Source organism: Balaenoptera acutorostrata, chromosome 2 (assembly GCF_949987535.1).
Source record: "Balaenoptera acutorostrata chromosome 2, mBalAcu1.1, whole genome shotgun sequence".
Lineage (NCBI taxonomy): Eukaryota > Metazoa > Chordata > Mammalia > Artiodactyla > Balaenopteridae > Balaenoptera > Balaenoptera acutorostrata.
Genome location: NC_080065.1, coordinates 124,193,722 through 124,482,079, shown reverse-complemented (window position 1 = coordinate 124,482,079; position 288,358 = coordinate 124,193,722). Strand labels below are relative to the sequence as shown.

The following is a 288,358-nucleotide window of genomic DNA, read 5'->3' as shown; positions in this document are numbered from 1 at the left end:
AACAGCAAGTACGGAATCCTTAAGGTGGGAGCATGTCTAGTGTGTTTGGGAAACAATAATGTGGCGGGAGCTGAGAGAATGGGGAGGGAAGTAGGTAAAACTTGGAGAGATAAGGGAAGGGAGATCATGGAGCACCTTGTAGGCTGTGGAAAAGAATGAAATTAGACAGACACTGTTTGGAGGATGTTGAGCAGAAGCATTTGATCTGACTTACTTTTAAAGGATCCCTCTGGCTGTGTGTTGAGAATTAGTCTGTAGGCCGAGGGCATGGGTAGAAGCAGGAAAACCAGATAGGAGGCTATTGCAGTAATCCAGACTAGGGGCGATGGTGGCCTGGGAAGGCTGTGTAATCATAATCAAAGGCTTGTTTGAGATCGTCATCAAGACATAGATCTTCAGCGTCCTCCCACGCACGACAGCGTCCTTGTTCTCTATAAACTAGGCTAAAAGACATTCTTTAGGATTTTGCCAGCCTTTGTGTTGAGAGAGGATGGGTGTGTACTGTATCTGCAGGAATTATGGGGTGGCCTCTTCATCTCTCTCTGCTCATAACTCTTTCTCAGGCCTCAAATAGCAGGTCTGTGATCCTTTTAGAGAAGAAAATGGACCTGGGTTCTCTTTCCTCTTTCCAGTCTTTCTCTCCAGGGTAAAAAACAAAAATTCCAACAGCTTTTCCGTTATAGATATTTAAAGGATTAAGAATCCTAGGGGTTATTGGCCAACTCAGTCCTGCTCTGATGTTGACAGCTTTTATTTTTTCTCTTCTTAACACTTGGATGGATCCTTAGGTATCCGGCTTCAGGCTCTTTAGTTGCAGCATAAAAGGCCAAAATGACCTTTTATGAGAGCTTATCTTACCTAGGGGGAGTGAGTACACAGGAGGCTAGCAGGGCCCTAACAAATTTTATTTCCCTTGCAGGTTCTTTGGTCACCCTGCAGTGTCATCTCTAGGTTGATGACCCATTCTGCTTTCATGGGTCACTGGGTGGGATTAACAGTTTCTTGGACATCACCAAATTGAGCCTGTGGTCAGTCCAGGAACCAGTCCCCGCGTGGAGACCAAACTTGATCTGTTGGCAGAAGAGTCATAAGTGTTTTGGGTGATTGGTCTTTTGAGTAGAAATACAGATAAGGTGGTCTGGGCTGGTATGTCGGGCTTCCTGCAATAGTGTTAAGTTGTGATTTCACCAGGGGATTAAAGAAGACATAGCTCGGCCTCAAGTTCCAGTTGCGATGGGGAATTAGGGTGATGTAGTACTAGCTTTGAGGAAGATAGGACTCTTCTTGCCAGGAACTTACTTAGTCCACTTCTATTCTAGAGTTACTGATTGGCGGTTTTGAGGAGCCATGGGCTTCAAGGACCCAAAGTGGATCTGCCAAGGATTCCTCACAGCCATGTTTGAATTATTAAACAAGATTTGTGAAAAGCAAAACCATGTGTGTGGAAACAGTGTGTGAGTTATTTATGAGGAACAGCCAATGTCTGCCCCATCCACCCTGGGGTGGTGTATTTGCCTTCCCTCATGTGACTCCTCAGTTATTTACCATCGTTTCTCCCTTTCTTTATTCTCCTGGTTCTCTCATTGTCTTGTCAGTTTTCTGGTTCCCTTTTTCCCTCCTGAGTGTTGGCACAGTTCCCTACTGCCTCCTTCCTTATGTGCTCCCTGCTTCTACCTTGAGCTCCTTTCCACCTGTCCCACCCAATCCTGAGGGAAGCCTGGGAAAAGTTCTGGCCCCAGACCCAGGCTCTGGTCATGCCTTCTCCTGTGTGATACTGGGCAGGGTCCAGATTTTGGAGCTTGGGTGTGCAGTAGGCAGAGTGACTCTTTTCTTCCTCATCTCCAGTGAAATAACAAATGAGAAAACATCTTGAAAAGGCTGAAGTGCTTATGTAAATGTCAGCATTTATAATACCCTGGATTATCTTTGTAGTAATGAAGATAAACTGAATCTAGAATAGAACCTCTGTGACTCTGGGCTGTGTTGCTTTGCTCTGCTGGGACTCATACCAGCCTTGATAAGTAGCCATCTCAGGCATGGAATTATAGGACTCTGAGCCAGAGTTTTATATCTAGAAAACTTGGAGGAAGGAAGATCAAAGGAGAGGTAGTGAATTCTTAGATTTTAAAATCAGAGTATGTGAGGAAGGAAGACTCAGTAAGTATTATTTATTTATTATTTATTTTTTTGGCTGCGTAGGGTCTTAGTTGCAGCATGCGGGATCTTTTGTTGCGGTGCGTGGGCTTCTCTCTAGTTGTGGTGCGTGGGCTCAGTAGTTGCGGTGCACGCGGGCTTAGTTGCCCTGTGGCGTGTGGGATCTTAGTTCCCCAACCAGGAATCAAACCTGTGTCCCCTGCATTGGAAGGCAGATTCTTAACCACTGGACCACCAGGGAAGTCCCATATTATTTGTGCTTATGTCAGCAAAGCACCCAGCTCTGAGTCTTCCTAGTTAGCCGCGCTATGGCCCAGTAAATCATTCCTCTTCATAAGGACATATTAGAGCAGACAAATGCCAACCCTGGCTTGGGGACCTTATGACAGAGCAGACTCCATGCTTACTTCAGGCCATGGATTGGCCATCTCTTTAGGTTTGTGGTACAAGCGACCCACTCATTTTGTTGACACACATATACCAGATTGCCTTTTTTACTCACAGTGGAGTTTATTTCAGTAACATCTTTTTCTGATCAAATTTATTCATTGGTTTAATGATGATTTATTGAACACTTAACTATATGCTTACACTGTTGTAATCACTGGACCTATACCAGTGGACAGAAAGACAAAAACCCCTGCTCTTGTGGTTGAGTTTAAGAATGATCTTCTAAGTGGTAAAAACAGGCTAGACCTCTCCAAAAACATAGGCAGAGTCAAATATAGCCCTTCAAACTGGATTTCTCCGTTAGAGCCATCTTCCAGTTTGGAAGGATACAGTCAGGTAGGAAAGGGCTCAGTGGCATCTGGAGGAAAAAAGTGGGTAGTAGTCACATTGTTGTTGGGCTCTAGTTTCCTGAGTTCTCCTGATGATTTGTAGAGTGGGATCAGCATGTAGACAAGAGACAGCTTTTATAGCAACAGAGATATTTTCAAGGGAGACTGTAGCTACTGCATGGGGAAAACAGGATCCAGTGACCTTTCTGAGGAAGTTGAGTTTTCTTGTTCCAGGATACCAATGAAGCTTGGGGAATGAGATTCCCTGTAGAATAAAAGAGACAGAGTCTGGACTTGGGGCTTTGGACCTTAAGTATAGCCTAGACCAGTGTTGTCCAAAGGAACTTTATGGGATGGTAGAAATGTTCTGCACTGTCCAATAATAGCCACTAGTGAGTAGCACAGACCTAGGCTAAAGCTTTTGAGAGAGAGACTTTTGTGCAGATTTATCACAAGTGTCCTCAGATTCAGTCAACCTTAGACTAGATTCAGTCAACCTTAGACTATAAAGTGAGGAAGAGGGAAGAGAAGCGTACTATTGTTATTCTTCTCCTAGCACTTTTCCAGCCCTTTCCCTACAACAGAGTTCCTATTACAGTCCCTGATTTCTAATTAAAAATCAGCTTTTTAAAAAGTGTCTGCTGCTTCCACTGCCCACGTTGAGGCTGGACACCAACAGGAAGCATAGTGCCATTTACTAGTGCTGATGACGCCAGATCTTTGTGTTAACAGCTTGTACATTACGAGTAAGCTTGTGACTCATTACGGTATTAGAATTTTCCAGGACATGTTTGGCATAAGCAATTGCTAGGTACCATTTCTGCCAGTTCCCATGCACGTGCTCATAAATCACGTTAGGTGAATTAGGAATTCTCAAATTTAAGATTATTTAAAAATTTAGTTTGTTTTTACAAACCCTTTCCTAGTTAGAAAGGCCACCGACACTTTTTACTTGATTTTTTGGTTTGTTCTTCAGTAGTCACCAAAAGAAAGGCTCTTCTTTCCTTGATGTCTGTACTGTACTAAGCAGTGCCTCTGTTGCAGATGGATAATGCACAGGACCTGCTTTCCTTCGGTGGCCTTCAAGTGGTGATCAATGGGCTGAACAGCACAGAACCCCTGCTGAAGGAGTATGCTGCGTTTGTGCTGGGGGCTGCCTTTTCCAGGTGAGCAGCATGGATGGACATCCCATTGGCCAGGATCCTTTGGACCCTTCAGGTGAACTCTAGCTTTACTCTTGGCCTGACTGGCCTGGAAGAAGGTTACATTTGAACTCATGCACATCTCTATCCACAGTTTAGTGTAATCCCATTGAAACTAGAGTAAGAATTTGATTCTGCCCTTATTCCAAGTAGATAAGAATTTTCACCCATGTTGTCACCATCTGTGACTCTTGGTTCCCCCTCATCCTATATGTATGGACTTCTAAAATTTATTTATTTATTTATTTATGTTTGGCTGTGTTGGGTCTTCGTTGCAGTGCACGGGCTTCTCATTGTGGTGGCTTCTCTGGTTGTGGAGCACAGGCTCTAGGTGCGTGGGCTTCAGTAGTTGCGGCATGCATGCTCTGTAGTTGTGGCTCACGGGCTCTAGAGCGCAGGCTCAGTAGCTGCGGCGCACAGGCTTAGTTGCTCTGTGGCATGTGGGATCTTCCCGAACCAGGGATCGAACCCGTGTCCCCTGCATTGGCAGGTGGGTTCTCAGCCCCTGCGCCATCAGGGAAGCCCTGTATGGACATTTAATAACATATTTTAGGTCACATTCTCTGTTTTATTCAAAGCTAGTTAGAAGTTAGACCAACCATAGGTAGTTGAGAGGAAGGGGAATGAACTCCAAGAGCTGATCCTTTTGGCAGTAAAGCTACTCTGGTGATGAATAAATGATGAACCTGACCAAGGAGGGCCTTTTGTGGGGAAATGTGTCTTCCCCTAGTTGCCTGGAACCAATCAACATGCAGTCAGATTATCACACTCTCTGGATTGGGAGTTGTTTAAATTTCAGTTAGCCTGGCTTATGCTAGAAGACCGATCAGGCAAGAGAAATGAGCATCTCTAAAGAGTGGATGCAGAAAGAGATATGAGTACCTCATCATTATACTCATCCTAAAAACGTCAAGATGTCTTCAAGCTGTAGTTGGTCCATTGGAGCTATAGTTCCTTCTGTTTTTGAAAATCTGTTCCTAGGACCATTTGTTCCTCTACAGCAGGAACCAGTATTCTGATTCTTGCTTTAAGGGCACGTGTGGTTCCTATTAAGTGTTGCCTCACTTGCATGCAGGGATTGTGGTGATGTAGGAAAAAGGCTATTCTGAACATTTTTACCATTAGAATCTTTTTTTAAAATTAATTTTTATTGGAATATAGTTACTTTACAATGTATTAGTTTCTACTGTACAGCAAAATGAATCAGCTATACATATATATATCCCCTCTTTTTTGGATTTTCTTCCTATTTAGGTCACCACAGAGCATTGAGTAGAGTTCCCTGTGCTATACAGTAGGTTCTCATTAGTTATCTATTTTATACATAGTATCAGTAGTGTATATATGTCAATCTCAATCTCCCAATTCCTCTCACCACCCCCTTCCCCTTTGTTATCCATATATTTGTTCTCTATGACTGTGTCTCTGTTTCTGCTTTGCAAATAAGATCATCTGTACCATTTTTCTAGATTCCACATATATACGTTAATATACAATATTTGTTTTTCTCTTTCTGACTTACTTCACTCTGTATGACAGTCTCTAGGTCCATCCACATCTGCAGATGACCCAATTTTGTTCCTTTTTATGGCTGAGTAATATTCCATTGTATATATGTACCACATCTACTTTATCCATTCCTCTGTTGATGGACAGGAATCTTTGTTTTGAAAAGATTTCCTTTGCCTTTCATCTCTGCTTATCTTTATTTAATCAGAGTATCGGTCTGATGCCCTCTCATTCTCAAAGACTTAAGCATCTTTTCTTAGTAAATTGAGGGGCAAAGCTAGGAAGGCTGGAAGAATTGTTCTGTGGGAAGAGGTTGAGGGCACTGCAAGCCTTTGTTTCCCTTATTGCTTACCTGCCTCATCTTCAACCCCTGGCTGTCCTGTGGACTCCAGGGTATATCTCCCTTGCTCTGATTTACCAGAGCCAGGCAGGGATATCACTGCCTGTGCGCCTACTGGAAAGGTGAAGAATCTGTGAATTTGTCATTGGTAGCTGTGATTTCAGCCCTGGAAAAGTTAAGGTCCTTATCCTCATAAGGCTTTAGAGGCTTGAGAACTTACTGAGGCTCACTTTTTGTTTCTCACGCCATAAAATAATTGATTCAAACGTTATTAACCTCTTTCCCCCAGACCCTTTTGGGTAAGCTTTTCTGTAATCCCAAGTACTTTCTTTCTACTTTGAATGTGAACAAATTATTCTATGTATACTTTGCCATTGCTTCCGGAAACACATTTCATGGGGGAACATCTTGATGTCACATCTTAGTTAAGGGGGGTTAAGTGACTTGAGAAGCATGCTTTGGGCCTGCTTAGCAAGCCATAACTCATCTGGGGTCTGTGCCAATATGTAGTGTTATTAAGACTTTTTCGTGATTGTATTAGTGTAAGACCGTGTTAACATTTATGTGGCATCACTAAAATTTAAATAGAGATAAATATAAAATATTGCAATTTAGTGTTTTGGTGGCAAGAAAACTGCTGTATTCAAAAATGTTCTAGTCAGGATTTTGATGGCTCACTGGAGGGCAGTTACAGTGACAGCATGTTATAGTGCCAGAGCTTTTGGAAGCCAACAGCAGGCTCCTGAACATCATGAAAATGTCAGTGTTTTATGCAAAGAGGAACTTGATGCAAGGTAAAAGTATTTCTATGCAGAGAGGCAGGTTTCAGTGGTCTAGTCTGCTATTCATTATTTATTCTTGATGTCCTAAGTATTTGTTCCGCAGCTCCCTACCTGCCCTCAGCATGCAGGTGTGCATACACATAGCATGCGTGTATGCATATGTGCACATACAAAGTGATTGTGTGAGTTTGTTCTTTGTCAAGAAGGCATTCAAGGGGTAGTGAGCACATTGGAATCATGGAGTCTCATGGTTTGGGGATCTTGTTTAGAAATCATTCCTTCCAGTTTTCTGCTGATGAGGAAGAATATTGCTCAGTCAGTCCAGATGTTTGTTTGGGAGGACTAGGTAGACCACTGTACCTAGAGTCAGAAAATCTAGGTTCAAGTCCAGTCTCTGTCATTTCCTGGTTGTTTGCCTATGGGCAAGGGATTTCACCTTTCTAAGCCTCACCTTTTTCATTTGTTAGCTAGAAGCAATAATAGGTTTCCTCTGCATTTCATAAGACTGAATGAATATGAAAGAACATAATATACAGTAAGTCCTGTGAAAATGCTTATAAAGTACCTGTCAGTGATGTGGGGTATATCATCATGTTCATCGTGTGTCCTTTTTACTCTGAGTTTTCACTGTAAGGCACTTCTTTTTCTTTTGTTTTTACAGTGCAGACCTTTGTCTTCCTCATTTTCTCTTCTATTAGGAGCTTGCATTCTACCACATATATCTCTTGGTGTTAACTTTGCTGCTTCATGAGGGTATTTATTTGCCTACCTGGGTTAATTGCTTCATCAGGCCTCCACATACATTCTGTGGACGGAGAGATCTCTTCCGTGGTGTTAAATGTGAAGCAATTAATCCAAGATCAAGAAGAAAGAGTTGACATAAATGTAATTGACGTGGCCACTCAGTGTTACATGGCCACTGAAATAGTTTGTTCCCTTTTTTAAATATTATTCACACTCATTATGGGTCACACACACATTCATTTTCTGCTGCCCATGTTTTTGTTGCCCATGTGCAAGGCAGGTCAGGCTCTTGCATAAGAAGATATGTAAAGATAGGGAGGAGTCTGATGCCTTTGGCATCTTCATCTTTCCTTTCTCCTTCCCTGTCCCTCCCTCCTTCCCTGTCCCTCCCTCCTTCCCTCTCCCTCCCTCCTTCCCTCTCCCTCCCTCCTTCCCTCTCCCTCCCTCCTTCCTTGTCCCTCCCTCCTTCTCTCTCCCTCCCTCCTTCCCTGTCCCTCCCTCCTTCCCTCTTCCTCCCTCCTTCCCTCTCCCTCCCTCCTTCCCTGTCCCTCCCTCCTTCTCTCTCCCTCCCTCCTTCCCTGTCCCTCCCTCCTTCCCTGTCCCTCCCTCCTTCCCTGTCCCTCCCTCCTTCTCTCTTCCTCCCTCCTTCCCTGTCCCTCCCTCCTTCCCTCTCCCTCCCTCCTTCCCTCTCCCTCTCTCCTTCCCTCTCCCTCCCTCCTTCCCTCTCCCTCCCTCCTTCCCTCTCCCTCCCTCCTTCTCTCTCCCTCCCTCCTTCCCTCTCCCTCCCTCCTTCCTTGTCCCTCCCTCCTTCTCTCTCCCTCCCTCCTTCCCTGTCCCTCCCTCCTTCTCTCTCCCTCCCTCCTTCCCTGTCCCTCCCTCCTTCCCTGTCCCTCCCTCCTTCCCTGTCCCTCCCTCCTTCTCTCTTCCTCCCTCCTTCCCTGTCCCTCCCTCCTTCCCTCTCCCTCCCTCCTTCCCTCTCCCTCTCTCCTTCCCTCTCCCTCCCTCCTTCCCTCTCCCTCCCTCCTTCCCTCTCCCTCCCTCCTTCTCTCTCCCTCCCTCCTTCCCTCTCCCTCCCTCCTTCCTTGTCCCTCCCTCCTTCTCTCTCCCTCCCTCCTTCCCTGTCCCTCCCTCCTTCCCTGTCCCTCCCTCCTTCCCTGTCCCTCCCTCCTTCCCTCTCCCCCCCTCCTTCCCTGTCCCTCCCTCCTTCTCTCTCCCTCCCTCCTTCCCTGTCCCTCCCTCCTTCTCTCTCCCTCCCTCCTTCCCTGTCCCTCCCTCCTTCCCTGTCCCTCCCTCCTTCCCTGTCCCTCCCTCCTTCTCTCTCCCTCCCTCCTTCCCTGTCCCTCCCTCCTTCCCTGTCCCTCCCTCCTTCCCTCTCCCTCCCTCCTTCCCTCTCCCTCCCTCCTTCCCTGTCCCTCCCTCCTTCCCTGTCCCTCCCTCCTTCCCTGTCCCTCCCTCCTTCCCTGTTCCTCCCTCCTTCCCTGTCCCTCCCTCCTTCCCTGTCCCTCCCTCCTTCCCTCTCCCTCCCTCCTTCTCTCTCCCTCCCTCCTTCCCTGTCCCTCCCTCCTTCCCTGTCCCTCCCTCCTTCCCTCTCCCTCCCTCCTTCCCTCTCCCTCTCTCCTTCCCTCTCCCTCCCTCCTTCCCTCTCCCTCCCTCCTTCTCTCTCCCTCCCTCCTTCCCTCTCCCTCTCTCCTTCCCTGTCCCTCCCTCCTTCCCTGTCCCTCCCTCCTTCCCTCTCTCCTTCCCTCTCCCTCCCTCCTTCCCTCTCCCTCCCTCCTTCCCTGTCCCTCCCTCCTTCTCTCTCCCTCCCTCCTTCCCTCTCCCTCTCTCCTTCCCTCTCCCTCCCTCCTTCCCTCTCCCTCTCTCCTTCCCTCTCCCTCCCTCCTTCCCTCTCCCTCCCTCCTTCCCTGTCCCTCCCTCCTTCCCTCTCCCTCCCTCCTTCCCTCCTTCCCTCTCTCCTTTCTTCAAGTCAGATATTTTCAGTGATCTTTCTGTGACCTGATTTCATCTCATGATGGCACCTGTGTGTGTCTGTCTACAGTCTGGCCTATGAGAAGTCTCTGGAATCCCGGGCAAGTTATTTGTGTTTCTGTGTTTGGGAAGACTCAGAAAGGCCTTGTGAATTTCAGAAGTCATGCAGCCTTCTGTAAACTGGTTTTGGTTTCACTTCTCAGCTAACTGGCTGCTTCCTTTTGTTTTCCTCTATCTCCCTATCTGTAGCCTTTACCTTTTAACTGTCAGGAGTTAAATTATCAAGAAACTGGTATACTTATCCCAGGGATCACTGGCTTTTGCTGTTCTCATGACCCTCCCTCAGTCACTTTTGGTGTTCTCTATCCATCTTTAGTAACTCACATTCTTACATGCATATGTATGAATTATTATGCAATTCCATAGGCTTGTAAATTCTCACTGTATGCAGTCCTTTCGTTTGAACTGTCTGTAGTTTGCAGTGTGTCATGAACCTATGCCTAGTACAGAAAGGGAGGTACATGTGCTATCAGTCATAGTGTGATTGTGGCCTCTTATGATGGATCCCTGGAACAGGATTACGTTCTACCCTGTCTTCGACATCTTCATTGGAACCTCCTTAGGAAATATTGAGTTACATACATCTCTTTATAAAATGAATGTTTACCCCACTGCTGACCTTCACCCTGTCACCCCATGCTTCGTTGGTTCTCTAGTTTTCTCCGTTGTACTCTTCCCACTGATATTTTACTAATTAATTTTAACCATTTGGCCAGTGTCAAATCATTGTGTCCTGTTTCCATCGGTTGGCCTCCAATTTCCAGATTTCTTTCCTGCCATCCCAGTGAATTTCAGTGCTCATCTGTATCTTCTCTGTCTTTCCTGATGGCTTTTGTGAGTTTGCTGGGGAGCATTCTTAATTCCATTGACCTTTACCTTTACTACTGTCATCCACTAGATATCTCGAAACTTGTTTCCTTTTTTTCCCCAACATTTCATGTTCTCTGCCCACCTCCATCATGTCTTCACATTTTCATCTCTCCTCTTAAATGTGGTTTTTATCCTTGTCGTGATCTCCAACCTCTGCACACCCTCCTGTTCTCCCCTTCGCCGTCAGTGTTCCTCACTCTCTTGCCACTCTCTAGGCTCCTTCCTCTTAGCCCACAGATGTTCTCATTTACTTATCCACTGACCCCTGCCAGCCTTCCTTTCCAAACTTCTTGGAAGAGTAGACAAAAAGGGATCCAATAAGTGCACATGAGATACCATCCCTGAAATTTTTCAATAGTATTTTTGCATTACTGATATCTCCATAACGTTTAACAATGTCGACCACTGCTTTCCTTTGGAAACTTTACTTCTTGGCTGCCATGTGATTGTAGTCCCTTGGTCTTGGATGTCTGTAATTAGTTATTCCCTCTCCTTTTCTTTTTATGACAACATCATCTTCTATCTCCTAATCATCATCTTCTGTCTCCTAATTCACCAAGATTATTATGGCCTTGTCCTTATTGTCTCCTCATTTTCTTCACCAGTGGTCCTACCTATTCCCATGGTTTCAAATTCTACCTCATTGTGGATGACTCCAATGTCTAAGTCCAGTCTTTCTCCTCAGGTTCTTTCCTCCATTTCTACCAGACTGTGTCATTGCACCTCAAACTCAAGAGGAAGAAAGTGGGATTCATTTTGCCTGTCTCATAAACTAGGTTTTTCTTCCACTTTCTCTTTTTATCTATTCTTGGCCATATGATTGTCTTCGTTACCAAAACTTGAAACTTTGGAGTGATATTTGAGTCTTCTTTCTCTCTATTTAGTTGTTTACTTGGTCACCGAGTCCTATGGATTTTTATTTTCATGATTGTTGTCTACTAAACAAAGATTTCCCTTTTATAAATCCATTTTAAGGAACCTTGATATTGTGAGGGCAGCAACATATTTAGGGAGGGGACTCCCTCTCCCAATGCTAGGAAATGAGCCCTGAATAGTCTAAACCAAGCATGGTAATCCCATTTTCTGTGGATGTAGATTGATTTAGAGATAAACATGTGACTCAGTTCTGACCAATGAGACACGAAGAGATGTTTGCTGGGAAAGCTTCTGGGAAAGATTTTGTTCTCTTATAAAAAGAAAGATAGTAAAGAGACCTTGTCCACTTCTTTCTGCCATGATTACAGTTGTTGGAGCTACAGCTGGCTTAGACCAGTGAGATGAGATGCACAAGGCAACATGTTGAGGAGGATAAAAGAGGGGAAGGACAGGAGACTAGCTCCTTTATGAATAGTTTAGCTACTATACCGGTTTTGGAACCATCTACTTCCATACTTTTGTTGTGAGAGATAGTCTTTTTTAAAAAAACAGAAAACAAAACAATGTTAGTCATTATTCTATTACTTGTTTCTGAACATATTCATATTAATAAATTTCAAAAATTTCTCTCACATCTTTAAAATTCCTTTTAAATACCCTTGCTTCTAAGGAGGATGGGAGGGAGACGCAAGAGGGAGGAGATATGGGGCTATATGTATATGTATAGCTGATTCACTTTGTTATAAAGCAGAAACTAACACACCATTGTAAAGCAATTATACTCCAATAAAGATGTTAAAAAAAACCACACACACCTAAATACCCTTGCTTCTTCATAGCACTTATCTCAATTTGCAATTAAATATTTGTTTGATTACCTGTTACCTGTTGATAACCCCTGTTAGACAGTACAAGGAGGGTAGGATTCATTTTCTATCTTAATCTTGCTGTCTCCCCAGTATATAGCACAGGACCTAGCATTGAGTGCTAGGAAATGATAACGAAACAACGAAAGAATAAAGTGATACCTAGGAAATGAAATGTTTTTCGGATAGCATATGAGGGCTGAGTAGAGAATGCTGTCTTTATTAATGATGTAATAGTGGATGGTTCAGATACCTTATCTTGACCCTTTAAAAATCTAAGGCCATGGAAGCAGCACTCCCCACTCCTACCCCCCACCCCGCCCCACAGCTGAAGGCCCAGAAAATATAAGGTTAGAGGTTGGGATGAGGTCAGATGTTTTAAATGCCAGAATTTGAATAAAAGATCATGTGCGACTCCTAGGACTAGTTCTGACCTCTTGACTCCATGACCTAATTTTTCACACTCCTCCAGTGACAGGGAGGTGCTCAAACCATTTTGTATCTCATAAATTAATTAGCATATTAACCAGGTTGGCCTGGGCAGTTGGATAGCCTTATAGCTTTTAAAGCTGCATTCAAAGTCTGGTTTCTTTTTTCAAATGGCAATTAATGACAAATGGAAAATGAGATCTAAGCCTGACCAGCTACCCTGAGTATTGAAGAAACCAAGGCTTCATTCTGAGGAGGGAAGCACCACTTTACTTAATGAACTTGTCCCTTCTGCATTTCTTTTGAATCTATCTCTGTAATGTTCCCCTGCCTCCTCCAGATCCTCTGTGTGGCTGCTTTCAGATTTTTTCATTATTTACTACCTCCTCTTTAATTTCTTCCCTGCATAACTCCAGCCCACAAAGTTCTTTCCTTTCAACTTTATTAGCATTTGTTGTCTGGACTCCTAAACTATCTCTTTTATATATCTAATTCTCTATGTATGCCAGTTCTTTCCTCTGTTTTCCCAATAAAATAGTTGCTTGAGAGTGGAAGCTAGTACCCGGGTCTGTGGTACCCAGAACACATTATAGAGGGTAAGTTTCATGTAGCTGCTTAGAGCATTTCATGGTACAAACTAAATGGTCCAGCACAAAAGCTGAAATCACCAAAAATCAGTGGGAGGAATGAAGCCAGGAAGAGCAGGGAAGCTCTTAATTTTTTGTTTTGTTCTATTTGTCCTCCAGTGAGTGTGTATTACATTTGTAATTAAAATTTAAACAATAGGTAACAAAGCAAAACAGAATTGGAAGACTTCTGTATCTAGCAAATGGTGGTTTACATTTCCCAAAAAGCATTTTTGGTTCAGAATACCTGAAGATGCTGGATCTGTAACATATAAACATTTCCTTAAATGCTCAGTTCAGCTGATAAGAAACTGTAGGGCCACTGCTTTGCATAACTAAAGGGGAAATAAATAACATATTCTTTTTTTTTTAAATAAATAAATTTATTTATTTATTTTTGGCTGCATTGGGTCTTCATTCCTGCGTGCGGGCTTTCTCTAGTTGCGGTGAGCTGAGGATACTCTTTGTTGCAGTGCGCGGGCTTCTTATTGCGGTGGCTTCTCTTGTTGCGGAGCACAGGCTCTAGGCACGCGGGCTTCAGTAGTTGTGGTGCATGGGCTTAGTTGCTCTGTGGCATGTGGGATCTTCCCAGACCAGGGCACTAACCTGTGTCCCCTGCATTGGCAGGTGGATTCTTAATCACTGCCCCACCAGGGAAGTCTCAACGTATTCTTTATGTGGTAGTCCTGCAAGAAATTGAGAGAAGTTTCAAAGACAAATATAATGGAAAGCACAAATTCTTAGAGATACAGAATGCTGAAAGTTATATCTGTTCTCAGGACACTTGTCGTTCCCTAGTGGCCAAAATCTCTTGATACCAACAGGCGTTAAGCTGGGGGACAGAAGACGAAAATTTCAGCCCATGAAAGGGAGAATTAGAAAAATGAAAATCTTCTACTCGAAAGGAGGTATTAAGGCATTTTGGCTTTGAACGGAAGGTAGAAAAATTTCCAAGAAAATTCTTCACCCTTGAGTGCATTTGGGCTGGAAATCATACTCTTTTTGTGGCCTAAAAATCTCTAAGCTGAGAATTTAGTCTGAAATAGTCTCGGTAAATAATAAACTGGAAAAAATGTTTGCAACTTATATTACAGATATAACATTAATATTCCGATATATATAAAGAGCACCTAAAATTAGAGAGTAAGCACATTAATAACCCTATAGAAAAAAATGGGATAGACACACACAGTTTGCGGAATAAAAGAAATGTAGATGGCTTAACCATATGAAAAAATGCTCAACCTCACTCATAAGAAGAGAAAGACCAATTAAAACTACACTGAGATACTGTTTTTCACCTATCAGGATAGTAGAAGTCCAAAAGTCGATAGCATATTCTGTTTATGAAGCTGTGGGGAAATAGGCTCTTATACACTGGTGGGAGAACTTTAAAATGGTACAACCCTTACAGAAGGAAATTTGGCAATATCTAACAAAATTGCACACATATATTTACCATTTGAAATATTATTCCTACTTCTAGAATTCTACCTCTATAATACACTGGTAAAGATATGAAAAAACATATGTAAGCTCAAGGTTATTCATTATAGCACTATTTGTAATAGCAAAGATGGGAATCAGCCCAAACGTCCATCAGCAGGGAATTGATTGAATAAATTACATAATTTATTCCATGGAGTGCTATAGAGTTATAGAAAAGATTTAAGAATGTTTTTGTATAATACAGAATATTTCTCTTGTGATATTTTCCAGGCTATTTTGTTAAATGAAAAAAAAAGAAGGTAGAGAAAATTATGAAAAACTGCTATTAAGCATGTGCATGTGCTTATATTTTTAAAAAATGAAGGATAAATGCTATAGGGAGATAGACTTTGTGATCATGCAGATATTTTATGTAATTTAAAAACTCAAAATAATTACAAAAAATATTTTTCATAAAAATTGAGAACAAGATGAAACAATTGAATCTAGCTGTCTGTAGAATTGGTGGGATAATCACACAGGGAGGAACTCTTTTATGTGATTTTACAATGCAGTAATTTGACTATACATCCCAATTTGGATGTATTTTAAAGACAAAAAAATCTGTAAAACTTTTCAGAAATCTTATTGTTGATGGAAATGTTGGTGTTGTTATTCTCAGACTATTATGTGTATTGTGGGATAAAGCAGATGAATAATTATGCTGGTTTCTCTGAGAACCAGGATTTTCAACGTGACAGAAGGGAGATACTGATGTAAAATTGAATATTGGGTAAAATCCCTCTTAGTCCTGATTTTGGATTGAAAGTATTAGTATGATTTCATGATGAATTTTTTCTTAAAAAACTGTATTTTTTTTAGCTCTGTCCACTGAAAGGATCTAGAGAAAAAGATGAACCTGATAACAGTGATCAACTGTGACTCCTAGATTGTATTTTCTAAATAACATTTCCCTCTAAAATAGCATTTTCCTCTAAAAGGAACTGTGATTTCTTAAAGAAATAGCTCATTTCAAATCTGGAGTAAAACATTTGTAAAATGACCCTGGATATCTTGTCATAATCAAAAGCAAGGACATTCTCAAAGACTACTTGGGTCTTGTGTAAAGGACTCAGGGTTCAATGTGAAAAGGTTCCCATTGACCATAGATGGGGCTCTTGGAGTTTCAAGAAGGATAATAACTGCAGTGAATTGAAGCAAATCAAGTATGTTTAAATCCCCAAGTTTAAGTCCCCATCATGATACTTAAAAGAACAAATTAAACTTCACTGGTCATTTTTGAAGAGTGCTGGGTAGCAACCAATTTATAATCAAAAATAGCAAATAAATAGAAACAATAAAGCATTTTCTGTTTATCTTGCCTTTCCAATATGAACTGAATCTCCGTGTACTCAACTAGTTGAGGGCAAGTTTATCTTTATAGAGAAACTCTAGCTAAAAAAGGAAGAGTGATGCAGTTAGAATATTACCTTTCTGTAACCTTTAATGAATTAATGGACCTTGGCAATGATCAGTGATCATCAATGGCTGCAAAAGAAAGGCAATCAAACATTATCTGCATTGTTGTGGATGATGTGGTGTACATCCAGTTATCCCTTAAGGACCAAAGCATTTATTCCCCCAGGTCTGGGAGTGTTGGCTACTCAAGGCTCATGATTCAGTTCCTCCAAGAATTAATCCAGAAGGGAGCTGCCTTGCTCAAGGTTATGTCCCCTTCCTGGGGGTAGCCTGCTTCCAGATGACACAGAGTAGGGGTTCAAAGTGCTTCCACCCTTACCTCAAAGGAAACAACTCTGAAAGACCATCCTAGCTCCAGAGCTCCCTGTGGGATCAGTTGAGCCTTCTGTTGCAATTGCCATCACAGCTCAGCTTCTCCCATGGCCTAATCCTGCCTCCCTCATCCCTCAGAGGTATTGTACCCAAGAATAGTCCCTAGTAAACCTCTTGCCCACAAATCTTATGAGTTGGTTTATTAGGGAACCTGACTCTGACATGCCTCCTGATAGAAGTAGACACCACTGCCCATGAAGTTGTCTTGATAGGAAATCAAATCTGAATCTGATTGAGATCCAACTTCGAATTTAAAGGAAATTCTGGGGACAGCAGATATGTTAAATGATATAATGGATATGTAATCAGCAAAGTTCAGAATGTTGGAAACTGTAGAACTACTGGATTTTTCAACAATAAATTATAAGAAAGAAAAAGATGGAGGGAATGAAACCAGTAAATTAAAAGATACCTAAGATAAATATCAACCAGTTACACTGTATTTAGAGCCTGACCAAATCAACAATGTTAAAAAAATTTGTGAGATAATTGGGGCCATTTAAATAATTACTTGGTATTTGATAATATTAAGGAGTTTCTGTTAGACATTTTTAATGTGAAATGGTATTGTGGTTGTGTTTTTTAAAAAGAGAGTCATTTTAGAGAAACATAATCATTTATGGGTAAGATGATAGTATGTCTGAGTTTTGCTTTATGCTTATCTGGAGGAAGTGGGGAAGTGGGTGGGTGGGGATATAGACGAAACAAGACTGGTCATGACTTCATAATTTTTAAAGCTGAGTGACAGATCCATGAAGGATTATTATACCATTCTCTGTACTTTAGTCTATAGATGAAAATTTCTGTAAGAAAAAGTTGTTTTTTTTTTTTTAAGGTAGTTCCAAATTGGCAGAATTTCCAGGTTACTGGTAGAAACAAATATAAACCCTTTTTGGAGGCACCTACCCATCAGCAGACAAGCAGATTAAAGTTTTACTGAGCTCTGCCTGCCAGAGCAAAAGCCAGCTCTACCCACCACCAGTCCCTCCCTCCCATCAGGAAGCTTGCACAAGCCTCTTAGATAGCCTCATCCACCAGAGGGCAGACAGCAGAAGCAAGAACTACAATCATGCAGCCTGTGGAACGAAAACCACATTCACAGAAAGATAGACAAAATGAAAAGGCAGAGGACTATGTAACAGATGAAGGAACAAGAAAAAACCCCAGAAAAACAAGTAAATGAAGTGGAGATAGGCAACCTTCCAGAAAAAGTATTCAGAATAATGATAGTGAAGATGATCCAGGACCTCAGAAAAAGAATGGAGGCAAAGATTGAGAAGATGCAAGAAATGTTTAACGAAGACCTAGAAGAATTAAAGAACAAACACTAGAAGAATTAAAGAACAAACAGAGATGAACAATACAATAACTGAAATGAAAAATACACCAGAAGGAATCAATAGCAGAATAACTAGGGCAGAAGAACGGATAAGTGACCTGGAAGACAGAAGGGTAGAATTCACTACCGCAGAACAGAATAAAGAAAAAAGAATAAAAAGAAAAGAAGACAGACTAAGAGACCTCTGGGACAACATTAAATGCACCAACATTCGCATTATAGGGGTCCCAGAAGGAGAAGAGAGAGAGAAAGGACCTGAGAAAATATTAGAAGAGATTATAGTCGAAAACTTCCCTAACATGGGAAAGGAAATAGCCACCCAAGTCCAGGAAGCACAGAGAGTCCCAGGCAGGATAAATCCAAGGAGAAACACACCGAGACACGTAGTAATCAAATGGACAAAAATTAAAGACAAAGAAAAGTCATTAAAAGCAACAAGGGAAAAACAACAGATAACATACAAGGGAACTCCCATAAGGTTAACAGCTGATTTCTCAGCAGAAACTCTACAAGCCAGAAGGGAGTGGCGGGATATACTTAAAGTGATGAAGGAGAAAAACCTACAACCAAGATTACTCTACCCAGCAAGGATCTCATTCAGATTTGATGGTGAAATTAAAACCTTTACAGACAAGCAAAAGCTGAGAGAGTTCAGCACCACCAAACCAGCTTTACAACAAATGCTAAAGGAACTTCTCTAGGCAAGAAACACAAGAGAAGGAAAACACCTACAAAAACAAACCCAAAATATTTAAGAAAATGGGAATAGGAACATACATATCGATAATTACCTTAAATGTAAATGGGTTAAATGCTCCCACCAAAAGACACAGACAGGCTGAATGCATACAAAAACAAGACCCATATATATGCTGTCTACAAGAGACCCACTTCAGACCTAGGGACACACACAGACTGAAAGTAGGGGATGGAAAAAGATATTCCATGCAAATGGAAATCAAAAGAAAGCTGGAGTAGCAATACTCATATCAGATAAAATAGACTTTAAAATAAAGAATGTTACAAGAGACAAAGAAGGACACTACATAATGATCAAGGGATCAATCCAAGAAGAAGATATAACAATAATAAATATATATGCACCCAACATAGGAGCACCTCAATACGTAAGGCAACTGCTAACAGCTGTAAAAGAGGAAATCAGCAGTAACACAGTAATAGTGGGGGACTTTAACACCTCACTTACACCAATGGACATGTCATCCAGATAGAAAATTAATAAGGAAACAAGCTTTAAATGACACAATAGACAAGATAGATTTAATTGATATTTATAGGACATTCCATCCAAAAACAGCAGATTACACTTTCTTCTCAAGTGCATATGGAACATTCTCCAGGGAGAGATCACATCTGGGGTCACAAATCAAGCCTTGGTAAATTTAAGAAAACTGAAATCATATCAAGCATCTTTTTGGACCACAATGCTAGGAGATTAGAAATAAATTACAGGGAAAAAACATAAAAAACACAAACACATGGAGGCCAAGCAATACGTTACTAAATAACCAAGAGATCACTGAAGAAATCAAAGAGGAAATCAAAAAATACCTAGAGACAAATTACAACAAAAACACGATGATCCAAAACCTATTCGATGCAGCAAAAGCAGTTCTATGAGGGAAGTTTATAGCAATACAGTCCTACCTCAAGAAACAAGAAAAATCTCAAATAAACAATCTAACCTTACACCTAAAGGAACTAGAGGAAGAAGGACAAATAAAACCCAAATTTAGTAGAAGGAAAGAAATCATAAAGATCAGAGCAGAAATAAATGAAATAGAAACAGAAAACAATAGCAAAGATCGATAAAACTAAAAGCTGGTTCTTTTTTTTTTGTAAAGCTGGTTCTTTGAGAAGATAAACAAAATTGATAAACCACTAGCCAGACTCATCAAGAAAAAGAGGGAGAGGACTCAAATCAATAAAATTAGAAATGAAAAAGGAGAAGTTACAACAGACACCGCAGAAATACAAAGCATCTTAAGAGACTACTACAAGCAACTCTGTGCCAATAAAATGGACAAATTCTTAGAAAGGTATATCCTTCCAAGACTGAACCAGGAAGAAATAGAAAATATGAACAGACCAATCACAAGCACTGAAATTGAAACTGTGATTAAAAATCTTCCAACAAACAAAAGTCCAGCACCAGATGGCTTCACAGGTGAATTCTATCAGACATTTAGAGAAGAGCTAACACCCATCCTTCTCAAACTCTTCCAAAAAATTGCAGAGGAAGGAACACTCCCAAACTCATTTTATGTGGCCACCATCACCCTGATACCAAAACCAGACAAAGATACTACAAAAAAAGAAAATTACAGACCAATATCACTGATGAATATAGATGCAAAAATCCTCAACAAAATACTAGCAAACAGACTCCAACAACACATTAAAAGGATCATACACCATGATCAAGTGGGATTTATCCCAGGGATGCAAGGATTCTTCAATATATGCAAATCAATCAACATGATACACCATGTTAACAAATTGAAGAATAAAAACCATATGATCATCTCAGTAGATGCAGAAAAAGCTTTTGACAAAATTCAACACCCATTTATGATTAAAAACTCTCCAGAAAGTGGGCACAGAAGGAACCTACCTCAACATAATAAAGGCCATATATGACAAACCCACAGCAAACATCATTCTCAATGGTGAAAAACTGAAAGCATTTCCTCTAAGATCAGGAACAGGACAAAGATGTCCCCACTCGCCACTATTATTCAACATAGTTTTGCAAGTCCTAGCCATTGGCAATCAAAGAAGAAAAATAAAAGGAATCCAGATTGGAAAAGAAGAAGTAAAACTGTCACTGTTTGCAGATGACATGATACTATACATACAGAATCCTAAAGATGCCCGCAGAAAACTACTAGAGCTAATCAGTGAGTTTGGTAAAGTTGCAGGATATATGATTTTCTACTCTACATAGAAAATCTTAAAGATTCCACCAAAAAACTACCAGAACTAATCAATGAATTTGGTAAGGTTGCAGTATACAAAATTAATGCACAGAAATCTCTGGCATTCCTATACACTAACAACGAAAGATCAGAAAGAGAAATTAAGAAAACAATCCCATTCACCATTGCAACAAAAAGAATAAAATACCTAGAAATGAACCTACCTAAGGAGGTTAAAGACCTGTACTCAGAAAACTATAAGACACTGATGAAGGAAATCAAAGATGACACAAACAGATGGAGAGATATACCATGTTCTTGGATTGGAAGAATCAGTATTGTGAAAATGACTATACTATCCAAAGCAATCTACAGATTCAAAGCAATCCCTATCAAATTACTGATGGCATTTTTTACAGAACTAGAACAAAAAGTCTTAAAATTTGTATGGAGACACAAAAGACCCCGAATAGCCAAAGCAATCTTGAGGGAAAAATACGGAGCTGGAGGAATCAGACTCCCTGACTTCAGACTATACTACAAAGCTACAGTAATCAAGACAATATGGTACTGGCACAAAAAACAGAAATATAGATCAACGGAACAGGATAGAAAGCCAGAGATAAGCCCACGCATCTATGGTCAACTAATCTATGACAAAGGAGGCAAGGTTATACAATGGAGAAAAGACAGTCTCTTCAATAAGTGGTGCTAGGAAAGCTGGACAGCTACATGTAAAAGAATGAAATTAGAACACTCCCTAACACCATACACAAAAATAAACTCTAAATGGATTAAAGACCTAAATGTAAGACACTATAAAACTCTTAGAGGAAAACGTAGGAAGAACACTCTTTGACATAAATCACAGCAAGAGCTTTTTTGACCCACCTCCTAGCGTAATGGAAATTAAAGAAAAATAAACAAATGAGACCTAATGAAACTTAAAAGCTTTTGCACAGCAAAGGGAACTATAAACAAGGCGAAAAGACAACCCTCAGAATGGGAGAAATATTTGCAAACGAATCAACAGACAAAGGATTAATCTCCAAAATATATAAACAGCTCATACAGCTCAATATTAAAAAAAACAAACAACCCAATTAAACAATGGGCAGAAGACCTAAATAGACATTTCTCCAAAGAAGACATACAGATGGCCAAGAAGCACATGAAAAGCTGCTCAACCTCACTAATAATTAGAGAAATGCAAATCAAAACTACAATGAGGTATCACCTCACACCGGTTAGAATGGGCATCATCAGAATATCTACAAACAACAAATGCTGGAGAGGATGTGGAGAAAAGCGAACCCTCTTGCACTGTTGGTGGGAATGTAAATTGATACAGCCACTGTGGAGAACAATATGGAGGTTCCTTAAAAAACTAAAAATAGGATTAATATATGACCCAGCAATCCCACTACTGGGTGTATACCCAGAGAAAACCATAATTCAAAAAGACACATACATCCCAGTGTTTATTGCAGTACTATTTACAATAGCCAGGTCATGGAAGCAACCTAAATGCCCATTGACACATGAACGGATAAAGAAGATGTGGTACATGTATACAATGGAATATTACTCAGCCATAAAAAGGAATGAAATTGGGTCATTTGTAGAGATGTGGATGGACCTAGAGACTGTCATACAGAGAGAAGTAAGTCAGAAAGAGAAAAACAAATATTGGATATTAACGCATATATGTGGAACCAGAAAAATGGTACAGACGAACCAGTTTACAAGGCAGAAATAGAGACACAGATGTAGAGAACAACTGTATGGACACCAAAGGGGGAAAGTGGTGGGGGGTGATGGTGGTGGGATGAATTGGGAGATTGGGATTGACATATATACACTAATATGTATAAAATAGATAACTAATAAGAACTTGCTGTATAAAAAATAAATTAAAAAATAGGGAGGTTATCTTGGATTATTCAGGTGGGCTCAATGTAAGCTCAAGAGTGTTTGAAAGTGGAAGAGGGAGGGAGACAAAAGGAAAAAAACGATAATTGCAGTTAGGAATTCAGTAGATAAGGTAAATAACTAGTCAGACACAGCTGAAGAGTAATTAAGTGAACTGGAGTATAGACTTGAAGAAATTACCCAAAGTGCAGCATGAAGAGACAGAAATGAAAAAATTAAAAATTAAAAAGTGGTAAAGAGACATGGGGAATAGAATGAAAAGGCCTAATGTTAGTTCCAGAAGGATAAACAGAATGTGGGAGAAGCTATATCTTAAGAGGTTTGGCTAATACTTTTCCGAAATTGATGAAAGGCATGTATTCTGATTCAGGAATATCTGACTGCATCCCAAGCAGAATGATTAAGAAAATATACATTTCTAACAACATAGCAAAACTATAGAAAACTGGAGTTATGAAAACAGCTAGAGAAATGACAGATGAGCTACAAAGTAGTAGGAGTGGTGCTTGGCAAAAAGAGGGAAAACAGTTGTGCCCTGAGTACTCTTAGCCTAGTTGCTTGGCCTGAGAACTATGCTCTGATGCCATTTTCATCAATTCTAGACAGTAATTGCCATCACAGTTCCATTGTCTGTGACATTTCTTTCTTGGTCCCATTAGACATCTGGATTTAAGGAAGAATCCGCCATGCTCCCTAAAGTTGAAGGTATTTCAAGTCTGCCAGATTTCTCATTAAGTGCCTGTTCATGGCCCGAGGTTACTGGAAAGAAAGTAATTTATCTCTTTGAGGAAAAAGAAGAGTGGAACTACAGAGTCTGATGAGGAGGCAGTCAGCTTGGGCTTTTCTAAATATCGCATTCCTACTTTCTTCTTAACTCCTACCAACCTCAGTTTCTCTCTTTCTCTGTTTTTATCTTTTTAAGTGTTACTGGTTTTATAGAGCATATACTTGATTGTCATGAAACATTTAAAAGGTATAGGAGAGACTGATTTCGGCTCGACAGTAGGAGCTTTGCTGACCCACTCCCACCAGTGAGACTGGTGAAAATTATTTTTAAAAATAATAAAAAATAAAACCTCTGGAAATGGTCCTAAAGGTAAACAGCAAATAAAGAAACCTCTACTCACTGAAATCTACAAAATTTTGGTAAGAAAGGCAAGAGTCTTTGTCATTTGAACCAAGACAGCTTTTTCCCTCCCCACTTCCAGCTCAGTGAGGTAGAGACTCTACTCCAAACTGCTGCAGCCAGGAATGCGGGACTTCCTCTACCCCCAACTCCCAGTTGGAGGGCTTCTTTCCTGGGAAGAGCAGAAAGGTATCATTTCTCATCCTCCCCTGAGCTACCTGTAGCTAAAGCTAAGTTGTGATTGAGCACATTCCAGAGTGGGTGTTCCCTTTTTCTGTCCAATCTCCACTTGTGCAATGAAGGCGCTGCCTTTGGTGTGGAGCACTGAGAATCCTGGGACCCCATTCATCTTTTCCCTGGCTCATGAGGTGGTCGTTCTATGCTGGGAGAGGCAAGTTGACAGAACCTCCACTGCTGGCTTCTGTACTCCAATGCACTGAGCACTCAACTCCTGGATTAGGAGTGTCACTCAGAAGCTTGTCATTGTTCTGACTTCCAGCTCTAGAGCCCTGGCTCAAATTTTGCCTGGGGGGAAGTGAGGCCATAAAACAGATCTCTCCTCATCTCCTCCCAATGGAACTGACTTCATTTGCAACAGAGTGTGCAGAAGTTCAAACCTAAGGATACTGCAGCACTATTTACAATAGCCAAGACATGGAAACAACCTAAATGTCCATCGACAGATGAATGGATAAAGAAGATGTGGCACATATATGCAATGGAATAATACTCAGCCATAAAAAGGAACGAAATTGAGTTATTTGTAATGAGGTGGATGGACCTTGAGTCTGTCATACAGAGTGAAGTAAGTCAGAAAGAGAAAAACAAATACCCTATGCTAACACATATATATGGAACCTAAAAAAATGGTACTGATGAACCTAGTATCAGGGCAGGAATAAAGACACAGACATAGAGAATGGACTTGAGGACACGGGGGGAAGGGGAAGCTGGGACGCAGTGAGAGAGTAGCATTGACATATATACACTACCAAATGTAAAATGGATGGCTAGTGGGAAGGTGCTGCATAGCACAGGGAGATCAGCTCGATGCTTTGTGACAACCTAGAGGGATGGGATAGGGAGGGGATATGGGGATATATGTGTACGTATAGCTGATTCACTTCATTGTACAGCAAGAACTAACGCAACATTGTAAAGCAAAGTATTTATTGTAAATACTCCAATAAAGATATAAAAAAAAAAAGAAAAAAAGAACAGTGGAGGTTGTGTTAAAAGGCAGCTGGGAGGAGATTGATGGATTTTACAAAGAGGCACCAGCTAGATTGTACACCAGCTACTTTGCAGGAAGGAACCAGGGAGTAAGATAGTTGGGAGGAACCCTCCAGGGTGAGAACAAACATCAAACAGGGACCTCAGAAACTATTCCTTCAAAGGAGTCATGCATTGATAGGATTAGTTTGTTGAACAATTTGTGCCCCAGACATTGTTGAAACAATAGAGCTCTTTATATTTTAGGGATTAACCTTTTGTGTTACAAATATTTTTTCCAAGTTTGTCATTTCTCTTTCAACCTTACTTATGGTACTTGTACAAAAATTTTATTGAAGTATAAATTGTATTGATTTACAATGTTGTGTTAACTTATGCTGTACAGCGTAATGACTCAGTTATACTCATATATACATTCTTTTTTACATTCTTCTCCTTTATGTTTTATCCCAGGAGATTGGCTATAGTTCCCTGTGCTATACAGCCGGACCTTGTTGTTTATCCATTCTAAATGTGATAGTTTGCATCTACTAACCCCAAATTCCCAGTCCATCCCTCCCCACCATTGTACTTGTCTATATGGAAGTTAAAAATGTTTATTTTGACAAAATTGTTAATCTATATAGTTTCTGTTTCTTATGACACATATAAAGCTGTTTATACACCAGGAGTATATAAATATTTTTTCTTCATATTATTTTAAAAATATGAGATATTTCAAACATAAAGAGTTTAGAAAATCTTATACTCACTACCCAGATTTAATAAACTAAAGTTTGCTATATTTGGTTAAGATTTCTTAAAGGCATAAAATATTAGATATAGTTGAAGACCCTTTCGTAATCCTTTCTATTTCCCTTTCTTCTTCCCAAGGTAACCACTGTTCTCAATTTTGTGTGTATCATATCTGTTTTTTATAGTTTATCATATATATCTGTTTTCATATCTGTGTGTGTCTGTATGGATGTATGTTTGTATTTAAGTTTTTGCCAATCTGATGGATGTGAAATTGTATCCCATCCTTCTTTTTATTTCATTCTTCCCTGACTTCTATAGAGATTGAGTACATTTTCCCCCCCATAATTGGAATCATACTGTATATACTGTTCAGAAATTTCCTTCCTCCCTCCCTCCCTTCCTTTTTTTTTTTAAATGGTGAATTATATTGATTGGGGGTTTTTTTGTTTTGTTTGTTTTTTAAATTTGTTTATTTGTTTATTTTATTTTTGGCTGTGTTGGGTCTTTGTTGCTGTGCATTGGCTTTCTCTAGTTGCGGCAAGTGGGGGCTGCTCTTCATTGTGGTGCACGGGCTTCTCACTGTGGTGGCTTCTCTTGTTGCGGAGCACGGGCTCTAGGCGCATGGGCTCAGTAGTTGTGGCACGCAAGCTCAGTAGTTGTGGCTCATGGGCTCTAGAGCGCAGGCTCAGTAGTTGTGGCACACGAGCTTAGTTGCTCTGCAGCATGTGGGATCTTCCCGGACCAGGGCTTGAACCCATGTCCCCTGCATTGGCAGACGGATTCTTAACCACTGCGCCACCAGGGAGGTCCGCTTCCTTTTTTTGATGAGTAAATTTTTTGTTTGTGCCATCAGGGCTGCACTTTTTTGAATTACTTCTTCACATCTTTTGCCTGATCTTCCATTGAGTCTTCTGTTTATTGCTTAGTGTTTTTAAAATATATACAATCTGTATACTTACATATAGTGTGTATATTTTCATGTCTATTATATATAATCTGTATACTAATATTTTGTCAGTTATATGCATAGCAAATGTCTTCTAGTATATGACTTGTTTAGCATTGTTTTTTGGTTTTTTTTAAGTTTTCTTTTTTTTTTAAATTAATTAATTTATTTATTTATTTATTTTTGGCTGTGTTGGGTCTTCGTTTCTGTGCGAGGGCTTTCTCTAGTTGTGGCGAGCGGGGGCCACTCTTCATCACGGTGCGCGGGCCTCTCACTGTCGCGACCTCTCTTGTTGCAGAGCACAGGCTCCAGATGCACAGGCTCAGTAGTTGTGGCTCACGGACCTAGTTGCTCCGCAGCATGTGGGATCTTCCCAGACCAGGGCTCGAAGCCGTGTCCCCTGCATTAGCAGGCAGATTCTCAACCACTGTGCCACCAGGGAAGCCCTTTAGCATTGTTTATGTTGCCTTTTGTTATAGACATTCTAATGTATTTTTAGAAAGTCAAAATTACCACTTTTTGTTTATAGTTTCTTTCTTTATATTTTAAGGAACTCTTTATTGCCTTGAATGTATAAAGATATTCTCTTATGTTACCTCCTAAGAGTATAAAGTTTGTTTTTTATAAATTTATCTTTATTTATTTATTTTTTTTTTAATAGCTACTTTATTTATTTATTTATTTATTTATTTTGGCTGTGTTGGGTCTTCGGTTCGTGCGAGGGCTTTCTCTGGTTACGGCAAGTGGGGGCCACTCTTCATCGCGGTGCGGGGACCGCTCTTCATCGCGATGCGCGGGCCTTTCACTGTCGCGGCCCCTCCCGTTGCGGGGCACAGGCTCCAGACGCGCAGGCTCAGTAGTTGTGGCTCACGGGCCCTGCTGCTCCGTGGCATGTGGGATCTTCCCAGACCAGGGCTCGAACCCGTGTCCCCTGCATTAGCAGGCAGATTCTCAACCACTGCGCCACCAGGGAAGCCCTTTAGCATTGTTTATGTTGCCTTTTGTTATAGACATTCTAATGTATTTTTAGAAAGTCAAAATTACCACTTTTTGTTTATAGTTTCTTTCTTTATATTTTAAGGAACTCTTTATTGCCTTGAATGTATAAAGATATTCTCTTATGTTACCTCCTAAGAGTATAAAGTTTGTTTTTTATAAATTTATCTTTATTTTTGGCTGCTTTGGGTCTTCATTGCTGTGCACGGGCTTTCTCTAGTTGCAGCGAGCAGGGGCTACTTTTCGTTGCAGTGCGCGGGCTTCTCACTGCGGTGGCTTCTCTTTGTTGTGGAGCACAGGCCCTAGGTGCGTGGGTTCCAGTGGTTGTGGCACTCAGGCTCAGTAGTTGTGGCTCATGGGCTCTAGAGTGAAGGCTCAGTAGTTGTGGTGCACGGGCTTAGTTGCTCCGCGGCATGTGGGATCTTCCCGGACCAGGACTCAAACCCGTGTCCCCTGCATTGGCAGGCGGATTCTTAACCACTGCGCCACCAGGGAGGTCCTGAGTGTAAACTTTTGACCCTTAGATTTTTATTCTAAAACTTATTTGCTCTGTGCTGTGATACATAGATTTATTTTAGTTCTTACCATGTGGTCAACTAGTTGTCCTGGCACCATGTAATGAGTAATCTGTCTTTCCCCCAGCGAATTATAATGGTTCCTCTACTGTATACCAAGTTCCCCTGTTTGTATGGGTTTGTATTCTGATCCGTTGGTCTCTTTTCCTATCCTTGTACCAATCTCATATTATTTCCATTACTGTAGTTTTATATGTTTCTATATCAGGTGAAACAAATCCTTTTTTCTTATTCTTCTTTAAAATTGCCTTGAATATTTTTGCCCCTTTACTCTTCCATATGGATTTTGGGCACACTCTGTCAGGGTCAACAAAAACTCTGGATATTTCCATTAGAGTTAAAGTAAATTTACAGATTATTTCGTGAGAATCAGCATATTTACACAGTTGTGTTCCCATCTATGAACATGGCTTATCTTTCCACTTAGATGTTTTTAAAGCTTTTAATAATAATCTTTTAATAATTTTTCTACTTAGGCATTAAATATCTTTTGTTATCCCAAAGGATATAACCTTACAGGATTTGTTATTGTAAATAGGATTGTTTTCCAGTTTTCATTTTCTAATTTGTTGTTGCTAATGTATGATTAAAAAAATTTTTTTTTATGATTAATTTATTTTTATTATTTATTTTTTTATTTTTGGCTGTGTTGAGTCTTCGTTGCTGTGTACAGGCTTTCTCTAGTTGCAGCGAGCGGGGGCTACTCTTCACTGTGGTGCGCGGGCTTCTCATTGTGCTGGCTTCTCTTGTTGCAGAGCACAGGCTCTAGGTGCGTGGGCTTCAGTTGTTGTGGCACGTGGGCTCAGTAGTTGTGGCTCACGGGCTCTAGAGCACAGGCTCAGTAGTTGTGGCGCACGGGCTTAGTTGCTTCACGGCATGTGGGATCTTCCCGGACCAGGGCTTGAACCCGTGTCCCCTGAATTGGCAGGCAGATTCTTAACCACTGCACCACCAGGGAAGCCCAGTTTGCTGTTTTTTTAAATCATGAATTTGTATTAGATTTTATTGATAATTTCTTATATCTATAGAAGTGATTATATGATTTTGTTTCTGTTAATTTGCTGAAGTGATGAATTGCATTAGGAGGTTTTTCTACTGTTCTACTTGGCTGTGATGTGTTATCTTTAATATTTTGTTTGATTTAGTTTGCTAATCCTTAATTAAGAATTTTTAAATCTGTGATTATAAATGATGTTGGTCATGTGATTTTTTTTTGGTTATACTAGTCTTTTTTTTTAATGAGAAAGCATTTAGTTTATTCTTATAGAACCCTTAATGCTTAATAATAATCTTAACGTGACCTTAACATTTTAAGGACTTCATTTATGTTTTTGTGGATTACAAAATACAAACTTCACTATTACTATTTTATTTTATTTTATTGGCCGCGCTGCGCGGCGTGCCCAACTAGGGATCGGACCGTGCCCCTTGCAGTGGAGGCCCAGAGTCTTAACCACTGGACCGCCAGGGAAGTCCCTAATTATTTTTATTGAGATAGATATAAGGACTCCACAAAGAGCTCTAAAAAAATGCTTTTTTTCCCCTAAGTATCTCATTCTCATGGGAGAATACCATCAAAACTGATCAGATTTATATGAACTCAGATATGTTGTGCAAATATAAATCCAGAGAAAGCTATGAAATTGAAAAGAGTTATCAGAACTTACTATAAAATTTAACTAGACATAAGTAACAGGCCAGCTAAGCTCAGATTTAATGTTTGTCATACTGTTCTTACATGGTTTTATATAAAGGTTATAGTGATGTCATAAAAGGGTTTGGAATGCTTTCCTTCCCTTTCTAATGTCTGGAACATTTCGTACAAGATGGGGCTGTCAGTTCCATAAAGGCTTGATGAAACTTACCTGTAGAACCACCTAGGCTTGGCACTTTTTTGTGTGGGTAGTTTTTTTAAAATTTCATATTCAATTTCATTAGTATTTAAGTCTCTTTAGATTTTCTCTCTCTTCTTGAGTCAACTTTGGTCACCCTTTATATTACATTTAATTTTTGACATAAAGTTGTTTAAAGTATTACCTTAGGATTTTTTATTTTCATCTGTACTGCATCTATAGTTAGGTTTCCCTTTTCATTCCTAATATTATTTACCTGTGCTTATCTCCTTTTTAGTTAGGCCAATCTTTCTAGAAGTATATCTTCTGATAGTCTTTTGGCTTTGTTAATCCTTTTTTTTTTTGGCCTCCATTTTTTATTTAATTTATTTCTGCAATTAACTATTATTTTTGTTTATATACTTTCTTTGGGTTCATTCTTTTGTTCTTTTTGTAACTTTTCAATTTGAAAATAATACAAGGCTTTAGTTTTCCCTGTAATACCATTTTAGTTAAATAGTTTATAATTTATATTATGGTTGTTTCGTTTGTTGGTTGGTTGGTTTTGAATCCATGAATTATTTAGTAATGTGGTTTTGGTTTCCCAAATGCAGTTGACCCTTGAACAACACAGGTTTGAGCTGCGCGGGTCCACTCATACACAGATTTTTTTCAGTAGTAAATAACATAGTACTGCAAGATCCGGGGTTGGCTGAGTCTGCAGATGTTGACCACAGATGTGGGGGAACCATGTATATGGAGGAACCACATTTGCAGAGGGCCGACTGTAAGTTATACGTGGATTTTCCACTGCACAGAGGGTCAGCATCCCTAACCCTGGCGTTGTTCGAGGGCCAGCTGTACAGTGTTTCCTCCTCTGTATTTATGTATATATGTGTGTATGTATGTGGTTTGCCTTGTGAGCAAAGAGTATGGTCTGTATGATAATGATTCTTCAGTATTTGCTGAGACTTCCTTTTTGCTTGCCAAGTAGTTAGTTTTTGTGAATGTCCTGTCAGTGCTTTTGAAGAATGAGTTTTATTTGTTAGATACATGGACATATATAATATTTTTTTGCTTTATATACTTGCGTATGTGAATTTAACTTTGTATATAAGGTGTTTGTGTTTCCTGTTTTCTTACTAATATGTGGCCAGCCTTTCTTTCTTTTCTGAGAAATTAGTAGTGAAATCTTTCTATGATTACATATTTTTCTTTCTTCCTATAATTGCTCAGTATATCTACCAGCTTTCTTTCTGCTAGTATTTTCTTGGTATAGCTTTTTCCATCCCTTTTCTTTCAATATTTCTCCCATAGTATTTTGGATATATCTTTTCTTCATTTAGCTTATAGCTAGATTTTGTTTTATTAATCCAATTAAGTATATTTGCTTTTTAGTGGGTGAATTTAATACAGTCCCTTTTATTATGATTGATTGACATAGTTGGATTAATTTCTGCTATTTGTTTTGGTGATTACCTTTAAGTTTTTAACATGCTTGATTGGGCTGCTGAAGTGTAGTTTTTTTTTTACCTCCTCTCAGTACAAGAACTGTAAGGATGCTTTAACTCCAATTTCTCCATTCTCCGTGATTTTGCTGGCTGATATTTTATTTCCACCTTGTTTTTAACCAACTTTATAAAGTAGTCATTATTACCATAATCAGTGCTAACATTTTACAGTTCATACTTGTTCATATTTACCTATATGTTTATTGATTTCTTTGCCTACTTTTTCCTTCTGGAGTTCAATTTTCTCTAGTTATTCTTTCATCAAATGTTGGGCTGGTAATCTTTCTTAGATTTTCCTGAAACTGTCATCGTTTTGCCCTCCTTGAATAATACTGTATCTAGTTATCCTTCTGGTATCTGTTGTTATTCATGGAAAATCTATTGCCAATCTAATAGTTTTTCCTTCTGTAGGCAATCAGTTTTCCCAGTTGTTTTAAGGTTTTTCAGTTGTATTTAATTATCAGCAAGTTTTACCATTATATGTCCAAGAAATTTATTTTCATTTATCCTGTTTGGCTCTCAATGTGCTACTTCAATCTTTAGATTTCAGTTGTGGAAGTTTCCTGATTCATTGCCATTACCTGGTTCATTGGCTCTCCCCCATATTCACTATTCTCGTCTCCCTGAACTTTTATCAGGATAATATTGGACCATGTGTTTCTAACATCTCTTAACTGTTATTGCATATTTTTCATCTCTTTATCTCTTCTGCTTCTTTCTGGATGACTTCTTCCACTTTATTTTCAAATTAACTGATTTTTTCTTCAGTAGTGTCTGATGTGTTTATTATGGTCCATAAAGTTGCAATTTAAATGGCTATGTTTTTCATTTCTAGGGGTGTCCTTCTAATTATTGCTTCAGTGACATCCAAAAGTTTTGATTTGTATTATTTTAAGTATTGTTCATTCAAAATATTTTAAAATTTTAATTATGACTTGATTCATGATTTATATTTAAGTGTATTCCTTAATTTCGAAATGTAATGGGAAGTTTCTACTTATGTTTTTGTTAGTAACATCTAGCTTGTGGTCAGATAAATACTTTTATTATTTCAGTCATTTTAAAATAGTTGAGACCTTCCATTAGTATATGATCAGTTTTTATAAATGTTCGCATGTGCCTGAAAAGGATGTGTATTCTACACTTTGATCATGAGATAGCCTGTCTGCCTTTCCCTTTCCTCCTCCCTTCTACCCATCTCTTTCCTCTGGATATAGAATTCTATGATGACATTTGTTTTATCCCAGTAAATTAAATATATCATTCCATTCTGCCTTCTAGTGTTGCTGTTGAGAAGCTTGCTATCAATTGATCACTCTTTTGAAAACAATCTCTACCCCACCCTCCCACTGTCTACTTTTAAGATTTTCTATTATTTTTTGTACTTTTTCATGATGATGTGTTTACGTGTGGATTTTTTTTTTAATTTCCTCTTGGAGTTTGTTGTATTTATTCAATCTGGATTTGTGTCTTTTATCTGTTCTAGAATATTTTTAGCCATTATAGCTTCAAATATTATCTCTGCCTCTTTCTGTTTCCTATCTTTTCAAGGTTCCAAATAAACATATGTTAGACCATCTTAATCAATAGTCTTTTATGTTGCTTTCCCTGTTTTCTGTATTCCTCATCTGTATGCCACATTTCTGCTGAAATCCTGATAATTTTGTATGAGCTATCTTCTGGTTTACTTATTTTCCCTTCTACCATGTCTAACCTACTATTGAATCTGTCCATTAAGTACTCAATTATGGATTTATAGTTCTAATGTTTAAAAGTTTTATTTGCATCTTTGTCAAGTCTGATTTATACCTTTTTAAAGTTTCCTATTCACTGCAGATATTTTAAAGGATGTCTTTTATTTATTTAAACATGGTATAGATATTTTATAATATATATTTTTACAATTCCAGGTCTTTTTCTTCTAGTTTGCATCATTGGTGCCTTGTTTCCTTATATGCTTGGTTATTTTTACTGTACTACTCATTGATTGTTAAAAATGTTTTGGGGCCAGAGAAGATTTGGATTTTCTTCTGCCAGGGTGCCTGGAATAATCAATGATCTGGAATCATCTCAAATCAAGTTCACAACTTGAGGTTTTCTAGTCTGCCCAAGAGATGTGAACCTAGATTGTAAACCATATGAAGGCAGATCGTGGCTTCAGTTTTTTGGGGTCAGTTTTTTCTTTTTTCTTTTTCCTTCCTCTCCACCCCCCGACCCTGCCCTGCCTTTGTACTGCTTATTCCCAGGGCAGTCTTTTTGATTCACCTTTAAGCTAGAACTTCAAAAGACTAAACTCTCAGGAAAATGTGGGGAGGGTTTCTACTTTGGGTGGCTCTAGACCTTGACTATGTTCTCCTTTCCCCACAAGGCTGCCAAAACCAAAACCCAAGTTTGACTGAATCAGTGAATGCTGCAGGCCTGAGTGGCTTCAATAGTCTGGTTACTTTTCTGGATTTCATCTGTTCCTTAGCTTTTGGTTTTGTAGTTCCTAAACATTTTGTTGCTTTTTTGATGGCTTTTAGGGAGATATTTTTTTATATTCAGTTTTTTTGTTTTCAAAGAGTGGTTTGATCTGAATAATCTAATTCACCATTATTGGAGATGAGAGTTGGCCATTGATTTTTTTTTTAAAGAATTTGTGGACTTTTTTTTTTTAATATTTATTTATTTGGCTGTGTTGGGTCTCAGTTGCGGCATGTGGGCTCTTTCATTGAGGTGTGCAGTCTTCTCTAGTTGCGGTGCGCGGGCTCCAGAGCGCGTGGGCTCAGTAGTTGTGGTGTGCAGGCTCTCTAGTTGCGGCATGCAGGCTCTTTAGTCGTGGTGCATGGGTCCAGCTGCCCTGCAGCATGTGGGATCCCAGTTCCCCGACCAGGGATCGAACCCATGTCCTCTGCTTAGGAGGGCAGACTCTTAACCACTGGACCACCAGGGACATCCTGGCCACTGATTTTTTAAAAAAATATTGCAGGGTACCTTACTAAACCATTTTATTGTTTATAAAAGCTTTTAAGTTTATTCTTTAGTTTTTACAGTCAAAATACCTGCAAAGAAAGATACACATTTTCTTTTTTAGTGGTGATAGTAGGTACTTTATTTGTTTTTGACAGGAATCCTTTTGGTATTTCAGGATTATACATGATGCTGGCATTTGATGTGTATGTGTTTATGTGTGTTTTATCTATTTTTATATGTATTTGTTTATGTTACATATGTTTATGTTAAGTATGTTACAGTAGTGTTAAGTATGTATACATAAATTTCATTTCCACCAAAGGCTTCTATGAGGAATTTATGGTGAATTGTATGACTTTTGCCGTCTACCAAGATGATTATATGATAATCCTTCTACTGTGACCACTTGTTTGGTGAATTTTATTTATATATTACCCAATAGTGAATCATCTTTACATATGTGTAATTATTTTCTTGGTCATTGTATTAGTTATCTATTCCTATGTGACAAGTTACCATAAACTTAGCTGCTTATAGCAATGCACTTTTTTTATATCAGTTTCTGTGGTTCAGGAGTCTAGGCATAACTTAGTGTGTCCTCTGTATCACTGCAATAGCTGAGGTCTAATCTGAGGCTTGACTGGGGAAGGATATCTTTCTAAACTCATGTGGTTGTTGGCAGAATTCAGTTTTTTTGCAGGTTGTCAGATTAGGGGCCTCAGTTTCTTGCTGGCTGGAGCCTGCCCTCAGTTTCTTGCCAATGGCCATCTCCATAAATAGCTCACAACACAGCAGCTTGCTTCTTCAAAGCCAGCAAGAGAGAGAGAGTTCTCAGCAAAACAGACATTACAGTGTCAGGTAGTGTTAGTGACCTACACATATTCACATACATCCTGTCACCTTTCCTGTATTGTGTTAGTTAGAAGTAAGTCATATCTCTTACTTAAGGAGATGTTTCTGGTTTTGGTCTAGACATTAAAAATTATCTGCAAGTAACAGGAAATGGTATATATAAGATAGACATTTATTTCTCTTTCACCTAAAGATGATCGTCAGGTCAGCAGAGCTGGTGTGGCAGCCCCCCTCCAGGTAGACACAGGGGTCTTGAGTTCCTTCTAGTCACACTTTGATGCCATCCCTAAGGAGTAACCCTTTCTTCATCATTTTAAATGATCCGATCTGCATTCCAGGGTGCAGAGCAGAAGAAGGGACATAGAAGAGGAAGCCAATGACACTTAAGTCTTTTAAGGAAGATCTTAAAAGCTGGCAAATGATGCTTCTGTTTATACCCTGTTGGCCAAAATGTAGACTTTTTACTTATACTTCATTTGCCCAGCAAAAATTTGGCTGCGGTGGAAGAATGGGAGAACAGATCATGAGGAACAACTAGCAATTTCTACCACAACTAGCTGTAAGCTAAACAAATAAACAAACAAAAAACTAAAAAACTCTTTGCTCTGGGATAGTTAAGCATAAAATTATCTTTTTTTCTTTTTTTGGAGATTTGAGAAATTACCAAAGACTCAGTTTCTTTTCTGTAGAATGGGGAGGACTTGAAGAGCACAGTATGCCAGAGAGAACTGAACTAACCTGGACCAGGTACAATGTGGATATGAGGAAGGCTGGTTGTGGAAAAGGAGCCTGCTAGGGGCAGGGGCTTTACATATTTTGTTTCATTTAGTCCTTGCAACAACTCTTGCTGTGGGTAATAGTATTCTGGCTTTACAGAAGAGGGTACTTGCCCAAGGGCTCTCAGATGACTTATGGGAGGGCAACCCTTTAAAACCAGGTCTTTGATGTCAAAGCCCATGTTCTTTCTTTAGTTTGAAGAGTTAAGACTCCCACAGAAAGGGCTATGCCTCTAAGGGTCTTGAGTGAGACCCTAGTCTTTTTATTCATCAGTCATGCAAGCTCTTGACTTTGATATTTTGAGGTTGCAGGGAATGAGATGGGGAAGTAACAGGTGGGGCTTATGGAAAGGTCTCTATTAAGGCTAGCAGCTATAGCCAACACAGGATGTGACTTGATAAGTGTTCTGTACCTTCCTTTTTTTCCATGATCTGCTTATACATTAGTATGAGGGTCCAATGGACACTGACTAGATTGAGCCTCATTAGGAATTTCATGGCCACAGGCTTTTTGCCCATTGCAAATGAACCCTGAAAACAGCTCTGACCAGCCTTTCCAGAAGTGGGGCTGCTCAGACTGGGCAAGCATGTTTCGAATTTTGCTGCTCTGGTTCATTTTTCAGAACGGTGGAGCCCCTTCTGCGTGGTTTCTCTATGGGATTTAAGTCACAAGGTCAGAGATGAGGAACCTTCTCTTGTCATACTTCCTTTCTTCTCTGCCTCCATTCAAGCATTTCTGAGTTATGTATTGAATTCTGATCAGTTAGAAGTTTTCTCTCCCACCCTTTCATCTGTGGGTAACGGTAGTCCATTACTTAAAGAGGAGAATCCATAAAGAGAAGGGAGAGGGCAATAATTGAAAGATGGCAGGAAATTTCGACCCTGTCCCCGCTGATGACAGCCATGCCTTGCAGCTTGCGCTGCCTGAGTAGAAGACTTGGGAAGGGAGGAGTCTCAGGGCTTTTTCAGGAAGTTGGCTGCATCCCATTATCTCAGAATGTGTGCGAAGTGTTTAATGAACAGCACCGGGTAAAAGGCTGTCATGTGGCTGTGGAACAGAAGGATTTTCTCATATTGGACAATCCGTAATCCCTTTATTTCAGGGAAATCTCTAAGACTGACTTCCCAGGCTCCCTCCCAAGCCATACTGCACTTCATTTGCGTACACAGCCTTGAGGTTTAAAGCTAATTTATTTCTACCTCATTTTCTCTCAGCTTTTATACTGCGTTTAATCAGTTGCTTTAGTCTCACAGCCACTTCAGTGAGGCTTGCCGGGAAAGGATTATAGCTGGGCCCTCATGTCCCGGCCTCATCTAGAGCATCTGGTCAACATGCCAGAATACAGAATGTCTCAGAGGCTTCCTTCTCTCTTTGACTGGCAAGTGCAGGGTAGTTTAAGCTGTCATGGAGCCTTCCTTTTGCAAAACATCCAGAATATGAGAAGGGTAAAGGGGGAGCTGAAGGCTCTTCTTAAAAACCAGCTAGAAAGTGCATGAAAAATAAAATGCAGTCTACCTGCCCAATTCCCAGGAGTACTCCCCATGTTATGTTCTGTGGTTGGGCCATTTAGATTCTCACAGCAAGGACTTGAGGGTAAAGGCTGTCCCAGTAGGGTTTCTGGTTGGGTGGGAGTTCTGGGGGCATCCTGAGGGATTTTCCTTCATGATGGTCACTCTGGTACCTTCGCTCTGAGCAGGTGTCTTTTCACAATCCTCATTGTCTTGGTGGAAAACTCTTTTGGATAAGTATGTCCACATTGGGGTGGGCATTAAGATTCAAAGAGAAGCAAAGGCTAAGCAGAAAGTGGGCCCAGGGACTTCCCTGGTGGCGCAGTGGTTAAGAATCCGCCTGCCAATGCAGGAAACACGGGTTCGAGCCCTGGTCCGGGAAGATCCCACATGCCACGGAGCAACTAAGCCCGTGTGCCACAACTACTGAGCCTGTGCTCTAGAGCCCGCAAGCCACAACTGCTGAGCCCGCGGGCCACAACTACTGAACCCCACGTGCCTAGAGCCCGTGCTCCGCAGCGAGAAGCCATCGCAATGAGAAGCCCGCACACCGCAACGAAGAGTAGCTCCCGCTCGCCACAACTAGAGAAAGCCCACGCGCAGCAACGAAGACCCAATGCAGCCAAAAATAAATAAAATAAATAAATTTTTTAAAAAAAGAAAGTGGGCCCAGGAGTAAGCTTGCTGAGTTGTTTTCAGGCAGGAAGAGAGGACAGGAATCAGCAAGCCCTGGTACATACCTTTGCCATTTAACATGAAATCCCTGTTGCACAGATGTTCTTGCCAAAGAGCTGTGGAGAATGGCTGAATGGAGGAGCCTCAAATCCCCCTCAGTGTCTCTGTTGAAATGATTTGTTCAAGACCACAGAGCCAGCTGGCAGCCAAAATAAGAAGATGAGTCAGAAGCTCTGATTTTTCAGGCTAAGATACGGCCTTCAGGTAGCATTTCCTGCACAGAAACTCCTGGGATCCGGAACAACGTCTTCCTGCAATATTCAGATAAAGCCCCTCTCTCCAGCCCTGTAACTCATAATGAACTGTGCCTTAGATGAGCTGCAGTTTCCCGTTTCACAAAGCCCTACTGGGGGCTTATCAAGCTAGATGGTACCTTATGGGGCAGTGGGTGTCTTACACAAAGTGTCTAGCCTGACCTCCTTCTCCCTGCTTTCCTTTCCCCTCCCTCCTTTGTTGCTACAGCTTTGTCTTCAGATGTTCATAGTGACCACTTGGGTCCCTACATCTTTCTAGCTATAGCTAATTTTGGTCCTGTGTTCTTGAAGTCTGCACCCAAAGCCTTACGAAAACTGCATAGCTGAGAGATGTGTAAGACTCTTGTTTTCTCCATGAAATGTGGTTAGACTTCTCTGTAGAGTTTTGGCAAATGTCCAGATTAGTGTCTATGAGGTGACTTACTTAAATTTAAATTTTATGTCTTCAACTCTGATTTGGTAATCTATTCACATGGTTCAAAATTCAAAGGGCACTAAAGGCAATGGTGAAAATACTTCCTACACCCCATTCCTGTGCCATCCAGCTTCCCTTCCTCAGAGCAACCAGTGTTGCCAGTTTCTTCTAGAGACATTTATGTATATTCAAGCAAATACACCCATATAGTGTTTTTTCCCATTTTTACACAAAAGGTAGTTTACTATGTGTACATGATTATACAATTTACTTGTTTCCACTTAACAATATATCTTAGATATCATTCTTTATCAGTACATAAACAGCTTCTTAGGAGGTGGCTTTTGTTTTAAATAAATGTAGAATGACTCAGGTGGAAACCTTTGGGAAAGTGTGTGTGTTGACCCATGTTTAAAAATGACAGTGCTCCAATTAATTAGATTTATTACTAGGCGCAGTTTATGGTTTAAATTAAGGATGTATTTGATTGTTGTATCTAAGGAGTGATTACTGGTGCTTTTTAGAGCCAGTATGACTCACAAAGCATCTTTGATGATAAGTTTAGAATGACTGTGTCATTAGTTATGATTGGGAGTTTGTGCAATTCAGAATTTTAGTTTAAAACCTGTTAAGGGAGTAAAGCAGCCACATGCTGGGTCTCCTTGGCTGCAGTGCCTTCCCTATGCTGTGTTGGGACCATTTTGTAACAGTCAGATGTAGGGGGCTGCACTAGGTATATACCATGGCCACTAGGCACTTGGGACTCTGGAGATGCCCAGATACTTTCTGTGCAACTGTGAAAAGTAAAAATAAAAAGCTTAGCTATTTGCATTTTCCCTGCTGACAAGTTGGGAATATTTGCAGACCCAGGTGGCTGACTGGTTGGACTCTGACCCTTTTGTGGTCATGTTCTTGGTAAAGAGATGATCCCAGAAAGATCAGGGAATCTTTCTGGGGTGAGTAGGACGGCTCCATCTTGAGTGTTTGCCAGGGCAGCAACCTTAATGCTTCTGGGGGAGCCAGGCTATTTACAGAACACAAAAGCCACATTTTTTGCCCTTTAGAGGAGTGCACGGGCTTAGAATCTGCAGGTCCAGCTTAAGACATCCAGAGGTCCTGAACAATGAAAAGAATATGGTGCCCATTGCCCCCACCCCCCAATCTCCTTCTCCCCACAGATAGGTAACTCAAAAAGAATTCCAAATTTTAAATTAAGTCTACCACCCCCAGGAAGGATGACTAGTTAGATTTTTTACAAAAATGTATCAAATATCAAATTGACTTCATTTTTTCCCTCACATTTTTTGGGTACCCATGCTTTGCTGATGCCCAAGGACAAATTGAGTCTCTCTGTTGCATGATCTAACATTGAGAGTTTCTAGTTCTCCTGAGGAGCTGCCTTCTTCCCAGGATTTGGATGGCAAGAATTATTTTACAATGTCAAGAATTTTGAAGCTTTTAATAAATGTTCTTTTGTTTAATATTATCTTTACCAAGACTGAATATTAGAGTAGCTCTGAAATTTTCCTCCAAGAAATGCTGTTTCTTCTTGAGTGCTCCATGATGAAATCAGTCTTAATTTTAGTTCAACTAGTGTGTAAAAACACGCAGTGAGTGATTATTAGTCCCTGAAGGAGGCAAGACAGATGGAGCCCAGAATGGAATTGGCTTTATGATTAATTGAATCCTCAAAGAGTTGAATAGAGTTAGAGCTGATTCGGCCCAATCAGCGCCTTGAGACGGCTGGTGCTGTCCTGAGCCTGAGAGAGGAAAGGGTCACAATAACCCAGATTTATCCTCTATTAAAATGGATTGGATGTATGCACCAGACGGTTCCCATTTTTAAACCATTGATGCAGGATAATTGGGATAGAAACAAACAAGATTAGGACTAGATTACAGGTATTTGTGCAAGTTGCCTCCTAAATCAGTCAGAGTCCATGATTTGTTCTGAGGGTGTGTTACCATTAGAGTGAATCATTGAAACTCAGCGACACATCTGGAGCTGACCAGCCAGAAGGGAAAGAGGGAGGAGGGGAGCAGAAAGCTGCTTGGGGTGGGAACTAGGTACAACTGTAGAGTGCTTTTCTGTCTTTTGGGGCAGAAGTCTTCCAGAGAGAATTTTAATTTAATTTGCTCTTTTTTCTTGCAGCAGAGATGCATGATGTATAGGTTTGAAATGACTGCCTCCTTTCCACAGCGAATAAATGGATGTGTTCTTTTTTTGATGTTTGGACCAAACAGTCACCTAGGGCAGCTTCTGCCTGTGGAGACTCTGTCATACAGGGAGCGAGAGGGAGAAGGCCTGGTGCTATGGGGGACTGCAGTCACATTAATCACCGAGTCCATTAGGATAATTGGGTATCCTGGCACCTTGCCAGGGGACCTGTTAGTACAGTACATCATCTGTGGAACTAGAGAGCTTGGGTTTGCTTTCATGGATGGGCTACACTTCCTGGACCAGGGGCTAAGGGAGGAAGCCCAAGTTCCCTCATCACCCTCTGCCACCACTAACTCTAGCTATGGGCATGGGGTGGGATGTGGGGCAGGGGATCCTGATCCTGAGGGTGACTCTGATCCAGTCCTGTACTCACGTGGGTCATAGTCTCAGGTCTATAGCCAGCTAACTGACATTTGAGTAATCACTTTACTTATAAAAACAAGAGGAATAGATATCTGAGGTTCTTTCCAGCCAGAGAAGTGTGCCATCATCCCTTCCTTGAGTTGTCTTCCGGGCGCTGGTGCTCATGTCAGGTTCCTGGCGTTGTGCTGGGTTTAGGCCCAGAGAAGCCTTATCTGATAGGCTAGCCTTACCCTTACGTTCGAACTGAGTTTTTGTTGTTGGGTTTTTTTTGTTTTTTGTTTTTTTCATTTTTCCATTTTGAGCTCTTGTGAGTCAGGCTGCAGGCAACTCATTTACATGGGAGACAGCCAGAAGGAAAGTGGCTTGAAGTCTACTTTCATTTTGCCATGGGAGGTGTTTTCCTGCTGAATTGCTAACCAGGCAGGTCAGAGGGAATCACAAGGGATCTCACTCATCCCTAGATGGAAAGGAGTACAGCAAAGCACCTCAGAAGGGGGTGAAAAAAAATCTTCCTTGATGACATTTCTCGGGCATTCTCTAAATTGAACAAGCCTAGAGAGCACTATCCCCAAGGGAGCAAGGTGAGGTTTCTTGGTGCCACATCAGAGAAGGTGACACCAAAGTCCATACCACACGCTCAGGCCGCTGTAGAGCTAAGAACTGAGCCCTGCTTCTCTTCTCCCCATTTTCCCACTGCCATGCCCTGGTGTTACCTTGGCCCTGCTAGCTGCTCTGGATGTACTTTCCACTGCTACCATTGTGTCAGGCACAAAGGAGTTTAATTTGCCTATTTTGTTGGAGTCCCCTTTGTGAAGAGTGCTGTCTAATCCCCTGAGCTGAGAAGTATCTAATCCCCTGTGTCCGATACAGCCTTTGTTCCTGTCAGAGACGTCTCCCTTTCCAGCTCAGCCTCAGCTGGACCTTTTGCCTCTTACTAGCCTGGACCCCAAGAGCCAGCAGTGCTCAGCAGACTTTCCTCCTTGCTTTTGTGTGGGTATGTGGGGATAGGAAGGGAATGGCAATGCTTAGGGGACCTTGCCTGGTTTCCTGGACCTGAAAGGACTCAAGCATGTATGGGAAAGGGAGGAATTAGCAGGACAATGCCAGTCTTGCCTGGGACTGAGTAATCCTTGGCATCCAGGGTGTCAGTACTCATTCCTCTTCTTGTGCTTGAGCCTGGATATTACCTCTCATCCACTTTTCCTGGAGTCCTGGAGATGCAGCTGCTCTATTCAGTGACAAGAGGATAGGCTAGACACTTAACCCTACTTGTTATAAAAGGTGGAAGAGGAACTTAGCAGTGCCTTCTTTAGTCTTTAATTCTCCAGACTTTGGTTGGAACCTGTCCTCTGGGGCAAGGGGCAGTTCTAGCCACCTTTGCTAATCCCCCAAGAAGCCCACTGTGACAAGCTCTTACTTTAGTCTCTAGGATAACACACACTACTTGCGGTTATCATGACCACCTATCTGTCCAATGCCCAGTGCTGTGGGCAGAGTATGTGTCAGAGAGATGGCTGAAAGAGCTATTCCCAGCAGAGGAAGCCTTTGTCTGGCAGTGGTTAGGATCTGCTCTAGGAGGAGAGATGCTTCCTAGGCTTGTGTCTCACAGAGACTGTCTCTTTCTGCTTGGACATCAGTGTCACACACATTCACAGTTTGTGCCAGGCCTCACTGTCCCTCTTCTCTTGGGAGCAGTGTTCTCTATTATGACTGGGTAGGTGGACAAGCTCTATTGTGGAGGGCTGGAACGTGGGAGACCCATTAGTGTGGGATAGGTGGTGGTAGGACAGACATCTACTTGAACACATATCTCCTGTATGTCTCATGCAGTATGAGGGCCCTGTCCTTGCCCTGCTCCCCTCTCTGTGTGGCACCCCAGCCTCTGGACTGCTGTACAAATGTGATTCTTGATGACAAGCTGGAAGGGGAGGACTAAGCCAGGTAGCAGTCATGGCTAAGGGCTTCCCACCAAGAGAGATGTTTTTTGGAATAGTGCCAGATGCCACCTCCCACCATGGATGAGTTGTTAAGAGGTGACTTTATTTGCTAAATGTCCCAGAAGAAGCATGCTGGGGAAGTCCTACAGGAAGCAGAGATGCCATCCAGGGATGCAGAGGGACCCACAAGCCAGGAACACCAAGGTCCCACTGACTTGCACAGGGACCTTAGCCAAAGCCCTTGGCCTCTGTGCTCTTACCTGGAAGAGTTTTCCAGTTTATTCTCACCTTTTCCTAATGAAGGGAAGGGCAGATGCTGCCCGCCCTGCGCACCTCACTGATGGTTGGGAGGATTAACCGCGAGGTAATGAGCACAGCAGAACTGTGAACTGGGCGAAAGTACTTGGCAGCCATGCTTACTGCCCAGGGCAAACAGGCTAAGAGAGGCCAACTTATCTGACAGATGTTTACTGAATTTCAATTCTTGTTGCTTTCCAAAGAGATAGATAGATTTGGCATGTTTACTGCCCTCAATGTTTAGAGTCTAGATCAAGGCATGAAGAATGTTTAGAAATAACCAGTGTACCTAGAGTATTCCAGACACTGAGCTAAGAGGCTTTCATACATTTGTTCATTGAATATATCCAAGTAAGTATTATTATGAATAAATACAACTATCATGTACATTTTTACACATGAGGAAATGAGACCTAGGGAGGGCAAATATTTCCCTAGGATCACATAGCTAGACTGTGTTAGAGCTAAGACATGAACCCAGGTAGTGTAACCCAAAAGCCAAGTTTTTCACCACTGTGCGATGCCGGAGTGATGACAAATACTGAAGGAGAGACAGAGACAGAGACACTGAGAAAGACAGATACATTAAGGGACAGAGAGAGACAGAGAAAAAGACGGGGGGAAGGGAAAGAGTGGAGGGGAGATGGACGAGAAGATGAGGGGGATGAGAAAGAGGTTGAAAGAGGGCCAGCTAGATATCTGGGTTTCTATTGTTTTCTCTGCCTGTGAGTGATAATCAGCCTTATTCTTTGCCTTTATTTCCTTGTGCCATAGGTCAGATCCAACCCTAGGAGGAAAATCAAGATGTGTATCAGGAGTGGGCAGTAGATAAGAAACTTGATTTTGGTAACTCACCATTCCCATGAAATGACCCTTGTCAAACACTCCTGTCATAGGGGACTCTGCTCCCTAGGGAAGGTAGTTTGGGGTTTCCTCCCTCCTTTTGGATACATTGGATTATGTTGCCTCTGCAGTTGAATTCTTCATTGGAGTCCTTCATTCACTTGCCCCCTCCTCACCAAGGGCTCCTTTTGGAATCTTTGAGAGTGTGAGTGCCCATCTCAGCTTGTGGTCCTGAGCTCAGAATGCTTCTCAGAAGAAATCATCTTCTTATTGCTGGAGACAGGCACCCAGGGTGAACTTCTAATGCAAATATGAGGCTGTCATGGCAGTGTTGGACCCACAACACTGGGAAGAGAATTTGCCTGTTGTCACCAAGCACAGGAGAGGTACCCTGTCATTGGGGAGAGGGTCAAGCACAGTATTTTTAGCAAGTAAGCCTTTATTGTTTATTCAGCCACTTTAAAAATAGATACCACCCTTTCCTTCTAATTGGCACCATTTGTCATCCTCTGTCCTTGCTTTACACACACTGAACTGTTCATGAATATTTACCCTCCCAGGGGCAACTCCATATGTGTGAGTGTCTATGTGTGTGTGTGCGCATGTGCACACGCATGAGTGCATGCGCCTCACAAACTCATTCTGCCCCTTTCCTCTCCTATCATGAAAATGACATAGTGGAAGGCAGGGGCTCTTGTTTTTGAATCCCTTTCTTTGATGCTGATGAGTTCCCACACCTGTGTTTCACATTCCTGCTTGTCTGCGAAGTTATCTCTCCCCTGCCCTGGTTGTCCAGACCTTTTCCACAACTCGGGCAACCTTGAGCTCCCATACCATACCTCTACCCTCTTTGCCTGGCTGGTGAAATGCTCCCCCTCGGCAGTGAAGTCCAGGATCCCCAAGATGCTTTGATGAGGTACCCTGGCTTGGACCTTAGGCTCTTCAGATTTGTTGATGTTGTTCTTGGCAAAGACTAGATGAAGGGTCTAGGGAACCAGCTTTCACCTCCTTTTTTTCCTTAGTAAAACCTCTGATTGTCAGTCACAGTGACATACAAGCCCTAGCAGTTCTGAACAGCAGAGGAGCCTGGAGCCTGCCTCTGGGATTTTGTGCTGAGCTGAGGACTCTGGAGAGAACCTCCCCCTGTGGCTGGGCCTCTCTGCCTGGGATGGCCCCATTCCTGAGCCATTGTTCTGTCTTTTGGCTCTCCAGAGTGGCTGAAAAGAAAGGATGACTGCCTGAGCAGTTAAATGAGGGAGTTTATTATTGGTGATGTACACTTCTCAGGTATGTTGCATCTAGCACCCCTCAATGCTCTTTCCCTGTGCTCCAATGGAAGTCTGCATGCTCTCCATCTTAATATCTTCTCTAGACCAGAAATTATTTCAGATGTCATCTTTTCACCCCTGTCTCCTAGCAAGGAAGCCATTTCTCATAGCCCATTTCATACTTAACCTCTTCTGGTCTTAAAATTCATTCATTCATTAAAAATATTTGTATTGAATATTTACCATGTGCTAGGCTGCTGTACTGGGGGTGTACAGTGGTGAACAAGACAGATAGGTCTCGCTTCTTAAATAGCTTACCTTTTAGTCAGAAATTAATTTTTAAAAAATCAGTTAATACAACATGGGTTTGAACTGCTCAGGTCCACTTATGTGCGGATTTTTTTCAATAAATATGCACTGCAGTACCACGTGATCCAAGGTTGGTTGAATCCAAGGCTGGTTGAGCCTGCGGATGTAGAACCATGGATAAGTAGGGCTGACTGTAAAGTTACGTGTGGATTTTCGACTACACAGAGGGCAGCGCCCCTAACCCCCTAGTTGTTCAAGGGTCAACTGTACATCATCACAACTAAAAACTTCTGTGCCTCAAAGGATACCATCAAGAAAGTGAAAAGACAACCCACAGAATGGGAGAAAAATTTTGCAAATCATATATCTGATAAGGGACTTATATCTAGAATACGTAAAGAACTCTTACAATTCAGTAATAAAAAGGATAAATAATCCAATTGAAAAATAGGCAAAGGATCTGAATAGACAGCTGTCCACAGAAGATATACAATGGCCAATAAGCACATGAAAAGCTGTTCAACATCATTAGCCACCAGGGAAATGCAAATCAAAACCTTAATGAGATAACACTTTACACTCACTAGAATGGTTATCAAAAAAACAGATGATCATAAGTCGTGTTGAGAATGTGGAGAAATTGGTACCCTTACATACTGGTAGTGGGGATGTAAAATGATCCAGCCACTTTGAAAATGGTCTATCAGTTTTTCAAATAGTTAAACATGAAGTTACCATATGACCTAGCAATCCACTCCTAGGGATGTATACCCAAGACAACTGAAAATATGCGTCCACACAAAAACTGATACATAAATGTTCACAACAGCATTATTTATAGTAGCCAAAAACTGGAAACAGTTCAAATGTTCATTGACTGTTAATGGATCAATACAATGTGGTTTATCCATACAGTGGAATATTATTTGAGAATAAAAGGAAATGAAGTGCTGCTACATGAAACACATGGATGAAACTTTGAAACATGCTAAATAAAAGAAGCCAGTCACAGAGGACCATGTACTGTATGAGTCCCTTTATATGAAATGTCCAGACTAGGCAAATTATAGAGCCAGAAACGAATTTAGAGGTTGCCTGATCCTGGGAGGGTGGGGGTTTGGGAAAAATGAGAAGTGACTGCTAATAGATATGGGTTTTGGGGGGAGGGTGGCTGATGAAAATGTTTTAAAATTGATTGTAGTGATGGTTGCACAACTCTGTGAATATATTAAAAGCTATTGGATTGTATACTTTCAATGGGTAAATTGTATGGTATATGAATTATATCTCAATTAAGCTATTTTAAAAAGTCAGTGATGGGACTTCCCTGGCGGTCCAGTGGTTAAGACTCCTCGCTTCCACTACAGGGGGCATGGGTTCAATCCATGGTTGAGGAACTAAAATCTCGCATGCTGCGAGGCACGGCCAAAAAGAAGAAAAATAAAAAGTCAGTGATAAGTGTTATGAAGAAAATAAAATAGGATTATGTTTTTTTAGAAGGATTAGTTAGGGAGGCCTTTCTCAGGAGATGTCCTTCTGGCCTCAACTCAAATGTCGAGATGGAGTCAGCCATACACACATTAGGCTGAGAGTTTTGTAGGCAGAGAAATAGCCAGTGCAAGGACCCTGAGGCAGGAGGAACAAGCTTGGCCAGTTGGTGAAGCAGCTGGAAGGCCATTGTTGCCTGAGTGGAGTGGGAGACTAAGAATTGAGGTTGGGGAAGTTAACAGTGCATTAGAGACCAAGGTAAGATATATTTGGGTTTTATTCTAAGGGTAATAGGAAGCCGCTGGTAGCTTTTAATCAGGGGAGTAACAAGATCTGATTTACATTTTTTGAGTGATCCTTCTGATTGCCTTGTGGGAAGGAATTCTTCATGTTTTCAGAATGTAGAGCCTCCTGTCTTGTAATCTTACACCTCTCATGGTAGGAGGTTCTTCTTGGTGTCTTGTTCAAGTCATCCCTTCTTATCAGGATTCTGGGTGGTAGATCTCATGGCCATGATAGCCCTTCATAACCTGGAAGATTATTGCTCTCCAGATTAGAAAATGGAATAAGAAAGTTTCTGTTTCTCCATGGATGTGGCTACTTTCATCATGTGTTTGTCACTTTCCATATTCAGGACCATGGTGTCTCCTTGGTTTTCCAGTGCTGGGGCTGGCTCTGGCCCTAGTTCCTTGGCCCCAAGATGAGTAGGGCGATCCTTCTGCCTCTACCAGCTAGCAGCATACCTACTTTCTTCCCCTGCGGTTGAGGACAGGCTGGATGGTAAGCAACATAGGGTGCTGTGTTGAAGTCCCACGACCCAGTGGGCAGGGTTGGAATGAACTTTTTACAGTTCCAGGTTATCTCTTGAGAGGCCAGTGATGTGGTGAGTTAGAACATAAGACAGGAGCAATATGGCCTGGATTTGAATCTGGACTCTGCTATTTGTTAGCTGAAAAACGTTGGGCAAGTTATGTAATCTCTCAAGCAGTTTCCTTATCTGTAAAATGGGGATAACCAACCTACCTAAGGTTGGTTATTACAGAGAATTAAATGGGGTAATACTTGTAAAGCATTTAGAAGAATGCCTGGCAGGTAGTGATCAGAGTGTTAACTGCTATTATATTTTCTTTGTTCACCCAAACATTAACTCAGAGAGTCAGCTCAGGACACTTCTCTGGGGAAGGCAGTGGATGGCACATAGTCACTAGCGCTTTGCTTGCTCTGCAAATATTTTTTTTAAATTTCATATGTATTGTTTTGTGTGACCCAAAGAAATGCATGCTCATTATAAGCTTTCCAAACATTAAAGTAATGTATGATATAGAAAGTTGAAATGACATCAAAAGGACATAATAGAAAAGAGTAAGGGAGATAATGAAGAGTTATTATGAAGAGTAAGGGAGATAATGTAAAAAGAGTGCCTAGCACATGCTAGGCAGCCAGTAAGCCTTCAGTAATGGTAGCTTTATTATTGTTGTTACTGTTATCCTGACTGGAGGCAGAGGTATGGGCATTGTATTTTCTGCAAGCTTTTTTTTAGCTGGAGAGCTGGGATATATGGGCCATAAAGGTGATTGTCCTCTCTTGTATAGTGTTCTGGACATTACGGGCTTAGGGCTTTTGCTGGCCTGTGGCCCTGACACCGGACCGAGTTCTTCCAACGATGTGTCACTTGCAGGAAACAGAATGCTGTGAAATGTCTCTCTCCTTTCCTTCTTGTTGATTGTTAGCTTTTTTTTTTATTGCTGTATAACAAATTACTTCCAAACGTAGTGAGTTAAAGCAAGCAACAGTATTCATTTATTATTTCTCACAGTTTCTGTGGGTCACAAATTTTGAAGTGTAGTCAAGATGTTGGCTGGGACTGGGGCTGCACGATCTACTTCCAGCTCTTATGCCTGACAAGTTGATGCTGGCTGTTGGTTAGAGGCCTCAGTTCCTCTCCATGTGAGCCTCTTCATAGGGCTGTTCATATATCCCCATGGCTCCTTTCAGAGCGAACAACATAAGAGAGCAAAGCAGAAGTGTCAGTGCCTTTTATGATGTAGCCTCAGAAGTCATCACCACCACCTCCTCTGTATTCTTTTGGTCACACAGATCAGCCGTGATTCAGTGGGAGAGGAAACTATACAAAGGTATAAATACCAGACGGCAAGGATTGTTGGTGGCCATTTCGGAGACTGGCTACCACACCTAGAGCACCAAGAATGCTTTCCTAAAAAGGCACTGGGGGATCCGAAGCATCCAGGTCCCGGTAAACAAATACAGTAAGACATGTCACTAATAATATTATTAACATCAATATCATCATCATCATCATCATTATTATACTCTTTGACCCTAAGTTAGACCGAGAGAGGCAGTGACTTACCCAGCAACACAGAGGGACTCTGGGCCTAGGAGGGAGGTCTCCATCCCTCCTCCAGCATTCATACTTTCTAGCTTGAATGTTCTTCCATGTGATGCCTGAACCACGAATAGAAGTTTGGGCAACTCCCAATTATCTAGTGTGAATAATTCACTCTGAGATAATCTGTGTGCCTGGCTAGCTTCTCAAATCAGCTGAGTGGATTATTCTCCTCTTGCAGTTATTCAACAGTACAAGTAATTGAGAGCTGGCATTAGAATGTGAAGGCCATGAGGTCATCTCCTATTGTTCTCAGTTAGCTCAGCCCTGCCAGTGGTGATGTTTCAGAGGAGCATGGAGGCTGTAGAGCGAGCCCAAGGGGAGAGGACAAAGGTGGTGACAGGATTCAGGGTGAAGGATGAGAGCCCTGGATTGACACGTTGGGGGAGGCAAAGCTGCTAACGGCAGAGCGGGAGAGCCAGGGAGGAATGGTTTACAAGGCACCTTTTCTCTCACCTGGGCCAGAGGGAGAGGCCCTATTGGAGTCAAGGGTCATGCTTCCCTGAGGAACTCTTTGGATTTAAATTTAACTCTGGAGTGTTTTTTGTTTGTTTTTGTTTTTGGCCGCGCCATGTGGCTTGCAGGATCTTAGTTCCCCGACCAGGGATCGGACCCAGGCCCCCTGCAGTAAAAGCGTGGAGTCCTAACCTCTGAACCACCAGGGAATTCCCAACTCTGAAATGTTAGATCTTCCTGGAGTCTTTTAAAATATGATTGACCACCCTCTTTCCTTCTATTTGCTGCTCTGTTTGGCATCAGGGGACTATATTCGGAGACTCGAGGAGCCTCTCCTTTCTGTAAAGTAGGGTCTCAACATTGAAAATAGCATGTACAGTAATGATCTATTCATATAAAAAGTAAATGAGTGAAGATTGATTTATAAATTTATAGTGCATATAAATACATAATATAAAAATCAGCTTTTATCTCTGAGGGTATGAGGAATGAGGTTATGAGATAGAGGAACTTTTCTGTTTTATACCTTTTATACTGTATGAATTTTTTTACCATGAGCTTATATCATTTTCTAATTAAAAGATACAGTGAACTTAAAACATGTAAGAGAAGTTGCTGGAATCGGCCCTTTGAATCGTTATGGTATGTAACCTTTAACTGTCTTGAGTTTTGGGGTGGACTCAACCATTTGTTCAGATCCCTTCAGCCAGGTGGCCAGCGAGACATTATTCGTGAATACCACGGCCCAGGCTCTCTTAGAATCTTGTTCTCCTTATTGGAGCAAAACAAGAACAGATCTATCCCCAGTCACCAGTGCCTTAGCCCCGTGATTACTGTCCTCCCTCCTGCTCTTATTATTACCCCTCTCTCTTTTCCTTCCCTGAGGACCCAGGAACCATTTCCCCTGCATCTGCTAGACCCAGGGTTACCCTGAAGTTACCCACCTAGACCCCTCTTTGCTTCTGGGGGAGAGGATTAAACTCTTGATCCAGATACTATTTTGATGTATGTGGTTTGTCCAAGATCAGTAATTTTGAAGGGTGTGAGAAAGGTTAGTTGGTGTTTGAACTGTTTCTCTGAGTTAAAAAAAACAAACAACTTTCATTTAGATTGTGGCTCAAGGAAAGTTGTTTGAGCTCAGTTTGGGGTTCATAGTTACTGAGGTTCACTCCAGGTCTTCATTGGTGATTGGTTCCAGTGTGTGCTTAGGAGGGGCAGGGACAAAGTGGAGGCAGGAAATTTTTTGTCTCTGGGTCTCTTAACAGCAGCAATAAACTGTGGTGTGTGTGGAGCAGGAGCAGAGCCAGCTCAAAGAGCTCTGGGCCAGAGGGCCCATCTGTGGGCAAGCTGCTTTTCAGCCCGGCTGGAGGTTTTTACATCTGAGCCCAGCATAGCTGCATTGGGCCAGACCTTCAAACGTGGCTCCGAAGTACCACACATAGCCAGAGCATTTAGCTGCTCCATGTGGGAGCCAAGCTTCATTTTCCTGCATTTCTGGAGAAGGCCTCAGTGGCAGAAAGAACTTCGTAGCCCCGTGTTGGCCAGCATCACTGCTTAGGCAGGCCTCCGGTCAGTGATGAAGTTGTTGGGATGACTCAAGAATCTGCAGAACTTGGGATCTGATGGCCTAAAGATGCCTCTGCTGGATCTGGCTCCCAAAGGTCCCTGTGATCTCGTGTCCCCAGCTGGCCTTAGAACAAAGGGGCCTCCTGAATATGTAGGGATTTTGAAGCGAGCCTCATCCCTATTCTTGGCTCCTTATCAAAGATGCTGAGCTGAGGTTTCCAGGTTGCGGGCGGCAGGGGGGTGGGCGTTATTCTACGTGGTTGGTGCTATGGGAAGGAGATTCAAGTTAGTGGGTAAAGAAAACATCCAAGGAGTTGGCTGCCTGGAGGCTTTATGCTTTAGTACTGTGTGAGTTTCCTAAGTATGAAGCTGCTTGGTGTCCACACGGTCTTGTGCCTGGGCCATGGGGACACATCTGCAAGGACGGGCTGCTGTTAAAGGGACAAGCAGCAGGCCCTTTGGAGCATTCAAAGTTGGTAGGGTCAAACTGGATCTCTGCAAGGAGGGCCCCAGCCAGACTGTTACATACCTGGGCTGACTCCCAATCTAGCCCCAAACAGCCAATTATTATCTAGTATTATGGCTTGAGCTGGTATGAAACAGTGTGGTGAGCTGTGAAGGCTCTTGATTTATGTTGTTTTTGGTCTCTCGAAAGATTCTTCTATCTTCCTCTTTTGGAAAACATCTTCTTTCCTTTGGGAATCTCTTTATCAGAACCATGTGGTCAGGTAAGGCTGTTAATCTTTGTGACCCACCTCTTCCCTTCCCAATTAGGGCTGGTCATATGACCTGGACTAGCTATTCATAGTGCCTCCTCTGTCTGCACAGTGACTGTTCCGGGGATTGGCATGTGACACAGGGAGGACCAATCAAAGTCCTGCCCTGGAATTCCATACCATTTGAGAGGAAGAATTCTTTATGCTGGGGTTGATGTGTTTAGGGGCTACCAGTGGCCATCAGACTTATCCTTCCCTGGAGAATGCATCTTCATCTAGAGAGGAAAGCAGAGCCTAGAGCTGCAGCCTGAGAGAGGGCCTGGCATGTTGCTTGAGCCTCTGGACTCAGTTGTCCTTTTATTTTTTCATCATTTTTCATGATGGGGCCCAACAAACTTAGTTTTTTCCTTAGATGAGTCTGAATTCAGTTTTGGTCCCTCAAAAAAAAAAAGAGTCCTGACTAATAGAAAACAGCTTCCAACTGATCTAACTCTTTGCTTCCAAATAGCTAACCTCATGTCCAGGGAAGATGCTTCATGGCTGGGACCCTGTGTGGAACACTGTGCTTCACACACACTGGGTGCTCACTTCATGTTTCTTATGTGGGTAACGGCACCCTCACCATCTACTGCCAACCTATGGGAGGAGGGTAGAGACCTGAGCCTGGGTCTCCCAGCCTGCCTCTTGGTGTCAGTTAATCTTGTCATCCGTGCATGCATTTTTCATCTCCTTCCTCTGCTTCTGCAGAGATAAATACAATCTGTCAGTCTCGCTTTGCAGGGGACTTGCCAAACATGTCAGTGATGGGGAGTTTATCAGTCTACCTTAAGCTCCCATCTTCCATATGTAGACAGGGAACCATACTCCTGTGGCACAATGCTGTTTGCGGCTGTGTGTCTGACTATTTCCCTCTGAAATCAGGCTGGCCCCTGGTGCCCAGCTCGAGCTGGTGCTGAATTTATTGTCCCTAAAACATCAGGGCAGTGTTAGAGGTTCCTTGCCCACTGCTTCTTTCCCAGGCTGCTTGTGCCAGCTGCAGGGCCCTTGTGAGGCTGTTAGGTGTCTCTCTGTGGCAGATTCGTTGTTCCATATTTTTAATTACTTACTTTTACAGATCTTAGAATAAATCAAATTATCCATCTGTTATGCTACATTATGCCACTGCAGTTCATGCAATTCTTTCTCATTGTATGTTATTTGTTAACTTGACCTTGCCCTCTTACAGTGTTCGTGCTCCTCTGTGTGGCTCTATGCCACCTTCTCAATGGATCCCTAGCATGTCAGTCTATTAGGGCCCCTGGCAGAGCTGACTGTGGGTAGCTCTTAGGTGGAGCAGAGGTTGGTGGAGCTTGGAGTATTGCAGAAGGAGGAGAGTGGCCAAGGAGCCACCTCTGATGCCATGCTGACCTGACATCGGTTTGGAAAGTTGGATTGTTATTAGGGTTCCAGAAATGAAAGCAGAAGTTGTAGCCTAGGTTTCTGGTCTTTAGCCAGAGGGCTGTTTTCAAGGTCAGCCAGGTGAGGTTGTGCTGAAAGGAGATGACAGTGGCCACCTGCAGACATGTCTGTGACTGCCCCGCCATGGCTGGCAAGCGGTGCCTAACATTAGGCTTGAGTCAGGGCTGATCTCAGACACAGCACAAATGGAAGTTACCTATTGGAGATTGATTTCAGGAACCATGTGGAGGATCCTGGCCCCCAAATCTTTTTTTTTTTTTTTTTCTCCTGCTGCCTAAAGTTCTGTTAATACTGTTGGGAATTAATTTCTTGGTTTTTAAATACATCTCTTACCTCTCTTTGTGAGCAAATACAGATACTCCCAGAAGGGGTACCCCAGGGGTCATCGAACACCTCTACTGTATCCTTTTTCTCAAGCAGTTGGGAATGCGTGGCGATGGGGACACACAGGGAGTTGGTTAAGGAGTCGAACTAGAGGAGAAAGGGAAAAGAAGGCAAAATTTAGAACATTAACTGGGCTCTTCCCTGTGTGAGCTCTTGGAGTGGGTAAGCTGCTCAGAAAGGGAGGGAGGTCATGTGTCCAACCCATCCACACACCTGGTTATGGGGCTGGACCATCTAGGCCTCAGTGTCCCAGCAGTGAAGTGACACCAAGCCAGCCTCATCCTTTTAGGCAGCTCCTACTAATTGAGTACTGGGCACTGGGCTAGACCTTCTAGAGGGTGAGGTTACAGGTGAACAGGCAGCAAGGCATAGTCCATGTCCTTGAGGGTGGTGACGGTTTAGTAAGGGAAACAGACTTTGATCAAGTCTGTTGAGTGTTATGAAGGAGAAAGGGGTCCCAGAAATGCATAGCCGGGGCCCTGTGTGGGTCAGGTGGTCAGTGAAGTTTTCTCTGAGGAGATGGTTGGAGAGAGACCTGGAGGAATAGGAACTAGCCTGATGAAGTTGGGGCCAGGGATGGGGAGTGGTGGGGGGAGGACACTCCAGGCAAGAGGCAGTAGTGAGCATTGAACGTTTGAGTTGAGAAATTTGTTGCAGGAGGAGGTCCATTTTTTGGTCCTAACATGGGGTCATTTTTAGCAGATTCCTGAATGGAAGCACTGAGGCTACTTTACTGATTCCTCAGTGCCTGGGGGACAACCTGTATGTAGCTAGATAGGCTTCTGTGTGGAGGCACTTTGGTCAGAGGCTCTGTGTTCTACTGCCTCATCCTCCAAGGTACCACAGCCCAGGGCTGGGTCTGCTACACTGGGTTGAGGACTCCTTCCCCCGCCCACCCACCCGCCTCTGGCCCAAGCCCACATAAATGGCCTTCTGACTTGGATATGGGCCCAGGTTGGAGCTCATTATGGCCTCCTGGCTGGGCCCTCCATTTTTCCTTCCAGGTAAGACCTGGCAGGCATCAAAGACTGCTAGGAACACCCCACAGGCCTTCTCCCTTAATGATCTTGCTCCCGCCCTCAGTCTGCATGGCCTCCTTAGCCAAGCTTTTCTCACCAGAGCCTCTGGTGACTTTTCACAAGCTTTTCCTCATTCCAACAAGCAGGATTCAGTGACTAATTGCTGGTATTTTTTTCCTCAAGACTATTTATATAGACTGTCATGTTGGGGGTGGGAGAGAGCAGGCTTAGGCTTGGGGGGACTGATGTTTCCTGCTACTGCCATCATTAGACGGAGGCCCATGTGGCATTGATAGCCACACTTTGTCTTTATTCTTGTATTTTTTGTCGTTTCGACATTTGGTTCTTTGAACATCTAACATCCCTCTTATGCTTCTCATCTCCTACAGAAGATTGTTGTATTTTGTCCCCACTGAAGCTGCGTTTTTCTTTTGTCAGATTTCTCACTTTCTTCTTTATTGTATTTTGATCAGTGTGGCCATGTAGGTCTGGGTTTTATTGGGAGCTTTTCATCTTCTTGGCAGTGGCCCTCGGGGCCTGGGTCTTCTTGCAAAAGCTGGGCTCTGCCTTAGGCCCCTGAAGCAGGCCTTTCCTGGCCAGGGCTAGAGAGAGCCCAGCCTGTCATCTGTCCATGGACACTCTAGCCCAGTAGTTCTCAAATTTAAGCATGCGTCAGAGCACCTGGAAGGCTTCTTAAAATACAGGTTGCCAGGATCCTTCCCTCAAGTTTCTGATTCACTAAGTCTGGGTTGGGGCCTAAGAATTTTTACTTCACACTAGTTCCCAGGTGATGCTGGTACTGCTGGTCCAGAGACCACACTTTGAAAACCACTGTATTAGTATAATTCCTTCTTTACCTTGAGCCCGTGTCCAGGGTCCTAGGGACGGGAGAGTAGTGCGGGACCAGGTTCCTTCTTCTTCATACTGGGTCCAGCTCTCCAAAACTAAATGATGGCAGATGTTGGCAGTGGCATCATAATATTTAAACACTTTTACAGTGCTTTCACTTGCCCTGTATCATTTGATACTCCAAGCAGTTCCCTTGGTTAAGTAGGACAGCTTCTTGACAGATAATAGAAGTAAAGTTCAAATAAGTTAAGGACTCTTTCATAGCCATTCAGCTGGTAGTTTGTGGTATAGCCCCAGTAGAATCCAGGTCTCTTAGCTCCTATTGAGCTTTCAGGCCTCTGCCACTTACTAGCTATGTGACCTTGGGAAAAAACTACTTAACTCTCCATGACTCAGTTTATTGGTTTGTAAAATGGGGATAATAATAGTATTTGCCCCATAGAGTTGTTGTAAGGATTATGTGACTTAACATTTGGAAAGCACTTAAGAACTATTAAATGGTGGAACCCCAGAATCCATTCTCCTAATGACTGTGAGGGGCTGCCCTTAGTTTTGCATTTCTATTGTCACAGGAGACCCAGGAGAATGTACCACTACTCAACAGACAGCATTATCTTGGACCATCAGGACAGGGCTCACTCACTTTGGAAAGGTCCTTCTCTCTATGGTCTTCACTGAGGGAACTGCGGATGGCCTGTGCATCTAGGAGTTCAAGGTAGAGCTGTAGCTGCTGGGCTGGGTCAGTGTGTGAAGTCTAAGACCAGGAGGGCAAGGCAGCCAGGTCATCAGGTCACTCCTCAGGAGCTGCTGCAGTTCAGGCCCTTGGGAACTCAGCCCTGGAGTGGCCCTTCAGGGGTTAGTTTGCAAGGAGGAGAAGCTCAGTCTGCCCTTTCAGTATTTTTCTGTCTTCCTGTCTCTCCTCCCCCTTCTGACAGGGGCGTGTATAGAACTAGCTGGGGTTTTAAGTAGAGGGCTGGTCCTGATAATGCTAATAGTATGCAACCTATTGAACATTATGTGCCAGGCACAGTTACATTGGATACCTTATTTAATCCTCCCAATGAAATAATTCTCATTTTACAGATGAAGAAGTTTGGGCAAAGATAGTTTAATTACGGTTATGCAGAAAGGAGGTCCAAGATTCAAACTCAGGTCTGTCTGGCTCCAGAGCCCGTGGTCTTTACCTTTGTGAAGCTGCCTCCTTGTATTCTACCATGATGTTTCCCTCTGGGGTGTCATTTTTCCCCTCCCATGGGTGCCTAACCTTGGCCTGTTCCCAGTATCCTTTGCTCCTTAGCTTAGTGTCCAGGGTCCAGGACTGTGCAAGTTTTTTATTCACCTTTGTATCTTCATAGAACTTAACACAAAATCTTATACAGAGGGTGACCATATGTTCTGTTTGTGCCTCTTGTCCCAGTGCAGTAATTAATAGTGCTTTTTTTCACTCTTAAAAGTGTCCCAGTTTGGACAGTAAATTATGTGGTCACCCTACTTACACATGACCGGTTCTCCCAACCCAGGGACAGTGGCATTTTAATAGGGGACCCTGAAAGACAGAATTATCTTTAAGACTCAAAGAAACAAACCCCAGGTGGTAAAATTTTAAGCACTTTTATAGCCCAATGGGCACGAGGATTTAGACAGAGTTTCTGCTCAGCACCCCACAAACCTACCACAAAGGACTATTTCTAAGACCAGACTTGAGGTCTATGAGGGTCACAAAGCCAATCAGATCTATCAAGACAAGAGTCCCACTGTGGCTTCATAGAAGTGTCTGACAAGCCAGGCCAGAAAAGGGGAGGAAGTGCAAAAAGCTTACACTTTCCCACTTCTCCCAGACAAAACAGCCCCAGCCTAGCATTTGGCTGTCCACAAACCCCTTAGCCTTCCTGCAGGAAAGAGCTAACTGGGGTTGGTCTGTTCCACTGTGCTGAACTCAAGCCCTGGTGGGAGCCTGGGCTCTGTGTCCCAGTGCTTTTTTGTCTCGGGTTCTGCTCATCTCTGGCTCTACCTCTATACCCTGGACATGGGGCCATGCCCAACCACAGCCTTGGTATGTGCAAGTCACATTCCAGACTGTGCCTTTGCCCCATTTGCAGGCAGCTGAAAACTGCTGTGCATATGTCAGTTCACACTTGAACTGGTTTAATGTTTTTTTCTTTTAAGTTGCAATCTAAAATTCAGCCAGACAGGCTTTAATGAGCACTAAATCGTCAAGCCTTTTGTTTCCCTTGCTATTCAAGCCATAGAGATTTTGTGTTTGATTCAGCAACAATTGCTGATTCTTAAACAAACCATTTACATTTTGACATTAACTATTTTATGAGTGTAACTTTTTCGTTGGCATTAGAATGATCGCAACAGAAGGCCTTTTAATGACTTATTAGTAAAAGAGTTAAAAGGGTCTGTGGAAGGTGATTCTTAACATTTTCTTTGAAGAAAAAAAAAGTAGATTTTTGTCTGAATTCACTTGGGTAATACATGCAGACTTTTAGCCTTTCTCCTCCTAGCTGAGTGACTTTTGATCTTGTTGAGGTCATTCTTCCTGGACACCCTCCTGGTCAAGCCCTCCATTTTTCAGATTTCACCTAATATTGAAGCCACCCTCTTGCACAGTTACTTGTCTAATAGAGTGCCTCTCTGCATGTTTCTGTCAGCTGTTAATTTTGTCTAATAGGGACAGGAACTGTTTTCATTCTTTGCTCTGGCCTTAAGATGTTTAGCTGAAGACCCTGTGCACTCTGGGCCCAGTCAGCATTTGTCGACCAGCTGACTGGACAAAGAGCCTCAGACAAATAGCATGCTCACAAACGAAACCATCCATCATTCTGTCTCCAGAAGCTGTGAGTAATTGGGGGTTTTCTCCAGTGTTTGAAGATCTCCACAGAATGGGAAGTCTTCGCTTTCCTTTTAGGCCCCCATTCCAGTGTCTGATGAGTCAGGTGTAAAGGCTTTGGGCAAGACCAGGCCTCCCAGGTTTGTTTCTGCATCGGGGAAGCTCTGTGTCCTTCTTAACCTGGAGGAGACCTGGTGAGCCCTGAGCCTGGCTGGGGAGTCAGTAGACCCACTCTGTTCGATTTTCTCCTCTGTTACAATGTGACCAGAAGTGGCTAGGAGCAGGAAACCCATGCTCAGTCAAGCCATGAGATCAGCCACATGAAATGGCGCTGGCCAAGGAGGCCATGTTGATCCACCCCCATGGAAAACCAGGAGCCTGGGTGCTGTTCTTGTCTCTCAGAACTAGAACTAATTGTTCGCAAAGGTCTTTCCAAATACAAATGATGCAAAGTATTTGGATGGTTCACCATATTGTTCACCATATTTAAACTGTCAGAAACCTTAAATATCTAAGCAGAACAAAGGATATTTTGGGGACTTGTTATGTATGTTGCACAGCAGAGAGACTTGTAGTCTATACTACTTCCAAATCCTGGAAATGAAGCATTTCAATGTTGTCATTTTCTGCTATAGACCATCCCACGGTCGTTGCCTTTTCTTTTGCTATTGAGAGATGGCTCATTCGTAAACATTTCTACAGTTGTGTGGCAAAAGCAAAATAGGCCTTGCTTGATTCCATTGGCTCTGATTGAGGAGATGAGGAGGTTGGAAGGAAAACTGAGTGATTTCCCAGCACACGTCTCAGAACTCCTGAGAGCAAGATTTGAGTGGGTAAGGAAGTTCCTTCCTGAGCCACTAAAGGCCTATTGAGAAGGTGTATTGCCTGCAGCTTGGAACAAGGATTGGCCAGGTGATTTCCCTGGGGCCCTCATACCCTGCTGGACCAGCCTGCTCTGCTCTCCCTCAGCCTTTGGCACCTAGGGGGATAGTTTTACCTCCAGCTAGTATAGAGGATCCAAACTAACACCCTCTCTGTGTTCTCTAATAAACTTGATAAATCTCACTGTGAAAAATCTCCCATATGTTTTAGCCTGAATTTTCTTCTGCTTAACCTTGTTGACCCCACCTTGCTTCCCTCAAACTGTCTGAGACAATTACTGGGAGATGTTTGTTGAATAATTATAGGCCACAGATAATTTCTCTTTAGCTCTCTGTCTTCCGTGTTCCCCACTCTGTGGCCTCCCTTTAGCCAGTTCTAATTAGCTTCTTTGATCCTTCCTCCCAGTCTCTCCCTCTAGCTTGTTAATTACATTTCTCCCCCATGAATTCTTCCTGTACTGGCTTTGCCTATCTAGCCAGAGGAGCTGAGAATGAGAATGTAGGGCCACTCAGTGGGAGGTGGTACATTCTTCTTTGTCCCCTACCACAGGTAACCCCTCCCACTTCTGAGAAGCCTGAAAACCCAGGCACTCTGCCTTTCTTAGCAGAAAGGTAAAAATAGTAATTTTCATTAAAGAGTATAATATGTTATGATAAAAACAACTATTATTTGAATGCTTGGTGTTTGTCAGGAAGTGTGCTAATCTCTATATATTATCACACTTGATCCCCACAACAATCTCATAAGATAAATATTATTAATCCCCATTTTATAGATGAAGAAACTGAGGTCCAAAGAGGTTGAGTAACATATTGCAGTCATACAGCTTGAAAATGCTGGAACTAGGACTTGAACTCATGTCTCTCTGACTCCAGAGCAGCTCTTATTCAGTAGTTTGCTTACTGAGTTTGGGCTTTGCGGTAAAACAAAAGTCCGGATCACTGGCTCTTAGCCCACCATAAAACAGACACACCCTGAGATAAGATGTCAGCTATTTACCTTCAGTGTAGAATAGGCTTTTTTTTTTTTTAACATCTTTATTGGAGTATAATTGCTTTACAATGTTGTGTTAGTTTCTGCTGTATAACAAAGTGAATCAGCTATACATAAACATATATCCCCATATATCCTCCCTCTTGTGTCTCCCTCCCACCCTCCCTATCCCACCCCTCTAGGTGGTCACAAAGCACTGAGCTGATCTCCCCGTGTGATGCAGCTGCTTCCCACTAGCTATCTATTTTACATTTGGTAGTGTATATATGTCCATGCCACTCTCTCACTTTGTCCCAGCTTACCCTTCCCCCTCCCCGTGTCCTCAAGTCCATTCTCTACGTCTGTGTCTTTATTCCTGTCCTGCCCCTAGGTTCTTCAGAACCATTTTTTTTTTTTAAGATTCCATATATATGTGTTAGCATACGGTATTTGTTTTTCTCTTTCTGACTTACTTCACTCTGTATGACAGTCAGAAGAGGCTTTTTTTTTTTTTTTTTTTTTTAAGGCTACATTTTATAGCTACTTTATTTATTTATTTATTTATTTTTGGCTGTGTTGGGTCTTCGGTTCGTGTGAGGGCTTTCTCCGGTTACGGCAAGTGGGGGCCACTCTTCATTGCGGTGCGGGGACCGCTCTTCATCGCGGTGCGCGGGCCTTTCACCATCGCGGCCCCTCCCGTTGCGGGGCACAGGCTCCAGACGCGCAGGCTCAGTAGTTGTGGCTCACGGGCCCAGCCGCTCCGTGGCATGTGGGATCCTCCCAGACCAGGGCTCGAACCCGTGTCCCCTGCATTAGCAGGCAGATTCTCAACCACTGCGCCACCAGGGAAGCCCCAGAAGAGGCTTTTTGAATTGAGATTATAAAACTTGGTGCAGAAGCAAGTTGGTGTGGCGCTAAAGGTCTTGCGGGAAACCTTCTGCAGAAAACAAGACTCTCATCAATTCTTGAATTGCTTTAATTCTTAACTCACTTTTCTAACAGTTTTAGCTCTCAGAAGATTAAGGAAAAGGGCTTCACTGAAATTGTATTCTGAGCATCACGAAGGATTTGTTTGGTGAAGTGAAGGTGTTGGAAACTTTAGCAGAAAGTGGCTGTGTTTGGAGAAGCCAAGGGAAATGCAGAACTCTGAGTTTTGGGGAAAGCAGATTTTAGAAGGTCCAGGAAAAAGTAGATATGTTGTTTGGGCTAGAACTTTGAAGGGAAGGATGACTCATAGTCTGAACAATGAAATGTGCTTAATATAGTCACAAGTGATTACTGCAAGGAACAGAGAGGAGACACCAAAACAGGCCAACAAGGCTGCATGGGGAGCTCTTGGAGTTGAGCTTTTGTCTGAGAGATGATAAAGGGACCTATAACTGAGGACAAAGGTGTAGATCTCTGAGAACACTGTCAGGAATACTAGGTGGGTGGAACCTGGGATGCTTAGAGCAAAGGACCTGCCTGAGCAGTTACTGTTCAGAGTGAGAGGAATGGCAGGGAAGGCGTTGGGCCAGCTGCTTCAGTCAGGTGATTCAGTGTAGCAGATGACAGGGCATCACCATCCTCTCTTCTATTTTGCCTCTAACTTCTCTTTTAAGAAGAATGGCCTTCCCTCCAGAAAGAGTAAAACAAACATGGCTAAGAAGAACTTCAGCCCAAAAGTGTGAGGAAGGAGAAGAGCCACTTGCTTCTTAAAATTAGTTAGGGTCTGAAACATCAAATGAAAACTTAATGATATCATCATGAGACCTGTGCATGTGTGAATGTTTAAGCATCATTGAGAGAGGAGTAAGGAGACAGGATGGTAACTGTTTTGCTTTTCAAAATAACAAGGCAAGTTTTTGAGACTTCATTTATGGGCATTCTAAAGAGAGGTGATCTCTTGGAGCTAATGTGTGTTCCATGAAAATAGACTGATTTAAAGCTTAATATCCCTTCCTTCCTCCTGCCCTTCCTTCCAGAATAGTACATCCATCTTACGCATACCACTGATGACTTTTTTGAAGTGAACATACCCATGTAACTACCACCCGAGTCAAGAAATAGGGTTTTATCAGCACCCCAGAAGACTCTCGTGCTCCCTCCTAATTCTAATTTCTTTTTTCAGGAAGATTTGCCAACCTAGAAGATTAGACCAATGTTATAGACAAAGAGAGAATCTGCATTTCAGAAGAATTTGTCAGAATCTCATGATAATCTAATAGGTCAGATAGAGAAATTGATGATCAAGTAGCTACAAATCCGCATGTCTTTAACAATCAGACCTAATAAAGGTTTGTTTATAAGTGGTTAAGTGTCAGCAGAGCCTTCACTGTAGCGATGTGCCAAAGAGCTCATGTCAGACCTGCCTGTCCAACCTGCATTCAGGTTCCCATGTGAGGGCATGGGGGCAGATGACACAGATTCGGAAGGGATAACCAACATGTTAGACAGAATGAAGATCCAGAAGAATAGTGACAGGCTAGGATGAAGGGCCCAGGTAGCAAAGCAACATTTAAAATTTTATTATTCAATTTTTAATTTTATAAATAACCCATATTTGTTTTTTTGTTTTTTTTAAAGTCTTACCACACAGGAACAAAAGTATGGTGTCAGTCCACCGAATCATCTGTAACTTGTTTTTTACCTTCTCTACTTGTATTCAGGGCCATGTTGGAGAACACTTGACTCATCAGAGGGTGATATGAACAGCCTGCAGGGATTTGACCTAGGCAGGCCCAGTGTTGAGTCAGTTTTGTGACACTACTGCCAAAAACCTAGATGTGCCTCAGGTATTAGGGACAGATGACCTTGGGGCAGAGTGGCTGGGACCACTGAACTCTGGAGGGGTTGGCCCAGGGGGAGCCCTGTGGGTAGATGTGAATACCACCTCTGCAGGGATTCGTCAGTACATGGGGCAGTGTCCCATAGAGCATTGTCAAGAAGGCAAAGGATTTCAGGAGTCACACGAAGAATGACTGCTGGATCCCATGAGGCTAGATTTGTGAGAGGGGATCTTTCTCTGGGCATTTGGCTTCTGAGGTTCAGAGGGGCTGACCTGTCAGGGCAGGTTCAGGTGACTCTCTCTACTTTGAGAGGGCAGATTGGGACCAGTGGATATAAGCTTCATGAAAGCAGACTTTAGCTCGGGAACAGAAGACATTTTTCTAGCAATTGGAAGAGTTTAAAGCTAACGTAAGGGTGAACCTCCCTACTGCTGTAATCTTCAACCTGGCAGCCAGTTATCAGAGATGCTTTACTGGATAAAAGGTTGGGCATTGGATCTAGTTATCCCAAATGCTGGTCCTCAGATCAGTGCCAGGCCTCCTGGTAAGGCTTATGTGAAGCATTTGTGAAAAATCAGGTGTTTAAGCCCTATCTTCTGAGACTGTGATTCAGTATGTGTAGGGTAAGGGTTAGACTCTGTTAGAATTTTCAGAAAGTGCCCAAAGTGCTCCTTGGAGAAATGGCTTATTCCACAGCAGGTGTAGGAAAAGTACTATATCTTGTACAAGAACATCTTGTGCCAGAAAGTATGGAGGTGCTCAAAGAATGATGGAAATGTGTCAAAAAGACACAGAAACCAACATGAAAAGGCTCTATTTCTTTTTTTCAGATTTATTCAGGTATATTTTACATAATCGTAGAACTGGATTATAACCCATAGATTAAATAAGAATCCATACTGATATAAATGAATGAATAAGTGAGGAAGAAGGAAAACTTCTTTTAGGTAGAGTGCCAACAAATACAGATAGAAGCAATGATGGAGTTTGAATATCATCCTTTGACAAACATCATGGTATTAATTATTTTAAATAAGAATTACTGGGGACTTCCCTGGTGGCGCAGTGGTTGAGAATCCGCCTGCCAATGCAGGGGACACGGGTTCAAGCCCTGGTCCGGCAAGATCCCACATGCTGCGGAGCTACTGAGCCCGCGCTCCACAACTACTGAAGCATGGGCCTAGAGCCCGTGCTCCGCAACAAGAGAAGCCACTGCAATGAGAAGCCCGCGCACCGCAACGAAGAGTAGCCCCCGCTTGCCACAACTAGAGAAAGCCTGCGCGCAGCAACGAAGACCCGACGCAGCCAAAAATAAATGAATAAATTAATTAATTAAAAAACCCAAACAAACTCTGTGGAGCTAAAACATAATTAAAAAAAAAAAAAAAAAAAGAATTACTGATGAATGCCGGAACTAATGGGTGAAAGTTTGATGAGGAACAGGCTGTCTTCATATCTTAAAGAGTCTCCTCACAAAATATTTATCAATTCCAAAGGGACAAATAGTATCTTTATAGTGGAGAAATCTGGCAGACACCACCATGATCAAGTAATCAAAGTGAACACAGCCACTTGTGAGCCTGAATGACATCATGTGCCTCCTGATATGATGCACCGAGAAAGACAAGACATTACTTTTGTGGCATTCTTGCCAACCGACACTACCTCAATCTAATCAGGAAAAAACATCAAGTTCAGGCTGAGGGACATTCTACAACTGGCCTGTACTCTTCAAAACTGTCAATGTAAAAAAAAAACAAAAAACAAAAAAAACTGTCAATGTAGTGAAAGACAAAGGCTAAGGAAGGGTGTGTCAAGGTTAAAGGAAATTCAAAGACATGCTTCTCAATTCATCATGTAAGTCCTGGATTGGACCTTGGACCAAAATTATTTTTCTAAAAAGGATATTATTGGGACAGTCGGCAAAATCTGAATATCTGTAGATCATGTGTCAATGTTAATTTCCTGATTTTGATAACTGTACTGTGGTTATGTTCTTAGGAAATACACACTTGATACATTTACAGGTAAAGTTACATCAAATCTGCAACTTACTCGCAAATGTTTCAGAAAAAATGTATAAACATAGAGAAAATGAGAAAGCAAATGTAGTAAAATGTTAACAGGTGACTCTTTTTTTTTTTTTTTTTAATAGGGAGCATTTTCTTTTTTCAAATTTTATTTATTTATTTTATTTATGGCTGTGTTGGGTCTTCGTTTCTGTGCGAGGGCTTTCTCTAGTTGTGGCAAGTGGGGGCCACTCTTCATCGCGATGCGCGGGCCTCTCACTATCGCGGCCTCTCTTGCTGCGGAGCACAGGCTTCAGACGCGCAGGCTCAGTAATTGTGGCTCACGGGCCCAGTTGCTCCGCGGCATGTGGGATCTTCCCAGACCAGGACTCGAACCCGTGTGCCCTGCATTGGCAGGCAGATTCTCAACCACTGCGCCACCAGGGAAGCCCGACAGGTGACTCTTGATAGAAGTCTTTTTTTATTTTGCAACTTTTCTGTAGGTTATTTTTCTGTATAATTTTCTGTAGTAGTTTTTAAGTGCCCAGTCTGAAATGATTTAAGGGAGGGGGAAAATGCCCAAGGTGATTGTGATGCAGAGCTATGTTTGAGAGCTACCAGATGTCAAGAAGATTCTTCAGTGCCCCTTTCTCTGAGGCCCCTTTGTCTCTCCAGAGGTAGGAAGATTATCATTCTGTGTGTTTGTGTCTGGAAAGAGGTTCTAGAGATACTGTTGTGAGCTTTATCATTGTGGTGAACTGTGGGTGTCCCACATTTGCTTACATGACTGGCATCTGGTTGGGGACTGTATTTGAATGGGTCCAATGATTCTCCTTCTTTTCTCCGGTGTCCAGATAGAACTTCTGAGGGGCCTAATGTGGTTCCCACCATAGTCAGGTGGTATGAAGCTCGTAACAGGCTGGATGTTTTGTTTCTCCTGGGGGCTTCACTTCCATGTGGAAGAGTTGTACGTGGCATTTATTTTTTTGGTGAACCTATTCTGTTTTTATTTAAGTTGGTAACTGTCCACATCTTGATTAACAGATGCTTAACCCTATTAATCCCTAGATGGCAGGCTACTATAGATCCCTAACGAACCTATTTCAGGAGTACACATCCTGCAAGTCCTTGTGTTTCACAGGTGATCAAGGCCACACGCTAGGGCGCAAACAAGGTGAGGCCATCGGAGAAGGAATCTTTCTCTCTGGGCAAGAAGATGAGCATGCACAGTGTCATCAGTCAGGATCACAAATGATTAAGCCTGCGGTGTGCCCCCTTTCCCTACTGCACAGCATCTTCGCAGAGAGCATTTCAGAACAATGGCAGCTTTTTCTTCTGTTATTAAGACAGAAGAAATAATAATTGTGCTACTTAGAAATATTGCAAGGATTCATGAGAGGGCACATACCCCATGTGTCCCATGTCCCCAGTGTGCTGTGGACAAGCCTGATATCTAGGTTTGGACTGAAACTCCGGATGACACAGGCTCTGCGCCAAGGGTTTCACCTTAGTACTTCCTCAGCCCCCATCGAACCAGTTAACCTAATCCTTATTTCCCGTCCTGAAGCTCTGCCTTTTTGTTTTTCTCCTTTTCCACTGATTCAAACTCCCTTTTTAGCCCTTGTTGTTCTGATTCACCTGTGCGCAGGATTTCTGTGCATTTCCTGTTTCTGTGCACACATCCTGGTGCCAGCAGTGCCTGCTTCATGGCCCTGTGCATCGCAGAGGACCCCACACTGAAAAGGGCCTGTGTTTGATTTAATGCTCTGCCCTCACCATCTTGAAATTCCTAATAGTTTTAGAACAACTAAATGTTCACGTTTTCATGAACATTATGTAGTGAGTCCTGAGTGACAGGGAAGGAGGAGGGCAGCTTCTGAATCTGAAGTGGGCAGCATTCTCATGAGCCCCCTGGCCACCCTGAGATCAGCTCCACCACCTCCTCAATGACCCCTAGACACTTGCTCAGCTTGGTTAGCTGAAATATGACCTCTGACCCTTGGCATATTGCCCACATCAGTCACCCTGACCCAGAGCGTTTGGTTTCTGCGAATGCAATCACTTCCATTTCTGCGTGCACCCTGCCCGCCCCCCGCCTCCAAGATTAACAGAGTAGCAGCTGCTGCCATCCCTCTGCACACAGACAGCTGACTCGCCTGCTGATTGTGAACGTCCCAGTAATCCAAGTGCTAATGGTATTTATTCAGTCCAGCCAGCTTAGCCCTGAACAAGGTTTATTCTCATTTATCTCATTGGAGACGAGCTACGTCCTTAATATCCTTCTGTTGACTTTGAGCACACCAGCACCACTGATGTTGCTGAGAGGCGTGCCAGGCCCCTGCCCTTCCAACTCACTCAGATCGCCAGCTGTCAGGACACCCATCTTCCAGCCAGCAAGACACCCCCACCCCCACCCCGACCCCCACCCTCAGGCGTGGGCCACAGCTCCGGTCCTGAGTCTGTAGGCTAGGAGGGGGATAAGGCCAGCATACATGTGCCTGGGGCATCTGGGCTGAATAAAAGCAGTGTTCTCAAGGATATGGTCTGGCCTCTTTGTGTAGCAAACCCACTATAATTATAATCTTCCGGTCACAATGTATTGTGTAGCATTTTGGCACTCGTTAGCTATTCTATCTTTAACTCAAGGTAGTTTTAGCTCTGCCTCACAGGTGAAGAAACTGAAGTGAAGGGACTTGCCCAAGGTCATCAGCCATTGTTTACAGGATTCTCACCAAGAGTTCTCCAGGCTTTTGCCCTGGCACATTCTGTAGACCTCACTCTGAGCTATTTTGGGCATTTCTTCCCCCAAAACATAGCAGTGAGCATTGAGAGCCCAAGGCTGAGCTGCCTGGAGAGAGAGGGTTTCTGAGAGCATGTTGGTGTCTGCCCCTCTAGGGCAGATTGCTCAAGAAAAGCCCTTCTCTGCTGTCCCTGCCTGGATGGACTGAGTGCCATCTGGAAATGCTAGCCTGGTTTTTCCTACCCTCCTGCTGTGTTTCCTCAGCCTCTTTGACTGGGTGGCACTGAAAGGCTTTTTTCGGAAGGGTATTGTATGGAACCCCTGATGTGTCTGTGGAGCCACTGAAGCCCTGAAGCCTGGGGTAGAGCTCAGAGTTACGTGGGTTCCCTCATTTAAGCTAGTCAGGGTGTGGGCCCAGGGCTGCTAAGGCCGCACTTGGCCACACTCAGCCACAGGCCCACATTTGGCCCATGGTCCTGCTCTACTTACCCAAGTTTTCAGGACTCTGCTGCAGGTGAAAAAGTAGATTCATTGCCTTATGAAAGTGATTTTTGCAAGTGGCAAAAGGCACCAGGCTTTCCCTTTTTCTCTCTGGTTTACTTCTCCTGTGTTTGAGTTCTATTCTTTCCTACTCTAAATGGCTTCCCTCCATGGGGATGGTTTGGGTTGGGACCTGCCCCCTCAGGACCACAAGGAGTGGAAGAGGCAGCCATCAGTGGAAGGGAAGAAAGGGGTGTCAGTGCCTGGTGAGGAAGAAAGGATGCTGGGCAGATACCGACACACACGGTGTAACAGAGTCGGCCTGACCTGGGAATGGTGGGCTATGCCTGGCTCAGAGTGTCCCTCCAGCTCATCTCCCACCCCGGGGTCACTGTCCTGAGGCAGGCCCTTCTCCTGGGCCCTCTCTTGTGTCTGTATGCCCTAGAAGTGCTTGTTTCCAACTCCCCGTTTTGCCTTGCGTGTGTTGAGGAAGGAGAAGCAGGAGCAGGTTCCACTTGCTGGGCAGGATATGGGTCCTGTGTCTCCCCATCCTCAGTCGCAGCCTGACCTGCCCTTGTGTCAGGAGTCAGCTGCACTCCTCAGCCCCGTTTTCTATGATTCTTCAGGGCAGCCTTCCACTGAATGGTCTTCTTGCCTCTCTGTACATGCTCATGCTGTTCCCTGAGCACATGCCTGTCGTCTGGTGCACAGGCTGTCTTCCTCACTTGTACTCCAGTCTTCTGCAGTCTCTCTTCTTCCAGGCAGCCCTCCTGGAAGGGAGACCAGACCAGACTTTCTTATTCTTTCTCTGAACCCCCACAGACCTTAGGTTCAGAGCCACCTGGTACGGCCTAAAGTTACATAGCCATTCATTTATTCACTCTGAAACCTGTAAGTAGGATATGGTGGTGTGGTGTCTCTCCTATGTGTGGAGCCTGGCTTGTTGAGTGTTGTTGAGTGTTGAGTGGCAGAGAACAGGCTGAGTGTCCCCAAGGATCTGTTCTGCACATGGGGCTTCTCTGAGCAACTGCCTGGCCAGTGCCTTGCCTCTAGATCTTTCCTAGGACAGTGCTTTCTGGCCCTTTCTAACTCACATCGGGGCTCTGATGGACAAAAATGCTGGGGAAGCCATATCTCTTCTTGGCTTTTGGCATCTTTTGTTTACTCCCATTGGCTTATTCTTTCTCTGGAGGATCCTAGGAACTTGCCTACACAGTATGTGCCCTCCCCTTTTGCCCCTGGTAGTTTGTTTTATTGTTTGTGCTGTGGTTCCCTTTGGGGTTTGAGTCTTCTCTCCCCTTCTACCAGGTGAAACCTGGGTGGGCAGAGTCCCAGTATTCTTCATGTCTCTCCCCTCTCCCAGTACTGCCCCAGTTGGTGACAGGGCTGCTACTCTGGGAGCTGCTTAGGCTGGGTCTCCTTGGAGGCCCCTCTGCTCCTGAGCTCTGAGTTTGTCTTTTGGGGTTAGCCAGGTGATTGTTTCTGGGTCTTGTTCTCAGCAGATCTGTAGACAAGGATGAAGCTTCACATGACGTCTTTGGAGGGCCTTGTCTGTGCCACTCTGCAGGCCCACTGGGGATGGGGCTCCTAGGTGCTATTCCCTGAGGCTGATGAGATGTTGGGCCTCACAGCCCCCCTTCCTTGGGAGGCTGCGTTTGACGTTTGTGTGAATTTCTCAGCGTGGTCGACTTCTTTTCCTAGACCCTGCCTGTTGTGGGTGAGCGTTCCTCAGACACATGACGGCAGAGACAGCCCTAATTAACTCACGCTTTGATGAAGCAGCTGACTTTCTCAAGTTGGGGGAGCAGGGGGCAGGGAAGAGGCTCAGCTCCGTACTCTGTGCATTGGCGCCCACCTGCCTGTCTGGAGAGGAGCTGTCAGCCTTCTTCCCCAGGGACCCCAGTGCATCTCCAGGCTGCTCCTCAGACACAAGTGAAGTTGCAGTGGGAAAGGCCGGCACCCACCCTGCGCATCCTTTTGCAGAGAAGATGCAGAGGGATGCAGGCGCCTCCCATTTTACAGCAGGAAAACTGGCTCCATGTGCTAAGTCTGCTTCGAACCTTGAAGCTGGTGCCTGGTAGGAGTAGTGGGTGGACCATCAAGGACTCACTTGGGCCCCATTGCTGTACCATCTGGCCCGCTTGTATGGGGTGCCTGCTGTGTGCCAGGCCGTCTCCTGTGAGCAGCAAGCAGTGTGCTCTCTCTCTTGTTACCTGCCTCCCCTTTTCTCTGGGTTTTGGACCAGGAATCGACTCTCTGATTTGTCTGTACTCTGCCTTACTCTCCAAGATGTTCTGAGGGCCCCCTGCTAAGATTGGGGGTTAGGAGAAACAGGTGCTTTTTGGGTCTCCAGGGTACTTTGTGGTGGCCATGCTAAGATAAGGCAGCCAGAGCCCAGAAGAGACTGGGTGCCCTCTGTGTGCTTGCTGTCTGGGTGAGGGTGACAGCCACTGTCTCACCTCTGGTCCAGCCTCTCCCCTTGCTGCTGGTCTCAGGCTTTTTACATGCCTGCCACCTTTCTTTTCTGAGGCCTCATAGGCTGCTGATGAGGGAGTCTTGACCTTCCTCGAAGGCCTAACTACACAGATCCCTGCACTTGGCACTTGCTCCTTAATTCATCATCAGTTTGATCTTAGAAAGTAAGGGGTTCCCAGCCATGTCCCTGTCTGGCACCCTGCCCTAGAGGAGGTCTCACCCTCCAGGACCCCCATCCTTTCATCCATGAGAGCTTTGCCTGAAATATTTGTTTGAAGCTCATCACTCTTTCTCTAGCCCAGAATGGGGACTGGAGTTCCAGAGGCAGCTCTGGGTTCTTTGTGTTTCAGTGTTGCCCATTTGTTGGCTGATGCAGTCATGGTTGTACACATATGTTGCTTCATTCACTCCTTACTGTCCAGGGCCCTACGCCATGGCAGACCCTGTGCTGAGTGCTGAGATACAGGGACAATCATAGTAGCCGCTGTCACATAGTGGAGAGTCCAGCAGGGAGGCAGCTGGGTTGGTCCTATTTGGGGATCTACTCAGGGATGCAAAGGCTCCCTGGATATTGTTCTTTCTGCCTGCCTCCCTCCCATAAGTGTTTACTCCATACTGTCTGTGTGCTCCACCCAGGAGGGGAGAGAGAGGAAGGGGTCCCTGGCCCTGGAGCTCCACACCCTGAAGGGAACAGATCGTTAGTGATTCCCCGGAGTGTGATGCACCTGGGATCATGGAAGGGGGAAGCACGTAAGGCTGGCTTGAGGAGCGTGGAGGAAGGCTTTCCATAGGAGGGACACTGAAGTAGCACCTTTAGCATCAGAGGGATCTTAAAATGGTAGAGGTGATTTCCATTCCCAGATCACCCCAGCCCATTGGCTGATAGGGAGTGGACACTGGCCTGGGGCCCTTGGCCCTGTTGTCTGTGCCATAGGCCATTGTACCCAGGTGGACCTACACCAGTTTGTTTCTGTTTCCCCAGATAAGTTCTAGGTTGTCCGGAGTGGGAACACCCCCTGTGCACCTTGTTCCTCCCCAGGGATGGCTGCTGTGGTGGTAGCCCTCTTACCTGGGCTGGGCCCAGGGGCGTACCCCCAAGTTGGTGAGTAGGTGCAAAGTCCTGCTTTCCTGTGCTTCCCCCTCCAGCAACCCAAAGGTCCAGGTGGAAGCCATTGAGGGAGGAGCCTTGCAGAAGTTGCTGGTCGTTCTGGCCACGGAGCAGTCTCTCACTGCAAAGAAGAAGGTTTGTTTCTGCTGCCTTTTTCCCGCCCAGACCCCAGCACACCTGTGGAGCCTAAAAGGCGAGGGTCCCTTTCCAGGTTGTTCACATCACCCTTGGGGGCCTGAGTGGCCATCCACTGGGTGGCGTAGGGGGAGAGGTCCCCTTCGCCTAAAGCAGCACAGCAGCATGTGAGGCGTCTGGAGGCCTGCTCCCATGGTGCAGTCTCAGGTTCAACACCCTGGCTTCCTGCCCTGGGCCTCCGTTTGTCCCCTGGGTGGTATTGAAGGTGTCTGATGTCTCTCCTGGCTCTCACAGCCCTGGGTGCTGGGGTGAGCTGTACCCAAGGGTGGTGGGTGGGGCCAGGAAGAATGGGAGCTGGGCTGGGGTAGCTGTGGCACCTCTGGGTGCCTGCCCCAAGGCCTAGTTTCTGTGGCTCCTCACCCATCTGGATCTGTGCCTCCCCAGGTTCTATTTGCCCTGTGCTCCTTATTGCGACACTTCCCCTATGCCCAGCAGCAGTTCCTGAAGCTGGGGGGGCTGCAGGTGCTGAGGAGTCTGGTCCAGGAGAAGGGCATGGAGGTGCTGGCCGTGCGCGTGGTCACTCTGCTCTACGACCTGGTCACTGAGAAGGTGAGTGCCCAGGCCTGTCCTGCCTCCCGTGCACTTTGCTTTGTGTTTGTTTCTGGCCATTTGACCCTCCCCCCTCCCCCCTCCCCCCTCCCCATATCTTCCATCCATTCCCTCCATCCTCATAGCTGAGTATCCTGAGCAAACATGCCAGCCCTGAGCTGGGCAGACAGGGATGCTGTGGAGCCCAGGATTTCTGAGATGTCAGGGCGGATGTCCTGTGGGAAGTGACTGCTGGGCTAAAACCTGAGGGCTGGTGAGGAGTGGGAGGGGGCGCTGGCAGTGGTCAGGGCCAAGTGTGCAAGCACAGGGGTCAGCATGATGAAGGGTCAGTGTGACCAGAAGCCAGAAACAGCCAGGATCAGCCCTTCATGGAATAAAAGGTCATTTGGCTGAAACATAGGGTGCGGGTGACCAGGAGCAGGTGGGATGGAGCAGCTGTGTCTGGGAGCCATCACAGCAGCCAGGAGACTGAGGAGCCAGGGGCTGGAATGATGCTGAATCTTAAGATTCTAGAAACCTGGAGGTGCCTTCTCTGGGAGCTTTGGCTCTGGGCAGGGACTCAGACTGGCTGCCACTGAGGGACCCAGGGACCCACGGGCTTGCCATCTGGGAGGAGACTTGGTGCCCAGACCACTTTGGTGTTTGTGAGCCTGAGAAGTGTCTTAATTAAGGAGAGGGTAAAACCAGCCAGGGCTGATTCTTAATTCAGCTGCTGCAGAGAGCATTGGCAGGGTTTTCTCAGCTGCCTCTCTGGGGCCACACTCTCCCTACAGCCAACTGCGGATTAGTGGAGCAGGGCTGGGCAGCCGCTGGAAACCACTTCTGAATGCTGGAGGCAGAGGGGCCCAGCCCTTCCTCCCTGCCCCTCCCCTGTGCACCCCTACCCCCAGGCCTCAGGCCAAGGATCAGGGTTGTCTGTTGCTGCTTTTCTCTCCACCTGTTGGCTTTTGTGTGTGTGCACTCACTCACTCTGTCTGTCTCTCTTGTCCTGTCTTGTCTCTCAGTCTCTCCCTCTCTCCCTCCCTCTCTCCCCCTTTCTCTTCCTCCACCCCTCTAAGCTGCAGAAACCCAGTTTCTCAGAACAGCAGGCAGCCATGTGGTCCTCACGTCCAATTAATAAGGCCGGGGCACAGCTGACATCCTGGGAGTGGGCCAGCAAGCCAGGGGAAGGACATGTACATAGGCTTGGCATTTCCCAGGAGGAACCTATCACTTTCCCCTCGTGACTTGGGTGTCTCTTTGCTGCCCTCAGCCCTGGCGTAGCGGGCCCTGTGACTTTGCCTCATCCCCGGAGAGCTACCACTGGCAGTCTCACCAAGGCTGCCCTGGTGAGAGGCAGGCCCCTGAGTCAGCTGGCCCCGGAGCCGGCCTTTGAGGCTTTGGGGTGCTGTGAAGATCAGGGAGGGAGTGGCGTCTCTCTGCAAACAGTATGGAGACAGCCATCCTCCTGCAGGAGGAGGACCGTGGAGGAGTTTCAGCCAGAGAGTGTTAGAACAGATGACAGCCATACTTTACACTTGAGGCAGTCAGGGCTTCTTGTTCTTATGGTTTCTCAGAGAGAATAAAGAACTAGTCAAACTAGCCAAACCCATCTGGGGATGGGTCCAGAGCTGCCTGAAGGTAGAGGTGTGACAGGTTGCCAACCGGGGGGTGCCATGCACCTTGAGGGCATCATTGGTGTCGGGAGGTGGCAGCTGGAGGCAGAATTCCCATGAGAGTGTGGGACCACCTCTCAGATTGTTAGGGTCCTTGGCTCACCGGCTTACCCCTTCTGTGGTCTGCCAGACCCCAGGCATTTCTTCTTCTGTCCCCTGGCTCTTGGTGGGCCCTCCACTAAGAAACTGTGCCCTGACGTCTGGGCTCCTGCAGAGCTGGGATGCCCTCCTGTGGTCATGAGCCCACGTCCTCTCGTGCCTTCTTGGAGCCAAAGGGCCGCAGAGGTGACCTGCCCGCTGGTTCCTCCCACAAGTGTTGACTGGTCGTCTGCCCTGCCAGTGCTGTGCCAGCCCCATGGTCCCTGCCCTCCTGGTGCTTTCAGGCAGACATTTATCAGAGAACCTCCTAGAGCATGTAGGCCCTGGAGGCTTATGATCAGGGCCCTAACCTCTTCTGAGGAGTCAAAGGAGGTGCTGAGTGGGAAATGAGGGGTGAGTCAAGTTGACTGTGGAGTCAGTGTTGGGTGAGAGGGTGCCTGGAAGTGGGAGCTGCACATACATAGGTCCTGGGGGAGAGTTAGTGTGACAGGTGCCAGAGTGAGGGCATGTGTGGGGAGGCGCCCACGTGCAGGCAGGGGCAGATCCTGAAGAGCCTCCAAGTCCCAGGGAAGGGAGTCAGTCTTTATCATCAGAAATGCCAAGTTGTGAAGGGTTTGGGGCTGTGCCACATTGTCTGCTGTCAGAGGACTGGAGGATGCAGGCTGGGAGCGGGAGGCAGGGGACTGCAAAAGTGCAGTGAGGAGCAGGGCCCATGGGGCAGAGAGCTGGGAGGACTGGGATGTGTTTGGAGGTGGAGCTGGCAGGACTTGGGAGTAGGTTAGGAAAGGACTACTACATCCCTCTCAGCTTTTTCTGTCCCAGGATGCTGACCCCCCTCCTCCCCTGCTTCCTCTGCCAGCTCCAACAATCGCCAAAGCCATCAGGTGGTCCACTGTGGCCCCTGATCTTTTTCTGGGCTTCCCTCTTGCCTTCCCTGTCATCTGCATGCCTCATCCTCCCCTGGAGTTAGGGCAGTGATTTCTTCTTTCTCCTTGCAAGCACATTTAGTACAACCAGTATGGGACATCTCTACCCACTGCCGACCCTCCATCTCTGCATAGCCTTCCTCTGACATTTGAAGTAAGTTGGTAGACTACTGGTGGCTTGCTGTGGTGGTATAGTGGTTAGTACTCTGCATTGTGAAATAAGTTGGTAACTTGTCAGGTTTCAGGTGTTTCCTTTCCTGCCTCTGGCAGCCTGGCAGGATCGGTTCCCACCATATTCTGATGGGGCTGGGTTTCTGCACTTACCAGACACAGGCCATGCATGTGACTTCCTGCCCAAACTTTCCTCAACTCCCCAGGCCCTCAGCATAATGGCCAGGGACGCCCAGGGCTCTGAGCATTCTGGGCCCCAGCCTGGCCCTCGTGCCCCATTGACCATAACAGCCTGCTGGTCTTCAAACATGAGGTGGGCCCAGGCCTATTGTCGCAACCCTCCTGTGTGTGTGGACCCTCCACCCTTGTCCCCTTGGGCAACTCCCACAAGCCCCTCAAGACTCAGGGAAATGCCAGCCTCCTCTGTCGCCCATGCCCTAACTCCTCTGAGGGAGTGGATCTGTAGTTGTGATGGCGATGTGATGCTGCTGCTGGTACAGCTAACGTTTGTTGATGGCGAAGCTCACGTTGTGGGTGTGCTCTGTGTGCTGGGCACTGGCTGCATGGTCACTGTCCCACTGAGTCCTCCCAACAGTCCTGAAGGGGTTACGTCCTCTCCTCCACATGAGAGATGATGGCATTGGGTCTTAGGGAGGCAAATGCTAGCCCAAGGTCATTCCGTCATTCAGCTGTCAGTGGTGGAGCAGGAATTTGAATCCAGACTGTCTGCCTTCACACCACCCTGCTGGATGAAATGTATCATGATATTTAGGACTTATTCAGTTAATGTTTAATCTCCTGCTAGATCCTGAGCTCCTTGAGGGCAGGGACCATGTCTCCATCTTGGTTTCTCCAGCACCTGGCACATTACACAGTTGTTTTTGATGAGTGGATGGATGGAGAGATGGGTGGACATATGGATGGGCTGGAGAGCATGTGTGAAGCTATGAGTCCAGTTGGCCTTCTCCCATGAAGGGCCTTTGAGGCCCAAGGGGAAGGAGGAAGAGGGTGCAGACTCATGGGTCAGCCATGTGCCTTCGAGTCTGAAAGGCAGGGCTAACTGCTCTCTGTGTGTTCTCTCCCCTTCCCACACCCCGGCCCCTGGCCATGCGGATGGCAGATGTTTGCTGAGGAGGAGGCCGAGCTGATGCGGGAGACGTCCCCAGAGAAGCTGCAGCAGTACCGCCAGGTGCACCTCCTGCCAGGCCTTCAGGAACAGGGCTGGTGCGAGATCACTGCCCACCTCCTGGCACTGCCAGAGCACGATGCCCGCGAAAAGGTCCTACAGACGCTGGGTGCCCTCCTGGCCACCTGTCGGGACCGCTACCGTCAGGACCCGCAGCTCAACAGGACGCTGGTCACCCTCCAGGCTGAGTACCAGGCACTGGCTGCCCTGGAGGTCCAGGATGGCGAGGATGAGGGCTACTTCTGGGAACTCCTGGGCTCTATCAACAGCTTGCTGAAGGAGCTAAGATGAGGCTGCCCCTGACACTGGGACTGGACTGGGACGCTGCTCGTGAGGCTGAGGGGCACCAGCTGGGGTGGGCTTTTCAGGGGATACCAGCTAGGAGGGAGGACTTCCCCACTGGGGCCTGGGCATCATCTGGGCAGTGCTGGCCTGGCCATTAAATGGTAGCATGAAGCCCATTGTCTGTCTGTTTACTATGTGTCTGTGCAGACTGGGCACAGTGCTTTGGTGGTCTTTGGGTGATAGGGCCCTGAGGTCCCCTGGTGACGTGCTGGGTGGTCAGTCCAGGGCATCCAGTAACAGGCCCCGTGGGGAGGGTCTGGGCCCAGGAGTTGGAAAACCCCAGTTGGGACCCAGCTGTTTACCAGCCAGTGGCTCTGTGACTTTGGGAAGTCATTTAACTTCCCTGAGGCTGTTTCCTCATCTGTAAAAGGGGAATGCTATTAAATGAGAGAAAACATACATAAAGCATTACACCAGTGCCTGGCACTCGTGCTTGTCCCCTCCTCACCCAGCTATGCAGGGAGATCTGGGTAATCATCTCACTGCCCCCTTCATCCTGTGCCTACATATTAGTTTCGAGGCCACTGGCACTGGCAGAAGCCTGAGGGCATCTCCACACGCAGGGATGCTGTGTCAGCCCAGGCAGCTGATGGGCGAGGCTGGAGCTTTCGGCACTGGGGTCTGGGTGGTGGGACTGCGGTGGCTTCGTGCACTCGGGAGGCCTTTGGGTGTAGGCCTAACTCTGGGAGCGGAGTAATCTCGATAAAGCTGGTAGTGGGAGCCCAGGCCTGCCGGGCCCACCTGACGGGGCAGAGGTGCTTCTCTGTGCCCTTGCCCCTCTCCTGTGTCTGTGGTGATCTGCGCTGAGCTGGAGGAGGCGGCCTTGGAGGCAGGGGCAGCCGAGCCTGACAAGTCGCGGCTCCCACCCCAGAGAAGCTGGGAGCCTGCCTCAGGTTGCCACGGCAACCCCTGCTCTGGGCTTTCCTGATTTGGATTCTGGTGCGTTTGTTTTTCTGCCTTTCCCAATGCACCAGAGGCTCACTCCTGCTGCTCAGGCAGCCCCTCCCAGCCTCCATGTAGAAATCTCCCCATCCTGGCCTTGCGTGTAGAAATCTCAGCTTCACTGAGCTCAGGGGAAACTGAGGCCCAGAGAAACCTGGGGCAAGTTGGTGGCTTCCTTCCCCGCAGTCCCTTTGCTCGGCCTCAGACCCTCCCCTGCCCACCTCATGCCACAACACACAGGAAGCCTGGGAGTGCTGCTGGCTGCAGAGAGCTCTCCCAGGAGGGCGGGAGGAAAGCAGGAGTCTGTTGAGCCAGGGTAGGATGCCTCAGGGCTCGGCAGTTGTGGGGATCAGACCCAAAGTCTATCAAGTGTTGGATACCTACTGACTCACTGCCTTTAAAACCTCTCAGTAGCCTTCGAAGTACATTTTACATATGAGGAAATCATGGCCAGAGAGGCTAAATGATCTGCCTGAGGTCACACAGGTTGTGAGTGACAGAGCTGGAGTTTGCTGGGCTGACCATGCTGTGGAAAGCTTGAATGTTTGGCTCAGAAAAGGATCATTTTAATTTGACAGGCAGTGGTGGGAGGGCCAGGAGAGATGGCAGAGCAGGGCAGAGTGCAGAAAGGAGGTGCTGGGACCTGGCTAAGGCCAAGGTCAAGAGTCACTTTAAAGAGGGTGTCAGGAGACTCTCAGGTGGGTTTGAGAAAGGGGGAAGGTGAGACATAGGGGAATGGGGCTGCCCTGGCACATGGAGAGAGGGGAGCTTGGACTTGGGAACAAGTCTGGTCTGAGTCTCGGTCCTGGCAGAGGTGAGCACTGAGGCTGTAGGAGCAGGTGCACTATTTGGACGAGGGCTGACAGAAATGTGGGGAGCTGTGGAAGGAGGGCTTGTGAGGCCCCTGTGGTAGTATCAGGCTAGGACTGAGGATCCCCAGAGCCACTGAAGCTTCTATAACCACCAGGGTCTGATCTGGGATATGGGAAGGGGTTCCCACAGAAGGAGTGACACTAGTAGAGGCCTAATTGAGGACCCCAGTATCTCTTCTGCCCTCAGGTATGCTGCATAAAATAGCATACCTGTAAAGTGGAAAGGAGATTTTGGGCCACGAACTCTTGGGGAGAGGGGACCCTGGGGCCGAGAAAAGAGCATATGGGAGGTGAGAGAGGGGAGCCAGACCAGTGCCAGGCTGCCACAGCCGGGTGATGGGACTGTTTCTCCCTTCTTCTCCACTTCACATACACACAGACAAGGCATCAGGGAGGGTGCAGCTTGGTCTGCAGTCTGTCTTCTCAGTGGCCTCATCTGGGTTCATCATGGGCCTCTGACTTCTTGGTCCTGGGCCCTGAAGCAGACCCTGCAGGGGACACAGGCAGCAGTGTGACCCAGGGCTCAGGGTCAGGCTGCATGGGTGTGGATTCTGGTTCTGCCACCCAGTTCATCAGTGATTGTTGTCTGCAGGTCTAGGAGGAGCCCTTTTCTGCCTTTCCTTTGGGTGCCATCCTGGGGACTGTGCCCAGGGAGTATGACCTGGGCTTGAAATTAGGCAGAAAGTGGTAATGGTGGTGGGGGGCATAGTGACCAGACTTGGGGTGATTCAGCTTCTTCCTGCCAGGGCCTGGAGGCCGTTTATTTGTTCTCCAGCCCCTGTCATGTGGTGGGGCCCCAAGGCTCTTGGCCTTCTGGCAAGGACTGGACTGAGAGCTGTGACTGGCTGACACCCTGTAGTCCCTGGATGATTGCTGGTTCCCTGCTCCTCAGCTGGGCTGAACCAGGCCCTCTGTGTGGGAGGCTGACAGGGGTGGGGAGTAGGGTGGGGGCCCTAAGTCCTCTCCCCATCCCTCAGCAGGCTTGGTCTTTATTAATCCACTTGTTCATTCATTCTTTCATTCAAATTGTATTTGTTGAGCACTTACTCTGTGTTGGGCCCCCCTGGCCTGAGATTAGTAAATCACAGGCCCTGCCACCAGGGAGCTCACAGTCTGGTGGGGAAGCAGTTGAGCATGACATGTACTGTGGTGGGGGAAGCCTTGGTCAGTTGGAGCTGAGGAGACCCCTTACCTAGTTGAGGAGGTCAAGGAAGGCCTCCCAGAGCCGGTGGTAGCCAAGCTGTAGCCTGAAGGACATTTGAAGAACAAGCCAAGTGGAGTGGCGAAAGGGTTTCCAGCCTGAAGATAGAAGAAGGCCTGAGGTTGAGAGAGAGTGGTCCATTTGAGGAACCCAGAAGTTCACCATAGGTGGAGGAAGTGCCAGGGGTGAAGGGCCAGGTGGCCAAGGTGGAGCTACAGGAGTCAAGGGGACCACATTCTCCAGCACCCTACCAGCCTTGCCAGGGAGCATGCCCTCATCCCGATACAGCAGGGAGCAAGGGGTGGGTTTTAAGCATTCTCCTGGCTGCTGCTCATCCATTCATTTATTCAGTCCTTCATTCGCAAACAAATCTGATTTAGTACTACTAGGACCCAGGTGCTGTTCTAGGGCATGAAGTGGTAAGTGGAACAGTGGAGGTGTGTGTGGGGTAGACCCTGACAAATAAGTATGTAATATGATGTCCGGCAGTGAGTGCTAAAAGCTGTGAAGAAAAATAAAGCCTGAAATGGGGTTAAAGAGTGTCAGGGAAGGCCTCTCTGAGGAGGTGCTGTGTGAACAGAAGGAAGCGGGGCAGTGAGCCCTGTGGGGATCTGGGGAAGTGCTTTGTAGACCAAGGGAATAGCAGAGGCAGGAACATGGCTGGGTGTTGGAAGAAAAGCAAGAGTCGGTGGAAGGGAGAATAGTAAGCAACATGGGGAGGGCAGATCCTGGCTGCTCTGGTAAGGACTTGAGCTGCTTCTTTGCGATGGGAGCCATTGGAAAGTTGTGAAAAGAGGAGAGTCCCAACGTGACTGACATTTTAACAGGATCACTCATGTTGCTGTGGTGAGAATAGATGACATGGGCAAGGACGAAGCAGGGGGCCCGTGTGGGGTCAGATGTAGAATCTAGGTGAGAGCTGATATGTGGTGTGAACCAGGGTGATGATGGAGAAGGTGGTGTGAAGTGGTCAGACTCCAGATGTGTTTTAAAGGTCAAGCTGAGAGGACTTGCTGACTGACTACATGTGGTGTGTGAGGAAAAAAGAGTCAAGGATGAAGCCCTACCCGGGGACTTGAGCAAACTGGTGTGTGGAGATGCTGTTTACACAAAGTGGGAGGATAGAAGAGTAGGGGAAAAAAGATTGGGGCCTTGTGGTGGATGTTGTTTTGACATGTTTGTATTGAGATGTCGATTGGACATTCCAGTGGGGTTGCTGAATAGGCAGCTGGAGAGAGTCTGGAGCTGAGTGAAGAGGCCACCTGTGAGGAGAGAAACTCGGAAGCAGTGCGTGATGGAGCCAGCTCATAGCAGTGTGTGAGGCGTGTGGATATCAGAAACATTGTGAGCTGGTTGTGGAATACAGCCATTATTAAAAGTCAAATTGGGGACTTCCCTGGCAGTCCAGTGGTTGAGACTTTGCCTTCCAGTGCAGGGGGTGTGGGTTCGATCCCTGGTTGGGGAGCTAAAATCCCACATGCCTCGCGGCCAATAAACCAAAACATAAAGCAGAGGCAACACTGTAACAAATTCAATAAAGACTTTAAAAATGGTCCACATCAAAAAAATCTTTAAAAAAAAATCAAATTGTATATACTTAAAATTAAATATTAAAAGAACAAAGGTAATTTTTAAAAACTAGTAAAAGAGCAAATTAAACCCAAAGAAAGCAGAAGAAAATAATAAAGATAAAAGCAGAAACCAATAAAATTGAAGACAGAAAAACTAAAGAAAATCAGTGAAATGAAAAGATGGTCCTTTGAAAAAGAATCCAATCAAAAAATGGGCAGAGGACCTAAATAGACATTTCTCCAAAGAAGACATACAGATGGCCAAGAGGCACATGAAAAGATGTTCAGCATTGCTAATTATTAGAGAAATATAAATCAAAACTACAATGAGATATCACCTCACACCTGTCTGAATGTCTATCATCAAAAAACCCACAAACAGGGACTTCCCTGGTGATCCAGTGGTTAAGACTCCACACTCCCAATGCAGGGGGCCCAGGTTCGATCCCTGGTAAGGGAACTAGATCCCACATGCCGCAACTAAGAGCCCGCATGCTGCAATGAAGATCCCGCATGCCACAACTAAGACCCAGCACAGCCAAATAAATAAATATATATTTTTAAAAAATCCACAAACTGGATTTTGCTGGAGAGGGTGTGGTGAAAGGGAACCCTCCTACACTGTTGGTGGGAATGTAAATTGATACAACCACTGTGGAGAATAGTATGGAGGTTCCTTAAGAAACTAAAAATAGAACTACCATATGATCCAGCAATCCCACTCCTGGGTGTATATCTGGAGAAAAACATGGTCCAGAAGGATACATGCACTCCAGTGTTCATTGCAGCACTGTTTACAGTAGCCAAGACATGGAAGCAACCTAAATGTCCATTGACAGAGGAATGGATAAAGAAGATGTGGTACATATATACAATGGAATATTACTCAGCCATTAAAACAAAGAATGAAATAATGCCATTTGCAGCAACATGGATGGGCCGATGGACCTAGAGATTGTCATACTGAGTGACGTAAGTCAGACAAAGAGGAATATTGTATGATATCGCTTATATGCAGAATCTTAAAAAAAATGCAAATGGACTTATTTACAAAACCCAAACAGACTAACAGACTTAGAGAATGAACTTATGGTTACGGGGGGGAAGGGTTGGGTGGGGAGGGATAGTTGGGGAGTTTGGGATTGACTTGTACACACTGCTATATTTAAAATGGATAACCAACAAGGACCTACTGTATAGCACAGGCTACTCTGCTCAATATTATTTAACAACTTAAATGGGAAAAGAATTTGAAAAAGAATAGATACATGTATATGTATAACTGAATCACTTTGCTGTACACCTGACACTAACAACATTGTTAATCAACTATACTCCAATATAAAATAAAAAGTAAAAGAGAAGAAAAAAGAAAAGCACTTATTAGCCTAGCCGCTGAGGGGGCTTTCTGGGGGCTTATTGGTAAGAACATGAGGAGAAGCAACTATCAGTCCAGGTAAAAGCTACCCTTTGCTAATACCTCTTGCCTTGGTAAAGGCGACACCTTTATTAGGCGGTGGTTGGAACAGCAGCCAGAGATCAGCCTGCCCGTGGGCACCTGCACCACTGTTCCCTAGCAACGTGCTCTAGCTGTGATGGACTTTTATGCTGGCAGATGGAAGTCAGATCTTGGTTGGCAAAGCCTTCTCTCTGGAGAAACTAAAACTCATAGAAAAGGTACACCTTAACTAAGGTGTACTTGGACTTTATTCCTTTTATCTCACCTTGCCTGGTACAATAGGGTAATTAATCTATCATTTGTTTTGAGTATGTTTAATTTCTTTATTGGTTTATTAAGAGACATCCTGTATTCTCTTGGCTAGTGAAATTATTATAATTCCCACAGTGAATCTATGTTAAATAAATTGCAAAGACAAAAAAAAAAAAGAATTACAGATCAGCATCCCTCATAAATGATGAGGTTGGGTGGCTTGGGGAGGGGAGATCTTGGAGGCTGTGGTAAGTACTTCAGATTTTTCCGCAGTCCCTAGTAAAATCCTCAATGCGAGCTCCTCGACAGAATATTAGCAAATTGAATGTAGCAGTGTATAAAAAGATACATCATCACCAAGTGGCGTTTATCCTGGGAATGCAAGACTAGTTCGACTCAAATCACCACATAAATAGACTAAAGAAGAAAAAGCCACATGATCATCCCAATAGATGCAGAAAGAACATTTGACAAAATTCAATATCCATTCCTAATAAAAACTCTCAGCAAATCAGGAACAGAAGGGAACTTCCTTAACCTGATGAAGGGAAACCACATAAAAACCTACAGCAAACCTCAAACTTAATAGTCAAAGACTGACTTCTTTTTTTCTAAGATTGGGAACAAAGCAAGAATGCCGGCTCTCACCTCTCCTTTTCAATATTGTACAGGAAATCCTGGGCAGTGCGGTAAGGCAAGAAAATGAAATAAAAGGCATACTGAATGAAAAAGAAGAAATAAAACTGTCTCTATTCATAGGTGACACAATTGTCAATGTAAAAAAATCCCATGGAATGTACAAAAAAATCTCCTAGAAATAGCAGTACATTTAACATGCTCATGAGGCCAACATACAAAAATCAACTGTATTTCTATATACAACTGGGAATTAAATTTAAAAAACAAACATTTACAATAGCAATGAAACAAATGAAATATGTATAAACCTAGCAAAGTAATATGCAGGGTTTTTATGCTGAAAACTACAAAACACTGATGAAAGAAAGTTAAAAAATCTAAATAGAGAGACACACTGTGTTCATGGGTTGGAAGACTCAATATTGTTAAGTCTGCCCCCTAAATTGACCTATAGATTCATTGCAGTCCCAAGTAGGAATTTCTTAGATATCAAGAGTCTGATTTGAATATATGGAAATGCAAAGGAATTGGAATCGCTAAAACAACCTTGAAGAAGAGGAATACAGGACTTCCCTGTTGGCAGAGTGGATAAGAATATGCCTGCCAATGCAGGGGACATGGGTTCGAGCCCTGGTCTGGGAAGATCCCACATGCCACGAAGCAGCTAAGCCCATGTGCCACAACTACTGAGCCTGCGCTCTAGAGCCTGCAAGCCACAACTACTGAGCCCACGTGCCACAACTACTGAAGCCCGCATGCCTAGAGCCTGTGCTCCACAACAAGAGAAGCCACTGCAAGGAGAAGCCCACACACTGCAACAGAGAATAGCCCCCACTCACCACGACTAGAGAAAGCCTGTGCACAGCAGTGAAGACCCAATGCAGCCAAAAATAAAATTTTAAATTCAATCTTTTAAAAAAAAAAAAAGAGGAATACGTTTGGAGGACTCACTCATACTAGCTGGTTTTAAGACTTAACTACAAAGCTATAGTAATCAAGACAGTGTGGCATTGGTCAAAGAATAGACACATAAATCAATGAATCACAACAGAGTTCAGAAATAGACCCACACAAATATAGTTAATTGAGTTGACAGAAGTGCAGAGACACTTCAGTGGAGAAATATTCGTCTTCAATAAATGGTGTAGCAACAACTGGACAGCCATGTTTTAGAAAATGAACCTTGACCTATACCTGTCATCTTATACAAAATTTAACTCAAAACCAAACGTAGACCTAAATGAAAAATTATAAAACTTTTAGAAGAAAACAGGAAATAAATCTTTGTGACCTTGTGTTAGGCAGAGTTCTTAGCTACAACACCAGAAGCACAATTCATAAAGTTAAAAATTGATAAATTGAACAACATCAAAATTAGAAACTAGATCTGTGGAATTAAGAAAAAAAGACAAGCCAAAAACAGGGAGAAAATACTTGCAAATTATATATCTGACAAAGGTCTTGTATCTAGAATATATAAAGAATCCTCAAAACAAGAAAATAGTCAACCCAGTTTTAAAAAATAAAGATCTGAGAAGACATTTCACCAAAGTAGATACACAAATGACAGATAAGCAAATGAAAAGATGCTCAGTGTCATTAGTTATTAGGGAAATGCACATTAAAACCACAATGAGACATGAATAGACACCTATTAAAGTGGCTTAAAAAAAAAAAAAACCTGAACAAACACAACCTGACAATACCACATGCTGGTGAGGATGCAGAGCAACTGGAATGCTCATATGTTATGGTGGGAACGCAGATGATGTGTTTCTAAAGAAGAAAAAGCCACATGATCATCCCAGTAGATGCAGAAAGAATATTTGACAAAATTCAATATCCATTCCTAATAAAAACTCTCAGCAAATTAGGAACAGAAGGGAACTTCCTTAACCTGATGAAGGGAAACCACATAAAAACCTACAGCAAATCTCAAACTCAATAGTCAAAGACTGACTGCTTTTTTTTTCTAAGATTGGGAACAAAGCAAGAATGCCGGCCACTATGGAAAACAGTTTGGTAGTTTCTTACAAAGTTCAACATGTTCTTATCATACAGCATCCCAGTCTCACTCCTAGGTATTTACCCAAGATAAATAAAAATCTTTTGTTATACAAAAACTTGTACATGAATATTTATATCAACTTTATTTGTAACAAAACAAAACGAGAAACAATTAAAATGTTCCTCATCTGGGGCTGGATGGACCAATGTGGTTATCCACGCACTGCTTCTGCTCCACAGTGGGAAGGAGTGGACTGCTGATGCCACAGCAAACGCATGTGTCTCAGATGCATGCTGCTGATTGAAAGAAGCCAGACTCAGAAGGCTGCAAACCTTTTGCTTTAGTTATGTGACATTCTGGAAAATGCAGAACTATAGGGAAAGCATTTTGTCAGGACTTAGGGGACATTTCCATGACCTTGGGGTAGCACAGGGGAATCTTGGGGAGGGCGTTGGAACTGTTCTGTATCTTGGTTGTGGTGGTGGTTACACAACTCTACGCATGTGTCAAAACTCAGAATTGTGAACCAAAAAGAGTGAATCTTAATCCGTGTAAATTTATAGCTAAAAAATTTTAAGGTCATAAATACTCAGAACATACCCTTTCCTAACATTTGACTGTTATCTCTGCTCCTGAGATTACTTCCATCTATTGCATCTAGTGGTGGAAACGCTTCTCTTCCTGCGCTTCTGTGCTTCTCTTCCCAGTTCCACTATCAGGACACCGTGTGGGTGGCTGGAAATCTGATGTGGTGGGAGTATTTACACCATAGAAGTTGGGAAATGCTACAGACCAAGGCTTAATTTATTGTTTTGTTGATTGTCTAGACTTGAGAAAGTGATGACGAAAACGTTAATGCCAATTAAACTTAAAGTGTGTCATCTGTACATAGCACAAAAAATTGAGGAAATTGTCTTACAGTATTTGACAACTATTATCTGATTCAGCAAAGAGGTCACTCACTGACAAGTAAAATTCTCACACGTATATTTTTGTTGTTTTACTTCCTTACTCCTTAAGGTAAACAAAAATATCAACCAATATTCATGTCAGAACTGGACTCTGTTGGTTGCACCCATAGGTTGGCTATGGATGCAAGAGTTCAGCAAAAATCAAAGAAAGCCTCAGTGGAATTTAGAGTAAAGAATATTGCATATTTTGTTATTTATGAATTGTGTGCTGTAATTCCTTTATAGGAGTAAAATGTATAACAAAATGTATGGTTATATATGCAGTCTCTCCCAACCCCACCCTGAAAAGCTGGTTGTTGCACATTATCCAGCAAACCACTGCTTAGGAATCACCGGAAACAAGGAAGAGAAGAGGATCAAGGTCAGAGGGCTGGACCAGCTCAACATTAGAGATCAAGAGAAGGAGCTGGTAAAGGATATCAGGAGCAGGGTAAGTGAAGGGTGTGGAGGTGGAGATCTAGCGAAAGTGTGACAGGGAAGGAGGGAGTGGCTGCAGGCTGCACGTGCGGCTGAGAGGAGGCTGGACCGTGTGGGGATAATGGTGGCGGGCAGTGGAGATGGGGTCTGAACACTCACCTGAGGAGCTCTGTGTAAGGGGAGGGGAGACATGGACTCAGAAAAGCTTTTTGTCTTTTTTTTTTTAAAACTCTGGGAGCTATCAGAACATGTTTTGTGTGCTGATGAGAACGATCCAGGGGGAAGGAAAACTTGGCGAGGCAGGAAATGGAGGGGAGAATTGAGGGGTAAAATCCTTGAGTGGGCCGGGATCCAGTGACTAGTCAGGGGGTGGCTTTACCCAGGAGCCTGGAGAATTCCTGCATCCTGACAGGCAGAGTCCTGAGGACCCGTGCAGGGATGGGGCACGTGTGGTGGGAGCGTGAGGGCGTTCCCAGCTGCCGGCCTCCTCAAGTCAGCCTCCTGGGAGGAAGACTGGTGGCGCCAGCCCCTTTGCTGCCGTCTAGGGCTCCAGAGGGATGGTCAGAACCTGGGCTTTAGAGGGACTGGATCTTGTGGCTGGGAGGAGGGGCTGGGCGGCTTGTGAGCTGTGTAACTTGGGTGAGGGCTCCGTGCCTGAGTCAGTTCCCACACCTGTGAAGTTTGAGGGGCAATAATAGCAGCAACACCTCCCAGGCTGTAAACAAGCAATGTGGGGATGTGGGTAAAGGCCTGACGGGGCCCTGGGCGTCCCCAGCATGTGGCCGCTCCTCCTTTCTTCTTTCAGTGGAGTGACGACCCTGGCCTGGGTGGAGAGCGGAAGCTGTGAGGATTAAGGCTGCAGAGGGGAGGTGGGGCCTTTGAAGTGTCCGCCTAGGCGCTGTGGGAGGCGCTGCAGGGCAGGGGGGAGGAAAGGCCAGAGACAACAAGAGGCCAAACCCGTCATTTAGGACTCTTTTAGAACGTGGAAGCCACTGAAAGGTTTGAGCTAAGAGAATGACATGCTCTGACTTGTCCCTTTCTGCCGTGGGAGCGGGACCATCAGGGAAGCCTGGTGGAGGGTAGGCTACTGCAATGGTCCCCGTACAGACGTGGGAGCCACCTCCTGGCATGTGCCCTCCAACCGTGGACCAGGGGTGGTCTGTGTCACCAACAGAATACTGAAGGGATGACGTATTGCTTTTGAGATCAGGTTTTTATAAAACACTGTAGCTTCCATCTGGTTGCGGTTCTCTCAGATCGTTCACTCTGGGGGGAGGCAGCTGCCATGGGAAGGCCCACCTGGCATGAACCGAAGCCTTCTGCTCACCTGCCCCGTGAAAGAGCCTGGAAGTGGACCCTCCAGCTCACAAGCCTCCAGAGACTGCAGCCTCATAAGAGACCCTGAGTCAGAACCTCCCACTAAGCTGCCCCTGGATTCCTGACCTTCAGCAACTGTGAGGTGATATTTGTTGTCTTAGCTGCTAAGTTTTAGAGCAGTTTGTTACACACTAATAGAAATTAATGCAGTGATGAGGGCTTAGACCAGGTGATGGCAAGCGGAACTGGTGAGAAATAGTTGGACCCAGCATATATTTCCAAGGGAAGAATCTGGACGGTCCAGTTTGAGATACTTACGAAGACATCCAAGTGGAGAGTTTAGGAAGCACGCAGTTATAAAAGTCTAGTTCTGGGAGAAGTTGGCATTTGGATGGTATTTAAAGTCAGGAGTCTGGCTAAGATCAGGAGTGAGCAGAACCAGAGAAGAGAAGAGGCCCAGGGGCTGAGCTCCTCACTGGGCAGTACCATCCAGGGAACGAGGGACAGCGGGAGGGCCCAGAGCACTGCAGATGCTGCAGGCAAATCCAGATGTTTAATGTAAAACTCGACTCTACTGGAAGGCAAAGAAAAGGACTTTGGCTCCTTAGACTTGGTTTCATTTTGGACTTTATTGGGAAAAGTTAGTGTAAAAAACATTCAAATTCATAAAATTTAAATAAGAAAGTAAAATTATACCTTGTAGCTATAGTAATCGCTATAGTAATCACAAATAAGGTAAGTCTAAATTACTGCCTAAGCAAACACTATTTATTTTGTCAGGCTTCTCTCATAAGCCCAAGGCAGGAAACACTGCAATTATTAGAAGTGAGCCCAATGATGAATTTGCATTTGAAGCTGAAGAAAGGGAAAAAAGCATGTTCTGATTACAGCATCACAACATTCTAGCCTGAAAAAAGCAACTTTATTTATTAATGTCCTGCAGCAGAGTACATTAGTTATTGTAACCATGCATTAAAATTCTCATGTCATAAAGAGAGTAATCAGTTTTCTTCATGATACATTTATGTTTGACTCAGTTTCGTGTGGTTTGTCCCTCTGAAGACCTTTCTGGGAATGTTCCTTTTTCCAGGGCCTCCTAAGATGCCCAGGTTGCTTACTCTGGGTCATCTGGTCATTTAATACCAGTCAAACTGCCGGAACCAGTGGAAGCCCTCTCCCTGAACCAGGGTGGAGTCAGACCCCCTTCTCTCAAACCCTACAGCTGCCTGCCACCACTAGGAGGACAGGCATCTCAACTTGGTCAACAGTGTTACTAAGAAGTTAATGTGGGATTCTCTTTGGTTATGGAATTTTTACGCTTATAAAAAAATATAGCTAGATATATGCTCCTGAATTCTAAAAGTACTTTTGACTGACTTAAACACAAGTATGTCTTTGCAAAATTCACCAGCTTGGCCAGGTCTGAAATCTATTTTCCTATGGAATCTAACATCAGTGTTCTATTTAGCAAATACACGAGTGAAGAACAGTGACAGATCTTTAGGAGCCCTGAGGGCTGGGGGCAGCCTTAGATGCTGTCCATGGCTTTGAACTCGCTGAGGGCCTGCACAGGGTTCACATGCTTCTTCTGAGATGCCCTCTTAATCTTGGTCTGTGTCTCATCCTGTTTCTCTCTCTTCACCAAGGGCTTTTTCTCAGGGGCCTTCATCTTCCACGACACAGCAGGGAGGTTAAGGGAAGCCATCCCCTGAGACTTCTGGTATTTGGTGGAGGCCACATAGGACGCCTTCACTGTCTGCACCACAGCGTTCATCAAGTTCTTGGCAGCTTGGATCAGGGACATGGCGCTGTCCACCTAAGAGGCACAGACAGGGAGATGAGCACGGGCCTGACCTCCAACCCCACATGTACCCAGGGGCCTGGGTCTAGGTACCGGAGGGCCTGAACCCTCCGGTCCAGCTGGAGGCTGTCAGTCCCTGGCAGCGGAGTCCCCTCTCCTCCTGGACCAGGACAGGGTGGTGCAGCAGCCCTGCTCCTGACTGGCTTTCCCAATGACTGGGTGCTCTTATCCAAATACCCTGAAAATGCCTGTGTTTCAGGTCTTTTGAAGAAGGGAGGAGTGATAAAAACCTAAGGTACCATTACCTTACCTGGCCCCACCCCTCAACAAGTTTTCATTCACTCACTCAAGTTGGGGGAGGATCTGCCGAAATCTTTTGCGTGATGGCAGAGCTATAACCATAAGCACCGAGAACAGCCACGGACGGCCATGGTGCAGGGGGAGGTGGCAATAAGTTAGCCTCCTAGACAGAGACCGCCCCCCCCCCCCCCAGTGCTTTCAGTAATGACCCAGGGAGTCTCCTCTCTCATTTAGAGAATATAGATAATTGCTCCCCAGAGACAGGGGCATTTATGTTGTAGCAGGTAAGCAAATGGTATGAGTATGTCCAACATACCAAGTCTTCTTTGAAAGGATATTCTGTGGGGTTTAGCAGAAGCCACAGGGCTTCAGTGGAGCGAGATGTCCTCTTTCCCCTGCCCAAGGTGACAAGGGAAGAGATACTACTTGGGAACTCTGAGCAGGGAGGGGGTTTGAGAAAGCCTATATGTCATCTCTGCAATTTCTGAACAGGCTCAGTTCTCTCTGGGGGAAGAAAAGCGATGAAGATAAAAATACTTTTACCTGTGGAGTGGTCAGCAAAGGGGAAGAGGCAAGCACTGTAAGAGCTCCTAGCTGTCACCAAGCATGCTAAGCAGAGCTGCAGTTCTGCAGGAAGTAGCCAATGTGCAGCCCTTGGCCTCTGAGGACCAAGAGGAAACTTCCAGTTTTCCCACAGCACACTTCCTAGCACGTTCCCACTGACCAGCTCTCTTCACAGATGGAACTTACCCCGGAGACGACCAGCTCCCCACCGAGGTTCTGCACCTCAGCCTTGACTTTGCTGCAGATGTTGAGCTGGTGGCAGTAGAGGGCGATGCGCTGCAGGTAGGCCAGCAGGTCCTGCTTGCAGGCTGAGTCTGGGCACTGACAGGAGAGCAGAATTAGCACCAAGCACTCTGAGCCCGGCCCAAACACACCCGCCCCCACAGATATTTCTGAAAGGCTCAGTGTGCCACCAGCTTCTTTACTCCTTGCTGGAGCAAAGGGCAAGAGAGAGGAGTTACCCAATTACCTGGGGCCATCATAGCCCTAGGCTACTCTCTGCTGCAGCCCCTGCCCCTAAAGGTGAAAAAAAAGCTTCAGCAAGCGAGAGTCTGGTTCTGGAGAAAAGTGAGAGTGCTGTGAGCTAGGTGATAACCATCCAAATAGCTCTTGTGCTCAGAGGGACTTTATCTGCTCAGTTATGATGCATTCTGTAAACACCTGATGAAAGGAGAGTCGTTTTAGGCAGACGGAGAACGGGTGAGTCAACCAAAGCAAGAAGAGCACGTGGGAGCCGTGGGGTCACGACCAGTCACAGGGAAACGCCTGTCTTGCTGCCAAAGCTCAGGGCCAGCTTCGGAGACTTCACCCAAAGAAGGAACAAAGCACCTCTCTCAAGTGTTTGTTTATGCAAAAACCTCCCTCCTGTGAGGCTGGGGTGCAGACCATGCTGGAGATTTAGAATTTTATTCTAAGAAGCTACTGAAGCATGGCAAAGCCATACCTCATTTGCATTTTAAGATGATCATATAAGACGACTGTGTTGGCAACTGTGTGGAGGCTGGAGTGCAGAGGAGAGAGCAGGAAATCAGTGAGGAGAGGCCACAGTCGTGCAGGCGTGGGCCATGCGTGTCAGGACTCAGCTGGGGGCTGCTAAGAGGGAAGGACCAGATAGATGGTGTTGAGATTCATGTGGCCAGTAGAAGCACGAGGGCCGAGTATCGGTTATTCCATGAAAGAGGGGAGTTGAGGATGACTTCCCAATCTTTGGCTTGAGCAATGAGAAACCACTGTCACTTGTCCCGCAACCCCAATGCAGGCTGAGCGTGTGGATACTTAAGGGAAAGGAGTGGGAAGGGTTTGTAACTACAGCTGATAATATCTTGGAGCATCAAGGGGAATATATTGTAAACTTTCCAGGAGGTAGGAACCACATTTTTTTGGACATATCAATACAGAGAATGAAGGGATGAAGGCTGGGTGATTGAGGACATAGATGTCTGTCCCCAGTTGGGCACGTCAGCCTTCCAAAGCACTAGCCAAAAAGGCTCCTGATTCTCACATGAAATACTGCAATACTTCCACAAGAAGAGGCTTTTATACACCTAGTTTCAGTGTATTATTAGGGCTTGCAGAATTAGCTCCTGCCCAGAGCTGACATCCTGAAGAGATCTGGGAGATAATAAACAACAGTAAAGGCTGGTTTTAGCTGTCAACCAAGGGAAGATTTCAGGACATACACACCTACTCCAGAGATGTGCTGTAATGCAAACTGGGCCTGCCTTATAAAACTTGTCAAAGAAGAAACAGGAATACAGAAATCCTTAAAACTCTATGCTGATATTAGTCAAGCGGGTTGACGAGTTAAGAATTTTTGAGATGGGAAAAGTGCTGTGTCTCATGAAAAACACTGTTATCACCGCTGGGCTGCCAGAGTCCCAGGATGAACTTCGAGGCCCATGTGGCAAGTCTGTCACTTACATGGTCTGCGATGGTACGGCCAAGCTTATCCATCCGGGATCCCGCCTCAGCAATTTTCTTGGCGGCACTGATCACATCTGATGTGTTTTTGAGCGGTCCTTTACCTCTGAAAAAAGGGAACAAGAATGATCGTAGCTGAAGCCCTCGTAGGTGGAGATGAACAGAAAAGTGTGTACAGAGCAGCATGTCCTGCCTGTGTGAGGTGACCTGCAGGGAGGGGGGCAGCCCTCCGTGTAGCAGGTTGGGGCCGGGCACTGCTCACCGGGTAAAGTCCGTCATCTCCATCATGATCATGCACATCTGCTTGGCCAGCACGATGATGTCATTACCACTGTCGTCCCACTTGGACACTTCGGCATCCAGCTTGCTCTTTTCTTCCTGGAAGCTGGCCACCTGTTCCGCAATCTTTGCTTTTTGCTCCTGGGGAAGCTGAGCCATGATCGCCTAAAATCAGAAGCCCAGGAAGCTCTTACATAAAGAGAATATGAAATTCTCACAGTGCATTAGCCAAGAATATTTCCACCAAGCAGTCTATGACACAGGTAGGCTAATGCTTTAATAGGTTTCATTTTGCCTGAAGAGCCATTTTGCACCGAAGTTTACAGCAGCCTGAATTCCCGACCCACTTTCAAGAACAAGTTTTAGTGTGGAGAAAAACAGGGTACGAGGGGTTGAAGGCCAGTACAGAAGCTTCATGATCACGCCTGCACAGGGACAGAATCTGCTTAACTTACTTCATTTCGGAGGATGAAACTTTTAAAGAATTAAGTCAGGCAGAGAAAGACAAATATCATATGCTATCACTCATATGTGGAATCTATTGATAATTTAAAAGAAAAGATACAAATGAACTTATTTACAAAACAGAAACAGACTTACAGATATTGAAAACAAACTTCTGGTTACCAAAGGGGAAACGTGTGGGGGGCAGGGGGATAAATCAGGAGCTTGGGATGAACATACACACACTACCACATATATATCTCTTATGAGAGATAACCAACAAGGAACTACTGTATAGCACAGGGAACTCAATATTCTGTGATAACCTATATGAGAAAAGAATCTAAAAAAGAATGTATAACTGAATCACTTTGCTGATACCTGAAACTAATAGAACATTGTAAATCAACTATACTCCCCGCTTGCCACAACTGGAGAAAGCCCTCGCACGGAAACGGAGACCCAACACAGCCAAAATCAATCAATCAATCAATCAATCAAACATACGCATCTGATTCAAGATCCTCATTAAAAAAAAAATAAATAAATAAAATAAAATTAAAATATTAAAAAAAATAAACTTCATTTGAACCTTAAAAAAAAAAAAAGTTTCATCCTCTGCCTCCTGCCATGGGGAGAGGAGATGAGGGAGGGGCTAATACACGGAGTCCGTGGCAGGCCCGGTGGCTGTAATACATCTCCAACTTTTCAAGGTGACCCAGAAGTAGTTTTAGAATGTGTATTTTAAAGAAGGCAGGCAGGCAGGCAGAAGAGAACCTGCTGCAGAGTATACTTTTTAGGTACTTGAGACGGCATTTTAAACCTTATCACCGCAGCACCTGGAGGCCTGTTGCCCACCTCAAGTCACAGACTCAGGGCCTTGGGCTCCTCTCCACTCAGCTTCCCAAAATGCTTAGGACCGAGTGGGGCTTAAAGTAGGGATGTACCCGCTGTTCAAAATTTCTTCTAAGGGGTGAAAAAAGACTCCTTAGTAATATTTCTTGGCATCCTCCCAAAAACATAAATGCAGTTGATTGAAGATTTAATGACTTAAATGAATGCAATGGCTCTGATTTTCTTGAATGTACCACTGTTATTTTTTTTAACCCATGAATAATTAAATAGTTCATGCCTATGGTATCATTGAGATAGGCAAAGACAGCAATCTTTTTTGAATTTCACTGTCCTATTAACAAACATTGCATTGACTAGATCCTAGGGCTTTCCTGACTCAGGGCTCTTCACAAACCAAAGCTTCAGGGCACAGCTGAGAAGACGTTTTGGATGAACCTACAATTGACTAGCAGGTGCCACAACTTAGGTCCTACTGCCAGAGAAAACAAGAGGAAAAATGGTGTTCTTAATAATGAGAGTGTTTTCCTGGAAAAGAAAAAGCCAAGAACACAGAGGGACAGGGAGGGTCTGCAGGACAAGTTAAACTTGGTCCTTACCCGGGCACTCTGGCCAGCTATCAGCTGATCGTCTTCTGTCTGGACGCTTGTCCTGCTTCTGACATCGAAGTCTTCCGTCTCGAAGTCCGAGTCATCCAGCTCCTCAGGGGTCTGCCACCGAGACAGAAATCACAAGTCAAACACAACCCTAGGCCTCCAGCTGCCCCAGGCCTCTGGGCCCACAGCCTGATGTATAGACATCCAGAATTTTCTGCAGTATTTCAAACAGTCGTGAGGAATAAAGTCAAAATCGCTCAATATTTGTCTGAGACCCTGCTTTAGCTCATGCACGTGCCGGGCAGCCCGTTCAACAAACAGCAAGCAAAGGCACCACACCAGCACTTCCCACAGGACACAGGTCCTTTATGGGTATAAGGGTTTCAGTTTCTACCAATGAGTCGACACTCTTTGCTTGACAAAGGTTTTCACTTCTTAACGTACTTCTCCAACACCTGCATCTTAAGACAAAGGTGAGAGTTGTCCTGGGTGGAAAAGGTACTGTATTAAAAATAGCAGTTTCATACAACATTAAGCAGATTCTTATAACTTTCCTATTTTATGACAAAAAGAAAATTAAATGAATTAACTAATACTGGGACTTCTCTTAGGGTACCAAAGGCTGATTTGAGAGGTAAAAATAGGCAATGTATTTTTATGTACTTACTTTTATTAAAGAGAGAATATGGCAGATAAGGTCTGAATAAATACCAAAGGGACCGATTACTGGTCCTACCTCTTTGCTTTAATTATAAAATAAAATTCTTATTTTGTACACTCTCCAGCCTCTCATGATTAGCTGCTGACTTGAAACATAATGTCATCTTCTGGAAGTTATCAGCAACAGGGCAGCAGGCAGAACAGCTGGGGTTGGCTCTTAGCCCAGCCGGCTGGCCTGTGACAGGAGGGCAGTGAGGCGAGTCCCTCATCTGCACCAGGACCTAATCCAAGCCCAGCCGAAGGGCTTCCTGTGAGGAAGCATGCAAAACTGCCCAGAGTATGTTGGGTTTGTACAGGTGCAAAGGCCAGGCCTGCCCCTCCATGAGGAGGTGAAGACAGCCAGGGTCACTCGAGGAACCAGTGAGTCACACGGCAATGCAAGATCCTGGAGTCTTGCTGCCATTCGCCATTTTAATCCTGAGGTCACAGACACTTGAGCCTCAGTCTGTGGAGGAGCTTTGTCAAAGGGGTGCCCTCCTAACAGGATCTCCACTTCCCCACCTTCCTCGATAGCCCATCACAGACCCAAGAACTGTTCTTGCCAAGAAAACCAAATATCTCCTATTTGTTCATTCATTCACTGAATATGTGTGTGCCAAGCACTGTTCTAGGCCCTGAAGGTACAAAATGACAGACAAAAATCCCTGCTCTCACATATATTCTGATGGGAAAAATGACAAAAGTGAATCACATGACCTATTAGAAAGTGATCAGTGCTATAAGTGCTATAAGTAAGCAGTAGAGGAGGACTGTAATTTTATATCGGTGGTCAGGAAAGGTCTCATGAGAAGGTGATATTGGAGCACAGCCCTGAAGGCAATGAAGGTGGGAGCACAGGAGGTACCTGGGGGAGGAGTGTTCTGGCAGGACGGAGTCACCAACAGAAAGGCCTGGGGAACTGGATGAATAGCAAGGCCACAGTAGGGGCTCAGCTCACTGTCCTTACGGCACAGTGTCAGCTGAAGCCCTGGGAGCAAAGGCGGGGGAGCAGTAGGAGATGAGGTCAGAGAGGTGACAGGTTTGGCTCCTCGAAGGCCTTATGGGCCAGCGTAAGGACTGAGTGACATGGCAGCCTTTGGAGAGTACTAAGCAGTAGATAACGTGATCTAATTGAAGCTTAAAAGGATCACCCTGGGTGCTCTGTGGATGAGACTGCAGGCAGGGATGCAAATAGGGAGACTGGCTGAGAAGCAAGCAATTGCATGAATCCAGGTGAGAGATGCTGGTGGCCTGGACCAGGGTAGGAACAGTGTTCAGAGTTTCTATTTATTGTGAAGGTAGATCCAACAGGATTTGCTGATAAATCAGATTCAGGATTTGAGGCAAAAAGTGGAATCAAAGGTGAATCCAAGGTTCGGGCCTGAGCAAGTGGAAGACAGATTTGCCATCAACTGATATGAGAAAGGGTGGAGAGAGATGAGGAGCTCACTTTGGGGAATAATAAGCTTGAGGTGCCTATTAGACAAGTGAGAGGCAGTAGGCAAGGTGGCTAGATGAGTGTGGACCACAGGAGAGTCAACCTCTTGCTGGTTTTCTCACGTCTTTATGCACCAGGGGAATGAGTACAGTCAGAAAAGAGAGAGGTGAAAAACTGTGCTACAAGGTGTACCAGTGGTAAAGGGCTGAGAAGATGAGGGATGAGGATGAACCAGCAAAGGAGACTGAGGAGGAGGGGGGCCAGGAGATTTTCTTATAACAGGAGAAATAATAGCATGTTTGTATGCTGGGGGGAAGGTGCTGGAGGAAGAGAGAATGGGACCCAGTGCAGGGGACGGGCTCAGCCAGGAGAAGATGTTCTAACTGCTTCAGGATCCTCAGTGCAACAGACACTGAGGCCAGACACGCAGGATGGGGCACAGATGGGGAGGCAAGCAGGAAGGTATGAAATGCTGCCAGACTCTATGGCTGTGTGGGCGAGGCTGCATGGCATCAAGGGCCCCCTGACGGTCCTGGGTTTGGTGACCCCAGTCAGGATGGCTGCACTTTTCTACACCATGCTCAGCAGGAGAAGGAATTTCACTAGGATTGTATTTTGCAAGGCAAATAAGAGGACATAAAAGGGGGCAAAGGAGATTATACTGATGGACCAGACTCAAAGCTAGAAAAGGAGTGAGGCAAGGACCTGAAGGGCTGAGTGAGGGTTGCAAGTGGGGAGGGCCAACGGGCTGAAGATCCTGATGGACTCAAAGGACTGTTGGGAGTCACAGCACCAGAGACAGTGAGCGGACGGAAGGGGGAAACTTGACACTGGGATGATGTAGATACTGGTAATGACAAGGACTGGGTAAGACTAGGCAAGTGAGGTTGAGGTTGGGGGAGGATAAGACATCAAGAAACTGAGAGGCCCGGGGGTTGGAAGGATGATTCCTGAATTAAAATCAAGACAATACGGGAGGAGTTAAACCACTGCTGCCGCAGACCTACTTTGCCCTTGCTCTGGGCCCTCCCAGCTGACCACACCCCGGGTTCTATCTCACCGAGCCTGCCAGGGCCTCTGTCATACTTACGCTCCAACACAGCAGTAAGTGCACAAGAAACAGCTATTACATGCCAGGCCCTGAGCTGAACACGTTACCTCCATTTCATCCCATTAAAACCTTCAACACCATCATTTGAGTCTCAGAAAGATGAGGAAACTTGCTTAGAGTCACAGACGTGAAGAGGAATCCAAGCTGCCTGCCTGTTCCCAGGGTGCGGTTTCCCACAACCCGATCTGCTTCCCCAGAACAGGCCCTGGAATGTGCAGGCATCCTGGAGTGTGCGCAGTACCAGCTCACGTAAAACCCAAAGGCATTAACCTCAAACACCCAGCAACTCCTCATTATCATTAACGTTTCTTCTATTCTCTAAGTGTCTGTCAGTATGCAAAGAACTTTGGAAAAATAGGGCTGTGTTTTACCACCACCGGTACACCTGACCCAGGGATCCCTTCACACCACTGAGATCTGGCTGCTGGGTTTAACCTTGCATTCAACTGGGCCAGGCCCTGCTGAGCATGGCTTGCTCTCTAGTAAAGCAGCAGGCGTGAAGAAAGCAAAAAGGTTCCCCCAGCTCTCCCCCCCACACCCCAGCATGTCCAGGTGACCTGGGCCTGCAGGGACAGCCATCAGCCAACCAGGCCACCCTTGAATAGTTCTCTTTCCTCCTCACCCCAGAGAGAAACGCAGTCTTGCCCAAGCATTTCTACACTGCATACAGAATGGGTCCAGCCTAACGCACCTGCCTCAGAAATGGCCTCTGTTTCCAGCTGAGGGGGTAAAAAGTGAGACAGAACCCCTGCCTACCTTGGGAGGTTTGACTAGCAACCCATGAAGGTGTAACTGAAACTCCCCTGACCCGACTAGATCGTCAGCATAGCAAAGCAGCTGTCTACTCAGCAGGCAGACCCTGCATTCCAACTGCTGGCAGGGATGGCCCGAGCCTGGGGGAGGTCCAGGTGAGCCTGGGGGAGCTTGGCACAGGCTCTGCTCCCAGCTTCCAGAGCTGTTCATGCTCAGAACAGCATGTGAGGGATCAACTGCTATGGAAAGGGCAGCTGTGAGTCCCAGCGCAGCACACTGGGGATGATCACAGAGGAGTCAGTAGTTTCTCAAAACCCCTCTGTGCATGCTAATCCACAGGGGGCCCTAGACATTGTCTCAGATGGTGAGAACTGCTGCTGCCTCAGAGAGGATGGGTCACATGGGGCCCAGAGCAGGTGGCACTTCCATTCAGCTACGGTGAGAGGGCTCAACGCTTGGCCCCAAGCCCGGGAGCTGCCACAGCCCCTCATTCTCACCCTCAAAACCCTGGGGTTCTAGCATCCTGCCTGCTTGCCACCTTTGAGGCGAGGGGTGCTCCATGTAAAGAAGAGCTTCAACCTGCATTCAGGAAATACTCCCTTCTCTGAAATTAACTGATGAGCCTTTATTTTCTGTAGTTTCCCTCTAACTCAAACGGAAGCCTCATATTTGTGGCAATTGTTTAACTTAAAGTAAATCGTCAAGGCCAACTCATACTAGCTCCCCTTCTCAGCCCAAGTTTGGGCTCTAACTTGCAACTAAGTCATTTTAGACAACGTAATTAAATATATCTCATTCTAACAGCTTTTAGATTCATGGTTTTAATATACTGCCACTCATCTGCTGAGTTCCAAAATGATGCATTGCTCAAGTTTAGCCAATGATAAGAAAGAAGCTGTTAAAACATCTGAAATGCACTTACTTACCCTTATCATCAACACCGCTTTCCTGATGTCCCGGATGCCATCGTACACCAGGCGTGAGGCATCGATAAACTCGTTCTCATCCATGGGCTGGGCGGGGTCCGAGCTGAGGGCTTCCACGGCCGCTTCCACTTGCTCGGTAAAACGTGGCATGACTGCGGAGAAGAGAGCATGGCAGATCCTGCTGGCCCTGCAAACATCATTGCTCTACCAGCCCTCCCTAAATCCCTCAGTTAGACACAAAGAGGCAGGGTGCATGATGAAGAGCCTCTGCTTCTACCTATGTGAGAAGTATTTATGGTTGAAATAAATCAAATGCTGTATTTTACAGACTCAAATCATCTTCTTTGTCTCTGGGCAGATTCTGCAACGTAGGATTTACATGGTTGAGAACTGGGATTAACTTGAGGCCTTGCTAGAATGGGACCCTCCTTAATTTACTGTGTTCACTGACAGGAGATACAACTCAGATGTTCATCTTAAAATAACTCCCATTATTAATCGTGGGACACACATGAAGGAAATGTGTTTGTGAGGCCTTAATGTGGCTGACCAACTTCTCACAAATCTGACATACCTTCCAGAATTCTTGTCCTAAGACCAAACTGAGTCCCAGCGTCCTACTTCCTAACCACAGGGCCTGCACTAACTGGATGGCCTGGCCACCAGGCCATCTGTGTGTGGGGAGCACAGGGAAGGGAGGCAGCCCCCGCACCTGTGTTGGAGAGGAGCTTGGTGGCTTCCAGCACCTTCTCTGTGTAGACCCCTGGCTCATAGTTGTCCATCTCTGAGGTGACCACGTGAATGACCCGAGCAGCTCGGCCTCGAATTGCACCAGCTGTGCGGTCCAGCCCATCCACATCTTTCTCTTGGAGAGCAATGACGCATTTGTTCACGTCTTCCAAAATGTGATTCTCTGAGGAACAAACAAAAAAAGCTGAATGAGGGAGGAGGCCTTCCACTAGAAGGGGACAACTGTAAGTTGGCATCTATCATTCATCGACAGCTCACTGTGTGCCAGCTATGGTGCCAAAAGCTTTACACGTATCATTTCACTCAAGAGACCGGATTAACTGTCCCACAGAAACTCAACCTGCAATCACCTCCAAAAATAACAATCTTTATTCCAGGTTTAAAAGAGAGAGACAGGGCTTCCCTGGTGGCGCAGTGGTTGAGAATCTGCCTGCTAATGCAGGGGACACGGGTTCGAGCCCTGGTCTGGGAAGATCCCACATGCCACGGAGCAGCTGGGCCCGTGAGCCACAATTGCTGAGCCTGCGCGTCTGGAGCCTGTGCCCCGCGACGGGAGGGGCCGCGATAGAGAAAGGCCCGCGCACCGCGATGAAGAGCGGTCCCCGCACCGCGATGAAGAGTGGCCCCCGCTTGCCGCAACTGGAGAAAGCCCTCGCACGAACCGAAGACCCAACACAGCCAAAAATAAATAAATAAATAAATAAATAAATAAGAAAATCCTTTAAAAAAAAAAAAAAAAAAGAGAGAGAGACAGAGATGCCCATCTTTAAGGCACAGTTGTTTTAAGCCAGGCAGAAAATTCAAGATCACAGAATCCTTAATAACTTCTCCTTCCCTTAAATAATTTCACTGGTTTTACATCTCAAACAAAGGCTAAATTAGAAGAAAAGGGTCACTATAAGGTCTTATTCTCCCAGTTCCTTGCCCCTCCCTCCAGTAGATGCCGATGGTATTCAGACAAGCTACCAAGATGCCAGGACAGCTCTGGAACAGGAGAAGGTCCTGGAAGGCAGGTTAAAGCCCCGTCTGGAGGGCACTGAGGGACCGCCCCTGAAGCCAAACATTCAGTAAACCACTCATGGGATGCAGGTGGGCCTGTTGTGATATTTGAGGAAACCCTTGACTCCTGTTAAGCTGTCTAGTCATAGAGCTGGATTTGGAGGACCCACCAAAACTATTTTTTTTCCTCAAAGCAAAAAGCTTGGCAGTGGGTATTGGAAAAAACAGAGTGAGGAGTCCACTTCAACCTCATCTATAATAGCCAAGTGTCCAAGAGCAGAGTGGGTAATAAATCATGGGCACTGTGCAGCCATTAAAATGGATGAGGTTGATATGTAGGGATCGACCCAGAATGGGAAAGGGAATGTTCTCACCACCAGGAACTGCAGAGTCCACCAGCAGACAGCCCAAGTGACAGGGACGCCCACAGTCCATGGGGTGGGGGGGTGAGCAACACAAAGCCTCCAGGTCACTGCCTGGCCATTTCCTTCCAGCTTGGAAAGGAGCTTTCAAGACACGTAAGAACTCCTAGAAGCAGCGTCTGTTAAAGACATGCTCACTTCCTTAAACCAAGAAAGTACCTGGCACAATAGGTGAAAGACTAATGGTTCTGGTTTTTCTGGAAGAGACAGGACAATTAGGGCAAACAGTTTAAAAAGAACCCACCACTTATCCCATTAAATCAACATGCTGACCCATCTACATCAACTTCTTGAAAGAAATAAAACACAACTGAAGCCTCCATGTACCCTCTGTGATTCCATCAGCAACTCCTGCTCTGGGAAGGCAGAGCATGGCTTTCACACCTCATTCTAACACATGATTTTACACTCTTCATATAATTTGAATCCACAGGAAATATATTATTGTATAAAACAGTAACACTGTTTACTATAATAATCTGTTTAAGAAACACATCTGGGGCTTCCCTGGTGGCACCGTGGTTAAGAATCCGCCTGCCAATGCAGGGGACACGGGTTCGATCCCTGGTCCGGGAAGATCCCACATGCTGCAGAGCAACTAAGCCCGTGCACCACAACTACTGAGCCTGCGCTCTAGAGCCCATGAGCCACAACTACTGATCCCACGGGCCACAACTACTGAAGCCCGCACGCCTAGAGTCCGTGCTCTGCAACAAGAGAAGCCACTGCAGTGAGAAGCCCGTGCACCGCAACAAAGAGTAGCCCCCGCTTGCCGCAACTAGAGAAAGCCCACATGCAGCAACGAAGATCCAACTCAGCAAGCAAGCAAGCAAGCAAGCAAGCAAGCAAGCAAGCAAGCAAGCAAGAAACACACCTGGTCATTTCTTTGCCATCCCTGGTTACCTTATGCTTTGACCTGTCATTATGTAGACTGGTTCCTGATTTAATTCCCTTCCAAAAGTCATTACCCTTCCCTCACAGCCTCTGCTAACATACTCAGTCAAGTTATATATGACAATGTCTAGTGGTCACGATGCTATTTCCTCTTATCTCAAGGGGAGCCAGAGGCAAGTGATACTTAGTGGATTCAGCAAAGAATAGAGCCACCACAATGCCCTGCCTTTGGGCTTCAAGATCCCCTGTAGGCTCTGGGAACAAGGCCCTTCATTTTGTAGTTCCCTAGAGACTGCAGGCAGGGACTTGCACCCACAAAACTAAACATACTCTTACCTATGACCCAGCAATTGCACCCCTTGGTATTTATGCAGTGGAGCTAAAAACTTAAGTCCTCATAAAAACCTGCACACAGATGTTTATAGCAGCTTTATTCATAATTGCCAAAACTGGGAAGCAACCGAGGCATGCTTCAGTAGGTGAACTGAAAAACTGTGGTACATCCAGACAGTGGAATATTATTCAGCACTTAAAAAAAAAGTGCTATTAAGCTACGAAGAGACATGCAGGAACCTCGGGGGTTGCCAGGGGTTGGAGCAGGGAGGAATGAATAGGTGGAGCACAGAGGATTTTTAAGGCAGTGAAAACACTCAATGATGGATACATTTGTCCAAACCTATGAAGTATATACCACCAAGAGTGAACAGGAATGTATATTATGGACTTTGGGTGATAATGAGGTGTCAACATAGGTTCATCAATTGTAACAAATGTGCTACTGTCGTGGGAGATGTTGATAATGGGAGAGGCTGTGCGTGTGTGGCGGCCGGAAGTAGATGGAAAGTCTCTGTACCCTCCTCTTAATTTGGCTGTGAACCTAAAACTGCTCTAAAAGTCTTTTTAAAAAATAAAAATTCATCAATTAAAATAAATATCTTTCCAGGGAAAGCCAAAATATAGTAAAAATTTCTACTGCAGAAGGGAAAAGTGAATTACCACAAGATAGCTAAGAAGACCATAATTTAGCATGTGCTAATTCAAAAATTAGGAGACTTGCTAGAATTCACACCATTGCACTACTGAAAGAGATAACGTATTAAACTTTTTACATAAACCAATTTTAGGAGGAATATGTGAACCAATTATAAGAATAAATGGATTTAGAGCCCATGTTTAGATCAGAAACATCATTTATATACAAACTCTCTACATATTAAACTAAGCAGACTGGTACTGAGCCTGCCTACCATACTAGGCCTTAGGTTAAAAACTGCTGCTTTTACTGAATCTAACATTTGGGGAAGGGGAAGGAAAGGAATAAAAAGGAAAGAAAAGATGTTACTAATGAAACTATGAACCAATGTTTTCTCGTATCACTGATTTTTAAGACTCATCCTGGTATCAGGATTGTTAATACCAGGGGAGGGAAAGCACATCTTAGAATCAATGAAGTATAGCATTCTTTGTCATTCATTAAACAAAGTAGCCCAAACTTCCACCAAGGATTTGTTAACCTTCATCTAGGCGAGTGTGTTTTTAAAAATCAATTTAGATTTTCTTGAATTTATACAGGTTTTCTTCCAGCTGAACCCAAACCAGGGAAGAGCCTGCCATTCTTTAGCCACCAAGGAAGGCTTCTATTTCAGGAAGCTGACTAAGGTAACATTTTCCACCTTCATTGGGAAAGCCCCAGCCAGCTGAGGCCACTATATACCCAGGACACAACAACCTGCTCTCTACACTTGAGCCCTGAGGGAGAAGTGAGTTCCCACTGGACATGTGCAAATATGGGAGGGTTGGAGGTACCCACACTAACTTAAACCGTAAGTTACCTTAATTGAATTTCCAAGTAAACTCAGCATGGCTCCATGTTGAGCAGACACACCAATCTGCACCCCATTAAACACTGATCGTTTAATACAGTCTTTATCTGAAGATGCTTCTAAAAGGAAAAAAAACCTACACACACACATACAACAGTCTATCTCCAAGGGGTCACATTATGGACGTTAACGTATCTGATTTCCATTTGAAAATCTTTCTAGAACTGCCTCCACAGATCTTCCTCATCCATATTAATGGCTGTACCGTACCCTACTGAATAGATGGAGGGGCCATCATTCACTTATCCAGTCTTCTCTTAGGCATTCTGGCTGAAGTGAACATACTTGTACAGGTATTTTGGCAAGCATCTATGTACACATCCCTGGGGAAAATTTCTAGCAATGGGAATACTAAGTCAAAAGGCATATACGTATAAAGTAGATGTATGATGCCTAACTGCCCACCGGAACCAAGCCAACTGGCATTCTCCAGAAAGCCTGCATGAACTTATACTTCAGTCCACAATGTCTAACAGGGCCCGTTCTGCCCTCCCCTTGCTCTGGATATCTTTATCAGTGTAGCCTTATGCATACACAGGAGATGATAATATTAATACGTTATATAGAGAACCTACTCTAATATTATGGAAAGATTCTGAGTGCTTGACATTCAACTCACTCTACAGTAACCATTTTTAAAAAATCACTATTAATTAATGTGGAAACCAGGCACAGAAGTATTGAGTGACTTGCTCAAGCTAGGGGGCATGGGAGTCAGAAATCAAACTAACTTCACCACTTCCTTACCTTACTTTCAGTTTTGGATTTTTGCGATTAAACACAAAAACAAAAATTAGGTACAAAAACCCTTTTATTTAGACCAATCAGACCAAATAATTTGGGCACACTGACACTGAAGAAGAAAGAGTACAAATTACTACTCTTATGTGTTGCCCCAAAGTATCTAATGCATTATGTTATTTGTTTCCAAGAGCACTTGGTAAAGAAAAGTAATAAACCCAACTAGAACCACTCTAACCAACCACTTGCAACTTTAAAAAAAAGGTGTGTGTGTGTGGGGAGGATCAGAACTTCCACATGAAAGCAGAGTAAACGAATGAGAAAGTAAATTTCATTTCCATGGAAAATGTTTATCAAATACAATTCAAATGAAATTCAAACAGTCTTTATCGCTTTGATAAATTTCAAACCACTGTCCTTAAGGGATCGGTCCATATAAATATATTCACAGTTTGCTGAACGCTCTGTAGCATCCTAAACCACCTCCAATATTTACAAGGCAACCTTCTAAATAGAACAGCTTGGGGAACAGGGGTCCCGCTCCCTCTCCCCCGGAGGTGGCTCGCATGTCCCTCTCTATTTTCAAGTGCCACTGGCATATGTGATACACAGTGACTCAAGTTCCCCCTGCCCTGCAGCCTCATGAAACACTGGCATCAGGGTCTTAGTGGCTTTACCAGGTTATACACAAGGTGACCATTAATTTTTGAGCCACAAATTTAGGATATAACTTGTAATAAGCACGAGGGAACTTCTGGAACCAATGGGACAGAATATCCAGGAACAATGGAGATAAAGCAGCAGAGGGTCCTTTCAGTCCTATTCCCTAAGTAACTTCCCCTTGGATGGATTCTCATGAGTGGGCAGGGCTACAGCAAACACACAGGCCCCAGGGATTCCAAGGGGGATTGATGGTGAAAAATCATTACTAGAAATATTCCTCAAAACCTATCACACTGCCATAGGGCCACAATATCCCAGGACACTGTAAAACACCACCACTCCAAGAAGTCAAGCAGCATTCTTACTTTTCATTAGGTAAAATTTTATGAAGTCCACCAACGTTAAGCCAGACCCTGTGCTGGGCACTTGTCTAGCAGCCCCCTACTCAGAAACATGCCCACCTTGCTGACAGACTACTGAGCCTCTGGGTAATAGGAGTGGGCAGATCTCAGTTTTGGTATAAAGACTGCACACAGTGGTTGCAGACGACGCCTGCTCTCCAATCCGCGGGGCACCTCTAGAGAGGCTGTGAGTTGTACAAGGGCCAAGGACTGGGGACCAGTGGGGGCCTGCCCGGTTGAAAATGGGATTCCTCTCAACGAGAGCCGGTGTTATCAAGTGAGATGGAGAGACGTCTCTAGTCTGCCACATAAAAAGTGCTAAAGCTGCCATGGGTGAGGTAAGTGCATAAGGGTATAAAGGAGTCTGAATGCTAAAAATTAACCGGTCAATCCAGTAGAACTCTGCACAGGCATCTGCTTGTCTCTTCCCTTCATCCCATGCCCCGAAAAAGCACACCATAAAAATCAAAGGAATTGTGAATAACAGTCTTGTCCTGTTAATTATTTAATTACTTGACACTGCTAAGCAAGCCTGTGACAAAACATTAGAGAAACACACTAAGGTGGATCTTTAAAATTCAGATGCTCTGAAAGCACCACCACTTTCTGACTGAGAGGACTGTTCTGTGTTTTTATTTGCTAAATAGAAACTGTCTAAATTCCTTTCCATCAAGTCAACCCTTCTACTTTCCCACATTTGCATAAAAGTTGAACATACTCACCAGATGAAAGTGTATCTGTTAAAGAATCGGATTTCTCTTTACCGTTCTTCTGTTTTATGTCATATACCCTAAAGATACTGCCTGGATCCCACTAAATGCTACTGCAAAATCCCTTTTGTTCTCTGATTTGAAGAATGTTGCATGAGGGACATTTGATTCTATTACATTTTATTTTGCTATAAGAAGGACCGAAAACCCCTTGAGACCAAGCCTTACTTGGTAAGTAAGTTTAAGAATGTAGTATCTATCTCTGGAGGGGGGCTTTGCATTTAGATTTCAGAATTTGTTGTTTGCTTAAAAGTGTGCTGTGAAGGTGGAATGTTTTTCTCTAAACCTATGAAAAAGAATAATTCAGTACTTCACTGGGAAAAACAACAGAAGGCCAAGATTTCCCAAAAAAGCAATTCCTGCATTTTTGGCACCTGCAAAGATGTGCTTACAAATGGGTTTTCTGTTTTAAACTACCAGCACCTGCAATTTGGCAGTCCTGCAGCAGCATGGTTTACCCCCTTGTTTTGCAGTTTATGGATTGCCTGCTCCCCACTATCTCAAGTAGAGCCAAAGCTCCAATCCCAAGGAGAGCGAGCAGACACAGGGGAACATTGGTATGCAGAACACACTGTCACCTTATATAAGTCACTGCTGGAGGACTGTGCTGTGCATGTCCTTAAGCCCCGCTTCTGTTTCAAGCCCCATGGCCACTCACATCTCTCACATTCCAAACTGTGGTTCCCTGGGGTGACAGGTAGTTTCAGCCCTACAAGTACCAGCCGTTGACTCTGCCCACAGCCACTGGCCTCAGGAAGCCTGGCACCTCCAGAGAGCAAGCAGTGCAGTCGAGGGCAGCAGAGGCCTGTTAAATGGAGAATGCATTTATACTTGCTCAACTCTAAGAAGATGGATTGAAATTTATCTGTGTGTGATAAACAGGGAATTGCAGTTGACAGACATTTTCTATATGAATGCAATTTACTATGTCATTACCAGTTTATGTTTATATAATGAAATCAACTGTTTTTGTGAGGTGAATTACCCAGATTTATTTTTTGCAAGTTCATAATTAAATGGTACTTAAATATTTCCTCTCTGTTTTCTATCTGTGCATCATGCAGACAGCGTCTTTTGAAAAGTAGGCAGTTAAACTACGATCTTTTCTGAGGGAGAGAGAAAGAGAAGCTTTCCAAGGGGAACAATTTTTACAAAAGAAACTAAAGCTAATGATGTTGGGAATCCCTCCTCCTAAGTCTCACAGGCTCATAACAAATAACCACAGCCAGGACACAGGTCAATGTTTTTTCTAAACACACCAGCAGCAAGAGGGGTGGATGGCTATGGTGTTGTACAGGTCACAGCTGCAAGATCTTACTCTATATAAACAGAAAAACCTCTGCCAGGCAGATTACTAATTCACACTTCTAAGATCGAGACCAGCCCCATAACAAGGGAAATAACTCCAACCCCACGTCCCACTGTTCAGGAGTCAGTGGTAGCTTTTTTTGTTGTTGTTGTTGTTTTTAATTAAAATGAAAACCAGCACTATATTATTGCTAGAATAATTTACCTGTCCATACTTGGGGGCGTTTTGATTGCCCATTATTGTAACTCAGGTGAAAGTAATTATGCACATCCTCACATACTTCTCTGGGGAATCAGCTCATTACCTGAGACAGCCAAGAAGTCATCAATGGAAGTAATGTCATCGACAGCATCTGTGAGAACTCGGACTTGTTTTTCCCACTGTTCTTTAAAAAGATCCATGTTCTCTTGGGCCAGTTTACTCTGTGGTTTTGCTGCTAAAGCCAATGCAGCATTGATAACCTGCAAAGACATTAAAGTTCATTGTTTACTCTTTCAGAGTCATGAAAACAAAACAAGTGAGACAATTTGGTCAGCAGAGTGGCTATGGCTTTGTCTCCTGTGCATTTCATGAGGACGCATGATACCACGTGCTCCACTGTAACAGTTACAAAAATGAAGTAGAGAAGTATTAAACAACAGGCTTTATATGTGAATGGAGAAGTAATACATCTGAAATACAGTAATACACTGGAACTATGGATGATAACAAACAAAAGTATCTCTAATCTCTCCACCTTGTGATAACAACTCTTCACAGTTTTTGACATTATATTCCAGGCTTTTTTTCTCCTCACATACACATGCTATGTGTGCCAAATCAAAAAATACATAATTAGAATTATATGCTACATAAAACTGACTATTCCTGTTTCTTCTTTTAAATACTTCTCCATATCATTAAATGTATGTTAAAAAACATTAACTGTTCATTATTCCATCTTACAGATGCACATCACTATTCTAATTATACGATACCTAGGTTTGTTCCAGTCACCCACCATTCTTAGTCTTGTGATGAACATTTGGCATTTTAGGTTCTTGGTACATTCTCAAAGTACATATGTGAAAAATATTTTTTTCTGAGATATACTGTATTTGACATATAATAACTTCACAGAAAGTGTAACATTTATTAAGTTTAGAAAGTAATTTCTTCTAGAATAATAAAAAGTAACTTCTTTAGAAAAGAAAAAAAACAGCTTTACTGAAATATAATTTTATATACCAAACAAGTCACCCATTTAAATTGTAAGATTCAAAAATTTTTGGTATATTCAGTTTTGTAACCATCACCACAATCATTTTAGAACATGTCCATCATTCCAAAAAGAAACCCCACACCCACTAGCAGTCACTCCCTATTTCCCTGAACCCTGTCTCCTGGCAACCACTAACTTAACTTCTGTCTTTATGGATTTACCTATTCTGGACTTTTCCTTAAAATGGAATCATATTAATATGTGCATTTTTGGAACTAGCTCCTTTCACTTAACATGTTTCCAAGGTTCATACATGCTATAGAATGTATCAGTACTTCATCCTTTTTATTGACAAATAATATGTCATTATACGAATTTACCACATTTTCTTCATTCATCAGCTGACAAACATCTGAATTCTTTCTACTTTTTGGTCATTATGAATAATGCTACTATGAACATTCAGATATGTGTTTTGTTTGTTATCATTATTCTTGAATATATAACTAGGAATGGAATTGCTGGATCATATGGTTAACTTTCTGAGGAACTGCCTTACTGTCTTCCAAAGCAGTTGAACCATTTTTCATTCCTACCAGCATGTATGAGGGTTCCCATTTCCCCACATCTTCAACACCTGCTTTTCTTTTTTCCTTTTTTAAAAAAATTTTAGCCATCCTAGTGGATGTGAAGTGATATCTCATTGAGGTTTTGATTTCCATTTCCCTGATGGCTCATGATGTTGCTTATCTTTTAATGTACTTGTTGACCACTAGTGTATATTCTTTGGAGAAATGCCTTTCAGATCCTTTGATGTATTCAGTGAATGAGTGAATAATGAAAGTAAGTATGAAAAGGAGCTGAGAGAATAATTAGTAAGATTTCTATGTACAAGGTGCTTATGGGTTATTGGAAATAAATGTGTTCATAATAATGCAACTCTGAAGGTAAGCAAAGACAAGAGGAAACTGGTGGTGATGGAGTGGACATCTGGAAGATGCAGAACAACAGCTATCACAGAGTCATCTGGGCATGCTACCTGAGGGCTGGAGTTTGGGATGATGTTTTCTCGGTGCTATAGAAACCACATGCCTTCAGGTCATATGTATAATTCCTAATATACTGGAGAGGTATTCAAGAGTGAGGTTATCAACTTAGCCCCCCCAACCCCCCAAAGACTGTAATCAACAAACTAAAGAAGAATCAGACCCATTAGACTGGTGCAACTATTCCTCTTCCCTCCTAGATAACTGGAAGGGATAGATGATATCAAGACTATCAATTATAGATTCATAGACTTTGGGGACTAGGCTATCCCAGTTATTATTAATAGCCCACTACTTTCAAAAGTGAATGGGTTTGGACAATAAATTATTTGGAAGAAGAGGTATCCTATCTTTCCCATGTGTTATACTGTGGTCTCTCCTATTTTCATCATTTCCAGGCTTGTTCTTTGACTCTTTTCCCTCTTCCCTTCGTTTCCCACTGGGTGATTCAACATTGTGGACTACTCTTCATTAATTAACTCATTAATTCACTAATGTATCAGTGAATCAGTGTGGAGCTAGACTTTGTAAGAAAATCTGGGTGACGAAAATGTTTCTTAACAGAGCCAAGTAAACACAGGTCAGGGAATTAATTATGTCTTAAATATTAAGATAATTTTCCCTTACAAAGAGAAAATTGCTCTCTTTGTTCTGTAATACCTTATATATAATGCAGGAAAAGCACCTCGTCTAAGGTGAATTTTCTCATTCTGATTACAAAACTGTTTACAAAGGACATGATAAATTACATACTAATTTCTGATGAATTAGGAATAGAAAGATACTTAACATACTACTTTAAATAATCATCCAACATGATACTGAGTGGTGAAACTCTAGAATCATTTACCTTAAAAATTAAGATGTTATTGATCAGAATACCTACTGTCACCATTAGTTAAATAATAATGGTCTTTCTAGCTAATGAAATAAAGTGGGAAATGGAAATAATAAGAAAAAGCTGTTAGAAAGGAGACAAAATTACTTTTCAATGTAGATCATCTTTATCTAGGAAACTGAAGTGAGTTAACTGAAAAAACTCTTAGAATTAATAAGAGTTCATTAAGGTAGCTAGAGACAATATAAATATACAAAAATGAGTAACGTTTCTATATACCAGAAAACAGGACATAAAATGAGGGGAGTATTAGCTCTTCATGAAAGCAATTAATAGAAAATATGTGGGATTAAATCTGTAAAGAAACCCAGAGGACTGAAGTAACAAAAATGACTAAATTTTTCTGAGGTACATTAAAGAAATGTGAATACACAGAAACACAGTCCATGTTTAGGAGTAGGAAGACTGACTTATTTATTCACAAATTAATCTGGAACAGTAAATAGCTGAGAACAGCAAAAAGATATTAGGGATAGAGAGCAAGAGTAATGAAGAGGGACTTCCCTGGTGGTCCAGTGGTTAAGACTCCGTACTCCCAACGCAGGCAGCCTAGGTTCGATCCCTGGTCAGAGAACTAGATCTCACATGCCGCAACTCAGAGCCCGCATGCTGCAACTAAAGGTCTCACATGCCGCAACCAAAAGAGATACTGCACGCGGCAATGAAGATCCAGCGTGCCGCAACAAAAACCCAGCGCAGCCAAATAAATAAGTAAATATTTTTTTTAAAAAGAGTAATGAAAAGAGTTAAAATGTAATACAAAGCTAAAGTAACTGAAAAGAATAGTCTAAAAACAGACCCTATCATAGAGCAGAATTCAGTGTATGATAAAAGTGACATCACAAATCAGTGAGGAATGGCATATTTCTACATTTGATATGGGCTATTTGGAGAAAATAAAGTTATAGCTTCACTTCATACTTATATTTATGTGCTAAATAAGATCACTTCCAGATAGATAATGAGTTAAATTAAAAATGATAAGCCTAAAAGAACGCGTTTATTTATGCATTTACTGAACAAACATTCCTCATGTCTTAGAAAATTCTCTATTTACATCTGTATTTAAGTATACATGACAGATGAAGTATATATAGTCTTAGGTAAATCAGTAAGGAGAACACTAAAAGACCAGTAGAAAATGGGGTAAGACATCAACAGCCTACCTAAGGTGACCTACAAATGGCTAGGAAACAACTAGAGGGAAAAGTTTACTCTCACTTATAAATTAATGAGTCACTATTCTTGCTCATTAAATTTGCAAAGAGCCCCAAACCACGCACTACCACCATATATACCATGGCAACTTTTTATTTTTTTAAATTTATTTATTTATGGCTGTGTTGGGTCTTCATTTCTGTGCGAGGGCTTTCTCTAGTTGTGGCAAGCGGGGGCCACTCTTCATCGCAGTGCGCGGGCCTCTCACTGTCGTGGTCTCTCTTGTTGCGGAGCACAGGCTCCAGATGCGCAGGCTCAGTAGTTGTGGCTCACGGGCCTAGTTGCTCCGCGGCACGTGGGATCTTCCCAGACCAGGGCTCGAACCCGTGCCCCCTGCATTGGCAGGCAGATTCTCAACCACTGCGCCACCAGGGAAGCCCCATGGCAACTTTTTAAATGCTACCGTTGGCTAAGACCTCCAGTACAACATTGAACGGGACATTCTTGTCTGGTTTCTGATCCTAAGAGGAAGTATTCAGCCTTTCATCATTAAGTACGATGTTATCAGGCTGAGGAAATTTTCTTCTATTCCTAGTTTACAAAGTGTTTTTATCAGGTCTGGATGTTAGATTCTGTCAAATACTTTTTCTGTTTCATTTCCACCATTCTGGCTACTTCTTCTGTGTCTCTTTTGCTGTCTTGTCTTCTTCCACTAATGCTGAAGTTCTTCAAGGCTTGATCCTATGCTGCCTTCTCTCCTCATTCTACACTTCTCCCACCTGTGAGCAATTTCATCATATGATTTTACATACCACCCGTCTGCCAACTACTCCCACATCTCCAACCCAGACCATTCGTTTTAGCCCCTAAGTCATTTCCTAGCTACATACCCAACAGCTCTACTCAGATGTCTCAGACATTTCAAAATAAACATGTCTAAAATAAAACTCATGATTTCCTGCTCCCAACTATGTTGAATGGATCTCCTTTAAAATCTTGATCAACTTCAAGTGGACTCATAGTGTTGGGGATAGCAAGAGAACTAGATTTCCTTAGTCCGATCAGTCTCTTCCTCAAGTCTGAACTCTAAAAGAGTAATTGTTCCATACCTTCTCCTCAAACCTGTAACACTTCTGCCAGCATCATCACTCTCAGCTTATAGTTCTGCTTCCTATTTAAATAAGAAGATGAATGCAATCAAAAGAGAATGTCTATAGAATCTTATCACCGCAGCTATCCATTTACCTGCATCCATGCCACATGCTCTATCTTACCTCTTTTTACTAATGAATGTTCCTATCTATGCTCCTACCAACCTTGCCACTTGTCCACTGAATCTCATTTCTTCTCCTCTACTTCAGGACAATGTCCTAGCAATTCTCTCTGCTCTATTCTTTATTACCAGTTTTTCCCCTCTACTGGATTATTTCCATCAGCTAAACATAGAAAAATGCTCCCGACTAAAGATCAAAAGCAAGAAACATTCTCAACCCCATATCTACCTCATGCTATCACGCCATGTCTCCATAATCCTTACATTTAATTAGAAAGAGCTGTCAACTTGCTGTACTCAATTTGTCTCTTCTCTCTTGAACCCACTCCAGTCAAGCTTATCTCTCCTAAATTTCTACCTAAACTTCTTTGTCCAAGATCCCTTGTGATCTCTATATGTTGCTCAATCCAAGGAGCAGTTCTCAGGTCACATTCTACAACCATTTTACATGAATAATCACTCTTCCTAGAAACACTTATCCCACTTGTCTTCCAAGATAGAGCCAGCTTCTGGTGCTCTTCTGGTCAATAACACTTCCTCAATCTCCTTTGCTGGATACTGCTCATCTCCTCAAACTCTAAATGTTAGGGAACCCCAGTTTTATTTCCCAGACCTTTTTACTCTGGGTTTACACATTCCATTGGTGAGCTTATTAAGTCTCATGACTTTAAGCACCATGTATGAATCTCACATTTATACATTTCGTCCAGACCTCTTTCCTGAACTTGACTTTGCTTCTTGCATGTCTAACAGGCACCACAAAATTAACATAAATGACAGCTGCATCCTTCTAGCTACTTAGGATCAAAACCTGGAATTTTTCCTGACTCTTCTCTTTCCCCTCCACTTCACAACTAATCCTTCAGTAAATTCTACCTTCAAAATATATCCAGACTCTATAACCAGTGCTCACCACTTCCACTGTACTCTTGCCTCTGTTTTGGTCTCCTATGCTGCCGTAATATATAACCACAAAACTAGCTGTGCTTAAAACAACACATATGTGTTATCTTACAGTTCTGGAGGTCAGAAGTCTAAAATGGGTCTTGGAGAGCTAAAATCAAAGTGTCAGCAGAACTGTTCATTCCAGAGGCTCTAGGGGAGAATCCAGTCCTTGTCCTTTCCGGCCTCTAGAGGCTGCCCACATGCCTTGGCATGTGGGCACATCACTCCAACTCCGGCTTCCACGATCACATCTCCTTCTCTGACGCCAACACCACTGCTTCCCTCATGTAAGGACCCTTGTGATTATATTGGGGACCCACCCGGATAATCTAGGATAATGTAACCATTTAAAGATCCTTAGTTTATTTACCTCTACCAAGTCCCTTCTGCTATATAAGGTAACATATTCACAGGTTTCAGGAATTAGAAAATTGGGGGTGGGGGCAGCACATTATTCTGCTAACCACAGCTTCCTAAGGGGTCCCTCTGCTTCTATCCTTCCTCAGAGAAGTCAGAGAGACCCTGTTAAAACCAAAGTTAGATCATGTCAATCCTCTACTCAAAACCCATCAATGGCTTCCCATGTGACTCAGAGTAAAAAGCCAAATGCTTTACCATGCCCCTAAAAGGCTCTATACCATTCACACTCCTGTTAAGATACTTGACCCTCCTTCTTCAAAGCCTCTATATTTGCTGTTCCCTCTTCCTGGAGTGCTCTCCCCTCAGACACCCTCTCTGGCTTGTTCTGTCATCTCCTTTCTGGTCTTTGCTTCTACATCACTTTCTCAGTGAGGTCTTTCTTGACCATCCCAACCACGCTATTTAACACACACACCAACATTACATGTTACATTAGAAGAGAAGGTTTTGAATCAATGATTTAAAAGCTTCTAACTTCAGAAACTAGAAAAAGAAGGGCAAATTAAACCCAAAGCAAGGAGGAGGAAAAAAATAATAGAGTAGCAATTAATAAAATACAAATTACCAAAGCTCACTCAAGAATAAACAGCTAAATGTTTAAATAAATGATCTGAATATCATTATACCTAATAAAGAAACTAAATTAATTGTTGAAAATCTTCACACAAAGAAAACTCCAGGGACTTCCATGTGGCGCAGTGGTTAAGAATCCGCCTGCCAATGCAGGGGACACAGGTTCAAGCCCTGGTCCGGGAAGATCCCACATGCCGTGGAGCAACTAGGCCTGTGCACCACAACTACTGAGCCTGTGCTCTAGAGCCCGTGAGCCACAACTACTGAAGCCCACACACCTAGAGCCCGTGCTCCGCAACAAGAGAAGCCACCGCAATGAGAAGCCTGCGCACTGCAACTAGAGAAAGCCCACACGCAGCAACGAAGACCCAATGCAGGCAAAAATAAATAAATAAATTTATTAAAAAAAAGAAAAAAAGAAAAGTCCAGGCCAGATGGCTTCATTGATAAATTCCCCCCAAACATTTAAAGAAGAATACCAGTTATATAGACTTCTCAAGAAAATGGAAGAGAGGGAAACACTTTCCAACTTTTATGATATGGAAATCAGACTTTACAAGAAAACAAAACAACAGACCAATATCAATATGCAAGGCTTACAAGGAAACCGGAGTGTCTCTGGAGGCCTGTTACCTGCAGACCTCCATGGGAGCGGGTAAGGGAGGAAAGAGGTACAGAAAATGCTGAGAGAAACTTTTAGTCAGAAGCATCTCCTTTTAGCTCTTCTGTGCAATTGCTGTGTAAGAAGATTAGAGAATATCAGAAGTGGAAAAGTGAGGTGATTCAAAGGTAGACGGTCCTATGATTGTGAAATAATACATGAATGAGAACTTGAGGCCACAGGCTTCCCTGGCCCGTATGCCTTGGATGCTCATTTAAGAGCTATATATTTTCTCATGACCTATATGGACCAGGCCTGTCTGGGTTTATGCTTATTTGATGCTTGTCAAGCCTGTTAGCCACAAAAATGATCAGCATTCCCATAGAACAATGGGAGAAACAGCAATATGGAAGATAAATCTAAGGAGGCAGAAGAACCAAGAATTTTATAAGTTCTTTCTCAATTTAGTTAGTGAGAAATACCAAAAAAAAAAAGACAAAGAAATGTAGATAAGCAGCAGCTTCAAATACTTAATTCACCCTTGCTTAAATTTCCAAGAAAGGCCATGCATTATACCAGGCCATATGAATTATCAACTGTCAGAAACCTGCTGTTGGCAGGGTTTTTCTATTTTCTTTTGACCAGCATCAGATGAGTTGAAAAACTAAAGTCTTTTAAGCAGCTACCATGGACTAAGACTTGAGCACATCCATGAGCAAGATGATGTGGGGGACATGGGGGTAGGGAATCAGGTTCTTTCCCAAAACAGTTAGATTTTTTCCCTGATAAAAGCATGTGAGGCTGGGCTCTCTCCTCAGATGGAGAGAGGTCCCCCCTTTCTGATGAACAGTGCGATACTGCAGACACAAAACAGAAGGCAATGCAGGGAAAGAGCTGACCTACTTTCTTTCCTACTCATGATAACAGTAAATCACCAAAAAATGTGGATGCTTTTTTCTCCCCCAAGCAATAAAATAAATCCACTCTCAGGTTACTTTGCCTGAACTCAACTTTAACACTGCAAATATCGGAGTTAAAGTCACTTAACTGCTAAAAAGTCAGTACTTTAGAACAGAATTTCCCATTTCCAAAAATTAATTTGCTATTGGGTGAACTGAAAGATGGAGAAGACAACTCCTCTACAGGTTCCATCTGTCACCTCTCCTCTCCAGAGGGAGCAATAAGGTCTAGGAACCAGCTCCAGGCTGCAGGTGGAGCCACAGAAAAGCAGCCCCCAGCAGAGGGGCCAGGGCTGCCTGAAGGCAGCAGTGTGAGGGTGAGACCTGACAAACAAACCGGAAGAACCCAATACATGCTCCATACTGCGGACGGATGCTGACAGTAGCCTCAAATGAAGAAACATACACTTTAATATAATAACTTTTTGTCTACATGCTACAGCATGTTAAACACCATCTTAAACTGGTGAATTAACTAACGAGCCTAGTCAAGTTGATTAACGTGCCTAGGGTTTGTTTATCAAACAAGCCAGTGACCCTGGAAGGAAACACCTCAGGACTAGGACCCCCGGTGCCTGACATCACTGCCCACATCAGGCTGAAGAATAAGGAGAGGGCTCCACCCCTCCTGAGAGGGACAGCCATCAGCTACCTTAAAGGAGAGGTCCTTTGCGCATGAAACACATGGCCAGGGTAGGTGAGATGCAGCTCCCAGAAGTCTGGTTTACACTCCTCAAAGAATTTCAAAACTTTAAATTAGTTACCAATCCTTTAAAATTGAGAGTTGCCAAAAAAATCTGAATTGCTGACTTCTCTTTAAAAATAATGAAAGAATCTAGCAATAATGGGTTGGAGTGGACTCACAGTTACCTCATTTAGAAATGGCACATGCTACATAGTTTGTCATTACCATGCCTGCAAATGTCTACTGTATTTGCCATCACTGAACCTGCCCAGCCTTGTTTGTGAGCAAGGGTAGGAAGGGGCCTAGGAGAGAATCTGCGTGAATAATCACACCTAGAGAAACACCTTTTTATCTAGGACATATACCCAATTCCAAGCATGGTCTGGACACTGTCTTGAGGTCTGTTCTAGCAGGAGAAATGAAACTACAAAGGAGAGGGAAAAAAGGTGCTTTCTGAGGGCAACCTAAAACCTGGGCAACATGTCCCAGCCAAACATGACTTATGCACACCATCACTCTCATTAGGATCTACCAGACTCTCCATGTGATTTTTTTTTCCTAGGCTTTAAGATCATTTATATAAATACTCTTAGTAGGTGTGATCAGCGTATGTTAACCATCTGTTTCAGCCAATATGTGAAAGCATTGTCGCTTTTCAAGCATTTCAAAATCAAATGGAGAACCAAAGGCATTAAAAATAAAGCACTGGCACACCATCCTCGGGCTGACCGTGGTGGACGTTTTGAGGGCAGCCGATCCGCAGCCTGTGCGCCCCGCACCACCTCCTGTGGAAGCTTGAGCCGGCTGTGTGGCTTTCTTCCTTTGTCTCATAACCATGTCCACCAATGAGAATGCTAATTCACCAGCTGCCCGCCTTAACAGATTCAAGAACAAGGGGAAAGACAGTACAGAAATGAGGCGGCGCCGAACAGAAGTTAATGTGGAGCTCAGGAAAGCTAAGAAGGATGACCAGACGCTGAAAAGGGGAAATGTCAGCTCTTTTCCAGATGCTGCTGCTTCTCCACTGCAGGAAAACCGCAACAACCAGGGCACTGTAAATCGGTCTGTTGATGATACTGTCAAAGGCATAAATAGCAACAACTTGGAAAGCCAGCTCCAAGCTACTCAAGCTGCTAGGAAACTGCTTTCTAGGGAAAAATAGCCCCCCATAGACAGCATAATACAGGCTGGTTTGATTCCAAAATTTGTGTCCTTCTTGAGCAGAATGGATTGTACTCCCATTCAGTCTGAATCTGCTGGGGCCCTCACTAACATTGCTTCCGGGACATCAGAACAGACCAAGGCTGTGGTAGATGGGGGTGCTATCCCAGCATTCATTTCTCTGTTGGCATCTCCCCACGCTCACATCAGTGAACAAGCTGTATGGGCTCTAGGAAACATTGCAGGTGATAGCTCGGTTTTCCGAGACTTGGTTATCAAGTATGGTGCAGTTGACCCGCTGTTGGCACTTTTGGCGGTTCCTGATGTGTCATCTTTAGCATGTGGCTACTTACATAATCTTACCTGGACACTTTCAAATCTTTGTCGCAACAAGAATCGTGCACCCCGCTTAGACTCTGTTGAGCAAATTCTTCCTACTTTAGTTCATCTCCTGCATCACGATGATCCAGAAGTTTTAGCTGATACCTGCTGGGCTATTTCCTACCTTACCAATGGTCCAAATGAACGGATTGAAATGGTTGTGAAAACTGGGGTTGTACCCCAACTTGTGAAGCTTTTAGGAGCTACTGAATTGCCAATCGTGATTCCTGCGCAAAGAGCCATAGGGCATATTGTCACTGGGACAGATGAACAGACTCAGGTTGTAATAGATGCAGGAGCACTTGCCATCTTTCCCAGCCTGCTAACGAACTCCAAAACTAATATTCAGAAGGAAGCTACGTGGACAATGTCAAACATCAGGGCTGGCCGCCAGGACCAGATACAACAAGCTGTAAATCATGGATTAGTCCCATTCCTTGTTGGCGTTCTCTCTAAGGCAGACTTTAAGACACAAAAGGAAGCTATATGGGCTGTGACCAACTATACACGTGGCGGAACAGTTGAGCAGATGGTATACCTTGTTCATTGTGGCATAACAGAACCGTTGATGAACCTCCTAACTGCGAAAGACACCAAAATTACTCTAGTTATTCTGGATGCCATTTCAAATATCTTTCACGCTGCTGAGAAACTAGGTGAAACTGAGAAACTTAGTATAATGATTGAAGAATGTGGAGGTTTGGACAAAATTGAAGCTCTACAAAGCTATGAAAATGAGCCTGTGTGCAAAGCTTCATTAAACTTGATTGAGACGTATTTCTCTGTGGAGGAAGAGGAAGATCAAAATGTTGTGCCAGAAACTACCTCTGAAGGGTTTACATTCCAAGTTCAGGATGGCACTGCTGGGACTTTCAACTTTTAGATTGTACACCTGAGGCATAAAGTTGTTTGTTGTGTACTACGTTTGGTAGAAGTTTGTCTTACTGTTTCTCTACTAAGAACTCTTTTTACACGTGGTTTGTTATTGTAGCACTTTTTACAAAGAAACTATTCTTTTTTTTTAAAATTTTTTAAAAATTTATTATGTATTTATTTATTTATGGCTGTGTTGGTCTTCGTTTCTGTGCGAGGGCTTTCTCTTGTTGCGGCAAGTGGGGGCCACTCCTCATCGCGGTGCGCGGGCCTCTCATTATCGCGGCCTCTCTTGTTGCGGAGCACAGGCTCAGCAATTGTGGTTCACGGGCCCAGTTGCTCCGCGGCATGTGGGATCTTCCCAGACCAGGGCTTGAACCCGTGTCCCCTGCATTGGCAGGCAGATTCTCAACCACTGCGCCACCAGGGAAGCCCAAGAAACTATTCTTGAACAGTTCCAAACTGTACATACTGTATGAAGCTTCTCCTCTCAATGGGTTTCTTATTTCTATGTGCAATTTCGTATCTTGCAGTATCCTGTAAATAAAGATTAAATTCCACCCTTTTCTTTAAAAAATAAAAAAATAAAAAAGTGCTGATAGGGTAAAATGGCAAGCTTGAGAAAAGAATGCCAAATCTTTAAAATCTACTCTAAATTTATTTCATACAACTTGGTCATCCATGAACTTTCTGTAGGTGATTAAATTCATCGTGCTTATTATCTGTACAGCTACTGACCAGTAGCAGACTTCATGACTGGATTAACGCTGGGGAAATGCTGATTAGATAATGTGGATCCACACTGGCTCATCACACTCATACTCAGATGAAGCAGCTCTCACGGGCAAACTAACCCACATGGTTGAGAATGAGAATAAATGCCCTAGCTAACCTGTGTACCAGTTAGGATCCCAGGTTAATAACCAGGCTTTACTTATTTTGGTCACCTACCTTGAGTGTCAGGAATTATACGTATGAAAGAACCAAAGTATTAGTCACGGTATATTTTAAAGTTGGTTGCAGACATAACATAGAAATTTCATTCCTGCGACCTCTATTCTATTACTCCAGTTCCCTTGCTTTATTCCCCTTTATTTGTGGTCAATGCCATCTGACAGGACATTTAGAAAGAGTTTAATGTAAATCTTCAGAGTATGCCCATGACCACTCTCTACCTGGGAAACTCGAGAGGCAACCTCTTCCACCAGAACAGCACTGACACTGCTTAGAAATCCTTGTGAGGGGCAAGGAGTGTCAGGCACACAAACAGGATCAGTTCCCCTCACAGGAGGCAGGCAACTCATCTAACATTTAACAAAGCAACCATTTTTCTGTGTGCTTCAGAGTCTTTCTAGAGCCCCAGATGCTTAACCTAGCCTGATCACCAGTCTTCCAATATACCATTATAAATGGAGAAAAGTTCTTAAGCTTTTACTTCAGTAGCTGGCTGAGTTACATTATTAATATCTGTATCATAAGGCTACTTCAGGACATAGCTGAGTAAGGCTTCTAGCTCTTGAATCTCGTTCCCTCTAACAAGATCCAAATACTGGGCATCACAATGGAGTGTGGGTGGGTAGCAGTTATTCTTTCACGCTTGTGGGTAACCATCCTGATTCCAGGACTACCACATGTTGCAGATGGCCCTCCCTTAGGGAGGGTGTAGAATGGCCACTGCCTACCCTCCATTTGCCAGCAGTGGAGGACACTATACATTTTTTTTTTTGGCTTCATTGGGTCTTCACTGCTGCGTGTGGGCTTTTCTCTAGTTGCGGTGAGCGGGCGCTACTCTTCGTTGCGGTGCACGGGCTTCTCATTGTGGTGGCTTCTCTTGTTGTGGAGCACAGGCTCTAGGCGCACGGACTTCAGTAGTTGTGGCACGCAGGCTCAGTTGTGGCTCGCGGGCTCTAGAGTACAGGCTTAGTAGCTCCGCGGCATGTGGGATCTTCCTGGACCAGGGATCGAACCCGTGTCCCCTGAATTTGCAGGCAGATTCTTAACCACTGTGCCACCAGGGAAGTCCCGACACTATACATTTTTAATGAAGGGCAAGGAGACAGTAACACATGATGCCTTAAGGAAATACCACTTAAAGTCAAACATAAATTTCTCAAGCTGTATGGACTGTGGATCAGCATTCTGTCCTCAAGATTTCTATCTAAAATCCTAAAAACGAAACTAACAAAATAAACCTCATCCCCACTCTAATAACCCAAATCCAATTTGGTGAAACCTTAAACATTGCTGGTTGTACTTTACCTGAGGACAGAGGGCTTCTAGCTGGCTTGCAGACATTCGAACAAGCTTTACACCTTCTTCATTGTTTGAGATGGAACAGGCCAAGTTGGCAACCTAGAAGAAAAGATAAAAAAGACCTTTGAAGAGTTTTCTCTTTTAACTGCAAAGAAAAACAAATGTACACCTTCCCCATCCCTGACCTTTACAGAACAAATGACAAAAGCACCAAAGGTGTTTTACTTCTCACAGATTGATTACCTGCTTAGGAGGACAAATTTTTTAGCTCTGTGCTAAGGAAATTAAACTCATAACACAGGTCACACTGTAAGCTGGTGGCAGAACCCTGAAAGATCCTAGGGCTTGTAACTCACTGGCTTTACATGGGCTCTAATCTGCCTGAACAGTAACTTTAGAAAGAGGGTCTCCTGGTGTGAGACGTGAGAAAAACTAAGGAACCAAGGGCACCAAAGAATCATTGGTACCCTCAAATAAAAATGTACTTTGCAGCTGTTCTTGAAGGAAGGAAATCGAAATTCTAAGCTGCTGTTCTCATTTGACAGGTGAATGGACGCTTACTTTAAGCCAAGATGAGTTTTATTTGAACGCAAGGCTATTTTTCAAATTAAAAAAACAGCATTAACACATCAAGATGGACCCAAGGCCATCCTCATCAGAAATGGAAGAAGAAACAGAGATGATATCCCATAGTTAAGAGCAAAACTGTCTTTTAACTGGTTTCTCAAAAGCACTGACAGCTGGACTGTTTCCTGAATGACGCTATTTCATTTGAACTAAAATCTTTACCTTGCCATCCAGCTGCCTCAATGACACTACTCATGTAGCCAGAAACAATCCTTCCAAGTTGTATCATACTTCTGCTGAAGCTCTGGCTGTGCTGAGAATGTTGTTCTGTAGCGGCTGCTAGGGCTGTGATCACTTACCAATGTTTCTAAAGAAACAGGCTTGCCAATTCCGTTAGCAATACCGAGGACCAACTGAATACACAGTGCTGAGACATATCTTACCCCAGGTGCAAACTGAGTTATGAATGACAGAGGCATAGGCAGTTGAATATCAGAGGCACTTTCTGAGAATTTAAAATGCCAGAGTAAACAAGGGCAATGGCAATAACCTTTGATTTTCACTCCTCCACCCAAGTTAAGCACATAAAGGCACAAGAAAAATTATATACCATTACTGTTGTTCGCAGTGTTACAGTTAGGGATTATCAGCTTTCTGTAAGACTGCGAACTATCACAATCCTGCAATGCCTAATCACAAGGAGAAACAAAAGAACTAACATGCAACTTAAACATAAAAATGTACGGAAAAAGAAAATTAAGTCAGATCTTTAATGGGTAGGGGCCTTCAAAATCACACAAAAGAAGTAAGATTTATACTCCCTGAACGTTACAATTCCACTTTCCAGTGTCAACTGGACCTGAGCAAAGAGGCACTTCTACTCATGATGACAGTCTATAGAGATGATTGTTGATTTCTATTTGTTTCCTTTAAAAGTGCTACAAAATATGACCTAAGCTAAATTCTGTAGAACATAAAACTTTTACAAACATTATCCCTCAAATGTACATTTTATGGTGCTCTACTGAAGGAGTAAGCTTAAATTAGATGTGTTTATGAAGCCACAGCTTCTATTGCTTCACCGTCTTTTAACAAGGCATTTTGAAACCAAATATAAAATTTGAGGTTGATGACTGAATTAGCAATTTGGGACTAACAAAGATCCCTAGTCCCACCCCATGCCCACCATTTTCGGAGGCCAGTCAAATGTTAGATTCAGGAAGGTCTGTCACTGTTTCTGCCTTCCACTCTCTAGCCACTACTAGTACAATTTTATATTCTCCCAATTTTATGAATCTGTAAAACTCAGAAAAAAATAATTAAATTAAGAAGCAAAGGATTACAATAAGTATTATCTACTACAGATCAGACACACGAGATGGTGTGTGGCGAAAGGCTGAAATGGCTGACTTCTGTACACCATCTTTCCTGTTTCCTGATACAAATCCTAACAAGACTTAGGAAGACTTCTTCTTTATTTTAAAAACATTACTTTAATGTTCTATAAGAGTACACTGCCTGTTTCAGGAGGCCACCCCGCCTGCCCTGGGAGGAGGAAGCGGGCGCCTGTCACTGACAGTCTTCTCCAGATGAATGAGCTTCAATTCACCCTCCAGGGAAAGCGCCACTCACTTCTAACAATGACAAATGTGCAAATGCAACATCTCGACCACAGCTCTCTGAGAAGCTAACCTCATATACTAGTGCCAGGCTTGACTGCCGTGAAAGCTGGGAATGAGGGAAGGGGATTCCTAAATACCTCTTTGTGGGGCTCTAGAAATCTGGGATAGCAGCTAAGTAGACTGAAGAAGTTTCTAAAGTTTGAATCAAAAATACTCAGAGCAGCTAACTTCCAGAGAACCTAGCAGAGCTGAGACTTTGAAGAGTGATGAGCAACATCTCTAATTTGCTCTGGGAATAAATTTTTATATCTTTGCTACCACAGTAATTTGTGTATTAACAATTTAAACATCTTAGATTCCCGCTAATCTAAGAGGTGGGCTAAGATTGACACTATGACTACCAGCTTTGGAATCATGAGCCCTCTTTTGCACTACTTCTGCCTATCCCATTTAAGTTTGGACCCTGTAGAAGAACACAACATTTCAGAAAACTTTCAACTCCCTGATTTAAAAAAACCAAAAAACAGCCCTGGGCTTTAGCTGGTTTTAGGAGTAGCCCAGTAATAATCTGTGCTGTGCAGGGAAAAATTGTCACAGCCAGGCTGTGTCAAATCAACAAATATGACATCTGTACATGACAGGAAAGACAACTTTTCAGACATTTAGGAAAGCTCTAGAATTTCTTTACTTAAATAAAATGTATGAAACAAGGTTATAAGGGGGAAAAATATACCATTATGACAAATTTTCCTCTGTTATACATGTGTTGATGACTTTAAATAAATTTAAAATTTGTTTAAGTCAAACACTTTAAGTTGTTTCCCACTGCCCCTTACCCTGGAACCTTTGCAGGAAGACAAGAAGAGATTTGTTTTTGTTCTTGGTAATAAATTAATGACCTACTCTCATAGTAGCCTATACCTGTTGTGGAGGTGAAACAAGTGACAAGAATTGTGGAACAGGGAGCTTTTAAGTCTAAGTAGTGACACCACGACCTGAGTAGCATGCTGTAAAGTTGAAGCTCAAAATCTACATCACTTGCCATGTGATCTTGGGTCAAGCTACCACCTGAGTTTTCTTCTTTACAATGGTTAAGCTCTCTGTACTCTCAAAAAATCCAAATAATAAATCAACTTTTCCAAACTTGTCATATATGAAGAGAGAAGTCCCAAATGCACATCATATAAATTTCAGAACCACTCAAGAAATTTCTAACAATTACTTCCAAACCCACAGAAGAAATGATGATGGAACAGAGGTCAAGCTTCCAACTTTCCAATTTCCAGGGACGGGTGTTGGCTATCTTATTAGGAGGAACAAGATAGCTAACCAAAAAGTGAAGCACACATGGGTGATAGAAAACTTCCAAACTGGACTGTGATGATGACTGCATAGTTCTGTAAACTTAGTAAAAACCATTGAATTGTACACTTAAAATGGGTGAGTTTTATGGTATATAAATTATACCTCAATCATGCCGTTAAAAAAAAAATGTAGGGTGAGCAGGTGAGTAATTAAGGGAAATTAGCAGAGGCTAGAAATGAGAAAGCAGAAATTCAGAGAGGTAAGCAAGCACTGAAAACTGTTTATGAAGGGGAGTATGTGTGCCATTCTGTGGTCAGAACTTGGGTTTTTAATGGGTCTCATAAGGTAGATGCCTTAGATGAGAGAATCTGCACAGAGCTGGGACAGCCAAAACGCAACATCCTAAGTGAAAGAGTGAATTAAGAGAAAAGTCAACATGAAGAGCAAAACAGTAGGATACTTGCCAGTGTAAGCCCTAATCACTCCCTCAAGGAGGAGGAAAAAAAAAGGTCTCTCCTGTAAATTCTAACCAAAGGCTGGCCCTCCTCAGGGGTTTAGGTATAGAAATTATATTATTTATCTGGCCCCCGAAACTTTTAGGTTTAGGAGGTCATGTATTAGTAGTCTCCGTAAGCAACTGGCAGAAGTAAATATAAATGGAAATTTTCTCTGATGGAAGGTAATCTAAACCCAGGCCTCAAAGAATTCCCAAATACGAAATACCAGGAATGTGAACCCACAATAAAAAATACAGGAAGTACATAAGGAAATAAGGCATCTTGAGCAAAAGGAAGCAAAAGAACTGTGTAATCAGATCCATGACTTGCAGATACTTAAATGATCAAAAGTGGAGTATTAAGAAATATGTTTTTTTACATTAACAGAGATAACAGAAAGTATACAAAGTATAGAAAAGGAAAAACACACTCAAAAATAACTAGGCAGATTTGAGAAGAATCAAAATAGAACTTTAAGAGAAAAGTAATAATGTCTACCATTTCTAGAAATTTAAAATAATATCGACTAGACACTGCTGAAAAGAGAATTACTAACCTGGAAAGTCAAACTGAAGAAATTATTCAGGAAAACCAAGACATTTTCATGACATGGAAACCATAAAAGGAATTCAGAGACATGAAAGATAAATTGAGGTCTATTATTCAACTATGAGGATTTCAGAAGGGAAGATAGGGAGAATGCAAAAGAGGCAATACTGAAAGAGGTAACAGGTGAAAATTTTCAGCATGGATGAAACAACTTTCAGATCTGGGAAGATAAATTCTAAGCAGAGTAAATAAAAGTAAATCTACACCCTGAAACACTGAAGTGAAGCTTTAGAACAAAGGTGATTTTAAAAACAGCCACAAAGTAAATACAAATTATCTACAAAGAAAGCTCAGTGAGACTGACTGCTGATTTCTCAGCAGCAACAATGGAAGCCAGAGATAGGGTAACAATATTTTCAAATCTCTGAAGGGAGGAGTGGGGGGGGGAATCATCCTAGGACTATACATCCAATAAAATTATTTTTTCAAGAATTAAGCCAAAATAAAGACACTAAGACAAAACAAAGCCAAAACCAATCTCAGAGCATTTACTCCAGACAGATCTTTCCTGCCTCAACTAAAGGTGTTTAATAAAGATGCTTCAGGAAAAAAGGAAGCAATCCCAGAAGGAAGGTTTAATATGCAAGAAGAAATGGAAGCAATGAAAATATGGTATCAGGTAAATTTTATGTAAAAGTTGAAATAAGTGAATAAAGCAATACCAACAGTGTCTAACTCATGGGGCTAAAAATTAAGAGAACCAAAATACTGTACAACAATAATATCTAAGTTAGAGAATAACTAAAGTCAAGGCATTCTAAGATTCTCATATTGTTTCAGAAGGAGGAAAAGATACTACTTAACCTCAACCTCTGAATTAAACATGCATGCTTAAAATATCCAGAGTTGCTACAAATAAAATGGAGTGTATGATTTCCAAATGAGAAGGGGGGGTGGGGAATAGAAGGAAGTGGGAGGACTCAATCAATCCAAAAGAGGGAAGGAGAGTTAGAAATAGAGGAGGAGGGATGGAAGCAGTGGGTTAAGAAGGGGAAAGAGAGAACAAAAATGCAATGGTAAGAATGAATCCACATGTTATAATGATAATAAATGTGTGTGTACAAAACTCCCTAATTAACAGGAAAAAAAAAACCCTGCTAACCTGAATAACAATAACTAAACATATGCTCTTTACAGGATACATTTAAAACACAAAGAAACAGGAAGGTTGAACATTATTTTAAAAAAGAAGCTACACTGGGATGATCGGGAGGAAGCACTGGACTCACAGACTCACAGCCCTCAGTTCTCCTAATATTGTTACTGGGAGGCTGAAGGCCACATGCTGGGTTAGCTCCTCATCACAGCTCTTTGGAACTCAACTCAGCGTCAACTGAATGTTATGACCTTGCCATTTTAGAGGGAATTTACAAGAAAAAAAAAATCATGTGGACTCTGTCACTACATTTATTACTAAAATGTTGAGGACCCTATGTATTAAATCATTCACTGCCCCTTTTGTAAAAGTCCCAAGTAAGGAATTTTTTTAACATTTTACGATAGGCTTATTTCCCATGAAAAAATGGGCATACTTCTTCCATTCTAAAGACAAGAATACACAACTGATTGTGTGTCTTCCTTTCCTCCATGCTACCAGGAAGTGCAGTGCCACAACCAAACTCAAGCATGGCAATTATAGCTCGTAATTGTGTATTATTTCTCTCCTACATCCTGATTTTCGACATCTACCTTATTTTATCTTACATGTTTTTGTTCAAAATAAGCCATGCCAAATCTAATTTTAGGAAGAGGCAGGATATAAGTATCTCTAGTAACAGGATTAGAAATTGTGAATTTACTAAAACATCATAAACTATTTTAAACAGCTTGGCTATTTGATATTTTTAAAAAGGCTTTCATGTGTAGATAACCACCCAGGTGATATTGTCATCACTTCCATTTACATATTATACTGATCACTTTAAAAGTTCCCTATTTCTGTCTAGTCTCCTGAATAATCTGTCAATAAAGCTAGGAAGGGTGCCTGTCTAAACACTAGTCCATCAGCTCTACTGGTGAGGCAATAGGAGGGCCTACACTCTTTTCTGAAGCAGGGCCAGAGTTGGGCAGAGTGCTTCTTTAATTGTTCCTGCCAACACTCCAAGAGAAAAGAATCTCAATGCTCCTTGAGAACAAGATACATCCATTGCCTTCACCTGACCATCCCAAAATTTGACTAGGTGGTTAAGTTCAGCCAAAAAAGCTTGGTGTTAAGGTGTTAAAATAGTACAGGGAAGACACTTTGGTCTGACACAACCCCATGCATGGGAAATTACACACCCTTGAAAATGTGAGAAAACCAAGCTCAATATGCTCAGGAAATTCTTCTTGATTCCAAGGTCAGCATTCTTCCCTAAGAATACCCAACTGCTTTCATGCAAACACCCTACAGCCCTGGAAAGCTGAAGCTTCATTTGATGTGCCATTGGCAAGCACTTGAGCCTACAGTAGCGTGCAGAGGCCCTGAGAAAACATCCAAGATGTCACAGGCAGATCCTGTAAGGTCAGTGTTTAATTCAAATGCCCCTTACAGACGTCTCTTCAAGGTCACTTTACTGCGCATTATAAGCACAACACAGAATAAAAGTTATAATGCAGATCATTCAATTTGCAGTTAAAATACGCATTTCAAGCCAATAAAGCCACACCCTATGAAGTCCTGGATAATGGGAAATACTTGGTCCTGGGGTGCTTGGGGTGGGGGGGGGCGGGGGGGAAGGCATAGCAAGTAATGATAATCCAGCTCAAAATCATACCAGTTACATTTACTTTTTGGTTCTTAATTCACAAGGCAATGAACAAAATACTATCTTATTGTACAGTGTCTCGGGCTGAGGGGAAAGGGATACTAAATGATAGACAGTTTTTACAGGCAAGATTTCATGAATTGTATTTTTCCTATTTCACTTTCAATTCATGAAATTGAAAAAGGAACCAGAAGACAGCAAAATTAAAAAGGGAAAACTGATTGCTCTTTAGCTATTAAGCTGCTCACAGCAAAGGAGGTAGGCAAAGAATGAAGCAATTAAAAAGGACACATGGGTGTTGCATTATTGACAAAAAGGTTAATATTTCTGACAGAAAATAAATTTTTCACCTCAATACACTAAACTGACAAGCAACATAAAGAAATCATTAACTTGATATGGGAGAAAGAGTCAAGGATAAAAGGTGTTATTGTTACCTTGAAGCATGGCCATGCCCTTTCATAAACATGAAAGAAAAGCCCTCAGTGCTATATTCCAGAACAGAAGAAAATGGTGAACAGACGGGCCACCAGCTCATCAATACTGACCCTCAGCTCCTGCTCCCCTACTCACTGGCCTTGAGACGCACAACCTCTATGTACCCTTCACATAAGAAAAGGGGGTTCAATACCATGTGGGGAGGTAATAGATCCCACTGACAACTGTAGTGTGAGGCAGTCAGAGGTCCTAGTCAGACCCTGAGAAAATAAGAGCAGCCACACAGCAAACACTCTGTTATTTGCTTTCCCAAGTAAAATCACAGTCATTTAATAAGGATCCAACAGGCAGCAGGCACCACACAGCCTTCCAAACACTATGCCAACACAGAGGGGCTGGAGAAATTCACTTCTGCTCATAAAACCTCACGAGTCAGTATGTGGTTTTTATTCTTCAAGCTAATCTTGTATTTCCATAATGTGGTATACAGAGAAGGTACCATAAGATTCCCATTTCTCTGCGGATGCTACCCCTAATACTACTCAGAAACTATTAATACATTTGAAGCAACTTTATATGACAACCCAAATTAGAGCATAACCTTTTTACACTATTTTATTTGGCCGGGGTGGGCAGGGACAGAGATCAAGACAAAAATTAAGGAATTTGTAACTGGCTGAACGGCTAACTATATACAAAGAACTGTACAATCAACACAATGATTTCTAGTGGTAAGCTGAAAGAAAGGTTCTATCCTATGGGTTGTCTTAGACAGTATTTTATAAACATATTAGATAAAAGGAGAAAAGACATGCTTATTTTTTAAGAAAGAAAGAAATGATACAAGTTTGGAAGGGGCTGTCAATAATAAGAAGAGCAATGCCAGCAATAGTCCTGACAGGACAGAACACTAGACTGACTCTAAGAAGTTTATACTGGATGAGTGTCAAAACAGAGAGAGCCAAACAACCAACTGCACCCACACAGACCAGGATGGAGAAGATGGAATTGAGCAGCAGCACCTCTGGAAGCAAAATCCTGGAGCTGACTGACTGTGAGGTCACTGCCCAAAAGCCAATGGAAGCTTTGGCTGCTCTATCTCCATCCGCCCGCTCTTGCAGCAGGTGTTCAATAAGGACTGGCACTTAAGTGGCGAGCATTCAGAGAAGAGGCAAAATGAAGCGAGCCTCTCAAAGGCCTGAGGAAATCAGCTAGACTAGTGATGTCCAACAGGAATACAATGTGAGCCACATTAAGAGGTGAGATTAGAAAAAATAATATTTAATCTCAAGATAATATATTTCAACATGTAACCAATGAGAAAGATAATGAAATCTTTTACATTCTTTTTCCATGCCACATCTTTGAAATCAGGTGTCTATTTTCACCTATAGCTCCTCTCAATTCATTTGTGTGCAGCAGTAAAAAGATGGACAGGGAGTGTTCCAGAGAAGGAGACTGTGGCCCCCCGTTCCTAACAACCAGAGAATCCACCAGTGGAAGGTGCTGCCTCTGGAAGGAGGGAGTTTCCCACTACAGAATGAGTCTAAGAAAGGTAAGTGTCAATACACGGATATTAAACAGAAGCAGGTTTATACACCAGAGGGAGAATCAATGATTCTATGAGAAGAACCATTCACTTCGGAGAGAAGAGATGGACTCAATCAGAAAACTGGGCTCCTAACGGGTGAACCTCCAGGGAAAAGTAAAACCAAACAATGCAAGGAACACCAGATAAAACAAGTGGTAAATCACTGGGTAAATGGCCACAAACAGGATCTACATAAAGCTGTAGGAAACAAACCTGCCCTGTCTTACCTCTTCCATGTGGTGTTCATGGCTGGGTAGCAAGCTACCCGAAAACCATGCCCTCCACATTCCTGCAAGATGGGGAGGTGTTGTATAATAAAAAAATGTCTGATCTTTGCACTGTATTCCTGGGAGGAAACTTCTAAATCCTTGAGAGATTTCAGGAGTGACAGGAGTGTCTTTCTTATTCATCATTTATGCTAACGAGGTAACTCCAGGTGAACCCCTATATATGTTAGACTAATGAGATGACTGAGGATGGGGAGGCCACCATGCCAACCATGTGATTAGAGGATGGGGGCTTTCAGGAAAAACCAAGGTCCACGGAAGGAAGGGATTCTATCAGTCATACCTACGTAATGAAATCTCAGTAAAAACTCTGGATGCTGAAACTCAGTGGAGCTTCCTGGCTGAACCATCAATGTGCCAGGAGAGTGACAAACCCTGATCCACGGGGAGAGGACAGGAAACTCTGTCTTTGAGACCTTCCCACACTTTACCCTATGTGTCTCTTCATTTGGATGGACCTGATTTGTATCCTTTACAATAAAATGCAGTCATAAGGATAGCACTCTCCTGAATTCTATAAGTTGTCCTGTCAAATTACTGAACCTGAAGTGGGCCATGGAAACCCTCCAAATTTGTAGCTAGTTGATCAGAAGAGCAGGTGGACTGGGGACCCTCAAACTTGCAGCTGGCATTTGAAATGAGGGCAGTCTTGTGAAGAAGGGATGAGAGGTCATGGGAACCCTTGAATTTGTAGACAGTTGGGTCAGAAGTACAGGTGGGCTGGGGACTCCCCTAACTTGCAGTTGGCATCTATAGTGAGGGCAATCTTACTGGAAATTATGCCCTTTACCTGTGGAGTCTGTGCTAATTCCAGGTGGTTAGTGATAGAATTGTATTTCAATATTTTAGGAGGACAAACATATCTGGCAGAATTCTCAGTGGCTGCAGAATCTGAGCCCTTCCTTTCCTGCCAGAGGCCTATCACCACCAGCCCTTCCCATCTTTCACATAGCACCCTTACTCCCCCTAAACCCCAGGAAAAATGGCAAATGGCCCCTAAAACCGAAGTTGGCCTGCAGAAATTTACTCCACTTAAGAGGCGGAACTAATAAAAAGAAAGGAAGATGTCAGGAGATTAACAAAATAATCACAATAAAGTATTTTACCTTTGCTTAAAACAAGTCTCTCACTAATTCAGTGTTTCATTATAATACAAAAGTACTAGTGTGGGGAGGAGAAGGCTTGTCATTGAAGAATGAAGTTCTGCCTTGAATCAGGAATTTGAGGCTTCTATAACAAACAGTTTAAAAATTCATTTCCTTTCCATGCACACATGCAATTATATACCCTAGGATCTCTATTACCATAAATGTAATTTAAATGTTTGCAGAATGATACTACAAGGCCTTTGGTTATGCCTCAAGCAATGAAAAGCCATGTGTCATTTAATACACATATATTATGTGTGTGGGATGATGGGGGTGGAGAGGGGAGAGAGGTGAGAAAGGAGTCAGAAGTGAGTTGTGACAGGGACTATCAAAATCTAAACATTAAGGGGCCCTTGGTTAGTTCAGAATGAAATAAAAAGTATAAGCATGGACAAAGTTCCTGGAGCAAGGTCTCCAAACCCACCAGGTCCATCTAGTGCTTCTTACTGGGCATAGGCTGTCCACTACGCCAGTAGGCTTGAGTGGCACAGCCCTCATTGTGGGAGGAATGCAAGTTACTTAACCTCTCTAAGCCTGTTTCCTTACCTGAGAATGTGGAAAGTACATTGTATTTGCATATACATGGTACACAGCAGGTGCTCAACAAGTGTCAGTTCTGTTGGATGGAGAGGCTGAGGACTGTATGGCAGGTCCTTATAAAGAGCCCTCCAGCTGTAGAACAGAAAAGGGCTGCCCTGTGAGGTTCAGCCTGACATACTCTTTCAGATGCCCTTTCCCATGCCATTACTGCTACCTGTTACCCAAGGCCATGGGCTGTCAGTGTTCTTGCTTCCTGCCTCACAGGCACGCTTTCTAAGATGTAGGTTACTTACAGGAGGTTGGCTTCCTGAAGACAATCTTTGTGAAGACAATCTTTGTACATTTGGAGGTTACACCTCATGCAGTCATATGACTACTGTGAAAAGATTATGCTTAATGGAGACACAAAATGCAAGTCTTCTAACCAAATGCCAGAATCAGTGACTTGAATAGCAGACTGACCTACGTATTCTGCACATAATTAATTCAGATGACAGTAACGATTAATGTTCAAAGAAAACTAGATTTAAAATTAGTAACACATTTAATGTGATAACTGATGTTTTCCTTAGAATATTTTTATGGTACTAACCTGGCCTAATGTCACTATAAATCCAAATGTACAAGAAACACATTATACATAAAAGGCCCATTTTCTGTTCTTACATAATGACCAACTTACCAAATGGTCTACGGAATATCTCTTCCAAATATTAGATGTTTTACATTAGGGTTACAAAATTAAATAAGTTGGGTATATGCTTACAGTGTGTCAAATTTTTGAAATAAAGTAATAATGAAATCAATTAAACAGTAACATAATTTCAGTAATCAAAAGGTAGGAGGCAAGCCTAACTTATCTGGAAATTAAATAGCAACTCACTCTTTCTTCTTGTCGCCAAAAAAACCAACCACTAACATACAGATGTCTACTGTTCAAACATATCTAATTAGCAGCACATTAGGGCTCAGTTTCTTCAATTTTTTTTTTTTGGCTGTGCCATGTGACCTGGCTTGTGGGACCTTAGTTCCCCAACCAGGGATTGAACCTGCGCCCTCGGCAGTGAAAGCGCAGTCTTAACCACTGGACCACCTGGGAATTCCCAATTTCTACAATTTTAAAACAAGATGATGGAGCTAAGTCTGTGTCTCAGGCAAAGGGTTAAGCACTTGACATACATCATCTCTTTGAGATCTCAAAATAATCCCTAGATAGGCATGATTAGTATCTTCATTTTACAGTAAGAAATGGGAATTCAGAGGGGTTCAGTAATTTGCCAGGATGCAAGCCCAGGCAGTATGACTCCTAAGCTCCAGCTTCTAGCCACTACTTTCTACAGTGTCTTCTGAGTTTAAGCATGTCATGATCTATCTTTATTTGCATTAACACTAAGTGGAGATGTTAAGTTTCCAGGATAAAGACTACCTATATTTAATTATGTATATAATTAATGTAAACTGACCAAAATGGTAGTTTTGGATAGACGTTAATAATGAAAGACTTTCATCTTACACATATTGTACATTACATGAGCCCCTAAATTTTTCTGCTGATTAAATACTGTGGTTAAAAATCACCACAGTCCACCAAGTTACACATAATTAATAAAACTGCTAATACACTTACCTCAATTAATTTGTTGGCATGTTCACGGAAAACTTGGGCATATTCTTTAACTTCTTTCTCATTTCCATTCTTTGCAGCTTCAATCAATACTAAAAGTGGAACGTTGGTTTCCAGAAATGAATCTGAAACATGGTCCATGACAGCTTTGCGGAGCTAATAATTAAATTGTAAAAATTTGATTTTATTTCTACCAAGAAGCTAGATTGCTTTTTTCCTCTGGCACTTTTAAATCTAATGGAAGCTCATGACAGTTTGGCTGCACTTATATGAGGACCCCTCATGTAAGCCATGCAGTTATATAATCTGCAACACAGGAAACACAATTGTGGAGATAACAGCTTATACTACAGTTATAGCATTTCAGCAACAGAATCTCAGTTTTCAAAATAAAATCCTTTTTTTCTTGGGAATTACAAAACTAAAGCTTGTATCTTAAAGGAATAATAAAAAACTGAACAGAAAACAGCTCTAGATTCAATTGGCACATAGCCTTGAAATATATATATAATCAGCCTGATTGGCTAAATAAAACTGAGAAGGGAGAAAAAAAGCACTTTCTGGTTTATCTGAACAGGGTGAGTACACTATGAACCTTAAAATTGAAAGGTTATCTTTATAACCATTTGTGATACTACTTTACCAAAAGGAAGATGTATAGATACAGTCCATCTTTAATTCTGCTTTATATCAGACATGAACAATAAAATGTTTCTCCACTAAGTCAGGAGATTGTTTGTATTACTATTACAACTTCTTTTTAAGTCTTAATACACTGTTTTACAAATTCAATCCAACTTTTTCTTAAAGACTAAATCTCAATTTAATTCTAAAATGTTAATGGGATTATTTAACATTAAATGAAGAAAAGACCCTCTGTACTTACTAACTCAGAAAACTGACGGCCCCAAATACCTCTATATCCACCATATTTGTACTAGAAACACATTTCCATCAAGGATCAAAATCAGAATGGGGCAAGTCAAATAAATAACTTCAATTTCTGTCTCTATTGTTTGTAAGTTAACATCACAAGATCCTTCAGGGTATTTTCACAGATCCCCAAGTCATTTTAAATCGATTTTCTTACCTAAACATCCTTTTCACACTAGAGCTAATTTATTCAGTCCATTCCAGTGGGACTGTATTATTCCAGGTCCCCAAGAGATTTTATTAGCCATTTAGAAGCTTATTAGCAAAAAACAAAGTCAGTTTTCTATGAAAATTCATCCATTAACTCAAGAAAGAATATGTGTGCCCAGTATTTGTTGGGATTTTAACCAAAACAACAAAATTGAGAACTTGGGAAAGCAATCAACACTTCTTCCAGCTTACCTGCCTACGCAAGTCCCTGGTCTTCTTGGTCATTTTATCTATTGCAGAATTGAGTGCATCACTTCTTTCTTTACGTCCAGCCTGGAAAACAAGGAAAGAGATGCACATTGCAGTAATTTACAAGGAAATGTAATGATAGTCAATAACTAAGCTCAGATCAACATGGAGAAATCAATTTTTTTAGCCCCAAGTTGGGACATACAGGTGGTTGGGGAGAGCACCATGTGGCTTTGTTCATAAAAACCTAATTTTACAACTCTTAGGGGCTCCATATTATTTCATGATGGAAATTGAGGGAGTTCTGCCAAAATAAGAGAAGCCAAGAGGTGAGACTTTTGCTTAAAGTTCTGCTTGAAAAATTAAATTTATACTTTAATTCAAGGTTCAGCATACAACTGTTGGTGGGAATGTAAACTGATACAGCCACTATGGAGAACAGTATGGAGGTTCCTTAAAAAACTACAAATAGAACTACCATATGACCCAGCAACCCCACTACTGGGTATATACCCTGAGAAAACCATAATTCGAAAAGAGTCATGTACCACAATGTTCATTGCAGCTCTATTTACAATAGCCAGGACATGGAAGCAACCTAAGTGTCCATCGACAGATGAACGGATAAAGAAGATGTGGCACATATATACAATGGAATATTACTCAGCCATAAAAAGAAACGAAATTGAGTTATTTGTAGTGAGGTGGATGGACCTAGAGTCTGTCCTACAGAGTGAAGTAAGTCAGAAAGAGAAAAACAAATACCATATGCTAACACATATACATGGAATCTAAAGGAAAAAAAAATGGTTATGAAGAACCTATGGGCAGTACAGGAATAAAGAAGCAGATGTAGAGAATGGACTTGAGGACACGGCGTGGGGGGAAGGGTAAGCTGGGACGAAGTGAGAGAGTGGCATGGACTAATATATATACTACCAAATGTAAAATAGATAGCTAGTGGGAAGCAGCTGCATAGCACAGGAAGACCAGCTTGGTGGCTTTGTGACCACCTAGAGGGGTGGGATAGGGAGGGTGGGAGGGAGACGCAAGAGGGAGGAGATACAGGGATATATGTGTATGTATAGCTGACTCACTTTGTTATAAAGCAGAAACTAACACATCATTGTAAAGCAATTATACTCCAATAAAGATGTTAAAAAAAAAAAAAAAAGGTTCAGCATACAACAATTTCATTAATGAACCAGCTCTCCAAGAACTGCAAGCAAGAACAGGTTATACCTGATTTTGAAGAACTCTGACTACGAAGAATGTCAAAATGTGAAAGGTGGCACCTGGCACTAAAACAATGTGAAACAAGTTTTAGAACTAAGATGTACCATGATGGATAGGAGTTAATAACGTATTTTTATATAGCTCAAATAAGAATGCTTTGTCAGATTACTTCAGTTAACAGTATATATTATAATATATACTGTTAACAGTATATATATACAGTATATATTATATTATACAGGCCAAATAAGTATGCTTTGTAAGATTACTTAAAATTCTAGGCTAAGCTTAACGCAATTGTATTGCACAGAAAAGAACCTATCAGCCACTCTGAGAGAGGTATGTAAATCAGCATTTGTTCAGAGGTCAGGGGGCTGAGTGGACATTTGCATTGGGGAACATTCTAAGCAGAATCAAAATGGATGGTATTTGAAAGAAAAAGGGACAAAGGTAGTTATCCCAGGTAGAGGTAGCTAGCCATGTGCTTAGAAATACCTAGTAAGACATCAGCTAGGTTAAACTACGAAATATATTAAAAGTTTTTCCTTACAAGATGCCCAGTCAACAAATGTGGCTCTTTCTGTAAAACATACAGTAATTACAGAAGAGATACAAATGGGCAAAGGAATTTACCCACTGTTCCTCTACCCATGGTCGCCCTCAAGACATTCTGGTATGGATATGCCATCAGTACACAAGTCAGCATAGTAGATAAATAGCCGGGGATGGGGAGATGTGGTTACACGCTTTCTGAGTGCCTTTTAATGTACATTTGTTACTCAATCTCTCTCTTATCCCCCATCTGTTAAATGGAGACAATGACACTTGTCCCTCTGCCTCCATCTCTGGGCTATTAGAAGAAAAGAGAAGGAATATTGATGGATACAGGTTATTTAGCAGAAGACAGAAAGGAGACAAAAAAGGACTTAAAATTAAAAGTTGAAATATAACTGACACATTGATATGGTCCCTATCAAATCTGGTCAGGGTCACATCCCTTACCTTTTCCTCCAACTGTACTGTCAATAAAGTTAAGTAATCCACTAATATTAATGGGTTTAAGGGGGAAAAAAAAAGAATCTCAACAAAAACTGAGAAAATATGAGCATTTCTACCTGTAGGAATAAACTGTGATTTATTCATGGCCATCAGTCAGAAGAGAACTTGACAAGTATAATTAGTTACTGACAATCTCAAAGATCAAAATACCAGGATCTAAGGCAAAGGTGGCTAAAACTGAATTTAAAAAAAAAATCAAACTGACCTCATAATTAATGCTTAAATCAGGAAGGTCTCAGTACATTTCTTAGATACTCAAGCACTCACTTTGAAGTAAACCTAGTAAAATTTGTCATTGTACCTAGCTACATTTTTGGGGGTGTTTCTAATAGATCATTTACTCCAGAAAACATCTGTTATCTGAAATCCAAAGGTTGGGCTCAATAACCTCATGAGAGCCTAATTCCCTGCAACGTCCTCAATTTGGGTAGAAGGATTTATAATACTTAGAAAGTTATATAAAAGCAAATCCTTAAACTTGACTTTTGAGGGAATTACATTCACACAGCAAAATTCACACAACATGAATCTGTTAATTCTTTGTCAAACTACCTTAAAAATCAATTTGTCTTTCTTGTTACTGTAGGAAATAGAGGCTTATGCCTCATTAATCAGTAGGGAGCAGTTCAGAAGCAGTTACTTACTGAAGTTTTCAGGTTATACTAGACAGACCACCTTCTAAATCAAAGCATCCCTTAAAAAAAAAGAAAAAAAAAAACCAGTCCAAATAGCAAGTTTATGGTTCCAATAATTTAAAATATAATAGGGGTGAGTACACACACTTACAAACGTAATAATGAGCTTGATGAAAGTAGAAGGCTTGCTGATCTATAAAACAAGATCTTACTTCTCTTCGATATTAAGGCTGTTATGATTTTGTATTTCTAGTTTTGGCTAGGCCAAAGTAAATTTGCCCAATGAATCTTTAAAATAAGTGACTCTCGGTTCCCACCTAATTGAGAGACTCTATTCCACTACGCAGAGAGACCACCCAGACTCACTCAATGTTGATATGTATGCCCCTGCTACACAGCGACAAAAGGGCTTTCTAAGAAAAAGATATGGCATGTTTGGGGTTTCAACATAAAGCTTCTCCTCAACTAGTAAATATCAGCTGAATTGAGGAGAGGCAAAGGTTATTAGCTGGGACTGCCTCTAAGCAACACAGTTTTGGCTGAGACAATGAAAGGGCTTTTAAAACCAATCTTTAAGAGAAGCATGAAGAAGCCATTCCACCTTCCTCCTGCGTGGACAGACTTCTATCTATTTAGACAATCTTTACTGAGCACTCTGCATCCACTGGAGTAGGCAGGATTAGCCATAATCCTTCTCTCAGAGGGTTTCTAATCTGAGATAAAATAATTCAGAGCAACCCCTAATTCAGCAAGACCCTGTATTGTGCCAGGCTTGACAGGAGTTCGGAATGACGTAACAGTGGGTCAGAGCAGTAAGTAAAAGTCATACAGGAAATTACATTTAAGTTTGTAATAGATTTTTTTTTTTAAGTATTAAGAACTAGAATTTCCTGGAGGATTTTACCCATTTTGGTGGTGACCTCTGGAAGAACAAACTTTTTTTTTCCTTCCAACGAACTATCTCCTGCCTCAGAAAGAGTAAGCATTCTCCTAAAACAAATCCACAGCTCTCAACCACCGATACCTTTGCCACAGATGATACTAGGTCTCAGTTCTGTGGTTGGTACATACGTCCACCAATTCCTTGCCCATACCCTACCACCTCTCCATTCTCTAACTCCATTCCAACTCTTCCCAGCTGGGAAGGGATGAAATATGTCTCTCACATTGCTGGTGGCATCTCAAGGCACATTTTAGTCCCTAGACATGATGTGACAAAGGTTCCTACAAAAGACTACTCAACCTGAAAAAGTAATAGCACAAGATAAACACAATGCTTCCAGGGAAAAACACAAAGTGAAAACTTCCACAATACTTCCAGGGGAAAAAGTGCTCTAATTTGAAGGTTCTACATGGTCTCTTCAGGACTCTTCTGCCAGAGGCTTCCTTCTCTTCTAATTTTGCACACTCTCCCTGCTAGAGCCCAGCCATTGCCATTACTTCACTGACCATGGTCACTCTGCTATCTTCCATGCTATGATCCATCCACACACATTTAAATTCTTCAGACATGCCAAGCTCTCTCTCACCTACCTGGAATACTCTACCTGCCCTTCTTCTAACTCCTACCCACCCTTTAGATGAGATATCACACTTCCTTGTAGAAGTTTCCTGTGGCCACCCTCAACCCTAAGTTCCAGTTAGGTGTCCCTCTGGGGTGCTTCCACAGCACCTCATGCTTCCCCTCACAGCCATTCTCAAATCACACCCTGGGATACCTGTTGACATGAACAAAATGAGAAACCAGTGACTAATTAGAGACGTGTTTAAAAGTCATAGGACTCAGTGTGTCATCTACGTGGCAAGTTATCAGTCTCCTGCTTTCTTATTAGTGAAAATATAAGGCTTTTCAAATAATCTCAAATACTGTCTATCAAATACTTTATTTGTAATCTAGAGTAAGGCTGGAGAGAGTAGCAGAGGAGGGTAAAATCCAATTTAAGGACTATTTATTTATTTATTTTTAAAAATCTGTTGATTTTTAAAAATAAATTTATTTTTTTTAATTTATTTTTTGGCTGCATTGGGTCTTCATTGTTGCACGTGGGCTTTCTCTAGTTGCGACGAGAGGGGCTACTCTTCGTTGCGGTGCGCGGGCTTCTCATTGCGGTGGCTTCGTTTGTTGCGGAGCACGGGCTCTAGGCAGCGGGCTCCAGTAGTTGTGGCACACAGGCTTCAGCAGTTGCGGCACATGGGCTCAGTAGTTGTGACTTGTGGGCTCTAGACCACAGGATCAGTAGTTGTGGCGCACGGGCTTAGCTGCTCCGCGGCACATGGGATCTTCCCGGACCAGGGCTCGAACCTGTGTCCCCTGCACTGGCAGGCGGATTCTTCATCACTGCGCCACCAGGGAAGTCCCCAAAGGATTCCCCCCACCCGCCCCCCGCCAAGAAGAATTTTTAAATGCTCAGTTAACTGGTAAAATCCGGCTAAGATTTGTGATAAACAAGGAAATGTTTTTGGGTTTTGCACTGATTTAAAAAAAATAATAATAACTTTCTGAAGGCTCTGATCCTCTTTTCCCTGCTAAAGATAACGGGTTAACAGGGAATCTCTGTTTACTAAAGATACTACAAATTTCATGTTCACCAAATGGTACTGGATCTTTAGCATAATATGGCAAGTGTGTGTTTTAATACTAAGAAAGATTCTCATCAGTTTTGCCATTCATTAAAATTAAGTATATATAGCAAAGACCATAAAACCTTTAAAAAACAAATGACTAATTGGAAGAAATTTTTGTAAAATACTTCACAAACAAAATTAATTTCTTTAATAAGCAAAAAAGCCTTACAAATCCTTAGGAAAGATTTGTAATTGGAAATGACCAATTTTAGGAGTGGGAAGTGGGAATGAGCAAATGAAATACACAGTCTACAGAAAAGAACAAAAATAACAGTATACCTACATCCAAAATGATGCTAAATCTCACTCACAACACATCAAAGAGAACATTTTTCACCCATCAGATTCACAGATATTTTTAAAGTTTGCTAGCTTCTAATATGGTGTTAAGGTGGGGGGAGGAGGTTAGTGCATACTTACTGACTATTGGGGGAAGTATAAAATGGTTTAAAATTCTTTGGAAGGCAATGTGGCAATGTCTATCAATTTTAAATATAACAACTCCTATAACCCAGCAATTTACTGTTAGGAACTTACCTTTTATATAAACTTGCCTAAGGATGCAAAGATATTAAAAGAATATTCATTTTACACTGTCTGCAAAAGCCAAAAGCCTCAAAAGAAACTACATCTCCATAAATTACAGCATAGCCATGCAAGGGTAAAGCTGTGAAGCCATTAGGTACATATGCATACTCACAAACACACACAGGAAAAAAACTATGAAGCCACTGAACAGACAGACCCCCACCCCCCTACCCACCCACATGCAAAAAACAGTGGAACAGAATCAGCTCCCATGGGAGCTCAAGCCTTGGCAAGCCCCTTTCCAGGAACACGGGATCAATACCTCAACAGTAGCTCCAATACTGATAGGCTGCTATAAGCCATTCCTAATAAGAAGTGATCTTGTTCTCTTTGGGCTGAATTTTTGTTATTGATTTTCTCTGCATTGATGATATCACATGTTCAAATATTTTGCTTGCCTTAAGCACATGTTGCCATCCCTCTATCCCAGAGCACACTAAGAGGGTTCTAAAGTAATGACATTTCCAAGCTTCAGCAACCAAGATTGCTAGCATCTAGCCAATATACATGCAAATTCATCCTTTTAAATCTAGCCAATTGGGTCAAAGAGACCACTAAAATTAAGAGATTCTTCAAGTAAATATAATTGGGTATCTTAACTCTTAATCCTATCCTATGCAAATGGCTTTCTATAGCCTGTGGCCATATATGTAGGCAGGAGGAAACATAGAAACTCTCTCTCTAAATAGAGAGTTACTCAAATGTAGAAAGGGAGAAACAGGAAGAACAAATCAAAACTTGGCTGTAGGGACTTCCCTGGTGGCACAGTGGTTAAGAATCTGCCTGCCAATGATGGGGACATGGGTTCAAGCTCTGGTCCGGGAAGATCCCACATGCCACAGAGCAACTAAGCCCGTGAGCCACAACTACTGAGCCTGCGTGCTACAACTACTGAGCCTGCACACTACAACTACTGAGCCTGCACACCACAACTACTGAAGCCCACGCACCTAGAGCCTGTGCTCTGCAACAAGAGAAGCCGCTGCAAGGAGAAGCCCATGCACCACAACGAAGAGTAGCCCCTGCTCGCCACAATTAGAGAAAGCCTGTGCGCAGCAACAAAGACCCAACACAGCCAAAAATAAATTTTAAAAACTTAAATCTTTAAAAACAAAACGAAAAAAAGCAAACTCGGCTCTACTTCAGAATAAAAAACGAAGCCTGCCATGAACAGAGGATGGGGGAAACATGAACACGATGAAGTCACTGGCAAGCAAGAATAAGAAAAGGGCTTGGCAATATAAATTTCAGTCTACGCATTTATCAAGACCTCAGGATAGTTCTGTTTGGTTTGGGTTGGTTTGATATCTACAATAGGTGAAATAAAAGATCTTTGTGGTCTAAATGTACCTCTGCCCAAACTTCTATGGAAAATCTTCCCTTACCTAAGGTGCATCACCCCAAGATTTACTGCTGAATTTTCTAGCTCTGGGCACAGAACACAATGCTAGCACAACAGAATTAGGCTGTCACATGATCCTAGTTCTGCCACCCCACCAATACCAACAATTGCCAAAAAGCACATGCCTCCAAAACCAAACTTTGTAAGTAACAGCATCAAAAGGGACACAGCTCATCATCATTGGTGTAACCATCACTCCTTCCTACTGCTTTCTCGGTCATGTTTAATAAAGATAACAAAAGAACTTAAAAATCACAATTAATGGAGGGCAAGGACGAGGTCAAAAATAGGGATTCTGTAGGCTTAACGTGGACAGTCTACTTCTCAAAGGGTTTTTGAAAGGAAAGATCCCAGCAATAGAGATACTTATTTACACTCAACAGTGGTCCCCTGTGATTTCTCCAAAACTCTAACAGCCTAGAATTTTAAATGTTCTCAGATCCTCTGGCTCTACCTGGGATAATCAACTACTCTTTAGCCCATCTCTAACATGACAGATTGGTAAGTCCATCAATCCTTACATATTCTATCTGCCTCTGTCAGATAAGTTCTGGTTCTTGGGAAGATAACAAATGGTTTAGTGCCAAACCCCAGTAGTTTTTAAAGAGCAAATCAAAAATTTAAAAGAATAGTCAGACTTCCCTGGTGGCGCAGTGGTTAAGAATCCGCCTGCCAATGCAAGGGACACGGGTTCAAGCTCTGGTCCGGGAAGATCCGACATGCCGCAGAGCAACTAAGCCCGTGTGCCACAACTACTGAGTCCACACGCCACAACTACTGAAGCCCACGCGCCTGTGCTCCGCAACAACAGAAGCCACCACAAGGAGAAGCCCGCGCACTGCAACGAAGAGTAGCTCCCGCTCGCCACAACTAGAGAAAGCCCGAACACAGCAATGAAGACACAACACAGCAAATAAATAAATAAATAAATAAATAGTTTAAAAGAACAATCTTTGTCTCCAAATACACACGTTTGAAAGCAGTGAACAACTCTAGGATTTATCAGAATCTTCTCCCATCCTCTTTCTTTCCCGCCTCCAAAAACAGGCTAGTAAAACCCACTCACTCTAATACAGGTATTGATACAATACAGGCCCAAGTATGTGGCTGCCAACTAAGAACCCTAAAAGGTTCTTAGGAGGGGATATACTCAGACCCACAAATCTTGGGTCTCCACCCTAAAAATGTCTATCACTTTTTGATGATCGTAAGGAGATCTCCAAGGAACGATGACCAAGACTGGAAGCAAAAAGGTTTATTTTAACATACTTCTCCAGAGCACCTCTGTGCTTCCCCACCACACCTCTGGGTGCTGGGGTATTAAAATTTTTGGAGTCGGGCATGATTAGTTAAGAAACATTTGACTCTTTAGCATAAAGCAAAATCCAGCTCCCTCTCTACCACAAATTAGAAGATTTCATGTATATACCCGTACATCTGCTTCTCCAAGTGGGGAAATATTTGCCCCTAATTAGCAATATATATTCAAAGCAAACTATCAAGTAGAGTAATGCAGGTAACTACAACACCTAAGCCCTGCCACATGACTCATTTAATTTGCTTAAAACCATTTACAGAGAGGACAGGCGGGCTAGATTTTACTTGTCCTTTGCCTTGTCACGAACAACTAAAACAGTGAACACTGAAACAGATGATATGGAGAGTACCTTCCAGAGTTTGTACTGCCACTTTAAGTCAAAGGCATATGTACGCAGAATAAAGCTGTTGTGAAATGAAACCAAGCAAAAGTTTAATTCAGAAAGAACATGGGTTTCTTTTTAGTCCTTTTAGCTAAAGAAAGATAAAGATCAAAAAATGATAAAAAAATTCCATCAATAGGAACTATGGTACTTCAACCAATTTTAAGACAAACACCACATCTTCTCTGATTCCACAGTCTAAACCTTTTGAACCCAAAGAAAGGGCAAATGGGCAAGATGGCTGGTGACCTAGACGGACTGTGCTCTCTGGGTACTGTGATACGGCAGGCATTACTGCCCACTTCTCCAGATGCATCAAAAAATAATTACTCTTGATTGCACTGGTGCTTTTCTGCGCAATTTTCCTTGCCCACAAATCTGTTACAGCAGTATTGGGATAATGTAATTTAAGGGTTTTCCATTTGTTGGTATATAAGAAGTAGGCTAAGCAGACTACAGAGCAGAAAGGAACCAAGAGTTTAAGGGGAAGGAAATGCTCTTCCCTCTAAATTTTCACATACAACTCATTCCTAATCATGGTTGCTCTAATCCAATTGGTTCTAATGCTCTTCTCCACATGGAACTAAAGTTGTTACTTCAGGGGAGAATTTAATCCAGCTCCTCCTGCCTTGCAAAGGTTTTTTTTAATCAGAGAGTGGCTGACTTCAATAAGAGCATTTACAGTATCCCAAGGGCTTCTTTTCCTTTAAAAAAAAAAAAAAAAAATTAACACCCTTGTCAGACTCCCCTCGTTGGAAGTTTTGGGAACACGTTCCTACAGAACGGTCACTCTGAAACCTATGGTCACAGACCCTGTAAGAATTTGATTAAACCTTATCCACAGAAAAATGCACAAGCAACAAAATTCTATAAGCCAACTATGGACCCAGGTTAAGAACTTCTAGCCTATAAGAGAGAAAGACTATGGAAAGGATCAAGGTCAGTTGGGGGAGTGGCATCCTTTTAGTCTAAAACAGGACCTCTCCTTCCCTTCCTTAACGAGCAAGCAGGAATACAGTAGGAGTACTAGCTCCTGAGAAAAAGGGATTCCACTCATGGCTAACTTTGGCTTGGGCACGCTATCTTAGAACTGCACTGCCCACAGAGTCTTTCCTTCAGTCTTCTCCTTTCAGAGGTATCAGACATGCCCCATGGTTGTTAAGATTCTACCAGACCTAAGTGTATTCCTGCTGTCTTCTCTCTCCCTTTACACATCCCAGGCATTTTCCTCAATAAAATTCTTATACTTCTAATCCTACCTTGGGGTCTGCTTCTAGCAGGAGCCAAACTACACACCTGCAGCTGCTGCTGTCTCCACAGAGCCCTGAGGAAGGCACCCTGGAGTCTTCCAGTCCTCACTCTAGCACCACACTCCAACACAGAAACTATACCCCTTGAGACAATAACTTCTTACACATGCCCAGTGTGATAAAGCCCCTGGAAGCCAACAGACTGATGATGTTCTGGTTTCACAGACACAATGGGTAGTTTTCAGATTTCTGCCTTCAGGTCTGAGACAAGACCTACTAAGGATAAGTGCCAATGATATGGGAGAAATGGCCTGGAAAGCCAAATCAATAACGTCAGATGTATAAAAGGCCTTACCTTTGTCAGGCCTGAAAATATGACCCTGACTCACAGTAGAAATATCTTTTACATTTATACAGTAGTAAACATGGAGCTGTACAGTCATAACCAAATTCTGAAAAGTGATACTATTCGACAGGGAGAAGATGGTGTTAGGTCAAGTAAGAACAGCCAAAGCAAAAATCCTATTACAGGGTATGAGTGACCTTTTGTATTCCCTAGAGAGATTTCAACAACAGTTAGTATGAGACTCAAAGTCAGTTCTTAAGTGTGCCAGTAGGCACTATTGAGTGTGCAAATGCTCTATTGTTTGAGGGTCACAATGCCCCAATGCCAGATCAGTAGAGGCTTTTAGCCGAAGAAGTAGGTGAAATTCTGAGGTAAATACAAGGGACCATGTCAGAATCCAGCCATGCTATACCACTTGTCCTAAATCATTTCTGTTCCACTGTTAACACTTAGGGCATGCAATATTAAATGACTGTATCAACCTACCCTTTTCTCCTACTAAGACATCCAAAGATCAAATCAGCATTATTTTTCAATTAGCACTGTGATAAAACACTATTATATAAAATAAGACAGAGGAGAATCTTTTTAATTAGCTTTCTCCTGAAATTCTCAAAGAGCAAAATAACCAAATGCTTTGTTTTCCAACCTTTTTTTTGCCCTTTATTCTTGGTTTATGATGTTAAACTCTTACTGACAAAGAAGCAAAGCCCACTTAGCTAGTTTACCAACACATTTGAAGCAAATCATAGTCATACTTCTATTTTAACCAATCATGACAGCAAGGTGATTGAGTAGCTTTCCAAACTACCAGAGCAGCAGGCACTGGCAGAGGCTGCTGTTAAATCAGCACTTCATAAATCGTGCAGGCTCCTGCCCATTTAGATGATCTCTCTGTGCAGAATCGGCAGTCTAACATTGGCTCTCCCAAGCATTAAAAAATCATCACTCTGCTAACCCAACTCACTGTTCAGACGGGTCTTCTTGAATGCAGCCTTTATTACAACCTCACTGCTGCTTCCTACACTGAAGGAATACCATGTTTTTAAGTCAGGAGTTCTTCTTTCTCGCTTCATTATAATCAGGGGTCTTACAACGACCCCGATACTGTTACAAAGCACACTGCTTTATAACAGTAAAGCTTCTGGAAAACCCAAACAAAAGACACGTCACCCGGTGACGTCAGCCTATATACAGTTCTGTGTGGTCGCAGCACATAAGCAAATCCATTCTTGTGCCGTTTCTCGGAAAAGCTTTTCAGTAAATGCACTCATGCTGCTCCAGGAGCTCTCCTCTGCAACAAGCCGCCCATCTGCCATCAACAAGTTAAGACCGAGAGAACTAATGGCTGCAAAAAGGAGAGGCTGAAGCTTTGATTAACCAGCTGAGCAGTTAGAGGAGGACGAAATTAATAACTTATATTCAAAACTGATTTAGGGGATCAGAGTGGTTACAGAAAATGAAACCAATGCTTTCGAGAGGAATATCCTAAGGAAAAAACAACTCACCCTGGTGGATTCAATTTTACTCGGAAAGCCTGGGACACAGAAAACAGGAAACTGGTCAAAGGCTCCCGCATGTTAGAGCCTTTTACAGACTCACTGCGTTGAGTCTGACAACCGAGACTGAATGCAGCCTCCAATGTGCTCAGAAGAATGGGTAAGTCCATGTATTTATGTGCCTTGTACAGTCAGCAAGGAATCAACGCTTTTAAAATAATAAGCCACTGAATTCACATTTTTATGAGGGAGATCACTGTCACATTTTTGGATTTTGAGGTTTAGGTAAAAACATATATTGCTGATGACAGGATGTGTTTTATCTTCTTTCTTAATGGTTTAAGTTTTGTTCTAGTCATACTAACAAGGTTAGTGTTTCTGCAGCAAATGAAAAATAAGCTATATGTAGTGAAATCTTTTGCCATAATGTTATGTTGTTGTTGTTGTTGTTGTTTTAACAGCCCATACGCTCTGCTGAAAAATATCCTATCTTCTTGTCTTCCTTAAATTATATTCTGCAGGCTTACATTTCAAGTGGCCATTAGGGGCCCCTATGCTGGCAGCAATATATGCAATGAGTATGGTTTTAAAAATGCTGCCTGCCCTGGGTATGGCATGTCCACCCAAATGCCGCTGTGAGAAGCTGCTCTTCTACTGCGACTCTCAGGGCTTCCACTCAGTGCCAAACACCACAGACAAGGGCTCTCTGGGCCTGTCCCTGAGGCACAATCACATCACAGAGCTCGAAAGGGATCAATTTGCCAGCTTCAGTCAACTTACCTGGCTCCACTTAGACCATAATCAAATATCAACAGTAAAAGAAGATGCTTTTCAAGGACTATATAAACTTAAGGAATTAATCTTAAGTTCCAACAAAATATCTTATTTACCAAACACAACTTTTACCCAACTGATTAACCTGCAAAATTTGGACCTGTCTTTTAATCAGCTGTCATCTCTGCACCCAGAGCTCTTCTATGGCCTCCGGAAGCTACAGACCTTGCATTTACGGTCCAACTCCCTGCGGACTATCCCAGTACGCCTGTTCTGGGACTGTCGTAGTCTGGAGTTTCTGGATTTGAGCACAAACCGTTTGCGAAGTTTGGCTCGCAATGGATTTGCAGGATTAATCAAACTGAGAGAGCTTCACCTAGAGCACAACCAGCTGACGAAGATTAATTTTGCTCATTTCCTACGGCTAAGCAGTCTGCACACGCTCTTCTTACAATGGAACAAAATTAGCAACTTGACATGTGGGATGGAGTGGACCTGGGGCACTTTAGAAAAGCTAGACCTGACTGGAAATGAAATAAAAGCCATCGACCTGACAGTGTTTGAAACGATGCCTAATCTTAAAATACTCCTCATGGATAACAACAAGTTAAACAGCCTTGATTCCAAGATCTTAAACTCCCTGAGATCCCTCACAACCGTTGGCCTCTCTGGCAATCTGTGGGAATGCAGCCCTCGAATATGTGCTTTGGCCTCCTGGCTGGGCAGTTTCCAAGGTCGGTGGGAGCATTCCATCCTATGCCACAGCCCCGACCACACCCAAGGAGAGGATATACTAGATGCAGTCCACGGATTTCAGCTCTGCTGGAATTTATCAACCACTGTCACCGCCATGGCTACAACTTATAAAGATCCAACCACTGAATATACAAAAAGAATAAGCTCATCAAGTTACCATGTGGGAGACAAAGAAATCCCAACTACTGCGGGCATAGCAGTTACTACTGAGGAACACTTTCCCGAACCAGACAATGCCATCTTCACTCAGCGGGTAATTACAGGAACAATGGCTTTATTGTTTTCTTTCTTTTTTATTATTTTTATAGTGTTCATCTCCAGGAAGTGCTGCCCTCCCACTTTAAGAAGAATTAGGCAGTGCTCAATGATTCAGAACCACAGGCAGCTCCGATCCCAAACACGACTCCATATGTCAAACATGTCAGACCAAGGACCATATAACGAATATGAACCCACCCATGAAGGACCCTTCATCATCATTAATGGTTATGGACAGTGCAAGTGTCAGCAGCTGCCATACAAAGAATGTGAAGTATAATATCTACCCATCATCAAAAATCACATCAGATAAGTAACCTATTTTACATAGTAGGGGCTAAATACATATCTAATTTTTACCAATGGTGACATTAAGGCTAATTTTTCCAAACCAAGTGGAGACTTAGGTTTCTGACGTGTTGAAGTATTTTTAATTTTTTTTTTAATGAAACCATATTTTAAGTGTTAAATGAAGCGATGCTCACATTAATGTGCACTCTTGTTGGAAAGTCTAAAAATGCTTACTTCAAAATAAGACATCTCATGTATGTAATTATACACTATCGTGGGTAAACATTTACACTAAGGTCTCTATATGCTATTTTTTTCTACTGAAAACAGTTTGGAAAGAAGCTACTGAGCAGAAAGAGATATGGATCAATACTTGTTTGCTCATTGCTCTCTACCCCAAGTACCACAACTGGCTTGCTGCTTAAAAGGAGACTTAGCAAAGTTCTCTTGTATGATAATTTGGTATTTACTCAAACCTACTATTTACTGCCAGCGTGGGGAGTAGAATTTCACATATGCTGAAGACTGGTCAATATTAAACATTCTTCTTCTAGAGTTTCTGCCTGGGTTAATAGATATTATCAAAGTCCATATCATGAAATCAGAACCCTTTATGTAATTCTAATAAGCTGAGGGACTCTTTAATATATTTAAACAATGAATCCAAGTGATTGTGAAAAGGTCTCATTACAATGAAATCAATACTAAATAATTACACTGACTTCGTTTCATATCTCTAGTTTGACTTATAATGGACACGTTGATTTTTGTGGCATTTAGATACTTACTTTAAACTAGTGTTAAATTATCACTTTACTAATTAGTTTACTAAATCCTATATATACACTTATATGTGAAAAAAGATTTAGAAATTATTTTGGAGAGAAAAGAGATAAACTGAGTCAATTTAGCAATCCTATGACCAGCTGCTCACTCTAGTTTGAAAGCACATACACAAATACACTCTCTCTCCCAGTCTCTTTCTCCCCCTGTCCTCCACCCCCCACCTCCATCTCTCCCTCAACTGCCATGATCAAAGATGCCTTGACAAAGGGGTTTAAACCTCTTTCTTCTGCCTCTTCCTGATCTTCAAGCCTCAAAGAGCCAAATTAAAAATAACTGGTTAGCAACAGGCATAATACTGATTCTTGTTAGCATATATTTTAAAGGAACCTTGAAGAAAATCGCTTTATAAATATTATATGCTAAATTTTGACCTTCTAATGGATACCGATTCTTACTGTAAGAGCAGGTCCTTCTAAGTGAAGGGAACAACACATATCCGAGGCAAACCTTCTCATGGCAGAACACGATATATGCCTATGCAGCCACACAGTGGTAACTCGAAGGAGGTGAGGGGATGAAAGAGAAAGGCAGCATTTTGAAATATGACTCTTGCTGAAACAGGTTAGCAAAGTTAAAAGGCAGCCAAGCAAATGGGCAACTATACCTGATCTGCATCAAACAGGGCAAGGCCCGGGGACCTGCAGCTAGAAAGGGGAGGGGGGGAGGTTCTCTGGTATTAATATAAATGTTCAGTAATTAAAAAATGATAACGATGACACACTTTTCGTGTAGAAAAGAGCCACAAGTACTTTGTTTCTTCCATTATGATTTCTATGGAGAAACTATGACATATTTAGGATTTAGATGCAAGTTACCAATTGACACAGAATTTTTCCATAAATGAGGTTCCATGTATGTAGTAGCAAAAACCATGAAATTAGACTACTGACTTGATTTTAGAAGAATGCGCATTTTTACAACTGACATTTGCTGATGAGAAAAAAGGCATAAATCCTTAGAGAAAACCACTACCATAAAAAAAGTTATCTTTTACTTAAAATGATATCCTTCATTCAAGGCATATTTCTTCCCAGGATTGAATTGAAACATGTTAAGATTACAGTTTAATCCGTGAGATTTAATACTAAGAGAGGGATGTCTACCTACATTTCAAAGAAAATGTGTCTCAGTAAAAAGCAGACAAGATCACAAATTATGGTAAGAATGTGCTCTCTACAATTTTTAAGGTGGGTAGATTAGTTTGGCAAAGTCTCAGCCCATCTCAGCTGATCCTGAGCAGTGAGCATTTCACCTCTTGTTAAACCACACACTAGGCCTGCCTGGGCAAGGACAGAAGCTGATTTTACGGCATAGAGCACGTCTCACAGCTTCCTTACAGAAGGGCTAGATCAGTAGGCCCATTACAAATGAGAGCTCCACAAGCTAAAATTTACCAACCCATTTATCAGGGTAACCATGGCCATTTGTCAGAGAACAACTTTATCACAATACAACTGTGTCCTAGACACACAAGATTCCACTAGCCCTGGAGGATAGCAGACAAGTAGTTTCCATCATTTCAACCACAACCCAAAATTAATTGAAACTGTGAGCAGAAGGGTGAGAAATAGCGGCTGGGAGTCCCCACATTAATCCTAAAGATTACAGTTAGTGAAATGGACCATCAATTGGCAAAATCCTTAATGTACGTAGGAAAGAAAATTGGAAAAGCAAGCCATTTAGTAATTCAGGGGAACAGCATAGCCAAGGCCACCAAGGCATACTTTTCAGTTGAAAATTAACAGATTTTTTTTGGCCCTTCTTTTTTTGGGCAATGCTCTCTGAGAAAAGTGAATAACAGTGCCAAACAGCATTTTCCTTTTCCATTTAAAGCACAAACTTCCCTTTTCAATTGCCTATAGAAGGCAGAATTTCTTTTAATTTTGGTCTATTTGTGTTTTGGTATCAGCACAGGTTTGAAGATGAGGTTGTTAGTCACATGTGCTCTCTTTACCGACCGGCTCGGGTAGAAGAGCATCACAGCTACACTGCAGACCCTGGTAATATCATGTTAGGCCTTTTGTTTTTTGCTGTCGTTTTATCCTCTTCAACGCCCCCTCTCCCTTTCTTCACTTTCAAGATTAGAGGAAAATAACCACTTAAAAAACAGAAAAATAATTAAATCTCTCTGGAAAAAGCAAGCTAACAAAGGCTATGATACTGTACCCACCTAGTAACCAAGAGCTAGTTTGGAATCATTTATATTCATTTCTGTAGCTTGCCAGGGATTTCAATCACCTTTCTGAAATGAGAGTGAGCTGATAAATTTGCAAATCCATACACAACTCAGAGAATACCCACTGCCAACATCAAATAGCAAAGATACTAATTTTTTAAGCCAAAAATCTGCACTAACACATGTAATTTCTTAATGTGCCTAAGTTAATTTCTGTACCAATTCATTGAATGGAATTGATTGAACTTTCCCACTCCACTAATTATTAAAATCCATCTGCTTATTCTAATGCTAGTCACCAAGAGCTAGACTCTTTCCAATAAAAATGAACCCTATGTAGCACTAGGTCTTAGTCCTAAAATTCAAAACAGGCATATTTTCTTAAGGCATACTTCCTACGCAACTATGAGGGGGGAGCTATAAATGTCCCGTTCTCTCCAAAGTGTGGATATCAGTATGAAATTTTGAAATATTATTTTTAGAAGATGACTTACATGATCATTTTCCTAATAAAGCAATACAGTGACAGACTGGTCTCAAAAATCTGTTTTGGGACATGCTTTTCATATCTTATTGGTTAAACTGCTTCAACCAGAAAAAGACAGAAGATAAAAGTGATAAGGCCATCCACAGATAATTAAATATTTCTGTTCCTAACCTAGGGCAAACTCGTAGTACTTAAATAATTTAAGGCGAAAAACGAATAGTAAATGACTGTTTAAGCTTTCATACTGCTATTGCAGACGTTTGGAAATGTCTGCTACTCCTTCAATTAATCTATTCTTCCTTGGTAATTTTTAAAAAGCCTGATCTATGGAATGTTTGATGAACATTCCTATCAACACTGAAACTGGAAACTGAAAGTACAGTCCAAACCTATTGTGTTCAATCACCCTAAGCCATCTGGGTGGGTGGGGTGGGGGTGGGAGGTGGTCAAGTGGGTTGGGAGGGTGGGAAGAAAATACGATTATACTGGGGCGGGGGGGTAACCAAGTGCAGTGTACAGGGAAGTTTTGTTATTAAAATTGTGTATACTGTAAACAGCCAATGTCTTTCTTTTTTTTCCAAAGCTTTTCCTTGGTAACCTATCAATTTTGACATGTGAAACTTGAAAACTCATTTATGACAGATATAGAAACCTTAAATGAACAGTTGTTTTGTACCATGTTCTCTATAATGCCAAATGTGCCAGTTGGAAAAAGGGCAGCTAATCATCACCTGTCTTCGTTCGGAGACAGGCAAAACTAGGCTAGGAAGTAAGGCGGGGAGAGGAGGGCTGCCTAAAAAGCCACCATGCCAGTAAACAGCAGTCATGCAGTAAGAAGCTGCTCTGTCACAAGCCTTAGCAAGTGGGCAAACAGCTGTCTGTGGGGCTCACAGGGCCTAAGGCTGGCCGCCATCCCCCACCCTCCCCTGTGTTCCGCCACAGCCTGGGGAACTTCAAAAAGGTACTCAATTGCCTATACCCAGCAAACAGTAACTTGGCCTCTACCTCAGGGATCTATTGGGGTAGATCCTAGCAGTACCTTGCACACCACTCCTGGGACGGAGGTCCACAGGTGCTGACCATGCTGGGGTCTCTAGGATCCCTACATGACCCACTCTATCCCAGACACCAGCTCAGTAAGTATGGATAGGGGAAAGGGAGGGAAGATTTTTAACTAGTCTCCCTTGTTTGGCATAAACATCCTCAGGACAGGATGCTTTGCCTCGGCAGCACTGGGGGCAGAAACTGCCCTGGCCTTGAGAATTGACTGCCACAGGTCGCTGTACTTGCCAGGATGACCTTACTACTTTTCCAGGCCAGGAGCAGTACAACAGGACCAGACAGGTAGGAATAAACACCTAGGGATGAGAGGATCAGAGAGGCTAAGGGAATTCTTACACCAGGAACCTCAGCAGAATTAGGGCAGAGGCAGGAAGCACAATACAGAATTTTACTGTCAAACTAACTCATCCAGTATGCACTAGAGGGCACAGGTGACAGTAGTTTCAAGTTGCACAAAGGAATGAGTTCCTATCCTTTACAGAGTTAAAAGCAGAGCTTATTAACATAATTCTCGTACATTTTAATCTTGAAAATCCCGTGTAAAGCTACATCTGATTTCTTTATCAGTTATTTTAATTAGTTTTGCCTGTATGCCACAGCATTCTCAGGTTCCCACTCAGATTTATAATAGAATTCTTCAAGGTCTGTGTGAAGAGATTCTTTTTTTCTTTCTTTAAATATATCTAACCAGCTGGGTACTCGAGTCTCCCTTAGAGAGACAAAATGTACTACAAATTGTCTTTCACAAAGAAAGAAGGGAAAAAGAGGTGAAAATCACAGCCATTCCCACATCTCCCCTTAGCATGAGTTCCTCCTCACTAGCCAATGTTTTGGGAACACTTCTAAGGGACAGATGCTGAGCCTCCCTGAAACTCTATCTGAAGGAGACGTTAAAGAGCAAGACATCTCCAAAGGCAAGTACAATGAAACAGGCTTTCCTGCAAAGCCCACCAAGTGAATATACCCTCCCTTTAAACACGGAGGCCAAGAGCAAAGCTAGCCCATCCTCCATCTTAGGACCTCCAACATGAAGGAGCACCTGTGAACAACAATCCTGAAGGCAAGGGCCAACGGCTCTACCACCACCCAAAGAGAGAAGGCTCTTCCCTCATTTGGGAACCAGATTTTAAAACTGCAGCCCCAGAGACAATTCCCAAAGCCTTTTCACAACTTCCATGAAGAGACTTCACCAAGAACCACAGCGAAGAGATGTAAAACTGTCATAACTTTACTGAATATCCATTCACAATTGTGCTCAGTGCACAAAAACTCCATCTTTAGGCCCTGGTATTTCTACCAAGTGCACATGCGTGCGCGCACACACACACACACACACACACACAATCTCCAGGTTGCTTTTTCTGGAAAATCGTAAGATAAAAACTCTACAGCCATTTATCTGCTTCATTATCATGAGAACCAAAAAAGTTCCTCCTGTGATAAACAAAAACATTTCCTATGGCCTCACTGCCAAATACATAGAGGGTAAGTGCTCAGCACCTAAAGATCTCTGAAAACAATGTATTTATGATTTACATATAGCCTAAAAGTCAAGGAAACTTAGCAAAATACATTCAGATGTACGGAATGATTGAAATAAGGATGTAAAAAGATCAAAAGCAGGGATTCTTAATTCTAAGGGTCCAGGATATGTTTCATAGGATGCAAGAGTCTCTTGAAATTATATTGCAAATACTGTGTTGAGTCTAGCAATTTCACCAGATCCTAAACCATTTTGGTTAACTCACAAAAAAGCCCTAACAGAGCAATGAAACAATTCTAGCATACACTAGTATACACTAATTGGGCCTTGATCTTCCTGGCCAAGGCAAAGAAGAAAATCAACAGCTTTCGTCTGATAAAGGAAGCACATTGGTTTATTTGGGGGAAATGACACAAATGCAAAAGTCTGTGAATTATCTTTAAAATAGAGCCAGCTTAAGGAACAATAAGGAAACATGTCAGACAATATCCCCAAGGAGCTTTTAGAGAACAGGCAGACATGTTTTTCATGTCAACCCTTGAAAAAACAATGGGAAAGGAGGCTACACAAGCATGATGCATGCCTTGTGGTATGATCTAACCTTTGTTGTGACCCAAGGCAAGAGCCTATAAAGTCAGCAAGAATGAATATGCACCTACTTGGAAGAACAGTTCATGTTTCCTCCTTATCACATCCCTGGGACCCAAACTAGAGTGTTCCATCACATAAGGGACACCCAGTAAAATCCTAATCCATTACATTATAAGTCTTCTAGGCTAGGAGTACAATTTAAAATTTAAAACTCTTCCACTACATTACGAATGAAGATAAGCACATTTCATGCATCATCTCTAGTTATGCTGATGATAATCATAAATGTTCTCCTTGGGTAAGAATCTATAAGATGATAACTAATTTCCAAAGAAAGAACACATTTAAAAAGATAAAGCGTTCAATGGTCTGAATAGCTGTCAGAAATTTAACAGTCCCTTTAAAATTTAAAGCCCATTCTGTATGCCGTTAGCAAAACTTCCTAGGTTTCAACAGGAGCAAATAGAGACCTGTGTTCAGAGACCTGCCCCACACTTGGGCCTGTCACCCTGGACAAGTCCATCAGCCTCACTGTGCCTTGGGTCTCTCACCGTTAAGTTGGAATGAATAGCAGTAACAACCAAAAGGGAATTTAATACATGTAAAGTCCTGAGAAAGTCCTGAACACAGTAAATATTTAACAAATGTTTGCTATTTTTAATAACAATATGTGGAGAACTAGATGAGAGAGATCCATCAAGTAGAGAATATAATCACATTAAAGACATGTTAGACCCCTGAGTTGCTCCCTGAAACTCTCTACTTTCTAGTATTACTTCTCTCACTAAGTTAATGTATAGTATCTAAAATGAAGATTGACAATTAGTGAGAGCTTTTAATAAGCCAATAGCCTGGATACACTTTTTGTATCTAATATTGATATAGAACTGACCATATTATCTCATAGTCAAGTAATCTGCTTTATATAAATGTACTATTATATTAGTCATGACATTACTTTGGTTTGGCTTTATGAATCAAGGCTAAATTTCAAAAGATTTAGAATCCATAATTCCAAAATTCCTTCTGGGTAAGACAGTCACTTAAAAATCAAGTAATGTCTTTCCTTGTTCAATAAAATTATATAGGACAACACATACTATCCATTATCACAAACAGATTCTGTTTTTCAAAATAAATATAAAATAATCTCATTGATATCTCGGCCTCTGACAATTTTATTTTAGGACAAAATACATAACTGAGAATTAAGGATCACTATTATGTTCGGATTTTTTTGCTTAGGAAAAAATGTACTTCAAGCCTACCACATCTAATTTAGGAAGCAGCCCATCCAACTGTGGCAGATTTGGTTCCTAGGCAGATTTGTCAGAATTATTGAGGGGTCTGAGCAAGGGAAGTCTGAGAATTCTAAAAGACAAAGATAACCCGTCAATCCAGGAGGATATGTTTCATGATTGTTGTACAGGGATCCTCCATATTACCAAAATCTCTATTAAATATAAAGCTTGTGCAGAATTAACCTGTCTGAATGAAGACACACATTTGGTCATATCAGAACCTACAGATCTTATGGCCCAGATTTTTCAACTCAAGAACTTCTTTCTTGACATTGTCTTCCCCAAGATCATGATCCAGTTTATCCAACAAGGCAAATTACTTTATCTGCTCCTTCACCCGCAACTTTTCTGCACTTTCCCCATCTCTTGACCCTAGGCTTGTTCTCCTTCCTCTTTTACCACTTCATAAACAAGCTTTTCACATTTCTCCTTCTCTTCATGGTTTCCAAAACTCCAAGGATAAACAGCCTCATTGGGGGGAAACTGTTCAGTTGTAGTATATCCAGTGCTAAGCAGCCCCTTTTTAAGAAATAGCCGTAATTTCAAAAATACTCCTCAACTCCACAAAACCAAGTGTCTGTCAGCTGCAAACTAATCCATACAACTTGGGAAATACTGTTAGAAACACAATTACGCATCTGAGTTGTCTTCTCAGTATACCCTTCCCTTTGTATAGATTCAAGTAACAAATAATGTTTATTCACTTTGCTTTTACTTTCAAAAGACAAGAAATACCAGTCATTTAAGGATAGTGTCCTTTTTGCTCTTAATAATTACACTAACTCCAGCTCTCTGACTAAATAAAATCCCTAACACTCTTCACATCTTTAATATTAATAGCTATTTTGCTGGTTTCATGTGGGGGTGGGGAAAATGCCTTGCAGCATAAAGGACACAGGTACACAGGCCATGGTTGTAAAAGTTTCAGAAGTATAGAATTCTCGAGATAATAGGTAGTAATCCTTATTTCCCTCATCTGTGCTCTAAAATTTCATACCAGTTTTGTCAGGATTCCAATGAACTGGCCACAAAAACACTGACCTTTCACTTGAAAGTACGTTCTGCCATAGTTTTTGCCCCAAATAGAGAAAAAGACGAGAGCATCAGGCACCCCATGCTACGACTGTCGCCCATGGCACACACTAAGAACTGGGTTCAGAAGTGACCCTGACAATGCTACCTTCTCTCTGATCAACCTCCCTAACTCTCCCTTGAAATTCACAAGGGAAAATAATGGCAGTGAGAAAGAAGAGAAAAGAATCTACTACCCTCAGCACACTCCTGTAGGGGTCTTGGGACAGTGCCAGGTCACTGCATCTCCCTCATCTCCTGACAATCCCTTCAGGCCAGTGGGTGCAAAACTGCTCTCTGACACTTGCCATCAACTTCCAACAACTAGAGCCCATTTTATTATTGTGGTAAAACTGCCAGGCTAAGATTTATCTACTACTCTACATGAAAACCTAATAGCAGGTGGTCAAGAATTTTCTTCTTTTTGATGCAGCATTCCTAAAGTGTCAAAAGACATTATAGTGCATAAGCGATATCATCATCTAGACACCCAATTTGTGCTCTCTTAGAATTACACGTGAGATGAATTACAGACAGAATGTGAAGAAACGGTCAAACTGTAAAAGAGTTTATCTGAAGTCTGCTTGACCTTCCCACAAGATACATCACCATAAATTATTACAAAAATTATTAAACAAATATAATTCTGTTAAAAGCACAAATCTTCTTGCTCTCCAAAATAATAATCAGTATTTTGAAGATCGTGCCTTCTAAATATTTTATGTCAATTTTCAAACACACACACACAGTCCTCAGTTTAAACTGAAGAGGGGACAGGACGGGATGGGAGGTGGGGCATTCAGGGATTAGATAAAACCTATGAAAGGCTATACTCTTTATTCTGATTTATTAATTAGCATTTAAACTAAGTGAATTCCAAGACCTAATATCAACTGGGATTCAGAACACTATGGATGGCATAGATTGGGAAGGGGAGGAGTAAGAAAGATTAAGATTCAGCTTTTCACATGTTAAAGCTGAAATTTAAGTAGAGATGACAAATCCAGGGTAAAGATCTAGGCTGGAAATATAAATTTTGAAGTCATCATCAGTGAATAGAGGTATTTAAAGTCATAAAACTGAATGATTTCACCAAGGGATTGAGAGATGAAGAAGAGAATCATAAAACCACACTTTTCTCCTACACCAACCTGAGGAATCTATAAACAATATCTATCAAATGGCAGTCAACAAAAACAGGATGGGTACACAGCAATCCCACTACTAGGCATATACCCTGAGAAAACCATAATTCAAAAAGAGTCATGTACCACAATGTTCATTGCAGCTCTGTTTACAATAGCCAGGACATGGAAGCAACCTAAGTGTCCATCGACAGATGAATGGATAAAGAAGATGTGGCACACATATACAATGGAATATTACTCAGTCATAAAAAGAAATGAAATTGAGTTATTTGTAGTGAGGTGGATGGACTCAGAGTCTGTCATACAGAGTGAAGTAAGTCAGAAAGAGAAAAATACCGTATGCTAACACATATATATGGAACCTAAAAAAAAATGGTTGTGAAGCACCTAAGGGCAGGACAGGAATAAAGATGCAGATGTAGAGAATGGACTTGAGGACACGGGGAGGGGGAAGGGTAAGCTGGGACGAAGTGAGAGAGTAGCATTGACATATACACACTACCAAATGTAAAATAGATAGCTAGTGGGAAGCAGCTGCATGGCACAGGAAGATCAGCTCGGTGCTTTGTGTCCACCTAGAGAGGTGGGATAGGGAGGGTGGGAGGGAGACTCAAGAGGGAGGAGAAATGGGGATATACGTATATGTATAGCTGATTCACCCTGTTATACAGCAGAAACTAACACACCGTTGTAAAGCAATTATACTCCAATAAAGATGTTTAAAAAAAAAAGGAAATGGTAACTATATAGAGGTGATGGATATTAAAAAAAAAAAGGATGGATATCAAGGGCAGCACCCCCTCAACATCAAAGCCACTTGAGCAAATCACATTCTATCGGAAAACTAATGGGAATAAGGTCAACTTAATTCATGAAAATGATCTGAAACATTACATATCAAAGGAATCGTTACTAGTTAAGGATCTGCATATGCACTGCTTTAGGAATTGAGAATGATTACTACCACAATAAGTCCCCCATTCACCATACCTCTAAGTATGTTCTCCATGCCGACTAGGTGATGGAGATGGCCCTGCCCTCAATGAGGTCAGTGTAATAAACTAAAGATCCAATAAGAGAACATGGGGCAATCAAAAAAGCAGGTCTGTTGTTTTTTCTTTCTTTTTTTTTTTTTGGCCGCACCATGCAGCATGCAGGATCTTAGTTCCCTGACCAGGGATCAAACCCATGCCCCCTGTATAGGGAGCACGGAGTCTTAACCACTGGACTGCCAGGGAAGTCCCAGAAAAGCAGGTTTTAATGTGGGGGGAAATGTACGGCTCATGTACTTGAACTACAAGGTAGCCAAACATTTAATAAAATGATAACCATATAATGTTCTCTATCTTGATAAAGGATTGGGGTACAAAGTGTGTGCATTCATCAAAACCTATCACAGGGCTTCCCTGGTGGCGCAGTGGTTGAGAGTCTGCCTGCCAATGCAGGGGACACGGGTTCGAGCCCTGGTCTGGGAAGATCCCACATGCCACAGAGCGGCTAAGCCCGTGCGCCACAACTACTGAGCCTGCGCGTCTGGAGCCTGTGCTCCGCAACAGGAGAGGCCTCGGCAGTGAGAGGCCTGCGCGCCGCGATGAGAAGTGGCCCCCGCTTGCCACAGCTGAAGAAAGCCCTCGCACAGAAAGGAAGACCCAACGCAGCCAAAAATAAATAAATAAATAAATAAAAACCCAAAGTTTAAAAAAAAAAAAAAACCTACCACATAATACACTTAAAATTTGTACATTTCACTATATAAAATTCACGATAATAAAACTGAACTCTAGTTAAATGACATGCATACTGCAATGTTTAGAGGTGAAATACACAAGTACCTGCAACTGACTTTGAAATGCATCAAAACAATAATAAGATGGATACAGGAATGGATAAATATGTGATAAAGCAAATATATCAAAAAGTCAATCACAGAATCTAGGAAATAGGTGTGTGTATATATGGTGTTCACTGAACAGTCTTTCAGCTTCTGTGTATGTATGAAAATTCTCATAATAAAATGTTGGGAGGAAAGGAAAAAAATATAATTACAATTATAATTTACGGTACTGGCAATCTAACATAGTATTCCTCTCAACTAGACCTACAGCATTGCATGGTGGTTAAGAGCTTGAACTCTGGAGCCAGCCTAGGTTCAAAGTGTAGTACCTCCACTTACTACCCATGAGATCTTAAACAAGTCATTTAATCTCTGTGTCTTAACAGTATCAAACTTGTGCTCTGAAGATTAAATGGGAATGTGTGTGAAGTACTTAGAACAATTCCTGGCACACAGCGCTAAAGTGTGACCTGTATTACTACTACTACTACTACTACTACTACTACTACTACTACTACTACTACTACTACTACTACTTCTTCTTCACAATATTTTAAAATATGTAATTCAACAAGTACTTCAATTTCCACTATACAAGGTGCTAAGGTGATATAGGCCCTTGCCCTCAGGAGTTTATAGTTTAGTCAGAGGTAAAACTTAAAATATTCAATAAATAACTAATAAAAGAAGATAAGCCCAAAAGAGGTGAATTGGATGGTACCACCTAGATTGCTGATATTTAGAAAACAGGGAGGGCACTGAAGAATGCAGTGGAGAAAACAGCCTAAAGCTAGGTACAAAAGCGCCATCAGGATTTCAATATGGCTGGGTGCAGGAGTGGTCAGAGCCACTAATCTGACAGATATACCAGTAAGTGCAGTGAAGGCAGGGCCAAATGCCAAGGGGCCTCTGGAACCAGGAAAGGTGCTCAGATTTAACATGGTCAGCAAGAACAGCCACTCCGGATTTGTGGAGATGGCTGGGATATGATGGTCAAAGTGGTGATTTAGAAAAATGTATTTTAGCAATTTTTGTTTTGCTGAGAAACACAAAACCTATAATTTTAACTAATAGAAAAGGGCTGCTAAGGAAGATGGATAAAAGAAAAATTTATTGAAGGACAGACAAAGGGTAAGAACTAATGGTCAGTTGAAAAAAAAAAACAAATGACTCTTTCTGAGAGCTTTGCTCAAGAGAAATGGGTAGTGTGAGGGGCAGAGATGTAAGAAATCATTCATTCACTAGGATGTACTAAACAGAGCCTCCAAGTTCTCATGTTAAATTTCAAGTTTTCACTATTAACCTCCAATCTGAAACTGTTTTCTGAGAAGATACATAGTTTCTCCATGCTTCCATATTTACAACTTTTTTATCAAGTACCAATAAGGACTTGCTCTCATGAATTAGACATGGAAAAGGCAGAACCAGTTTCTACTTTTTAAAGTATGGGGCAAAGCTCTGGTTTGGGTCCCATTCACTCTAGTGAAATCTACCCTTTTTCCCCATCTTATTCATGTACTCTTAAATTTTCTGGAAGCTAAAGTTTTAAACTTTTAGAACAATAATTTCTGATTTCCTTATATGGTGCCAAATTAAACAGAAATGCAGGAGCACAGTGTAGTGACAACCTGCTAATTTAAGTCTCTCACATACTACAAAAGAATCTTATTACAAGGTTTAATGTGTTACTTTCATATATAAGAGGCTGACTAATGGCTTCACTGTTAGAAACCTCAGTGTAACTGCTGTTTTTGTTAAAAACTATGTGGCATGGCTGCCAATACAATTTTAATAAAAGCCCCAAACGTTACCTAAGTCCTATCTTAATAACAGAAATTGAAGGTGAAAAATGACATCTTAAGGGTTACATTTCACAACAGCAACAAGTTTCAAAATTTCAGAATCCTTTCATTCCCTACTCGAATTTAACACTATCATGTTTTTGGTTTCCTGTCTGTAATCAAATACTTTTTCTTTCTTGAGAAAGACTCAGAAACCATCATACTTAAAAGAGTTCTTCAGTGTGTCAAATAAGAAAACACATTTCTTTTCTTTTTCAGATTTTCATTACAATCAAGACTAGCTGAAAAAAAAGAAAAAAAGGGAAAATTTAAAACATATAGGGTAATTTGAGCAATCTTTTAAATACCTGTATGAAAGAAATGGGAAAACTGAGTAAGAAAGCTATGTATTTTTTAGGGTGCATGGAAGAAAGTAGAAAAAAGAATAAGTTAGGTTTTCCCTCCTTAAACAATTAACAATTATAAATATTTATGCACCCAACATAGGAGCACCCCTGCTTACACCAATGGACAGATCATTCAAACAGAAAATAGATAAGGAAACACAAGCTTTAAATGACACAAAGACCAGATAGAATTAATTGGTATTTATAGGACATTCCACCTGAAACTGGCAGAATACACTTTCTTCTCAAGTACACATGGAACATTCTCCAGGATAGATCACATCTTGGGTCACAAATCAAGCCTCAGAAAATTTAAGAAAATTGAAATCATAACAAGCATCTCTTCGGACCACAACACTACGAGACTGGAAATCAATTACAGGAAAAAAACTGTAAAAAACACAAATACATGGAGGCTAAACAGTGCGCTACTAAATAACCAAGAGATCACTGAAGAAATCAAATAAAAAAATACTTAGAAACAAACGACAACAAAAACACGACGATCCAAAACCTATGGACGCAGCAAAACCAGTTCTAATAGGGAAGTTTATAGCAATTCGACCTCACCTCAAGAAAACAAGAAAAATCTCAAATAAACAATCTAACCTTACACCTAAAGCAACTAGAGAAAGATGAACAAAGAAAACCCAAAGTCAGTAGAAGGAAAAAAATCATAAATATCAGAGCAGAAATAAATGAAACAGAAATGAAGAAAACAATAGCAAAGATCAATAAAACTAAAAGTTGGTTATTTGAGAAGATAAACAAAATTGATAAACCCTTAGCCAGACTCATGAAGAAAAAAAGGGAGAGGATGCAAATCAATAAAATTAGAAATGAAAAAGGAGAAATCACAGCTGACACCACAGAAATACAAAGGATTATAAGAGACTACTACAAACAACTATATGCCAATAAAATGGACAACCACGAAGAAATGGACAAATTCTTGGAAAGGTACAATTTTCCAAGACTGAGCCAGAAAGAATTAGAAAATACAAACAGTCCTATCACAAGTAATGAAAGTGAAACTGTAATTAAAAATCTTCCAACAGGGCTTCCCTGGTAGCGCAGAGGTTCAGAATCCGCCTGCCAACGCAGGGGACACGGGTTCGAGCCCTGGTCTGGGAAGATCCCACATGCCATGGAGCAACTAAGCCCGTGCGCCACAACTACTGAGCCTGCACTCTAGAGCCTGTGAGCCACAACTACTGAAGCCCATGCGCCTAGAGCCCGCTCGCTGCAACTGGAGAGAGCCCGCGTGCAGCAACAAAGACCCAACGCAGCCAAAAATAAATAAAAATAAAATAAATTTTAAAAAAAAATCTTCCAACAAACAAAAGTCCAGGACCAGATGGCTTCACAGGCGAATTCTACCAAACATTTAGAGAAGAGCTAACACTGATCCTTCTCAAACTCTTCCAAAAAATTGCAGAGGGAGGACTACTCCCAAATTCGTTCTATGACGCCACCATCACCCTGATACCAAAACTAGACAAAGATATCATACACACAAAAAAATTACAGACCAATATCACTGATGAACATAGAAGCAAAAATCCTGAACAAAATACTAGCAAACAGAATCCAACAACACATTAAAAGGATCATACACTATGATCAAGTGGGATTTATCCCAGGAATGCAAGGATTCTTCAATATATGCAAATCAATCAATGTGATACATCATATTAACAAATTGAGGAATAAAAACCATATGATCATCTCACCAGATGCAGAAACAGCTTTTGACAAAATTCAACACCCATTAGTATAAAAACTCTCCAGGAAATGGGCACAGAGGGAACCTACCTCAACATAATATGACATATATGACAAACCCACACCAAACATCACGCCCAATGGTGAAAAACTGAAAGCATTTCCACTAAGATCAGGAACAAGACAAGGATGTCCACTCTCGCCACTATTATTCAACATAGTTTTGGAAGTCCTAGCCACGGCAATCAGAGAAGAAAAGGAAGTAAAAGGAGTACAAATTGGAAAAGAAGAAATAAAACCGTCACTGTTTGCAGATAACATGATACTATACATAGAGAATCCTAAAGATGCCACCAGAAAACTACTAGAACTTATCAATGAATGTGGTAAGGTTGCAGGATACAAAATTAATGCACAGAAATCTCTGGCATTAACAGCAAAAAATCAGAAAGAGAAATTAAGGAAACAATACCATTTACCATCGCAACAAAAAGAATAAAATACCTAGGAACAAACCTACCTAAGGCGGCGAAAGACCTGTATTCAGAAAACTATGAAACAGTGATGAAAGAAATCAAAGATTACATAAACAGATGGAGAAACACACCATGTTCTTGGATTGGAAGAAACAATATTGTGAAAATGACTATACTACCCAAAGCAATCTACACATTCAATGCAATCCCTATCGAACTACCAATGGCATTCTTCACAGAATTAGAACAAAAACTTTTACAATTTGTATGGAAACACAAAAGACCTCGAATAGCCAAAGCAATCATGAGAAAGAAAAACGGAGCTGGAGGAATCAGGCTCCCTGACTTCAAACTATACTACAAAGCTACAGTACTCAAGACAGTATGGTACTGGCACAAAAACAGAAATATAGATCAACGGTACAGGATAGAAAGCCCAGAGATAAACTCAAGCACATATGGTCACCTAATTTATGACAAAGAAGGCAAGAACATACAATGGAGAAAAGACAGCCTCTTCAATAAGGGGTTCTGGGAAAACTGGACAGCTACATGTAAAAGAATGAAATTAGAATGGTACCTAACACCATACACAAAAATAAACTCCAAATAGATTAAAGACCTAAATGTAAGACTGGACACTATAAAACTCTTAGAGGAAAACATAGGAGAAACACTCTTTGACATAAACCACAGAAAGATCTTTTTTGACCCACCTCCTAGAGTAATGAAAATAAAAACAAAAACAAACAAATGGGACCTAATGAAACTTAAAAGCTTTTGCACAGCAAAGGAAACCATAAACAAGATGAAAAGACAGCCCTCAGAATGGGAGAAAATATTTGCAAATGAAGCAACGGACAAAGGATTAATCTCAAAAATATACAAACAGCCCACGGAGCTCAATACCAAAAAAACAAACAACCCAATTAAAAAACAGGTGGAAGTCCTAAATAGACATTTCACCAAAGAAGACATGCAGATGTCCAAGAGGCACATGAAAAGATGCTCAACATCACTAATTATCAGAGAAATGCAAATCAAAACTACAATGAGGTATCACCTCACACTGGTCAAAATGGTCATCATCAAACAATATACAAACAATAAATGCTGGAGAGGGTGTGGAGAAAAGGGAACCCTCTTGCACTGTTGGTGGGAATGTAAATTGATACAGCCACTATGGAGAACAGTATGGAGGGTCCTTAAAAACTAAAAATAGAACTACCATAAGACCCAGCAATCCCACTACTGGGCATACCCTGAGAAAACCATAATTCAAACAGAGTCATGTACCACAATGTTCATTGCCGCACTATTTACAATAGCCAGGAGATGGAAGCAACCTAAATGTCCATTGACAGATGAATGGATAAAGAAGATGTGGCACATATATACAATGGAATATTACTTAGCCATAAAAAGAAACGAAATTGAGTTATTTGTAGTGAGGTGGATGGACCCAGAGTCTGTCATACAGAGTGAAGTAAGTCAGAAAGAGAAAAACAAATACTGTATGCTAACACATATGTATGTGGAATCTAAAAAAAAAATGGTTGTGAAGCACCTAGGGGCAGGACAGGAATAAAGACACAGACGTTGAGAATGGACTTGAGGACACAGGGAGGGGGAAGGGTAAGCTGGGACGAAGTGAGAGAGTAACATGGACATATATACACTACCAAATGTAAGATAGATAGCTAGTGGGAAGCAGCTGCATGGCACAGGGAGGTCAGCTCGGTGCCTTGCGACCACCTAGAGGGGTGGGAAAAGGAGGGTGGGAGGGAGATGCAAGAGGGAGGGGATATGGGGATATACGTATGCATACAGCTGATTCACTTTGTTATACAGCAGAAACTAACACAACACTGTAAAAACAGTTATACCCCAATAAAGATGTTAAAAAAAAAAATCTAGAAACAATAAATGCTGGAAAGGGTGTGGTGAAAAGGGAACCCTCCTGCACTGTTGGTGGGAATGTAAACTGATACAACCACTATGGAGAACGGTATGGAGGGTCCTTAAAAAACTAAAAATAGAACTACTATATGACCCAGCAATCCCACTACTGGGCATATACCCTGAGAAAACCATAATTTAAAAAGAGACATGTACCCCAATGTTCATTGCAGGATTATTTACAATAGCCAGGACATGGAACCAACCTAAATGTCCATTAACAGACGAATGGATAAAGAAGATGTGGCACATATAGCCAATGGAATATTACTCAGCCATAAGAAGAAACGAAACTGAATTATTTGTAGTGAGGTGGATGGACCTGGAGTCTGTCATACTGAGTGAAGTAAGTCAGAAAGAGAAAAACAGACACCGTATATTAACGCATGTATGTGGAATCTAGGAAAATGGTACAGATGAACCTATTTGTAGGGCAGGAATAGAGACGTAGACGTAGAGAACGGATATGTGGACACGGTGGTGGGGGGAAGGGTGGAACGAATTGGGAGATTAGGCTCGACATAAATACACTACCACGTATAAAATAGATAGCTAGTGGGAACCTGCTATATAACACAGGGGGCTCAGCTCAGTGCTCTGTGATGACCTAGATGGGTGGGATGGGGGAGGTGGGAGGAAGGTCCAGGAGGGAGGGAATATAGGTATAGATATAGCTGATTCACTTCACTGTACAGCAGAAACTAATACAACATTGTAAAGCAATTTTACTCCCCCCCCCAAAAAAAGACTAGCTGATAAATTTCTCTACTTAGGCAAACCATGAGAATTATCAGATATCTAGATTTTTCCACAGAGTTAAGAATTCTACATTAATTTTTGATTTAAGGGACTTCCCTGGCAATCCAGTGGTTAAGACTCCGCACTCCCACTGCAGGGAACACGGGTTTGATCCCCAGTCGGGGAACTAAGATCCCACATGCCTCACGGCCAAAAATATGTATATAAATAAAATATTTTTTAATTTAACCAAAGTAGGGGAAAATTAAATGGCAAGACCCAACCAGGTGTCAACTCTTGCTGCTTTTTGCAGCTCTTCTGACAAAAAAAAAAAAGGGACATGCTTTCCCCTGTGCTAAGAGAGGGACAAAATGGAGACTCTGTCTCACCCACCAAATACTAGAAGCTCCCAGAACACCTCCAGGCTAGGGTCTGCAAGCAGAACCACCGGTAAAATACAGTGTTCTAAGCTTTTAAAAAGAATATTAAAATTCAACAAGGTGCACATTTTCAGGAGGCAGGTAGGGAAAAATGTACCCAGTATGTATTACATTTTCTGTATTGATATTAAAGGGTTTCTAATGGTAAATCTACAATTTCCTGCATCCACAATAACATTGATATATAGAACTGGCTGGTCAGCTTGCTTGGTTAAAAGGCCAGTCATGGGTTTGGTCTCTTGAAGAGATCGGTTTTGCTCTTCACATTCTAAACTCCAATAATTTTGTCTGTGAAACTGAAAGTATCTGTCAATGGTTATAACTGGTACTCAAAACTGTGAGGAGATCAGTGAAAATGTTTTGCCAGTGCTAGGGAGAAATCACTCAGAGTGTACGTCCCACGAAATAAAAAATACCTCTACATACAAGATGACATATTATATAAGCCATCATTATCCCTTTTAATGAATAGTATCCTCATAGGATAAGGAAGGATAAGATGATATCATAAAAAATTAGTCCCCCCAAAAAAAGGGAACTGGGAAAAATGTCTCCAGAAAGGCTTAGAGGGAATTCTTTTCTAATACAGTAAGTCCCCTACATACGAACCTTCAAGTTGCCAACTTTCAAAGATGCGAAAGTGCATTTGTATATCCAGTCACGTAAGTTAGTTCATGTGTCTGGCGTACATTGTCACGTGTGTGCATCCTCTACAAGTGGTTGTGCTTTTGTGTTCTTTACTGTACAGTTCTGTTGTTGTGCAACACAAGGAGCTTACTAATGAGGACCTGATGGAATTGGAGGCCCAGAGAAAGGACAAAGAGAGACAAGAGGAGGAAGTAACTGAAGAATCAAAGAGATTCACGATGCAGGAAATGGCAAGGGGATTTTCTTTATCTGAGGAGGCACTGCTAGTTTTTGAGGCACAGGACCCGAAGGTAGAACGGCACACAAAAGTTGCAGTAGCCGTTCAGTATGCAATCCAGTGCTACCATGTCATCTATGACGAGAAAAAAAGAGCTACTACCCAGATAACACTGGATCATTTTTTCAAGAGGGTAGATAGAATTGAATCCAGCAAAGAACCAGAACCTGTGCCATCGACATAAGGCATGAGTGAAATTGCAGCTTGCCCTCCATCTCCTATTGCTGACAATCCTTCAGCTCTACCATCTCCCACCTCCTCTCCCTCCTCCAGTCAGTAACTCTTCTTGCCTGTTCACTCGATGCCAGCCCCTGTATGCCAGCTGTTGTACTGTACTACTGTACTTTTCAAGGTACTTTACTGTAAGATTTAAAATGTTTATTTTTTGTGTTCGTTTGTTTTTTACATATTATTTGTGTGAAAAGTATTATAAACTTATTACAGTACTGTACAGCCAATTGTGTTAGTTGCGTACCTAGGCTAACTTTGTTGGACTTATGAACAAATTGGACTTACGAACGTGCTCTTAGAACAGAACTCGTTCGTATGTAGGGGACTTACTGTAGAGGGACGTAGTAGGTCTAATGAATTCTGCCCTTAAAATCCCTTACTCTATTTTCACTGTACCACAAAATGTCTATATTTTACACTACTGCAGCCAGAGAAGTTTGTCAAACTGTTCTTTCTTCGCCTCTTCTCTCACTTAAGTTTCTCTCCAGTGATGCTTGGCAGCCTACTCATTCAGCCTTTCGTTCTGTCTTTCCTTACTTGAGAGCTTTCAAGCATTTATACTTTTCACTTAAGTCTATGTAAGAGAATATTTCAATAGGCACAAGTACCTGTGTTCAGTTGAGGGAAAATGGAAGCAAAAAGACCTGAGATCAAGACAAAATAAAATAGCTTCTATTTGTCTCAATGAGAAAGCCATTATTTAGCTAATTTCCTGTCGAAGATTCCTTTTTTTTTTTAAACTTTGGCACCTCCCTCTGATTTCAAGTCTTGTACCAGTCATTTTTACTTGATTAAAGAACCTCTCACTTGAATATGTGTAGTTACATTAAATGCTTGCATTCAAGAACTTGTACATCCATAAATAAACTGCAGAAATCCACACAAATTCTGCAGACGTAGGTACAAATAAAAACAAATATTCTTAAAACTATTTATGAGTATAGAAATCCTGCAGATGTGATGTCAATGAGAATTGTGAAAAGAAAGTTTACCATAGAAGGCTCTGAAAACCTCCACTAAATCAGATCTATGACTGGGCTACTTCCCCTATCCAGCCAGGTCAAATGACTTCTGATCCTAAACAACTGAAACAACCTGTGTGGAAAAAAAAAAAAATTATAAAATTTATAAATTTATGAAACCGAAAAGCTCAAAGTTAGGCAATTAATTACTACCTTGTATTCAACCATGAAATATTTGCAAAGGAATTTGTAATTGGAATATATCTATTTATATGACACTCTCATTTGAAAATTCTTTCCTAGAACCAGAGTTAAACAGTCTTTTCTCTTTGTTGGGTACTACTTCTGCATGTGTTCCATGCACACTCACAGCCATAGCTTATTTAATGAATAGTATAAATGTAAGTCACTATCCAACTAGAAGAAACACTAAGTTGGAGCACTTACCTCACACCAGGCAAATGAAAGATTGTGATGAATTTATATTGTGTCGATTTAGCCAATCCAGAACTACACTTCCCAGAATTCTCTTCCCTGCATAGTTCCAGGTTAGCCTGGACCACAAGAGACATCCTGGCATGAGATTTGAAAGGTGGAAATGAAGCAGCACCACCTTTTTATACTGGGAAGGTCAGTGCAGGTACAAGGTGCTACTGCAGGTCACACACATTGTTGCTTTTCTGCTGGCTCTTTTGCTTAGCATGGGGCAACAACCATGACCACAACTCCTACAGGATTTTCTCCTTCAGCTTTTCTGGCTTCTGGGCCAGGTGCATATTTAAGTCTGTGATAAAGGTACTCATCTTCTCCTTCAAGAAACCTCTATCATCAGAGTTGGAGGTCTGGATGTAGTGAGAGGCTAACATGAGTTGCAGGCTGTCCTCATGCGGTCCAACTCATATTCCAGAATGATCCTCCTTCATATGTACCATGTTCTCTTACTGACTGCATGCCCTGCTAATTTCTAGCTCCAGCACCAGAAACAAAAGCAACAGCCTCATATGAACTGTTTAATCTGCTCCCATAATTATTGGGTTGACCAAAAGATTTGTTCGTTTTTTTCCGTAAGATGTCTCTAGTAGCATTCAGCTCTCTTTAACTTCATTCAAAACAATTTTGTTAGACTGTATGTGACAGCTGTCATATCAGCGTGCGTTTAAAAAAAGACTTATCAAAATTGGTGAATTTTTGTGTAGCTATTTTAATATTGAAGATGGAAGAGAAAAAGCAATATTTTCGGCATATTATGCTTTATTATTTCAAGAAAGGTAAAAACGCAACCGTAACTCAAAAAAAGATTTGTGCAGTGTATGCAGAAGGTGCTGTGTCTGATCAAACGTGTCAAAAGTGGTTCGAGAAGTTTCATGCTGGAGATTTCTTGCTGGACAATGCTCCATGGTCGGGCAGACCAGGTGAAGTTGATAGCAATCAAATCGAGACATTAATTGAGAACAAGCAACGTTATAACATGTGGGAGATAGATGACATACTCAAAATATCCAAATCAAGCATTGAAAAACATTTGCACCAACTTGGTCATGTTAATTGCTCTGATGTTTGGGTTCCAGATAAGTTAAGCAAAAAAAACACTTCTTGACTGCTTTTCCACATGCGATTCTCTACTTAAACGTAATGAAAACGTTCCATTTTTAAAACAAATTGTGATGGGTGATGAAAAGTGGATACTGTACAATAATGTGGAACAGAAGAGATCATGGGACAAGCAAAATGAACCACCACCAACCACACCAAAGGCTGGTCTTCATCCAAAGAAGGTGATGTTGTGTATATGGTGGGATTGGAAGGGAGTCCTCTATTATGAGTTCCTTCAAGAAAACCAAACGATGAATTCCAACAAGTACTACTCCCAATTAGACCAACTGAAAGCAGCACTCGACAAAAAAGTGTCCGGAATTAGTCAACAGAAAACACATAATCTTCCATCAGGATAACGCAAGACTGCATGTTCCTTTGATGATCAGGCAAAAACTGTTACAGCTTGGCTGGGAAGTTATGGTTCATCCGTTGTATTCACCAGACATCGTACCTTTGGATTTCCATTTATTTCGATCTTTACAAAATTCTCTTAATGGAAAAAATTTCAATTCCCTGGAAGACTGTAAAAGGCACCTGGAACAGTTCTTTGCTCAAAAAGATAAAAAGTTTTGGGAAGATGGAATTATGAAGTTGCCTGAAAAATGGCAGAAGGTTGTGGAACAAAAGGGTGAATACGTTGTTCAATAAAGTTCTTGGTGAAAATGAAAAATGTGTCTTTTATTTTTACTTTAAAACCGAAGGCATTTTTTGGCCAACCCAATACATAAAGTCAAATCCCTATAATAAATCCCTTATATATCTTTCATAGTTGCTCTGCTTCTGTGATTAAAACCTTAGTGACACAAAGGGGTGTGTGCGTTTGTGTAAGTAATCTAAAACAGGAAATCCCCTAGCCAAAAAACAAAAGATAAACATACATACATGAAAATAAAAAGAAAATCTGATATGGTGAGGAAAAAAAGCCATATGCAATGTCAAAAGATAAATGACAGATTTAGAAAAAAATATACGCAATGCAGATGGCAGATAATAGGTTAATAGCTATACTATACAAAGAGCTCCAGCAAAGAAAAAGACACACATGCCATTAGAAAGATGGACACAGGATATAAATAGGCAATTCACAGAAGAGCAAATCCAGTGACCTACAAATATATAAAAAGATTATTTGAATTCAAAAGTGGTCAGAAAATGCAAATTAAAGTAATAATGAGTTATTACTTCCTACCCATCAGATTAGAAAAATTAAATAACACCTACTATACAGAGGAAGTGAAGAAAAGGCTATTTTCTTACATTGGTGGTAGAACTGCAACTAGTTTAGCCTTTTTTAGAAAATAATCTGCCAACAGCCATTCAAATAAAAATGTGTATGTACTATTCAACCCAGCAATTCCATAAAAATAAAATATAGAATCTATCTCATAGAAATAAAGTATCAAATGCAAGGTAATGCAACATTGTTCATGATGCTTAAAAAAATTTTTAAAGTAAATGCTCATAAGAAGGGAATTGTCAAATAATTTATCGTATATCCACACTAAGAAATCTTACTCGGCAATTAAAAGAATGAATTAGAGGTAAATCAGGAGACTTGAAAGGATTTCCACTGTTGAACAATAAGACGCAGGTTTGTAAACAATGATACTACTTTGATTACGGAAACAGATCACGGAAACACCTATGCCAAAAAATCGATATGGGGGTTGGGGGTGTGGAGAGTAGAGATATAAGCAGAGAAAAATATGGAGATATTCATACCAGACTGCTAACACTGTTTCTCTGGCCGAGGAAGATGTGGGATGAGGAGAGATCTGAGTGGAAGGGGGGGAAAGTGAAAAATAAGAGTATGGATATATAGATCTCATTTATGGAAAAGCTATGTGCATGTGTATGTGTATGTGTGAGCGAGTAAGTATAAATTTTAAAAGAGGATGAATTATCTTTGCCTTTATAATTTTTGTATTGTTAGTTGCACTTGTTAAAAGTGATGCCTAATTTCTTATAATTATAATATTTTAAAAGTCAATATAGAGTCTACGAAGCAACTATAATTAAACTATACTAGCCATCAGATTCACTGGATCCTGGAAAGGAAATGACAACCATGTAAAAAAAAAAAAAAAAAAAAGCAGAAAACGGAAGAAGAGAAGGCAGTGAAAAGAAAATGTACAGTGGAGAAGAGGCTGGAATCACTGTCCTGGAATACTGCCAAGAAAGAGGTGAAAGTAGCTCCTTGAACTGAGCCTGGAAGCAGGAAATGTTGATGGGGGCGGAGGAGGGGTGGCGGCTATTGGCCCACAGCCTCATAGACAAGGCCCATATTCGTGGGAATACACTGAGGCATTGTTAAAGGTATTGAAATATTACACTTACACACACACACATCCTATTACTTAAAAGGTTAATGCCAGGCCTGATGGAGGCTTCTAGAATCCTGCTCCAGCACAAGAGCAATACTGATTGGGTAGCACTCACATTAACCAGTTGTACCTATAATGAATATCTCCCTTACTTAGAGGCAGAAACCATCCATCCCCATCATAGTCCACCTTTACCCACAGGCAATGTAGCATCACTTCCCAAGATGACCAGTTGCCTTAATCAACTGGAAAATCCCCTGAGGATGTGAAGCTTAGGGCCCCAGAAGCCCTGGGGTCAGAGATCAAGCACAACAGTGCCCAGCAGGATAAGAAGAGGGACTCAGTGAGATAGGAGCCCATTAAAGGCAACATGGGTTCCCCTCTCTTGATTACCCATGATACGCTCTACACAGAATATTTTCTGGAATTATCCTAAAACTGAACTTCCCAGGCATATATCACTGGTTACATTGCATTGCATGTTTCCTAATGGCACAAGGCAAAGAGTACTTTTTGTTTGTTTATTTATTTATTAACAGTTAGTCTTTCTTCCTAGAGCACAGCACGGCAGTGTTTACCATGGCTATAGGTAATGCACAATATCCCCTAAACTGAATGTAAAAACTCCTTGTGCTTGGTTGAAGTTAAAGGTCCAATATTAGAAAGCAGAAACTACTATCAATCACAAAAAAAAAGACTTATTATACAGGGTTCCCCCCCCCCCCACCTCAGTATAATGGTAACAGGCAAAAAAGTTATAGAGGTATCATCTTTTGGGCTCTAAAACCAGAAAGCATCAATGTTTTCCAGGACAAGAGCCAGGGTCAAGAGTTAAAATTGGACTTATGGAATTGTCAGATATGCAAAACTGAAAGAGACTATAGTGAAATGATAAAACTCTGAAAGTTATTATAGTGAATGAAGACTACTATAAACCATCTGTGATGAGAGAAGGTAATAAATTATGAAGTGTAAAGAGATCTGACACTCTGAAATAAACATTTCAAAGAGGACAGTAAATGCCTATTGGCTATATAGATAATACACTAAGATGTACTGTCATTAATAGTAATTATTTGTTAAAGAGAAGTAACCTCAATATTATAGAGAACAGTCAATAACAGAAAACTTAGCCTAGGGCTACTCAATCTGACTTAGTTGAAAAGCAATTCAGACAGGAAATACAACACAATGATTGCATTCCAGACATGTGAGGTTTATAGACGTCATTACAATAAGGGACTATAAGCTGATGCCACAGTAGAAAGAACAGAACAGAGGTCTCTGAGATTAAATATCTAAGAAAGAGGCAGGAAAGCAAAGACAAACTGGAAACAGCTTAGTGAAAAAAGAGACCGCAGAACGTTTTGGCCAAAAAAGGGAGCTGTGGAATGCAGTTTGGTGGCCATAAGAGCAAAGTACATAATACTTAGCATAACACTTTTAAAAGGAAAAAAATAACCAGAAATCAAGAAAGTATCAGAGTAAAGTCTCTTTTACAGTTAAGTAATATAACTCTCAATACAGACACCTTTAATTACATGTGTGTGTACTTTACTGTATCTACATAAAACATTTCTGGAAGGAAATATAACAAAATGTAAGGGAAAAAAATGGATGGCTAGAGAACAGGAATGAAAGGGGACTCAGGAATGAAAGGGAATGAAAGTATATACTCACTATATACTCTTTTACACCCTTTTAATTTTGAACCATGTAAATATATTACCTATTTTAAGAATTTAAAAAACAGGGACTTCCCTGGTGGCGCAGTGGTTAAGAATCCACCTGCCAATGCAGGGGACACGGGTTCAAGCCCTGGTCTGGGAAGATCCCACATGCCGCGGAGCAACTAAGCCCATGCGCCACAACTACTGAGCCCACGTGCTGCAACTACTGAAACCCGCAAGCCTAGAGCCCGTGCTCCGCAAGAAGAGAAGCCACCGCAGTGAGAAGCCCACGCACCGCAACGAAGGGTAGCCCCCACTCCATAGTATGAGTGTGTTTCATGTTTAATAATTGCAATCATTGTTGCTTCTGTTGTGGTCATCCATGTGTAATGCTTGGTGTCAGTCTATTTATCTCTTGTAAAAATAAAATACAGTGTGTGTGTGTGTGTGTGTGTGTGGAAAAAAAAAAAGTTCACCTAGTTCACATTTATATCTCACTTAGATATAGCTTCCATAGCACCTACATAGTAAGTGAAATAAAATATTTCTTAAATGTTAATAAAAAAAGAGTAGTCCCCACTCACCGCAACCAGAGAAAGCCCACGCGCAGCAACGAAGACGCAAAGCAGTCAAAAAATTAATTAATTTTAAAAAAAGAGAATTAAAAAAACAACTTTTTATTAGGTATAAAGCAATAATGCAGTCATAGGATCTCAGCTCAACAAAAGAGACCTACCTTTTTCAAAACAAGCCTATGAGAGGCAGCAAATGAAGCGCTCCCCATTACTCTTAGCTTTACTATCACTTCTGAAGCAACTAACCATTAATCCAATGAGCAAGTTCACAGATAACATCTGAAGGCAACTGTTCATATCTCCTAAGTGAAGACTGATGATTCCAGCCAGCCCACGTGCCTCACTTCTAAGTCAGCCCAGCTTAACTACAAAGATTTTTCCTGATAAGATTTTTCTCTTCAGCCATTTTAGAGCTCTAAAAAGAAATAAAGATTATAAACATCAAAGGGAAAAGAAACCTTCTAGACCTCACACTACCTGTTCCAGTGTCTTTTAAATACTACCTATGGGGGCTTCCCTGGTGGCGCAGTGGTTGAGAATCTGCCTGCCAAGGCAGGGGACACGGGTTCGAGTCCTGGTCTGGGAAGATCCCACATGCCGCGGAGCAACTAGGCCCGTGAGCCACAACTACTGAGCCTGCGCGTCTGGAGCTTGTGCTCCGCAAGAAGAGAGGCCGCGACAGTGAGAGGCCCGCGCACCGCGATGAAGAGTGGCCCCCGCTCGCCGCAACTAGAAAAAGCCCTTGCACGGAAACGAAGACCCAACACAGCCATAAATAAATAAATAAATAAATAAATAAATACTACCTATGCAATGCCTAAACTTATTGTTTTGGGTTAATTATTTAACCAGCTCTAGGGTGTGTAAATTCTCTTAAACAGTGAATTGAGATCAGAAAAGATCTTATTAATAAGATCAGAAAAAGTTTTATTCATAACACTATTTTCCTCTGGTGCTAGAAAGATGTTTTAATAAGCTAGAGAGGACAAATAAACATGACTTGTAGAAAATGAACGAGAAAAGAAAGTATATGGATATAGTATTGAAATTTAAAAAAATCTATTTCAAATGCAATCATCAAATAAATGCAAAATGGTTGGGAAAGAATAATGGAGAGATTTTAAACAGAGATGCCTATACAAAACTCAATTCAGAGAATGAACACTGACAATCAGAGCCTCGCTTCCCCGTGTCAGATAACTCAGAATTAACTATAAAGAAGTATGCCAGACCCAAGCAAAATGTACGTTTTAATAGTAAACAGAACATATTAGGAATCTGGGAATAAGGCCACCAACTTCAGGCAAGACAGTTAAAACAAATAGAAAGCAATAAAATAACCTCTGTGACACAGTCAGCAGGGAGACACTTGCTAAAAATTAATACAATCTTTAGACATTATTACCAGAATGCATATAAAAAAGGGAAAATTCTCCAAATGTATTTGACCATTGCTAAAAGAGAGGAGGGAAGAAGAGGGAGGGTAGGAATTAAACTCTTTCACTCAGCAGAAGGAGAAATGCAACTACTCTAAGAAATCACTGGAAAGCAGGACGGGTAAAAATAAAAAACAGAGGAGTTAAAATTTTAAACCATTCAAAACTCTAAACTTTATTAATAATAGTAGTGGTAATAGTAGCAGTAGTATGAACAGCAGGGGCTGTTTTACATGCTCTCAACCATGCTATGTGTGTAGGTACAATCATCATCCCCAACTCAGTGTTGAGGCAACTGAGACTGGGGGATTCTGGGTGACTCTTCCTGTTCAGTGCAGCTGTCAAGAAATAGAGCAACAGCACTCCACTGAAAATCCCTTCAATAAGAAATTTATCTTAATGCCAACAACCTATACATATTAGTAAACACAGAGTTCAAACATCTCTGGAGGGAAAACAAAGCTTCAGATTAGGTAGATTTCACCACCCCAGAAGAAGGCCACTAAATCCCAACTAAGAAAAGAGAATTTTAAAGATACAGAGGAGCCACCTGATTTCTCTCCAGAAACATAGGTAACATTAAGCATCCCTGACAACTTCACAACTAATGAGAGATACACTAGTTTATACAATGTTTGTCATCTTCAGCTTCTACTTTCAGTCCCAGATAAAGAAATACCAACTTCATCAGTACCAAGCTCCAACAAGCAGCAACAGAACTGAGAGCTGCCCCAACAGTTCCTTTCTGTAATTCACTGAAAATTTACTTGGGGCAGCAAAAATATGCTCTGTCTCCCAGGACATCAATTTAGAGAGAGATTCCCTCCCCAAAATAGGCTTCACAAGCACCTGCCCACACTGATCTGAGGGTGACTGTCTCTACCAAAACACATCTTTCTTACTTCCTGTCACTGTGCCTGAAATTCCACCATCAGCCTCCTCTTTGAGAATCTTCTTTAAGATAAAAAAAAAAGGGGGGGGGGGTGCGGGTGCAAATATCCCCAAACAAAGCAACAATGAAAAGTGGGGGAAAGAGATTATATTTGACTATTTCAACTGACATTTTAACTAAGGAATTATGACAGCTAAAAATGAATGTTCACAGTTTTCCTCCTAATTTCAGAAAAAGCTTAAGTATTTTTAAAAATCCCTTCTCTCATATGAATGTTTTTGGAGCCTGTTACAGTTTGGTCTGGTAGCAAACATCAGTAGATAAAAGGTACTAACTACCTAGCAGGTTAACATAAACGGAAAACCCTGAAATGAGGTCATTATGGTTAATCTGAACCTTTGTTAGTAACTGTAGTTTTATATTATATACACAGAGTGGAGTGAGACTTATTTTATGATTGTATATTTGTTGCTGGTTTCTATGATGTAATTGAACATACTTCTGTGATAAAGCCTTAGGATCGCTGAAAGCTGGAAGGAGGTTGCCAACTTTTGCCTACACTTCACAGTAGGTAAGGCCAGGCCCTTGGGTCCACCAAAGTTGATAGATTTGCAGTTTAACTCTGCAGGGCAGCAGCAAACCCTACAGGATCAGCCATTCTATTCTGGTAGGTGCACCACAAAGACCAGAAACGGCCAGCATAACACAAACTGAAGAGCCATGCTGTTGAGCTACAAATAATAACTCATAGAGACAAAAAAAAAGCAAAAATCTATTATAGGCTAACAAAGTAATTAATGTTGCTTTAAACAAGCCACTTGACCTACAACCTCTGCTACATCTTTTTTCCAATTTCTTCAAGTTCCAGTGGGCCTAGAATATAGCTATGAGATACTAGTATATATTTATGAGCACCATTATTTCTATCAAAATCCCTCTTTGGAATCCATTATATTCCTCTGACAAAAAAAAGTTTTTAATCTAAAAAGACTATAGAATCTAGAAAAATGGTACAGATGAACCTATTTGCAAAACAGAAATAGAGACACAGACGTACAGAACAAACGTATGGACACCAAGGGGGTAAAGAGGGGCTGGGATGAATTGGGAGATTGGGACTGACATATATACACTACTATGTATAAAACAGATAACTAATGAGAACCTGCTGTATAGCACAGGGAACTCTACTCAATACTCTGTGGTGACCTAAATGGGAAGGAAATCCAAAAAAGAGGGGATTTATGTATACATACAGCTGATTCACTTCGATGTACAGCAGAAACTAACACAACATTGTAAAGCAACCATACCCCAATTTAAAAAAAAAAAAAAGACTATGTAATTAATATAAAAGCTGATTCCTTTTTATAGTTCTTAGAGTTCTAAGATAATCAAATTTCTAGTGATTATATGCAGAATCTTCAAATAAAAAGTCCAAAGTATTTAAAATGTGATACTTTAAGGGCTAACGACATGCATATTGTACAGATCCGCCACTTTTTCACAAAGACAAAAATAAAAACTAGTCGCTTTGAAATGATACATGTTCAATCTGATTTCTGGGTTTTTCAATTATTTTTGATTCAACAACCCTTAACTTGACATATTCATAATTTAAATGAAACAGCCACAGAAAATTGCAGGCCATTAGTCTATTTAATACAAAGCCAGGAGATAAAAGAGGCCAACTTTTATGCACTTTTATGTAGGCTTTTTAATTTGGCCAATGTCATTCTGATGGCAAAAACTGACACAGGCCCTGTTTCAAAATGGGGAAAACATTCTTTACTTCATATAAGATAAACAAATTGCATGAATCTATATAAAATACAATTTAAAATGATCATCACATTATTAGGATACATACATGAAAAAGCATGTGAATATTTTTAAACAGCTTTATTAAGATATGTATATTTATTATGATGTATCTTAAGACATAATGCATACACAATTCACCCAGGTAAATTATACAATTTAATATTTTTTAAGTATATTCACAGATATATGCAACCACTACCATTAGAACATTTTCATCACCTAAAAAGAAGCTCTGTATACCCTTTAGCTATCACTCCTCCAATCCTTGGATGTGAATATTTAAGTACTAAATTTTAAATATCTGGGACATGGTGACCATACTTGGCTTTAAGTTTTAAAGCTCTAAATTTGTTGTCCTTTTCTTAAAAGTAATTTTTAGTATTCAGTCTAAATTTGCTCCTTAAACCTCCAGAATTACAAATTTATCCATTCTTTTCCAAAAGACTCTTCAGATAATTCCTGTTTGTGAAAAAGGGTACCAAGGCAATCAACTCTGAAGTACATTCCCTCACACACATGAATGCACCACTTTTTAGCACCTATAACAAACAAAAATACATAAAAACAAAGCCCACAAACACATTTTAAAATGTGTCTATCCAATACTACCTACATAACAAGTAATTATCCTTATTCTGTGGCACATGCCTTCCTCGGGTTTAGAAAAGTAGAAGTGGGCTCCAAGTCCAACCGTGCCAAACTTAACAGGGCCTTAAAGAATGTTAGACACTCTTTTCTTCCACCCACGTTAAATATACACCCCCAAAAACTGTTGATTCACCGGATTTTCGGCTGCCAAAAAAAGCAGACTAGCTTAGTGTTTGACATTTCCTTTTGGCAGTCATTAGTCCTTAATGTGTAGCTGTCTAGAGGCTAAATGGAATAGTTTCATTCCTTTCTGCTTTAGCAGATCACTTTCTTGGGCCTGAGGAAATGTATCAAAGGCTAAAACCACCCTACAAGAATGCTGTCAATTGAAGATGTTGCAATATAAAAATAATAATGATTAAAACTCCTCTCTCCACAAGCCCCTTATCACTAGAATCTAAACAATACCTTTCTCCATAGGAGCAAATTAAAGGGGAAAAAGCAAACACTTCCCAATACCTCTGTCAGTGAGCTACCCAGTAACAGGGAAAAAGAGGACTGCTTCTAGCTAGTCTTGCTTGTAAAATGGTTCCTTAATGGCTCTTCAGGACTTCTCCGGTGGTCCAGTGGTTAAGACTCCACGCTTCCACTGCAGGCGGCATAGGTTCAATCCCTGGTCAGGGAAGTGCCTCGTGCCATGCTCGGTGCAGCAAAAAAAAAAAGAAAGGCTCTTCGTTCCCACCAAGCCAAGAGGTTTGCCATTCCCTGCACACTAATTAATTCCTGATTCTAAATCTATTATTGTTTCTCCCTTCGCCCACTCTTCAATGCCAATCAATGCCAACCTTGTCTGTCTTTGTATATCCTATTTAATATAAGTTTTATACTTGCTCCAGTGCTCTATAATAATAAATAATTTTATTTGTGCTTTTCTTTAAAAAACTTCATTGCACCAGCATTATCTCGTATAAACCAGAACTCCGCATTCTGATTTCTGCTGACAAAAAGATCACTAAAAAAGGAAAAATAATAGAAACAGTACATAGAATGTTTATATTCAAATAAGGTTTTCTCTAGCTAGAGACAATGTATTTTCATAATCAACAGCAGAAGCAAGGAATCTGAAATCATCCTGGCCAAGAAAATACTGTTTAAGCCACCTAAAATTGTGCTGAGGCAACTTCTTAATTAATATGAAATCTACAGAAGTCGTACCACCACCCTCCTGAAAAAAAGAAAGCCCTAATTACTGCCATTTATTAAATTCCATTCAATCAAAGTTTAGTGAACAACAAGGAAACAACACTACTAAATTATACAACAGTCAAGCATGTAAGAAACAGAAAACTTCTTACTATACATGATGGAGCTTTAAAAATATGATTCAGGGGAGGGCAATAGCTCTGATAATGCTTCAGGTAGTAGACTATGGAATGCCTAGATGATTAGGCAATGACCAATTCTGACCTTCTAAAAAAGTGCTTACTAACAATTTAACCAAGAAAACTCTGCATCGTCCAATGACTATACTAGGTACACTCTTTTTTGGAGAATCAAGGAACTCAAATCAAATACAGTGTCAAAGCGTTTACTTCAAGGACACATGCACAAAAACCCAAGCACAGCTGGGCAACCGGCCTCAGGAAGGCCATACAGGAAGAATAGGATCCTCCTCTTAGCTGCTTGCACCCTTCTCCAACCTCAAATACCTGATCCAATGTTACCCTCTATGCTGCCTAACTAATTCATAGCTGCTGCCCACCCACAAATTCACTTTGCCATGACCCCTCACGACCCTGACTCTACTTAATGGCATAATTTCCTACTTCAGTTTCCATTTACTAACTGCATCGTTTTCTCATTATTTTCCCATACAAATTCCCAAGAGAATCTAATTGGCCTAAGAACTGAGGACTGAGAAGGGGGCTGGACAGAATAAAGCAAGCTGTTCGAGAGGTTGCAAGACAGACAAATGCCTTCAGAAGGGCTGTAAACATTGCAAAGACTATGCCCTTAAACATCTAATATGCTGACATCTACTCAAATAACCATAATGATAAGAGATGTCTTTTTTTAACTTTTTATTATGGGATTTTCCAAACATTCAAAAGGATTAAGAATACTAAAATGAACTTCCTTATGCAACATCACCAAGTTTTCACAGCTATCAACTTTCTGCTTCCTTGTGTCATTTATAACACTTCTGTTAGTTTTTGGGTGGAGTATTTTAAAACAAATCTACAACATCATGTCATTTCATAAGGGATTCCCTTTGAACCTATGTTCATCTCTGGATGTTCAAATCTTGTCAAATGTTGAGGGTTAAAAGAACTATCACTTGTCCAAAACCTCAAATTGCAAACATAGTTACTGACGTTTATCATCATAACCCTAAAACTTATGTGACTTTTTTTTTTTTTTTTTGCCGCACTGCTTGGCTTGCAGGATCTTAGCTCCCTGACCAGGGATCGAACCTGGGCCGCAGCAATGGAAGGGTGGAGTCCTAACCACTCAGCCAACAGAGAATTCCCAAACTAATGTAATTCTTGATTCGGAATGGTTTTAAGAAAATAGCTAATTTTGCACTAGCTGGGAAAACCCACTCAAAAAAAATAGTTTGATTCTAGCTCTAGAGCTTGCCAAAATGACAGATCTGTAGACAACAAGTAAGAGCTAGTCAATGGAGTCAGTTTTAACAAACACTGTGATTAGAATTCCACTTTTTAAATGGAATTTTTTCCTGAATGCTACAAAGTTTGATATTGCTTTGAAAAAAAAATCCAACAAACATCTTCCTAATGTTTTGAAGTCCATTTCCTGAGTTAAGAAATTTTGATAGCCTAAGAAAAACCAGCTTTGAAAAGGTCAAGGGGACAGGGGGTTCCTTTATCACAAAAGAAATCACTAAATAAGGGTATATATAAACAACCAACTTTTAAAAACCAAACAATTTTCCAGTATATAATGGCTTTATCTTTTTTTCACCAACATAGAATCTTAAAAACAACATAGGGACTTCCCTGGTGGTGCAGTGGTTAAGAATCCCCTGCCAATGCAGGAACATGGGATCGATCCCTGGTCAAGGAGGATCCCACATGCCGCGGAGCAACTAAGCCCGTGCACCACAACTACTGAGCCTGCACGCCACAACTACTGAAGCCTGTGTGTCACAACTACTGAGCCCGAGCTCTGCAACAAGAGAAGCCACTTCAATGAGAAGCCCACGCACTGCAACGAAGAGTAGTCCCCACTTGCTGCAACTAGAGAAAGCCCACATGCAGCAACGAAGACCCAATGCAGCCAAAAAAAAAAAAAAGCAACATAAACAAATAGGTCTACTTCCCAGCAACAAGTGAATTTATTGTTATGAGTTTTAAAGATTACAGTTGGGTATCACTGGTCAAATACTTACAATTTTTCTTATAAAATATTTCAGGTTATTTTACACCAGGGAATAATAAGCAATGTTCATATAGACACAAGAACAAGGCCAAGTCAAAACATAAATCTTTTTATTCCTAGAAGATGAGTTTCTTATTTGAGTCTGCAAAACCAATAATTCTCCCTCAAAGCAGGGAGAATTAATTCAGGACAAGTACGCTCCGGAGTTAAATTTAAAGGACAATTAGCAGGGAAGCCTTGAAATCAGATGCCACACTGCATTCTATACAGTAGACTATTACAAACTGCAAATTACAAAACCCAAAGTTAGAATATCTGCAACTGGAGTAAAACCAGGAGGCCAATCATTCCAACACATCTGAAAATAATCCTTGTAAGACAATTTATTGACTAGATATTATTTTAGCATAAAGCAACTCAAATGAAATGTCTTCCTTATAGTGTATCTCCAAATCATACCATTATGAAAAGGTCCTATGCCATTTTCAGAGAATGACCAAACAAAATCAGTTCTCAGCAGTCTTTGGTTCTAAATATTGAATATTCCACTTTAAAATAAATAAGTTATTGAGTGACTGTCAAGTACTTATTTAGCAGTCATCAGATGTGAACACAGACTGAACACAAAATAAACAGAAAAAATAAGGGCATTCGCTCAGAGAAGAAAAATATCACATTCCACAGACTTTAACCCTTCTAATTTTATGACTAAGAAATATGAAAACCATAGTAATTTTCAAGAGAGCAGGCCTGAAATCACAGAACAGAAAATTTCCTGGCAGCCAGGGCTATACCTGTCTCTGGCAAGGATAGTTTGGAAACTCAAGGAGTTTTATTAACTATCTTAAGTCCTCTAAAACACCCAATTTAAAAAAAAAAAAATTTTTAAGATCAATGGACAGAAAATATTAGGGTAGAAAGTTATGATTGATAAGCTTCTAATCTTACATGTTTGTCACATATGGGCATTCTAGATAAACAGGTTTATTTTATAAACAATAAAATGCCTACTTTGCTACATTTAAACAATGACACTATTTTAAAAGAATCAATTTATTATCAACATATGACAACTTTGCCAAAAGTAAAAATAAATGAGAAAGAAAGAAGTGTATTATTAATTTCCTAAAACAATACCAATTTGCGTGTATTTATAGCATTTTCTAGTTTTATGTTCAAGTCAAACATGGTATCCCCTTCCCTTTCCACACTCAAATGAGGGGTGGCGGGGGAGATCCTCTGTCAGCTGTGATGAGATGCTTGAACTACAAGATCATGCAGACTTGTGGGTGGAGACTGCTGCTTTGGCTCTTTGCTATAGACAGAGCAAGGAATGGAGCTATCACACAGAACTGAGAAGAATCTGCTACAAGAGACAGGAGAGCAGCCTCGGTCACTGCCTATCCAGATCCCTGTTCACCTTGTTCTTGGCTACACATCATTTAATGCTCTTTTGTCTCAAGGCATTTTTTGCATTACCACCACCCATTATCCCATTTTCTTCATTTTGCTTGGTCTTGAGTGGTTCTCTGTGCCCTCTAACAAAGTCAGGTAGAAGGGCAGCTATTAATGACCTTGTTTCACAGCTGAGAAAGCAGCTCAGGGGGAGGCTACTTGATCAAGCTTTAACGATGCCTATTCGATGTAAGCATTACTGTCCACCATCCATGGCATCACATATGATGAGGACCATCAGAAGTAGCTCTGGACTGATAATCAGAAGGCTTAATTCTAATCTTAACTGTTCTTACCTGGGTATGATCATAGCCAAGTTACCTCTAGTTTCAGGCTGTTTTGAAAATAGGTGGTTGGTTTTAGGTCTGGTTAAGATGGGGTAAACATTTTCCACCCTGTCTATGCCACTGAATGCAACTAAAAACTCTGGAGAGAATACATAAAGTAGCAATCTGAGAACTGAAATGAAAAAGAGCCAAATCCACAATTATAGTTGGCAGACAGGGCTATAACTGTCTCAGTAACTATTAGAACAAGCAGACCCTAAATAAACAAACAAATAAGCAATCAAGGTATAGAAGTACTGAACCAATTCAATCAACCAATGCCATCAACCATCTGGATCTAATTGACATTTATAGAACACTCCATCCAACAACAGCCAAAAAACATAGCCAAGTGCAGACAGAACATCACAAAGATAGCACCACTGGGTCATAAAACAAATCTCAATAAACAATTTAAAAAACTGAAATCATGCAAAGTATGTTCTCTGACCATACTGAATTTGAATTAAACTAGAAATCAATAACAGAAATTTAACAAGAAAATCTCCATATACTTGGAAATTAAACAACATACTGTACTTCCAAATAATCCACCGGTCAAAGAGGAAGACTCAAGGAAAATTTTTAAATATTTTGAACTAAACAAAAATGAAAATACAAAATATTGAAATTTATGGGATGGAGACAAAGCAGGGCTTATATGGAAATCTGCCCTAAATCTTTACATTTCAAAAGAGGAAAGATCTCAAGCCAATAACCTCATTTCCCACCTCAAGAAACTAGAAAAAGAAGAACAAAATAAACCTAAAGGAAACAGAAGAAACAATGAAGAACAGAAATCAGTGAAATTGAAAATAACAGAAAAATCAATGAAACCAAAAAAACCTGGCTCTTTCAAAGGATCAACAGAATTGATAAACCTATAGCCAGACTGGCAAAGAAAATAAAGGGGTCAGATACAAATTACCAACACCAGAAATGAATTAGACAATATGGCTACAGACTCCCCACAAACACTAAAAGGATAATAAGAGAATGCTACAAACAACTTTTGCATATGAAACTTGACTAACTGGATAAAATGGACCAATTCCTTAAAAGCCACAAACTTCCAAAATTTATCTAAGAAGAAATATATAACCTAAATAATCTCACATCTGTTAAGAGAAATTGAGTTTGTATTTTAAAACCTTCAAAAAATTAGTTGAAAAAAAAAATTAGTTGGCTGGACTAGATTAAGGCTTGGCAAACTTCTGTAAAGGGCCAGATATCAAATATTTGGGGCTTTGGGGGCCATTCCATCTCTGTCACAACTACTCAACTACACGACTGCAGTGGAAAAGCAGTCATAGATTGTTAAGTAAACAAATGGGCATGGCTATGTTCCAATTAAATTTACAAAAATAGATGGCAGGCAAGACTTTACCGGAGAAGTTTAATTTGTCAACCCTACACTATGATAACTAATGTCACTTCCAAATTCTAAAATTTATACTTCTATATTTCCATGGTCAAAAATCACTGACAAATATTTCAAGAAAAGGATAATGCAAATACTATCACACAGAGATAACTGACTCTGTTTTGACCAAGACTTTCTAGAAGTACATACTGTAGTAAACAAAAAGCCCTCCCAGACAACTCACTACTTCAAACTAGTCCTGAATGAATCATTACCTCAAAAAGACGAATCACCTTATTAACGTGAAAAATCTTCAGTGTTCCCATATTAATAGTACTTTGGAAATAAGCACAGTATATGATTATGAACAAAACCTAAAAATCCATGACACATAAAACTAAGGGTCTAAGTTTATTTCTAAACTTTGTGTCATAATGACCATAAGAAACACTGTCAAAAATGTGGGAGGAACTACAGAAGAAAATTTATATTGCCTATTATCCCACTACTCAGTGATAATTGCTAATATTCTGATATATTTAGAGGTTATTACTACCGTTTAATTTAGACACATTTTTTAGATATAAAAGCTCTTCAAGCCCGCCTGACATCTAAAAAGCATAAATTAATACCAAGGACAGTCTAACAGCAGTCTCCTGTAGGCTAAAATCTGATGCATCTGCAGCCTGACACTGGGCAGGCTTCCGGGTCTGCCCCATCATCCTGATTTCAAGAGACTGCTCTACTATTGTTCCATTAAGCCAGAGCCATTTTATCTAATATACAAACATGCATCTTTCTGCATATAAAAGGTTAGGAACTTGCCTGTTAAATACTGCAATCCATAATGCCAGAGTGGCATATATAGGAAGTACCTCAGGCCTCTAAAAAGCAACATAAAATATAACTAGGGTGAGATGTCCTTTTCAGACTTAAGAAGTTCTCTTAAACCTCTCATCTCACACCACAAGAAAATCACACAATTTTTGACAAAGAAGCTTTCCAAATTAAATAAATACTAATGTCAAGAGGACTAAGTCCTACACATGCTCGAATTCTGCATTCAATGAAACATCTATTTATACCTAAATTCTCCAAATATGCTAGGCAGCTCACCGAAAAGCTTACACTAACAAATCAATAAAATCATATAGTACAAAACTATGGACTAGCAATACAGGCAAGAGTCTACTGCAGGAAACCCAAGGGTTCACACAAAGATGAAAATCATAGCATATCATATAACAAAACTCAGGCCCTGTAGCTGCACATCACAGAGCCAACTGAAACATCTATGACACTCAAGTAACTCCAGAGAGTCTAGCTTGGGAGAATACTCTAAAAAAGCTTTCTTTTCTTCTTCAGCTCACTTCAAGCAGCTATACCAGACCTGGGTTTACCTTATTTAGTGTGAAATATTTAACTTCATTAATAAACTTCAGTAATAAATTTCATTTATAAAGCTATATAGTGAAAAAAACCCATGATTATTAAAGATGATGATGTAAAATCGTATTTGCTGACTTACAAAGATACACTATGATAAAAGTAGTAAGCATTCAGATTTTCAGGTCACAGGGATCTGAGTTCAAATCTCAGCTATATGACTGAGTATTTTTGAGCGAGTAACAATTCAATAGGATTATTATGGAAGTCAAACAGGTAATAATGTATGTCTCTCAGCACAATGGCTAGTATATGGTAAGCAGTATAATTGTAAAGACAATCCTTATTTCTGTTGTCAAAAAAAGAAGAAACAGTAAGAAAAGAACAGATAAATGTGTACATACACACATAGACAGAATGAACTCTGGAATGCTATATACCGAAAATGGTGATATATAATCAACAGAGAACTTTATAATCAGAAAAAAATTAACCTATTCTAATTTTGAAAATAAGAAAATGCAGCCACAAAATAATGCAGTAACAAGCTCTTCGAAGGAGTCCTTCAAAGGCTTGGAAGCTTTGGCTCTGCTAAAGTGGTTCCAGGAAAGCATTTGCAAAACTGAGAAGAGATTAGCATCTAGATTAAGTGCTTCCCCTCACTGCAATAACAATATATCTTTGAGAGTGAACATTAACCGCACCTTACTCATATATTCCATATCTAACTATTATCCAAATCAGATAAAAATTTTATACCTGATATGCTAACATAATCAAACCCCTCAAATATAGGCCCAGTCCAATACAAAAAATGTCCACTTACTTCATTACTCTTTTAGGATCCTACAACCTCCATCGTTTCTGGGCAAGAACAAAGATAAAATTTAACCTTAAGCAACATCATCCTCACCTGGTCCTAAGCTGTACCAATTTTCTTCTGCCTAAAACTAGTTTAAGGTATAAAAAATACAAGCTACAATAGCTACTATGTACGTTACCATTCTGGACACTGAAGGAAGAAGTTGGGACTTCCCTGGTGGTCCAGTGGCTAAGACTCCGTGCTCCCAATGCAGGGGGCCGGGGTTGGATCCCTGGTCAGGGAACTACATCCCACATACCGCAACTAAAGATCCCACATGCGGCAATGGAGATCCTGCGTGCCACAACTAAGACCCAGCACAGCTAGCTCAATAAATTAATTAATTAATTTTTTTAAAAAAAGGAAAAAGTTGATGCTTAACTCTTATCTACTCACCTTAGCTGGTTGGTTACCCAGTAGTCAGAATTATCCAAGAGAAATATAATACAAGCAAGAAACAAAAACTACATATATAATTTAGAATTTTCTAGTAGCCATAAGTAAAAAGAAACACGTAAAAGTTAAGAACAGATTTTATTTAACCCAATATATCCAAAATATTATCAATGAGATATTACTGAGATATTTACAGCTTTTTCAGCGCAGTAAGTCTTGGATATCTGGTATATAGTTTACACTCACAGCACATCTCAAATTGGACCTGTCACCTATTAAGTGCTCAATAGCCACATATGCCTACTGGCTACCACATTGGATGGAACAGAGCTAAAGCTACTCAAGCCCAAGGCATGTATTTCTTCTCACCAATTATAAATTCTAATTCTAGTCAGTCAGCATATGACCATGAACTGCTGGACAAGACTGCTCAGGTCAAAACCAAATGGAATTCATTTCAAAGACTGAGGGTCATTTATGTTTCAGACACTGTGTTAAGAGTTTTCAGATTGGGGTCAGGGGGAGGGGGGTTAGAGTGGAGAGTTTTGTTCATTTGTTTTTTGAGGGGAATGTGAGTGTGATAAAAGAGACAAATAAGTTTGGTCCCAATAAATTCTACTGCAGTACTGGGAAAAACTCAAAGCACGTGCCCTAACAAAGGGAGAAAGGACCACATTAAGGATCAGCATATCCCTTAGCAGAATGAAGAGTGTGAAATAAAGAATTCGGCTGTACCAAGTACAGGCCTCTTCAGAAGGAGACTTTTCACTGGCATTGAAATACTATCTTCAAAAAACATTATAACACAGAACTGGGCTCCAAAGTCAACTACACATTTAAGAAACAGAAAGTTGAACCCATTAAACCTAATTGTTTGTTTTTAAATTTTGTTTGTTATTTTTTTTTACTATGTTTATCGTATAACATAACATTTACCATCTTAACCGATATTAAGCATATAGCTCATAGGTCTCAAGAACATTCACATTATTGTGCAACCATCAGCACATCCGTCTCCAGAACTTTTCATTTTCTCAAACTGAAATTCTGTCCCCATTAAACAGTAACTCCACATTCCCATCTCCCCCAGTGCCTGGCACCCCCATTCTCCTGTCTGTCTCTATGAATTTGACAACTCTAGGAACCTCATGGAAGTGGATCATACAGGATTTGTCCTCTGTGTCTGGCTTATTTCACTCAGCATAATGTCCTCCAGGTCCACCCATGTTGTTGCACCATTAACCTAATAGTTTGAATGTTATACGAATATTTTGTGTCTATGCGGAGAACATTAAGAGGGTTAAAACTATTTTAAAATTTAAAAACACTCTGCATACAAGAACGGGGACAAACTGGAAATACATATACCTAAATGTTAATAGTAATGGTGGGTCAATAATTTAATGCACATGTATGATTTTCAACTACAAGAAAATAAACAAAGTGGCAATAACTTTTTTCAAATTCAATTACATTTCACTTTAATTTCAATCCATTCACTTTTTTTTTTTTTGGCCGCACCCCGCAACATGCAGAACTTCCCCAACCAGGGATTGAACCTGCACCCCCTGAAGTAGAAGCGTGGGGTCTTAACCACTGGACCACCAGGGAAGTCCAATCCATTCATTTTTAAACCCATCCAAGATATTTTTCTTTCTCTAGAATCCTCATAGGCAGAGTAACCTTAGGCTGATAGAGCAAGAACAAATTAAACATAACCACAATAACTACATTTCATTTCAAGGAAACCTGGAAGTCATTTGTAAAACAAAGATCCACTGAACGGTCAAAAACCCTCTGCTGTCAGGCATCTGAAGCATTTCCATAATGTTTAAGTAAGTAGGGGTCAAATGCATTACCCTTAACATCAGTATCTCTTAGAGCATCATACAGGTAAGTTAGTGATAGATCTAAGACTATCTATCTCTAACTCTTCAAACTACAATGCAAGTAGAAGCATTAAGGCTGCTGGCCTCCTGGCCCTTGGAGCCTTTAAAAGGGAGTTTGGCCCTCACCCTATGATCTAACATATCACTTCCACTCATTGCTTATTTCAGAGTATTAATTTTTTCAAAAAATGTCATCTGTATACCAAAAGAGCTACAGGAAGTAAGGGTAAATCACCCATGGTCTCCTCCCCCATAACCCTCTAGAATGTAAGGTCAATAAAGGCAAGGATCTTTGTTTTTTCCACTAATATATCCCTAGTACCATGAATATCCCAAACTGTTCACTTTATCCATTCTCCCAAGTCAGCGTGAGTTCATTAAGCAAGCACCTATTGAGTATCTCTACTACCATTATACTAGACCCTGAAAGAATATTTTTTAAATAGTTCCCATCTTTCAAAAGCTTAAAACCTAGTTGCAGAAATTACATGGATATAGGAAATACAATTGACCAACAATTCAAGGAAGTAAACAATTGAGTGCAAAACTTCAAGCTACAAAGAAATAATGTAGAATGGTGTAGTCTGAAATGACCTTCAGCAAAGAGATGGGGGGGGGAATGTGGGCCTTGAAGGAAGGGCAGGTTAGGTTTAAACAAGTAGGAAGGGAATTTCAATAACACAATGAACAATGTCCTACTGAAGGCATGAGCTCAGACTGGCCTGAGCAGGCAGAACAAACTGGAAGTGGAGAAAGTGAATACAGCCTGGAATAAGACAACAGCAGTGGAGACAGAAAAGGACAAATGCAATAAACCATCATAGCACTTTCTCCACCTTAACTGCACATTGGAATCTCCTGTGGAACTTCTAAAAATACTGATGCCTGGAACTCAATTTGGTAATTCTGACTTAATTTGGGTACAACCTAGACATCAGGATTTCTAAAAGTTTCTTTTTCAGAAAAAGCTTTTTTTTTGGCTGCGTTGGGTCTTCGTTGCTGCACGTGGGCTTTCTCTAGTTGTGGTGAGCAGGCTTTTCATTGCAGCGTGCGGGCTTCTCATTGCAGTGGCTTCTCTTGTTGCGGAGCACTGACTCTAGGCACGCGGGCTTTGGTAGCTGCAGCACGCGGGCTCTAGAGCACAGGCTCAGTAGTTGGGGCGCACGGGCTTAGTTGCTCCGCGGCATGTGGGATCTTCCCGGACCAGGGCTTGAACCCATGTGCCCTGCATTGGCAGGCGGATTCTTAACCACTGTGCCACCAGGGAAGCCCCCCCAGGGATTCTAATGTGCATCCAAAGTTAAGTAAGAATCATTGCCTTATCCCACCAACTGTACATTCTGGAAAATAAAACTTTATTAAATTAAAAAAAAAAGAATCATTGCCTTAGAGGAAACACCAATGTAACTTGATAAGTGGCAACACAGGATGAAGAAGGAAGGCTCAAGAAATTACAACAAGATTTTTTTTTAAGTATGTATCTATAAAAATCATGACATGACTGAGAGAATCCAGGAAATGAAAAAAAGTAAAAATACGTGAACTTTTCTGGATTTTACCACTCTGTCAACAAAGTTCTAAGTACTGAACCAGTTTTAATTAATCCAGACTGTCTCAATTCTCCACATACCGTAATTATTTATCTAATATTTTTCAAAAGAAATAATCAAAACTTAAACTGAATCATTTTTTTAAAATCAAGGTAAAGCTCAACGCAAAGATTATAAAATAAATACTCCACAAATCGCCTCAGGTTTTCCAGCTAGAAATAACCTCATCCTCCTTGCAATCCCCATGGTATTTTAGTAGTACCTATGATGGCACTCCCAATAAATGTTCTGTAGGGATGCTGTATGTTTCAGAAGGGAGGGATCAGTGCTTCATTCCTCCTCTTACACAGTGCCCAGCACACTACTCTGCAGATGACCCATACTCAATATGAACTGAGGGACAGGAAGATACTGCCGGTTAAGTTCTGACTGTCACTGGAGGTTCTAAATGTTCTTGAATGCTTCATAAATAAGCAAAATCTATCCATAGTTGATTCTGCTTCTTGCAGACCCTTTTACCATTCTAAGTTTTCTTCACATGTGCTTCACTGCCCTCCCCCTTTATCCTCACTCCATCACTTTGTGACAGGACACAGCCTGATCACTGTGATGTGAGTCAATTCAAGGAAACTAAATATTTTTATCTTTAGGAGAAATGTGTTCAGAAATCATCTTCTAAAATATATTTCTGAATATTGAGAGAATTTCTTTCAAAACCCCTACCATAATCCTTAAATTTCAGCCTGACATCAATCACTGTTCTTGTTTTCACTTACATAATAAAATGTTACGTAAGAGTGCTGTTATGGTCTCCATATCTTCAGTATAAATGAGTATCTCCCACCATTATTTACATCCATGGCACAAAATAGAAAGTACTATTTGTCTGGCATTCTGGGGAGAATCCAGGAGGTACCTCATGATCAGAGATGACTAGTCCAAGATCTGACCAACCCCAAGACTCAAGGAATATCTTTTAGACTGGTTAGGAAACTCTAGTATGGAGGAATGAGAACAGATTTATCACATACTCTTCCCCACAAAGGCTGTTTTTAAAGTGGTTTCCCAATCATAACTGCACTGGACACTTTCACACCACTTCAGCACACAATAGTAGATAACTGATTCACACATGTGCCATGAGTCTTTGCTTCCCTGAGCCAGTCTTCAAATTATTCATTTTTTTATATTTTCTGATTTTCAGGCTTATATATGGGTTTTTAAATGTGTCCCACATTTTCACTGTGACTTATCAACCGCTTTTTCCATTTGATTTAACTAAGCCTCTAATCTCATTTTTCTGAGGTAGACTGCATATGATCAAAACATGGCAATGGCTTAAAAAAATTCAATATGCTTCACTAATTTCACAATATGGTAGAAACAAGATAAACACAGGAAAGCATTCATCTTCACCCTAGGAATTCCGTCATGACTCACCATTATATGTTCACTTATATAAGAATACAAGTGAACAAACAAGATGTATGGCAAATGAACAAATGAGAAAGTACCAAAGATCTTTTCGTGAAAACTATTAAATAGGGAAAAATCACTAGTGAGAACTAATTTGCACTGTCCTTCTTCCCTTTAAAATGATTTTATATAATTTTTATTTAATTTATTCCTTCTTTGCCACAGTAAAATACTGGGTACAAGGTCTAAACTACACTAACCCTAAAGCAGCATTAAATAACTGGAATGAAAGAAGTATTAGGGAAGGAAAAAAGAAGACATTAACAATACAGAAAACAAATCAACAGATACAGTATTTTCTACGGCAAAAAAATTTTCAGGTATCCAATTTCACAGCACTGGTTTTTAAACATAAACCTTAAAAATTCAAAAACTCTACTCAGTTCACCTAATACAGCTCTACTTGGCAATTACTTACTCTTATAGCACTGCACATGGCTCATTCAAATAACTTCATCAACTATGAATATTTTCAGCATTCCCTTTTACCCAAAATTAGATGGCCACCTACATGTGATAATGGAATTTTAGGGGTATTGAAGGTTACTATCCCTAGTAGACACATGCTGAAATATTTAGAGGCGAAGCAATACAATGTCTGCAACTTACTTTCAAATGTTTCATAAAAATAAAAAAGGTTGTATATGTGTATATATACATATACACGCATATATTTATACACACAAACATGCACATGTATTTACATGTTAATTGGTGAATCTAGATAAAGGGTAGATGGGTGTTCATTATATGATTTCTATAAGTTTAAAATTTTTCACACCAACAAGTTGGGCAGAAAGGGGGCACTACAGAAAGCCATTTATCCATTCCTCGAAAAATTTTACTCCACCCAAGAGTCAAGAAGCTAAAAACATATTTGACATATGTAGTTAAAACATATTTGACATGTATAGTTAAAACATGTATAGTTAAAACACCTCTTAACATGTATAGTTAAGACCCAACAATTATCATGGAAAACTCCTGTTACTTCAAAGAAAAGTTCTGAAAAACACCTCAGATCCAACATCTGCTATAGAAAATTCCTCTTACTCACGTTGCCCATGTACTCCGAGAGCAGGTCCTGCAAGGCCTGGCGGACAGCATTACACTCTGCCACGATTCTCTCACGCCGGTCATCACGTGTGCACGATGAATCAGCCATCAGGGCAGCCCCACTAATGATGCTTTCCAGGCGCTCCTCCAGGGAAGGCCTAAAGCGCTCCTCGCTGAAGCTCAAGGGGTCCACAATGATTTGTTTCTGCAAAGGAAGCATTATTGAATGCTAGTGTAATCTCTATTCCCTCCACTATTCAAGAAGGTGAGGAAAGTATTGATTAGGAACACCAATATATAACATAAAAATTTCAATGCCTGAAACAAAGTTATACTTCTTGGCAGTTGAGGGGCATCCCACACAAGTTGGCTTATGGAGGATTACTTCTCAAAGAAGACGCTGGAAGCAATACTATCCAGCAGAATGGGGCCTGAATAAGGTATGACACCACAAATGCAAACAGAAATATGTCGGCATAAAAATCATGTTCACGTTACTTAATCTGAACATCTAAAGGTCAGCCTATGCAGTAATAGTAAGTTACCAAATGAGAATTACAAGGAAAATAAACATTAGCACTCTTGTTCTTTTCTATGTACAGAGAATAAAACTGATACACGACATTAGCAGAACTGTTTGACCACAAAAAATAAATAAAAACAAAACATTGACTTCTGTCTTCAAAGTTTCAGAAAGGAATGAGTTTATAATCAATTTCAATTTTCTTTATCTTATACATTTCATTAAAGCTTATAAAAATTCAGTCTCAAATTTATCCTGTTAATTCCAAACTAGAGACTTTCTTTGCTGAAAGACTTCCAGGTATTCTGTAAGAGATGACAACAATCTGTCCCAACAAAGCCACTCTCTGAGATACAACTGCCCGCAAAAGAATAAATCCTTCCTCTGTCTTCCCTTCACTCCCCTGACTCCACTTAAATCCAGCTTTACCACTGATGAGTGAGGTCAGGTCACAAGTAAGCTACAGGTACTAGGTCAAACATCAACACCCCCAGGACAAGATCTACTGGCCTTCCTCAAACTTCTCCACTTGATACAATTTATCCTTACACCAATAAATGTCTGTACAAATATTTTGCCTTTAATTTTTCTTTATACGAACTATGTTCTTATTGATCTCAGTTTAAATGCCAAGTTTTTTCTCTAAAAAAAGCTTGCCCTTTTCCAATAAGTACACGTCTTCTTTCCCTTCCAAAGAACTGTCAGTTTCAAAACTAAACATACAATTCCTTCGGTTTATTATTAACCTACATTTTAGCTGATTATTTTTTTTTACCAGATTAAGTTACTGCAGTATTTCTCTGGTCAAAACTGAATACACAACTTCTTCACAATGACCAACAGGTATGAAGAATTCATGGTCATAGAATTTTAACATAGAGTCATAGAACTTCAACAGACCTGTAAGCATTTAGTCCAACCTTGTCATTTTATGAATGAAGTTTCACTGTAGCCTTAAGAGGTTAAGGGACCTCTGATAGATATTACTCAACTTACGGCAAAATGTAATCTGTACTGCCTTGAATGAGGCCAGTACCTAATACTGCCAAATTTGAAGGGGAAAAACAATAGTGCCAGTTAATTGTAAGATATATCTTAAGAGTTTGCCATAAAGTCATTTAATGTTTAAGGCTCCAGGGTAAAAATTCAGTTTTAACATCGTGGTCTTTAGGCTTAACACTATCTTTACCCAAGACAAAGTAAAGGGGTGAGACAAAGGAAAGAAAAGAAAAGACCAGAAAAAACTGTTAAAATGCACTCCATTATATTGATTCTATACCTCAAAGCACTCCTGCTAATGAAAGGATGCTGGTCACCTGGAAGGCAATTTTCCCTTATGTTAATTAAAAAATAATAACAACATAACAGTTGGTTTAAAACAACAACAACAACAAAAAAAACCACTTAAAAAAATCTTAAACTGCTGCCATCTACTGGAAGCCATGAGGCATTGTGGGTAGGAATTTAAAACCATAAAACCATAAAACACAAAAAATTAAGATTAAAGTTGATACACAGGGCTTCCCTGGTGGCGCAGTGGTTGAGAGTCTGCCTGCCAATGCAGGGGACACGGGTTCGAGCCCTGGTCCGGGAGGATCCCATATGCCGCGGAGCAACTAAGCCCGTGAGCCACAATTACTGAGCCTGCACATCTGGAGCCTGTGCTCCGCAACAAGAGAGGCCGCGATAATGAGAGGCCCGCGCACCGCGATTAAGAGTGGCCCCCACTTGCCGCAACTACAGAAAGCCCTCGCACAGAAACGAAGACCCAACACAGCCATAAATAATAAATAAACTAAAAAAAAAAAAAAAAAAAAAGTTGATACACAGGATAGTGTGTACACAGAATATATACACACAACAGATCTGGGGCATCATCTATAAAAGGTAATTATATGGCATTATGCTAAGGAAGTATTTTAATCCTAAATTTGCTTCCACTTGATTAAATTTTTTGTCTATTATTTAGTCATTGAGAAGAGAAGTGTATCTAGTCAGACAAGTCAGATTAAGATGACAGCACTTCTGCTGTAGTCACTTATGATGTGTCTGTATCTCTCACTGACTGTGAGCCCCTGGAGGGCAGAGCCTAAGCGCACTTTGCCTCTGTATCTCCCATAGCTTCATATCTACCAAAAGGTTAAAGTCTTGATTGAAATGAACCAAATTCATAGCTTCACTAAAGAATGACCTCATAGGAAACACAAGTTGCATAACAGAATTCAGAAGCTTAAAACTAAAAAAGAAAAGAGAGGGGAAGGGGAAGAGGAAGAGGAAGGGGAGAGGGAAGGGGCGAGGGAAGAAAAGATAAATGTTTTAGGCCAAGTCAAGATCAAGTAGACTGATGGTTTATAAAATTTCTTTCAACTTAGACTACAAATCTAAGTAGAAATTGAGCTTTCATGAGAAACCTTGATCACATTTCCCCAGAAAACTGTTAACTTTGAGGGATGGTCCAGAGCCTGTAGTCTCCTCCCAAGTATAACTTACATCAAAGTTATTGAGGGCATATGCCAGCTCTCCTCCTCCTCCACCCTGGTGCTGGGAGGCATCATCTGATGCAGTAGCCTGGGCTGCATTAGAAATGCCTGTGACCGCCTGCTGCAGCTGCTTGTATATCAGGTCTCTGTTGGCCTTATAGGCTGCGACATCAGGGTGCTGTAGGCATGCCTGGGATGCAGTATAGAGGATTGGAATGTTTTTCTGCAGGATTCCTCTGGCTGCAGCCATCTGATCACGATGGCCCATATCTTTCAGTTCCTACAAGAGTAAAACAAGAATATGGGTTCTACTCATAAAAATTTGTCAGTGAATTCTGAAAAGTTAGAATTTCTACTAATTAGACAATATTTTCATTAACAGTCTGGCTTGAAAGTTCATCACAAAAGAGGCAGTATGGCTTAGTAGGTGAGAGTTCAAACTTTTCCAAAACACACAGACCTGAATTTGAATCTCCAGCTCTAATTTTTACTATTATGATCCTATTTAAACTCTCCACGCTCAGTTTCACCTTCTGTAAAATAGGAGCAATAATATTACCTCTCTTACAATTGAGGATTAAATGGAACAATGCATGTAAAGCATCTAGAACAGCACTATATAAAAAACAAAACATAAAACTGACTAGCATCTTGATTACAACTTTATAAAGATGGATGTACCTATTCCAACCAAAATAGAAAAATCAGAGACACATTTAAACACACTAAAACTTATTAAGAGGATTTCTTGTTTATTAACTTATAAAAGTTCACTGAAAGATTTTTGTGAAATTTGGGATGGGATACCACAAGTGTACACAAACTACGCAAACCAGCCAGGTGAGGATGTGGCAGGCTGTTCTCCCAAGTACAGAACATCTCCCCTCCACCATCCCAAAGACCACCTTAGGACCTGGATTATTAAGGCATAAAGCTGAGGCTCAGGGACTCCATGACTTTAATCCAAAAGGTTTGTATTTCACTGTAATACTCTATAGACATGTAGTCTTAGGTGAAACTGTCCTTTTTCAATTTCCTCTACTCCATAGTTATAATTCAGAGTTAAAAGGATTTGAGGTTCCTAACATGGTTTCAACTACCAGCATCTACTTGCTAAACTGGGTAAATATGCTAAGTGACAATTAAGTGATACCAATAATAAGCAAGATGGAAAGGGGGTATTTCTGGTTCCCCTATGTTACTGCAATTACTCAGAGAAAACTAAGTCTTCGGTAAATGTGGATTGCCACCACAGAAGAGAAATATAAGTGATAACCATAACTGACCACCAACTGTTCCAACTCTATTTTACGTGTGATCCTAGAATTTCAATGTTAATGTCACCAACTGAATCCTAGAGTACAAATTTAAATGTTTTTAAAATGAGTATTACATGTGCAAACAGTAAGAGAAAACTGACTTAGAAAGGCCAAAGTCAATTACTCAACTTAAAGTCTGACAGCTGTTTAATGGCTCATCTTTCTAAATGAGTTCCTAATTAAGCATTAGAACACCAAACCTCCTCCCTTTTCCTGAAACTTCATCTCACTATATGTTTTAGGTTTGCATCTTTATTCAAACCTTGTATAATATGACAGCTTACTTTTCCTCCTAGAATTCTTTTCTCATTTGGAATCTGAATTTGCAAGCAATAGCGCACAGCACTCCAAATGCCCTGTAGCACCGTACATTAGGCTAAGTATTCATAAACAGGACCCTGTGGATTTTGAGAATCAGTGATCATTTCAAGACTCAAGCTATGACAGGGGGTTGAGGCTCACCATTATGCTTAAACAGCTGGTGCACGTGTTCTGTATGGCATTTTCTAAATGTCTTGCCCTCACCACAACCTCAGGGACTTTTAAGTTTTCTAAGGAGGCATTTGCCTTTAAGCACTTAATAATGTCCTTTGTTTTTTTTTCTTTTTTTTTTAAATTTTATTTATTTATTTATTATTTATGGCTGTGTTGGGTCTTCGTTTCTGTGCTAGGGCTTTCTCTAGTTGCGGCGAGCGGGGGCCACTCTTCATCGCGGTGCGCGGGCCTCTCACTATCATGGCCTCTCTTGCTGCGGAGCACAGGCTCCAGACCGCAGGCTCAGTAGTTGTGGCTCACGGGCCTAGCTGCTCCGCGGCATGTGGGATCTTCCCAGACCAGGGCTCGAACCCATGTCCCCTGCATTAGCAGGCAGATTCTCAACCACTGCGCCACCAGGGAAGCCCTGTCCTTTGTTTTATAAAATGTTTTGCAATCAACTTTGGCATTCTTCCTAAGTATCTATAACCTAGATATCAGTACAGCCTCTTGTAAAGGTTAGCAAAGACACTTGTGGTCACCTAAAGTTATAATAGGTGTCAAAATTACTATTCAACATCTGAGTTTCCTAAAGCCACTGCCTGGCCTGGTATGATAAACTCCTACTTTTCCAAAGACTACATCAGGTTCAATACTCAGAAATAGGACCCCATGGATTTAGAGAGTCAATGATCATTTCAAGACTCAAACTATGACAAAGGTCTAGGGCTCACCATTATGCGTAAGCAGCTAGTGTACATGTTCTGTGTGGCATTTTCTAAATGTCTTGCCCTCATCACAATGTATCTTTGATAGACTTCTTTTTTACAAGTATGGGGGATATATTTTAATCTATGATGAAAATGACAGCCACCATCGTTTGTCCTAACTGCTAAGGTGTTCTATTTTCTCGCTTTAGAATTGCTTTTGCCGTAGGACAAAGAAACTAGGTTTTGTTAAGATAGGAAAATAGACACTATCACAAGGCAGCACTCCTTACTATAATAATGATCAATCATAAGAATTCTTTTCAAGATATATAGTCCTGATAAGTAACCCAGATTAATGAAAAAAAGTGAGCTATTAAGCAGTGTAATAGATTACTTAGAAAATTATAGAGTTCCTTGGTCTACTTTAGCCTTCATGATTCACCAATTTGACCAATCCAGTTATATTTCAAACAGACTCAGGAACAAACAGAAAACATAAAGTGGAAATGACCCCTTTCAACATAATTTGAACCAACTATCACATGCAGTGACCAAGAAACAGAAGCTAAATTCTAAGCAATCCATAACACTTTCTAACCAAGACCTGGAAATTCAAGTGAAAGTTTCCTCTCATGTCCCTCTTAACAATATGAAACTGTAGCCATAGATACTTTTTTTTTTGGCCACACCGCACAGGATACAGAATCTTAGTTCCCCAACCAGGGATCGAACTCCGTGACCCCCCCAGAGTCTTAACCACTGGACTGCTAGGGAAGCCCCCATTGATACTTTTGATCACATGTCTTCTCTTGGATTCAAATGACTATACTTAAAGAAATGGTCCATGGTCAAACCCATCCAGTATAGGTGATTTACACATAAAACAGTGGCAGTACTATCCATTACCAATTTGTCTATTCAGGCTTTCAGAAAAATAATCATGAAAGACTTCACAGACTAGGGAAGAAGCACGACATTTTTACCAAACCTATTTCAACAAGCTCATGTACCTGGGTGGGTAGAATGTAAACATCAAAGTATTCCATCTTTAGCATATTAGGGAGGCAGAGTTGACAATGTAAGGCAGAGGTAGTCCTCTTCACAGGAACCAGGGTGGATGCTGGCAGATCCTTACCTCTGCCATCTATTTCACCCTTACAGTCAAATAAGAGCCTGCAGCCTAATAGAAATTCAAAACTTCTAGTCAGCAAATAATATTCTAGCCCAAGAAAGTAACAGATTATGGCCACACACAGAATCCCATTCCAGGATGGATCTGCAGTACAGCAAAATGGGTTATTCTCTCTTTAGTTAAACAAATATTTATTGAACACTACTGTATCTAGGCCATGTTCTAGGCATTAGGGATTATAGTAGCAGTTTAAACAAAATCCCTGTCCTCTGGAGCCAGACAAGCCTAGGTTCAAAACCTGGCTCCACCACTTACTAGATGAATGTCCATGCCAAATTACTTAACCTCTCTATGCTACATACAGTTCCTTCACCTATAAAAACTAATATCTGATCAATTATAGGATCTACCTTATACTGTTTTTGTAAAAATTAAACAAATTCGTGTCTATCAAGGAACTGTAACAGTGTTTAGCACATAGTAAACACCTTTTTAAAGTTATTCATTATTATTTTCAGCAACATCCTCACCCCCACGCCACGTTCCAGAAAAACCTTAGAGACAAATAGGTAAATCCCAGAGTGCCTGTAGATCTCATAAGGTTCAACATTTCCTCACTGGGTGACTGCTGCTTAAATGGTACAAGGGAGGCTAAAGCATCCAAGTACACACATCACATCCAAATACTGCTCTTGAGGAAACACCCTTTTTCTGGACTAGGGCTGCCTGCAAATATAAAAGGCTTGATGAGGAGGTAAATTATTACATACCACACCTGGGAAGAGAAGGAAAGGTCAAAGGTGAAAACAGTCCAGGGTACTAAGCATACAGCAGTAGAGGAATTCTGCCAGAAAACACATGTGGAAAATTGTGACCAGTAACTGAAGGAGGCCAATGGGCAGTATCTAAAAGGGAGAATGAAGTTTCCACCAGGCTGGTACTTTAGGATAAAATGAGTTGAGTTTAATTCCCAAAAAAAGCACTAGTTTATAGAAATATACACCAAGGCCCAGGCCCTATAAAAAGTCATTTTACGATCAGAAGGCACACAGGCACCCACAGCCAGCCTATTCAACAAATTCTACTGTAGGAGGCTAAGGCTAAAGGCTAAAGGTTAAAGAATTAGGTCCAAGGAAAACTATAAATGACCATGACACACTACAAACCCAAGACAAACTTTAAAATGTATCATTCAAGATAGCAGAGGGACTTCCCTGGTGGTCCAATGGTTAAGAATCCACCTTCCAATGCAGGGGACGCGGGTTCAATCCCTGGTCTGGGAACGAAGATCCCACATGTCGCGGGGCAACTAAGCCTATGCACCACAACTAGAGAGCCCGAGTGCAGCAACTAAGACCCAACACAGGCAAACAAACAAACAAATAAATAAATAAAATTTTTTTTTAAAAAAAGATACCAGCAGAAAACAGATGGTAAAATCAAACAAACTGGGCAATTCAAAGATGGTTTAGGGACTATGCTACAAAAGGTATGGGCAAAGTACAAGAAAACCACAGGCTATTAGGGCACTTAGGCCCAAAGAGACAAAACGAGGCAGCAGTTACTAGAACCCAGGAAGTGAGGTGTGGGGAGAATACCACCCAAGAGAGGCTATGACTTTTAGCAACCCAGGGCAACCAGCAGGGAGGGGTAAAACCCTATCCTCACTGTCCTCTGATCTCCTAATGGCGCTCCCAGTGGCCAACCCAACCAGAAGCCAGAGGGCAAAGAAGCCCCTGGATGCAGTCCAGACAGGTCAGGTCCCTGGGGCAGAGAGCAGGGTGACCAAGGGCAGAAAACAGACATGGAGGTGCTACAGAAGATCATCTGACATGTTAACTAATAATTTCAAGATTTTTATGACATCTTATTTTGGAGAAATGTTTGAAATTCACTCCTTTTTTTTTTTTTAAATACATCAGGGATTATGAAGGAACTCTTCATGGATTCATGGCACACAGAATTAAAACTGAGGCAGCATTACTTTCCAGTAAGTTTCTCCAGTAGCATACAAAATTCTGGACTATTATTGTGTTTATCTCAAGAAAATCATCAATTTACTCATTCCACCATTTTGCAAAGATATGCAATAGTGTCAGTCTAAATGTTATCACTTTCCTCAAATAATAGTAAGTCTTCATAAGTCAAAATCAAACTAGGTTTTAAGACAGTAAGACTATTCACCAAACTTTATTTTTTAAATATAACTAACATTCATTTCACATATCCAAAAGAGAACTTATATCAAGAATGTTAAGTAAAATAAATTGTGAACATAATTTGGCCAGCTTGCCATATTTATAAAATTACCATACTATCATACAACAAGTTCTTCTTAGGAACAATCAGCCCCAGCAAAAAGAAAAAAACTCTCTTGCACTATTGGTGGGAATGTAAATTGATACAGCCACTATGGAGAACAGTATGGACGTTCCTTAAAAAACTAAAAACGTAATTACCATATGACCCAGCAATCCCACTACTGGGCATATACCCAGAGAAAACCATAATTCAAAAAGACACATGCACCCCAATGTTCATTGCAGCACTATTTACAATAGCCAGGTCATGAAAGCAACCTAAATGCCCATCGACAAACGAATGAATAAAGAAGATGTGGTACATATATACAATGGACTATTACTCAGCCATACAAAGGAATGAAATTGGGTCATTTGTAGAGACGTGGGTGGATCTAGAGACTGTCATACAGAGTGAAGTAAGTCGGAAAGAGAAAAACAAATATCATATATTAACGCATGTATGTGGAACCTAGAAAAATGGTACAGATGAACCAGTTTGCAGGGCAGAAATAGAGACACAGATGTAGAGATCAAACGTGTGGACACCAAGGGGGAGAAGTGGCGGGGGGGGGGGGGGTGTGATGAATTGGGAGATTGGGATTGACATATATACACTAATATGTATAAAATGGATACCTAATAAGAACCTGCTGTATAAAAAAATAAATAAAATTCAAAAATTCAAAAAGAAAAAACTACTTGTGATTTATGTGATGGAACATAAGCCAACACAAGGACAAATGATAAAAGCACACTGAGCCTACACTAACTAAATTACTCAGGCAATACAACAAATCTAGCTATATTATCATGTGAAAGTACTGGAAATGTAAAACCAGGATCTCATATGTACAGATTCAGTCTGATCACATCTTACAGCTTAAAATATGAGCAATAACTACTATTCACCAACTGCCCACTGCTGAGGGCCTATTGAGTGTCTGGCACTATATTAAATACTTCACACACATTCTTTAATTTAATTCTCTAAACCCTGTGGGGTAGAATTTTGTACTAATGTAAATGTAACCAAATGAAAGCTGAAGTCTCCAAAGCTGAGGCCGTCATATATTGGACATTTACAGTATTGACCCCATGTTCCTCATGCCTGTCAGAGTTCTTGCTGCATGTTCCTATTCTCAGGAAGGCTACCCCTGTCACAGACAAGAAGGCAGATCTTCATTACTCTGAGTCAGATAGAGTTAACTGCTTTCCCCTTACCAATGATTAGTAAGGAATGGGTATGTCATACAATCCATATTCAGGGCAAATCTGTTAGAGGCTTCTAGATCATTTGCTTATAACATGAGACATATGGAAGAAACAGTCCTTTTTTTTCCTCACTGGACATATTGATGCGTGCAAATGTCATACCTAGAGCTTCCACAGCCATCCAGTGCCAGGCACACTGAAGATGGCAGTGCTGGAAAATGTCAAGAAACTGAATCCTTGATGATACTGCAAAGCCTTTACATTTAACAACCCTGAAGTCACTTAACCTAACTTGGGGCTTCTAATTAGTGAGAATATAAACCCCTCAATGTTCAAGCAGTTTTGGAGCTGGGTTTTCTGTAAACTGCAGCATAAAATATTTTAACCAACACAGGTATTGGCTAACAATAATAAGAATTCGGGACTTCCCTGGTGGCGCAGTGGTTAAGAATTCTCCTGCCAATGCAGGGGACATGGGTTCGAGCCCTGGTCCAGGAAGATCCTACATGCTGCGGAGCAACTAAGCCCGTGAGCCACAACTACTGAGCCTGCGCGGCACAACTACTGAAGCCCGTGTGCCTAGAGCCCGTGCTCCGCAACAAAAGAAGCCCGTGCACCACAACGAAGAGTAGCCCCTGCTCGCTGCAACTAGAGAAAGCCCACGCACAGCAACGAAGACCCAACGCAGCCAAAAATTAATTAATTAATTTAAAAAAAAATTTCATCTTCTCAGCGCTCTTTAAAAATAAGAATAGCACAAGCTTGACCAGGACTATGGAAATTATAAGAGCTGGATGGTGACACATGCATCCCCCCTAAGGAACACACATCTAACACACAGCATCCAGGAACGGCACAGGGAAGACTTCAAGCACCCCAACAGCAAAATGCCAAAGGGCTAGCAAAGGCTGGAAAAATAAGAACACTGATCCACATACCACACAACACAAATTCCTAACACTATGAAAACTACTAATAATGAATGGTAAGAAACACTTTAAAAGTTACAAAATATGGAGGGGGAGGTACTTTCTGGTATAGAAGTAATTCCAGTATGTTTTGACTGGTTTAAGGTTTTTAAAAGTTTGAATTCAACTCCACCACCAACTCAAGTTCATCCTTAAACACACAGAACAAAAGCCTATCACTTCTCCAGACACTATCACAAACTGCTAAGCTACCTAAAGTAAAATTTTCACAGGAATCAAAATAGGAGCAAAACATGAATACAACTTAATTCTAACTTTATTAACAATACTGAAAGGACACATCATAAACTTAATATTTTAATGGAACTATATTAGTAGAGGAAGATAATGGTACCTTTTGAAAACTTAAGTAAAATCTATTTTTCCCACTAGGTAATAATACAAACAACTTAAAGTATCCCCAAATCATGGTTGTACCTGTTGTCTTTTGGCTGCCATAATGTTCAGCTTATCCACTTCAGGTTTCAGGGCCTTATATTGTATTCCCAAGTCCTGTTCAGTGCCAGCATTCCTCAGTTTCAAGATACCGTCTTCTACCTATAAAACACACCCCCCCAAAAGAAAAATTCTCAACAATACAAGTCTGTACATAAAGAAGATCTAGAATTTTTTATTCCTTTCGACAGCTACTCACATAGCAATCCAAACTTCCTCTTCAATTTATGTGGCCCTCAAACATTTAAGCAGCTACTACATGGGAGTTTTATGGGAGGTGGGGAAGGACAGCATTATTGTGACTTCCATCTAAAAGGATACAATTTAACATATCTTGATTTCTCAACTCTGGAACTCTACCAGTACAAGGAAATGTTTAATCACTACCACAAAAAGGGAAGGAGTCAAAACAAAACCTTTTCTGCAAATTCTTTATTAGAACAAAGACAACACAGGTTCACAGCAGAGCCAGTATGATGTTCACTTGGAACAGAGGAGTGAGTGGAAATTAAAAACATTCCTGGTCCATTTAGGTAAACCAAGTTCAAAACCAAACCAAACCCTAAGAAATGTTGAACTAAGTATGGCCAGCAGCAGCCTCGCTGTGACAGAACAAATTACAGACGTAGGCCTATACTTACAACTTTCAGCTGAACAAGTAATTTGTAGACATCTGCCATGTCAGCCAAAATAAGCAGCCGGGTAACAGCAGAGAGCAAAGCTCGAGCTGCCCGAACCATGTTGCCACGCTTCACAGAAGAGCAGGGATCATCCGCAAACTCGCCAGCAGCACTCTTCATCAAATCACCTGTTTTACAGAATAGAAAAACAAACTCAGCAGAATGAACCAAATAACTGGTCTACATTTTAAAAAAATGAAAATAATTCAAACTTTGTATATTTCATGTGCAGAATTTAGTTTAAGGATTTTTATTTTTGTTGTTTTTTCTTTTTTTTGTTTTCTAGCTGTCCCTAAGAAAAGCACCTTCATACATTCCTGGTAAAAGCACAATATCTAGAAAGTGATTTAGCACTATGTATCAAGAGCCTTAAAAATACTTCTTTCCATTGATCTAATAATACTCCTTTCCAAGAAGGACCATTATATGTATCCTAATGGAAAAAAAAAAATTCAAGATTTGAATGGGAGAAAAAAGTGGATCTAATGCAGTCTACCCTCACATCCACAGAATGATACAGAAACACAGCAACCATTATGTAGGACCATCATACTTCATTAACCATCACAACTACCTAATGCATACAGCTCAAACAGAAACTCACTGGTATGTTCAGTCACTGACTCATTCATTTTCCTCATAGCAAAACACTTCCAACAGCTCAAATGCTCAACCAAGCATCTAGTTAAGTAAATTATGGTAAAGCCTACAATTGACTATTATGCAAATATTAACACATATATGGAAAAAAATGTTAAAGCTTATGATGAAACCTTAAGCAGAAAAAAAAAGATGAAATGATAAATGTATGTAAACTGTGTTTAAAAAAACACAGAAAAGACTGGAGTCAAAAGACAAATCGGGACTTCCCTGGTGGTCCAGGGGTAAAGAATCTGCCTTCCAATGCAGGGGACGTGGGTTTGATCCCTGGTCGGGGAACTGAGATCCCACATGCCGTGGGGCAACTGAGCCCATGCGCCACAACTATTGAGCTCAAGCGCCTCAACAAGAGAGCCCAAGTGCCACAAACCACAGAGCCCAAGTGCCCTGGAGCCCACACGCCACAACTAGAGAGAGAAAACCCGCACACCACAACTTGAGAGAAGCCCATGGGCCACAACGAAAGATCCGCATGCCTCAACGAAGAACCAGCGTGCAGCAACTAAGACCCGATGCAGCCAAAAAAAAATAAAATAAATAAATAAAATAAATAATTTTTTTTAAAAAGACAAATAATAGTTATACTAGGTTACAATCTGACTCTTTACATTATTCTGTACTTATGAAAACATTTTCTATAACAGGTATTATATCCATAATTTTTAAAATTAGGCTAAAAACATACATTTTACTATAGTTATTAGGAATATCCAATTTATACAATCCCAGCTTCAACAATGCTAAGAAGTTACTTATAACATTTCCTAGAAACTTGTAAAATAACTTATACTTTTTTGTTATATGTTTCTAATAATAATCATTTAAGGTGCCTATTGTTTCTCTTTTCTTATAGCTGAAAGCAACTGTAGGGCCAGGGCTATGTCTGTTCCACCAGTTATACTGACAGTGCCTCTATGGTGACTATCTTTGGATTCCTGGAAAATTACTCCCTCCCTTGGCTGAACATGTTCACTTCATATTAAAGCCTAAAGGCTATTCACTCTCTCATCTCTTCCACAAATGTAAAAAAAGTGCACTATCAAGAAGCCTAGCTACTTCTTTTTTTAATTTGTTTATTTTGGGCTACGTTGGATCTTCGTTGCTGTGTGCAGGCTTTCTTTAGTTGTGGCAAGCAGGGGGCTACTCTTCGTTGCAGTGCGCGGGCTTCTCACTGCAGTGGCTTCTCTTGTTGCAGAGCACTGGTTCTAGGCACACAGGCTTCAGCAGTTGTGGTTCGCGGGCTCTAGAGTGCAGCCTCAGTAGTTGTGGTGCACAGGCTTAGTTGCTCCACGGCATGTGGGATCTTCCCGGACCAGGGATCGAACCCGTGTCCCCTGCATTGGCAGGCAGATTCTTAACCACTGTGCCTCCAGGGAAGTCCCAGAAGCCTAGCTACTCCTGAAGAGACCTACCAAATTTCTCCTAGCTATCAAATTTAGTTGCAGAATTGTGAGATTAGGGGGAAAAAGTTAAATTCACCCTCAGATTCATATATTAATTAGGCTAAGAAGCACAATATAGTATTAAGAGCAAAGACAAGCTCTGCGTATTTGTCAGGTCAGAAGTAACTCACAATGAAGAATTTCATAGTTAAAAGTTTTCCTGGATCTAAGATACAGACATATGACAATTATGTGGTACTTAACAAAAATGTTATTTTATGGTACTTAAAAAGACAGAGCTCAGCCATTCATTTATTTATTCAACAAATATTTGAGCACCCACTATACATTAAAGGCCAGCGATATAGTGCTCAAGAAACAGCCCATGTCCTCATGGAGCTCTATGGAGGTGGGAAGACAGACAAGCAAACAATTAAAAGCTGATTAAGACAAGGCGCCTGTACTCAAAGGGCCCACAAATTAGGGAATATTACAATGCAGTCAAAATTACAATAGCACTGTGGACAAGGTGCTATGGGAATATATCAGGAAAAGTTATTTGCTCATGTAAGAAGTTGTCTCTAAAGCCTTGCAAAAAAAGATATTTGGGCTTCCCTGGTGGCGCAGTGGTTGAGAATCTGCCTGCCAATGCAGGGGACACGGGTTTGAGCCCTGGTCTGGGAAGATCCCACATGCCGCGGAGCAGTTAGGCCCGTGAGCCACAATTACTGAGCCTGCGCGTCTGGAGCCTGTGCTCCGCAACAAGAGAGGCCGCGATAGTGAGAGGCCTGCGCACCGTGATGAAGACTGGCCCCCACTTGCCACAACTAGAGAAAGCCCTCGCATAGAAACGAAGACCCAACACAGCCATAAATAAATAAATAAATAAATAAATAAATTTTTTTAAAAAAGATATTTGCTTAATATTAATTTTAAGCAAGGGACATTAAATAAGAAATATTGGCCTCATACAATAAAAAGAATTCCACCTATTCACTGAGAGCTTATTACACACTAAAACAAATAAATCCAGTGCCAGGGATATGAAGCTGAGCAAGACCTACCTCTGCTTTCAAATGGTTTATAAACCAGAAAAGAAGAAAGTGATCATACAGAAATTATGTGGCATTTTTAACATACGAGCTTTAAGAAAGGCACAAAGTAGCATAGGGTCAAAAAAGGAAGCGCTAATGACCAGTTTGGGGTATAAGTGAAATGCCAGCAACAGTTTTATTGAAGGCATGGTGCTCTGAAACGGACTCTACCCTCAAAGGACAGGAAGAACTTGGGGCAGTAGAGTTAAGGGAGCTGGCACCTCAAGCAAAAGGAACAGCAACATAGTAATATCTAACATTTATTAAATGCCCACTCCATGGCACTACGCATATTTTATTTAATCCTATGAACCAACTAGAAAGTAGGTGGTATTAGCCCTTCTTTACAAAAGAGATAACTAAAGCTTAGACAAGTTAACTAACTTAACAGTAACTAACTTAACTTGATTAAGTTAGTTACTATTTCACCTAATAGTAAATGAGAGAGACAGGATTTGTAATGTTTTTTTTTAAACAGTTTGCCTACTTTTTTTTTTTTTTAAAGGAATGTAGTTTATTTATTTATTTATTTTTGGCTGTGTTGGGTCTTCGTTTCTGTGTGAGGGCTCTCTCCAGCTGTGGCAAGCGGGGGCCACTCCTCATCGCAGTGCGTGGGCCTGTCACCATCGCGGCCTCTCTTGTTGCGGAGCACAGGCTCCAGACGCGCAGGCTCACTACTTGTGGCTCACGGGCCTAACTGCTCCGCGGCATGTGGGATCCTCCCAGACCAGGGCTCGAACCCGTGTCCCCTGCACTGGCAGGCAGATTCTCAACCACTGTGCCACCAGGGAAGCCCGTGGGTTTGTAATGCTTAATGCCTATGTTCTTAGAACCACTTAACAAGCTGGGTATACAATAAAAAGGCGTGTTTGAGGGCTGAGTTCTCTAGTCTAACTTGGAAGTAAAGGATGTACAAGCATCAGATGATGGGGGGGTGGATATGATGATGGGTAGAAAGGCCATGGACAAACAGAGTACAAAGAAGAATCCCTGAGCCAAAGAGGGAAATCAAGGTCAACCTAACAAAAGCATATATAATAAACCAGGCCAATGATATGGGTCAGAAAGCCACAGTAAGAGCCCAGGAAAGAACAGTAGTAAATTATAAATGCAGGGGTCAAATGATATGATAACCTTTGATTATTAAGAGGGAGGGAGGGAATTCCCTGGCAGTCCAGTGGTTAAGGACTCCACGCTTTCACTGCCAAGGGCCCGGGTTCAATCCCTGGTCGGGGAACTAAGATCCCACAAGCTGGGTGGCACGGCTAAAAAAATAATAATAATAAGGGAAAAGAAAGCATGGTGGAAGATTACTTAAAGGATTCAAGGTACAGCTGTCCTGAGATGGAGAGGAGGGCCAGAGCATACTATATGTGTGCACATGAACTGGGGAAGATTTCAAAAAAAAAAAAAAAAGCTGCAGCCCTTGAGACTGTGGCTTTAGGAGTAAGGGAAAGAAGACTCTGTGACAAGAGAAACAAAGAGACCCAAGTTGACAAACTGTCTAAAACAAAAAGATAAGCATTTGCAAAGGAAAGTGGTCAACAAAATCAAATATATACACATAAATCACTGGAATAGAATTGAGAATCCAGAAATACAGTGAATTAATTTTCAAAAAGGCTGCCAAGACCATTCAATAGGGGGAAAACAGTGTTTTTAACAAATAGTGCTGGGACAACTGAATATCCACAGGAAAAACAATGAAGTTGGACCACTACCTCATGCCATATACTTTCAAAACAGATCAAAACCAAATGTAAGAGCTACAATTATAAAACACTTAGAAGAAAACATTGATAAAGTCTTCAAGAACTCTGATTAGGCAATGGTTTCTTAGCTATAACACCTAAAGTGTCATATATAAAGAAAAAGAGATAAAAACTGGACATCATCAAAATTTTAAATTTTTGTGCTTCTAAGGACACTATCAAGAAAATGAAAAGACCCACAGAATGGGAGAAAATTTTTGAAAACCATACATCTGATAAGGATCGACTATCCACATTATATAAAGAAGTCTTAAAACCAACAATAAAAAGACAAATAATCCAATTTAAAATAGGCAAAGGAATTATACCACACCTCTCCAAAGAAGACATATAAATGGCTAATAAGCACATGAAAAGATGCTCAACCTCCTTTGCTGTAAGGGCAATGCATATCAAAATCACTAAATGTAATCATTCAAGAATGAAGGCAAGGAGATTGGTTCAAGATGGCGGAATAGAAGGACGTGCACTCACTCCCTCTTGTGAGAACACCAGAATCACAACTAACTGCTGAACAATCATTGACAGGAAGACACTGGAACTCACTAAAAAAGATACCCCACATTCAAAGACAAAGGAGAAGCCACAATGAGACAGTAGGAGGAGTACAATCACAATAAAATCAAATCCCATAACTGCTGGGTGGGTGACTCACACACTGGAGAACACTTATACCACAGAAGTCCATCCACTGGAGTGAAAGTTCTGAGCCCCATGTCAGGCTTCCCAACCTGGGAGTCCGGCCACGGGAGGAGGAATTCCTAGAGAATCAGACTTTGAAGGCTACCAGGATTTGATTGCAGGACTTCGACAGGACTGCGGAAAACAGAGACTCCACTCTTGGAGGGCACACACAAAGTAACGTGCGCATCAGGACCCAGGGGAAGGAGCAGTGACCCCAGGGGAGACTGAACCAGACCTACCTGCTAGTGTGGGACGTTCTCCTGCAGAGGTGGGGGGGTGGCTACATCTCACCGTGAGGACAAGGACACTGGCAGCAGAACTTCTGTGGACTACTCCTTGGCATGATCCCTCCCAGAGTCCGCCATTAGCCCCAAGAAAGAGCCCAGGTAGGCTCCAGTGTTGGGTTGCCTCAAGCCAAACAACCAACACGAGGGAACCCAGCCCCACCCATCAGCAGTCAAGTAGATTAAAGTTTTACTGAGCTCTGCCCACCAGAGCACCACCCAGCTCTACCCACCACCAGTCCCTCCCATCAGGAAACTTGCATGCCTCTTAGATAGCCTCATCCACCAGAGGTCAGAGAGCAGAAGCAAGAAGAACTACAATCTTGCAGCATGTGGAACAAAAACCACATTCACAGAAAGACAGACAAGATGAAAAGGCAGAGGGCTATGTACCAGATGAAGGAACAAGATAAAACCCCCAAAAAACAACTAAATGAAGTGGAGATAGGCAACCTTGCAGAAAAAGAATTCAGAATAATGATAGGGAAGATGATCCAGGACCTTGGAAAAAGAATGGAGGCAAAGATCGAGAAGATGCAAGAAATGTTTAACAAAGACCTACAAGAATTAAAGAACAAACAAACAGAGATGAACAATACAATAACTGAAATGAAAACTACACTAGAAGGAATCAATAGTAGAATAACTGAGGCAGAAGTATGGATAAGTGACCTGGAAGACAGAATGGTGGAATTCACTGCTGCAGAACAGAAGAAAGAAGAATGAAAAGAAATGAAGACAGCCTAAGAGACCTCTGGGACAACATTAAACACAACAACATTCACATGATAAGGGTCCCAGAAGGAGAAGAGAGAGAGAAAGGACCTGAGAAAATATTTGAAGAGATTATAGTTGAAAACTTCCCTAACACGGGAAAGGAAATAGCCACCAAAGTCCAGGAACCGCAGAGAGTCCCATACAGGATAAACCCAAGGAGAAACACGCTGAGACACACAGTAATCAAATTGGCAAAAATTAAAGACAAAGAAAAATTATAGAAAGCAGCAAGGGAAAAACGACAAATAACTTACAAGGGAACTCCCATACGGTTAACAGCAGAAACTCTACAAGCCAGAAGGGAGTGGCACGATATACTTAAAGTGATGAAAGGGAAGAACCTACAACAAAGATTACTCTACCCAGCAAGGATCTCATTCAGATTTGATGGAGAAATCAAAAGCTTTACAGACAAGCAAAAGCTAAGAGAACTCAGCACCACCAACCAGCTCTACAACAAATGCTAAAGGAACTTCTCTAAGTGGGAAACACAAGACAGGAAAAGGACCTACAAAAACAAACCCAAGGGCTTCCCTGGTGGCGCAGTGGTTGAGAATCTGCCTGCCAATGCAGGGGACACAGGTTCGAGCCCTGGTCTGGGAAGATCCCACATGCCACGGAGCAACTGGGCCCGTGAGCCACAATTACTGAGCCTGCGCGTCTGGAGCCTGTGCTCCGCAACAAGAGAGGCCGTGATGGTGAGAGGCCCGCGCACCATGATGAAGAGTGGTCCCCACTTGCCGCAACTGGGGAAAGCCCTCGCACAGAAACGAAGACTCAACACAGTCATAAATAAATAAATAAATAAATAAATAAATAAATAACGTGAATTTCTTTAAAAAAAAAACCCAAAACAATTAAGAAAATGGTCATAGGAATATACATATCTATAATTACCTTAAACGTGAATGGATTAAATGCTCCAACCAAAAGACACAGGCTTGCTGAATAGATACAAAAACAAGACCCATATATATGCTGTCTACAAGAGACCCACTTCAGACCTAGGGACATATACAGAATGAAAGTGAGGGGATGGAAAAAGATATTCCATGCAAATGGAAATCAAAAGAAAGCTGGAGTAGCTATACTCGTATCAGATAAAATAGACTTTAAAATAAAGAATGGTACAAGAGACAAGGAAGGACACTACATAATGATCAAGGGACCAATCCAAGAAGAAGATATAACAATTATAAACATATATGCACCCAACACAGGAGCACCTCAATACATAAGGCAACTGCTAACAGCCATAAAAGAAGAAATCGACAGTAACACAATAATAGTGGGGGACTTTAACACCTCACTTACACCAATGGACAGATCATCCAAACAGAAAATTAATAAGGAAACACAAGCTTTAAATGACACAATAGACCCGATAGATTTAACTGATATTTATAGGACATTCCATCCAAAAACAGCAGATTACACTTTCTTCTCAAGTGCACACAGAACATTCTCCAGGATAGAGCACATCTTGGGTCACAAATCAAGCCTCAGTAAATTTAAGAAAACTGAAATCATATCAAGCATCTTTTCTGACCACAACGCTGTCATATTAGAAATCAATTATAGGGAAAAAAACGTTAAAAACACAAACACATGGAGGCTAAACAATACGTTACTAAATAGCCAAGAGATCACTGAAGAAATCAAAGAGGAAATAAAAAAATACCTAGAGACAAATTACAACAAAAACACGATGATCCAAAACCTATGGGATGCAACAAAAGCAGTTCTAAGAGGGAAGTTTATAGCAATACAAGCCTACCTAAAGAAACATCAAACATCTCAAATAAACAATCTAACCCTACACCTAAAGGAACTAGAGAAAGAAGAACAAACAAAACCCAAGGTTATTAGAAGGAAAGAAATCATAAAGATCAGAGCAGAAATAAATGAAATAGAAACAAAGAAAACAATAGCAAAGATCAATAAAACCAAAAGCTGGTTCTTTGAGAAGATAAACAAAATTGATAAACCATTAGCCAGACTCATCAAGAAAAACAGGGAGAGGACTCAAATCAGTAAAATTAGAAATGAAAAAGGAGAAGTTACAACAGACACCGCAGAAATACAAAGCATCCTAAGAGACTACTACAAGCAACTCTATGCCAATAAAATGGACAACCTGGAAGAAATGGACAAATTCTTAGAAAGGTATAACCTTCCAAGACTGAACCAGGAAGAAACAGAAAATATGAACAGACCAATCACATGTAATGAAATTGAAACTGTGATTAAAAATCTTCCAACAAACAAAAGTCCAGGACCAGATGGCGTCACAGGTGAATTCTATCAAACATTTAGAGAGGAGCTAACACCCATCCTTCTCAAACTCCTCAAAAAAATTGTAGAGGAAGGAACACTCCCAAACTCATTCTATGAGGCCACCATCACCCTGATACCAAAACCAGGCAAAGATACTACAAAAAAAGAAAATTACAGACCAGTATCACTGATGAATATAGATGCAAAAATCCTCAACAAAATACTAGCAAACAGAATCCAACAATATATTAAAAGTATCATACACCATGATCAAGTGGGATTTATCCCAGGGATGCAAGGCTTCTTCAATATATGCAAATCAATCAATGAGATACACCATATTAACAAACTGAAGAATAAAAATCATATGATCTTCTCAATAGCTGCAGAAAATGCTTTTGACAAAATTCAACACCCATTTATGATAAAAACTCTCCAGAAAGTGGGCATAAGAGGGAACCTACTTCAACATAATAAAGGCCATATATGACAAACCCACAGCAAACATCATTCTCAATGGTGAAAAACTGAAAGCATTTCCTCTAAGATCAGGAACGAGACAAGGATGCCCACTCTCGCGACTATTATTCAATATAGTTTTCGAAGTCCTAGCCATGGCAATCAGAGAAGAAAAAGAAATAAAAGGAATACAAATTGGAAAAGAAGAAGTAAAACTGTCACTGTTTGCGGATGACATGATACTATACATAGAGAATCCTAAAGATGCCACCAGAAAACTACTAGAGCTAATCAATGAATTTGGTAAAGTTGCAGGGTACAAAATTAATGCACAGAAATCTCTTGCATTCTTATATACTAATGATGAAAAATCTGAAAGAGAAATTAAGGAAACACTCCCATCTACCATTGCAACAAAAAGAATAAAATACCTAGGAATAAACCTACCTAGGGAGACAAAAGACCTGTATGCAGAAAACTATAAGACACTGATGAAAGAAATTGAAGATGATACAAACAGATGGAGACATATACCATGTTCTTGGATTGGAAGAATCAATATTGTGAAAATGACTCTACTACCCAAAGCAATCTACAGATTCAATGCAATCCCTATCAAATTACCAATGGCATTTTTTACGGGAACTAGAACAAAAAATCTTAAAATTTGTATGTAGACACAAAAGACCCCGAACACCCAAAGCAGTCTTGAGGGAAAAAAGCAGAGCTGGAGGAATCAGACTCCCTGACTTCAGACTATACTACAAAGCTACAGTAATCAAGACAATATGGCACTGGCACAAAAACAGAAACATAGATCAATGGAACAAGATAGAAAGCCCAGAGATAAACCCACGCACCTATGGCCAACTAATCTATGACAAAGGAGGCAAGGTTATACAATGGAGAAAAGACAGTCTCTTCAATAAGTGGTGCTGGGAAAACTGGACAGCTACATGTAAAAGGATGAAATTAGAACGCTCCCTAACACCATACACAAAAATAAACTCAAAATGGATTAGAGACCTAAATGTAAGACCAGACACTATAAAACTCTTAGAGAAAAACACAGGAAGAACACTCTTTGACATAAATCACAGCAAGATCTTTTTTGATCCACCTCCTAGAGTAATGGAAATAAAAACAAAAATAAACAAATGGGACCTAATGAAACTTCAAAGCTTCTGCACAGCAAAGGAAACCATAAACAAGACGAAAAGACACCCCTCAGAATGGGAAAAATATTTGCAAACAAATCAACAAAGGATTAATCTCCAAAATATATAAACAGCTCATGCAGCTCAATATTAAAAAAACAAACAACCCAATCCAAAAATGGGCAGAAGACCTAAATAGACATTTCTCTAAAGAAGACATACAGATGGCCAAGAAGCACATGAAAAGCTGCTCAACATCACTAATTATTAGAGAATGAAAATCAAAACTACAATGAGGTATCACCTCACACCAGTTAGAATGGGCATTATCAGAAAATCTACAAACAACAAATGCTGGAGAGGGTGCGGAGAAAAGGGAACCCTCTTGCACTGTTGGTGGGAATGTAAATTGATACAGCCACTATGGAGAACAGTATGGAGGTTCCTTAAAAAACTAAAAATAGAATTACCATATGACCCAGCAATCCCACTACTGGGCATATACCCAGAGAAAACCATAATTCAAAAAGTCACATGCACCCCAATGTTCACTGCAGCACTACTTACAATAGCCAGATCATGGGAGCACCCTAAATGCCCATCAATAGATGAATGGATAAAGAAGATGTGGTACATATACAATGGAATATTAGCCATAAAAAGGAACAAAATTGGGTCATTTGTAGAGATGCAGATGGATCTAGAGACTGTCATACAGAGTGAAGTAAGTCAGAAAGAGAAAAACAAATATCATTTATTAATGCATATATGTGGAACCTAGAAAAATGGTACAGATGAACCAGTTTGCAGGGCAGAAATTGAGACACAGACATAGAGAACAAACGTATGGACACCAAGAGGGGAAAGTGGTGGGGGGTGTGGGGGGTGGTGTGATGATTTGGGAGATTGGGATTGACATGTATACACTGATGTGTATAAAATGGATGACTAATAAGAATAAAAAAAAATGAAGGCAATAAAAAGAAAATCACTAAATATTACTTCATACCTAGGATATGTTATAATAAAACTATCCTTATACTAGGATAGTTATAATAAAAAAGACAAATAATAACAAATGTTGGTGAGGATATGGCGAAACTGGAACTCTCATAGCCAATTGGTGGGATTATCAAATGGTACAGCCACTTTGGAAAACAGCCTAGCAGTTGCTCAAAAGATTAAATGTAGAGTTACCATATGACCCATCAATTCTACTCCTAGGTGTATACCCAAGAGAACTGAAAAGAAGTGTCTACACAAAAACGTATACATGAATGTTCACGGAAGCACTATTCATAATAGTTGAAATATGGAAACAATCCAAACATCCATCAATTAATGAATGGATAAATAAAATGTGGTATATCCATACAATGAAATATTTAGCCATAAAAAGGAATAAAGTACATGCTACAACATGGATGAACCCTCAAAGCATTATGCTAAGTGAAAGCAGCCAGCCACAAAAAGCCATATACTGTATTACTCCACTTATATGAAATGTTCACAATAGGTAAATCCAGAGATAGAAACTAGATCAGCAGTTGCCAGGGGCTGGGGCTGAAGGGAAGAGTGAGGACTACTAACTGCTAATAGGTATGAGGTTTCTTTCTAGGGTAATGAAAATGTTCTGGAATTACACAGTGGTGATGGCTGTACAACCTTGTAAATATACTAAAAACCACTGAATTGTATGTCTTAAAAGGGTAAATATTATGGTATGTGAATTATTATGACTCAGAAAATAAAAAGATAAACAAGAGTACCAAATGCAGTGACCTGAAAATGCACACACCTTGTAGTTGGAGGTAAGCTTGAGTTTTGACTTTGCCACTTACTAACTATGTGACTGGACTCCATAGCCTGTTTCCTCTTCTGTAATATGTAGAGAATAACTTGCTGTGAGGGTCAACTAATAAGACATATAAAAGGCCTACTTTAGGGGCTTCCCTGGTGGCGCAGTGGTTGAGAATCCGCCTGCGAATGCAGGGGACACGGGTTCGAGCCCTGGTCCGGGAAGATCCCACATGCCGCAGTGCAACTAGGCCCGTGAGCCACAACTGCTGAGCCTGCGCGTCTGGAGCCTGTGCTCCGCAACAGGAGAGGCCGCGATGGTGAGAGGCCCGCGCACCGCGATGAAGAGTGGCCCCCACTTGCCGCAACTGGAGAAAGCCCTCACACAGAAACGAAGACCCAACACAGCCATAAATAAATAAATAAATAAATAAATAAATTAAAAAAAAAAAAGGCCTACTTTATTACCTTGCATTAGGAGACAATACGGGGTTGGTAGAAATTATTACTATCAGGTAAAACAAGATGAGAAGACAGAGAAAAGATCTTCATTGCGTTTCCTGAGTATTCAAATCTGTTCACCAATGACCCTCAAGGGCATCCATGCCTTCTTTCAGCAAGTGTTTACTGAGTGCCTGCAATGAGCCAGGCGCTATTCTAAACACTTGGGATAGATATTAACCAGACAAAAATTCCTGGCTCCAGGGAGCTTATATTTTAATGAGAGGGAAAGATAATAAACATAATAAATAAATCAATTATGGAGGGGTAGTGACAGAAAGAAGGACAGGGCGAGTGGGGATATAAGATACAATTTAAAATAGGGGGATCAAGGCACGCCTCATTGAAAAGGTACCACTTGAGGAAAGTCTTGAAAAAGGAAGCACAGGAGCAATGTGGCTAACTCAAGGCAACATTCCAAGCAGAGGGAACACCAAGTCAAAGACCCTAGGGCAGATGCACACTAAAATGATCTTGGAAGACCAAGAAAGCCAGTGTGGCTGGCATGGAGGTAATGAGGAAGAGCGAGTCTGTGGTAGGTGCAAAAGCCAGATTTCAAGGATAACAGAACAAGTTAGAAATAAAACTGCTCTTTCAAGAATTTGGTCTGCTACCAGGAAGAAAAGTCTTTTCTTCTTTTGTTTTTTGTTTTTATTTTTTGTAGGATTAGCAGTATAATGGAAGAGAGTATGATCATGAACTTACAATCAGACAGAAACTGTAGCTTCACCACTACACAGGTCAGTTTCCACAGCTGTACAACAAATAATACAGGTAATCCTTACTTTGCACAGTAGTGCTGGTCTGTAAAAATGATCACACAAACTGAAACAATGCAATGTGATCTTAATCATCAATGGGAAAAATTACAATTGTCTTGTGACCTTTAAAATTTTTTGTGAACAGGTTAAAAGCTCCTTACTATTGATTATAAATATACAGGGAAATTAAATAAAAATAGTACAACTAATATTTAATACATAACTTAAAACATTATGATAACACTGAGAATGAAAATGTTTTATTTCCTTGTAAGAAAACTACTCAAAAGTAGTTTCTGAACAATGCTTACCTCTTTCAACATGATACAGAGTAAGTACCTTTTTTATCCCTTCACAATTATCCTATTTCTTTCTAAGTTTGGATCAGTTTCCAACATTTCCTTTGCACTTTCAATGTTATGAACTATCTCCAAGAGTTCCTTTAATGTGAAGGTTTTGATGACATCACTTTCTCTTGGACATCATTTTCCTTTCCATCACAACTACTTTTCTCATTTATGTCAATAAGTTTGCCTCCACTAAGTTCCTCTGACTGCATATCTAAAGTCTCTTAAACAGCAGCAGTGTCAACATTTCCAGTCAGCTAATTCTTCTGTAACTTGGATTTATCACTTTTTCTTTCTTTGCTGTACTTTCATCTTTGTTAGCAAATTCCCTCTTTCAATGATCTCTTCTTATAAAATGGTTCACGTGGGTTTATCACTGAGAGACAAGGAGGCAACATAACTACACACTTTGCATGAACTGAATAGTTGCAGTGACCAATCAATCACTAACAGACCTTGAAAGAAGAGACATGATTGGTCAGTGATCGTGATGCAGACCTGTTATTTATGTAGTGATTTGTACACTTCAGAGCTAGCAGCAAAGTCTGTACTGTATACAATCACTCAGTTAATATACTAAAATTCAAACCATGTTGTTGGGGAACTGGTATTATGAAACTGTGGTAACAAATTTGTGCATACTGGAACAGTGCAAAGTGAGGACTGCCTCTATGTACCTCCCAGGCTTACTGTGGATATGAAACCCAGTGTTTAGGAGAGAGGTTAGAATAGTGCCTGCACTCCCATACTATCTTTTATCACTATGGGAATTAGTTACAGACAGATTGAGGGGGTAAAGGAGGCAAAAAGACACCAAAGACACATAACTAAAATGAAGATTCTAGATCACAGACAAGAACACACATAATCAGGACCACAGGAGGAAGTGAGAGCCATGGAGTTCTTGTACCCTCAGATGAGAAGTGAAAGCAGAGGTAGCAAGAGGCTTCCAGGCAGTATGAAGTTTAGCGTAGCTAGAGAATCTATTTTCTCAGAGGCAGTAAATGAAGCTCTCCTAAAAACTGAACAGGATGGTAATGGAAATGAAGGTTTGAGGGTGCAAGAAACTCTGAAGCAGCTGCTACAGGAAGTGGAAAAGTGAATTAACCTGAGGTAAATGAAAGAACTGTGGGAAGAACTAAAGGCCCAGAGTAAGCCAAACAGGATGAACTTACAGTACATTCTTAAAGCTATAGCCCATCTAAATGAATCAAAACTCTTCAATAATTAGCTTACATTCAAATGGACAAGCATAAAGTCTTATAATTTTAAATTTAATTACTTAACCTCACTGTAATAATCCCCCGATTTATCCGCAACTCTAATCTCTCTTTATACCATAACCCCCTCCTTCCAAATTCTCACTCCCTCCCAAGTTCCTCTTAAACAGTTTCATGCCTCTACAGCTAGCATGATATCATTCCAAATTAGTATCAGGTCAAACGATAAGTGGAACTGGAAGGAAGAAGCACAGTAAATTAAATATATTTACATCCACCCTCATCTCTTTTAGCTCACAACCATAATGGCAAACCCTTAACTTCATGGCTAACATAAAGTATTAGTAGTGAAAAATACATCAGAAAACATACTGTCTGATGGAGTAAAACATACAATTTTTTGCACTCAACTATGAATAGTAAATAAGCCATTAGCTTTTTTTAAAATAAATTTATTTATTTTATTTTATTTATTTTATTTTTGGCTGTGTTGGGTCTTCGTTGCTGCACACAGGCTTTTCTCTGGCTGCAGCGAGCGGGGGCTACTCTTCGTTGTGGTGCGCAGGCTTCTCATTGTGGTGGCTTCTCTTGTTGGGAGCACAGGCTCTAGGTGCGCGGGCTTCAGTAGTTGTGGCACACGGGCTCAGTAGTTGTGGCTTGCGGGCTCTAGAGTGCAGGCTCAGTAGTTGTGGCGCACGGGCTTAGCTGCTCCACGGCATGTGCGATCCTCCCGGACCAGGGCTCAAACCCGTGTCTCCTGCACTGGCAGGCGGATTCTTAACCATTGCACCACCAGGGAAGCCCCAATCCATTAACTTCAAAATAAAAGGGGGGGGTGGACCTCAAATTTCTGCTAAATGGTCATCTCTATAAAAGGAACATGATATTATAAGATTGACTTGAGATGTTTAATAAGGTAATCAATCAACCTTTAAAAACGATAAATGTAACTGTCAATTAGTTTACAGTGCATACTTGTAAGAGTTATCAAAAGTACTCTTTCTGTACACAAAAAAGGCAAACTAGGAAAACTGAGGCAGACAGGCAGTCTGTCCAAGGTCACATGATCAGCAGTAAAGGTTGAGAATATAACTGGGTCTTCTGGCCTTGTCCCAATTGTCTAGAGTCTACTACATGACATCTCATATTAACCAAGATATAATGGAGATGGAACCTAAGAGAACCCACTACTACTGTTCCATCACCCATGAAATCAGATCTGTCAACATGCCCATCCCCTGGCATTTTCCCCTAACTAAGCTGGGGATAAAAGTTAAGCTCCTCTGGAGTTCAAAACAAGGACAAACGGCAACTGTAAGTAAAGTAAACCAAAAAAACACCGTTCTACATTAGAACAGGACAAGATAAAGGCCTTTCTGAAGCATCAAATACCTTGAGTAAATTCCCTTCAAAACAATCCAACTTTTTATGAAGTTATGGGTAAAGGACAGGTTTGAAAAGTGTGTGTGGGTGTGTGTGTATGAGAGACACACACACACACAAAGTAAAAAAAAGAGAGAGGATTGTTTTTTCTTTTTTAACTTGAGCCTAGGAAACATGAGATATTCTATTATGCCACTCCTTTAAAACAAAGGATGTTGCTAAGTAATATTAATGAATATATACTCTTCTCCCAGAACAATGTCTGGAGTAGATCAAACAAGGTATTAGAACTGGGTCTGAATCCCAATTTTGCTATTTGGTGGCTGCGTGACTTTGGGATACTTCAGCTCTAAGTCTGTTTTCTCTTCTGTAAAATGAGAATACCATCTCCCCACCCCACTGGGCTGTTTTGAAAATTAAATGAGGTAATAAATACGAAGCTCACAAATACTTCTGTGCCCCTTCCACTTTCTCATCTACTTTCTCCAATTCTTAAACCTATTCAGAACATTGTCATTGCTCACACACCAATCATTTCTTATATTCTCAGAAATAAGGTCATGCTAGCAAGTTTCTCAAAGGATGAAGGAAAAATTGGCTTTTAATTTGTAGTGATGAAGTAGTAAAGGAGGCACCTCCTTCACTCCCATCTCCATAGTGCAGTAAGTGGTAAAAACCAGTCCTTTTGTGATAATAGCTATAAACAAAGCTTGACTTAGTTCCCCTTGCTGGGCTTTAGTTTTTCCAGTTGGTTTTTAAAATTAAAAGAGAGAGAGACAGAAATTAAGCCAATCTGAGGTTCCTTCAAGTTTTTAAAAACTGGTCATCTCCCTCGTATATCCTATTTACAACTTCCCATCCCAAAAAGCCCATGCCATACTATAAAAATGGCTCCTAATCACAATGCCATAGCAGAGGGCGCCAAGTCCTCAGAAATTCAGCTATGGAAACATCTCTATAAACCTTCAAAAGTCCTCCAAGGAGACTCAAAATATAGAGCAAAGTTATATTTTCCCTAAAAACAATACTAAGGATACTTCTAATATGCTCCTTGGCCAGAACTTTTTCTACCTCTAGGTCCAGAAAAAGACAATAACTCTGCCAGCACAGCAGAGGAACATGGTTTATCTTCTGTAAGTTATATAATCTACCAGCTCTAGGTGTCTTTATTAATGAAATAAAAACCTTTTTTTTAATTTCCACCTTAAATAGCAGATATACAATAATCTGTACTGCACAATGAGAATGGAAATCACAAAGTATTTATGTCATGGGGGAGACTACACCAACATACACGAAAATATTAACAGAGGTGGTATAGCATAAGGTTGTATAGCCCGATGGGTGATTATTTTCTGCTCTTTGTGTGGGTTTTCTTTTTTAACTTTCTATAATGAGTATCTTTTTAAAGAAAAAAGTCTTCAAATAATTTTAAAATGTAAAATATCCTTAATTCATGTCTGTAATACATAAAACTGAGGTTTTCCTAGAAACGAATAACTTAAAGCACTCCAAAAAAGTCTATATGCAAATTTTCTTTTTTCAAAGGTATAAAAAATCCCATGGCTACTAGTGTCACTGCAAAAAGGAAAAAGGAAAATTAGCATACATTATGAAATAAAAGCTTTGTAAAATCAGCTATCTTGAGAAGCTTATCCAAAATATGGGAAAGCCAACTGGTAAAATAAGGGGCCCATCTGCAGACCCAATCTTATTGTCATTATTTTTTTGTTTAGTTGCTGCAGCAGAAGCTCAACTATTATACAGACCTTAACTAGACATTTCTTAAATAGAACATTTTATAAGACCATATTGTTTGTTATCAAGTGCCAGATACAAAAGAAAAGATATTTTAAGACATCCACCTGAATATGCTTTTGAGGACCAGCAAACACAGCCCTGTGTTAAAATGACACAAGCTTCCAGGAGAAGAGTTAAAAGCCATTCATCATCTTAAACATATTCCAATTATTTATTCATTTCATGATCAATTTCATGGCCATATGTGTAATTCTGATTCCCCCTCTCCCACTAATTTCCTGGATGACCTTGGTCAAGTCACTTTGATCTCTTTATCTCAAAATGACTTTAACTGTCTAAAATTTTTCATTCTCTCAGACATCTCATACTATCCTTGTTAACAATGGCAGGCTTCAGTCTTTAAAATAAAAACTGTCCTATTTACCACACTCCTTTTAAGTTTTTGAAAAGTGAATAAAACTGGTCCATAAATATATTAAAGAGAAGTCTTTAGTTTTCTGGTTCAAAATAACCTTCTTAAATCATATTACTCTACAGAGGATATTATTCAGCCATTAAAAATTATGTTGTAGGAAAGTACTTAATGATACTGAAAGATGTTCAGGACCTATTAAGTGAAAAAAATAAATGAGCAAAACATAATTCTACCCATGTGAGTATATTCATAAAAAACCAACTGTAGGGGTCAAGACCAAAATGTTAACCATTGATTTCATCTCTGGGTAACAAAATTACAGCTGATTTTTAGTTCTCTTTTGCTCTTACTATCAAAAACATGTTCACTGCAGAAAATTAACTTTTGTTAAAGGAATGTTTTCAGTTCTACCCAGAGTAGCCAGACGAAGAAGAGGAAAAAAAAAAAAAAGAGCAAGCAACCAACATCACAGGTAAGTCTGTTATAAACCTCCCTGTACTTAACAGCTGGGCATCTTTTTACACAGTAGAAAGCCAAAAAGAAAAAAATCCAGCCCTGGATTTGAATACAGGATTCCTAATTCTTGAAAGTTACTTTTTTATTGCTTTAGCTCCACTGATAAACCTACTTTATACCAAATTCTCTTAAACATACCTGATTAAAAGATCTCACCAAAAAGTGATATACCTGTTCTTACTTCTTTGTTATCATTCCACCAACTTTCTTTTTACAAAATAATATATTGACAGGACCAAGTCTTCACAAAATTATTTGCCAAATTCAAGATAATCAAGGATTAACATGCATTTCCCAACCTGTCCCAATCCCTTCCCTCCAACACCCAAAAATTTTTAATTCATTTTCCATGATCTAGTAACAAAATAAGACATCTTTCACACTTGTCGATGAAGACAAACTGGCAATATAGTTGCAAAGAATAACAGATTTTATAGCATAGTCCTTATGGGAAGGAACCAAATGGTGGAATATATCTGGTATAACTCACCCACCCTGTGACATACAGATGAACATGAACAAAACACTTAATGCTCTCCACCTTCACCTTTCCATTCATCAATGGGTGATATTTGGCAAAAACCACAGACCCCTAGATGACACCTCCATAACTACAGAAAAACTGACAATGATTCAAAGAATTCCTGACAGATGCTTTAAGAGAACTTTCCTGGGGTGCCATTTTTAACCCACAAAACTGTTTATTTTTTGAAAATCAACCCCCCAAAAAAACATTTAATAGGTTATTTAAATACTGTCAGCCCATCTGAATCAGTTCAGGGAGCACCTAGAAAAACTCTCAATCTACACCCTTCCCCATCCACTCCGGGTAAGAAAAGGAGTTTTGAAATTTCTACTTTTTCTAGTAGACAGAATGGATCTTTTTAAAAAATTAAAATAGAGTACCACACATATTCATGTTCTCATCTTCCTTACTAATTCAAGTGTGCCCTGCTGCTATTCAAAAACCCTCCAAAGAGAGGCACTTACTTCCTGATTACACATTCAAATAAATGCATAACATGCATTTCAACTTGGAATCACTTTCTTAAGAAATTAACTAGTAGCAACCACGTTTCTACATCATGGTTGAAGTCATGCCAAAGTCAAAAATTCAATACCTAAGATAACTTCCTTAGCTACACTGTACAAATATATTAAGGCAGCAATATTACCCACTGTATCTTAAAAGTATTATTATCCTGGTCAGTGATATTATTTTTGTGAGTTTAACAAGATAGACTTTAAAAAAAAAAAGGAAGCAATTTCAAAATGACAGGAAACATTAGTATTTAATAACTTCATTCTCCTTTCCTCACTTCCAAGCTGGCTACACCAGAACCCAAGTATTTGCAAAGTAGCGTATGCTCACACAAGGGTAGTGATCCAGAAGCAGACAGCGCCCCTGACACATCCCAAGTCAAAGAAAATGTAGCCTCCAGCCTAGAGACTTACAGTTTAAGTCAGACAGACAACTTTCAGACATAAAACACCCAGATGACAGCCAGTTAATGACTTTTTGGAATTTATATATTTTGCTTTTCCTGCTCAAGTTAAATGAAGAACAACAGAAAACGGATTAAATAGTGAGAGTGGAGGAAGAGGAGTCAATAATGAACAAGTTTTAAATTAATCACAGTCCTCAGGAACATATGAAGGGTAGGAATTGGAGTGGGAGCACTTCTAACAACAGATACAGCCATCACGGGATCACACGAAAAGAGACATCCATAAAAATAAGCAGCGAAAACAGGATGAAAAATCTACCAAAATAGCAAGGGGAAAAGGCAGGATAACAAATGAGAAGCCAGAACTTAAAGCAAGAGTATGAGAAAAATCAGCTGATTTCTTGTTAGATTTAATGAAGAAAGTGATTACACTAATCTGAAAACCTAATTAACTTAAACTTAATCGTTTTCAAAACGTTAAATGTTTCTCTGCTATTGCTCTTCCATAGCATAATTAACACTTTTTGAAACCCATACTCAATATTCCAGGGTAGGAATACTTGTCATTTTTTTTCCTGTGAAATATTAAAGAGCCCATATATAAGATCAAGCTCATGATTCCAACATGAATAAAACCACACTAACAAGACCAGACAAATTAAAATGCAGTCTCACACACCCACACAAAGCTCCTCAAAGCTATGTTTCAAGCCTTCACATCATGAACTTAGCAAACCCAGATTTCGCTGTCTCCTGTCTACCTCTCAAATCCTACTCGAAACACTCACTGACAGCTGCTTTGTCCTGATCACATCCGTCTTCTAACATCTATCTTGCAGGCTCACTATATTAGATGTGGGTATACCAGTCTAAAGCTGTCAACATCTGCACTGGACAGGAGACCAATTTTCACCTCCTTCAATCTGACTCTAGTTAGTTGCCACGGAGAAAATTATGCCTCAAGAGCCTGATAGCTTGTGCTCAATATTCTTTTGTCAGGGATAAAATACATCATTATTTTCCTTAAAACTGCCTTGCCAAGATTTACAATGAAAAAAAAAATATATATATATATATATATACACACACACACATACATACACACATATATACACACCACAAAAACATGTACACACACACACATATATATGCATGTACACACATCTCTCCATATGTATATACTATTTTCTCCCTGTATACAAATCATTCAAACTATAACAAGGAAGAAGGCCTCTACGTCCTCAATTTCACTGCACAATTACTGAGATAAATAAAAGACTGTCTCTTAATAGCAATTTAAAACCCTCACTGCCTATTCCTTCTTTATAACAATGTCCTTAAAAGACCATCAGTTTTATCTGACTATGTAATTCTGTACTTTCAAGATTTAAAAAAAGCTGAGAAGATATTTGTGCAACAAGTCCATTAATGAGTATGCTCACCAACGAACTGTAACTGCTAAGATCAGACAGATCTCAGCAAACTCAATAGTTTTAACTCTATTGTTTTAGAACACCAATATATACTGCTTTCTTGCTGTAAAAGTTACAAGACACTTTCTACAGAAAAGATGGTTCTTATAACAACTGAAACTTAGTACTGAACAACACTGATTGCTCTCAATAAGCTGAAGTCCTACTTCTACTCAAGAACAATGGGCTTGCATTATAATCAAAGTTTACCTGAAATGGAATACTGTAATGATCCCAAAGCCAGAACTTGAAAAGAAAAGCCTCCAAAGAAATCTTAAGACAAATACTGCCTGACATAAACAGACATGAAAGGTGGGAAACTATAAGCCAAACATTAAAATGCCTGCTTTCTACTTACTTGTCAAGGATACTTAGTAGAAGGATTTACTCTATTTTTGCCTTCTATCCATTTGGGGAGATGGGGTATGTAGGTATTACTATTAACTGTTTTTCCAATATTGGAGAGGAGGCCGCAGTGAATTATCCAGATGTTTTCATGTTGTCCACCATGTGAATAACAGCACATACATGAGAGATGACTGGGTGTGGTTAGTAGTATGGCAGTCATGGAACAAAAATCAAACCACATGGTCTGGGAGGCAGTAAAAGTCACTGGATTTAGCTGCAATCTTTGCTCTTTTCAACTGAACTCAACCACCTTTTCCAGGACTACCATAAATCAGGTCCCACCTGATTTAAAATGATTTAAAATCATTACAGACACACACAATCATGTCTTGATTCTCCAACTCCAAGTTAATACTACCTCTGCATACCAACAGATTAGTGATGAGAAACCTAAAAGATTAGCACCTCTGGTCCAATAAGCCAGGTCACAATTTTTGAAAACCTGACATAATTCCAATCAATAAGAAAAATAACAGGGATTCAACAAATCAACAAAGGAGCACTAATGTTTATAGATACTTATCACTGCCCTAGGGGCTCTCACAAGCACCAACATGTTTCAGATACAGTCATAAACAAACACGAAAAAATGGTCAACATCAGTTACTCCAAATAATGCAAATTTTTAAAAAAGAAAGTAGCATTTTACACCTCTAAAGATAGTAAAAAATTTTAATGGACTATCCCATTACTTGTCAAGAAGGATAATTTCCTTCCATTAAACATCATATTATTATATCCCTTGTTCCCTAGGAGAACTCTCCACCATTCTTTGTGTCCTGGGGTGAATATGTGATCCACACTGGCTAATCAATCTCCTCTGGAGATAGAAACTGGTTTAGAGCCGAGCGTGACCAAAGCAAAGCTAATCAGTCCCCTCCATGACTAAGATATAAACACTAAGAAAGAAAAGTTTTATCTGCTGGGATGACAAAACTAGGATGACCACCTCAAACTAGAGGTGGGCATCTTGTCCAATATGTATATATGAAAACAGAGGTAAACAAATACATGGAGGCAAGTGATGAAGGAAGCTTCACATCCTTTCAGTCAAGTCACACTGGCCATGCCTGAACTCAGGATCTACTCCTGGAATTCCCAATTACTAAGACCCATTAACTTCCTTTTTGCTTAAACAAGTTTGAGTTGAATTTTTGTAACTTGTAATAGGTGAGGTTATATGAACACTAAGCAAACTAGATAGACAGACAGATAGATAGATAGCTAGATAGATATAACCCTACTGGAGAACTATTTAGGACTACATTTTTAAAGTCCTAAAATCTATGTCCCTGAGGAAACTTTCTGAATGGTAGTTACATGAGTATACATATATGTAAAACTTCTTCAATCTGTACACCAATTTGTGTACTTTGCGGTATATAATATAAATTATACTCTAATTTTTTAAAAAAAGATCTGTGCCCCTATATTCCTACTCCAGGAAATACATCTTAAAGATATAATTTTTTTAAAAGGGAAAACATTATATATACATGGTATTCACTCACTACAGCATTATTTATATCAAAAACATAAAAATAACCTCTAAGTCTAATAATAGGGAAATGATGCAATAGAAAGTACATAGTTTAGTTTTTCTTAAATATATTTATTTATTTATTTTTGGCTGCATTGGGTCTTTGTTGCTGCGCCCAGGCTTTCTCTAGTTGTGGTGAGCAGGGGCTACTCTTTGTTGCAGTGCACAGGCTTCTCATTACGGTGGCTTCTCTTGTTGCGGAGCATGGGCTTTAGGTGCGCGGGCTTCAGTAGTTATGGCATGCGGGCTCAGCAGTAGTGGCTCACGGGCTTAGCTGCTCCACAGCATGGGGGATCTTCCCGGGCCAGGGATCAAACCCATGTCCCCTTCATTGGCAGGCAGATTTTTAACCACTGCGCCACCAGGAAGTCCCAGAAAGTACGTAGTTTTAAAGATAATAAATTCCAAGGTTATACTAAATCATAAAAAAATGCCTGTAATTAGTGTTAAATTTTTTTAAAGAAAATAGTAAAATGATATCAAAGCTAGGAATAAAACTAGGGTAAAATGCCTATGTGTGTAGCCAAGGACTTGAAAAGAAACACAAAACTAAATAAATATAAAATACTATTTATAATAATTCAAAAAATAAAATAATGTAAACTAATAAAACATATAGAGGATATATATATTATATATATATACATGGTGCTAAGCACTAATGAAAGAAATAAAAAAAGATCTAAATTGATGGAAACATATTTTGTTCATAGAAGACTCAATATAGTAAAAATATCAACTCTCCCCAAATTGATTACAAGTTTAATGTAATTCCTACCAAAATCGCAGTTTTTTTGTAGACAGACAAGATTATCTAAAATTTATATGGAAAAGCAATAAAAACTAGAATAGCTAAAACAATTTAGAAAAAGAATAAAGGGGGAGGAATCACTCTACCCAATTCTAAGACTCATAGCTACAGCAATAAAGACTGTGTGAACATTGGTAGAGGAACAGACACATAGATAATACAACAGAACAGAGAACCCAGAAATAATCCCACACAAGTACAGGTGACTGATTTTTAACAGGGTGCAAAAGCAATTCAATGAAGGAAAGACAGTCTTTTCAACAAATGATACAGGAACAACTGGATGTTCACAAGGGAAAAAAGAACTCAACCTAAACCTCACATTTTATACAAAAACTAACCCAAAATGAGTCTGAGAGTTAAACGTAAAACATACAACTTCATGAGCTAACATAAAGCTTGTTAAAGAATTCTTAGACATGACACCAAAAGCACGATCCAAGGGCTTCCTTGGTGGCGCAATGGTAAAGAATCCACCTGCCAATGCAGGGGACACGGGTTCGAGCCCTGGCCCAGGAAGATCCCACATGCCGTGGAGCAACTAAGCCTGTGCGCCACAACTACTGAGCCCACGTGCCACAACTACTGAAGCCCACGCGCCTAGAGCCTATGCTCCACAACAAGAGAAGCCACTGCAACGTGAAGCCCAAGCACTGCAACAAAGAGTAGCCCCCGCCCACCACAACTACAGAAAGCCCACGTGCAGCAACAAAGACCCAACGCGGCCAAAAATAAATTTAAAAAAAAAAAGCACAATCCATAAATGGGGGGGAGATATCAATAAATTGGACTTCATCAAAATTAAAAACTTACTATGCAAAAGACCTGTTAAAGAGGATGAAAAGACAAGCTACATCCACACCATGGAGTACTCACAGACAAACTACTGATAGACACACCTACTTGGATGGCTCTCAAGGGCAACATGTTGAGTGGAAAAAAAAAAAAAAGCCAATTTCAAAAGCTCATATACTCATATACAGTATATTATACTGTATGATTCCACTTATACAATATTCTGGGAATGACAGAATTAGAGATGGAGACAGATTAGTTGCCAAGGGCTAGGGATGGTGGGGAATATAAGCAACATGGGTATGACTATAAGGGGTAGCATGAGGGAGAGCTTTGTGGTGATGGAATAGTTCTGTATCTTGATTGCAGAGATGGTTACACAAATCTTCACAGGTGATAAAACCAGAGAATTACTGTGCCAATGTCAGTTTCCTGGAGTTGATACTGTACTATAGTTCCATAAAATGTAACCATTGGGGGAAACTGGGTAAAGGTATACTGCACTGCTCTGTACTATCTTTGCAAATCCCTGTGAATCAAAATAAAAAGTTAAAAAAAATAATCTGTTAGTTGACTTTTTAGTAGTGTAAATAAACACTGAAGCAAATAATGTAATGGAATTTTTTTCAACTTGATGGAAAACTGCACACCAGAATCTTAGAATGGCTCTAAACTGAGGAGAGTATGCTAATTTTAGGTAATTCACCTGGAGTTTTTAGTAGCACACACTGCCTCAATATATACCCTAAGTGATTCAAGTCTGAGGAAAATATTGTAATTTTTCACATACCAGGTCCCTTCGTTTTATCTATAAAGAAAATTAGCCATTTACCAGAGGCCAAGCTGGCAGTAAACCTGCTTGACAACTGGCCAACTCTCCCTTTCCACGGTCTGTTGCAGCAGTCCTGTCCTTAATAGCACCATCTCACCGCCCACCACCTTGATGGTTTCCTGACTGTTGGTCTGGCCTCCAGGCTCTCCCCCAACCACTTTAAAGCTTCCTGCACACACCTGAGAAACTAATCTCCCCCAAACACCACTTTTTTTCCTATTCTGTGTTGCCCAGATGGCAGAAATTCTTAAAACAGGAACAAAGTTAAGGAGACATATTTCAGTTTAATTTAAGAAGAAAAAAGCTTTAAAAATAAACACAAGGCTGGAAAAAGCTGCTTCCAGAGGTAGCAAGTCCTGAGTCACTACATATATTTAAATATATGGGAACCTGAACCTGGGAGACCTGTTCCAGCCACAGAACCCTCTAATCCTGTATCATTTCCCGGACAGTGCTCCCTTCTTCACCTGGCATTCCAAGCCACCCTCTAAAATCTAGCTTCCAAGCTTTCTTATCCAACCTCTCCTCCCAGCACTCCTCTCCAGTCAGAACCCTCACTGTTCCTCACCCACATCTTGCTCTGTCTGCTGGTTTTCTTACCTGAATGACTTTTTCCCCTCCCTTCTTTCACCTTTCAAGATCCACTACTGCACCTTCAGGAAGCTTTTCTAATCCCATGCTTACCTCCTAGTCCACTCCATTCTTTGCATGACACTCATGCTATTATTAATTTACATTTCCATATGTCCTGATTATAAGCTCCAAGATGAAACAGGAAAAACAGCCTCCTGTCTGTCTGCCTTTTTTTTTTTTGGCCGCGCCGCTCTGCATGCAGGATCTTAGTTCCCTGACCAGGGATTGAAACTAGGCCCCCTACAGCAGCGGTCCCCAAACCGCAGGCCACGGACCGGTGCGGCGGACTGTTAGGAACCGGGCCACACAGCAGGAGGTGCAAAGGAGGTGCGGGCAAGGGAGCGAAGCTTCATCTGCCTGCTCCCCATCGCTCGCATTACCACCTGAACCATCCCCGCCCCCGTCTGTGGAAAAACTGTCCTCCACAAAATGGGCCCCTGCTGCCAAAAAGGTTGGGGACCGCTGCAGTGGAAGCACTGAGTCCTAACCACTGGACTGCCAGGGAATTCCTGAAGACAGTATCTCTGCATCAGAGACCACACATGGTCACCCAGCCCCTTCCCCACTCCGGTCTCTCTAAACACAAGCTTCTTCCCAGGAAATCCACTGTTGCGCAGTACACCAATCATTGGCCCCTTTACCAAACAGAGTATCATTAGAAGCCGTGCGGGAATACATAAAGGTGCACCTCAGATTCTGGGGCCTTCTCCTCCCTCCTCCACCCAGAAATGCCCAAGAGCTGTAGGGAAGAAGTCACTGATGCAGCAGCAAGTCTCTGTTCTTGGCCTTTGAGATCTAACTGTGAATTGTAACTAATGGATTAAAACATCCTGTTCTAGTAGAAACTATTCCTCATCAGTCAACTTCCAATTTACCATCACTGGTCCTCCTTTTTTAATGTCTCCCCTTTTCAAACAAGTTTCATTTAGGCTTTCCCATCTCTGTCCCTTGGATGTCTCCTAATCAGTTAAGGGCCCTCTTTTGCTCATCAGAGCCCTATTCAAGGACTCATGAATACTCTTTTCCAGGTATCGTTAAAATACGTCAATATATGGGCTTCCCTGGTGGCGTAGTGGTTAAGAATCCGCCTGCCAATGCAGGGGACATGGGTTCGAGCCCTGGTCCGGGAAGATCCCACATGCCGCAGAGCAACTAAGCCCACGAGCCACAACTACTGAGCCCACATACCACAACTACTGGAACCCGCGCGCCTAGAGCCCATGCTCCGCAACAACAGAAGCCACTGAAATGAGAAGCACACACACTGCAACGAAGAGTAGCCCCTGCTCACCACAACTAGAGAAAGCCGCATGCAGCAACGAAGACCCAACGTGACCAAAAATAAATAAATTAAACAAATTTTTTTAAAAAATCAATATATGTATAAGGAATGAATGCTAATGGGTATGAGATTTCTTTTGGGGGCAATGAAAATGTTCTGGAATTAAATAATGGTGACAGTTGCACAATTCTGTGAATATACTAAAAACCACTGAATCATATACATTTTAAAAGGGTGAATTTTATGTTAAGTGAATTATATCTCAATTTCTTTTTTTTTAAGGTAAGATTCTCCACCTGTATCCCTGCATTTACACTTAGCAGTGGGGAGGAAACTCACCTTAATTTTTGGAAAGAGCCATTGCTCACATAATTCTTGGAGAACATAGTCAATTACCTTCCTCAAACATTTAAGTGCCTATCATAGAACAGGCACCATGATAGCTGCCCAGAGAACAGTCACCAGACCAGCACAGAACCTACCCTGCTGGAGCCTAGAGAGGGGAAGACAACCAATTATTTAATTATCATTATGCTAAGAGCTAGGAAGAAAAAGTATAAAGTAAGAATGACCTAATCAGGGAGGGGAACATGGGGGGTGGGCAGGGTCCCAAAAAAGCACATCTCTATGAGGCACATGTATGCCTCAGCCCATATAAGGTAGTTAACAACTAGTTTGGGCTGACTAGCAGTACAATGAAATCCCTAGATCACAGGGGTTTGGAGGCCATGCAATTGATAATTGGCTCCCATCCACGACAGGAGACTCACCTGGTCTTGAGGTAAAGTGACCCTGCATTTATGTATGTGAATGTTTTACCAACTGACAGTGTTATGATAACGTTTTAGTGTACTCACAAATGTTTGTGTTTATTATTCATGTAATCAGGGGCAAATACAAAAAGAAAATTAAGTTATGCTGAAAAACTGCATGCATTCAAGTCTCTGGTTATTAATTATGACTGCACAGAAAGCACAGGGCTTGTACAAACTCAAAGATATAGAAGGTCCAATTTTTGGCTCAAAAGCATTATAAGTACCTAAATCAATTATTTATTTGAAAACAGTAAGCTCATATCTTTAACCCTAGATCAGAGGTCAGCTAACTACAGCCTGTGGGTCAAATCTGGCCAACTCCCTGTTTTTATAAACAAGTTTTCCTTGGAATACAGCCATGCCCATTTGTTTATGTACTGAATAGCTGCTTTCCCAACACAACTGCAGAACTCAATAGTGTCAAGAAAGACCTTATCGCCAATAAGGTCTAAAATACTTACTACTTGAACTTTACCCAAAAAAAAAAAAAAAAAAAAAAAAAAGCCAACTTGTACTAGGCAAAAGTAGCCCACATTAATTTGGAACAAAATAATCTTTTTATACATCCTTTAGGGACTTCCCTGGTGGTGCAGTGGTTAGGAATCCGCCTGCCAGTGCAGGGGACACGGGTTCGAGTCCTGGTCCGGGAGGATCCCACATGCCGCAGATCAACTAAGCCTGTGCGCCACAACTACTGAGTCTGCGCTCTAGAGCCCGTGAGCCACAACTACTGAGCCCGCGTGCCACAACTAATGAAGTGCACGCACCTAGAGCCCACACTCTGCAACAAGAGAAGTCACTGCAATGAGAAGCCCGAGCGCCACAATGAAGAGTAGCCCTGCTCGCTGCAACTAGAGAAAGCCCATGCCCAGCAACAAAGACCCAACGCAGCCAAAAATAAATAAATAAAAATAAATAAATATACATCCTTTATAAGTGTTTCAGTGGGTAAGCAACAGACTTGAAATGCAAAGGATTCTAACTCTGCTTCATTAGTCAATCTGCTATGGAGTGCTAGGATAAATCATAATTACTCTACATTTTATATGCCAGTGAAATTCAGAGCAGTTAGGTCAGAGTTTTGCATAAGTGCTCAGGACCACTGAAAGCGGGCCTGGGAAAGGTTTTTGCATTAATTATCTTTCCCTACCCAATAAATTACCCCAAAATTTGGTTGCTTGAAATAAATATTTATTATCTCCCCAAGTTTTCTGTGGGTCAGGAATTCAGGGTTGGTTGGGGCTGCCATCACCTGAAACTTGACTGTAGCTGGGGGATGTGCTTCCAAGGCAGCTTACTTACATGCTTGGCAAATTGGTACAGGAGACATCAGTTCCTCTCCACAAGACCTCCTGAGTGTCCTTGTGTAACATAGCAGCCAGCTTCCCCCAGACTGAATAACCCATGAGAAAGAGATAAGAGGATACAACACTCTTTTTATGACTTTGCTTCGAAAGTAAATAGTGTAACTTCCTCACCACATTCTATTCTTTATAGAACCAGGAGTCTCTAAGTACAACACACATTCAAGAGAATCAAAGTTAGACGCCACTTTCTAAACAGAGAGGTGTCAAAGAATCTGCAGATATATTAACATCACTTCAGGGTTTCAAATGATGAGTAAACAGCTTCAACAACATAACCAACAAGGTTTGGTTGACTAAAGAATCTGTGCTTAACCATTTTCATACCACGTATTTTCTACTTATGATAGGAGAGAGGCTGCATCACCATTTGTTAACAATCACCAGAGAAAAAAGTAAGCCAACAGAAAAAAGGCAAGGCACTTCAGCTTTTCACATCTGATACAGTAACGATCATGACAGGCAGCTATATATTTGCTTTAGTTTTACTTTTGTTTTGTTTTGTCTTCCTGCAAGGAGAAGGAAAATTATGGTGACTAAATCATGAATAGATCAAAAATAATTGCAAAGCTGGACTGGGACGAACAAGTATTTATGATTCAGAGCCACATAAAAGATTTTCTCAGATATAAACAAAAAAAACAAAGAAACAGAAATTTAGATATGCATTCATAATGGGGGGGGTGCTTGGGGAGAGTGTATTATACCATGATTGCTACACATTTGTATCAGAGTAACTTCTGAAACAAGGAACATATACAGTGGAAAAAAAAGTTTCTTGCAATAATTAAGCTTTATTTTGAAAATAAATGTCTTAGTCACTAGACAATGAACACTTGACCAAATTCACCTGTTAAGACTGTGAGTTTCATTAGAGGAGGCAAGAAGGCCTAGGAAACAAAACTTTCTGAGGTCTATGAAGTAACAGCGTCCTGATTTCCTCAACAGGAAGCTCAAAAATTGTCCTGAATTGGAAAATTAAACCACTTTAAGATAAATTCATTAAAAACCCACTCTACCAAGTTGATAGTGTCCCGCCAAAATTCAAGTCCACCCAGAACCTGTGAATGTGGCCTTATTTAGATATAGGGTCTTTGCAGATATAATCAAATTAAGATGAGGTCATACTGGGTGGACCCTAAATCAGTCACTAATGTCCTTATAAGAGGTAACTTTGCAACACAGAGATACATGGGAGAATAAATACCATGTGACAAAAAGAGCCAGATATTGGAGTGATGGGTCTATAAGCCAAGGAATGCCAAGGATTGCCAGCAACAAACAGAAGCCAGGAAAGAACATGGAACAGATTCTTCATCTGAGGCCCCAAGAAAAAAATCAACCCTGCTGACGCCTTGATTTCAGATATCGGGCCTCCAGAACTTCAAAAAAAAATTTCTGTTGTTCTAAGCTACCAAGTTTGTAGTAATTTATTATGGCAGCCAGAGAAAACTAACACATCCACCTAGCTAGTATTATGGAACTTAAGTAATCTCATCATTTGCAGTATTAGAAATATTTATTCGCAAACTCAGAACAATGGGAGATAGCATCTCCATTTAATGCACTGCTCTTTTTGGGTACTGTCACAGGGATGAATTTGACTTAAGATTCCAAGGGACTATGTACATTGCTGTCAGCCATCAGAGAGCCACTGAGGTTCTCCCAAAAGCCAGTAAAGCACATGCACAGAGCAGAAGGTCAGTTCACCTTAGACGATATCCAACAGCCATAAAAAAACCTATGTCTTTGTTGAAGTCCTCCTGCTGGACCAGAAGTTTAACACAAAACTGCAGGTTTCAAGAAGTTAATCGTCCAGATTTAAAGTCCTCTTATCTAGATAACCAATACATGTATATGCATAACTGAATCACTTTACTGTACACCTGAAACTAATACAACATTGTTAATCAACTATATTCCAATATAAAATAAAAAAATTTTTTAAATAAAGTCCTCTTATATCGTGCTTATTACATCATAGTGATGACAGTTTTTCTAATAGTAACTACTGATACGCTGTGGGTTACAATTTCACTTTTTACTACTTCTGAGTTTCCCAAAAAAATGTTTCCCTTAAGTTCACATTTAAATTATTTTAAACTCAAGCCAGTGCAAATATGCATGGCTGATTTAACATACCAGTCTGACAGAATGAAGCAGTTTCTAGTGTATTTTCAGAATGGCTGGACATTTTTCCATTTTATCACCCTTACATCTTCAGCACAAACTAAGAGCTATTACCTAGGATAAAAGATAAACTTCTGCCCCATTTATTTCCTATCAAATTGTGCTATAACATTTCTAAGACTCAACTATTATTTGGAACACCCAAGGGAACTGGATTCAGATTCTCCAAAAAAGACGTTCCTTTGTTAATCTCTCCTGATTAAAGCTTAAGCCAGTACAACTTAATACATCTCCACTAAGTGAACATTCATAGTTACTTGAGCAACTGGCAAGCATGTAAGAATGAAAATACTGACCACAAAAAGTCACCTTCAAGGATTATTTTTCTAGAAAGGCCTGCCCCTCTCTATAAAAAGCAATATTGACCTACCTTGTTTTCGAACATCTTCTACAGCAGCCACAAGCTCCTCCTTGAGAAACTGACTCTCCTTTGCAATTTTATCCCCCTTCTCCAAGAAATTCTCAGTTGCCTGTTCAACAGATGCAGCCAAAACATGGGCCTTCTTAGAACGACCTCTCTTCTTATTAGAGGGCCCCTTGCTATTGGTGTTTACCAGGGTTGTAACCTAAAAGTTTCATTTTTGAAAATTAAATTGTAGTCAATTAAAATTTAAAAAAAAAAAAAAAACAGAAAGACTAACATCTTTAAAGGTAGCAAGAATAAATTATTCATAATAAAATGAAACATCACACTTATGAGATTCCATTAAGCATTAACAAATAACATACAACTCTCTCCATATTTAAGATATTCAGGAATGATACTCTATTTAGTTTCCAAAATAATTTAGCTATCTCAATGTGTAAGCTAAGAAATATAATGAATATTTTAATTCCTCAAACATGATCATTAGGTTTTTAAGCTTCATTTTACAAATTAAAAACTGGTAACAAACAAGTTACATGTCTCTACTGCATGTCATCAAGAAGGTTAGAAAGAGGTTAACAATGAAATTTATTAGATCTGCCTGGAGGTCACATTTTTCCATGTTTTCAACCTGCGCAAAATGTTTTAAGATAACTTGCTTCTGAAATCTTTTCAGTTTATTCACATAAATCGCAATTAATTAGGAAAGGCCCTTAATAAAGAAAGGAACAATTGCCCAAAGCTGCCTACTGTGATGGTGTTTTAAGTCCCAGACATTAACCATCATTAACACATATAATAATGACGATCTGTATAGGTTGAAGATGACCAAACATTTATTAGTGTAACGCGGTCCACAGAAGACCTAACTGAGAGCTGCAGTAGACGGGCTCCAAGAAGGTAAATATTCTCAAGTATTACCACACACTCTACTTACTTACTTACTTATTTATAATACTAGTTTATATTTATGAGCTAGAATGGAGTTTTTTAAAAAGACAGCACATGCCATTACATCTCATTTTCGTGCTCGCACGGTATCTGTCTCTCTCTCTCTCTCTCTCTCACACACACACCCAGGAGTAAAATGTGCCAAAACACTAAAAGTGCATAGCTAGTTGCTAACAGTTAATGAAATGTCATCACACTGTTATATCCAGTACTTGTAACAAAACATACCAAACCTACACCCTCAAGTTAAATGACCTGTTAATCAATCCTAGACAACAAAAGGTGTGTTAAGCAGGGTGAAGAGGCTTAACAGTCAAGGATCCGAATCCTATCTTTTTTGGAAATACTTTTAAGTATTAGTCACACTACATACCACTAGCCCCTATTACTGCCAATAAGACTGAAAAAATGGCAGCAAATGTGTTTCTAAAGGGCTAAATGAAGCCACACATCAATATTTAACTATTAGTGGAGCCAAACTGTCTCATTACTAATCAGTCTAAACTCAACCACTGAAATTAAGGCTTTGAACTAAATAACCTTGCCTTGTGTTTATTATCCGGGCCTATTGCTATGGAACCATGTTACAACAACTATGTATTTGTTTGCAGATTCTTACCTGGGTAACAAGAGGCTCCAACAGTCTTTCAACTGCCAGAGTCCTGATCTCTAGACTTTTGGGGTCCCATTTGAAGTTTATGTTGCCTGCGTGGACAGCAGTCATTTCTGAAAGAGAAAAAGACAAAGTCAGGCAAGTATCAAACACAAACATGAAACATATAACAAATCTTCTCCTACTTAAGGACTTTTATACCAGGAAAGCTACAATCACCACAAGATGAAAAAAATTCTTACCAGCCTGCACATGAGGGCCCATAATTCTTACAACCTCTTACACTTAAGATTTCGAGTTTACAAACATTAGGGCTACTGTAAGAGGGCATTCCCAAACACACAGAGCTTTTCCCTTTCGGCTTCTCTGGCACCAAAACACTTCTACCTCCAGTTTTTCCACACTGACTTAGAATTAGGATGAAAAGCTAAAGTGACAGAAGACTAATACAGAAGATTCTGGTTTTTCTTATTCCAAAATATTTATAATACACTATTATCTAAAAGGTAAACCTCACTTCAATGTTTGATGGATTCTTAGAGAATTTCTTGTCTTACTGTATTAAAACATAATGCTTAAGCCTACTGCCCTCTGCACCTACAGCTATTATCACTTGTAGCCAGAAGAAATTTCAAGTCACACTTAGTCAAATATCACTGTATCAGTGTCAAGGTAAACCTCCATTAGACAGAGGCTTTAAGACTAAGGGAAAAGACTTCAGCCAAAATACCAAGCAGTTGGTGTTTGTTTCTAAAAGTAGTGCCTAAAAGATTAAAGAAACACCAGAAAACCAGGTGAGACATGTAGTTGAGGTAAACACTAAAACTTTCCAGACAACAAACTGTTCACAGAAATATAAAACCTTAAAAGGCTGCATTTTTGTGAACAAGAAATTCTACCTCTCAATTTTTATTCTAAAGGAAAAATTAAGGTACATGTAAAAACTTGGATACAATGATGTTCACATCAGCACTGTATACAATCATTAAAAACTGGAAGCTACCTAAATTTCAAACAACAGATCACTGAATAAATCACACAACCAACCACACAAGGGGATACTGTGTTACTCTTAAAAAACTATACTGACAAAATTTAGAAAAAACAAAAATTAGTGTTCTCACTGCCCAGGTCTTTATTTCTATTAAATACTATTTCCTTTAAAAAAAAAAGGCTTATTACAGGTCTGATATATCCTACTGTGCAGAAAGCAAGGAAAGACACAAAGACTAATAAGATCATATCAAAAAGATACAAGAACCAAGGGCTCCATTGGCTAAATTCACAAGTTGAGTATCAAGAAGAATAAATGATGACTGTAACTGCCTATTAGATAGCTATCCTATGACCACAGGGATCCTCAAAAGAAAGGGGGTGGGAAGAGAATTTCTGTACCATAAATGTAGAATAGAATTAGAAAATGACCATTTTGCAAACCCCAGTGTGATAACTGATTCAAACACAGATTATCAATGAATGTTAACACCATTAGGTGATAGGCTATTGGGGAATATAGGGTATTTGTAAGGTGCCAAAGTATCACCTGAACAGGTTACTTACTAATTACAAAGGGGGCAAGATATACCTTTACAATGTTGAGATCTAATAATCATTCCCTTAAATAACTAAACTTAGTATTGCTAATAATGCAACTCTGATAGTATATGCCTAACATAATGAAATATGAAGTGCCCTACGTTTCCTAAAAAGTATTCTTAATGAAAAATAAGTTTTAAATGTTTTTCAAGAGCCTCTGTATTACTATAAACTGAGCAAAGTTAGCTGTGCAACAGCAAAATTAAAACTAAATGTTTAACCTGAGTCTAATGAAGCCTCTGCACAGGGATTCTAAACCTTTTTCAATGTACCCTTTAGCAGTCTAGTAAAGCCTATAGATTAATGTTGTCCAATAGAAATATGATACAAGTCACCTATGTAATTTAAATTTTTCTAGTAGCCGTGTTAAAAAAGTAAAAAGAAACTGATGAAATTAATTTCAATAATATATTTTATTTAAAACAGTATATCTAAAATATTATCGTTTAGTTATGTAATCAGTTTTTTTTAATTAGAGATGTTTACATAAGTACTAAGTGTTAGAAATCTGGGATGTGTTTTACACTTAAGGCACATTTAAATTCAGAAAGCCACACTTCAAGGGCTCAATAGCCATATGTGGCTAGTGGCTTCAGTACTGCACAGGGTAGCTATAGACCCTTTCTCAGAACTTTTTTTAAATGCATGAAATACAATTCAAAGGATTACCAAGGAAACACATATACTGAAATTTAGCTATAAAAATACTTCACAAATGTGTGATGCAGTAATATATATGCTCTTAATTAACATATTAAATAAGATGTCAAGGGACTTCCCTGGCGGTGCAGTGGTTAAGAATCTGCCTGCCAATGCAGGGGACACGGGTTCGAGCCCTGGTCCAGGAAGATCCCACATGCCGTGGAGCAACTAAGCCCGTGCACCACAACTACTGAGCCCGCACTCTAGAACCTGCGAGCCACAACTACTGAGCCCATGTGCCACAACTACTGAAGCCTGTGCGCCTAGAGCCCCTGCTCCGCAACAAGAGAAGCCACCGCAATGAGAAGCCCGTACACTGCAACAAAGAGTAGCCCCCGCTCGCCGCAACTAGAGAAAGCCCGCGCACAGCAAGGAAGACCCAACGCAGCCAAAAAAATAAATAAATAATTTTTTTAAAAAAATGTCAAGAAGTCTGATAACTACTTCGAAGTAATAATGAACACGCACTTTTTCAAAATACATTACAATTGCTGCACATATGAAAAGCACTGAGATTCCTACTAGTGGGACAAAGTTAGAGGTTCAACTGAAAACTGGAGTTGGTTTTCTATTGTTAATAATAGAAGGAAATGCTAAATTCCTATTAATAATAACAACAAAGACAAAATTTTTCCAATTCAAATTCAGTGCAGGTTAAGAAACCCTAACCTAGACTGTACTGCAAGTTTATATGAAGTATAGAAATTTATAGGGGATACAGATGCATGTTAAACACCACCATGAGGTAACAGACAAATCCAGAATGTAAGGCATCCTACAAGACAACAGGACCTTAACTCGTCAAAAAGTCAATATGGGGGGTGTGGGGAGTATTTTAGACTAAAAGGCTCAGGAGACATAAGAATCTAATGCAATACATGTATATTGTTTGGATCCCAGTTTGAAACAAAAAGCTATTAAGAAGACATTTGCAGGAAAATTGGTAAATTTTTAATATTAAATGTTAGATTATATTATGGCATTAATGCTCAATTTCATAGATGTGATAATCAATTGTGGCTATACAGAAAAAGTACTGGGCTTCCCTGGTGGCGCAGTGGTTGAGAATCTGCCTGCTAATGCAGGGGACACGGGTTCGAGCCCTGGTCTGGGAAGATCCCACATGCCACGGAGCAGCTGGGCCCGTGAGCCACAGCTACTGAGCCTGCGCGTCTGGAGCCTGTGCCCCGCAACGGGAGGGGCCGCGATAGTGAAAGGCCCGCGCACCGCGATGAAGAGCGGTCCCCGCACCGCGATGAGGAGTGGCCCCCACTTGCCGTAACCAGAGAAAGCCCTCGCACGAACCGAAGACCCAACACAGCCAAAAAATAAATAAATAAATAAATAAAGTAGCTATAAAAAAAAAAAAGAAAAAGAAAAAGTACTATTTTTAGGAGATGCAGGTTGAAATATCTAGGGGTGAAATGTCAAGATGACTGCAACTTTCAAATTCAGCGAAAGTAAAAATACATACACAGAGAGACCAAGGAATTATGAAAAAATATTCATAAATGTTAAATTAGATGGAAGACATGTAGTGTGTGGCTGGGTGTGTATACCTGAAATTTCTCATTTTAAAAATGGGGAAAATGTAGAGGTTTATGAGAAAATGTTCAAAATACATACTACTGAAGACGGAAAGGGGATTTTGAAAACAATATGAAGTATAACTGCAGGGGGATATATAAACCAAATTATTAACAATGATGTTACCTCTAAGATTTGGGGATTATGAGTGGTTTTAACATTCTTTTTTATAATTGTATTTTCTGATTTTATAAAATTACAGGTATTTAGAAAGTTGTTTTTGTAATGAAAAAAAGCAGAATCTTTATTTTACAAATTGTAAGGACAATATAATCAAAAGGCAGGCTTGATCATCACTTAATCACTTTGAACTTGTTTCCTCATTTATAAAATAAAACTATCATTTACTTTTTAGAAAAAGACTATCAGGGACTTCCCTGGTGGTCCAGTGGTAAAGAATCCACCTTCTTTACCTGTATGCAGGGCACACAGGTTCGACCCCTGTCGGGGAACTAAGATCCCACATGCCACGGGGCAACTAAGCCCGCGCGCCACAACTACTGAGCTCTCGTGTCTCAACTAGAGAGCCTGAGTGCCACAAACTACAGAGCCCACACCCTCTGGAGCCCGTGCACCACAGCTAGAGAGAAGCCTGCGAGCCACAACGAAAGATCCCGCATGCCTCAACAAAGATCCAGTGTGCTGCAACTAAGACCCGACACAGCCAAAAAAATAAAGAAAAATAATAATAATACTCGATGCAGCCAAAAAAATAAAGAAAAATAATAATAATAATAAAGAAAAAAGACTATCATTATCTTTAGATGGCTTTTGTGAACATTAAATTAAATAAAAGAGACTGTGATCCACTGAATGAGTCCACGATAATATGAACAAAAGAGAAGAAAAGTTCCTCCGTAATAGGAAATTAACGAATAGAGAAGGAATAACATATTTACAAAAATCACCATTTAGGAAACATCACAATAATATTCAGGCAAGAATTATCAAAGAATGCTAAAGCAAACAGATGAAAAGTTTACTAAGAAACTGAGTACTTACATAGTCTCATAGTAACTCCCAACAGATTACTGATTACCAAGAGGGGAAATATAACACTGCAGTGCAGAAACCTGGCAAACACCACCTTAGCCAAGTGACAAAAATTAACATCCCTAATAATGGGACAAATGGACATCATGTACCCCCTGGTACAATGCACTGAGAAGGATACAGCATCACCTTCTGTGGTATTTCCTACCAATATTACATAACCTCAATCTTGTCATGAGGAAACATCAGACAAACTCAAAGTGATGGATATTCTACAGAATAGCTATACAGTCCTCAAAAATGTCAAGGTAGTACTAGAGAATGGACTGAGGATATGGGGAGGGGGTGGGGTGAGATGTGACAGGGTGAGAGAGTGGCATGGACATATATACACTACCAAATGTAAAATAGATAGCTAGTGGGAAGCAGCCGCATAGCACAGGGAGATCATAGCACAGGGAGATCAGCTCGGTGCTTTGTGACCACCTAGAGGGGTGGGATGGGGAGGGTGGGAGGGAGATGCAAGAGGGAAGAGATATGGGAACATATGTATATGTATAACTGATTCACTTTGTTATAAAGCAGAAGCTAACACACCATTGTAAGGCAATTATACTTCAATAAAGATGCTTAAAAAAAAAAAATGTCAAGGTAGGAAAAAACAAAGATAGGCTGAGAAATTCTTCCAAATTAAAAGAGGCTAAAAAAGACATGAAAACTAAATGCAGTCATTCTGGACTGAAAATTGTATTAGGAGGAAAAAAAAATTGAGACAACTGATAAAATTTGATCAGGGACTCTGAAATAGATAATAAATAGTAATGTATCAATGTTAAATTTTCAAATTCCCATCATTATATTGTAGCTATGTCCTTGTGACATGTAATGGGAATGATGTCTGCAACTTACTCTCATATGGTTCAGAAAAAAACTAATGTATTAAATATATGCATATATACAGAGAAGAATGGAAAATAGGAGGGAGAGTGGGAAGGAGAAGAAAAGGAGGGAGAGAGGAGAAAGATAAGGAACAGAGGGAAATTGAAGGGAAAAATGAGAGGATGGAGAGAGGGAGGGGTAGCAGGAGAGAAGAGAAGGGAGGAGGAGCAGAGGGGAAGGAGAAGGGAGGAGGAAAGGGAGAGGACAGGGAGAGAACAAGGAGGGGGGAGGGGAGAGGAGAGGAGAGGGAGAGAGACGTCTTGAAATGTGGCTAGTGTAGCTGAGAATTGACTATCTTTATTTTATTTCATTTTAATGTTAAATAGCCACCAGTGACTACCTTATCGGACAGCACAGTTCTAAACCCTCTATACAGAAAGCAACATCAGACATCTAAATCCTATATTTGAATAATGACCAGGACAAGGTAGAACTGCGCGTGTCTGTGACCAGTACACTCCTAACAACTTTAGTATAAAAAATATCTGTTTGTATCCTCTCCCATAAATGCATGCTTGAGGCACAAATAGGTAGACTCCTTTAGATATAGCTGAAAATATTACTGGAGGCATCATCTAAAAATTCTAGAATCGCTGAAGATGGAATGCCAAAAGGAATGTGGATTTGCTTAATCTGGTAACACAGAATGCCCATTTCCAGGGAATTTGTTTCATTTCAAGTGGGCAAATTTGCTCTCTACACTCATATTATGTCAAGCCTATACTTTGGTTTTTAAAGGTTATTTGCCCACTAAACATCAGCCCAAGTCAGTAAACCCTAGGAGATGGGAGTCCTTTAGATTGCTACAGGACTGACAACAGCTCAAGCAAATGTCATCAAATGTCAAAGATAAGACATTTCAGAAGGAATGATTTTTCCCCATGGATCCCACATTTCTGTATCCTAGCATTCCAGCCACTGTATCAACACAAAACAGAAAATCTTTCAAAGGTTGCAGAGGGAAGGAGTCAAAAGACAACTTAAGCGAAGCTAGCTGCAAGAAGACATGTGGTCACATTTGGATTTTAATTATTAAACAAGTACAACATACAACAATTCACTTTCCCAAAGAAATACACCCTTTCATTTTTTTCTTGAAATAAAAAGCCTTCTTGAAAGGAGCCCAGGGAAAAGCACTTAGCCTAACCCCTGCCTGAGGAAAGGTACCTGGCCTGAGGACTTGATTACTTTTGAAAACCAGCAAATCAAGGTCCAAACACCATACACGTGCATTCTTACGGTTTTAGAATCCATTGCTCGGGCCCAATGAGCAAAACTGGAGACCAGGATGAGAGTCCTGAGCTGAGAGAGAGACAAGGTCTCAGGCCACAGGGAAGTTGCCAAGGAGAAGGAAAGCTGTTTGGAGGTAACTCAAAGAGGGAGCAAGCTGCCCAAGGTGAGCCTGGGAAGACTGGATCAGTCCAGTAACGGGGAAAAAGGCTTCAGACACTTGGAGAAAAATTAGGACTGCCTTAGAGAAAGAACAAGAGTCCCCTGATGATCTGTACATATGTTGATAATAAAAATTTCTAAATTCTCAAAAAAAGTCTTTTTGGTCTTTTGTTTTCCCAATTACAAAATAATTTCACTTTCTTATTAACTGGAAAAAAAGGCAGAGTGTAAGCACAATAATGAACTGCAAACGACCCTGACCTCTCTGGGTCTGGGGAGACCCACTAGGGAGTGATAAATGGGAAAAGCATGTGCCCAGCTTCCCATGAGCTCCAGGCAATCTTTATCATGAACACCTTTAGTCAGCAGATCATTCAATTTTTTAAGACATCCAAACTTGCAGATTTTTACATTAAATCTCCCAACTTTAATGTTAGAAACTTGTTCCAAAAGATTTTACCACTGTATGGGACAAACACTCATATCTGAGTACTATGTTTGCCCTGTTGGTCAACACTTTGCAATCACTAAACAAGATTCTCCCCTGAAGTCCTTTCTGATTCCACATCCCAGAACTCCACATCCTCTTAAGTACTGTCTCTGAGGAGGTAGGTGTTAAGGCAAAGGACTCAATCACTCACTTCCATTGAGAAACTTGAAATATACTGACACTTGAAAACTGAGAACCCATTCAGTGTGTTTTCAAGTCTTTCAATAACCATGATGGAAGCAGACTGCCTTGTGAGGAGGCATCTTTAATCAAAGGCCCCTCCAAGAGTGACACCAAATGTTATTAAACTATACTACAGAATCAAGTTATGCTTTTGGTGACCCCAACCCTAAAAGGATTTCAAAAAGCGGAGGTAGAACATTTAAAAATCTAATGAAGGGCTTCCCCCGTGGCGCAGTGGTTAAGAATCTGCCTGCCAATGCAGGGGACACGGGTTCGAGCCCTGGTCCAGGAAGATCCCACATGGCTGTGGAGCAACTAAGCCCGTGCACCACAACTACTGAGCCTGTGCTCTAGAGCCCACGAGCCACAAATGCTGAAGCCCATGTGCCTGGAGCCCATGATCTGCAACAAGAGAAGCCACTGCAATGAGAAGCCTGCGCACCGCAATGAAGAGTAGCCCCCGCTCACCACAACTAGAGAAAGCCCACGTGCAGCAACGAAGACCCAACGCAGCCAAAAATAAATAAATTAAATAAATAAATTTTAAAAAAAAGAATACTGACCTTTTCAAAGTTTAAAAAAAAATAAAAATAAAAAAAATAAAAAATAAAATCTAATGAAAATACGTTCTCTGGAAAGAACATGGCTCCTGGAACCAGCTTTGTCACTTATTTATTCTCTGACCTTGGACAAGTGACCTCACCTTTCTGGATCCTCAGTTTTCTCATCTATAAAATGAAAGGGGTTGAATTCTAAGCTCCATGTCCTTCCAGCTCTGAAATTCTAGTATTCCTTTCATTTAAATGGTCTCTCAGTAGTCTCTAAACTGTTTCATTAAACGTAATTGATTTTTCCAGGTTTAGCCTGTGGTATTCCTACCTGTATTTTAAGTTTTAACGTGATAACTATGCTTATGCTTCTTTATATGCCTTAAGTTGCTGGCAAGGTACTTTATGCAAAGATGCTTTATGCAGAGCAGAGACAGTATTAGCTGAATTAAATTTATGCAATCTGATTTTAAAATATTTACAAGCCTACCAAGACAAAGCTCCTGCCTCAATCTTAGTCATAGCTTCTGCTTCTCTACAATTAATGGCATTGTTTAGAGTAACTAAACAAATAACTTTTAAAATCTTGGCAATTTCTAGTTTTCCAATTAACTTACAGAGCACTCCTTCACAAGATCTATTACAAAACCTACTAGAGCTAGCCAACCTTAATGAATTACAGCAACCTTAGGTTTTTCCAGAAGGGATCATGCTTAGTGGAACGAAATTAAAAAAACTGTAGTTACTCAGTCTTCATTACCTTATAAATAGCAATCCTGGCTATAACGCAAAAGTTCACTATAAATTCAGAAAGGGGCAGAGATGGTAGGCATTTGACTAGCAATCTTCATGACAGAAAGAGAAATGGAGAAGCAACAAGCAGAAAATAAAAGCATAGTTCCATCAGAACCAAGGAGGCTGATTGTTGGCAAACTGCCTCATTCGTGCAAAGAGCTATATACCTTCTCCAGAAATATTAAATGTTCATTTACAACAGAATGGCCACATTATTCTTAAAATGTGTCTGCTCCAAAGCTTTAGAATATCCGCACCTAGCTACTAAAATGCCAAATTTTTTAAACAGCAAGGTTAAGTTAATGCAATGTTAGAATGGTTCATTTAAATGCAAATCAGGAAATTTAGAAATTAAAGTACCCACAGTAACGTTAACTGTCACAGTGCACAAGATATAGGGCTGTGGATTACTCAGGGCAGTCATAGGGATGCCAGGTTGCATCTGCATTAAACAGAGTTAACACAGCTGTTGGAATCTCAACTCTCAAATCTCCTGGTTACTGTCAAAAAAAAAGGTAACCTTTATAATTAAGACTCACTCCAGGGACTTCCCTGGTAGCACAGTGGTTAAGAATCTGCCTGCCAATGCAGGGGACACGGGTTTGAGCCCTGGTCCAGGAAGATCCCACATACTGCAGAGCAACTAAGCCCATGCGCCACAACTACCGAGCCTGCACTCTAGAGCCCACAAGCCACAACTAAGCCCGCGTGCTGCAATTACTGAAGCCCTCGCGCCTAAAGCCGGTGTTCCGCAATAAGCCACCGCAATGAGAAGCCTGCACACCGCAAGGAAGAGTAGCCCCCGCTCGCTGCAACTAGAGAAAGCCTGTGCGCAGCAACGAAGACCCAATGCAGCCAAAAAGTTAAAATAATAATAGACTCACTCCAACACCTATTTTACAAAATCCACCCCCGAGCCTGTCACTTTCTCCTAAAATGTAAACGAGTTGGGAATTGGGGGAAGAGGGCCAAGGAGAGATAAGAAAATAAGAAGTATAAAAGCACAGGTTCAGACTTCCCTGGTGGCGCAGTGGTTAAGAATCCGCCTGCCGATGCAGGGGACACGGGTTCGAGCCCTGGTGCGGGAAGATCCCACATGCCGCAGAGCAACTAAGCCTGCGAGCCACAACTACTGAGCCCACGTGCCACAACTACACAAGCCCACGTGCCTAGAGCCCGTGCTCTGCAATAAGAGAAGCCATTGCAATGAGAAGCCTGTGCACCGCAACGAAGAGTAGCCCCCGCTCACCACAACTAGAGAAAGCCCATGCGCAGCAACGAAGACCCAATGCAGCCAAAAATAAAATAAATAAATTTATATAGTAAAAAAAGCACAGGTTCATGTAAACAAAAAGAAAACCTGTTCCCCTCCCTCCACCACAAAAAAAAGCAGTCTCTTTCTAATCACAAGTACAATATCATTGTCCAAAAAAAAAATGCTTAGCCTTGGTCAAACCTGAGAGCCAAAACATAATGAGAGTAAAAAGTTTCCATATACGGCAGAATACTGGATTACATAAACCAGTGATCAACTCATATACAAATACATCTTATATCAGGCACTTATATGGCACATAGTACAAGCTGTCACTCCTCTTCCAGGTATATACAGATCTATAAGAAAAAAGACACTCGGCTAGATCTTTATTATTTTTTTAAGATTATAATTATTATGATTACTTTTATTATTATAATTGTTTTAATTATAATTATTTTTAATCATAATAAAACATACCATCACTCTCATTTTGTTTCTTACCTTTTCTAGAGTACCAAAGGCAATGTGGAGGGACTTCCCTGGCAGTCCAGTGGTTAAGAATCTGCCTTCCAATGCAGGGGACTCGGGTTCCATCCCTGGTCGGGGAACTAAGATCCCAGATACCGCGGGGCAACTAAGCCCGCGAGCTCCAGAGCCCGTGTGCCACAACTAGAGAGAAGCCCGCGCGCCCCAACGAAAGATCCCACAAGCTGCAACTAAGACCCGACGCAGCCAAATAAATTATTTAAAAAAAAAAAAAAAAAGGCAATGGGGAAACACAGGGAACAACTGAATGAAAGAACTTCCATGCCACAAGCATTAGGAGACACAATGATTACCAAGAGCACTAAGCAAAGAACAAAAGGTAAACCTAAAAAAACAATGTTCAGTCCACCATTTAGCCATTCAATCAGCAAATATTTTAGTGCCTTCTCTGTATAGACACTATTTGCGACCAAAAATTCTGCCTTCATGAAACTACGCTGTAGTAACAGTATAAATAAGTAAACAAATAAGACAATATCTGTGCTAGAAAGAAAATTAAGCAGGGTAATGGTAATGAAATTAGGTAGGGTCCTTCCAGGGCCTTTCTGTCTGGGTAACACTTGAGCTGAAATCTGAAAGTCAAGGAAGAGCCAATCAAGTGAATTATTTGGGGGAAGAGCGCTGCAGGCAGAGGTAACAGAGACAAGGCAGCATTTCTCAGGGCTTAGAGAAAGAGGTGGCCAATGTGGCTGGAGCATAGAGCAAGAAGAGGTGATAGAGATCAAGTGAAGGAAAAAACAAAAACAAGCTCCAGAGCTGCTGAAGTAACTGCAGTGTGGTCTGGATATCTATGTTCGTTTACTTAGCTTCCACTCGACATGGTTGAGACCATCCTCAAAGGAAGTGTTTAAGAGAAAATTGCACTAAGCCCTCTAACAGGCAACTGATTATGTATACACAGGAAGTCCCTGTTTCCATAAGAAACTGGATGACTCTGGTCTGAAAAACAAAGATGAAACCAGCATGTGGACTGGAAGCACAAGAGAAAAGAGACAAAGGGGAAAAGAGGGTTTTGTTTTACAACAATGGGACTAAAAGGCAGAGAAACTTCTCACACAGCTGAGAAGTACGCAGGAAGAAGACAACTGTACTTTCCTTGGAGAGCCAGGAGAAAAGATGCCCGAACTTAACTAGAGTCTAGGAAGTTACCCAGACTGAGTGGGAAAGCAAGAAAGAACTGTCTCTAAAACTTGTAGTATATACCTTTGATGACCTAGTTTGTCATTCACTTGTCAATGACTGACCAATTACCACATCCTGGGGATCCTGCTAGGTGCCAGGAACACAAAGAGTAATTAGAAATCCCTACCAGATCATCACAGCAATTAATTATTAAGTAAAAAGGAAAAAGCTGCCTTTAAATGGAACAATCTGGCAGATGCCACTTAATCACAAGTGTTTAAACTTAGCATCACCACCAGTAGAACAATCTGACAATCATTTCAATGCCCTGAGAAAGGTACATCATCACACATGTACTGTTCCTGCCAAAAGTGGCAACAATAAGACAAATCCAAACTGTGGACATTCTATAAAACTGGCTTAAACTCTTCAAAAGTGTCAATGTCATGGGGGAAAAAAAGACTGAAAATCAAAACTAAAGAGATACAGGGGGCTTCCCTGGTGGTCCAATGGTTAAGACTTCACGCTCCCAATGCAGGGGGCCCAGGTTCGATCCCTGGTCAGGGAACTAGATCCCGTATGCCACAACTAAAAAGACCCCACATGCCACAACTAAAAAGACCCTGTGTGCTGCAACAAAGATCCCACATGCCGCAACTAAGACCCTGCGCAGCCAAATAAATAAATATATTTAAAAAAAGAATATAATTTGAAAAAAAAAAAAAAACCTAAAGAAATGCAACAACTAAATGAGGTATGGGATCTTTTACTGATTCCTGGATTTAAAAAAAAAAAACTATGAAGGACATCACTGAGACAACTGGTGGAATTTAATATGAATATGGACTGTACATGAGATCAGTACTTCTGGGAATCTTGTTAAAATGCAAATTCTGAATCAGTAGGTCTAGGGTAGTATGTAAGAGTCTGAATTTCTCACAAGTTCCTAGGGAGAGCAGACACTGGTTCTTGGACCACTCTTTAAAAGAAATCATGTTACTATATCAATGTAAAATTTCTTATATAGTGTAGTTAAGTAAGGCAATGTCCTTACTCTTAGGCGTTACATGCCAAAAAACCTAAGGGTGAAATACTTGGTGTCTGCAGTCTACTTTCAAATTCCTCAGAAAAAAAGTTTATGTAGAGTAATGGAGCAAATTTGAAAAACGTTAACAATTGATGAAACTAGGTGAACTGAAGAATCAAGTGCTCGTTGTATTACACTTTCAACTTTTCTGTACGTTTGAAGAATTTCAAAAACAGTTGGGGGAAATGCTCACAGTCTAGAAAAGAAAATAGTTACAATAAAACAGAAAGTATAGAGTTGTACAGTGAACCACCAGTGCAAAGAGGAGCACCCAGGAGGGAATCCCCAATGGCCAGAGAGTCCTCACTGAGGATCTGATGTACTGGGAGGGAGGGAGGGTGGTTGTTTCAGTTTGTGCAAAGGGACCAGAGAACTTTGGCACCTTCCAAGAACCACAAGTGTGAATGAAAAATATAAGACAGATAGTGAAATGGCAGAAGATAAGGCTAAAAGATAAGCAAGGAAATTAAGAAGGCACTGGAGGTTATCTTTCTTAACTTGAAAATACCATTCTATAATACTTGAGAAATCCTGAAATGCACCCCCCGCCCCAGAAAAAACCCTCAAAGACAAAGGAGAAAACCCCACCTCTTACAGTAACCATAGTAAAGACCAAAAGCCAACAGCAAGCGCCTTCCTGGCCAGAGCAGCACTTTCCCAATCTAAAGAACTTCACGCACATGACCGCAGAGCTCAGTTCCTTAAACCCCACAAGGCCCGAGCCAAGCATTTTCCTCCCCATCTATTCCCCCTTGGCCTTCCTCATCTCCACCTACCAAAGCTCCACCAAACCAGGTCCCCTAGAAGGAGACTCTAGGCCCCTTTCCTCCTCTTCCCTCCCCTCCTCTGCACCTTAGTAAATATCTCACTCTAACCCTTCCCATTCTCAGGAGTCTTCTCATTTCCAATTACCCTCCAGACAGCCCCAGTTATCACTGTCATGGAATCAACTCTCCTCTGAAAAGAACTTGGCATTGCTTCCCCACCACAGGCAGGATGAAGTGGAAACTCCTACAAACAAACCTTACTCACAATGGCCTGCCAACCTCATCACCTGCCTCCACTCCAAACTCTTCTCCAGATAGTATATGTCTCCAGACCTTTATATAACAACTATCCTCTGCCCAGAGCACCCCTCCAGACTCTTCCATCTTCCTTCAAGGCTCACACAAATGTCCTCTGCTTTCATAGAAAGAGCTGTTCCCTCTTTTCTAGGTTCCCCCATCGCTTTACAAGCATCTCTATTTCAGCACTTGCCACACAGCACGATATCAGTGTGTCCATCTCCCATAAAGCTGAGAGCTCCTTTGAGTAGAGAGATCATGCCTTTTTTGAGCATGGTAACTTTCATCTAACAACATTCTATAAATGATTAACTGAACTGGCTGGACTGTTTTTAGATTTCATCTAGCAACACCGATGTGTGTGCAAAGGACTAAGAAATCTCTCTCCCGTTATAGATTAGCAAAAAAAAAAAAAAAAAAAAAAGGCAGGCTTAATAAATGCATTGTATTTAACTGAACCCTTCCCCCTGCAACTGAGATACAGCAAACTAAACACTACCTTAGACCCTAACTCAGTAAAGATACCTAGAAAACATTACCTCTTTCACAGGTCTTAATGACACCAAAGAAGCTTAAATTTCTCTCAAGGGTTACCATCTTCCATTTCCTTGAGTTTTGTCCCCTCCTCCCAAGGGATCAAGCTCACATTTCACTTATCCACTTCTGTGCAAAATGACAGGTTTCTAAAGATACACTTCAAAGTCAGTCCAGAGCTTTTCTGAGAACATGATGACCCCAGGTCCAAGGAAGCAAGAAAATGATAACAGATGATTATAAGAAACCTTTGCCAATTTAGAGATCCCCAGGAACAGAAAACACCCAAGAACACTGACTCGTCAGTAATAATAACCTACCCTTTCAGCTCTGCTTTATTCAGTGCACTATCATTTTTCACAAACCATGATTAAGACTCTAGATTAATACTGAAATATTTAACATAATGAAATATTCAACATACCATGAGAGAACAGTAACAATGTTTCTTTGCTTAGAAACAAAGCATGTATCGGATTTGCACAGGGCAAATGGACTATTAGCAAAGGCTCCTATCCTTCATGTAACTTGAAATGGGCCACAGTGAATGCGTTTCCTGAGTTATGATAGCACTTTCAGTTTCAAGAACAGTCTGCAGTCTAACCTAATAAACCAGTACATGTAATCTGATAATTAACCAGGCTTTCAACACACTCTTCAAATCATAATGTCTAATACTAACAAAATAAAATAAAACATAGCAATAAAACATTTTCAAAATACAACTGATGAGCCACTTACTTATGACAGTATTTAATAATGAAATCTCAGAACAAGAAAAAGAAGGAAATCCACAGCTCAATATAATGAAATGGAATAGCCAAAATGAAGTAATCCAGAAAAGAACTACCCTTTAAATTAGCAATTAAGGAATTACATCAGTTATCTAACACTAAGATTAAATTGAATTAAATTACTTCATCACAAAAATTAAATGCAAATGATAAATTTTTTCTTCTGTAAAGCCCGCAAAGTCTTTTTTTTTTTAAATTCTTACAGATGATGGTGGGAATGTAAGTTGGTACAGCCACTATGGAAAACAGTATGGAGGTTCCTCAGAAAACTAAAAATAAAATTACCATATGATCCAGCAATCCCACTCCTGGGAATATACCCAGATAAAACTATAATTCATAAAGATAGGGACTTCCCTGGCAGTTCAGTGGTTAAGACTCCACGCTGCCAATGCAGGTGGCGCAGGTTCCATCCCTGGTCCAGGAACTAAGATCCCACATGCCACGTGGAGTGGCCAAAAAGATTTTTAAAAATTAAAAAAAAAAAAAGATACATGCATCCCTATGTTCATAGCAGCACTGTTTACAATAGCCAAAACATGGCAACAACCTAAATGTCCATCAACAGATGAATGGATAAAGATGTGGTACATACTCAGCCATAAAAAGAAATGAAATTGAGTTATCTGTAGTGAGGTGGATGGACCTAGAGTCTGTCATACAAAGTGAAGTTAAGTCAGAAAGAGAAAAACAAATACCATATGCTAACACATACATATGGAATCTAATAAAAAAAAAAAAGTTCATGAAGAATCTAGGGGCAAGATGGGAATAAAGACACAGACCTACTAGAGAATGGACTTGAAGACACGGGGAGGGTGAGGGGGAGGGGTGAGATGTGACAGGGTGAGAGAGTGGCATGGACATATATACACTACCAAATGTAAAATAGATAGCTAGTGGGAAGCAACCGCATAGCACAGGGAGATCAGCTCGGTGCTTTGTGACCACCTAGAGGGGTAGGATAGGGAGGGTGGGAGGGAGACGCAAGAGGGAGGAGATACAGGGATATATGTGTATGTATAGCTGACTCACTTTGTTATAAAGCAGAAACTAACACACCACTGTAAAGCAATTATACTCCAATGACAATGTTAAAAAAAAAAAAAAAAAACTACCTCTGAATGGAAGCATTGGGTTTAATCAGTTCTGAACTTGAACAATCTCTTTGTTTCTCTGTACCACTAGAAAGAGTGGTGTGTTTAGCAAATATTGTTAATGTGCCTGAAAGTCTACCTTCAAAGTCTCTACAGAGGTTTAACTGTATATAAGCCAAGGGTCACCCTTAGGGTTCTGGTTTTAGTCCATCTTATAAAACTAAGACTGTAGTTTTCCTTTCCTTTCCTAAGACTGTATTCCTTTAGCGTCATCTAAATAAAGTTCTAACTAATATTCCCAAATGCTATGTTATCTTACAGGTGAAGGGCAACCACAGGTTTAAATGAAGACAAACTGTAACCATGCAGGCCGTTCTTGTGTTGGAAATGTGACTGTTAAAATTCTCTCAGTAAAGTTTCACAGTTTTGTCCCCCCAAAAAAACGTGGTACACATATACAATGGCATACTACTCAGCCATAAAAAAGAATGAAATAATGCCATTTGCAGCAACATGGATGCAACCAGAGATTATCATTCTAAGTGAAGTAAGTCAGAAAGAGAAAGACAAATACCATATGATATCACTTATATGGGGAATCTAAAATATGGCACAAATGAACCTACCTACAAAACAGAAACAGAATCACAGACATAGAGAACAAACTTGTGGTTGCCCAGGGGAAGGTGAGGAGGGAGAGGGATGGACTGGGAGTTTGGGGTTCGTAGATGCAAACTATTACATTTAGAATGGATAAACAACAAGGTCCTAAGGTATAGCACAGGGAAATACATTCAATATGCTGTGATAAACCATATTGGAAAACAATATTAAAAAAATGCAAAAAAAAATTCTTACAGATGAAAATTACAACTACCACAATAAAATTCCCTCTCTTCTTTTACTACAATGGGACCATTGAACAGATGACAAGAAATTTTAAAAATCTAATCACACTACTCATACAATACTTGTTCCAAATGATCAAATCTTTGTTACAAATATTTAGAATAACACTCAAAGTTGCCTTTCAAACTGTATTTACCTTATATGCATTGCTCCAAACTTGCAGCCAGTGAAAAAGCACAAATTAAATCCCAATCAAAAGGGGGTTTGATAGATGACAGCCCATCAACAAGTAAGTAGAAATGCATGGTAATTTCAAGCTCCATTAGAAATGGAGTTGGCGATATGCTTGCACACAGAGTAAGTTTGATAGTTATAAAAAAAAAACTAAAGGGGAAAATAATGAACATTTAGAGGCTCCAACAGAGAAAGGGCAATGCTGAAGTTTTATTTTGAAGCATGGTTACTTCTGCACACTCTGAACTTTCAATAATGGATAAATCTAGTATAGTGCTCTTGCAAGTGAACAAAACAGCACGAGACAGGGCAAGTAAAGCCAGACTGTTCACCTCCCTACACGGTTCGGCTCATTCAGCCCAGGCCCACAACATGGGGGGCTGAGCCAACCACCACACTGCACAAGCAACAAATACCACCCTCAATGTCTGGAAGCAAGCACAGTGGCACCTAGGCAAATTTTAGGAACTGTTGCTCTGTGAGACTCTCCGCAATGCCTGATGTGTTTAACTTTTTTTCTTAAGAGAAAACAGAAGGTACTAATAAGACAAATCATCCAACACATAAGGTATAACCAAAATTCCTTTAAGACTTCTAAGTGTGTGGCTTCACAGTCACTCAAGAGGAAAAAATGATTTGGGCTGGGAAAGCAGAAAGGATAATTGATTTCATGTTTTTCACTATTTGTTTATCTCTATATAGAAGGTCAAACTTGCAAAATACATATTTTTTGAATGAATTTATTTTTACCTGTTTATTTTTTCACTTTTTATATGCAGTAAAATTCACTCTAGTATACTATTCTATGACTTTTGACAAACTCAGTTGTATAATCACCTCCATAATAAAGAGATAGAACAGTTTAAAGAATTTATTTTATTTTCACAACAGCACACACATACAACTAAACCATAGACCCTAATTGTACAAAAGATTATTCACTTCAAAAGCAAGTTTGGCATCAAATTACTGCAAAGCTACAATAATCAAAAAACTGTGGAACTGGCATAAAGACAGACACAGAGATCAATAGAACAAAATAGAGAACCCAGAAACAAACCCTCTCATAGTCAAATGATTTTCGACAAGGTGTCAAAACTATTCAATGAGGAAAGGACAGTCTTTTCAATAAGTGGGGCTGAGAAAACTAGATAGCCACATGTAAAACAATGAACATGGACTCTTACCTAATATCATATATAGTAATTAACTCAAAATGGATCAAACATCTAAATGTAAGAGCTAAAACTATAAAACTCTTAGAAAAAACAAATCACAGGGGGACTTCCCTGGTGGCACAGTGGTTAAGAATCCACCTGCTAATGCAGGGGACAGGGTTTGATCCCTGGTCCAGGGAGATCCCACATGCTGCGGAGCAACTAAACCCGTGTGCCACAACTACTGAGCCTGCGCTCTAGAGCCCGCAAGCCACAACTACTGAGCCCGCGTGTCACAACTACTGAAGCCCACGCGCCTAGAGCCGGTGCTCCGTGACAAGAGAAGCCACCGCAATGAGAAGCCCATGCACCACAACGAAGAGTAGTCCCCACTGGCCACAACTAGAGAAAGCCCACGTGCAGCAACGAAGACCCAACACAGCCAAATAAATAAATAAATTTTTAAAAAATCACAGGGCAAAAGTTTCATGACATTGCACTTAGTAATGACTTCTTGGATATGACACCAAAGGCACAGGTAACAAAAGAAAAAAATAGATAAACTTCACCAAAATAAAAACCTGTGTGTACCAAAGGACATTATGAACAGAGTGAAAAGGCAATCCAGACAACGGAAGAAAATAACTGCAAAACATATATGTGAAAAGAGATTAGTATCCAGAATATATAGAAAACTAAAACTCAACAACCAAAAAAAATAACAAACAACTCAATGATGTGTAAAACACTTGAATAGACATTTCTCCAGAGATATACAAATGGCCAATAAACCCATGAAAAGATACTCAATATCACTAATCATCTGGGGAATGCACATCAAAACTATAATGAGATACAATCTCACATTCATTAAGATGGCTACTATCAAAAAGAAAAAAAAAAAAGAAAATAACAATTGTTGGTAAGGATGTGGAGAAATCAGAACCCTTGTGCCCTGCTGGTTGGAATGCAAAATGGTACAGCCACTGTGCAAAACAGTATGGCAGTTTCTCAAAAAGTTAAAAATAAACTTACCATATAATCCAGCAATTCCACTTCTGGGTATATATCCAAAAGAACTGAAAACAGTGTCTCAAAGAGATATTTGTATACCCATGTTCATAGCAGTACTATTCACAGCAGAACTATCCAAATGCTTATTAGCAAATGCAAGGATAAGCAAACTGGGATATATATAAAATATTATTCAGCCTTAAAAAGGGAAGGCAATTCTGATATATGCTACAACAAGGATGGACCCTGAGAACATTATGCTAAGTAACATAAGCTAGTCACAAAAAGATTAAGATTCCACTTATATGAGTTACCTAGAGTAGTCAAAGAGACAGAAAGAAAGGTGGTTGCCAGGAGCTGGGGTAAGGGGGTAATGGGGACTTGAAGTTTAATAGGTATAGTTTTAATTTTACAACATTAAAAGACTTCTGGAGATAAATGGTGGTGATGACTGCACAATATGAATGTACTTAATACCACTGAACTATACATTTAAAAATGGTTATGTTGGTAAATTTTATGTTATGTGTATTTTACAATTTTTTAATTTAAAAAAAAAAGGAAGGGAAGAAAATTCTGACACATGCTACAACATAGATGAACCTCAAAGGTTAAGTGAAATAAGTCAGACACAATAGGACAAATATATGATTCCACTTATATGAGGTACCTAGAATAGGCAAATTCATAAAGAAAGAAAGTAGATAAGAGGTTACCAGGGGCTGGGGAGACGGCAGGATGGGGAGTTACTGTTAAATGAGTAGAGTTCCTGTTTAGAATGATGGAAAAGTTCTAAAATGGATGGTGATGATGGTTTGCACAACATTGTAAATGCACTTAATGCTTAAAAATAGTGAAAATGGTAAATTTTATGTTATGTATATTTAACCCCAATTTAAAAACATTATTTTAAGAGTAGCAAATCTTTTCCCCCAGGAATTCCACTTCTAAGAAGTTTCCCTTAAGAAGTAAGGACAGGCAGGGCTTCCCTGGTGGCGCAGTGGTTGAGAATCTGCCTGCCAATGCAGGGGACACAGGTTCGAGCCCTGGTCTGGGAAGATCCCACACGCCGCGGAGCTACTAGGCCCGTAAGCCACAATTACTGAGCCTGCGCATCTGGAGCCTGTGCTCCGCAACGAGAGGCCGCGATAGTAAGAGGCCCGCGCACCGCGATAAAGAGTGGCCCCCACTTGCCGCAACTAGAGAACGCCCTCGCACAGAAACGAAGACCCAACATAGCCATAAATAAATCAAAAAAAAAAAAAAAATTAAATAAACTAGATGTAAAGCCATGCTGCCTCCACCCCCATATCAATCAGGCACAATCCTATATATAGCATAAGTATATCTACTCATATTAGATATGAGTCAGGTATCACAAAAGACTAAAAGATACAAAAGAATGTAATTGCCTTGAAGGAGCTCAGCATGTAACAAAAGAATTTATGGTCCACAAGAGTCTTTACGAAGGTAAATCAGCAACTCAGTGCTATGTAAATAACTGAACTAGTGCACTGGTTTTACTGATAAGACAACTTAATATGAACCAAAACATGTCCTATCCAGCAGTCCATAACTAAAAGAATAAATTAGCATTCTATCATGTTAGACATTAAAATTAACATCCTTTATAAGTCACCTTAGTCATTACATAGATGACAGTTCAAACTCTCCAACTGAGACTCATAAGATTAAAAACCCCTAAAAGCAGGTTAACATAAATCAACAGATAATGACACATAATCAATGACAAATTAGCAATAGCAGGAAACCCCCTACCATACAATTATTGTTTTGCTATGACATTTTAAAAACTACATTTTAAAAAAATTCTTTCCAGAAGTTGGCTACAGGGCTTCCCTGGTGGGGCAGTGGTTAAGAATCCGCCTGCCAATGCAGGGGACATGGGTTCGATCCCTGGTCCGGGAAGATCCCACATGCCACGCAGCAACTAAGCCCGTGCGCCACAACTACTGAGCCTGCGCTCTAGAGCCCGCAAGCCACAACTACTGAAGCCCACATGCCTACAGCCCGTGCTCTGCAACGAGAAGCCACCACAATGAGAAGCCCGTGCACCGCAACAAAGAGCAGCCCCAGCTCGCCTCAACTAGAGAAAGCCCGCGTTCAGCAACAAAGACCCAACACACCCAAAAATAAATAAATTTATTTTTTAAAAAAAGAAGTTGGCTACAATAAAAACTTTAGTTCCTGCCCTCAAAGTAGACATAGCTCAGCTGGGGGGGGGGGGGGGGGGAGAGACACATAGGGAAAAGCTCTATGACACTGGATTTGGCAATGACTTCTTAGAAGATACCAAAAGCATGAGCAACAAAAGAAAAAACAAATAAACGGGACTTGATCAATATTTAAAGTTTTTTAACATCAAAGGACATATCAACAGGGTAAAACTGAGAGAAAATATTGCAAGTCCTCTATCTAATAAGTGATTAACAGCCAGAATATACAAAGAACTCCTATAACTCAACAACAAAAAACCCCAAACAATTAAAATGGCCAAAGGACGTGAATAAAGATTTCTTCAAAGAAAATATACAAATGGCCAATAATCACATGAAAAATGCTCAACAACACTAAACATTAGAGAAATGCAAATCAAAACCACAATGAAACATCAACTCACATCCATTAGGATGACTATTATTAAAAAGTAAATTTTTTTTTTTAATTAAAAAACAGAAAATAACAACAGTTGGTGAAAATGTGAAGAACATGGAACACTTACACATTGCTGTTAGGAATGTAAAGTAACATAGCTACTGTGGAAAACAGTATGGCAGTTCCTCAAAAATTTAAGCATAGAATTACCATACCAAATGACCTAGAAATTCCACTTCTGGGTATATACCCAAAAGAGCTGAAAGCAGCGACACAAACACATAGTTGCACACCGATGTTCACAGCAGCATTATCCACAATGGCCAAAATATGGAGGCAACCCAAGTGTTCATCAATAGATGAATGGATAATGGAATGTTACTCAACCTTAAAAAGGAAGGAAATTCTGACACATGCTACAACATGGCTGAACCCTGAAGGCATTATGCTAAGTAAAATAAGCCAGGTACTTAACATAGTGAAATTCAAAGTGACAGAAAGTACAATGGCGGTTGCCCTCGGGCTGGGGGGAGAGGAAATGGAGAGTTATTGTTTAATGGATACGGAGTTTCAGTTTAGGACAATGAAAAATTTTTCTGGATATGGATAGCACGGTAGTGGTTACACAACAATGTGAATGTACTTAATGCCACTGAAGTGTACACATAAAGATAATTTAAATGGTAAATTTTGTTATGTATATTTTATTTTAAAAACTAGTGAGAATGTCATAATCAGGTGCAAATTTTAGAATTTCAGATAAGTTAAAGATCACTTTCAGCAACGATGATCAATGTCTCAATAGAAAAAGCATATCAATCAGCCTTCGGATGGACAGCATTTGTGTCAGAGAAGGATGGAGTATTCCAGAACAAATGCCAGGCAGATGCAGAGACATGTAGCAACAATTCACAATAGAAAATAAGGCTGAAAAATAAGTTAGGGCCAGGACTTAGAAGGTGCTGAATGCCTATCTAGGACTCTGGCTAGTGACAGCAAGATAGCAGTACATTTCCCAAAAGAAGAATGAGTACTGCTTATGTGTAAAAGACTGAATGGTGGAGGGGAAGATAGTAAGAAATTCAACTAACTTCAGCAAACACTTACAGAGCAACAACAGTGTTCCAAATTCTCAGATTATAAAAACTGAAGGGAGAGGAGGGGTGGGTAGTGACTGCAAAGAGATTTCTAGAGTACTGGTAATTCTCTGTTTCTTGATCTGGACGGTGTGTATGGGTGGTGTTCACTCAAATAATTCATTAGACAGGTACTGCTATAATTTGAATACTTTTCTACATGTATGTTATACTTTAATTTTTTAAAGTTTTATTAAAAATAAAGGCTAGGGGCTTCCCTGGTGGCACAGTGGTTAAGAATCCGCCTGCCAATGCAGGAGACATGGGTTCGAGCCCTGGTCCTGGAAGATCCCACATACCGCGGAGCAACTAAGCCCGTGTGCCACAACTACTGAGCCTGCGCTCTAGAGCCCAGGAGCCACAGCTACTGAAGCCCGCGCACCTAGAGCCCATGCTCCGCAACAAGAGAAGCCACCGCAATGAGAAACCCACGCGCCGCAACTAGAGAAAGCCCGCGAGCAGCAACAAAGACCCAATGCAGCCAAAAACAAACAAATAAATAAATAAATTTTAAAAAATAAATAAAGGCTAAGACCCAACTTCTAAGAAACCCCCAGCTGAGAGGAAGTAATCCATAAAAATATTTACCAAATGACATAAAAGATGCAACCACAGAGTATGTACAAGGTACCCAAGGAGCACTGAGATCCAAGAGAAAACCCAGAGGCACTAACGTCTAAGGTGAGTTTTAAAGAATAAACAAGTTTGTCAGATGGATGAGAAAAACAATGCTCCAGGCAAAGGAAAAAATATGAAAAAGGCACCAAAGCAAACAATAGAACAATTTATCCAGAGAACTACAAGTAGTTTTGATAGTTCAAAGATAAGAAGATAATCTAAACTAGAGTGGAAGCAGAGAGAAGGGAAAACAGGAATTTATGTAAGAGGAAGACCAGATGTAAAGGATTTCATCTGATTAGATCTGGGTGGAAAGGAATAAGAATGGAATGAGGATGGTTCTCAATTTGTCCATAACAGCAACTTGGTCATCAAGGCCCTCCATAACCTGACTGTTGCCTCATCTGTCATAGTTCCAACCACAAGCCAGACTCCAGACAGAAAAGACTCCTTCCTCCTTCATTCAACGTGCATCTAATTTTTTCTTTAATCTCCAGGCCAGGTACCATGCCGAAGGCTAAGGCTCACTTTCTAGCGGGAAAGGCAAACAGGGATATCAATAACAAGGTACAGTACAGTGGAGTATACCAGCTAGTGGGAAGAAGTTTGCTACCAGAAAGGAAAGTGCTAGCTTGAGTCTTGTGATAGGACTAAGAACTCATTATAAAAGTGATGGAATACAAGTTGGGGGAGTGGGGGAGAACAAGGTGCGTCACTGAGCAAACAACAAAACAACAGTAACAGATAATCCTAGGCCCCTACATCCAATTTATATGTAAGGCTTATCTCATTTCTCCAAAATACAGCTCCCTTTATCCCACCACCTTCACTCCCACCATCTTCCTAGCTCAACTCCCTACTTCCACTTGTACACATATACAAGCCTTGCAAGCACTAGCAGGAGCAATCTTCTTAAAAAGGAAATCAGATCATGAAACTTCCTACAATGGCTTCTTATAGCTCTTAGAAGAAAATCCAAACATGTGACCTGGAGTTTCCTGGCAATCTCATGTTAAGGCCTTCTCCCCATCCTAAAAGTATTCAAGCTACACAAGTCCTCTCTTAGGTCTCTAAACACATGGAGTTCTCTCCTGTCTCAGGACCCTTATTTACACAAGCAGAATATCCTGTTCCCTCTGTCTAGATCTTCATCAGCACACAAACCACTACCCCCAACAACCAGGTCTGTCTGTCACGTCTCACACTACTGCTACTTTCTCAAAGAAATCCCAGGACTCTGCCAGTTACTGCCTATCTCTACATCTGGTTTAGGTCTAAAGAAGAAAAAGGTGTCTCATTTGGTCCTCTTGAGTTTTTTTGGTTTTGTTTTTGTTTTCTTTTTGTCTGCGTTGGGTCTTCCTTGCTGCGTGTGGGCTTTCTCTAGTTGCGGCTCATTGCGGTGTGCCGGCTTCTCATTGCGGTGGCTTCTCTTGTTGCGGAGCACGGGCTCTAGGCGCACAGGCTTCAGTAGTTGTGGCACGTAGGCTCAGTAGTTGTGGCGCACGGGCTTAGCAGCTCCACAGTATGTGGGATCTTCCCGGACCAGGGCTCGAAACCCGTGTCCCCTGCACTGGCAGGTGGATTCTTAACCACTGCCCCACCAGGGAAGCCCGGTCCTCTTGAGTTTGAGACGCCTCTGGAGACACCCAAGCAGCTCTCCAGTGCACAGGTGACCATGTGGATGAGATGAAACATCTGCACTCAAAACAGAAGCTTCCACTTTAGCACAAGTATTGGATTTTAGCATAAGTTTGATGGCAGAGAGACTGCACAGAGAACTGATTCTCAACTTGGAGGGAGAGGGCACCCCTGATCTCTTAACTCACCATAGGAATGAGATGTTACTGATGGAAGGAGGGTGATACCACATTAACGGTGTGAAAGACTGAGATATGCTGGACAGAATCCTGGATATGAGTGTACTGAACAACAACAACAAAAAGACTGAGAAACAAGAGCCAGAACTATAAGGAAAACCAGGAGAGATTTACATCACAATTCCACAAACTCCTTCACCCTTTTACGCTTCCTCCCAATCAAACCCTACTCTTGTTTCATCCAGTTCAAATGCCGTCCCCTCCTGGAAGCATTAGCCCCCACTCCACATCTCCACCAGTTTTTATCACTATTACTATGTAAGACTGATCCATGCACAAGTTTCTCAACAGTAGTGTTATGGTATTAAACGCCATCAGCCTTGTACTACACCTGGGGTGTGTGTGTCTCCTCCTTATTACAACTGTGAGCTCTTGGGGGCAGAGACCATTTCTTAATCAACTGTGGTCCCTTAAGAAAGTGGATAAGAAATTATTTTTTAACTTGGTAAACGTCAAAAAGGGTAAATAATTGCGCAGAGGCTATGGATTATTTCTCAACCCCTCCCTCTTGTAAAATAAAATAACACATTTTAATTTGATTTATAAATTCATACTTTCCCAAAGTAACATACACCTGTACAGTCTTTAAGAATCACTGCTAAACAAAATATCTTCTCATCGAAATGCCTATCCTGTTGTAACAATACAGTGATGTAATCATTTCCTTCATCATAAACATGAAATGCCCGTCATTTAGTTGGAGACTTAACATATCTTACTCTTTTCTAAATTATTCTAAGTTTTGTACAAAACAAACACACCAAAAAAATGTTACAAAGACGCGGGAGTACATGAGAGGTTGTCAGTCCTGGATCTGAGCCAACTGCCGCCTGCATTATTGGGAAGCCATTCCTGCCAAGCCAAGGTTAGGCATTCAGTCAACATTTTTTCCAACAAGTGCTTCGCACACGCACACTCCTTTAAAAGTCAACAACAACAAAAAGGTTCCAAGGACATTCGTGAAAACTAGTACTAATCAGTGTTAAGTGCGTCCAATTAACCAGCACAAGAAGTCTGAGTAATTTCACAACAAAGGTTAACACGGTGCACGCCAGAAGTCCACACGGGCGTGGCTGCCCTTCCCAGCCAGACTGTGTCAGAGAAAAGGGCCACTCAAACTTTCACATACGCTCGGGCCGGGAATGCGGGGCTGCGGGCCCAGCAAACGTCCTGTCCACCTGACCAGGAAGTTTCGGTGGCGGGGGCGGGGGTGCGACCACAGAAACCACAAACCACACGTACTTCAATGGAAAACTCAACTCCCGGACCCGCCTGCACCTGGAACAACGCGCCGACTCTTCCCCACAAGGAAGGCAGCCGAGGGGGCCCAGCGCGGGCCTGGCGCGCGCACCAAGCCCACTTGAACAAAGTTTAGAAACCGGGAGAAACTTTCAAGCGAGGAAGCGCCGCGGCGGCGCGGGGCCGGCGGCTCGCTCTGCTCCAGCCGCCGCGGCCCCTCAACTTCCCGAGCGTCAGGAAACGCCGGCCCCGCCCGGCCAGGGCCCAGGCCCGGGGCGCCGCCGGGGAAGCGGGCCGGAGGCCGCACCAGCGCCCGCCCGGAGCCCGATTCCGGGCGGGGTCGTGGGGGTGACCGCGCCCGGCCCGCCCACCCGAGGAGCCCCTCGGCCCGGCTGGGGAGCCCGCACCCGCACGAAAACAATTACCTGCGGCGAGCTCGGCGAGTGCAGGAAGATTCCCGAAGCCCGAAGCCGACTGCTGCCGCTTTGTCTCCGCCTGTCCGGCTCCGAGGAGGAAATGGGCCGCCCGGCGCCCCCGCCCCCTGCCCGCGGCCGCCCCGCGGCCCCGGCCCCGCCCGCCCTTCCCAGCACCTCCCTCCGGCGCGCTCTTCCCGGCGCCTCCCGCTGCAGCCCAGTTTTCCCGGTCCTCGATTTGGGGAGAGCCCTCGACCAAAGAGCCTGGAGGTGCCACGCCTGGACCCCCCAACAGGACCTCTTGCTCTCCGCCCCTCACCCCTGAGTTACTTAATCCCAGGCCCCTAGTGATCTAGGGATGGGAGTGACCCCCCCCTCCCCGAGAGGAAGGAGGAGCGCTGACTCCTGGAACAGCCCTTGAGCGGGGGAGGGCAGGTGAGTCACCGCTCCGCGCACAGGTGAGTCTCCGGGCGCGGCCTGCGCAAGCCCCACCCCCCGCTGGTGCCCCAGGGACCGGGTGAGGCAACGCAGAGTTTTGGGCACTCTCCTCTGAGGAGTGCCACAGGTGTTCAGAGTAACAGGCTTCCGGAAAAGTGCTCTAGGTCCACCCACTGGTTTTACAGAAGGAGAAACTGAGGCCTCACAGCTTGAGGCGAAGTGGAAGTAGAATCCGACTCTAGGGACCTCATAATGTGCGATGGAAGCCCTTCTAGAAGTCACCTAACTCATCTGTCACTTGACAGATGGGGAAACCGAGAGCTCTCCTGATGGAGGACAAGAGGCTTCTCACATCAGTGTCCCCTCCTGAGATTGCCCCCCCACCCCGCCACACACACACACACACACACACACACACACACACACACACACATACACACAAATTTGAAGGACCTGGCGTCTATTCCTATCCTTCTGGCCATTTACGGAATTTTATTCCCACTCTTCCTGGTGAATGTTCCCCAAAAAAACTACAAAACAAAAAACAAACCAAATACATATTCACCATCATCCTGGTATAGAAAACCCTAATGACGTTTTATCTTCATCATGGGATGATGAACGAGGTTGATTTCAGTATTGGTCTATAAATCCAAAACAATGCAAGACAGTATCCACTGCTTGTTTGGTGCTGAGCACTGAACAGGGTGCTAGGGAGACTTGCCTTCAACATGTTTACCCTTTACTACTTATATCTCCCTTTCCCAGGAAATGCAAACTCCTGCAAGACAGGAGCTATATCCCCTACAGCACCCAGCACAAGGCTCATCTCCTAGGCAGTGCCCAGTTAATGTCTATGGGTGAATGTGCCCACTGTAATTCAGAGCACTATGGATTTGTGCTAGTTAAGAGTTGCTGACAAAAGGAAATAGGACCATGAAGGGAGAGAACAACCTTCAAGAGACATACCTTAATGAGGCCATTCTCTTCCAGCCACACCCCATTCTGTTTCTAGCTTCAGAGCCTTTGCTCCTATGGTCTCCCCTGCCTGTAGTGGCTATGGCTTCCCCCCACTACACTTAGCTACCTTAGAACATAATATTCAGTCAATAAATATTTGAACTAACAAGAGACAGAGTTAAAGGATTATGCTCCATAACTTAGTATATTCATCACTTCACTCAAGTACCATTTACTTAGTTTGCAAGGCCCCGTGTTCAAAAATTACTAACAATTTCAAGACAGCAACATTGGAGCATTAAACCGAGCATGGGACCTTTCTAAGCATGGGGCCCTGCTATAGACTGAATGTTTGTGTCCCCCCAAATTTATATGTTGAAAACCTAATGCCCTAGGTGATGGTATTAGGAGATGGGGCCTTTGGGAGGTGATTAGGTCATGAGGGCAGAGCCCCCATGAATGGAATTGTGCCCTTAAAGAGGAGGCCCCAGAGGTATCCCTTGCGCCTCTGCCATGTGAGGACAGAGCAAGAAGGCTCTATGAACCAGGAAGAGAGCTCTCACTAGAACATGATGATGCTGGTGCCTTGATCTTGGACTTTCCAGCCTCTAGAACTGTGAGAAATAAATGTCTGACATTTATAAGCTACTCATTCTGTGGTATTTTGTTATAGCAGCCCGAACAGACTGAGGCCCTAAAGATGAAAGAGTGGATTTGTTTGAGGAAAAGAAGGATCAGGTGACAGAAAAAGAATATGATGAGAGATTTGCAGTGTGCCCTGTAAGTTATGGGGAGTCAGTTCCTGACCCCTGAGAAAGCATGAAAAACTTACTAGGGGCAACTTGAGCATTCACTATGTCCTAAGTACTTGCTATGTGCTGGAGAAGCAGTAGTGAATAAAACTGACTTTAAAACTGAGATAATAAAACTGAGATCCCTGTTCTCACAAAATTTAAAATGTAATGGAAGAGACAGGTATTAAAACAGGTAAACTATAAAAAAAAGAAGGTCAAATGTGAAGATAGGGAAGAGATACAAGTAGATTTAGGGGGAAGTTAACCTAGTCTGGGGTTCAGTGACCTAAGTAAGTCACCTTTATGCTGTGACCCACTCCTGCCAGAGTTTCACACTCACCTCTCCACCAAAACTGCTTTTATCAAGGTCCCTAATGACCTCCATGATGCCAAATCCAGTGATCAGTCTCTGCCCACAGTTGACTTGTACCATCAGCAGTGTTTGATCACTCTCCCCCTTAAAATACTGTCTTCATTGGATCTCCAGGGCACCAGGCTCTTCTGATTTTCCTTCAGCATCCCTGGATGCAACTTCTTAGTCTTCTTTAATGATTCCTTCTAAATCTTCCCAACCTCTAAATAGTTCTCAAAGTTCTCAAAGTGCAATCTGAGGACTCCTGAGACCTTTCCAAGGGATTGTAAGATAAAGACTATTTTCATAATAATACTAAAATATCATTTGCCTTTTTCACTACCAATCTCTCGTGGTGTACAATAGAGTGTTTTACAGGTTACATGATATATAATATGGCATCACACAGAATGCAGAAGCAGATACAAGAATACAGCTACCTTGTATTAAGCCAGACACTAAAGAAATTTGCAAAAATGCAAAACAAGGACACTTCTCCCCCTGAATTTTCTTTTGTTTCAGAAAACATTGTTATTTTTCTTTTAAAAAATGCTATTTTATACTTTAAACCAACACCTATAAAAGCAAGTCTACCAAAATAAACTTTGACTTTCTATGTTTTAAAAAAAAAGCTATTTATGATAATGTAATAGTACAGTCAATATTGGTAGATAAAATTCACCTAAACAAAAGCTCTTCAAGATCCTCAAAAAATTTTAAGAGTGTAAAAGGATCTTGAGATTAAAAAGTTTAAGAACTACTGTTAGAGTGTCCCAGGATTCCATCCTTGGACCTCTTTTTCTGTCTACCAACAACTCATCGGTGATCTCATCCAGTCTTTTGCCTTTAACTATGCTGTCAGCTGTAGGTTTATATCTCAACCTGAACCTTTCCCTCTGAATTCTAAACTCCCACTTTCAGCTCCCTACTTGATACCTCGGTATGGATATCCAGTAGGCATCTAGGCATCTCACACTTTATGTCTATATGTCCAAAATTGATTTCCTGATACCTTTGTCCAAACCTATTGATCCCACAGTTTTCTTCATTTCATAAATGGCAATTCCATTCTTGTAGTTGTTTAGGCCAAATTTTGGAGTCATCCTTGACTATTTTATTTCTCTCACACATTTCATACCTGATTCCTCGGCAAATCCTGTGCCTCTCTCTTCAATGTATATTCAGAATCCACTAACTTTTTACCATGTCCATTGTTACCATCCTATGTCAAGCTATTACCATCACTTAGCTTGAATTTAACAGGAGCCTCCTAACTGGTCTTCCTACTTCTGCCCTTGCCTCCCTCAGTCTAGTCTCAATTCAGCAGCTGGAGTGATCCTGTTAAAATTTTTAATAAGTCCAAACATGTCACTCCTACTTTGCCCAAAACCCTCCAGTGGCTCCTATCTCACTCAGAGTAAAAGGCAAGGTCCATATAAGAGCCTCCAGAGCTCACCTGCCCCACAACAAACCTGACACACTGGCCTCTACAATTTCTGGAACACTTAGAGACAGGCTCTCGGCTTAGGGCCTTTGCTTTCTGCCTGGAATGTTCTCCTCCAAATAGCTGCCTGACTCACTCCCTCACCTCCCCCAGGTCTTTTGCTCAGCTGTCACTTGCTTGGTGAGGCTTCCTCTTGGCCACCCTATCTAAAATTGCATTCCCTTCCCTCAGCATCCCATCCCTCCTTCTTTGCTTTATTTTTCTCCTTAGGGTGGATCGCCATCTGACATATAAAGTCATACAGTATATATCTACACATATATTTTTTAAATTATTGTTTTCTCCTGTCTTCCTCTCACTAGAATTTAAGCCCCATGAGGGCTAGAATTTTTGTCTGTTTTTTTCAGTGCTATGTCCTTGGTACCTAGAATATATTTCTAGAAGAGGACCTGAGGGACATAGATCCCTCAATAAATATTTGTTAAATGAATGAAATAAAGAATACATGGAATCTATAGAAAAGCCATTGACAAGGTGGATAGGGAGGGAAGGAAAGAGTATTTCTAGACAAGGGGACAAGCAAGTTTGAAAGCCCCAAGTCCCACTACAGGAAAAGAAGTCCCGTGATTTGAGAGCTGTAAAGTAGGGAGAGGCCAGACTGGAGAAGGCTTTGTAAGGCTTCAGACTTGATTGTGAGGGAATGGGCACCACAAAGGATTTCAGACATAAAGAGATAAAGATGATACTATTTCGGGTTTTTTTAAATTCACTTTGGGGGACTTCCCTGGCAGTCCAGTGGTTAAGACTTCGCCTTCCAATTCAGGGGGTGCGGGTTCGATCCCTGGTTGGGGAGCTAATATCCCACATGTCTCGGGGCCAAAAAACTAAAACATAAAACAGAAGCAATATTGTAACAAATTCAATAAAGACTTTAAAAAAATTAAAAAATAAATAAAATTCACTTTGGAAAAAAGCAGATTGTAAAGCAATGCATATAATATCCCATTTATGTTTTAACAATGAATACATATTCGTTTTAAAGCTCTTTTCTCATAGCATCTGAGCCATTTAAAACCTATCATCTGTTCAAAACCCTCCAGTTCTTCCCATCTTACTCTAAATAAAAGAGTGGTAGTCTTGCCCAGCAACCTCAGACCCATCTTTGGCTTTTCCCCTCCATCCTTACACTCCAACTCACACTGGAGTCCTAGACATTCCCATAACACAAGGAAGCACTTTCCTTCCTCAGAGCCTTTGCGTTTCCAGTTTCCTCTACTTGGAATGGTCTTCTTCCCCATACTCCTTAGCTCACTCCATGGCTTCGTTCAGATCTCTGCTCAAATATCACCTTATCCAAGAGTCTTTCCCTAATTACCCTTTGTAAAATAACACTAGCACCCACTTCCCTTCCCGCCCCTCTCCATTTTATTTCTTTACCCTGCTGTACTTCTTAGCACTTGTCACCACCTAACACATTTGGTGTTTCATCATCACCTGGTCAGAGAGACCCTTCCTGACCACATCTCCCACACCCCAGTCACTCTCCACCCACGTTACTGCATTTCTCTTCTTTATAGCACTCATGCCTCTCTAGAATTGTCTTGTCTAATGGTTTATTTTCTGTCTCCTCTATTAGACTATATACTCCATGAGGACAGGAATTGTGTCTGACTTTTTTACTTCTCTGCTCCAATAATGTAGCACAGTGCTGAACTTCCCTGGTGGCGCAGTGGTTAAGAATCTGCCTGCCAATGCAGGAGACATGGGTTCGAGCCCTAGCCCGGGAAGATCCCACATTCTGCGGAGCAACTAAGCGCGTGCGCCACAACTACTGAGCCTGCGTTCTAGAGCCCACGAGCCACAACTACTGAGCCTGCGTGCCACAACTACTGAAGCCCACGTGCCTAGAGCCCGTGCTCCGCAACAAGAGAAGCCATTGCAATGAGAAGCCCACGCACCGCAACCAAAAAGCCCCTATTCGCCGCAACTAGAGAAAGCCCGCGTGCAGCAACGAAAACCCAACACAGCCAAAAATAAAGAAAAAAAAAATTTAGCACAGTGCCTGGAAGATAAAATGCACTTTAAGGGACTTCCCTGATGGTCCAGTGGTTAAGACTCCATGCTCCCAATGCAGAGGGTACAGGTTCGATCCGTGGTCGGGGAACTAAGATCCCAAATGACGCATGGCTCGGCCAAAAAAAAAAAAAAAAAAAAGCACTTAAAAATATTTGGAGAAAGAATGAGTGGCCATAGATATAGGAGGAAATCCAAGTGTCACTGAAGCCAAGGACTTGGTCACTAATGTGAATTGATGATATTTGGATTGAAACTTCAGGTTTCAACTTCAGGTTGCTGAACATAGTGTACATAATCATGAGGATTAAGGTGCATCAAGAATGTTAAGGAAAAAACAGTCCAAAAATTCAATCAGCAAGACTTCCCGGAGTATTCTGAAAAGTAACATAAAATAATGTCAAAATGTCAATAAAGATGAACCATCAGAGATCATTTTAGAGATTCTCTACATTATGAGGACTTCATTATTATTTATCTTCATGTGCTGGTAAATAGCTTTACAGTTTACAAAGCACGTTCCTGTATATTATCTCACTTGAGGAAGGAAGAACCAAAATGAGTAAAGATCCGAAAATAATGAAGATGAGAACAGACTTGGCAGCTTTGAAATGAAAGTTCGGAAAACCTTTACCTCTTGTTGCCGTGAAATGATGAGCCACCCTCCCCCAATAAGACCCATAGAAGAGACCAAAGGGACTCTTGGATTAGCTTGGGAAAGCCAACAAAGGGAATCAGATTGGGACAGGAGTCAGAAAAAACTAAAGGTAAAACCTAGGTGTGGCGGGCTTCCCTGGTGGTGCAGTGAGTTAAGAATCCGCCTGCCAATGCAGGGGACACGGGTTGGGGAAGATCCCACATGCCGCGGAGCAACTAAGCCCGTGCACCACAACTACTGAGCCTGCGCTCTAGAGCCCGTGAGCCACAACTACTGAGCACGTGTGCTGCAACTACTGAAGCCTGCGCGCCTAGAGCAAGGAAGAGAAGCCCGCGCACCGCAACAAAGAGTAGCCCCCACTCGCCATGACTAGAGAAAGCCCGCGCACAGCAACGAAGACCCAATGCAGCCAAAAATAAATAAATAAAACCCTAAGTGTGGGACCACATCAGGGTCAAAGGCAATTGGATGCCTAGTGGCACTGGTTGCCTTTCCGTTCCCTTTCAGATGGCTGGGGGAAAGCAGTAAAGCCCTGCCATCCTGGCAGTTTTGTCTGTCAGCTTAACTAACACCAGGGTATTTTCCTCATTTCTGTGTAGCACAGTAATTCACAACTCTGTCTGCACCTTAGAATCACCTGAAGAGCTTTTTAAAAATATGATACCCAGGCACACCCCGGGGGCTCAGATTCAGTTGTTCTTAGGCAGGGACTAAGCATTTTAAAAAATCTCCCTGGGTGATTCTACTGTGCAGCCAGAGTTGAGAATCACTGATAACTTGTCTAAGGCTGGACAGAAAACAAAGTGAAGTCAAGTATACTTAAAACTCATTCATTAGTTCATTTGTTCACACAATCATAATTATTTTAATACTCAGTGACCGAAAATAATAATAGCTTGTATTTACTAAGTCTTTAGTACATGCCAATTTCCGTGGTAAGAGCTTCACATATCATCCAAACCTCTCCATAATCCTAAGGAAGTTACTATTGTATTCCTCATTCTATAAATGAGAAACAGAAGCTTGGGTCACACTGGGAATATGGCAGTGCTGGGACCCAGATCTACCAGAATCCAGAACCAGGCTCTTAACCTTGCCCCACTTAGCCTCTGAAATGTCAATGGCTTTTTTTTCTTTTTAACTTTTTTTTTGATATATTTATTTATTTATTTATTTATCTTGGCTGCATTGGGTCTTCGTTGCTGCGTGCGGGCCTTCTCTGGTTGTGGCGAGTGGGGGCTACTCTTTGTTGTACGTTGCGGAGCGTGGGCTATGGAGCACAGGCTCAGTAGTTGTGGCCTGCGGCCTCTAGAGCACAGGCTCAGTAGTTGTGGCTCACGGGCTTATTTGCTCCACGCCATGTGGGATCTTCCCGGACCTAGGGCTTGAACCCGTGTCTCCTGCATTGGCAAGTGGATTCTTAACCACTACGCCACCAGGGAAGTCCCATGTCAATGGCTTTTAAAAATTCTTTGTTGACAAGCCACAGTCAGAATAGTTTTCATTTTACGGCTTATGATGGAGGTAATTTAAATCCCTGGTTGTTATACTGTTACATTTTGTCTTTTCACACAGCTTCTAACAGTGTGATAAGTGAGGCTAGTTGGGAGCTTTTTTGGGGGGTGGGGGGTACCAGGACAGGGGCTCACTTGTATCCCTTCCAGGCCTCTTCTAATATAGGATGCTGTTGGCTTTATTTGGTAAGTTAAGTTTTAAATAAAAGAACCAAACTTAGGCCCTTGATGCCTAAGAAACCTGTGTAAGGTTCTCTTTATTCATGTTATTCATCTTCCCTGCAGAAACTGAAATCAAGATTTAGTTTTTAGGGGCTTCCCTGGTGGCACAGTGGTTAAGAATCCGCCTGCGAATGCAGGGGACATGGGTTCGAGCCCTGGTCCGGGAAGATCCCACATGCCACAGAGCAGCTAGGCCCATGTGCCACAACTACTGAGCCTGTGGTCTAGAGCCCGCGAGCCACAACTACTGAAGCCCGCACACCTACAGCCCATGCTCCGCAACAAGAGATGCCACCGCAATGAGAGGCCTGCGCACCGCAATGAGGAGTAGCCCCCTCGCTGCAACTGGAGAAAGCCCGTGTGCAGCAACGAAGACCCAATGCAGCCAAAAACAAATAAATAAATAAATTTATTAAAAAAAAAAAGATTTAGTTTTTAAAATCAGTCAGCAGTGGGTGTTCACGATTCTTTCCTCTCTGATATGATCAAAGATGAGTACACAAAAACACTCCCCCCCTTTCATGCTCGTATTTTTGTTGATAACAATGGAGAAAGAGAACCTGAAAAGAAAAAAGTTAAAGACTGTGACAACCAAGCACAATCATATCTAAAAAGAAGTCCCTTAAAAAGGGAGGGAGGGACTTCCCTGGTGGCGCAGTGGTTAAGAATCTGCCTGCCAATGCAGGGAACATGGGTTTGAGCCCTGGTCCAGGAGGATCCCATATGCCACGGAGCAACTAGGCCCGTGCACCACAACTACTGAGCCTGTGCTCTAGAGCCTGTGAGCCACAGTTACTGAGCCCACATGCCACAGCTACTGAAGCCCACGCACCTAGAGCCCGTGCTCTGCAACAAGAGAAGCCACCGCAATGAGAAGCCCGCGCACCGCAACAAAGGGTAGCCCCCGCTCACTGCAACTAGGGAAAGCCCGCGCTCAGCAACAGAGACCCAACGCAGCCTAAATAAATATTTTTTTTAAAAAAGAAAGAAAAAAAGGGAGGGAGATAGAAGAGGGTGGTTTGTGCTTTATTTTTCTCTTTAAAGTATCAGTAGGCTTTATTATGGAAACCAGGTTCTTTGTATTCACCATTCTAAAAATTCTTTTTATGTCTGGCATTTTTAGATTTTTATAAAAGTATGAAAAGCGCTATCAAAATAAGAATTGTTGCATTGTAAGGTAAGCTCAATTAAATTAATACACTTTAGATTTCAGATGTAATAGTGAATGAGTCATTTGTCTCCATTCATTGCTTTCGTTGCTTAACAATTTTTCTAAATTCCAAGAAACTTTGAGAAAAAGAAAACCTGTTTGAACAGAGCAGAGAGATACATCTGCCAAGAATCTTTACATGCCCCCGTGTATCCCCATATGGGCATTCTGAATACAGGAAAACTTAAAGTGGAAGCCGGGGCAGCCTTTGTCTCTGGTTTGCCCAGAGTGAATTTGATTCTGAGTTGACTAGAGTCAGGCAGTCTAGTAGGCCCTGGGATTCCCAGACTCTATGAGTTCACAGTGGAGTCTGGCAAACCTACATTCCATCCTGTCTGTCTCCCTCCATCAGTTCTTACTAGTCCAGCTTCTTTATTTCTTTAGTCACAGTAACTCACTCTTCTGCCTGCCTGTAAGTTTGGCAGGTCCTGCCCCTCCATCACAGAAGGCTATTACCATATTCATTCATTCATCCATTTTTTTGCTCAATCAACAAATATTTTGGAGCACCTACTATGTGACATGCATTGTACTAGACCCTGGAGATACCGTAGTGGGCAGCCCTCATGAAATTTACATTCTAGAGAGGGAGAAAGACAATAAGTAGGTAACAGTTAAATGAACAATGTGATTTCAGGTAGGGGTAAGTGCTAAGAGTGACCGGGAGGAGGCGTGCTTATTTGGATAGAAAGGTCAGGAGAGGCCTCACTGAAAAGGTGAGCTTTGAGCTGAGACCTGAATGACCAAAATGAGCCCTGTGATGGGCACAATATCCCATAGGAGGAAATAGCAAGTGTAAAGGCCTGAGGGTGGGAATAAGCCTGGCATATTCAAGGAACACAAGAAAGACAAGTGTGTGAGGGGTAGTAAATGAGGAAAAGATAGTACTACATAAGGTCAGAGGAGTAGGCAGGGGCCAAATCATGTAGGACCTTGTAGGTGATGGTAAGGACTTTGGGTTGTCCTTTAAGAGCAATGCAAAACCCCTAGTAATATTAAGAAATGAAGTGACCGTGATCTGATTTGCATTTTTAAAAGGTCACTTGACTTCTATATTAAGAATGAAGTGTGGTTGCATAGCAAAGGAAACCATAAGCAAAACAAAAAGACAACCCTCAGAATGGAGAAAATATTTGCAAACGAAGCAACTGACAAGGGATTAATCTCCAAAATATACCAACAGCTCATGCAGCTCAATATCACAAAAACCAAATAATCCAATGAAAAAATGGGCAGAAGGCCCAAGTAGACATTTCTCCAAAGAAGACATAGAGATGGACAACAAACACATGAAAAGATGCTCAGCATCACTAATTATTAGAGAAATGCAAATCAAAACTACAGTGAGGTATCACCTCACATGGGTCAGAATGGCCACCATCAAAAAATCTACAAACAGTAAATGCTGGAGAAGGTGTGGAGAAAAGGGAACCCTCCTACACTGTTGGTGGGAATGTATATTGGTACAGCCACTAAGGAGAACAGTATGGAGTTTCCTTAAAAAACTAAAAATAAAGCTACCATATGACCCAGCAATCCCACTCCTACGCATATATCTGGAGAAAACCATAATTCAGAAGGATGCATGCACCATGATGTTCACTGCAGCGCTATTTACAATAGCCAGGACATGGAAGCAACCAAAATGTCCATCAACAGAGGAATGGATAAAGAAGATGTGGTACATATATACAATGGAATATTACTCAGCCATAAAAAGGCATGAAATAGTGCCATTTGCAGAGACATGGATGGACCTAGCAATTGTCATACAGAATGAAGTCAGAAAGAGAAAAACAAATATCATGTAATATCGCTTATATGTGGAATCTAGAAAAATGGTACAGATTAACTTATTGGCAAAGCAGAAATAGAGTCACAGATGTAGAGAAAAAGCTATGGTTACCAAGGGGGGAAGGGGAGGGTGGGACGAGCTGGGAGATTGGGATTGACATATATACACTACTATGTATAAAATAGATAACTAATGAGAACCTACTGTTTAGCACAGGGAACCCTACTCATTAATCTGTGGTGACCTAAATGGGAAGGAAATCTAAAAAAAAAGAGTGAATAGGGCTTCCCTGGTGACACAGTGGTTAAGAATTTGCCTGCCAGTGCAGGGGACACGGGTTTGAGCCCTGGTCCGGGAAGATCCCACATGCCATGGTGCAACTAAGCCCATGTGCCACAATTACTGAGCCTGCACTCTATAGCCCGTGAGCCACAACTACTGAAGCCCGTGCGCCTAGAGCCCATGCTCCACAACAAAGAGAAGCCCTTGCACCACGACGAAGAGTAGCCCCTGCTCGCCGCAACTAGAGAAAGCCCACGCACAGCAGGGAAGACCCAACGCAGCCTAAATAAATAAATTTTATTTTAAAAAAGGAGTGGATATACGTATACGTATAACTGATTCACTTTGTAGTACAGCAGAAACTAACACGACATTGTAAAGCAACTATACTCCAATAAAAATTAATAATAAAAAAAAGTAACATTATGAAGAAAAACCAAAACAAAACAAAAAGAATGAAGTGCGGGACTTCCCTGGCGGTCCAGTGATTAGGACTCTGGTGGGGGAACTAAGATCCTGCATGCCATGCTGTGTGGTGCAGCCCAAAAAAAAAAAAAAAATGAA

At 41.4% G+C, this 288,358-nt stretch overlaps 4 protein-coding genes across 10 annotated transcripts in view; 3 read left to right on the top strand and 1 right to left on the bottom strand.

Annotated features, from left to right (window-relative positions):
* SIL1 (SIL1 nucleotide exchange factor) overlaps positions 1–78,532 on the top strand; it is a 314,302-nt gene extending 235,770 nt beyond the window's left edge. For all 7 annotated transcript variants that reach the window (XM_007172237.2, XM_057540342.1, XM_007172240.2 and 4 more), the window contains exons 7-10: positions 3,978–4,099; positions 73,034–73,130; positions 73,575–73,739; positions 77,711–78,532. In XM_007172237.2, coding sequence (XP_007172299.2) covers positions 3,978–4,099; positions 73,034–73,130; positions 73,575–73,739; positions 77,711–78,067 — 741 coding nt within the window. In that variant the 3' untranslated portion in view covers positions 78,068–78,532. The remainder of the gene's footprint in view (positions 1–3,977; positions 4,100–73,033; positions 73,131–73,574; positions 73,740–77,710) is intronic.
* An 11,848-nt stretch (positions 78,533–90,380) lies between these two features.
* Positions 90,381–276,196, bottom strand: CTNNA1 (catenin alpha 1). Its single transcript, XM_057540325.1, has 18 exons — positions 276,065–276,196; positions 248,179–248,285; positions 246,612–246,807; positions 213,366–213,532; positions 212,707–212,826; positions 204,161–204,430; positions 201,149–201,352; positions 139,023–139,103; positions 137,691–137,843; positions 124,719–124,811; positions 110,590–110,746; positions 102,166–102,366; positions 101,454–101,605; positions 96,530–96,640; positions 94,618–94,799; positions 94,356–94,461; positions 92,622–92,756; positions 90,381–91,586 (listed from the first exon to the last, which is right to left on the bottom strand). The coding sequence occupies exons 2-18, from the start codon at positions 248,281–248,283 to the stop codon at positions 91,299–91,301; spliced, it is 2,721 nt and encodes a 906-aa protein (XP_057396308.1). The 5' UTR covers positions 248,284–248,285; positions 276,065–276,196; the 3' UTR covers positions 90,381–91,298.
* LOC103016853 (importin subunit alpha-1-like) lies at positions 120,825–122,525 on the top strand. The gene is given in 1 exon segment (XM_057540326.1): positions 120,825–122,525. A coding segment is annotated over 1 exon segment (1,590 nt). The 5' UTR covers positions 120,825–120,879; the 3' UTR covers positions 122,470–122,525.
* Positions 151,149–154,842, top strand: LRRTM2 (leucine rich repeat transmembrane neuronal 2). The gene is made up of 2 exons (XM_007172230.2): positions 151,149–151,519; positions 151,881–154,842. The coding sequence occupies exons 1-2, from the start codon at positions 151,516–151,518 to the stop codon at positions 153,425–153,427; spliced, it is 1,551 nt and encodes a 516-aa protein (XP_007172292.1). The 5' UTR covers positions 151,149–151,515; the 3' UTR covers positions 153,428–154,842.
* Positions 276,197–288,358: the final 12,162 nt, after the last annotated feature.

Bases quoted from the DNA above. Each gene is read 5' to 3' on its own strand.
- CTNNA1 (XM_057540325.1), bottom strand. From the start codon at position 248,283: ATGACTGCTGTCCACGCAGGCAACATAAACTTCAAATGGGACCCCAAA. The intron at 124,812-137,690 runs GTAAGTGTATTA...CTTTTCTTCTAG, and splicing joins ATGCCAACAAATTAATTGAG to GTTGCCAACTTGGCCTGTTC. The intron at 92,757-94,355 runs GTAAGTGACAGA...CTCTCCTGTCAG, and splicing joins GCCGTACCATCGCAGACCAT to TGCCCAGACTCAGCCTGCAA.